Below are 288,358 nucleotides of genomic sequence, written 5' to 3' on the forward strand. Positions count from 1 at the left end.
TGAGGAGTTCTTACTGCCACTACAGTTGTTAGAAAATTTGGAATGATCCCTCTGCCCTCCAGGTGATTGAAAGCTATGCAAAACAAGGTTGTTTCTTACTGAGAGCAAGGAAGCAACGGGTAAGAAAACTTTTAAGGCATAAATAATATAAAAGGGCACACATTTTAAGACACATTCACATGACATTATACTGCAAAAAAAAAAAAAAGAAAGAATGATTTTCTCCGATTTGAATTAAGATCCTTCACACAGCTCACTCCCAGGCCTGTTTTGTGCAGTTGGTTACAGGCTTGAAGTCAGAAGATGACTGGTTGTTTGCACATCCTCCACTTTCCTGGGGACGCTGGAGGACCCCTGAGGGGCTGTCCAGAGGAATACCAGGCGGAGGCCATGTTGTCTTTTCAGCACCGTCCTCTGAGATAGGTGGCAAAATAAGAGGATTCCAATGTAAATTGTTGCTGTCCGTTTCTGAATAGACACAGCTGTCTCCTCTGCTGAACTCTTCTGGATTTTCTGTGCGAACGCAGCTGACATCGTTTCTATTATCCTGACAGCACTTTTTTCCTCCTCTGTAATAACACACTTTGTGGATGAACCAAAATCACCAAAAACTGCCACGGACACTGTTACAGGGCCACTCAAAATAATACCAACGCTATTTTTGGCAAGGGATTGGTAGAAACTCAAAAGAGAGGAGTTAAGAGAAAGAATTGTCAAAGTTCCCTGATGAATCTTTATATGTTCCATGTTTCTATCCTACTATTTTCCATTATGCAACCATGAGCTATGAGTGGTCACAGGTTTGGCAGAACAATGTAGTTCTACAGGTCCACCACGTTTCTGGACGGTAGAGAGTGGCTCAGAAGTAAAATAAGGTGCCAAGTCTGAACTCATGGAAGAGCAGAGAGTCATGACAGTAACATACAGCAATGTCCATATGGGCCCAAGATTCACATGCAGAGCGCCAGATTACAGAAGCAGGCAAGGCAGGCTTCCAGAGCAAAACCCAGGCCTTGATTCACTTTCCAAGGTACTACAATTCAGGGTAATCAGACGCATTCCTTAACCTTGGCTCCTTTCTGTTTACTAAAGACTTTGATCAGTCTTCAGGCTGTCCACAGGGAGTCTCCAAAAGTCAGAGTAACAGTTGGCTTACATCTTCAGTGTTTCAAGTCTGCAAGGTGTATATGATTGTGCTTCGGGGGGGAAAGCAGAGAAGCCACTTTCTGTACTTACAATGGAGTTCACTTCAGTGCTATAAACATCACCGCAGTCCCGCATGTAATAAAGTCCAGACTAGCAATCTGCCTTTGGGTTGAGCTGTTCTCCTACAAGATAAGCTGTTAAGTCATGTCTTGATTTTAGATCTCTCGGCCGGGCGGGCTAAGCATCCAGAGTCACTGTGGGGCCACCGGCTGGGAAAGCCCCCCTCAGATCCTTCCCTCCGACGCCCGCGGCGGCTACTACGATGGCGGCTGCTATGGTGGCGGCTATGGCGGCAGCGGCTGTGATCCGAAGGGGTCCCTCCACACACCACGCAGGGCAGAGGAGGGCGCGGTGTCTTGCAGGCCAGGATGCAGGCGCTGGGTAGGTCAGGCGGGCGCTGGGTCCTGGTTCTTCTGGCACCTTGACACTGGAGCCCGGCATCAGGGCTCAGTTTAGGGGACCTGGGGCGCGCCCCCGCGGCAGCGCTCCTCCAGGCGGAGGGGAGTGGACATGTAACACGGCGGGTTCAGGGCTGCCCGGAGCATGCCATGTGAGAGACAAGCGAGTCCGGTTGTAGAGTCCGCCTCCAATAAGTAGTTTTTTAAGCCCATCCCTCTCCGTTCACTCACAAGTAGACCACAGAGTCTACTTTGCCCATACTGATGTCTCTCTGTATTCTATGCTTAGCTGCCAATTATAAGTGAGAACATACAGCATTTAATTTTCTGATCCCGCATTAATTTGCTTAGGATTACAACCTCCAGTTCCATTCCCATTGCTGTAAGAGAGTTGGTGTGCCCAGAGTAAAATCCTCCATTTAAGCTCCCATTCACAATTACACTGACCCCATTGAGAACCCTATGGTGAAGGTGGGAACAGCCACTGCTGAGACCGCCATGGCTCAGTAAACCCCCATGAACACTTCCATTTATTTCATTTGCTCCTGAGAGAGTGGTGTATTATTACATCATCTGTCCATTAATATCTCATCCTTGATAGAGGTATCCTGGAGCATCATATTTCTGTATGATATTCTGCTGGCGATTCTTCCACAGGCACGATTCAATGAAAACCATAAGAATGAGGCCCAAGACACCCAGCATACAGCCAAGGATCAGATATAACATGTCACTGCTTCTGTCAGGGCTGGTTGCTGGCCTCGCATTTCCTTCACTTCCTGAGGAATTCAGAGGGGTACTCAAGCCTTTCGGATACTCAGAAGCTCCAGGAGCACATTTCACTTTAGTCTCGCAGATCATCACATTGCTAAACTCACTTTCTTCTTCACTGAAGCACTCCATTTTAATGCCATAGGAAGTTTCTGACAGCAGATGGCCAATCACGTGCCACTCCTTTGAACCTTCTGTAACATCCCTCTTATAAACATTGGTGTTGTCATTATCTGTGGGTCAGTAATAGACACAAAAGAATGGAAGTGTTGTTGTTACTTCGTGGAATGCATGTCCACATTAGCACAATCTGAGTAACGCCGACAGCCTCTGTGTATATAATGTGAGGTCCGTTATTGCACAGTTGGAAAAAAGTCTGGGGAACCCAGTCACCGGATAAGGATGAGACGCTGATCTCTGAAAACTCTCTTCATAATGGTTGATAGCAGTGACCCAAAATTTGTATGTTGAACCTGGTTCTATACTACAAACTTACACAGAAATTTTGGAAGGAAGGATATGTTCAGCTGCCACCAGCCAGTCACTGGTCCTCATCCATTTATATTTGACCTTGAAGGCAGCGATTGAAGAATTCCCAATTGCCCAAGGAAATCAAGTGACATAGACCAACGTCTCTGATGCAGTGGAGATAATCAGGTGATCTGGTGCCTCTGGAGCGCCACTGTGCCTAGATGAATCTGTAAGCACCGCTCCAAAATTGTTGTTTGCAGCTTCTGAAACAACAGGATACTTGGGGGTGCCTACGAGTTGAGAGGACGTCTGGGTGTTTTTTGATGATGCTGTCTTTTCTTTGCTGGTTCAGAAGGTAAGCATGGCAGGTGGGTTTTCACTTGCATCACTTCTTGCAACCATCAAGAGTTCATAAAGACCAGATGGCTCCATTTCAGCTAAGTGAAGCTCACTTTCACTTCCTGGGATTCAAACCCTGTGCCAACTTCCCATCACATTAACTTCATAGTCCAGATTCTGATACTTCACAAAATAGGCATTGATGGGCAGTCCACTTTCCTTGCCTGCCCTCCACACCAGGTTGTATGTATCTGGTATGGGGGTCTGTAGGGTTTCCATTTGGTGGGGACCTCAGGAACAGAGATACCACTAGCATTTTTCTCTGATGTTTCTAGAAACTGCACTGGGATGTACTTTCTCTGGAAATGAGCTGAATAATCCAGTTTCTGAACAATCTCTTATTTTTTTTCATTATTCTGGGTAGCAACAAAAAGTGTGACTATTTCTCCTTTTGTTTGTTTCAAAAAGAACAACCATGAGAGGTGCTTTTGCCTGCATGGTACCATGTTCATCTGTAGCTTCACAGATGTTTTTCTCCACATGCTCCCGCATCACAGCCTGAGTATGGAGAGGGCTCAAGCCAGCTTGGGACATGATGAAGTAGACAGGCTCTAGCTCCAAGATTCCAGGTCTTGGTAAGTTTGACTTTTGGGATTTAGATCTAAGGACTTAAGAGAGATGGCTGGTTATCAATCCATGGCGGTCATACCAACAAATGACCGGACCCAACAGCCTCGTGGCACTGAAGGACAGAGTAACAAAGTCTCCATCTACCACTTTTGTGCTTGCTGGTGTCAAAATTATAACTTGCTTGAATCCATTGCCTTTTTCTATTTCAAGTCTTCCAGTAGACTGCATAAATCCAATCTCATTATCTGCTAAACACTGGTGTAGCCTAGTACCTTGCATAATAACCCCACTGAATTTCCATCAATTTCCTGCAGTTCAATGTCTTGAGGAAGGATGATTAGGCCGCGCATTATGAAACCAGTTTTAGTTGGCAGCTGGGTTCCTACAAGCATCAGAGATAAAGTGTTCTGTGGAAAATAGAGACACTGTCTGATCCTGTAGTCCCTTAGAGCAGGAGCGTGTTCAAGTACATTAACCATGGATGCCACATATTTTACATCTCCAGAGTTGTTTCGCACCATGCAGGAATCGTTTCCAGAGTCCACTGGGTCAATGCTATCTATGGCAAGATGAGAACACAACCTTCTCCAGTTGCTTCCCGGGGCAATATCCTGCCTGTTCTTTAGCCAACACACTTGAGGAGCCAGGATGCCACTAAACACACACTCCAAAGGCACAGGGCTATGTGAATGAACAGCTAATACCTGTGAACGAGCAGGGGAAGAATGCCAAAATCATCTGAAGAAAGGTGACTCACAAGGAGCTTTTGGCCAATGGGTTCAACTTTTAATTCATGTGTGGCCGGATTATAAGCTGCACATTTATATGATCCCTTGTCCGCTAAGGATACATTCAAAATCTAAAGATGTTCTTGTGGAGGGCTTAAGTAATTCTTTGTGGAATGTTTCAGCCTCTTCCCCTGGATTTTAGCGCACACCTCAGCTTTGGGGTTACTCTCTGGTACCCTGCAGCCAATGAAACCAGCACCTTTATTATTTTGCTGTAATAAAATGCTTTGCGGATGAATCAAAATCACCAAGACCTGCTGTGGATACTGCTCCAGGGCCACTTACAACAACATGGACCTGTTGTTGAAAATGCATTGGTAGTAACTCGAAAGGAAGGAGTTAAGAGAAAAAAACTGTCAAAGTACCCTGATGAATCTTAATATATTCCATGTTTCTATTCTATTTTTTCCATTATGCCACCTTGAGATGTGAGTGGTCACAGGTTTAGCAGAACAATATAGTTCTACAGGTCCACTACGTCTCTGGATGGCAGAGGGTAGCTCAGAAGTGAAATAAGGTGCCAGGTCTGAACTCCCAAAAGAGCAGAGAATCGTAAGAGTAACAGACGGTGGTGTCCATAAAGGGCCAAGATCTGGGTGCAGATCGCGAGATTACAGAAGCAGACAGGACAGGCTTCCAGAGCAAAACCCAAGGCTTGGTTCATTTTCCAAAATACTGTAGTCCAGGCTAAGCAAACACATTCTTTAACCTTGACTCCTTCCTGCTTACTAAAGACTTCCATCAGGGACAGTCTTCATGCTGTCCACAGGGTGTCTCCCAAAATGAGAGTAACAGCTGGCTTACATCTTCAGTGATTCAAGTCTGCAAGGTGAATACACTTGTGCTTGGGAGGGAAAGCAGAGAAGCCACTTACTCTTCTTAGCCTGGAACTCACTTCAGTGCTAAAAGCACATCATAGCAGTTCTGCTTGCAATAAAGTCCAAACTAACAATCTGCCTTTGGGTTGAGCTTTTCTCTTACAAAATAAGCTGTTAAGTCATGCCTTGATTTTAGGTCTCTCCACGGGGCGGGCTAAGCATCTAGCGCTCCACGGGGCGGGCTAAGCATCTAGCGCTCCCGTGTGGCAGCCAGCTGGGAAAGCCACCCCTGTGTCATGCCCTCCGGTGTGAGGCAGCGGCTGTGGTGGCGGCTGTGATCTGAAGGGGCCCCTTCAGGCCCCGCATGGGGCAGAGGAGGGTGTGGTGCCTCCCACGCCAGGGAAGAAGCGCTGGTGGGGAGAGCGGGCAGCGACGTCCCAGGTCTCCTTGCACTGAGTGACCTCAACAGGGAACCAGAGCTCAGGGGAAGGTAACTGGGTTGGGGGTGGGGTGCGGAGTGACAGGACCCATCTCTGTGGCAATGCGACTCTGAATGGAGGCCTGCCTACAGGTAACCAGGTGGTCACAAGGCCCAACAGGAGCAGGAGAGGAGCAGGAGGAGGAGCGATCCCAGAGAGAGACAGGCAAGGCAGGCTGCAGAGACCGCCCCCAGTCGGTACTTTTTTAACCCGTCCTTCTCCCGCCACCCTCAAGTAGTCCACAGAGTCTATTTTTCCCATATTGATGTCTATGTGTGTTCAATATTTAGCTCCCCCATGTAAGTGAGAACATACAGCATTTGGCTTTCTATCCTGCGTGAATTTGCTTAGAATTAAGGCCTCCAGCTCCATCCACATTGTTGTAAAGGTTGTGATTTCATTCTTTTTATGGCTGTATAGTATTCCATGGTGTATATGTACCATATTTTATTTATACAGTCTACCATTGATGGACTCCTGGCTTGATTAGGTCTGTGCTATTTTGAATACTGCAGCCGTGAACATAGGAGGGTATGTGTCTTTTTGGTACAATGATGTATTTTCTTTTGAGTATATACTCAGTAATGAAATAATTGTATCAAAAGTAGCTCCGTGTTCAGTTCTTTGAGAGATCTCCAGACTGTTTTCCATAGTGGGTGCACTAATTTACATTTCTTGCTCTATGTTTAGTTCACAAAATTTCTACTAGACTCAGCTCAGGGCTGCGGCCCTGACTGCAGCAGGTGCTGGGGCTTCCCTAAGTCGATACTGTGCACAGGTAAAGAGAGTGCTCAGATCCCAGGGTTGTGAGAAGAGAAGCAGAGGAAGAAGTTAAGGAGAGGGCCACATTTGGATGCCCTGAGGAGGGATGACAGGCAGATGTAAGGAAGGTGGTACTGTGCTAGTCACTGGTGACATCCTCCTAGTTCCAAAATCTCCTGGAAGGCAGGAAGCCTCACAATTCCCAAGCATGCTGCAGTTCTGGAGGGCACAGGGCTACTATTCTTCCCAGCGTGACCCTCTTTTCTCCCAATAAACATGGGACTCTGAAGCCAGGAGTCAGAATGAATTATCTTCCACCCACACAACGCTTAAACCTTCGATTTATGATTGAGTTACACACACACACACATGCGCAGGCACACACAGGCATCCGTCTCTGTAATAAAACGTCCTTAGCTAATGCTAGACAGATCTGTGATCTGTGATTATCTCTACCCTTTTGGGCAACAAGAATAGTGAATTGATTGACAAAATTGATTGACTCCTGGAAAGTAGTGTAAAAATGTAATATACATGTAACACACATGGTGTACTCCCCCTGTGACATTAGCAGCAACATTCCCCTAGAATATTACAGATAATATCAGAGGGGAGGTACACCCATAACGCACATAGCTTGTAAAATTAGGAGCAGCATCTCCCTAAGATATTATGAATAATATCACAGAATGTGTACACACATGGCTTATACCCCATGTGATGTCAGAAGTTACATCCTTCTAGTATGTTAGGAATAATACCACAAAGGTGTTCACACATGGATAACAGCGTATGTAATATTAAGATTAACATGCCTCGAAAATATTACTAATAACGTCACAGGGGGTGTGCACACATAACGTACATGCCCTGTGACATTAGGAGTACATTTCCCTGACACATTACGAGTAATATCAGAGAGTGTACACCTTCTGTGACATTTGGAGTAATGTCCCCTGGATAGTACAAATAATATCACAGGGTGTACATCCCCTGTGACCTGAGGAGTAACATCTCTCTTGGATAATGCAAATAATATCACAAAATGTACAGCGCCTGTGGCATTAGGAGTAACATCCACCTAGGATGTTAGGGATAACATCACAGGAAGTATACCCCGTGTGACAGTAGGAGTAACCTCCCCCAAGGATATAACGAACAAATACAGAGGATGTACACGTATTGTGACATTAGCAGTAACATCCATTAAGGATATTATGAAAATTGTCACATTGTGAACACCCCCTGTGATATTAGGAGTAACATCCCCCTACAGTATTGGGAACAATATCACACGGTGTACATTCCCTGTGACATTAGAGGTAACATTTCTTTAGGATATTATGAATAATATTACAAGATGTACAGCCCCTGTGATATTAGGAGTAACATTTCCATAAAATATTATGAATAATATCCCTGTGTGTACACCACGGGTGACATTAGGAGTAACAGCCCCCAAAACTATTAGGAATAACTTCACAGGGTGTACACCCTCTGTGACATTAGGAGTATCATCTTTCTAAAATATTACGAATAATATCGCAAAAGGTACACCCCCTGTGACATTAGAAGTAACATCCACCTAGGATATTATGAATAATATCACAGGGAGCACACCCCCTGTGACATAAGAAGTAACATCACCCGAGGATATAAGAAATAATATCAGATTGTGTACACGCATGGTGACATCAGTAGTAACATCCTTTTAGGATATTACGAATATTATCAGAGTGTGAACACCTTCTGTGACATTAGGAGTAACATCACCCCACAGTATTGGGAATAATACCACACGGTATACACCGCCTGTGACATTAGTGGTAACATTTCTTTAGGACATTACAAATAATATGACAGAGTGTACAGCCCCTGTGATATTAGGAGTGACATACCCAAAAAACCTTACAAATAATATCACTGTTTGTACACCCCGTGTGACATTAGGAGTAACATCCCCCGAAACTATTATGAATAACTTCACAGATTGTACACCCTCTGTGATATTAGGAGTTAACCTCTTCCTAGAATGTGAACGATAACATCACAGGATGTACACCCCCTTGACATGAGGAGTAACATCACTCTAGGATATGACGAATAATATAACAAAGTGCACACAATCTGTATGGTAGGAGTAACATCCCCCTGGGATACTAGGAATCACAGCACAGAAAGCACAACCCCTGTGACAATAGGAGTAACATCCCCTTAGGATATTACAAATAATATCACAAGCTTTACAGGCATTGTGACATTAGTAACACTATCCGGCTAGTATATTGTGAATAATATCACAGGGTGTACACATTTGTGACGTTAGGAGTAACATCCCCCAAGAATATTACAAATAATATCACAGGGTGTACACACCCTGCGACTTTAGGAAAATCATCCCCCTGGATTACCACGAATAATGTCACAGGATGTTAAACCCCTGTGCCAATAGGAGTAATATACTTGTAGGATATGATGAATAATATCACAGTGTGTACACCCACTGCGATATTAAGAGTCATTTTTCCTAAAATATTAGGAATAGTATCACAGGGTGTACACACATAGAGAACACCTGCTGTGATATTAAAAGTTATACCTCCCTGGGATATTGTGAACAATATCACAGGGTGTACATCATGTGGGCACACCCACTGTGATTTTTAAAGCAATATCTCCTTAGGATATTACAAATAGTATCAATAGGGGTACACACCCTATGACATTAAGATAACGTCCCTTTAGGGTATTCCAAAGAATATCCCACGGTGTAGACCCCATGTGACATTAGGAGTAACATCTTCCTTGGATATTACGAATGAGATCACAGGGTTGACACCTCATGTGATTTTAAAAGTAAAATCCCCCAGGAATATTACTAATAATAACACAGGGTGTACACCCTTGATGTCAGGAGTAACGTCCTCCCAGGATATTACGAATAATATTCAGAAGGTGTACACACAGAAGGTGACATTAGTAGTAATATCCCACTAGTATAGTGTGAATAATATCACAGGGTATACACACCTGTGACATTAGGAGTAACATCCCCCTGGAATATTCTGAATAACATCGCTGTGTTTACACCTCCTGTGACTTTAGGGGTATCATCCCGCTAAAATATTACGTAAATAATTGTAAAATTATGAGCATCTCCCTAAGGTATTATGAATAATATCACAGGATGTGTACACACGTGGCATATACCCCACGTGATGTTAGGAGTTACATCCTTCTAGTATGTTAGGAATAATACCGCAAAGGTGTTCACACATAGTTAACAGCATATCTAATATTAGGATTAACATCCCTTGAGAATATTTCAAAGAACAGCACAGGGGCTGTGCACACATGATGTACATGCCCTTTGACATTACGAGTACATTTCCCTGACACATTCCAAGTAATATCACAGTGTTTACACCTTCTGTGACATTTGGAGTAACGTCCCCTATGATAGTACGAATAATATCACAGGGTGTACATCCCCTGTGACCTGAGGAATAATATCTTTCTAGAATACTACGAAGAATATCACAATGTGTACACCCCCTGTGTCATTAAAAGTAAAATTCCCCTAGGATATTATGAAAAATAACGCAAGAAGTACACCCCGTGTGACATTAGATATAATATCCCCTGAGGAGAAAGCGAATAAAGTCAGAGAATGTACATGCGTTGGGACATCAGTAATAACATCCCTTTCAGATAATACGAATAATATCAAAGGGTGTACACGCATTGTGAAATTAGTAGTGAACTCCCGCTAGTATATTACGAATTTTATGACAGGGTGTATATGCCCTGTGACATTCATACTAACGTTTTCCTAGAATATTACAAAGAATATTAAAGGGTGTACAGGACCTGTGATTTACGAGTAACATTTCCATAGAATATTACACTGTGTGTACGCCCCGTGTGACACTAGGAGTAACATCCCACAAAACTATAACGAATAATTTCACACGGTGTACACCCTCTGCGGCATTAAAAGTAACATTTCCCTAGAGTATTATGATAATATCAACAGAGTGTACACCCCCTGTGATATAGGGAGTAACATCTTATAAAGATAATACGAGTAATTTGATAAGGTGGACGAACCCTGTGACATAAGGAGTAAAATCCCTCTAGGACATTACGAATATCAAAGGGAACACACGCCGTGTGACAATAAAAGTAACCTCCCCTTAGGATATTACGAATAATACCACAAGGTGTACACACACTGTGACATTATTATTAATGTCCCGCTAGGATATTGTGAATAATATCACAGTGTGTACAGTCCTGTGACATCAGGATGAACATTCCCCTACAATATTACGAATACTATAGCAGGGTGTACACCCCCTGTGATTTTGGTAGGGCCATCCTCCTAGAATATGGAAAATAATGTCCCAGGGTGTTAACCAAGTGTGGCAGTAGAGGTAAAATCCTAGTAGTGGAGTACTATCACTCCCCTCTCCCCGCCTGTATATTAGGATCCACATCGCAGGGGGGCGGGCGGCTCCCATGATGTAGGGAGTAACGTCACCCCGCCTCTCCCTCCCAGGATATTACGATCCACGGTGGACACACGGCGTGTTTACGTTATTGTGAGTAATACCTTCTGCGCCTCTGGAGACTACCAACTATATCATAGACGGGTGTGCATCCTCTGCACGATTTGCAGTATTAGCATCCTCTTCCCCCTGGATATTAACAACAGTATCACAGGAGTGTTTCTACCCACAGCGGCATTGGGTGTAGTATCATCCGCTCCCACGTTGAATTTAGGAACAATATCACTGGGGGCGTGGACACTCCCTGTGATATTGAAAGTAATATCATCCTCTTTTCTCCTGGATCATGGGACCAATATTAATGGGAGGTGTAGGCTTTCTGCAATATTGGGAGTAATGGCATCCTCTCCGCTTTGAATATTAAGGGCAATGTCACAGGGCGGGTGTACACTCTCTGCGATATTGGCAATAATATTATCTTCTCCCCAACCTGCATATTAGGAAAAATATCACAGAGTGGGTGTACACCTTCTGCGACGTGAGTAGTAATATCATCTTCTCCCCTTCTGGATATTGGGAACAATATCACTCGGGAGGGTACACTTTCTTCGAGACTGAGAGTAATATCATCCTCTCCGCCTTTGAATATTAAGAGAAATATCACAGGGGGGATGTACAGCCCCTGAGATATTGGGAGTAATATCGGGCTCTTTCCCTCCGTGGATATTAGGAACAATATCTCAAGGTGGGTTTACACCTCCTGCTACGTGGGGAGTCATATCCTCTCTTTTCCTGGATATTAGGGACAATATCACAGGGTGGGTATGCGCAGCCTGCGATATTGACTGTAATATCATCCTCTCGCCCTCTGGATATTAGGAACAATATCACAGAAGGGGCGTACACTCCCTGTGATATTGGGAGTAATGTCATTTTCTCCTTCCATGAATATCAGGAGCAATATCCCCGGGTGGATGTACACCCACTGCTATGTTGGGAGTAATGTCATACTCTACCCCCTGGATATTAGGAGCAATATCACAGGGTGGGTGTACATCCATAGCGATATTGGCAGTTATTAATATCATGCTCCCCCTCCCTGGATATTAGGAACAATATCACGGGGGGGGATGTACACCCCGGCACTATTGGGAGTAATATCATTCTCTCTTATTCTGGATAGTAGGAGCAATATCACAGGTGGGGTGTACACCCTCTGTGATGTTGGGAGTAATATCATCCTCTCCCAACGTGGATATTAGGAACAATCTCACAAGGGGGGCTGTACAGGTCTTTGATATTGGTAGTAATATCATCCCCTCCCCCTTGCATATAAGAAACAGTATGACAGGCGGGGTGGACACCCCCCGCGATATGGGGAGTAATTCACCCTCCTCTTCCTCCCTGGATATCATGACCCACGGTGGGCACACAGCGTGTTTACCATATTGTGAGTAATATCATCCCCCCCCAGAAATTATGAACAATATCACAGATGGGTGTACACCATCTGCAATGTAGGGAGTGATAACATCCTCTCCACCCCTGAATATCAGGAACAATATCAAAGAAGTGTTTATACCACCTGCGATATTGGGAGTAATACCATCCTCTCCCACGTTGAAATTCAAAACAGTATCACTGGGGGCGTGTCCACCCCATGTAATACTGAAAGTCATATCATCCTCTTCTCTCCTGGATCGTGGGAACAGTATCACTGGGGTGGTGTACACTTTCTGCGATATTGGGAGTAACATCCACTCCACCTTGGAATATTAAGGACAACATCACAGGGGGGCTGTACACATCCTGCGCTATTAACAATAATGTTATCCTCTCCTGCCCTGCATATTAGGCAAAATATCACAGAGTGGGTGTATACCTCCTGCGACATGGGGAGTAATATCATCTTCTCTTCTTCCGGAAGTAGGAACAATATCACATGGGTTTGTACACTTTCTGTGATATTGGGAGTAATATCAGCTTCTCCACCTTTGAATATTAAAAACAGCGTCACAGAATGGATGTACACCCCCTGCGATATTGGGAGTAATATCAGCCTCTACCCTCCATGGATATTAGGAATAATATCCCAGGGTGGGTGTTCAGCTGCTGCTGTATGGGGAGTCATATCATCCTCTCCCTTCCTGGATATTATTAGTAACAACATCACAGGGCGGGTGTGCACAGCCTGCGATATTGGGAGTAATATCACCCTCTCCCCCTCCGGATATTAGGAACGATATCACAGAAGGGGCGTACACTCCCTGCGATACTGGAAGTAATATCATTCTCTTCTTCCGTGAATATTAGGAGCAATATCACCGGGTGGATGTACACCCACTGCTATATTGGGAGTAACGTCATACTCCACCCCCTGGATATTTGGATCAATATCACCGGGTGGGTGTACACCTACTGCGATATTGAAAGTAATACCATGCTCTCTCCCTCCCTGGACGTTAGGAACAATATCATAGGTGGGTGTACACCCACTGCGGTATTAGGAGTAATATGATTGTTAATTATTACTTATTTATTATTAACATTAATATTAATTACCAATATCAATATTGAGAAGTAATTGCTAATAAAAAGTTTTCATATTATTATTAATATTAATTATTGGTACCCAATATTATTGTTTTCTAATTAATAAGATCACTATCAATGGTTAATATCAGTCATTATTAATAATTAATATTAATAATTCTATTGTTATCATTAATATAACTATTTAATAATTATTATCATTATTATCGGTATTGATTTTAAATCACTCACTTAACGAAAACTCAGGCTACATACAACTACGCAAAGGGCCTAATATTGTAAGCCCTTAGGGACTGCTTCAACCATTCGCTGACACAATAACACTTTTCAGCAAAGAACCCCTATGGCCCTCAACATCTACTATTGCCCTTTATGTTATTGCTCCAACCCTGTCCCTTTCTATCGCTCTCCTATTGTGAACCCCCCTCCCTATAGCAGATCGTCGAATTAATTTTAATATAGGCCTCCTATTTTTACTAACCATATCAAGCCTAGCCGTCTGTTCCATTCTATGATCAGGATGAGCAATTAAATTCAAATTATGCACTAACTGGCGCATTACAAGTTGTAGCCCAAACAATTTCATAAGAAGTAACCCTAGTGGTTATCTTGCTATCAATTCTACTGATAAGTGGCTCGTTTAACTTATATGCACTCATCACAATGCAAGAAATCTTCTGACTGCTCCTATCATCATGGCCCCTAGATATGATATGACTTGTCTTCACACTAGCAGAAACTAATCGAGCCCCTATATTATATATATGTAATTTCTTATATTATATGTAAAATATATTATATAAAATATAAATATATAAATATTATTTATAGTTTATAATATAATATTTATATTTAATAATTATATTTATATTCTATTTATAATATAAAATATATAATATAACATGTAAATAAAAATGTATTTTATATATAATATATATTTTATATAAAATATAAATATATATTTACCTATAATATATAGTACGTAATATATATAATATATAATTATATATAATTTTTATACCCTCTGTAGAGGGAATTATCTTTGTTTCTATATCCGTCCGTAATAAAATACTATGTCTGTGTCCATAATAAAAATACTAGTGAAAAATAGGAACTATAGTCACGTAAGAGATAAAAGAAAGTCCGTTAGTATCAATATATCGATGCATATAAATGGTGTTTGTTTTTACAGGGTTTAGTAAAATGCATTCTAGTTTTCTAAACAATTTCCACATTACAGTATGTGTATTTTTCTCTCTTTCATGATTGGAAAGGGTGCAACAATACGCATCCTTATACAATCATCCTTGATTACATCTAAGGGACTTTCTCCAGTAATAAAATTACAGGGTTAATATATTCATATAGGTATTACAAGGTAACCAAACAACATTCCGAATTCTTTCATCAGCAAAGCCCAATGTAATCCTAATCCAGGTAGCCACTCTAATTGATGCAATTAACTCAGATACATAAATATTTACATATATATGTATATCTCTGCATGTGTGGACGCACTTAAATGGTTTTAAATACCATCGACTTTTCCTCTCAAACAGTATTTGTGTTGAGAATGAGCTATATTCACTAGTTCATCAAAAATATTTTTAAAATTCTTAGATGATTATGTTTGTTACAGTGACCTGCTGGATTAGAATTAGATCGGGTTTAAAACAATGAAAGAATCTGGGAGAGGGGGCAGAGTGTTGGTTGTTAATTAGCATATGGATCCAAGGAGATTACTGATGTGTTTAGAAGCCACAACATTGAGAGAATAAGTCCAGAACTAACAATCCAACTGTAGATCTCTTTACTGTGGTATTTTCTGCCATCTCTGCTCCATAAGACACACCTTAACCACTTTGTGGTGGTATCTGCAGTATTCCATTTTAGTCTAAATAGCATTTTCTCTCAAATACATTCTGTTTCTCTCTCCTTCATCTTCCCTCCCTTCTTCCTTCCAGTTGTATTTTCTCCCTAGAGAACACTAGTAGAATGTTCTCCCAAATTTCAGATTTCAGATACGCATCTGTAAAATAATCTTATGGAGACATATTTTAGTTGCTACTGAATACTTGGTTGTTTGCATAAGTTCACAGCATTACTACTGTCCTCCAAAAAATGGTTTCCCACTTCCACAGCAAATCTCATCATTGACTCTGCCATCCAAGTTTATTCTATGCCAATCTGGAAGAATCTGGAAAAATACTTAAAATACATTTTCAGTATTCATCATGCACATGTATTGTATTTTATTTCATATATGTTCGGGTGAATATCTTTCTCCACTAATGGTTTGCGTTTCAATTCTTGTATCATGTTTTTTGAAACACAGAAGTCATCATTAATATAAACCAACTAATTTTTTTATTTGTTAATTTTTGTCCTGGTTAAGAAAGGCTTATGAGAATACTGTATCATGTTCCCCTTACCTTCAGGACTTGAATCTATTTGGAAATGACTGTGTGTGTTTTGAAGTAGGAGTCAATATTTAGTTACTTTTTAAAAAAAAATTTAATGAATCCAGCATTGTTCTGATCACCTTGTGTATTTCAATGTAGAAGAGCGCACTAATAATGCAGGATTATTTATATATGTGGTGAGAATTCCAAAATGAAGCCCAGCATGGAAGGTCAAATGATATTAACTCAAGGGATAGATTAGTACAATGAAACATGATGGATAAGTGCGATATAGTTAGATAAAGAGAAAGAAAAACATTTCGCAGTTATCATTGAGACTTCACTCCAAGTTTTTGCATGAAGCGAAAGATCCCGACTGCCTTCCACTGATTTTAACTTCATTCGGACATGTCTGTCATCTATTATTTCACTCAGTGGCAGTCAGAAGTGAAGAAAAGAGAAAACAGAGAATATATTTTGTGCCAAGATCATGAATAATGATTTTTCAGAAATTTATTAATAAAGAACCAACACATATACTTTTAGTGTTTTTACCGCATTTAATAGTAACACAATAAATGAGTGTTAATAACATTAGGATGCAATTCAAGACATAGAACAGAACCTATTTTTCCTGTTTGATAAGGCACAAGGAAGAGGGCTTTCTGGGATAAAGGGGTTCCCACAGCAGGTGAACACATTTCTGATTTGTCTCTGGTCAGAGGTGAATACAGCAAAAGACAGGCCTGAGAGGAGGTGAGAAGGAGCAATTAGGGATGGTGTATATAGGGGAGCTTTGATTAACATCAACAAAGCTCACAGTTCTAGCTTCACAATCCAGGAATAATCCTACATGGCTGGTAGGTCTTGGGACATATTGCAGTGTAATTGGGGAGGTGGTAAAGAGACTGCACTGAATGTCGTTCTTAACACACCCAAGACTAAAGAGTCCCTCCTCTCCATATATATTGCCATTCTGATTCTTCCCTTGCCAATACTTATTACAGACACCAAAAGCCCAATTCCAAGAGTCCCCCACATGGACCTCCCAGTAATATTTGCCGGAGGTGAAAGTCTGAGCACCCCATGCAAGAAAACTTGTAGGTGTTGCAGTGATATGGGGTGCATTTTGACGGTCACATCCAATACAAATGCTTCTGAAATCTCCACATCGAAAGATATGACTGTTGGCTTCATTATGATGCAGAGTAATATCCACTGCAAAATAAATAAATAAATAAATAAATAAATAAATACAAAGAAAGAAAGAAAGAAAGAAAGAAAGAAAGAAAGAAAGAAAGAAAGAAAGAAAACATGCATAGACATGTGTAAATAAGCAAAAATTGTTCTATCAAGAAATTAATTTACCAGGAAAACGTAAAGTCACAAGGACACTTTTGCTTGTAACTTCTAATAAAGTATAGAGGTGATTAATATTATCTACAAGACAAACAAAACGCTAACCACAGATATTAAAAGCGTTTTGGAAACTTACACACTGAGGGCCAAATGTAAGATCAACTTCTTTCAATCCAATTTTCAAAGCAAAATTTGCACATTATATGCCCTAAATGCTATGCTGTTATCAAAATCATTATTTAGAAATGTTTCTTATTCTTAAAAACTAGTGCTATCATTTTGGAAAGAATGTGATGATTTTCAGTTACTCAAGAGCTGCTCTAGATAACTGGATAAAAATCCGTAAGTACATGTCATAAGTGATAATTTAAAGCAGATTTCTGCAAAATCTTGTACCAGTCTCTCTGTGGCCTTCCATGCTAGCTTGGGGCTGAAGCTAGATTTTAGACTTAACATGTAGCTTTTGATATTGCAATTAAACTGAACTTCTTTTTGTTTGTAATTTTACTTGTATTCACAAAATGATTTCTTCTTTTTATTTTTACCCATTAACTGATTTTCTTGGAAATACATAAAATATATCCATTTAAAAGATTTAAAAACCCCAAGAATCTCCAGTAAACTATATTCCCCAAAAGAACAGTTCTTAGCTGTTCAAATGGATACACTAAAGAAATGTAAAATTTTGTATTTAACATTAAATAACTCACCTTCATTCTGAGCATTGTTCCATTTGCTCCTTTTTTAAATTTGCTACACTGTTCCTTTTTCCCGTTACATTACTCAGTACATATGAGGCCATAATGTATTTGTTTTTCACTATCTTTCAAACTTAATGCTATAAATCTGACTATACAGACACAGATACAAAAGGGTTGCATGATTATATTGTTCACTTATGTCTATAAAGAAGTAAAATATTTGATAAAGGGTGAAATATTACCTATGTGATCCTAACAATAATAATATTTAGATAGTGGGAGTGCTGCCTGTGGGTGGAGACTTACCTCGGAATTGGTTGAGCCTGTCCCTCAGTCCAGTGATGGGCCCCGCCCTGAGCTCTGGATTCAGAGGCTGGGGCATGTGCAGCAGCACGCACTCACTCCTGCAAGGAAAAACCTGCGGTTACAACATCTACAGCCATAAAATAAATAAAAGTCACTATTTGCATTTAAAAGACATTTCATGAGAATCCTTTGAACCCACAAATTTGATAATTCAAAAATTACTTCCTTTTTGAAATTAATTCCTATTTACAGCTTCCAAATTTTAAAGCAAAGTGGGAGAGTCTGAGTCAGAATTCAGTCTGATCTTTCTTCTTTTTTGCCCCAAATGTGTAAGGTTCCTTAGCCTTATGGCCTTGAGAATATTCAGAGACGAAATTCTGAGTTCCACTTCTTGGTAGACTCCCCTGACATCTTTGTCTGAAATAGCGGGGTTCTGGGGAGACTGCTGCATCTGCTGCTTCCTTTTCAAGATAAAGAATGTGAAACTTGTTCTAGGCAGCTAGACCTGCCTTTTAGAAACAAGCTTTCCTAGAGGCTTATACAGTTCTAACACTCCACAGTTTTTTCAATCTATTTTTCAGAACTGTTAACTGATATGTATATAGGTATGAACAACAAATCATCAACTTTTTCGCTGCTAAAATACTTCCCCCACTTCTCTCCTGCTTCCTCTGGTGACTTTCTCACCATCCACAAAACAAAACTTCATCTTTCACCTATGCAGGCTTTTAAGCAATAAAACAAAATCACGAATAAACATGTTTTTTTTTAAATTTTATTTCACTATTTATGTATGCATTTATTTACTTAGTGGTCTTGTCTTTTCTGGTGTGGGAACGAAAGTAGACGCGAAAAAAGAATAAAGTAGTATCAATCAATATCTTAATCATTTATGCCATGACTTTGGTAGAGCCTGCTTTGATATTCGTGGAAACTGAAAGAACATACTCTAAAATCCAGGTACACACTCACCTGTATAATATGTCTCCAAAAGCCTGTAAAAAAAAAAAAAAAAAAAAAAAAAAAGGAAAGATTGAGTGCAGTTCAAAAGATGCATCTTTCACTAAGTTCAGTGTGAAATTTGGAGTCAGTTCCTCAAGATATTATTTCCCTACCATCTTCTCTTCTGCAAAGCGTTTTCTATTTCTTCTGTAATGGAAAACCCAGTCAGTCGTACTGTCGCTAATTAATGTCCTGGGAAGGTCTGAGCCTTGAAGACATTCTCTAAAGAAGCGAAGGGAGAAGAGGCCCAGAGAGTCTGTGCTCCACGGTAACCTCGAATAACCTACTCAGTCATCTTTCCCAGAACCTATTACCCAAATGAGTGGATCTCAAAATAATATTAATGTGAGCCTAGATTCCCAAAACTTCTGATCTTGCCGTGTCCTCAAATTAACCTAAATGTAAATGAATCACTCACTATTTTATACATGTTTGACAACCCAAAATGTGTTAGTGACTTAGTTGGGGGACAGTTATTGGGGCTGTTACCTTGACCATTCCACAAAGTTTTGTGGCTGGTGGATAGAGTAGGAGGGACCTTTGGCATGGTAGAATCCCTTGGCGGGGCTATACTCTCCCAATAAAGTAGCATTAGTTATGCGAATGTGTTTTTGGAAACACATCATGGAAATAAAGGTAGGGAGATGGATTTCAGCCACAAGGAAAATACTTATACATGTGAATAGTCAAAAACCTGAAACCACAGTGTGAGTTTTTACCTGAAGTAGCTCCACATCTGGTTTATGGCACATTTTCATCAGCTCCTCATACGTTCCTCTTAAAATCTCCCTCCTATGAGCCATTTTGGCTTTGCTTAAATGCAGTTGATGAAAAATATCTCTCCCCTTCTTTTTCAGCATCTCCAAATTCTGTTTTTCTTCCTCATGATGAAGTGCAGGCATCTTCTGATACTCAGCTCTAATAGCTTCTAGCCTTACATTCACATAATCCTGCAGTGATAATGGGTTAGTCAAAAGAGAAATGTATTTATCCATCTCCTATTAAATCTCACTGATTCGCTTTGTCTCTCGAACACCCAATAGTTTAAACCTCAGTCTTGCCCGTTCTTAGAATCCACAAATTTTTTTCCTTTCCTTTCTTTCTGCATAAAGATCAACATAGATGTATCTGACCAATTACATTAAATTTATTCAAGATAATGGGTGTTCTAAGACAGCTGGAAATAAAAAAAACACAATTTGACTTTCTCTATTCCAACCCATATTTATGGAAAAGTAAGAACAGTTCGTGCTTAAGAGTTGGAGTATAGAGCTATAGTTACTAGAAAGGAAATAATTATTTCTATTTCTGAGATACGCAACAAGTTGCTTAAACTCATTATATGTGAAATGACCTTAGACTACCATGTCCAGCTAAATGCATTTTGCCCAGCAAAACCTATCCTAATAAGGCTGCATTTATGATTTGGCCGTCTTTGCCTCCCTGAGTTCATTTCCTTCCATTCTTTTTCTAAGTCATCCCAATCTGAAACATAGACTTCTTTGTGGTTCCCCGGGCCTCCAAATATACACAAACTCAAAATTACTGCATATGCTGTTCTCTCCAACTAGAATTTTACACACACACACACACACACACACACACACACACACACACACATATACGTATATACACACTCATGGTCCGCATATATATCCATACACACTTTCGTGCTCCCCTTCCTCTTCAAAACTTTGTTCAATTTGAATTTTTCAGTGAGTCTTTTTTCTGACCACCCTATTTAAAACTCAGACACTAATCTCCAGTTTCTGGCCTCTGTTGTCCTTTTCTACTTCCCTGCTTGATTATTCTCCAACAAAGAATCTACCACACTGGAACACATCATGTATTGCACATACTGGCATGTTGACCATTTTTGCCTCTGTCATTTGGATTGTACGATTTGTGAGGACAAAGATGCTTTCTTTCTTCTCTACTAGCAGATTTTCTAATTTAATATTCAACATAGACTAGGTTCTTATGAAATACTTTTCAACACACTAATATTAGCTATCATACCCTCCGAGTATACATCCACAAAGAGAAAATCATTTTTAATATTTCTCTGCCTGAAGTCCTCAGAGTTCTCCTTATATTTAGATACTAGTTCCCGTATTTCGGGCATGTTTGCATGTCTCCCTCAAGACACAAATCTGTATTTCTCACCACTTTTCTCATCATATGTTGTGGATTATTCAATATTGACTAGTTTAGATTCTTAATTTCATGGTTGCCCTAGATTTCCCCTGTCACTCTTTCTGCCCCAAATTTTCCATGCAATTCCAAATACTACTTGTCCACCAGCATTCAGATTAATGCTGACCCGGGCTCAGAAGGTTCACTTGAGCTTTCCATGCCTGTCAAATAACTCTTATGCCCAGCATATCCAACCAGCGCATATAGAACGCTGTGAGATGGCCCAGTTTCTTGTATCTGTTGGTGTATAGCTACAGGTTTGTATGAAAACAAACCAGCATGCTTTGTGTAACATCAATGGTTTTGTTAGAAATCCCATCTAACAGTCATACTATTCTACATAAGAAATGAGGCCAGTTTTTCTCAATGTATTCTTTTTTTTTTTTAATGGACTCCCAGAAACATTATGGTTTGATATCAAGTTCCTATTTTAAGAGTCACCCATTTGCCCTCTGTAAGTTCCTGGAGAAGGTAGCGTAGTACAGGACTAACCTTCCAGTGGCTGATTCTGGTGGTTTCCACGTTCAGGTTTCTCTGATTTTCACGAGCTTTTCCCCATAAAGACTGCATTTTCTTTAAAAGCTTCTCCTGCAAAAGAGCCACAGATTGAAGCACCAGTGAAGACAGTAAAGTAACATGCAGACCGTTTCATAGGGAGGGGGCCCAGAATGAGGGACAAGTAAGTCCCTAGGAAATGGCATTTCTTCTATTTCCCTTCATCTTCATCAAATCTCAGAGGTTTGAAGCTAAGAAAGCCCAAAAGAGAGTTGCTTAAAGGGACTCAGGGTTGGCTTTACCCAATCTCCAAGAAAATAGGCCCACAGGAATTTCATGTGTCCTTAATAGAAATAGATCTTCAGAGGCATCACTTACCCGGTGTTCCTCAGCAGCCCACTCAACGGGACAGTGTCTGTGATCCCGGTGCTCCTGAGAGCTGGAGCATAGCGAACAGAGCAGGCTCTTGTCCACTTCACAGAACATCTTCTTTGTCTCCCTGTGAGTGCCACACATTTGCTCCTCAGAGCTCAGGAATAGCCAGAGACTGGCTTTCCTGGCAAGGGAAGCCATCTTCTTCAAACGAATGTTAGTTTTGAGGTTTCTCTGCTGTGTTGACTTTATGCATTCAAAGCACTGAGTCAGAATTGGGATGTCTTGCCAGTTGAGGTAGAAACAGGGCCTGCAAAAGCTGTGCCCACAGCCCATGGTGACCGGGTCTATGAAGTAGTTCATGCAGATGGGGCAGGTGACTTCCCTCTGGAAGACTTGCGAGATTCCAGAATTCATGTTTCTGAGGAAGAAAGAGCAACATGTCATTTTGGGGTCTGGGTTGATGAAAAGCTTCCGAACACGTGGAGATAAGTGATAGCTCTAGTTTCTTCTCTTGCCAGTGTTCATTAAAGCACAGCAAACTATTTCTTCTGTAACAAAAATACAAATCTCACACAGAGAGAGTCTCCCGGCTTTATAGTAGATATTGCTGACTAGATGACTCACAACCGCTTCTACTCCTAGTTCCTGTCTGTAACATAATACTAATCTCTTCAATTTCCCATTTTCTGAATGTGGATCTGGAAATTGGGTTTGATTCTAAGTGGCCTAGAATAAATTGTAGTTTTTCCTATTCTTCTTTCACATAACTGCTGAATGAGTATGAAAGAGTGGGAAAAACTGCCTTGGCCAAAGAAATACGAGAAGATGGCCAGAGGGTCCTGTGATATGTTTTTAGAGAGAGACACAACAGTGGGGCAGCAAACCACCATGGCACATGTTTACCTGTATAACAAGCCTGCACGTCCTGCACATTTATCTCAGGACTTAAAATAATATAAAATTAAAGTAAAATAAAAAACCAAAACCAAAAGAAAATAGAAAAACCAGTCAACCAACCAAATCAACAAATAAAAAACAGCAATTAAACCAATTTAGGTTGAATAGAAGAGAAAAAGTAATTAAAGGTATTGGGCCTTTTTATTTTCTCGTGGATTAAATTAACTTCTCCTAGGGATACCCAAACTCTGAACTAACATATAGTAGGATTTTTGTGAATCTTAAAGAGGTGTAATTATATTTCTATGGTGTGATGGTGAATTTTAGGTATCAGTCTGACTGGATTAACCAACACCTAGGGAACTGGTGCAGCATTGTTTCTGGGTGAGTCTGTGAAGGTGTTTCCAGAGGAGAGAGACATGTGAGTTGGTGAGCTGAGTGGGACCATCATCCCTCAATGTGAGTGGGCACCATTCAATCAGCTGGTAGCTCAGATAAAAGGAAAAGGCCAGAGAAAAGGCAATTTCCTCTTTCTTTCTCCTGAAGCTGGTTCTGAGGCTTTCAGCCTTGAGCTCAGTCAAGATAACGGCATCCTCAGGACATTAGCTTAAAGACAGCCTATATTTGGAACTGCTCAGACTCCATAATCAAGCAAACGAATTATCCTGATGAATTCCCTCTCGTGTAGAATCATGTGTAGCTTGAGGACAGATACATGTTCTGAGAAATGTGTAAGGAGGTTTTATTTATTTACTTTTTGAGATGGAGACTCACTCTGTCACCCAGGCTGGAGTGCAGTGGTGCAATCTCGGCTCACTGCAACCTCCGCCTCCTGGGTCAAGCGAGTCTCCTGCCTTAGCCTCCTGAGTACCTGGTATTACAGGAACATGCCACTACACCCGGCAAATTTTTTCTTTTCTTTTTTTTTTTTTTTTTTCCAGTAGAGATGAGGTTTTGCCCCGTTGGCCAGGCTGGACTTGAACTCCTGGCCTCAAGTGATCTGCATGCCACAGCCTCCAAAAGTGCTGAGACTACAGGCATGAGCCACTGCACCTAGCCAGGCGGTTTTATTGTTTTGACATGATAGAATATACTTATACAAACCTAGGTGGTATAGCCTGCTACACACCTATGATATACAGTACAGCCTACTGCTCCCAGACTACAAAACTGTACAGCATGTTCTGCACTGTATACTGTAGGCAATTGTAACACAGTGGTAATTATTTAGTATGTAAACATATTTAAATACAGAAAAGGTACAGTAAACATACTGGTATTATAATCTTATGTGACCGCCATGTGTGGTTTGTGGTTGGCTGAAATGGCTCATGAATGTATCTCTACATGTATACATATACATCCTATGATTCTGCCTGTCTGGAGAGCCCTGACTAATACATAAACTATGGTCTCTGGCAATTTTAAGTCCTTTCCTTTACTCTCCTTTCTTTGATAACGCTGCTGAATTTTAGTGAAAGAAATGAAAAATCTTAGAATTGTGAATATTCTCCAGAGGTCATCTAAGTCATTTTAAGGAGTTTTTCATCGTTTAATAAGATTAAGACTCAAGCGAGATGGCAACCACCATCACGTATCAAATTATATCTTCTATATTTATTTGGTCAAAAAATTGTGTTTTGATTTCCAAACTAGGATGTTTTGGGGAGCTTTCTCATTTTTTTCAGTTTCACTATTTTGCGACTCTCATCATTACCTTACTAATTTAAAGTTATGTCTAAATGCTGAATGAATGAATTAACATTCATTAACGTCTTCTCAATTCAATTAGATAATATTAATACACTCATTACACATATATTTACACACACCTATGTGTACATACATGTATAAATATCAACTCCATATATTCATTATGCATACATATCGGTTGCAGCAAACACCAGATATTTCAAATTTTTCAAAACTATATTGAAGAATGATAGAAAACGCAAAATAACAACAATTAGTATCCTCATAATTCATAAAACCTATAGTAAGAATATGAATTACAAACGGTGTCATTGTGTAGATTTAAGATAATGAGATATTTTTAACACTCTAATTTATTATTTTGTAAAGGAAAGAAGATATAATTTTATCAATATAGGTTTCACTCACCGCTGGGTTCTTTGAGTGGTTCCCACGATGATTCTTCCGGAAATAATTCTGTTAAGTACTCCTCAAGGTCAGGAGCTCATTCACCGCAGTACTGAATTTCAGAGGTCACCAAAATACAGCTCCCTCTAAGCGCGCTCCTTCTCCTTTGGAGAAAACTGAGCTCATCTCTTCTATGTCCTTTTATAAGAATCTGTGAAGACCACACCCACCTCTTTAAGTGGGTGGAGTATTGAGAAAGGTTGAGAATAAGATGATTAGGTTTATGCAGTATGTAGATCACACCTTTGCACCGCTGATTAAATTATCATCACTCCTTAAAAAACCATGACTGAACTGAATCATATGTAACGTAAATCCTATCAGATTAGACACACACTGGAAATCAACTAAGTTGCATTCTATACTGTTTATTGAGTTTCATCCAAGATACAGGCATTCCTTTAAAGGCGCATGTATTTATTCTAGAGAAACTGTCTCCTTGTGGAGTGCAGTGGTACAATCATATCTCACTGCAGCCTTGAATTCCAATGCTCAAGGGATCCTCCTGCTTCAGCCTCTCAAGTAGCTAGGACTACAGTCGCACACCATCCCACCTCGCTAATGTTTTTTAAAACTTTTCAAAGAGTCAGGGTATGGCTCTGCAGCCCAGGCTGTTCTACAACTCCTGTCTTCAAGTGATCCTCTGGTCTTGGACTTCCGAAGTGCTTGGGAGTGCAGGCATAAACCACCTCGTCCAGCCTTAAATGCTGCTTTAGTACGTTTACAGGATATTCGAAGAGAAGTCCAACAGGAAGATAAAACTTTTTTTTTTCTACCACACCAAGAGAAATCACTGACTAACCAAATAACTACTATTTTGAGGTCTCTCGTAGAATTTACAAAACGTTGCCAATCTCATGGGTGAAATATGAATTCTTATTTTAATGCTTTTCTCCACAAGGTGTATGATGTTCTACTATGATTAAAAGTGCAATATAATAATTAACTTGGGGATTAAAAACGAGTTTTAGGATGTAGGCTGATTCACAAATACAGAATCCAAACGATAGGGATGGACTGTATTTTTCTTTCTATAACAAATATTTTTGTTGTCATGTGACAAATTAGAAAAGAAAAGAGATTTCAGAAGCGGCTACTACTCAAATATTTTCTTTTTTTTTTTTTTTTTTTTTTGAGAAGGAGTCTCCCTCTGTCTCCCAGGCTGGAGTGCAGTGGCGCAATCTCGGCTCACTGCAAGCTCCGCCTCCCGGGTTCATGCCATTCTCCTGCCTCAGCCTCTCCGAGTAGCTGGGACTACAGGCGCCCGCCACCACGCCCGGCTAATTTTTTGTATTTTTAGTAGAGACGGGGTTTAACCGTGGTCTCGATCTCTTGACCTCGTGATCCACCCGCCTCGGCCTCCCAAAGTGCTGGGATTACAAGCCTGAGCCACCGCACCCCGCTACTCAAATATTTTCTGACAGAGGAATTCTTTGCCAATAGCCCGCACAAGAGTTATATTCAAGAGTGTCAGAACAGTGAAGACAAATCCATCAGCCCTATGTCTGTCAAGGTTCAAAAAGTCTGTCAAGGTTCAAAAAGTCTGTCAAGGTTCAAAAATCAAAGCAGAACCCATAATATATATGTATAATTAGGGAGATCCACATATGAATTAAGTGCAAGCAACTGATTTCCACAGTTGATGGGCTGCCTGAGCAAGTATGAGATCCCTGTTAAAGTCAGTTAGGAAGAAAAATCCTCAGCTGGCTGGGTCCCAATAGTCATGATTCAAAGCTTTGGTCCAAAGTCAGTAGGGGGCAATTGGAAGATTAGAGTCCCATTTGCTATTTTAAATGTTGTTCAAAGAATGCCTATGTCTTTCTTTAAGGGAGTTTCACTGAGGAAGTCAGGCTTACCTGGGTACACTTGCTAGTTACAAGAGAAGGGCCTTTGGTTACATCTGCAAAACACCTTCCCAGTAGATCCTACGTGAGTGTTTCATTGAATAATAATAAGAAAGTTTGTCTATGCCACAAAGTCCAGTTTCATTCTCCTACATGAGGCCTGCCAATTATCCCACCACCATTTGTTGAATAGGGTGTCCTCTCTACACTTTATGTTTTTGTTTGCTTTGTCGAAGATCAGTTGGTTATAAATATTTGGGTTTATTTCTGGGTTCTCTATTCTATTCCACTGGTCTATGTGCCTATTTTTTTACGAGTACCACGCTGTTTTGGTGATGAATAAAGGCCTGGAGTATGGGGATGTAATGCTCAGGAGCTAGACAGTCAGGTGCAGCAGCACAGCCTCATCCAGCAATTAGAGAGGGGATAGAAACAGAGAAAGGTGGGGAAGACTAGAGGCAGGTTTAGGAAAGGAACCAGAGCCCTTGGCTGGGTCGAAATGTGGGTGGAGGGCGATTCCAGCTTGTCTTCTGCAGCATGAATACCCTGACCCCCTGCCACAAACAGACATCTATACACAGAAGCTCTCCTGTGACTGAGATTCTTGGTTATTTTCTTCCTTGATGCAATTTTCTTGCTTGAGTCAATTGAATGACTCCCGGAAAGTGGTGTAAAAATTGGTTCCTAATAAAATTTGCAATTTGAAAATATTCTATTTGAAGCAGATGAATGGTTAACAACTTTGGAAAACCAATATTTCCAGTGTGTGTCTAATCTGATAGGATTTACGTTACATATGATTCAGTTCAGTCATGGTTTTTTAAGGAGTGATGATAATTTAATCAGCGGTGCAAAGGTGTGATCTACATACTGCATAAACCTAATCATCTTATTCTCAACCTTTCTCAATACTCCACCCACTTAAAGAGGTGGGTGTGGTCTTCACAGATTCTTATAAAAGGACATAGAAGAGATGAGCTCAGTTTTCTCCAAAGGAGAAGGAGCGCGCTTAGAGGGAGCTGTATTTTGGTGACCTCTGAAATTCAGTACTGCGGTGAATGAGCTCCTGACCTTGAGGAGTACTTAACAGAATTATTTCCGGAAGAATCATCGTGGGAACCACTCAAAGAACCCAGCGGTGAGTGAAACCTATATTGATAAAATTATATCTTCTTTCCTTTACAAAATAATAAATTAGAGTGTTAAAAATATCTCATTATCTTAAATCTACACAATGACACCGTTTGTAATTCATATTCTTACTATAGGTTTTATGAATTATGAGGATACTAATTGTTGTTATTTTGCGTTTTCTATCATTCTTCAATATAGTTTTGAAAAATTTGAAATATCTGGTGTTTGCTGCAACCGATATGTATGCATAATGAATATATGGAGTTGATATTTATACATGTATGTACACATAGGTGTGTGTAAATATATGTGTAATGAGTGTATTAATATTATCTAATTGAATTGAGAAGACGTTAATGAATGTTAATTCATTCATTCAGCATTTAGACATAACTTTAAATTAGTAAGGTAATGATGAGAGTCGCAAAATAGTGAAACTGAAAAAAATGAGAAAGCTCCCCAAAACATCCTAGTTTGGAAATCAAAACACAATTTTTTGACCAAATAAATATAGAAGATATAATTTGATACGTGATGGTGGTTGCCATCTCGCTTGAGTCTTAATCTTATTAAACGATGAAAAACTCCTTAAAATGACTTAGATGACCTCTGGAGAATATTCACAATTCTAAGATTTTTCATTTCTTTCACTAAAATTCAGCAGCGTTATCAAAGAAAGGAGAGTAAAGGAAAGGACTTAAAATTGCCAGAGACCATAGTTTATGTATTAGTCAGGGCTCTCCAGACAGGCAGAATCATAGGATGTATATGTATACATGTAGAGATACATTCATGAGCCATTTCAGCCAACCACAAACCACACATGGCGGTCACATAAGATTATAATACCAGTATGTTTACTGTACCTTTTCTGTATTTAAATATGTTTACATACTAAATAATTACCACTGTGTTACAATTGCCTACAGTATACAGTGCAGAACATGCTGTACAGTTTTGTAGTCTGGGAGCAGTAGGCTGTACTGTATATCATAGGTGTGTAGCAGGCTATACCACCTAGGTTTGTATAAGTATATTCTATCATGTCAAAACAATAAAACCGCCTGGCTAGGTGCAGTGGCTCATGCCTGTAGTCTCAGCACTTTTGGAGGCTGTGGCATGCAGATCACTTGAGGCCAGGAGTTCAAGTCCAGCCTGGCCAACGGGGCAAAACCTCATCTCTACTGGAAAAAAAAAAAAAAAAAAGAAAAGAAAAAATTTGCCGGGTGTAGTGGCATGTTCCTGTAATACCAGGTACTCAGGAGGCTAAGGCAGGAGACTCGCTTGACCCAGGAGGCGGAGGTTGCAGTGAGCCGAGATTGCACCACTGCACTCCAGCCTGGGTGACAGAGTGAGTCTCCATCTCAAAAAGTAAATAAATAAAACCTCCTTACACATTTCTCAGAACATGTATCTGTCCTCAAGCTACACATGATTCTACACGAGAGGGAATTCATCAGGATAATTCGTTTGCTTGATTATGGAGTCTGAGCAGTTCCAAATATAGGCTGTCTTTAAGCTAATGTCCTGAGGATGCCGTTATCTTGACTGAGCTCAAGGCTGAAAGCCTCAGAACCAGCTTCAGGAGAAAGAAAGAGGAAATTGCCTTTTCTCTGGCCTTTTCCTTTTATCTGAGCTACCAGCTGATTGAATGGTGCCCACTCACATTGAGGGATGATGGTCCCACTCAGCTCACCAACTCACATGTCTCTCTCCTCTGGAAACACCTTCACAGACTCACCCAGAAACAATGCTGCACCAGTTCCCTAGGTGTTGGTTAATCCAGTCAGACTGATACCTAAAATTCACCATCACACCATAGAAATATAATTACACCTCTTTAAGATTCACAAAAATCCTACTATATGTTAGTTCAGAGTTTGGGTATCCCTAGGAGAAGTTAATTTAATCCACGAGAAAATAAAAAGGCCCAATACCTTTAATTACTTTTTCTCTTCTATTCAACCTAAATTGGTTTAATTGCTGTTTTTTATTTGTTGATTTGGTTGGTTGACTGGTTTTTCTATTTTCTTTTGGTTTTGGTTTTTTATTTTACTTTAATTTTATATTATTTTAAGTCCTGAGATAAATGTGCAGGACGTGCAGGCTTGTTATACAGGTAAACATGTGCCATGGTGGTTTGCTGCCCCACTGTTGTGTCTCTCTCTAAAAACATATCACAGGACCCTCTGGCCATCTTCTCGTATTTCTTTGGCCAAGGCAGTTTTTCCCACTCTTTCATACTCATTCAGCAGTTATGTGAAAGAAGAATAGGAAAAACTACAATTTATTCTAGGCCACTTAGAATCAAACCCAATTTCCAGATCCACATTCAGAAAATGGGAAATTGAAGAGATTAGTATTATGTTACAGACAGGAACTAGGAGTAGAAGCGGTTGTGAGTCATCTAGTCAGCAATATCTACTATAAAGCCGGGAGACTCTCTCTGTGTGAGATTTGTATTTTTGTTACAGAAGAAATAGTTTGCTGTGCTTTAATGAACACTGGCAAGAGAAGAAACTAGAGCTATCACTTATCTCCACGTGTTCGGAAGCTTTTCATCAACCCAGACCCCAAAATGACATGTTGCTCTTTCTTCCTCAGAAACATGAATTCTGGAATCTCGCAAGTCTTCCAGAGGGAAGTCACCTGCCCCATCTGCATGAACTACTTCATAGACCCGGTCACCATGGGCTGTGGGCACAGCTTTTGCAGGCCCTGTTTCTACCTCAACTGGCAAGACATCCCAATTCTGACTCAGTGCTTTGAATGCATAAAGTCAACACAGCAGAGAAACCTCAAAACTAACATTCGTTTGAAGAAGATGGCTTCCCTTGCCAGGAAAGCCAGTCTCTGGCTATTCCTGAGCTCTGAGGAGCAAATGTGTGGCACTCACAGGGAGACAAAGAAGATGTTCTGTGAAGTGGACAAGAGCCTGCTCTGTTCGCTATGCTCCAGCTCTCAGGAGCACCGGGATCACAGACACTGTCCCGTTGAGTGGGCTGCTGAGGAACACCGGGTAAGTGATGCCTCTGAAGATCTATTTCTATTAAGGACACATGAAATTCCTGTGGGCCTATTTTCTTGGAGATTGGGTAAAGCCAACCCTGAGTCCCTTTAAGCAACTCTCTTTTGGGCTTTCTTAGCTTCAAACCTCTGAGATTTGATGAAGATGAAGGGAAATAGAAGAAATGCCATTTCCTAGGGACTTACTTGTCCCTCATTCTGGGCCCCCTCCCTATGAAACGGTCTGCATGTTACTTTACTGTCTTCACTGGTGCTTCAATCTGTGGCTCTTTTGCAGGAGAAGCTTTTAAAGAAAATGCAGTCTTTATGGGGAAAAGCTCGTGAAAATCAGAGAAACCTGAACGTGGAAACCACCAGAATCAGCCACTGGAAGGTTAGTCCTGTACTACGCTACCTTCTCCAGGAACTTACAGAGGGCAAATGGGTGACTCTTAAAATAGGAACTTGATATCAAACCATAATGTTTCTGGGAGTCCATTAAAAAAAAAAAAGAATACATTGAGAAAAACTGGCCTCATTTCTTATGTAGAATAGTATGACTGTTAGATGGGATTTCTAACAAAACCATTGATGTTACACAAAGCATGCTGGTTTGTTTTCATACAAACCTGTAGCTATACACCAACAGATACAAGAAACTGGGCCATCTCACAGCGTTCTATATGCGCTGGTTGGATATGCTGGGCATAAGAGTTATTTGACAGGCATGGAAAGCTCAAGTGAACCTTCTGAGCCCGGGTCAGCATTAATCTGAATGCTGGTGGACAAGTAGTATTTGGAATTGCATGGAAAATTTGGGGCAGAAAGAGTGACAGGGGAAATCTAGGGCAACCATGAAATTAAGAATCTAAACTAGTCAATATTGAATAATCCACAACATATGATGAGAAAAGTGGTGAGAAATACAGATTTGTGTCTTGAGGGAGACATGCAAACATGCCCGAAATACGGGAACTAGTATCTAAATATAAGGAGAACTCTGAGGACTTCAGGCAGAGAAATATTAAAAATGATTTTCTCTTTGTGGATGTATACTCGGAGGGTATGATAGCTAATATTAGTGTGTTGAAAAGTATTTCATAAGAACCTAGTCTATGTTGAATATTAAATTAGAAAATCTGCTAGTAGAGAAGAAAGAAAGCATCTTTGTCCTCACAAATCGTACAATCCAAATGACAGAGGCAAAAATGGTCAACATGCCAGTATGTGCAATACATGATGTGTTCCAGTGTGGTAGATTCTTTGTTGGAGAATAATCAAGCAGGGAAGTAGAAAAGGACAACAGAGGCCAGAAACTGGAGATTAGTGTCTGAGTTTTAAATAGGGTGGTCAGAAAAAAGACTCACTGAAAAATTCAAATTGAACAAAGTTTTGAAGAGGAAGGGGAGCACGAAAGTGTGTATGGATATATATGCGGACCATGAGTGTGTATATACGTATATGTGTGTGTGTGTGTGTGTGTGTGTGTGTGTGTGTGTGTGTGTGTAAAATTCTAGTTGGAGAGAACAGCATATGCAGTAATTTTGAGTTTGTGTATATTTGGAGGCCCGGGGAACCACAAAGAAGTCTATGTTTCAGATTGGGATGACTTAGAAAAAGAATGGAAGGAAATGAACTCAGGGAGGCAAAGACGGCCAAATCATAAATGCAGCCTTATTAGGATAGGTTTTGCTGGGCAAAATGCATTTAGCTGGACATGGTAGTCTAAGGTCATTTCACATATAATGAGTTTAAGCAACTTGTTGCGTATCTCAGAAATAGAAATAATTATTTCCTTTCTAGTAACTATAGCTCTATACTCCAACTCTTAAGCACGAACTGTTCTTACTTTTCCATAAATATGGGTTGGAATAGAGAAAGTCAAATTGTGTTTTTTTTATTTCCAGCTGTCTTAGAACACCCATTATCTTGAATAAATTTAATGTAATTGGTCAGATACATCTATGTTGATCTTTATGCAGAAAGAAAGGAAAGGAAAAAAATTTGTGGATTCTAAGAACGGGCAAGACTGAGGTTTAAACTATTGGGTGTTCGAGAGACAAAGCGAATCAGTGAGATTTAATAGGAGATGGATAAATACATTTCTCTTTTGACTAACCCATTATCACTGCAGGATTATGTGAATGTAAGGCTAGAAGCTATTAGAGCTGAGTATCAGAAGATGCCTGCACTTCATCATGAGGAAGAAAAACAGAATTTGGAGATGCTGAAAAAGAAGGGGAGAGATATTTTTCATCAACTGCATTTAAGCAAAGCCAAAATGGCTCATAGGAGGGAGATTTTAAGAGGAACGTATGAGGAGCTGATGAAAATGTGCCATAAACCAGATGTGGAGCTACTTCAGGTAAAAACTCACACTGTGGTTTCAGGTTTTTGACTATTCACATGTATAAGTATTTTCCTTGTGGCTGAAATCCATCTCCCTACCTTTATTTCCATGATGTGTTTCCAAAAACACATTCGCATAACTAATGCTACTTTATTGGGAGAGTATAGCCCCGCCAAGGGATTCTACCATGCCAAAGGTCCCTCCTACTCTATCCACCAGCCACAAAACTTTGTGGAATGGTCAAGGTAACAGCCCCAATAACTGTCCCCCAACTAAGTCACTAACACATTTTGGGTTGTCAAACATGTATAAAATAGTGAGTGATTCATTTACATTTAGGTTAATTTGAGGACACGGCAAGATCAGAAGTTTTGGGAATCTAGGCTCACATTAATATTATTTTGAGATCCACTCATTTGGGTAATAGGTTCTGGGAAAGATGACTGAGTAGGTTATTCGAGGTTACCGTGGAGCACAGACTCTCTGGGCCTCTTCTCCCTTCGCTTCTTTAGAGAATGTCTTCAAGGCTCAGACCTTCCCAGGACATTAATTAGCGACAGTACGACTGACTGGGTTTTCCATTACAGAAGAAATAGAAAACGCTTTGCAGAAGAGAAGATGGTAGGGAAATAATATCTTGAGGAACTGACTCCAAATTTCACACTGAACTTAGTGAAAGATGCATCTTTTGAACTGCACTCAATCTTTCCTTTTTTTTTTTTTTTTTTTTTTTTTTTACAGGCTTTTGGAGACATATTATACAGGTGAGTGTGTACCTGGATTTTAGAGTATGTTCTTTCAGTTTCCACGAATATCAAAGCAGGCTCTACCAAAGTCATGGCATAAATGATTAAGATATTGATTGATACTACTTTATTCTTTTTTCGCGTCTACTTTCGTTCCCACACCAGAAAAGACAAGACCACTAAGTAAATAAATGCATACATAAATAGTGAAATAAAATTTAAAAAAAAACATGTTTATTCGTGATTTTGTTTTATTGCTTAAAAGCCTGCATAGGTGAAAGATGAAGTTTTGTTTTGTGGATGGTGAGAAAGTCACCAGAGGAAGCAGGAGAGAAGTGGGGGAAGTATTTTAGCAGCGAAAAAGTTGATGATTTGTTGTTCATACCTATATACATATCAGTTAACAGTTCTGAAAAATAGATTGAAAAAACTGTGGAGTGTTAGAACTGTATAAGCCTCTAGGAAAGCTTGTTTCTAAAAGGCAGGTCTAGCTGCCTAGAACAAGTTTCACATTCTTTATCTTGAAAAGGAAGCAGCAGATGCAGCAGTCTCCCCAGAACCCCGCTATTTCAGACAAAGATGTCAGGGGAGTCTACCAAGAAGTGGAACTCAGAATTTCGTCTCTGAATATTCTCAAGGCCATAAGGCTAAGGAACCTTACACATTTGGGGCAAAAAAGAAGAAAGATCAGACTGAATTCTGACTCAGACTCTCCCACTTTGCTTTAAAATTTGGAAGCTGTAAATAGGAATTAATTTCAAAAAGGAAGTAATTTTTGAATTATCAAATTTGTGGGTTCAAAGGATTCTCATGAAATGTCTTTTAAATGCAAATAGTGACTTTTATTTATTTTATGGCTGTAGATGTTGTAACCGCAGGTTTTTCCTTGCAGGAGTGAGTGCGTGCTGCTGCACATGCCCCAGCCTCTGAATCCAGAGCTCAGGGCGGGGCCCATCACTGGACTGAGGGACAGGCTCAACCAATTCCGAGGTAAGTCTCCACCCACAGGCAGCACTCCCACTATCTAAATATTATTATTGTTAGGATCACATAGGTAATATTTCACCCTTTATCAAATATTTTACTTCTTTATAGACATAAGTGAACAATATAATCATGCAACCCTTTTGTATCTGTGTCTGTATAGTCAGATTTATAGCATTAAGTTTGAAAGATAGTGAAAAACAAATACATTATGGCCTCATATGTACTGAGTAATGTAACGGGAAAAAGGAACAGTGTAGCAAATTTAAAAAAGGAGCAAATGGAACAATGCTCAGAATGAAGGTGAGTTATTTAATGTTAAATACAAAATTTTACATTTCTTTAGTGTATCCATTTGAACAGCTAAGAACTGTTCTTTTGGGGAATATAGTTTACTGGAGATTCTTGGGGTTTTTAAATCTTTTAAATGGATATATTTTATGTATTTCCAAGAAAATCAGTTAATGGGTAAAAATAAAAAGAAGAAATCATTTTGTGAATACAAGTAAAATTACAAACAAAAAGAAGTTCAGTTTAATTGCAATATCAAAAGCTACATGTTAAGTCTAAAATCTAGCTTCAGCCCCAAGCTAGCATGGAAGGCCACAGAGAGACTGGTACAAGATTTTGCAGAAATCTGCTTTAAATTATCACTTATGACATGTACTTACGGATTTTTATCCAGTTATCTAGAGCAGCTCTTGAGTAACTGAAAATCATCACATTCTTTCCAAAATGATAGCACTAGTTTTTAAGAATAAGAAACATTTCTAAATAATGATTTTGATAACAGCATAGCATTTAGGGCATATAATGTGCAAATTTTGCTTTGAAAATTGGATTGAAAGAAGTTGATCTTACATTTGGCCCTCAGTGTGTAAGTTTCCAAAACGCTTTTAATATCTGTGGTTAGCGTTTTGTTTGTCTTGTAGATAATATTAATCACCTCTATACTTTATTAGAAGTTACAAGCAAAAGTGTCCTTGTGACTTTACGTTTTCCTGGTAAATTAATTTCTTGATAGAACAATTTTTGCTTATTTACACATGTCTATGCATGTTTTCTTTCTTTCTTTCTTTCTTTCTTTCTTTCTTTCTTTCTTTCTTTCTTTGTATTTATTTATTTATTTATTTATTTATTTATTTTGCAGTGGATATTACTCTGCATCATAATGAAGCCAACAGTCATATCTTTCGATGTGGAGATTTCAGAAGCATTTGTATTGGATGTGACCGTCAAAATGCACCCCATATCACTGCAACACCTACAAGTTTTCTTGCATGGGGTGCTCAGACTTTCACCTCCGGCAAATATTACTGGGAGGTCCATGTGGGGGACTCTTGGAATTGGGCTTTTGGTGTCTGTAATAAGTATTGGCAAGGGAAGAATCAGAATGGCAATATATATGGAGAGGAGGGACTCTTTAGTCTTGGGTGTGTTAAGAACGACATTCAGTGCAGTCTCTTTACCACCTCCCCAATTACACTGCAATATGTCCCAAGACCTACCAGCCATGTAGGATTATTCCTGGATTGTGAAGCTAGAACTGTGAGCTTTGTTGATGTTAATCAAAGCTCCCCTATATACACCATCCCTAATTGCTCCTTCTCACCTCCTCTCAGGCCTGTCTTTTGCTGTATTCACCTCTGACCAGAGACAAATCAGAAATGTGTTCACCTGCTGTGGGAACCCCTTTATCCCAGAAAGCCCTCTTCCTTGTGCCTTATCAAACAGGAAAAATAGGTTCTGTTCTATGTCTTGAATTGCATCCTAATGTTATTAACACTCATTTATTGTGTTACTATTAAATGCGGTAAAAACACTAAAAGTATATGTGTTGGTTCTTTATTAATAAATTTCTGAAAAATCATTATTCATGATCTTGGCACAAAATATATTCTCTGTTTTCTCTTTTCTTCACTTCTGACTGCCACTGAGTGAAATAATAGATGACAGACATGTCCGAATGAAGTTAAAATCAGTGGAAGGCAGTCGGGATCTTTCGCTTCATGCAAAAACTTGGAGTGAAGTCTCAATGATAACTGCGAAATGTTTTTCTTTCTCTTTATCTAACTATATCGCACTTATCCATCATGTTTCATTGTACTAATCTATCCCTTGAGTTAATATCATTTGACCTTCCATGCTGGGCTTCATTTTGGAATTCTCACCACATATATAAATAATCCTGCATTATTAGTGCGCTCTTCTACATTGAAATACACAAGGTGATCAGAACAATGCTGGATTCATTAAATTTTTTTTTAAAAAGTAACTAAATATTGACTCCTACTTCAAAACACACACAGTCATTTCCAAATAGATTCAAGTCCTGAAGGTAAGGGGAACATGATACAGTATTCTCATAAGCCTTTCTTAACCAGGACAAAAATTAACAAATAAAAAAATTAGTTGGTTTATATTAATGATGACTTCTGTGTTTCAAAAAACATGATACAAGAATTGAAACGCAAACCATTAGTGGAGAAAGATATTCACCCGAACATATATGAAATAAAATACAATACATGTGCATGATGAATACTGAAAATGTATTTTAAGTATTTTTCCAGATTCTTCCAGATTGGCATAGAATAAACTTGGATGGCAGAGTCAATGATGAGATTTGCTGTGGAAGTGGGAAACCATTTTTTGGAGGACAGTAGTAATGCTGTGAACTTATGCAAACAACCAAGTATTCAGTAGCAACTAAAATATGTCTCCATAAGATTATTTTACAGATGCGTATCTGAAATCTGAAATTTGGGAGAACATTCTACTAGTGTTCTCTAGGGAGAAAATACAACTGGAAGGAAGAAGGGAGGGAAGATGAAGGAGAGAGAAACAGAATGTATTTGAGAGAAAATGCTATTTAGACTAAAATGGAATACTGCAGATACCACCACAAAGTGGTTAAGGTGTGTCTTATGGAGCAGAGATGGCAGAAAATACCACAGTAAAGAGATCTACAGTTGGATTGTTAGTTCTGGACTTATTCTCTCAATGTTGTGGCTTCTAAACACATCAGTAATCTCCTTGGATCCATATGCTAATTAACAACCAACACTCTGCCCCCTCTCCCAGATTCTTTCATTGTTTTAAACCCGATCTAATTCTAATCCAGCAGGTCACTGTAACAAACATAATCATCTAAGAATTTTAAAAATATTTTTGATGAACTAGTGAATATAGCTCATTCTCAACACAAATACTGTTTGAGAGGAAAAGTCGATGGTATTTAAAACCATTTAAGTGCGTCCACACATGCAGAGATATACATATATATGTAAATATTTATGTATCTGAGTTAATTGCATCAATTAGAGTGGCTACCTGGATTAGGATTACATTGGGCTTTGCTGATGAAAGAATTCGGAATGTTGTTTGGTTACCTTGTAATACCTATATGAATATATTAACCCTGTAATTTTATTACTGGAGAAAGTCCCTTAGATGTAATCAAGGATGATTGTATAAGGATGCGTATTGTTGCACCCTTTCCAATCATGAAAGAGAGAAAAATACACATACTGTAATGTGGAAATTGTTTAGAAAACTAGAATGCATTTTACTAAACCCTGTAAAAACAAACACCATTTATATGCATCGATATATTGATACTAACGGACTTTCTTTTATCTCTTACGTGACTATAGTTCCTATTTTTCACTAGTATTTTTATTATGGACACAGACATAGTATTTTATTACGGACGGATATAGAAACAAAGATAATTCCCTCTACAGAGGGTATAAAAATTATATATAATTATATATTATATATATTACGTACTATATATTATAGGTAAATATATATTTATATTTTATATAAAATATATATTATATATAAAATACATTTTTATTTACATGTTATATTATATATTTTATATTATAAATAGAATATAAATATAATTATTAAATATAAATATTATATTATAAACTATAAATAATATTTATATATTTATATTTTATATAATATATTTTACATATAATATAAGAAATTACATATATATAATATAGGGGCTCGATTAGTTTCTGCTAGTGTGAAGACAAGTCATATCATATCTAGGGGCCATGATGATAGGAGCAGTCAGAAGATTTCTTGCATTGTGATGAGTGCATATAAGTTAAACGAGCCACTTATCAGTAGAATTGATAGCAAGATAACCACTAGGGTTACTTCTTATGAAATTGTTTGGGCTACAACTTGTAATGCGCCAGTTAGTGCATAATTTGAATTTAATTGCTCATCCTGATCATAGAATGGAACAGACGGCTAGGCTTGATATGGTTAGTAAAAATAGGAGGCCTATATTAAAATTAATTCGACGATCTGCTATAGGGAGGGGGGTTCACAATAGGAGAGCGATAGAAAGGGACAGGGTTGGAGCAATAACATAAAGGGCAATAGTAGATGTTGAGGGCCATAGGGGTTCTTTGCTGAAAAGTGTTATTGTGTCAGCGAATGGTTGAAGCAGTCCCTAAGGGCTTACAATATTAGGCCCTTTGCGTAGTTGTATGTAGCCTGAGTTTTCGTTAAGTGAGTGATTTAAAATCAATACCGATAATAATGATAATAATTATTAAATAGTTATATTAATGATAACAATAGAATTATTAATATTAATTATTAATAATGACTGATATTAACCATTGATAGTGATCTTATTAATTAGAAAACAATAATATTGGGTACCAATAATTAATATTAATAATAATATGAAAACTTTTTATTAGCAATTACTTCTCAATATTGATATTGGTAATTAATATTAATGTTAATAATAAATAAGTAATAATTAACAATCATATTACTCCTAATACCGCAGTGGGTGTACACCCACCTATGATATTGTTCCTAACGTCCAGGGAGGGAGAGAGCATGGTATTACTTTCAATATCGCAGTAGGTGTACACCCACCCGGTGATATTGATCCAAATATCCAGGGGGTGGAGTATGACGTTACTCCCAATATAGCAGTGGGTGTACATCCACCCGGTGATATTGCTCCTAATATTCACGGAAGAAGAGAATGATATTACTTCCAGTATCGCAGGGAGTGTACGCCCCTTCTGTGATATCGTTCCTAATATCCGGAGGGGGAGAGGGTGATATTACTCCCAATATCGCAGGCTGTGCACACCCGCCCTGTGATGTTGTTACTAATAATATCCAGGAAGGGAGAGGATGATATGACTCCCCATACAGCAGCAGCTGAACACCCACCCTGGGATATTATTCCTAATATCCATGGAGGGTAGAGGCTGATATTACTCCCAATATCGCAGGGGGTGTACATCCATTCTGTGACGCTGTTTTTAATATTCAAAGGTGGAGAAGCTGATATTACTCCCAATATCACAGAAAGTGTACAAACCCATGTGATATTGTTCCTACTTCCGGAAGAAGAGAAGATGATATTACTCCCCATGTCGCAGGAGGTATACACCCACTCTGTGATATTTTGCCTAATATGCAGGGCAGGAGAGGATAACATTATTGTTAATAGCGCAGGATGTGTACAGCCCCCCTGTGATGTTGTCCTTAATATTCCAAGGTGGAGTGGATGTTACTCCCAATATCGCAGAAAGTGTACACCACCCCAGTGATACTGTTCCCACGATCCAGGAGAGAAGAGGATGATATGACTTTCAGTATTACATGGGGTGGACACGCCCCCAGTGATACTGTTTTGAATTTCAACGTGGGAGAGGATGGTATTACTCCCAATATCGCAGGTGGTATAAACACTTCTTTGATATTGTTCCTGATATTCAGGGGTGGAGAGGATGTTATCACTCCCTACATTGCAGATGGTGTACACCCATCTGTGATATTGTTCATAATTTCTGGGGGGGGATGATATTACTCACAATATGGTAAACACGCTGTGTGCCCACCGTGGGTCATGATATCCAGGGAGGAAGAGGAGGGTGAATTACTCCCCATATCGCGGGGGGTGTCCACCCCGCCTGTCATACTGTTTCTTATATGCAAGGGGGAGGGGATGATATTACTACCAATATCAAAGACCTGTACAGCCCCCCTTGTGAGATTGTTCCTAATATCCACGTTGGGAGAGGATGATATTACTCCCAACATCACAGAGGGTGTACACCCCACCTGTGATATTGCTCCTACTATCCAGAATAAGAGAGAATGATATTACTCCCAATAGTGCCGGGGTGTACATCCCCCCCCGTGATATTGTTCCTAATATCCAGGGAGGGGGAGCATGATATTAATAACTGCCAATATCGCTATGGATGTACACCCACCCTGTGATATTGCTCCTAATATCCAGGGGGTAGAGTATGACATTACTCCCAACATAGCAGTGGGTGTACATCCACCCGGGGATATTGCTCCTGATATTCATGGAAGGAGAAAATGACATTACTCCCAATATCACAGGGAGTGTACGCCCCTTCTGTGATATTGTTCCTAATATCCAGAGGGCGAGAGGATGATATTACAGTCAATATCGCAGGCTGCGCATACCCACCCTGTGATATTGTCCCTAATATCCAGGAAAAGAGAGGATATGACTCCCCACGTAGCAGGAGGTGTAAACCCACCTTGAGATATTGTTCCTAATATCCACGGAGGGAAAGAGCCCGATATTACTCCCAATATCTCAGGGGCTGTACATCCCCCCTGTGATATTTCTCTTAATATTCAAAGGCGGAGAGGATGATATTACTCTCAGTCTCGAAGAAAGTGTACCCTCCCGAGTGATATTGTTCCCAATATCCAGAAGGGGAGAAGATGATATTACTACTCACGTCGCAGAAGGTGTACACCCACTCTGTGATATTTTTCCTAATATGCAGGTTGGGGAGAAGATAATATTATTGCCAATATCGCAGAGAGTGTACACCCGCCCTGTGACATTGCCCTTAATATTCAAAGCGGAGAGGATGCCATTACTCCCAATATTGCAGAAAGCCTACACCTCCCATTAATATTGGTCCCATGATCCAGGAGAAAAGAGGATGATATTACTTTCAATATCACAGGGAGTGTCCACGCCCCCAGTGATATTGTTCCTAAATTCAACGTGGGAGCGGATGATACTACACCCAATGCCGCTGTGGGTAGAAACACTCCTGTGATACTGTTGTTAATATCCAGGGGGAAGAGGATGCTAATACTGCAAATCGTGCAGAGGATGCACACCCGTCTATGATATAGTTGGTAGTCTCCAGAGGCGCAGAAGGTATTACTCACAATAACGTAAACACGCCGTGTGTCCACCGTGGATCGTAATATCCTGGGAGGGAGAGGCGGGGTGACGTTACTCCCTACATCATGGGAGCCGCCCGCCCCCCTGCGATGTGGATCCTAATATACAGGCGGGGAGAGGGGAGTGATAGTACTCCACTACTAGGATTTTACCTCTACTGCCACACTTGGTTAACACCCTGGGACATTATTTTCCATATTCTAGGAGGATGGCCCTACCAAAATCACAGGGGGTGTACACCCTGCTATAGTATTCGTAATATTGTAGGGGAATGTTCATCCTGATGTCACAGGACTGTACACACTGTGATATTATTCACAATATCCTAGCGGGACATTAATAATAATGTCACAGTGTGTGTACACCTTGTGGTATTATTCGTAATATCCTAAGGGGAGGTTACTTTTATTGTCACACGGCGTGTGTTCCCTTTGATATTCGTAATGTCCTAGAGGGATTTTACTCCTTATGTCACAGGGTTCGTCCACCTTATCAAATTACTCGTATTATCTTTATAAGATGTTACTCCCTATATCACAGGGGGTGTACACTCTGTTGATATTATCATAATACTCTAGGGAAATGTTACTTTTAATGCCGCAGAGGGTGTACACCGTGTGAAATTATTCGTTATAGTTTTGTGGGATGTTACTCCTAGTGTCACACGGGGCGTACACACAGTGTAATATTCTATGGAAATGTTACTCGTAAATCACAGGTCCTGTACACCCTTTAATATTCTTTGTAATATTCTAGGAAAACGTTAGTATGAATGTCACAGGGCATATACACCCTGTCATAAAATTCGTAATATACTAGCGGGAGTTCACTACTAATTTCACAATGCGTGTACACCCTTTGATATTATTCGTATTATCTGAAAGGGATGTTATTACTGATGTCCCAACGCATGTACATTCTCTGACTTTATTCGCTTTCTCCTCAGGGGATATTATATCTAATGTCACACGGGGTGTACTTCTTGCGTTATTTTTCATAATATCCTAGGGGAATTTTACTTTTAATGACACAGGGGGTGTACACATTGTGATATTCTTCGTAGTATTCTAGAAAGATATTATTCCTCAGGTCACAGGGGATGTACACCCTGTGATATTATTCGTACTATCATAGGGGACGTTACTCCAAATGTCACAGAAGGTGTAAACACTGTGATATTACTTGGAATGTGTCAGGGAAATGTACTCGTAATGTCAAAGGGCATGTACATCATGTGTGCACAGCCCCTGTGCTGTTCTTTGAAATATTCTCAAGGGATGTTAATCCTAATATTAGATATGCTGTTAACTATGTGTGAACACCTTTGCGGTATTATTCCTAACATACTAGAAGGATGTAACTCCTAACATCACGTGGGGTATATGCCACGTGTGTACACATCCTGTGATATTATTCATAATACCTTAGGGAGATGCTCATAATTTTACAATTATTTACGTAATATTTTAGCGGGATGATACCCCTAAAGTCACAGGAGGTGTAAACACAGCGATGTTATTCAGAATATTCCAGGGGGATGTTACTCCTAATGTCACAGGTGTGTATACCCTGTGATATTATTCACACTATACTAGTGGGATATTACTACTAATGTCACCTTCTGTGTGTACACCTTCTGAATATTATTCGTAATATCCTGGGAGGACGTTACTCCTGACATCAAGGGTGTACACCCTGTGTTATTATTAGTAATATTCCTGGGGGATTTTACTTTTAAAATCACATGAGGTGTCAACCCTGTGATCTCATTCGTAATATCCAAGGAAGATGTTACTCCTAATGTCACATGGGGTCTACACCGTGGGATATTCTTTGGAATACCCTAAAGGGACGTTATCTTAATGTCATAGGGTGTGTACCCCTATTGATACTATTTGTAATATCCTAAGGAGATATTGCTTTAAAAATCACAGTGGGTGTGCCCACATGATGTACACCCTGTGATATTGTTCACAATATCCCAGGGAGGTATAACTTTTAATATCACAGCAGGTGTTCTCTATGTGTGTACACCCTGTGATACTATTCCTAATATTTTAGGAAAAATGACTCTTAATATCGCAGTGGGTGTACACACTGTGATATTATTCATCATATCCTACAAGTATATTACTCCTATTGGCACAGGGGTTTAACATCCTGTGACATTATTCGTGGTAATCCAGGGGGATGATTTTCCTAAAGTCGCAGGGTGTGTACACCCTGTGATATTATTTGTAATATTCTTGGGGGATGTTACTCCTAACGTCACAAATGTGTACACCCTGTGATATTATTCACAATATACTAGCCGGATAGTGTTACTAATGTCACAATGCCTGTAAAGCTTGTGATATTATTTGTAATATCCTAAGGGGATGTTACTCCTATTGTCACAGGGGTTGTGCTTTCTGTGCTGTGATTCCTAGTATCCCAGGGGGATGTTACTCCTACCATACAGATTGTGTGCACTTTGTTATATTATTCGTCATATCCTAGAGTGATGTTACTCCTCATGTCAAGGGGGTGTACATCCTGTGATGTTATCGTTCACATTCTAGGAAGAGGTTAACTCCTAATATCACAGAGGGTGTACAATCTGTGAAGTTATTCATAATAGTTTCGGGGGATGTTACTCCTAATGTCACACGGGGTGTACAAACAGTGATATTATTTGTAAGGTTTTTTGGGTATGTCACTCCTAATATCACAGGGGCTGTACACTCTGTCATATTATTTGTAATGTCCTAAAGAAATGTTACCACTAATGTCACAGGCGGTGTATACCGTGTGGTATTATTCCCAATACTGTGGGGTGATGTTACTCCTAATGTCACAGAAGGTGTTCACACTCTGATAATATTTGTAATATCCTAAAAGGATGTTACTACTGATGTCACCATGCGTGTACACAATCTGATATTATTTCTTATATCCTCGGGTGATGTTACTTCTTATGTCACAGGGGGTGTGCTCCCTGTGATATTATTCATAATATCCTAGGTGGATGTTACTTCTAATGTCACAGGGGGTGTACCTTTTGCGATATTATTCGTAATATTTTAGAAAGATGATACTCCTAATGTCACAGAGGGTGTACACCCTGTGAAGTTATTCCTAATAGTTTTGGGGGCTGTTACTCCTAATGTCACCCGTGGTGTACACACAGGGATATTATTCATAATATTTTATGGAAATGTTACTCCTAATATCACAGGGGCTGTACATCTTGTAATATTATTCATAATATCCTAAAGAAATGTTACCTCTAATGTCACAGGGAATGTACACCGTGTGATATTGTTCCCAATACTGTAGGGGGATGTTACTCCTAATATCACAGGGGGTGTTCACAATGTGACAATTTTCATAATATCCTTAATGGATGTTACTGCTAATGTCACAATACGTGTACATCCTCTGTATTTGTTCGTTATATCCTTGGGGGAGGTTACTCCTACTGTCACACGGGGTATACTTCCTGTGATGTTATCCCTAACATCCTAGGTGGATGTTACTCCTAATGCCACAGGCGCTGTACATTTTGTGATATTATTTGCATTATCCAAGAGAGATGTTACTCCTCAGGTCACAGGGGATGTACACCCTGTGATATTATTTGTACTATCCAGGGGACATTACTCCAAATGTCACAGAAGGTGTACACTCTCTGATATTACTCGTAATGTGTCAGGGAAATGTACTCCTAATGTCACAGGGCATGTACGTTATGTGTGCACACCCCCTGTGACGTTATTAGTAATATTTTCGAGGCATGTTAATCTTAATATTACATACGCTGTTATCCATGTGTGAACACCTTTGTGGTATTATTCCTAACATACTAGAAGGATGTAACTTCTGACATCACATGGGGTATAAGCCATGTGTGTACACATTCTGTGATATTATTCATAATATCTTAGGGAGATGCTGCTCCTAATTTTACAAGCTATGTGCGTTATGGGTGTACCTCCCCTCTGATATTATCTGTAATATTCTAGGGGAATGTTGCTGCTAATGTCACAGGGGGAGTACACCATGTGTGTTACATGTATATTACATTTTTACACTACTTTCCAGGAGTCAATCAATTTTGTCAATCAATTCACTATTCTTGTTGCCCAAAAGGGTAGAGATAATCACAGATCACAGATCTGTCTAGCATTAGCTAAGGACGTTTTATTACAGAGACGGATGCCTGTGTGTGCCTGCGCATGTGTGTGTGTGTGTAACTCAATCATAAATCGAAGGTTTAAGCGTTGTGTGGGTGGAAGATAATTCATTCTGACTCCTGGCTTCAGAGTCCCATGTTTATTGGGAGAAAAGAGGGTCACGCTGGGAAGAATAGTAGCCCTGTGCCCTCCAGAACTGCAGCATGCTTGGGAATTGTGAGGCTTCCTGCCTTCCAGGAGATTTTGGAACTAGGAGGATGTCACCAGTGACTAGCACAGTACCACCTTCCTTACATCTGCCTGTCATCCCTCCTCAGGGCATCCAAATGTGGCCCTCTCCTTAACTTCTTCCTCTGCTTCTCTTCTCACAACCCTGGGATCTGAGCACTCTCTTTACCTGTGCACAGTATCGACTTAGGGAAGCCCCAGCACCTGCTGCAGTCAGGGCCGCAGCCCTGAGCTGAGTCTAGTAGAAATTTTGTGAACTAAACATAGAGCAAGAAATGTAAATTAGTGCACCCACTATGGAAAACAGTCTGGAGATCTCTCAAAGAACTGAACACGGAGCTACTTTTGATACAATTATTTCATTACTGAGTATATACTCAAAAGAAAATACATCATTGTACCAAAAAGACACATACCCTCCTATGTTCACGGCTGCAGTATTCAAAATAGCACAGACCTAATCAAGCCAGGAGTCCATCAATGGTAGACTGTATAAATAAAATATGGTACATATACACCATGGAATACTATACAGCCATAAAAAGAATGAAATCACAACCTTTACAACAATGTGGATGGAGCTGGAGGCCTTAATTCTAAGCAAATTCACGCAGGATAGAAAGCCAAATGCTGTATGTTCTCACTTACATGGGGGAGCTAAATATTGAACACACATAGACATCAATATGGGAAAAATAGACTCTGTGGACTACTTGAGGGTGGCGGGAGAAGGACGGGTTAAAAAAGTACCGACTGGGGGCGGTCTCTGCAGCCTGCCTTGCCTGTCTCTCTCTGGGATCGCTCCTCCTCCTGCTCCTCTCCTGCTCCTGTTGGGCCTTGTGACCACCTGGTTACCTGTAGGCAGGCCTCCATTCAGAGTCGCATTGCCACAGAGATGGGTCCTGTCACTCCGCACCCCACCCCCAACCCAGTTACCTTCCCCTGAGCTCTGGTTCCCTGTTGAGGTCACTCAGTGCAAGGAGACCTGGGACGTCGCTGCCCGCTCTCCCCACCAGCGCTTCTTCCCTGGCGTGGGAGGCACCACACCCTCCTCTGCCCCATGCGGGGCCTGAAGGGGCCCCTTCAGATCACAGCCGCCACCACAGCCGCTGCCTCACACCGGAGGGCATGACACAGGGGTGGCTTTCCCAGCTGGCTGCCACACGGGAGCGCTAGATGCTTAGCCCGCCCCGTGGAGCGCTAGATGCTTAGCCCGCCCCGTGGAGAGACCTAAAATCAAGGCATGACTTAACAGCTTATTTTGTAAGAGAAAAGCTCAACCCAAAGGCAGATTGTTAGTTTGGACTTTATTGCAAGCAGAACTGCTATGATGTGCTTTTAGCACTGAAGTGAGTTCCAGGCTAAGAAGAGTAAGTGGCTTCTCTGCTTTCCCTCCCAAGCACAAGTGTATTCACCTTGCAGACTTGAATCACTGAAGATGTAAGCCAGCTGTTACTCTCATTTTGGGAGACACCCTGTGGACAGCATGAAGACTGTCCCTGATGGAAGTCTTTAGTAAGCAGGAAGGAGTCAAGGTTAAAGAATGTGTTTGCTTAGCCTGGACTACAGTATTTTGGAAAATGAACCAAGCCTTGGGTTTTGCTCTGGAAGCCTGTCCTGTCTGCTTCTGTAATCTCGCGATCTGCACCCAGATCTTGGCCCTTTATGGACACCACCGTCTGTTACTCTTACGATTCTCTGCTCTTTTGGGAGTTCAGACCTGGCACCTTATTTCACTTCTGAGCTACCCTCTGCCATCCAGAAACGTAGTGGACCTGTAGAACTATATTGTTCTGCTAAACCTGTGACCACTCACATCTCAAGGTGGCATAATGGAAAAAATAGAATAGAAACATGGAATATATTAAGATTCATCAGGGTACTTTGACAGTTTTTTTCTCTTAACTCCTTCCTTTCGAGTTACTACCAATGCATTTTCAACAACAGGTCCATGTTGTTGTAAGTGGCCCTGGAGCAGTATCCACAGCAGGTCTTGGTGATTTTGATTCATCCGCAAAGCATTTTATTACAGCAAAATAATAAAGGTGCTGGTTTCATTGGCTGCAGGGTACCAGAGAGTAACCCCAAAGCTGAGGTGTGCGCTAAAATCCAGGGGAAGAGGCTGAAACATTCCACAAAGAATTACTTAAGCCCTCCACAAGAACATCTTTAGATTTTGAATGTATCCTTAGCGGACAAGGGATCATATAAATGTGCAGCTTATAATCCGGCCACACATGAATTAAAAGTTGAACCCATTGGCCAAAAGCTCCTTGTGAGTCACCTTTCTTCAGATGATTTTGGCATTCTTCCCCTGCTCGTTCACAGGTATTAGCTGTTCATTCACATAGCCCTGTGCCTTTGGAGTGTGTGTTTAGTGGCATCCTGGCTCCTCAAGTGTGTTGGCTAAAGAACAGGCAGGATATTGCCCCGGGAAGCAACTGGAGAAGGTTGTGTTCTCATCTTGCCATAGATAGCATTGACCCAGTGGACTCTGGAAACGATTCCTGCATGGTGCGAAACAACTCTGGAGATGTAAAATATGTGGCATCCATGGTTAATGTACTTGAACACGCTCCTGCTCTAAGGGACTACAGGATCAGACAGTGTCTCTATTTTCCACAGAACACTTTATCTCTGATGCTTGTAGGAACCCAGCTGCCAACTAAAACTGGTTTCATAATGCGCGGCCTAATCATCCTTCCTCAAGACATTGAACTGCAGGAAATTGATGGAAATTCAGTGGGGTTATTATGCAAGGTACTAGGCTACACCAGTGTTTAGCAGATAATGAGATTGGATTTATGCAGTCTACTGGAAGACTTGAAATAGAAAAAGGCAATGGATTCAAGCAAGTTATAATTTTGACACCAGCAAGCACAAAAGTGGTAGATGGAGACTTTGTTACTCTGTCCTTCAGTGCCACGAGGCTGTTGGGTCTGGTCATTTGTTGGTATGACCGCCATGGATTGATAACCAGCCATCTCTCTTAAGTCCTTAGATCTAAATCCCAAAAGTCAAACTTACCAAGACCTGGAATCTTGGAGCTAGAGCCTGTCTACTTCATCATGACCCAAGCTGGCTTGAGCCCTCTCCATACTCAGGCTGTGATGCGGGAGCATGTGGAGAAAAACATCTGTGAAGCTACAGATGAACATGGTACCATGCAGGCAAAAGCACCTCTCATGGTTGTTCTTTTTGAAACAAACAAAAGGAGAAATAGTCACACTTTTTGTTGCTACCCAGAATAATGAAAAAAAATAAGAGATTGTTCAGAAACTGGATTATTCAGCTCATTTCCAGAGAAAGTACATCCCAGTGCAGTTTCTAGAAACATCAGAGAAAAATGCTAGTGGTATCTCTGTTCCTGAGGTCCCCACCAAATGGAAACCCTACAGACCCCCATACCAGATACATACAACCTGGTGTGGAGGGCAGGCAAGGAAAGTGGACTGCCCATCAATGCCTATTTTGTGAAGTATCAGAATCTGGACTATGAAGTTAATGTGATGGGAAGTTGGCACAGGGTTTGAATCCCAGGAAGTGAAAGTGAGCTTCACTTAGCTGAAATGGAGCCATCTGGTCTTTATGAACTCTTGATGGTTGCAAGAAGTGATGCAAGTGAAAACCCACCTGCCATGCTTACCTTCTGAACCAGCAAAGAAAAGACAGCATCATCAAAAAACACCCAGACGTCCTCTCAACTCGTAGGCACCCCCAAGTATCCTGTTGTTTCAGAAGCTGCAAACAACAATTTTGGAGCGGTGCTTACAGATTCATCTAGGCACAGTGGCGCTCCAGAGGCACCAGATCACCTGATTATCTCCACTGCATCAGAGACGTTGGTCTATGTCACTTGATTTCCTTGGGCAATTGGGAATTCTTCAATCGCTGCCTTCAAGGTCAAATATAAATGGATGAGGACCAGTGACTGGCTGGTGGCAGCTGAACATATCCTTCCTTCCAAAATTTCTGTGTAAGTTTGTAGTATAGAACCAGGTTCAACATACAAATTTTGGGTCACTGCTATCAACCATTATGAAGAGAGTTTTCAGAGATCAGCGTCTCATCCTTATCCGGTGACTGGGTTCCCCAGACTTTTTTCCAACTGTGCAATAACGGACCTCACATTATATACACAGAGGCTGTCGGCGTTACTCAGATTGTGCTAATGTGGACATGCATTCCACGAAGTAACAACAACACTTCCATTCTTTTGTGTCTATTACTGACCCACAGATAATGACAACACCAATGTTTATAAGAGGGATGTTACAGAAGGTTCAAAGGAGTGGCACATGATTGGCCATCTGCTGTCAGAAACTTCCTATGGCATTAAAATGGAGTGCTTCAGTGAAGAAGAAAGTGAGTTTAGCAATGTGATGATCTGCGAGACTAAAGTGAAATGTGCTCCTGGAGCTTCTGAGTATCCGAAAGGCTTGAGTACCCCTCTGAATTCCTCAGGAAGTGAAGGAAATGCGAGGCCAGCAACCAGCCCTGACAGAAGCAGTGACATGTTATATCTGATCCTTGGCTGTATGCTGGGTGTCTTGGGCCTCATTCTTATGGTTTTCATTGAATCGTGCCTGTGGAAGAATCGCCAGCAGAATATCATACAGAAATATGATGCTCCAGGATACCTCTATCAAGGATGAGATATTAATGGACAGATGATGTAATAATACACCACTCTCTCAGGAGCAAATGAAATAAATGGAAGTGTTCATGGGGGTTTACTGAGCCATGGCGGTCTCAGCAGTGGCTGTTCCCACCTTCACCATAGGGTTCTCAATGGGGTCAGTGTAATTGTGAATGGGAGCTTAAATGGAGGATTTTACTCTGGGCACACCAACTCTCTTACAGCAATGGGAATGGAACTGGAGGTTGTAATCCTAAGCAAATTAATGCGGGATCAGAAAATTAAATGCTGTATGTTCTCACTTATAATTGGCAGCTAAGCATAGAATACAGAGAGACATCAGTATGGGCAAAGTAGACTCTGTGGTCTACTTGTGAGTGAACGGAGAGGGATGGGCTTAAAAAACTACTTATTGGAGGCGGACTCTACAACCGGACTCGCTTGTCTCTCACATGGCATGCTCCGGGCAGCCCTGAACCCGCCGTGTTACATGTCCACTCCCCTCCGCCTGGAGGAGCGCTGCCGCGGGGGCGCGCCCCAGGTCCCCTAAACTGAGCCCTGATGCCGGGCTCCAGTGTCAAGGTGCCAGAAGAACCAGGACCCAGCGCCCGCCTGACCTACCCAGCGCCTGCATCCTGGCCTGCAAGACACCGCGCCCTCCTCTGCCCTGCGTGGTGTGTGGAGGGACCCCTTCGGATCACAGCCGCTGCCGCCATAGCCGCCACCATAGCAGCCGCCATCGTAGTAGCCGCCGCGGGCGTCGGAGGGAAGGATCTGAGGGGGGCTTTCCCAGCCGGTGGCCCCACAGTGACTCTGGATGCTTAGCCCGCCCGGCCGAGAGATCTAAAATCAAGACATGACTTAACAGCTTATCTTGTAGGAGAACAGCTCAACCCAAAGGCAGATTGCTAGTCTGGACTTTATTACATGCGGGACTGCGGTGATGTTTATAGCACTGAAGTGAACTCCATTGTAAGTACAGAAAGTGGCTTCTCTGCTTTCCCCCCCGAAGCACAATCATATACACCTTGCAGACTTGAAACACTGAAGATGTAAGCCAACTGTTACTCTGACTTTTGGAGACTCCCTGTGGACAGCCTGAAGACTGATCAAAGTCTTTAGTAAACAGAAAGGAGCCAAGGTTAAGGAATGCGTCTGATTACCCTGAATTGTAGTACCTTGGAAAGTGAATCAAGGCCTGGGTTTTGCTCTGGAAGCCTGCCTTGCCTGCTTCTGTAATCTGGCGCTCTGCATGTGAATCTTGGGCCCATATGGACATTGCTGTATGTTACTGTCATGACTCTCTGCTCTTCCATGAGTTCAGACTTGGCACCTTATTTTACTTCTGAGCCACTCTCTACCGTCCAGAAACGTGGTGGACCTGTAGAACTACATTGTTCTGCCAAACCTGTGACCACTCATAGCTCATGGTTGCATAATGGAAAATAGTAGGATAGAAACATGGAACATATAAAGATTCATCAGGGAACTTTGACAATTCTTTCTCTTAACTCCTCTCTTTTGAGTTTCTACCAATCCCTTGCCAAAAATAGCGTTGGTATTATTTTGAGTGGCCCTGTAACAGTGTCCGTGGCAGTTTTTGGTGATTTTGGTTCATCCACAAAGTGTGTTATTACAGAGGAGGAAAAAAGTGCTGTCAGGATAATAGAAACGATGTCAGCTGCGTTCGCACAGAAAATCCAGAAGAGTTCAGCAGAGGAGACAGCTGTGTCTATTCAGAAACGGACAGCAACAATTTACATTGGAATCCTCTTATTTTGCCACCTATCTCAGAGGACGGTGCTGAAAAGACAACATGGCCTCCGCCTGGTATTCCTCTGGACAGCCCCTCAGGGGTCCTCCAGCGTCCCCAGGAAAGTGGAGGATGTGCAAACAACCAGTCATCTTCTGACTTCAAGCCTGTAACCAACTGCACAAAACAGGCCTGGGAGTGAGCTGTGTGAAGGATCTTAATTCAAATCGGAGAAAATCATTCTTTCTTTTTTTTTTTTTTGCAGTATAATGTCATGTGAATGTGTCTTAAAATGTGTGCCCTTTTATATTATTTATGCCTTAAAAGTTTTCTTACCCGTTGCTTCCTTGCTCTCAGTAAGAAACAACCTTGTTTTGCATAGCTTTCAATCACCTGGAGGGCAGAGGGATCATTCCAAATTTTCTAACAACTGTAGTGGCAGTAAGAACTCCTCATGCAACTGATTCCATCTCTTGGCTGCTTCAGCGCAGAGGAAATGCAGCGGCCAATTGAAAGTTGCCAGCAGTCAGGTTTTCAGATGGAAAACCGTCTTTCAATAGTGTATTATCAGACTTTCTGAGAACACTTTGAAGTCAACTACGGTTGTTTATAATAGCAGACCTGACTGATGAATTTTAAAAGAGTGCCTTCCACTAAAGTGGTGATGTGACCAGACAACATTCTCTCTATCTGCACGTGGGCACAAGTGATGTTCAGTCTTCTAGTCACTAGTCATAAGCAGTGTCGTGGACATGGTAGAGTGTAAGATGTAGTTGAATGATTGCAGTATGCGGAAAAGGAACCCAGGCCAGAGAGACAAATAATGCTTTAGTATCCCTCTGCTTTAAAATTACATTGATTCATAAAATGGCCGATATGGGGCTATTTTTGACTGTTTCTAAGAGTAGGAACAAAATAAGACTTGAAGTCGTGGCTTGAAAAGAAAGATCCACATTTTCAGAAGAAAAAAGGGGAGGGCTGCCGGGAGCCTCTCTTGGAGGGAGCTCTTCCGTCTGCTCCATTAGCCTAGGAGCATGCTCATGGTGTCACACTGCCAGAAACTAGTCATTCTCTCACTTCCAACAGGGGCAACAGCCTGAAGGTGTGAGTGTCCGAAAATACTTATTTTGGAAGGAAAGGTGTTTGTCGTTGTTGTTGTTTATTTTCTGAAGTTTCCTGAATTTTTTCCAGAATGTCTTCCTTTTAAACAGGCACCTAAAGGCCTGGTCAGCAGAACTCCTGACCACTGCTGCCTCTGCGTGACAAGGACATTGGAGCTGTCTTTGGATTGATCTTCTCCACATTAATAAATGATTATGATATAATATTTAAAAACTACCTACTTGGTACTATGCTGACTACCGAGGTGACAGGATCCGTATTCCAATGACAAGGTTAATGGAGACATACAATTCTATAGTCATTTATATTTTAATAGCATTATACTCTTTTAACCATCCTCACCTTGTATACAATCTCATTGTATATTAGGATACAGCTATTAGAGCAATAAGGAAGAATGGATAAATACAGTCAGCTTTTTGTTTTTGTTTTCTTTTGTTTTGTTTTCTTTTGTTTTGTTTTTGAGACAGGTTCTCACTCTGTCGTCCAGGTTGGAGTGCAGTGGTAAGATCACGCCTCACTGCAGGGTCGACCTCCCCAGATCAAGCAGTCCTCCGAACTCAGCCTCCCAAATAGCTGGATACAGGCTGAACTGTCATGGCTGAGTAATTTTGTTGTTGCCATTGTTGGAGAGACAGGGTCTCACTTTGTTGCCCAGGCTTCTCTCCAACTCCTGGCTCAAGTGATCCTCCCACCTCAGACTCTAAAAGTGCTGGGACTATATATGTATTATATATATATATATAATATATATAATATATATATATTATATATATATATAATATATATAATATATATATATATAATATATAAATATATACATGTATATAATATATATATAATATATGAAAAATAGTGCTTGGAAAATTAGCTTACTAATTGAAAAGTATACATATGAATGACTGCTTTGAAATATATATATATTGTATACATGCACACACATATAAATGTATATAATATATATATATATATATATATACAACCTTCATCTGAGAGTAGGTATGCTTTTGGCTTCTGAGATGAACATATTCACAATGATAAATATTTACTATGAATTCAGCTAAACGTGAAACTCAGCAATATTCGTATCTATTTACCTCTATTTCTACCTAAATCTGTATTTCAAAAGTTGTGGCTAAGCCTTCCTAGTTAGTTAGATTTTTATCCTTTACCATTCAATGTGTGTGTGGTTTGGAGACTGCTTTCACAGATCAGGAAGTTGACAATTATGTCCCACATTCAGCGGACTAACAGCTCAGAGATCCTCTCTCTGGTTACTGCTACGACAGTGCATGGTCAGTCTTCCAGATCACCGGAGACGATTGTGATTTTATTTTTAGGTCTAGCTTCTAGGAATCACTCCCTGGAACAGAAGAATTTATTGTTCACCCAGTGTTCACTCAGAATTTGTGCTTTAGCTCTTCAGCCAGTAGGGCTAAATGCTCTTTATTGATGAATCAGTGGTTAGCTTGGGGAGTGCTTACAAATTTGTCCACGTTATACCTTGATTGCTCTTGAGTGGGTGCAGGCTGGCACAGATACACAGCCTTCCAGATCTCCAGAAATTAGTGATCCAAAGACACTTTTTCTTGGCTTTCTCTTTGCCTGGTTTTCTCTGGTGAACTTCTGGCTGGCTGTCAGAAGTTTGTTCGTTGGTACAAAGCAGGCTAAAGATTCCAAGCTCCTCTTTAATGTTCCTAACCGAGGTCTCCATTGTTTTTGACGATGCCCTTGGGAATGTACCTTTTCATGACTGATTCAAAATCAATCATTAATGAGAGGCATTGAGCAAAGCTCTCAGTTTTTACGGCCTGTCAGTCCTCCTACATGAATCTCTGCATCACTGCAAAGGAGTTGACAGTGGCTTCTCTAGCACTCACACACGCTCTACAAGTCTGTGCTGGAGTAGGTAGGGGGATGGTGTTTTGTCTTATCCCTTGAGGGATGGAAGATACAGCCAGTGGGAAACTTGGGCATAGCAACGCTAGACCTGCTGTTCGGGGTGGAGATTCTACCCTATCAGTGGAGGTTGTATGTGCATTATCTCATCCAGTCCTCACAACTACAAGAGAAACATATTTCTCTCATAAACTTATAAGAACAGCCAATTCAACTGAAGTTTAAATTATTGGCCATATTTATGCCAGGCATGGTGGCTCACGCCTATAATTCCCAGTACTTTGAGAGGCTGAGGTGGGAGGATCACTTTCTCTTACAATTGTAGGACAGAATAAGAAAATTCACTTAAAATTTGATTACCCACTGCCTGTATCTAGTATTCCTTCTATTAATTCAAGTCATTGTTTATGAAGGAATTTTCATATTTTTGTGAATTATTCTTAAACATTAAGAACTATTCTTATGAAGGGGCAATCATAAAGTAATTCATGTTCAAGAACACATTTTTTTTTTTTTTTTTTTTATTATACTTTAGGGTTTTAGGGTACATGTGCACAATGTGCAGGTTTGTTACATATGTATCCATGTGCCATGTTGATTTCCTGCACCCATTAATTCCTCATTTAGCATTAGGTGTATCTCCTAATGCTGTCCCTCCCCCCTCCCCCCACCCCACAACAGTCCCCGGAGCGTGATGTTCCCCTTCCTGTGTCCATGAGTTCTCATTGTTCAATTCCCACCTATGAGTGAGAACATGCGGTGTTTGGTTTTTTGTCCTTGCGATAGTTTACTGAGAATGATGTTTTCCAGTTTCATCCATGTCCCTACAAAGGACACGAACTCATCATTTTTTATGGCTGCATAGTATTCCATGGTGTATATGTGCCACATTTTCTTAATCCAGTCTATCGTTGTTGGACATTTGGGTTGGTTCCAACTCTTTGCTATTGTGAATAGTGCCGCAATAAACATACGTGTGCATGTGTCTTTATAGCAGCATGATTTATAGTCCTTTGGGTATATACCCAGTAATGGGATGGCTGGGTCAAATGGTATTTCTAGTTCTAGATCCCTGAGGAATCGCCACACTGACTTCCACAATGGTTGAACTAGTTTACAGTCCCACCAACAGTGTAAAAGTGTTCCTATTTCTCCACATCCTCTCCAGCACCTGTTGTTTCCTGATTTTTTAATGATGGCCATTCTAAGTGGTGTGAGATGGTATCTCACTGTGGTTTTGATTTGCATTTCTCTGATGGCCAGTGATGAGGAGCATTTCTTCATGTGTTTTTTGGCTGCATAAATGTCTTCTTTTGAGAAGTGTCTGTTCATGTCCTCTGCCCACTTTTTGATGGGGTTGTTTGTTTTTTTCTTGTAAATTTGTTTGAGTTCATTGTAGATTCTGGATATTAGCCCTTTGTCAGATGAGTAGGTTGCAAAAATTTTCTCCCATTGTGTAGGTTGCCTGTTCACTCTGATGATAGTTTCTTTTGCTGTGCAGACGCTCTTTAGTTTAATGAGATCCCATTTGTCGATTTTGGCTTTTGTTGCCATTGCTTTTGGTGTTTTAGACATGAAGTCCTTGCCCACGCCTATGTCCTGAATGGTATTGCCTAGGTTTTCTTGTAGGATTTTAATGGTTTTAGGTCTAACATATAAGTCTTTAATCCATCTTGAATTAATTTTTGTATAAGGTGTAAGGAAGGGATCCAGTTGCAGCTTTCTACATATGGCTAGCCAGTTTTCCCAGCACCATTTATTAAATAGGGAATCCTTTCCCCATTTCTTGTTTTTGTCAGGTTTGTCAAAGATCAGATAGTTGTAGCTATGCGGCATCATTTCTGAGGGCTCTGAAGAACACATTTTAAGACACAGATTATTCTTATAATGAAAGAGAGAGAAACACAAATAATTTAAATTTCAGTTGAATTGGCTGTATTTAGGCCTCGCCTAGTGGCTTATGCCTATAGTCCCAGCACTGTTAGAGGCTGAGGTGGGAGGATGACTTGAGCCAGGAGCTTGAGAGAAGCCTGGGCAACCAGGTGAGACCCTCTCTCTCTAGCAACAGCAAGAACAAAATTACTCAGGCATGACAGTTCAGCCTATAGTCCAGCTATTTGGGAGGCTGAGGTCGGAGGATTGCTTGATCTGGGGAGGTCGAGGCTGCAGCGAGCCGTGATCTCACCAGTACACTCCAACCTGGGCGACAGAGTGAGAGCCTGTGTCAAAAACAAAACAAAACAAAAGCAAAAAGCTGACCGTATTTAATCATTCTTCTTTATTGCTCTAATAGTAATATTCTAATATACAATGAGATTATATACAAGATGAGGATGGTTAAAACAGTATAATGCTATTAAAACATAAATGACTACAGAATTGTATGTTTGCATTACTCCTATCCTTGAAATAACCCATTACATAACCCATCTGTCATTAAACTTTTGGATCAGAGTTACTCTTTATAAATGGAGTTGGCCTTTTTTAGACTTTGTTCTCAGCAATCCTCATTAAAGTAGGCATTCCTAGATTGCTTTAAATAAATTCAAAAAACACATATCAGAAACTTTTGATATGTTTGTTGTGTGCCATATTGCCAGTAATTAGATTAAATGCTAGAAAATACACCATGAAATATGATATTTGATATACAGTTGGACCTCCCTATGAATGGGTTTGGCACCCATGGATTCAACTCATCATGGATTAAAAAATTTCAGGAAAAAAATGGAATGATTACCTTTTCACTGAACATGTGCAGACTTTTTTTGCTCGTCATTATTCCCTAAATAATACAGTGTAACTACTACTTACATAGCATTTACATTGCATTAAGTATTTTAAGTAATCTAGAGATAATTAAAGTACATTGGAGGATGTGCTTAGGCTACATGAAAATACTTCCTCATCTTTTGTAAGGACATCTGAGGATTATTAGCATCTAAGGATTTTGGTATCTGTGGGGAGTCCTGGATCCAATTTCCAGTCGATACTTTAGGAAAGTCTTCATACAAAATTAACACAATAAAAATATAGGTATTTCTGATAATAAGGATATTTTACTGTACATGTATTTTAAAAACTTCAAACACCTAAATAAATGTGCAGTTTTCTTAAAATGTAATGAGGCTTCTGAGTATTCTGTATTTTCTGAAGCAAAAAGCGAGTCTTACTTTCTATTCTGGTAATGACATGTTCCCAGGTAACTGTCTGTAGGATGCCATCCATGAAATTACTAAAATCTTACAGGTTTTCAGCCTTTTTATCTGTATCATTGTCACTCTCTTAAGATCTGTGTCCATCAATAGTTTGTTCCTGAGCTAAAGAAAATTGACTGAGCCTATCAATTGGATAAGCAGTCCAATTTATAACTTTATTAAATAATATTTCTCAGTATCCCTGTTGATTTTGGTTACATTCAGTAGCCAAAATCAAAAGGAATACAGGGGTAAATTTGGTAGCCTTTTAAACAGTTGTATCATATGTTTTTATCAATTATTTTGTGCATTTATTCTTTTATTCAAACTGACAATTAATGAATGTTAGTTGTATTTTAAGCATTGTGTACTTTCTTGGAATATACCTGTGTGTAGTACAAACACAATCCTTTTCTTGTAACCTGAGAAGCAGAAAAGATGCCTACTATTACACTGTGAGTTTTACAAAGAAAAGTGTAAGGTTTTCTGAGTCTTTAAAACTAATAGCCTAATCTAGTCCAGGAGCTAAAGAAAGAATTCCCTGAAGAAATGTTGGAACTTACACTTGATGAAATGGGACTTGCAGATGTGGAACAGAGAAAAGAAAATTCCAGTTCAGGGGGAAGAAACCTGTGCTCTTGCATTAACCCATCAGTTTGGATAAACACACTCGGGTATTCATTTACCTGGGCTGGCTTGGAAATCAAGGGAAAGAAAAGATACAGCATAAAAGAAAAGACATGCGCAGTATTCTAAGAGAGAGTAGTTTAATGAAAATCAAAACAAATGTATACCTCCACACTTTTAAAAATGGTACAAAGTTTCATAGAAAAAGATAAAGAATGTCAAGTATTCAGTAGGTTAGCATTCTCAGAAGTTGGTGTTTCTGATACCTTTAGTCATGTTACTGACCTATCTCTGATTCTTTGAGTGCAAATCCAAGAAAGCAAAGCAAAGCAAAGCAAAGCACAGTTGTAAGAGGGTAAGGGAAAGAACCAGAGAGGCTACAGATGAGAAAACTGTTGGCCACATTAACAAAGCTTACTATGCCACATTCATCATCTAGAAACACCCCAATCTGGCCTAGATGTCTTTCTGGATACTGAAATAATGGTGGGGAAGAGGTCTTGAGATGACACCGGTAGCCTTCTTGACACAAAAAAGTAGAAAAATTTTCTTGAAGTTAACCAGCATGTCATTTCTCATTGGGCAAGGATCATTGCAAAATCCAACAGCCCAGTGCCAACACTGCCCAACATGCACCTCTCAGTAATATCTTCCAAGGGTGAATGGCAGGGCTCGCCATCAGGAAAACACTTAGATTTTGTTGTAGTTGGGGCAATGTTGAGATGATCAGAACCAAAGAGTAGCCGTCTCAGAAATTCAAACAACGGGAATGTACCAAGTGGTTATTTTATTATCCCAGGAAATATGCACTGCAGGAATAAGAAAACAGTCACATGAAAACATAGTGTTATAAACTTCTAATGGATGTGAGCTTTACATAGTGTCTACGTATGCCAGGTTATCCCTGGAAATATAGGTCAGGACAGCAGGCACATAAAAGAAGAAATACGTCCTTAGATTTAACCATTGTGCTATTCTTCCTTATCGAGGAGTCCTTACAGACTCCCAGAGCCTAGTCCCAAGAGTTGTCCACATCCAGCTCCCAGTAGTGTTTGCCAGAGGAGAAGACCCAGGCTCCCCATGCAGCAAAATAGCCAGATCTGTCAGAATGCAAAGATTCAGGTCTAAACCTCAAACTTCTCACATCCTCAAACAGCCTGATATTGTAATTGGTTACTTCCCAAGTGAAGGAAATTTCCACGGTGGAAAAAAGAGAATGTTCCAGTGAAAAGCAGTTTATCAATTCTTATGTTCAGATAAGAAAGAGATTCTCACTAGAAAACACAGGTCAAGATTAGAAAGAAACTTCTGTCTGGAAAAATGTTGGAATCAAAGAGTGTTAGGATATCTGCACAAGTAAACGCCTAAACTTCAATGATCGCAATTTCTATAAACTCCAAAAGTATAAAGGGGAGGAAGGTCATGTCTATGTCTAGTTAGCGACCATTGATAACAACTGAAAAACTGGAAGCTCTTGCACTGAAGCCAAGTCCATAGCAATAAAATTAACATTCATTGTCTCTTCTCTGTCAGGGCAGAGCAGGAGGCTTGGGACAGGAGATGAGGTGGGAAGCCATCCTTAGACCCAAATAAGAAAGTTATCACTTTGCCGGAAATATTATAATCTGCCACTTAAACTAGTCAATTCACACTTAAAGAGAAAATCTGACTCTGCCCTCTGAAAAGTGCAGCTTCCTTGCAAGAATTATCTGACTTTCATTCCAGATTCAGGCACAGACATCTTTTACCTGCTGGGTTTATCATGATCTATCCTGGGGTTCTATCTAAGGCCTCATCAACCAACAAATCACGTTCCTATCGTTCACAGATTCTCAGTTTTTGCATAGTTATATAAGTTACCCGTGTATGCTTTAGTTGATTAAATTGCACACGATTAAAATTATAAATGCTATGAAACTTCACCTGAAATGTATTTAAAAAAACACTGTCACTCAAATCAGTCATTACCTGCACTGAATTTGAAATTGAAATGTCCTGAATTAATTCAGGTCTGTATACTTCCTGTAATAATTGTATACAGGAAATTGTATCACGGTTGAACCATACATGAATGGTTCTACATCCTAAAGGGCCCTTCTGCATGTTTTACTTTCCTAAGAAATTTGTTATATGGCTGGTTCCACCATCTTTTATTTAGTTTTGTCTGTTTGATGACAATGAAACTATAAATATAAATACCTATTCACAGGCCATTTTCTTCTAGATGAAAGATCATTACACTGAGAAAGCTGCTCATAGAAAACCAGAATTGAAGGCATTGCATGTGGATCCAACCAAGAGGGTGACACTCACCTAGAAAGCGGTTGAACCTATCCGCCAGCCCAGTGATGGGCCCTGTAGTGAGCTCTGGATTCACAGGCTGCGGCATGTGCAGCAGCACGGACTCACTCCTGCAAGGAAGTAGGTTGAGTTGGTTAGGTTTCTGATGTCTGTGTTTAAGAAACAGATTCCAACAGAAAATGCTTCATTCAAACCCACTTCTGATATTGTAATGTACCTCCACAATCCTAGGATGGGTTTCTGGCTCTTAGGGTATCTTTCTAACTCTTCACTCCATTTCTAACCTACTGCCACTGAAAGATAAATGCCTCTCTCCCTATCTGCCACCAAATAGCTGATCTCTAATTATGACTCTGAATCCTAAAAAGAGGCAATCGTATTCTAGCAACTTCTGCATTGAACTCTTCAAAACATAACCCCCTGAGTTACTTGGAAAAGTAAGAAAAGGTTAATGTCTGATAAAAGGCATAGGTAACATTCAACACACAACACAAACACATGAGTACACACACACACCCACACAATCACACTGACACATTGTGGTGTTAGTAAATTATGTTTTCACTTTGTTGGAAACAGCTTGATGTTTTTCATACCATGCCTTGTGCTCCAGCTTGCACTGATGGCCAATAACATACCTTGCCACCATGTCTCCCAAATCCTGTAGAGAGAGACAGAAAAAAAAATGACTTCTTTAGAAAGTTGTTATTCCTGTTGGGTGAGGTGGCTCACACCTGTGATCCTAGCACTTTGGGAGGCCAAGGTGGATGGATCAGCTGAGGTCAGGAGTTCCAGACTAGCTCGGACAACATGGCAAAAACAAATCTCTACTAAAAATACAAAAAAATTAGCTGTGTGCGGTGGTGCGTACCTTTATTCCCAGATACTAGGGAGGCTGAGGTAGGAGAATTGCTTGAACCAGGGAGGCAGAACTTGCAGTGAGCTGAGATTGGGCCACTGGACTTCAGCCTGGATGACAGAAGACTCTGTCTCAAACAAACAAACAAACAAACAAACAAACAAACAAGTTGCTATTCTGAGGATCTGCTCTTGAGGTTTTGAAAACTTTAGAATTACCACATACTATCACTGCAACAGTTTTAAAATGTATTCTCATCTCTAACACTTATTATACCGGTAAGACCTATTGACATAATCTATTTCTGATAGATTCAGGACCCTAAATTAGAGTGAGAGGGAAAGGTGTGAGTAGTGACTGCGCATTGCTGCAGCTGTCTACAATGTGGTCTTTTTCAGGGCTAGTCCCCGAAGGGTAATGTGGCTCAAATCAAGAGCATTTCAAACCTACGACTTCCCAAAAGGAGGAAGAAGGAAATGTTAGTTTTTCCCTAATTTCTTTGTATTATCCTATGGAAACAAAAATAGAATTTTCACATGAATTTTTTTCTTCCAGAGTTTGAATGAAATGTGCTGGAGGAGGAAGCTTGTGGTAGAAAACGTTCTATGGAAATCTAGTTGCACAATTCCATAAAGCTTTCTTTCAGTCCTTACCTGGAGCAGTTCCACATCTGGTTTATGACACATTTCCATTAGTTCCTGATACATTTCTTTCAAGTGTTTACTCTTGATCCATGTTGATCCAGCTTCTCTGCAGTTGCTGAAAAATCTCTTGGTATTCCTCGTTCAGTCTCTCTAAATGTTGCTTTTCTCCTTTATGGAGAACTGGTTGCAGCTTCCTATACTTATTCCTGATCATCTGTGCCCAAAAAACCACATCGCTCTGTAGGGACATGTCTTTGTAGGCTAAATGCTTAGGTCTACTTCCACCTCACAGAACACACACATTCATCCTCCTCATTCCTTCTTTTATTTTCCACCCTTTACAAACAGGATGATGAGTTAAGCAAGACCTTCCTTCAAAATTTATGTAATTCATTAATTCTCGAACACCTGCGAAAAAGCCCTTTAGATTTAAATGTTTAAATATATGTCCTCTTAAATCTGAAATACCATTAGAAAACAACTAAAATTTATGATTGATTGTTAAATTGTCATCAATAATATATATAATCTTTGTTATTCAATTAGTTTGTAGTCTCAAACATTTGTACTTCACAGTGCAAACAATCACTCTAAGTAGAGATGCTGTTAGTATATTATAATCAGGATCAGAAGCCATCACACGGAAAGGATCTTAGTAAAAAATTTAACCCCCATCTCTCAAACCGACTACTTATTTTCTGTCTCCCATCTTTCTTCCTTCAAAAGCCAAAGGCTCTGAATTGCCCTGCCATTCTGAGAACATGAATCTCCATTCCATTGTGTTTCTCCTCTCAATATTGACATATTTATTCTCTCACTCCCCCGGTCATTTGTTGTCCCTTCTCCTCAGCTTTTCATCGTGTTACATTTTCTCCTACTTGAGCTGGCATCATCTGGGTCCTTTGATGTCAGATTTCACCAGCACAGGCACATTTCTTAAATTACTGATCCCACCTGCTTTTTTACCCCTGGACAACATCATATTCACCATTAAATGCCTTTATTCCTCAATTATATACTATTTAATCAATATTACATAATTCATTTATACAGAAATCTCTGCCTGAAATACTTACTAATTTTAAGCATCTACTTGTCCTTCAGAATTTATATCTATTTTTATTTATCTGAAAAGCATTTACAGAAAACCTGCACAATTGTTATATTGAACAGTCTGGTTGTTTTCCAGCCTACGAATAAACACATGACAAAATCTGGTATATGAAAATTTCAACTCAAGTTGCTAATATAAATGCTCTCAGCATGCCTGTGTCAAGCTGGTCGTGAGGACTCCTGGTGTCATACTTACCCTCCAGAGGAAGGCTGTTCTTCTCTCCTCACTTAGATTTCTCTGATTTTCTTGAATCTTTTTCCATAAAATCCTCATTTGCTTTATGAACTTCTCCTGCAAAAGAATTACTAGCTTGAACAACAGAAAATGAAACACCATAAATTCCACACTCTGAGTGGTATACACAAGCAAGGGACATAATACATAAATACATTAGAAAGGGGAAAGAAAAACAAATTTTTCACTGCTCATCCTCAATGGATATTTTTCAGTTTGAGGTTTCGGAAGGCAGAACAGATTAGGGAACTGAAAAGTGAAGATTTCCTGTAACTTGGCATTAGCATCCTGCTTCAGAACCCACTATGCTAGCCCCCAGATTTTGTAGTGTGCTAGTCCCATACTCGTTTGTCCAATAATATTGAATATATTTCCAAAATACGTTTCTTTGCGCTAGTAGTTTTGGTGGCTTTTCAATGCCTTTAGCATTGAACTGTAGAATCAATAATAATGACATTTACTTGTTCACGCTCTGTTTGGGTCCAAGCTTCATGAAGGAAGGTAGAGTTGCATATTTTATTCAAAATTTCATCATTGGTACCTAGAACAGCACCTGGCACTCAGTAAAGAATGGAGTAATCACCATGATGATGCTCATCGTCCTTCTAATCTCTTTAACTCTGCCACCTTCCAGCTTTCAGGTGATCGCAGAACTATCTCTTACCTGGTGTTCCTCAGCTGCCTCTTCAGTGGGATAGTGTTTGTGAGCCCCGTGCTCCTGAGAGGTGGCGCACAGCAAGCAGAGCAGACTCTTGTCCATGTCAGAGAACATCTTCTTTTTTTCCGTGTGGTCCCACATGTTTGTTTCTCCGAGCTCAGGAATTGCCAGAGACTGGCTTTTCTCGCAGTGGTCACTAAGTTCTTCAGAAGAATTTTGGTTTTGAAGTCCTTGTTCAGTGATGGTTCCCTGCATGCAGGGCAGTTGGCAGGACTTCAGGCTTCTTCCCAGGAAAGGCAGAGACAGGGCCTACAGAAGCTGTGCCCACAGCAGACAGTGGCAGGGTCTACCAGGTAGTTCAGGCAGATGACGCAGGTGAGTTCCTTCTGGAAGGCATGTGAGAAGTCTGAGTCCATTTTCCTAAGGAAAGAAAACCACAAGAATTTAATCTTCTACCCTGGAGAGACAAAGGTCCAAGCAAAGTTTGAATCAGGTTGCAATTGAATAATATCCTTTCTTTCTAGAGAAGAATAGGCTTTGATTTGCAACAACAGAGATAGGAAAAATAGAAAACCAAGGCACTAAGAGATATCGACCTCTGTAAGAAAACGTGACTGTTCTCCAATCAACACAGGGCCAGCTTTCCAAACTCTATTTTCTTGCATAGAAGAATGTCGTATTTTTTGAGGGGTTAGTGTCCACAAAATTGCTTGGGCTTCAAAGGTTTCATCAACCTGTAAACTCAAGGGTTGAGTCTTGAATTGTCTGAGAATCAGTAACACTCTTAATTGCCAGTGATTGGTTTTAGAGAAGGCAAGCGAACTAAGCTCTTCTACTGTCACTTTTTCATTTAACTGTAACAACCATCCATCGTGACTTTTCCAGAAGGACCTTGCTTGAAAATGTTAGAGCAGAACTCATACTTAGAGTCAAATCAGAAAAAGCTAGCCTTTACTCTCCAAGATAAAACAGACAAATCGAGGTAAAGGCACTTCTCCAAGGCAAAACAAACAATCATTGCTTTTCTAGGCTGCTCTGTTAATTCAATCAACAGAAACTTTCTGGCGTGTTTACTGTTCCTTTACTGTCTGTTAATTTGGGGATGTACTGGTTAATATTATGACATTTTTAAAAGACAGGTAATTAAAATTACAAAAAGATTGATAAACTGTAGGAGAGTACACAAAGGATAGAAATATTTTCTAAGCCCTTTGGAAGCATTATCATTACTCTTTCACGCAGTCAGAAAACGAGTAAGTATTAGGCAATAATAATAGGCACTAGACAGTAAGTCAGAATTTTAAATGTATGTTATGAAAAAAAAAAAAAGAGGAAAAATAAACGTAGGCCAGGCAAGGTGGCTCAAGCCTGTAAATCACAGTATTTTGGGAGGCCAAGTCAGGCAGGGTGTTTTGAGCTCAGGAGTTCTAGACTGGCGACATGGCAAAATGTCTAGGTCGGCCTATCTCTATAAATATATATGTGTGTATAACAGCCGAACATGACGGCCCATACCTGTAGTCCCAGCTACTTTGGGAGATGAGGCTGAAGGATTGCTTGAAGTGAGAAGTAGAGGCAATAGTGAGTCTTATTTCCACCACTGCACTGCAGCCTGGGTGGCCCTGTCTAAAGCAAACAAAGAAACAAAGAAATGAACAACCTAAATCCTGGTTTCTACACTGTATAAATATATGATCCCTCTATTTCTGACATTTCTGCATGATTGCCAGTGAGACTTTTCTGCAGAAATACTCATTTCTTGCTTTCTTTGACAGACTGAAGTTTGTGAAGAGACTTTTACCATTTTTTAGAAAAAAATGTTTGCCCGAATCATCCAATACACTCTCTACCTATATATAGCCATACATCGTAACACAGGCACATTACCACTAGTACGGTAGAATGTAACACATTTATACACATAAATTACAACACCCATAAGCCATTTATAGAACCCACAGAGATTAAAAAACTACTAGATATTTGGAAACTGTTGCAAAACGCTTACAATCTATACAAATAACTTAGAAATACATTAAGTAAAAAATTAATCATAACCTTAATTTGAGGAACATGTAGCAAGACAGATGACGAAAATGTTAATTTGTAAATAGGTTAAGTAAATGGAGCTTGTAAACCTACAGATTATGTTGAGAATAATTTTAAAAAAGAAATGGAGCCGTTCTTAAAACTCTGAAAATGAGATCATTTCATCTAAAAAAATCTAATTCTGCAGATAAATTAAAGTCCCCAAATTTTGTTTGTTTTGGTTTGTAACCTAATAGTAGCTCCTACTCTGGAAATCGTGTGCTTACCTCAGAAAAATATCTATGTTCTCACCAAAGCCTGCTGTCAAATAAGATGAATTCAGTTCAGGGATCAGAGCCTCACCATGCAGTGCTGGTAGCTTTTGGAAGTCTCCAAGGCCAGTTGCAAAGACACTCTGTGGGTTCTGGAGAAGAATGAGCTTGACTCTTGAAGTGTCCTTATATAAATCTCTGAAGACCAACCCCTTTCTTTCAACTGACTGCATTTCAGGGGGCATAGGGGGGTGTTAAGATAGATGATGATTAAGTCTTTTCAAAACAGAAGTTTTTTTGTTTTTTTTTTTTGGATGGAGTCTTGCTCTATTGCCTTGCCTAGGCTGGAGTGCAGTGAAGTGATCTCGGCTCACTGCAAACTCTGCCTCCCAGGTTCAAGCAATTCTCCTGCCTCAGCCTCCCAAGTAGCTGGGATTACAGGTGCCCACTGCCATGGCTGGCTAATTTTTTTTTTTTTTTTTTGGCATTTTAATAGAGTGGTTAGTAAAGTGCTGGGATTACAGTCATGAGCCACCGTGCCCAGGCGATTCACTTTTATTGTAATGTAAGAATTTAATCTAAGAACACTGTCGGCCTCCACTCCAGAAGGGACATTTCTCCTGCTCCTCATGCTCCAGATGAAGGCTTTCAAAGGCCTCTCAACAACCACAGGATGTAAGATTCCCTCCTATAATGCCTGCCATTGCTCATCCCAGCTCAATGGGTAAAGGAGGGAAAGTCTACAAAGCTCCATCTCAGGGATCTCCCTGGGCCACGGTAGTGTAGGGCATGTTGCTCTGAGATATATTGAAATGCATTTCTACTTGACAAAGTAATGATGGCAGGGCTTCATCTGAATGCATTTATTCTACCGCTCATGGAGAGGAGTGACATGCCATTTCAGACACATGAGAACACTCTCTGCCTAGTTACCGGTGGCTCCAGATCTTCATGCAGTTATGGAAACCCGTGCTGCAGATTCTAGAGAAGCAGCTCAGACCTCGTGCAGACAAGAGTTCTTCAAGAACCACCTTGGCTATGCAAAGACTATCAGGCTCAGCAACAGTCTGAGCTGGATGAGAGATAGAGCAAAGCTCCCAGGAGCAGCAGAAGCTGTAAGGGAGGGAAAAGGGAAGGAAGAAACTCTAGATTTCAGGATATCCCCTTTATCTCTATGAGAATCTCAGCACCCACAAGGCCACCGTTCCTTTTTCTGACTCCTCTTGGATCCAGGACTTTTCCAGGGTTAAGCCATCCAGGGATAGGATAGGAGATGCCATTTGGCTCTAGGAGCAGAGGAGAGAAACTCAGCAGGAAGAGTATCTCTATGGGAGGAAAATTCAGTTGAGCATGTTTGTAGGGTCACAGGGCTGGATATGGGTAGAGTCTAGTGTACATGTTCAGAAGCCACAGTTCCCCCAGATCTTCTGATTCTAACAAGTACACAGAGCCAATCAAATGAAGGAGGGGCGGGTCAAGGGAATTCAGGGACAAGGGGAATGAAGGATATTAGTTGCAGGAGGAGGCTGTTGAGGTCAGTAGGCAGACATTCTCCTTCTCCTCTTATATTGAGAAACAAGTAATGAAGCTTTAAGATGTTGCTTGTGCTCTGGGCCAAAGGCAGCAGAGCACTTGTCTCTGGTCTCCATATACACTTGACCTATTTACTTTCAGTATTCCCAGTAAGATTTTGATTCATTTCACACGGAATAACGCTCACCTACCATGCTGAAATTGCCATACATATTATGAGACTTTACTGATCGTAAGTAAGTTACTCTCAACCTTGAGATCTGGCTTCAGTTTTCTCTATTCTCATTCCTTCTCCTCTATATCAGAAGTTTCATAATAGACAGTGGGGGCAAATATGGTGTGGAGAAATAATCAGTTTACATTTAGATATTTTCAATGTAGTTGTCACTTCCTAAAAAGCTAGGTAAAAGCTGAAATACATGAAATAGACACGCGCCTTCATTTCTAGCCTCCTTTAGGTGTCTGCCAAAATATATTCTATACTAGGTCTTTTCTGATCATAATATTATAAATTCAATTTTGGGCGGGGTGCAGTGGCTCATGCCTGTAGTCTCAGCACTTTGGGAGGCCGAGGTGGGCGGATCACGAGGTCAGGAGATCGAGACCATCCTGGCTAACACGGTGAAGCCCCGTCTCTACTAATAATAATAAAAAAAATAGCCTGGCGTGGTGGCGGGCGCCTGTAGTCCCAGCAACTCCAGAGGCTGAGGCAGGAGAATGGCGTGAACCCGGGAGGCCGAGCTTGCAGTGAGCTGAGATCGCGACACTGCACTCCAGCCTGTGTGACAGAGCGAGACTCTGTCTCAAAAACAAAAACAAAACAAAACAAAAATCAATTTTGTCTATGATACTTTATTTATTTTCCTTTCCTGCTGTGTTTTTCTCTAAAGCACTTATCACAATGCGTTTCTCTATCAATTTTTTTTTTTTTTTCAAAACCGGGTCTTGCTCTGTCATCCAGGCTTAAGCATGGTGCCATATCAGCTCACTGCAGCCTTGACTTCCCAATTTCAAGCAATCCTCTCATCTAAGCCGGTGTCTGAGAATACAGGAACATGCCACAACCCCAGCTAATTTTGTTTCTCTTTTCTTAGAGATGGGCTCTCTGTTGCTGAGGCTGGTCTTGAACTGCTAAGCACAAGTGATCCTCCTGCTTCAGAATCCTGAAGTGCTGATATTACAGGCCAGAGCCACTGAGCCAGCTTCACTTTTTCAATGTTGTATTTTGACTTGCTGACTTGTGTTTCTCACCCTGCGACCTCATTAGCTCTTTAGGTGCAAGAAAATCTGTCTCATTTGTTCATTTCTGCATTGGCTTAGAATGCTTATTAAGACACAGTAGGCACTTGATATTTTGAAGAAAAAAGTATCGTAAGTTACATCCTTTAGGATATCACTTTTAAAGCATCAAGATGACTTATAAATAATTTAGCTGATGATATCTCTCTCTTTCACACAGAGCCAATTTCTTTCTTAGTACTTGGGAGTGTCTTTAATATTATTTGTTTTTATTTTCCATCAGGAAATCTTTACTTCTTTCAGAATGTATATGTAATTTCCTTTAATCTCTTCTCTTCATAGTATTCATTTTATGTTTGAATTAGTAAATGATCCATACAGATTCTTCAGCCATGCATCTAGGCCCCATCTTGAACTACCCTATGCTACCTTTTCTGCTACATCTCTAAGCACTGCCTCTCTCATCATATGTGTGTTAATCACATATGTGAACTAAGTGGAAATCCAATAGTACAATGGTTTATCTAGTATATAGTTTCCAGCACCCCCCGCCCCAATTTACCTGCCTGAAATTCCAAGAAATTTTCTATTAATTTTTTTTATGTAATGTAGTTTAATTTTATTTAGAAAATTAGAGAATATAGTTTTAAAACTTTTGACCTATATATACTGTTGACCCTTGAATAACACTGGTTGGAGCTATGTGAGTCACGTATAATTGGAGTTTCTTCCGCTTCTGCTACCCCTGAGACAGCAAGACCAACCGCTCCTCTTTCTCCTCCTTCTCTGATTACTCAACATGAAGATGATCAGGATGAAAACTCTTATAATGATCCACTTCCACTAATTAGATTTAGTATTCCATTAATGAATATTAAATATATTTTTCTTTTGATTTTCTTAATAACATTTTCTTTCCTTTAGGTAACTTTACTGTAAAAATAGAGTATACATATAACATAGAAAATATGCATTAATCAACTGTGAATATTATCATTAAGGCTTCTAGTCGACAGTAGGCTATTGACAGCTAAGTTTTGAGGAAGTCAAACGTTATACACTGATTTCTGACTACATGGGATCTCGGCACCCCAACCACCATGGTGTTCAAGGGTCAACTCTAAGTTTATTAAATATCATTCAAATAATCTGAGAATCTCTTTGTGAACAAAGACTTTATCTTTCTGTGAAACCCTGTTTGTCTCACGCAGTAATTATTGCATTTCATAGTGATAGTGTATTTTATCATGCTTACTGATATTTTATATCATTTCCCAGGAAACAAAATTGTTTTAGCTGAATATTTTGATATTAGCAAGAAATCCTAATAAAAAGTTTGCTGCCATGTTGAAATGATTAGATAGAACCCTTTTGCTATTGTTCTGCTGCTCACAGTAGCATAACAATTGACACCTTGGTTGTGCCCATTGCTCTGTCTGCTACACTGAAGCATATGCTCTCCATGGATTTCTGATAATATCGTGCATTATATTAATATTTTTGAAAGTAATAGCTATATATTTCTAAAGTGTCCAAGAACTGTCACAAAGTTCCATATTTTGTCACAGTATTTTCATTTCTTGAATTATTTCTTAAGAAAAAGTATCAAATTTGGAAAAGAAAGACTGCTTTGAAAAAGACTTGAGTTCTAAAATGATAATAGCAAGTATTTCAAAGTAACCTCCTGCCTAAGAGAAGAGAAATTACTAAAGAAGTCGATATTCCCCAATGAGAACATTTTATAATCATTAGAATCAATGATTAGAGTCAGGTGTGGTGACTCACACCTGTAATTCCAGCTATTTGGGTGGGTGAGACAAAAATCCTGAGGTCAGGAGTTCGAAACCAGTCTGGCTAACATGGTGAAATCCCATCTCTACTAAAAAACAAACAAAAAAACAGACAAACAAACAAACAAACAAACAAAAAACTAGCCAGGTGTTGTGGCAGGCACCTGTAATCACAGCTACTCAGGAGACTGAGGCAGGAGAACCGCTTGAGCCCAGGAGGTGGCCAGCCTGGACGACAGAGCAAGATTCCGTCCCATAAAAAAGAAAAAAAATTATTAGAGATATAATATAAGAAGACATTTACAACAAAACATGAAGTAAGCAGAAAGAATTTAAAGTTGATTAATTTTATTCAACAAATATAGGAAAAACTTAAAGGGAGTTAATCAGTTAGTATAAGCACTGCATTATCTTCAGAGGAATATTGGGAGAATTATTTCCTTATTGTTCACAATTCTTTCCAATTTTTTTTATGTGGGTAAAAGGTCAACAATGAGAATGAAAATGTAAGCAGATTCCATGAAGCTGATTTTCTATCTTTAAAAGAAAAATGATGTTTTCTCTCCCTGACAAAATGCCTCATCATTTGAATTATGGTTTGTTAAGGACACACAGCTTTTTCTTCCTTGAGTATTTCTATATTTGTTTCATTTTCTCCAAATGATAGTAAAGATCCAGTCTGTGTCTCTATAAGATGTTTACAATTCCTGAAACACCTGAGCAGTGCATTGCACGTAATAATAGTAATTTCTCACTAAGTAAATTAAGTTGAATGTTGAATTTCTCAACAAAAACTTTGAAATCTAAGGAAGAGACATGTCTTCATCCTGCTTTTCTTGTATGACTTCTTTCCTCTGTATCAAAGGATACAGGGTGTTAACATAGGATACAGAGAAAGAGAAGTGTGTGTGTGTGTGTGTGTGTGTGTGTCTTTGTGCATTTACATGTGTGTAGCCACATCAATTTTTGTATTTGTAGCAATGGATTGTGAATTTGATTCAGAAACCCATAGCATTGTATTGAAATTATGTTTTATTTGATCGTCTCATCTGTTTATGAGAGCTGCTAACAGATAGTCTGTGTTTCATTTACTATATACTATTTCAAAATCTGAGTTCGTGATGCTAAATTCATAAATGTTGATTAGAGCTGATATCCAAATTATGGGGGTTGTAGTTATTCCTATTTTTCCTTTGTCAATAGGGTGCAGTTGAAAGAACAATATAGACCTCCCATTTCATTCTAAAACTATCTAGTGTGAGTTTAGGTAAGTTATTTAACTCCTGATCCTTTAGTATCTCATCTATGAAATGGGGCTACTAGCCTGCCCAACTTGCAGAATTGCTCTGAAGATTAAAAATCCTGTATTGTATAAACATTCAAAACAGTAATTGGCTCACAGGAGGTGATCAGCCAGTTCTAAATGCCAACTGTTAGTAAAACTACATTACAAAAAGTAAGAGATAAATGAATGAATATAATAATTAATGCTTTCATAATGTAATGATGGTTTCTCATTAGTTAATTACATTGTGACAGAATGGTATATTGAATTCAGTGACTCATTGTTCATCTACTCAGAGCTTGTTGATACACTTTCAATTAGATCGAATCATTCTTATTGCAATAGCAACCCCATCACTCCTTTTGGACTGTAAGTTCTGTGAAAGCAGGGAGTGTTTGATTCATAGCAGGCATCCAGATACTGTAGAAAGACTGAAATAAGCACCATGTTTTGTGTTCCTACTAGGTTTAGCTTTAAAAATTAGAATATTGATAGTTATCACTTGGTAAATATTTATAATTTGTCAGGCATCTTACTAAACATTACTAGATTATTTTAATTTAATATTAATATTATTTCTGTGAGCAGATTACTAGGAGACCTAAGGTGAAGAAAGTCTTGCCTATATTTGTATACCTGGGTTTATCAGTTAGTTATTATCGATGTAAATAAAAATCACTATCTTTTATCCCATTGGCACATGCAGCTGTTTATGTGCTTTCATAAGCTTTAGCAGAATAGTATTTTATAAGATTTAAAAAAAGTGGTAGCTATGTATTTTATTGTTCTTCATTTGCATATTATAGGAATTTAAAATACACATTTCATACTTGAAGAACACTGATTTGAATTGCACAGGTCTACTTAAGCACAATGTTTTTAAAAAATACGGTCAGCCCTTTCGATCTGTAGATTTCACATCAGCAAGCAAAGATAGGTAGAAAATCCAGTGTTATTCACTGTAATCCCAAGTACTTAGGAAGCTGAGAAAGGAGAATTGCTTACGCCCAGGAGTTTGAGGCTGTGGTGAGGTATGATCAAGCCACTGCACTCCACCTTGGCAAAAGAGCAAAATTCCATGTCTTAAGAAAACATAATAAAATACAGTATTGAAGGAAAGAACCCCACGTATGTAGAGGACCAACTTTTTATTTTTAAAGATGGTAAACTTTATTTTGCCAAATTATTTTTTTAAACTTATCTTTTTAAATATTAGTATTGCATACAGAAAATGATTTTGTTAAAAATATCACAAAGTGCCTGCCTTCTTTCCTTCCTTCCTTCCTCCCTCCCTCCCTCCCTCCCTTCCTTTTCTTTCTTTCTTTCCCTGGCTCGCTGCAGACTTCCTGCGTCCAGCTCCCGTGGTTCTCCTGCCCTGGCCTGCGGACTGCCTGGGATTGCCAGCGCGCGCCACCACCCCTCCCTCGTTTTTCTCCTTTGGCTGGAGGCGCGGTTTCGCCATGTAGGCCAGGCTTGTCTCCAGCTCCTGACCTCCAGTTGTCTGCCCGCCTCGGCCTCCCGAGGTGCTGGAACTGCAGACGGAGTCTCGCTCACTCGGTGTTGCCCGGGCTGGAGTGCGGTGGCGTGGTCTTGGCTTGCTGCAGCCTCCGCCTCCCAGCCGCATGCCTTGGCCTCCCAGGGTGCTGGGATTGCAGCCTCTGCCCGGCCGCCGCCCCGTCTGGGAGGTGGGGAGAGTCTCTGCCTGGCGGCCCATCGTCTGGGTTATGAGGAGCTCCTCTGCCCAGCCGCCACCCCATCTAGGAGGTGAGGAATGTCTCTGCCCGGCTGCCCATCGTCTGGGATGTGAGGAGCTCCTCTGCCAAGCCGCCACCCCATCTGGGAAGTGAGGAGCGCCTCTGCCCAGCCGCCCCGCCTGGGATGTGAGAAGCCCCTCTGCCCGGCCGCCCCGCCTGGGATGTGAGGAGTGCCTCTGCCCAGCCACCATCGTCTGGGAAGTGAGGAGCACCTCTGCCCGGCCGCCCCGTCTGGGAAGAAGTGAGGAGGGTCTCTGCTCAGCCACCCCGTCTGGGAAGAAGTGAGGAGCGCCTCTGCCCGGCTGCTCCATCTGGGAAGTGAGGAGCGCCTTTGCCCAGCCGCCCATCGTCTGGGAAGTGAGGAGCGCCTCTGCCTGGCTACCCTGTCCGGGAAGTGAGGAGCCCCTCTGCCCGGCCGCCACCCCGTCTGGGAAGAAGTAGGAGCGCCTCTGCCCGGCCGCCCCGTCTGGGAAGTGAGGAGCGCCTCTGCTCGGCTGTCCCGTCTGGGAAGTGAGGAGCGCCTCTGCCCGGCTGACTATCGTCTGGGATGTGAGGATCGCCTCTGCCCGGCCACCCACCATCTGGGATGTGAGGAGCGCCTCTGCCCGGCCACCCCGTCTGGGAAGAAGTGAGGAGTGCCTCTGCCCAGCCGCCCCATCTGGGAAGTGAGGAGCGCCTCTGCCCAGCCGCCCCGTCTGAGAAGAAGTGAGGAGGGTCTCTGCTCAGCCACCCCGTCTGGGAAGAAGTGAGGAGCGCCTCTGCCTGGCTGCTCCATCTGGGACGTGAGGAGCGCCTTTGCCCAGCCGCCCATCATCTGGGAAGTGAGGAGCGCCTCTGCCCGGCCGCCCTGTCTGGGAAGTGAGGAGCGCCTCTGCCCGGCCACCCATCATCCGGGATGTGAGGAGTGCCTCTGCCTGGCCACCCTGTCCGGGAAGTGAGGAGCCCCTCTGCCTGGCCGCCACCCTGTCTGGGAAGTGAGGAGCGCCTCTGCCCGGCCGCCCCGTCTGGGAAGAAGTGAGGAGGGCCTCTGCCCGGCCACCCCGTCTGGGAAGTGAGGAGCGCCTCTGCCCGGCCGCCCCGTCTGAGAAGAAGTGAGGAGCGTCTCTGCCCAGCCGCCCCGTCTGGGAAGAAGTGAGGAGCGCCTCTGCCCGGCCACCCATAGTCTGGGAAGTGAGGAGCGCCTCTGCCCAGCCGCCCATCCTCTGGGAAGTGAGGAGCGCCTCTGCCCGGCCGCCCCATCTGGGAAGTGAGGAGCGCCTCTGCCCGGCCGCCCCGTCTGAGAAGAAGTGAGGAGTGTCTCCGCTCAGCCGCCCCGTCTGGGAAGAAGTGAGGAGCGCCTCTGCCTGGCCGCCCCATCTGGGAAGAAGTGAGGAGCGCCTCTGCCTGGCCACCCCGCCTTGGAAGTGAGGAGCGCCTCTGCCCGGCTGCCCCGTCTGGGAAGTGAGGAGCACCTCTGCCCGGCCACCCATAGTCTGGGAAGTGAGGAGCGCCTCTGCCTGGCCACCCCATCTGGGAAGTGAGGAGCGCCTCTGCCCGGCCACCCCGTCTGGGAAGTGAGGAGTGCCTCTGCCCAGCCGCCCCATCTGGGAAGTGAGGAGCACCTCTGCCCGGCCGCCCCGTCTGGGAAGTGAGGAGGGCCTATGCCTGGCCGCCCTGTCTGGGAAGTGAGGAGTGCCTCTGCCTGGCCGCCCCACCTCGGAAGTGAGAAGCGCCTCTGCCCCACCGCCCATCGTCTGGGATGTGAGGAGCGCCTCGGTCCGGCCGCCCCTTCTGGGATGTGAGGAGTGCCTCTGCCCGGCTGCCCCGTCTGGGAAGTGAGGAGCACCTCTGCCCGGCCACCCATAGTCTGGGAAGTGAGGAGCGCCTCTGCCCGACTGCCCCATCTGGGAAGTGAGGAGCACCTCTGCCCAGCCGCCCAGTCTGAGAAGAAGTGAGGAGCGTCTCTGCCCAGCCGCCCCTTCTGGGAAGAAGTGAGGAGCGCCTCTGCCCGGCCGCCCTGTCTGGGAAGTGAGGAGCGCTTCTGCACGGCCGCCCCTTCTGGGAAGTGAGGAGTGCCTCTGCCTGGCTGCCCCGTCTGGGAAGTGAGGAGCGCCTCTGCCCGGCTGCCCTGTCTGGGAAATGAGGAGCGCCTTTGCCCGGCCACCCATCGTCTGGGATGTGAGGAGCGCCTCTGCCTCTCCGCCCCATCCGGGAAGTGAGGAGCCCCTCTGCCCGGCCGCCACCCCGTCTAGGAAGTGAGGAGGGTCTCTGCCCAGCCGCCTCGTCTGGGAAGTGAGGAGCACCTCTGCCTGGCCGCCCCTTCTGGGATGTGGGGAGGGCCTCTGCCCGGCCACCCGTCTGGGAGGTCTACCACAGAGGCCAGAAGCAATGTGGGGGCTGCATATGGTGGCTTACGCCTGTAGTCCCGGTACTCTGGGAGGCTGAGGCAGGTTGATCACTTGAGGCTAGGAGTTGGAGATCAGCCTGGCCAACATGGTGAAACATATGAAAAATACAACAGACAAAGCAACCAACCAACCAAGCGACAACAAAACAGGTCTAACCTGGAGTCATACTCTAATTTTTTATATTTTCCTCCCTTTCTGATCCTTTATCACACTTTCTTTCTCTTCCGCTTCCTTCTCCTTCTTCTTTGTCAAATAGAAGATTGAGTTGTTATCATTGATCCATACAAAGTCCCTCTCTCATTTATTTTCTTTAATTCCCACCCCCTATTTCTATTCTCCGTCTTCCCATGTGCAACCATCCTAATATGTTTGATATACATCATTTTGTTTGTACTTTTAAAAAAATTTTTAAAAAAAAGATTCATAAGAACAAGGATTGGCCAACCATGGTGGCTTATGCCTGTAATCACAGCACTTTGGGAGGCCGAGGTGGGTGGATCACCTGAGGTCAGGAGTTTGAGACCAGCCTGGCCAACATGGAGAAACCCTGTCTCTACTAAAAATATAAAATTAGCCGGGCATGGTGGCACATGCCTGTAATCCCAGCTATTCGGGAGGCTGAGGCAGGAGAATTGCTTGAACCTGGAAGGTGTAGGTTGTGGTGAGCCAAGATCACTCCATTGCACTCCAGCCTGGGCAACAAGAGCGAAACTGTCTCAAAAAAAAAAAAAAAAAAAACAAGGATTATTTACTCAATTTTTGGTGAATCAGGAAGGTTGTGGTCGTGGGTTAAATGAAGAAATAAATGTTTGCAAAACAAAAATTGTAAGGAGCACCTCCTACTACTTCACCTGCCTGAGTTCAAAAACAATCACGAATATGGAAGGCTTGCTGAGCACTTTCGTATGGCATTGTTTATCATTGTGCATCATATGATTATTGGATATTTACAGATTTTTATTTGACAATTAAAAAAAATATCACAAAGTAGGAAGGACATAAATCCAGAAGAAAAAGCTTTTAAGTGAGTCAATTTATTTCTATGGAACAAACCTCAACAATTATTTTTCCTTTAGCTTTGACATGTTAGAACTTTTTTTCATAGAATGATACTCATTACATGAGCTTGAATCTGAGAACCTCAGATGTGGCCAATAAAGAACTAATGAAAAATGTGTAAAGTAAGAAAATTATGAATGTTTTTCTAAAAAACAAAACAAAATGAAGCAAAACTGTTACGTTCCATTGGGACTCTTAGCCATGTTTTTCAGAAATATTTTGTTTTATATTATTGCCTACTTCATTGTCTTAACAATATGAAGACCAGGCTGTCAAAGGGCATTAGGCATGTGGTGAGAGTTATATTATGGCCAGTTAACACAAGGGAGGTCAGATGTGGCTCCACATTCCACATCCGCAGCTACCTTTCCTCACTGAGGCAGAGCAAGGTAATCCAGAAAGTCTTTTCAGACTCTGAGAATGCTGGACTTACATTATTCGGAAAATCACTTGAAAAGATGAAATATTAAATAATTTACACTAAAATTTGGATTATTATTCTGATAGATCAATTTGATTTGTTTAGTGTTTTTTTCACATTCAGCTTGTTAATTCCACAGAAGGGGGGGGCCTACTTTTCATGTATACATGTCTTTTCTGCAGGACTTGAGTATGCACAAATTTTGATCTCTGTCAGTGTCCTGGAACCAATCCCCAGAGCTGACTAAGTTCAGTTTTGTTCTGAAATTTTTATTTTGTCTATAGAAATGCATGTTCATGAAGTTATAACTATATTCATTTTATTTCTCATTCCAATATTATTGAGAATTATGAATAATCAACCAATGTTTCTGTAATGAGCATTTATTGATCCTTAGCGTTACCAGATAGACGTTTTTATAGGTAGAAAAAGAAAAAATGATTCCCTGTTATAGTATCACTTTTACTTTTTTTTTTGTACTGTGGAAAAATATCATAGATGATTTCTTGCAAGCCAATAGAAAATTTCAATATATATGTAGTAATGATAAATATAATATTCTCTCATACAATGTAATATAATTTTTGCATATCTTTATTTTCAGTATCTTTTTGTTTCTTATTTTAAAATAATGTTTATTTTAGAAACTGTAAAGATCAAGAAAGCCACAGCAGAAAGTAAATAGCTGCCTAATTCCATCAGAAAAATATGAAATCATGGTTATATTCTTGTGTGTATAATTCTAGCCCTTTTCCTATTTTAAATATATTTTGTGTATGTATACACAAAACCCAGTAAATCTCTCTATATGTAAGGTATATAATCAACACATCTTTATTTGTTCTTTTTCATATTTTTGACATTTAGAGGTGTCTTTCTTCCTAAATCTTGACTATTGTAATTTTTTTCAGCCAAACATTGACTATCCCCAGGTTGACCTTATATGTATTGATAGGGGTTAGGTCATTGGACAGCCAGAAATGGCTCCATCTTTCTCTCCAGGGATTATCAAAGTGTCTGGCTTGGGAGTAAGAGCATGTTTTCAACAGTTCGATTGGTTGGCCAATGGCAGCATATTTTAAACTTACCCATCGCCCCAGCTTATTTTGTTGTTGTTCTTAAGAGACAGGTTCTCACACTGTCTCCCAAGCTGGAGTTCAGTGTGCAATCTTAGCTCAGTGCAGCCTCCAACTCCTGGGCTTGATCAATCTTTCCACCGCAGCCTCCAAAATCGCTAGGACTACACTCACGTGCCGCAGTGCCCAGCTAATATTTGTACTTTCATTTGTCAAGACAGGGTGTCCCTGTGTTGCCCAGGATGGTCTCAAACTCCTGGCTTCAAGCAATTCTCCCACTTAAGCCTTCCAAATTTATGGAATTACAGTAATGAGCCACCGCTCCTGGCCTTATTTTTCTCTTCAGAGTTTGTCCTTCCTTTCTAGGTCTATGATATGAAAATGTCTTTGCCTGTTCCATAAAACATTCATCTGTCGTGGTCATATGAAACATTACAAAATTATTTTTGATGTTTCTTCATGTTTTATGTTAAGTATGCTAACATGGTAGTGTGGCTTTTTTAAAAAGGACAAAAAAAACACAATAGATGGTTGACTAATCACAAGCAGGACTTTAAGGATCACAGTTGTGCTATCATTTATTATGATATATTAAAAAATCAGCACTTACTTGTAATGTGCCTTGAGACAAACTATTTAGCAACTCGATTTCTCAGACCTCAGTTTCCTCCTCTGGGAAATACTAATATCAACTGTGTGTAGTTTATCTTGAAGAATTAGAAAAATTGTAAGTAAATACTTTATTACCCAGCACGATTGCTGTGGTTATTTTATCGTTGTTACTGTTGTAGCATTGAACCACTTACCACTTTAGGTTATTTGTTCGAAGTCAAATATTATTAATTAACACATATTTCATAAACTAGTCTTTTCCATTTTATTTATTTATTTATTTTTTAAAGGATGGAACCTTGCTTTGTAGCCCAGCCTGGATTGCAGTGGCATGGGATGATCTCAGCTCACTGTGACCTCTGCCTGCCAGGTTCAAGCAATTCTCCTGCCTCAGACTCCTGAGTACCTAGGACAACAGACACGTGCCACCATGCCTGGCTAATTTTTTGTATTTTTAGTGGAGACGGGGTTTCACCATGCTTTCCAGGCTAGTCTCGAACTCCTAACCTCGTGATCCGACAACCTTGGCCTCCCAAAATGCTGGGGGTACAGGCTTGAGACACCGCGCCTGACCATAATAGTCTTTAGAGTTGATTTAATGTGGAAGTTTAGTTGACAAGTGGCTGGTTCAAATTGTTAAATTAGAAATATTCAATGTTAGAATTGTAGAGTGCCCTTGTGTTCCTCTTCCGTATCATTTGGGCAACTAGTAAACAGTATACTGTTTTATCAACAGGTATGTCATCTATGCTCCAGGCAGCCACAGCAAGTATTCAGGGGAGTCATTTCCAGGAATTTCTAATGCTCTGTTTGATATTGAAAGGAAAGTGGACCCATGCAAGGCTAAAGGAGAAGTGAAGAGAAAGCTTCGTTGCAGCCTTCACTGGGCAGGCAGCTTCAGAGGCTTTGAAAGAAGTAGCCTAAGAGGATTCCTTAGAGAACCCATATTGAATTTGTGTGGTATGTCACTCAGAAAGAATCATGATGGGTATATTGATGTATTTTAAAATTAGTATTTTAGAAATAAAGATGGATAGTATATATAGTTATGTGAGTGTTCATGTATTTGTCTTAGTGTATATTTTTTCTTTTATTTTCTCGTGGATTAAAAATAAAAAATCAAAATTTATAATTATACAAGATTATTCTGAAGTAGAAGAATCAAAGTCAGTATTAAATCCAAGGGGAATGGAGAAATATCATAAAACTCTCATCTGGCATTTTCGAGGAATCAAGTCTAATGTGTCCATGTCGCTTCACACATGGGAAAACAGTTTGTCACAGAGCACACTGCGGAATATGCGCAACTGCTCCAAGCCAGAGGCCTCACGCCCTGCCTGGCCTCCCAAGGCTGAGAGGATCACTATCTCAGCGCACTAGTTGGGACACTGATTAAATTACACTTTTAGTATATGTAATCACTCTATAGCATAAGAAATCACTATTTTTTATTAAAATATTTTATTTATGTAAAAGACTATAATATAACACACAAGTATAGAGAAAAATAGTAATGAACATTTGTGAACCTACTAGCCATATTAAGAAAATAACATTTCCAATATCTTTGGGTTCCCCGTGCACTAATAACAGTTGTGCTTTTTCACTGTCTTGAATTTTGTGTTTATCTTTATTTCCTCTCTTATTCTTTATAATTTTATCACACATGGCTATATTATTTACATGTTGTATGGTTTGGCTTTAGGTAGTTTTGAACTTTTTAAAATAAAATCATACCATGTATAGTTTTGTGGTACTTGATTTTTTTCCACTGGTCTTTAAGTGTTCAGATAGATAGATAAGTAAGTAGATGATAGATAGATTGATAGATAGATGATAGATAGATAGATAGATGATAGATAGATAGATAGATGATGATAGATAGATAGATAGATAGATAGATAGATAGATAGATAGATAGATGATAGATAGATAGATGGATAGCATTTATTCAAATGAAAGGAACATTCAGGGTCTGTCAAGACAGAGAAAACATATAATAATGTGAATAGGGAAAGTTAATATAAAGAATGATTAATTATAACAGCATTTGAGCAAGGAAATATTGTCCAGTAGAATGTAAGGAGAAGTCTAAATAATACGTGATGAGCACATATAAGGAATTGCCATTGTTTCCAGGGTGAAGTTGGAGTAGCCAATGAAGAGTCCCCTCACCCCTTGGCCTCACTGAATGTTAAGAAGTCGCTGTGCTGTTGCGCTTGAACAACTTGCTTTAAGTCCACACTTCAGAGCTCCTCAGAAACTTGCCTTCTGGGCCACTTGTAAAGCTGTTTACAAAGAAATGTCATGCCAGACAGGCTCCACTTCAGATTTGGCAAAGCGCAGTATCAGGAGAAGCTCGTGGCTGCTCAGTTCTCCTGGCCACCATGAACTTCCGGAAGTGGATGCTATAGCAACTGCCTGAACTACACAATCTGGGCATTGGTGTATCCCTGTATGCCCTCTGGGCCAGACACTGGAGGTGTCATTTCCAAAGCAGATTGGAAGCGCTTTTTTTGAATTTCTCTCCAATGCTTTCTACTCACACAGACTGACATCTTAACACGTGGCAAAGAAAAAAATATTTAAAGAGTCCAGATCTATTTATGTAAACAATCAAGAGTGAGTTTGTAGTGGAAAACCCAAAGTTGGATACATGGTGCATAATGATATATATTTGTTCATTTTCTGCTGTTGTACACTTGGAATGATTTTTGTGTTTTGATTTTGTGAACATGTCTCCTAATGTAAATAGCCAATAGATTCTCTTTCCAGACAGTATCTTCCGATAACTGGAATGTCTGCGTTATAAAATTTGTGGATGTTAATTCTATTGGGCAATGCCACAGCGCTTCAAAGTAATTTTATTTGTTTATATTTCCACTGACAATCATGTTATACAAAATAATAGAAGTATAGATGATTGTGGCAAGTTAAAGAAATACAAGGCACTCACCCTTACTAGAATCCAAGGCATTTGTGGGAAGAACAATTCATACACTTAGCACCAAATACATCAAGTACGTTTTGGAAGACATCGAGAGGAGTGTAACTACTTTCCTGTAGTTTATCAAAATCCCATAATAAGGTTAAGCAGGTAGGAATATAGGCACATTTCCATTTCAGAAAGCATTCTGGCCTAGATAGAATAGAAGGATATCAACCCAGGAAGAGAACAGAACTAATATTTTGTGTGTGTGTGTGTGTGAGACAGGGTCTCACTCTGTCACCCAGGCTAGAGTCGGTGGCACAATCCCTGCTCAATGCAACCTCAGCCTCCTGGGCTCAGGCAAGCGTCCAGCCTAAGACTTAGCTGAGGTTACAGGCATGCACCCTCATGCCCGTCTAAATTTTGTATTTTTTCTGGAGATGGAGTTTCACCATGTTGCCTAGCCTGGTCTCGAACTTCTCAGCTTGACCGGTCAAGCCACCTCGGCCTCCCAAATTGCTGAGATTACAGGCATGAGCCACCATGCCAGGCCCCACCATCTTTTCTCATGACAACTGCTGTCACTTAGACTTTACTATCAGAAAATATAAGACTACTCTCATCCTTTGGGTTTCAGCTTAGGTGTCATTTCTTTTAGGAAGACTTTTAGGATGACTGTCCCTTCCTTTGTATCAACTACTAGACCATGAGCTCCTTAAGGACTTAATCTTGGGTTTTTTTTTACCCTTTTTTTACAAATTTTAATTTAATTTTTGGGATACATGTGCAGAACGTGCAGGTTTGTTACAATTTTGGCTCCAATCTCTACCAGTAAGGAGAGTCCATAGCAGACACTTATTTTGTGAGTAGTCAGAGTAGTGCACATAAGAGACCTCCTGAGACATTCTGTGCTTTGAAAAGCAGAGCTGCACTGCACACTAGGATTTCCACAATGCCTTTGTTATGGGGTTTGGCCGAGCATGCCCACAGGCCTTTTGTGATGTCATTGATAGAGGGTTGGACAGTATGGTAGATGTAGGACAGTGTGCATATTATTATTCAAAAAAGTGGACCAAAGCCTGCACAATACTTGAAGGCTTTGTCAACTTTCAATCAATTCTGCCAGCATGCAAGAAGCGTCCCCTCAAAATATTGTATGTAACACGGTGGCTTAGGAAGATACTTTGGCAACATATTTAATGTCACTGAAAGGAAAACAGTTTTCGGAGACAGACTGCCTGGTTTCAAACCCTAGTTCTCCTACTTAATTTGAGTATGCCTATGGACAAATTATTAAACTTTCCTGTTCTCACGTTTCTTAATCTTTAAATGAGTATAAAATATTATTTATCTTATGGGGTTGCTGCAACAATTAAGCAAGTTAGAACATGTGAAGCACATAGAACAGTTTTCAGCACAGAATTGGTGATCAATAAATGTCTGATATTTTCACTTGAATGACAGAGTATTTTTTGGTTAGGTAAGGAAATACTGCCTTTTCTCTCTTACCTACCCTGCATGATAACACACTTGTAGTAAAATAGATAACTTTTTCAGCTTCTAGCACTAAAATTTGCAACTATATTTTATTCTTTCATATGCATCTCATAAGTTGCTTATTGTTTATTTCTGTCTAATACAGGGCAGTCTACAAAATGTAGAATCAAATTTTTATTGAGAAGTGAGAATACCAGAAAGTCTTTCTTCTTTACACTTAGGTAGATAACATGCAACATCTTAAGTAGTGTTTGAATCTGTTTTCAGAGAACAAGATTTGTGGAAAAGTCTGCATATATATGTATCTATTATTACCTTTTCTTAACGTTATTGGATATACTTTTTGAAGCATAATGCTGGTGAAATGACACTTCAGAAAACATACTAATTTGCAATGCCATGGACTGATTAAAAGACAGCCACTTCATCTTTTTCTAGGATATGCTGGCTTTTATGAATTTTATAATTTTTTAAATGTCTCTTCAAATGTAAATGGTGACTTTTATATAGATTTCTACTTTTTCAAATTCTAGCAAGGTTTGTTAATTTTAAGTTTATAGAAATGACCTAAATCCCCAAACATTAGATAATTTATGAATACAACTATGTATAAACATAGTTGATTTATGTATAAACATGTATCTATGTATAAACATGGTGATTTATTAAATCATGGTAAAAGACAACAAAATCTGTTAGTATGGCAACCGTGTTACAAATAACTTTCATGCACTATTAAAGATAATTATGGACATAATTATTGTGTAAATAACAGCCAGGTGCCATGGCTCATGCCTGTAATCCCAGCACTTTGTGAGGCCGAGATGGGCAGATCACCTGAGGTCAGGATTTCGAGACCAGCCTGGCCAACTTGGTGAAACCTTATCTCTACTAAAAATACCAAAATTAGCCAGTCACGGTGGCAGACACCTGTAATCCCAGCTACTCGGGAGGCTGAGGCAGGCAGGAGAATCACTTGAACCTGGGAGGCAGAGGTTGCAGTAAGCTGAGATCGCGCCACTGCACTCCAGCCTGGGTGACAGAGTGAGACTGCATCTCAAAAACAACAAAAAAAAAAAAAAAAAAAAAAAAAGGAAGGAAGAAAGAAAGAAAGAAAATAGATCAATAGATCTAACCAACTGGCAAGGGCTCCCAAGAAGCTGCAACTTCCAAGTCACTAAGGAGAATGGTGAATTGGCGGCCACGCTTCCATTAACTGCATTTCTGGATTTTCTAGTGTAGAGTGGCAAACCTAATACATATCTTCATTTTTTTTGTTATTTTAGAAGATAATTAATTGTTGATTCATTCTTGTTAATTATTATAGGTGAAATATTGGCTATTTCAGAATGTGAAAGTGATCTCTCTAATCATCTGAATTGACTATGGGAAAAAACTTTCTTAATTAAAAATAATAGATATTATTTACATTTAATATATTGGAAGGAAGAGTTTTGATATTAAAGTTAAAAGGACAAATTTAATGATTCATAATTTTAGGAGTTGACAGTCCACTCTGATTAATCAATCTTAGATAAAACCTACTTTATTTATAATTGTCTGAGCATACTTCTTAGGTGAGTTTGGAGGCAGGGAGTATAGAATAATACCATAGATACTAAGTGTCTTTCATATATTATCATCAAGGAATCATTGAGAGAGATAGAATGACAGAGACAGGATGACATTCAGAATGTGCTTCTTCGTTGATTAGCTTATATAAGTGACTCAGAAATCATCCCAGCTTTTACCCTCCGCCCAGGCTTTAAGCTTGTCTAAGTAACTGGGAATGATTGAGAGCACGGCTTGTTTAACAAAAATGTCATGACGACTGTTGTCTCATTTTCTCATTTGCATCACGGTTGTTCATATCCATAAGTTTCATACCCGTGAATTCAACTAATCTCAGATAAAAAATATTTACAGGGAGAAAAAAGCAGCTGTACTAAACATGTACTTCTTTTTTGTCTTTTTTTTTTTTTTTTTTTTTTGAGACAGAGTCTCACTCTATTACCCATGCTGGAGTGCAGTGGTGCGATCTCAGCTCACTGTAACCTCCGCCTCCTGGGTTCAAGCTATTCCCCTGCCTCAGCCTCCCGAATAGCTGGGACTACAGGCAGGTGCCACCACGCCCTGCCAATTTTTTGTATTTTTAGTAGAAACGGGGTTTCACCATGTTAGCCAGGATGGTCTCAATCTCCTGACCTCGTGATCTGCCCGACTCGGCCTCCCAAAGTGCTGGGATTACAGGCATGAGTGACCGCGCCCTGCCAAACATGTACATATTTTTAATCTTCTTGCTGTTACTAAACAGTATGGCATTACAAGTATTTATACAGCATTTACATTGTATTAGGCATTCAAAGTAATCTAGACATAAAGTATTCAGGAGGATAGGTTTAGGTTACATACAAATCCCACACCATTTACTAATAAGAGACTTGAACATCTTAGGATCTTGGTATCTCAGGGAGTCCTGGACTGAATCTTCGATGACTATTGAGGGAAAACTTTATAAATCCCGTATGTTTGCATTTACTATGTCTCAGTTTGTACTGGAGCTAACTTATTAGACATATTGGACAGAGCTCAAGTAGACAAGGAAAATTGTCCACCAGCCTTTTTTTCCTTTTCATCGGGACAAATAAAAATAAGAGAAAGAAATTCTCACTTTTTTTTTTAATTTTCAGAAACACGGATTCAGATGCCCTGCGAGTCTTCCAGAATGAGCTCATTTGCTGCATTTGCCTGAAATACCTCATAGACCCGGTCACCATTGACTGTGGGCACAGCTTTTGCAGGCCCTGCCTCTGCCTCTGCTCAGAAGAAGGCAGAGCACCAATTCACTGCCCTTTGTGCAGACAAATCTCAGAGAAGCCCAACTTCAACACCAGTGTGGCACTCAAAAAGCTGGCTTCCCTAGCCAGACAGACCAGACCTCAGAACATCAACAGCTCACACAATATCGGTGTGCTCCATGAGGAGGCTAAGGAGCTCTTCTGTGAGGCTGACAAGAGATTGCTCTGTGGGCCCTGCTCTGAGTCACCAGAGCACATGGCTCACAGCCACAGCCCAATAGGATGGGCTGCTGAGGAATGCAGGGTACGTGATGCCGCTAAGGCAGTTTGAATTATGTAGATTCCCAAATAAGAATGATGAGGGCCTATGATAATGACGGTGATGAGAATGCAGATGGTGGAGGTGGTGATAATTCCATGTCAATCATGATAACATAAATGTGTCCTTTCAATGTTGCTGACTAATTTGGCACTCTAATCATAGCTGTGTTGAGACTCCACTAAAGGAGGTTTCCTTAGAAACATTGTTCAAACATATAGAATGGAGCTGTGGAGCAGGTGGCCAGCACCAAGAACACTGTTCAAAGTCGGGTTATATAAAAGCCAGTTTCTCAGAAAATTGATGATATTATCTGAAGGGTCCCTTAAAACTCTCTATTATGTTTCTATCACTTTTCACATCCCAATGATTAGAACCAAATGTGTTTAATTTGGAAAAATCTGACCACTCCACTCTAACTTAATTTATGTTTCTTTCAATGACAGCCTTTTTTTTATTGATAAGGGGATGAAATCTACTATACTGTCTTCATTATTGCTAAGCTTCTTGCTTCTTTTGCAGGAGAAACTTATAAAGGAAATAGACTATTTATGGAAAATCAATCAAGAGACACGAAACAATCTAAATCAGGAAACTAGCAAATTTCATTCGTTAGAGGTAAAAATGAAAATGTTTTCTTTGTTTTTATGCAAATAAACACACTGTTAGCTTATAATTTTTAGCTAAATTCAAACTACCAGTTGAAAGACAGTGATTTCATCCACAGAAAATGTAGTGATTTCAATTAATATAATAGGAATTGCAAACAGAGAAGCCCACACAAGCTAGCCAAATTAATTCTAGTATATTGGATAAATGGCATGATGTGTATTCTAGTTCAAATTTGAAGGTTGGTATCAATCTTTTCAGACACCGCAGATGAGACAACATTTCACTAAGTTTGGGAATGAGGAAGGTGAAAGCAATAGAATAGTATATAGAGTAAAAATAAGGTAAAAGTAAAAAGAAACTGCATAATACGGTGTATGGCTAAATGTTTTTTAACATGTAGGCGAATCAGACAGGGAAAAATCCTAAAAGAGAGATTAATAGAGGAAATAATTGACTCAATAACAACTGTGAAGAAGCATCACAGTGATAGAAACCAGGAGTCTTTATATAGGTTTGATTTAAAAAGGGAGAGAGAATACAAACATTGACAAAGACGGACAGAAGAAGATAGAAAATGTTCAAGACTGCTTGCAAGAGTGAGGCAGAAAGTTTATAAGTTGCTTGATTACACCCAGCATATAATTATTTGAAGTTTTCTATTGAGAGTGAGAACGTGTAATCCTTTTAACCAAACATCTCTGCAGCACTATGTGTCATTAAGGAAGAGGATAATCAGTATTCAATATCAAAAGATGCATATATTTCTAGAAGAGGAGGAGCAACTGCATCTGCAGGCACTGGAAAGAGAAGCGAAAGAGCTTTTCCAACAACTACAAGACAGTCAAGTGAGAACGACCCAACATTTAGAAGGGATGAAAGACACGTACAGAGAGCTGTGGGAGACATGCCGCATGCCTGACGGGGAGCTGCTCCATGTGAGGAGGGAGGGTCCATCCTCAGAGACAGGAAGCCTTTGCTGGACAGTGCTGCCAGGACATGCAAATATCACCTGCATATGTCACTGCTCTAAGCTAAGTGACAAATGCTGTCTGACTTCCACCATTACGTTTCTCCATTCACTTATTACTGCATACTTTGGTAATCTTTGGGAAATTTTTGCCATCTTAGCTGATAGCATATAACAAAGTTCTCTTCAATATAATTTGGAGTGCTATCCACACAGAGAGATCATCCAAAATCATTAGAACTCTAGGCCAGGGGAAGGTTAGTAATACTCCATTTACATGCCCTAGTTCATCCTCACTCTGATGTCCCAGACAGCAGTGATTTGCTGAAGACATTGAGGGGTTTCCCCTTGCCTGGGCAAGATTTCTCAAAGCTGCTCATCAATGTCCATGTACTGTTTCTCATATGGTTCTCTGTTTTGTTTTAAGAGTTGTCATGTGTGGTCAGAACTTTCCTTGGAAATAAGATTAGGAAATTAATGACACTGGAAGCCTAGATATCCTTGCTTTACTCCACCATCTCTTGCTGAGCTCCTTTCTTCCTAATGCCCACTGATGAAGCTTTCTATTGTTTAGTTGAGGTTCTGTTATTAATGTAGCCTTGAATGATTCCTTAGCAGGAAATAAAAAGATATACATTATTAAAACACTAAAACAGAAAGAAACAAGAGTGTGAGAAAAGATGCAGAAGGAAAAATCTCTCATAATTAACATTATCTTTTTTTTTTTGCAGGATGTGGGAAATGTATCAGCAAGATGAGTTTACACTAAAAACAATGCTATTTCTGAAAATTTGTTCTCCTGTGAATGAAGGGGATGTATGCATTTTGAGGACTAACATCGTTGTCAGAGCTATTTCAAATTTTGTTTCAAAAGAGGGCCTGAGGTCTTCTTCTCTTTGGTCTGGAAAATATTCATCTTAAAATTTGTATGAATTAAAATATACATAAAAACACTTTGCCATTTGGAAGTTTTTTCTCCCGATCCATCCATCCTGACCAGCCATACCCCACAGATCTTAATACAAAATTACTCTGAGGAATCATAGAGGCATCTTCTACTCTAGAGGGGTTGGAGGTTAAAAAAAAAAAAAAAAGACAGAGGGAGGAGAGAGATTCCCTAAGGATGGGCTGAGGAGGGATGTTTTGTTCCTAAAAGCATCAATGACCTGGGCCTGCCCCATCACCGTACACCCAGTTCTAGGAAAGACCTCAGGAAAATGGTTGCCTCAGGACCCTCACCAGCAGGGTTCTCAGGCTGGAATTAGACTCCTTTGATTTGCACAAAAGATTAAAGCCTTTTGTCTCAGTGAACATTCTCTGTTACACACTGACTAGCGTTAGTGACAGTTGCAGACTGAGGTCCCAAAGTTTTTGTCTGGGTTTTCTGCTCTCTGAAATATTCCCAAGATTTCTGCCTACCCTCAGGGGGTGTGATGGGCAGAGGGAGGCAATGACTTTTTATGACTTTAGAAGTTGTGTAATGTCTGAGAATAACATATCTGGAGAAATTGGGTTTTTATGGAAGTAAAATTTAGAAAAAGTAACATCCTTATGGCCCCTAGAGTGTGGAATAAAATGTACAACCAGTTAACCAAAACTGGCAGAATTCTGAGGAAACATCTTATATGAAAATGTGATATCTTCGTATGACTGTATGATTAACTCTGGGCTTGGAACTATAGCTGAGGCCATTTTTTTTGCAGGACTGATTTGGCACAGATGCAACAGCCCCAGCCAGTGAACCCAGAGCTCACTTCATGGCGCATAACTGGAGTCCTAGACATGCTCAACAACTTCAGAGGCAAGAGCCAGCTGCTTCACAGTCCAGCCTCAAATTATTTCCTTATTGGGTCCCTTGGTTGAGGCTTTTTCCATTTAAGTTTTATTAGTTTTGACATGTAGTTAATACATACTTTTCCAAAACATGTGCATCTTCTCTACCTGCATAGTAATATTACAATGATGAAAACTCAATTTCCTGACTTACAGTTTGATGAAAATGTAAAGAAAGATACACACTTTATCTGCAGAATAAGAGGACAAAGAATATTCAGATCATGTAGTTATGAAGACACTAGTTCTCATGGTGGCATCAGTATTTCCTGTTTATTCAATTTAATTCAATTTTGAAGGCTTAGATTTGTCATAATGGTTTTTAATTCTTTCTATTCAATGTGCATTTACATGCATTCTACAAGTAACCTTTATTATTTACAAAATCAGAACATTTTGATCAACAAAGAAAATGACTGAAATATCCATAATCAGGACAATTCTAATGCCATCAGATACATCTCAAAACAAGTGAAAAGTGAGGGATCTGTGAACGTGGCTGAACCATGTTAGGCCCATTCTAGAGAGCAGGTCTAAGTAGCAGAGGGCAGGAACCCAGAGTAGATTGAATCAGGAGCTAAACAGATAATGTAAAGCCAGAGTATTCTTTTCAGAAACTTATAAATTTTACGTGTGTAAATTTCTACCAAATTTTTTATGTTTGAGACTATAACAGGCATTACTTACATTCCAATAAATTCCCACATCACAGCAAATTGATGTCTACCTGTTGATGATCTTAAACACAAATAATACAAGAAGATTTTTCTACTGAAGAAAAAAAAACATTTTAGATATGTCCTGAAACAAACTATGCAGAGATAGACATTAAATCATTACTTCGCCCAGTTATATGGTCACATTTTTTCTCTGATTTTAAGGAATAATACATAATTGTATGTGCTGAAGAGGTGTAATAACATTTCATCTTCATGCATGCATGGGGCTAAACTCTCTTGCTTTCCTTCCTTCTGTATTTTCTTGGAGGAAGAGCAAATGAAGTGAATAATTGGGCACAGAGCCTCTGTCCCTCATAGCACTCACTAATATAATATTTTTTCCTTGTCAGTGGATAATGCTCTGAGCACGGAAATGATTCCTTGCTATATAAGCCTTTCTGAGGATGTGAGATATGTGATATTTGGAGATGACCATCTCAGTGCTCCCGTGGATCCCCAGGGAGTGGAGAGCTTTGCTGTGTGGGGAGCACAAGCATTCACCTCCCACAGGCATTTCTGAGAGGTGGATGTGACCCTCTCCTCCAGCTGGATTCTGGGAGTCTGTAGAGATTTCAGGACTGCAGATGCCAATATCGTTATTGATTCTGATGAAACATTTTTTTTTAATTTCCTCAAAAAGGAGCAATCACTGTAGTCTCTCCATCAACTCTCCACCTTTAATTCAGTATGTACAAAGGCCTTTGGGTCGGGTTGGGGTGTTTCTGGATTATGATAATGGATCTGTGAGTTTTTTTGATATTTCTAAAGGTTCTCTTACCTATGGTTTTCCTCCTTCCTCGTTCTCTTCCCCTCTGAGGCCTTTCTTTTGCTTTGGTTGTACATGAAAAGTTGGTTTCATGATGATTTATTGTGACCTCCCATATATGAGGCAAATAGTGTCCTAAGACCCTACGTGTGAGAGCCTGTGAGCTCATTGTAACTTCATGGAATGTAATTACTTTATGGTAATAAATGGGATAACCACCTTGAATGTGTACATTTGTTAATTAAGTTATTTTAATTAATAAATTATTGTGGAATCTTCACTAGAACATCAATAATTTTTTGTACTAGTTTTGTTGAAATTCATTCACTTACCGTGAAAGTCATGTTCTAATGTATTTAATTCAGAGATTGTTAGTATATCACACTTGTGTAGGCATCAGAGCTCTCTACTGCCTGTGCACTTTTAACACTTCCAGAAGAATCCCGATACACATTAACATTTATTCTCCATTCAACCTCCCCCATTCCTTGACACCACTTAATCTACTTTTTATGTTTTTGCATTCAGGTAAATAAAATCATACAATGTAAGTTCTTTTTTTAATCTGACTCCTTTTTCAGAGAGTATGTTTTCAGTTTGTACACACTGTAAATCATTTCTCTTAGTTGTATATTTGAACCAGGCTGGGGTAGAATAATGAAGTGGTGGATATCTTATCTTACAAAGAATAAAAAGTGTGCTTATTTCCTTTTTAAGTCTGAGCAAGTTAAGTTGACCTCACAGACTTTATCGTTTCTCAACATCCTAGTTATTAATCACATTTCAACTCATGCAACAGATTTTCAGTGCCGGGTTGCTCTGCTATTACATCTCTGAATATATTATATCAGATTATAATATTCAGAAAACTCTTATACTTATTACTACCAGATTGAAAATTCCAAAGGGGCAATGGCAGTATTTGTCTTCTTTGCTAATATATTACAATTATTCAACGCAACTTTTAGAATAGATCATACAGTAAATAAGATGAGTAAATGGATAATTAGAGGAGTTAACATGTATAAATATTATTCTAACATTAAGAAACTATTCCAAAATATAAGTAACAAAATAGGATAGAACATACTAATGAATATCTATCAAAAGATAAGAAATAAATTGATTTTCAGATTCATATCAAAGATAACACTATTATGTTAGGGTTTAAAATAATTGTAGCATAATTTTTACGGGGTTGATTTCAATTGTCTTAGGTTTTTTAATATAAACAATCAAAAGAGGAAGGTTCCTATATAAGATGATGGGGAACAGGAACAGGACTTAGAATAATGGAGGCTGTCCTTATTTAAACTGACATATAAATTTAACTACTTACTAAGCATAAAGTGGTATAAACCTTCTTATGCAGTAGAAAGAACAAACTTTGTTTACATTTTAAATAAGAATCCAGATGATAGAGAATGGAAAATTCTATAAGAGAATGTAATAGCTACGTCTCCTAGCACACCGGCTTATGTGCTGTAACAAAGACCACGAATTTGAAATGATTCAGAAGGTGCATTTCTCTCACATGATTGTACCAATATAGGAGTTGGTCAAGAAGAAGACTGACATCTTCAACAAGTGAATTTTACCTCTTTGTGCAGGAAACTTCCATTTATTACCATGTCCCATGCAGCAGGAGAGCCAGAAGAAACGTAGGAGGGTCAAGAGTATTTGGCTTTAAGGAAATCACCTGGTGTTTCTCACAGTGCTTTTATTCCTGTCCTATAGGTTCAAAATTAGGCAGATGGGACACTAAGTGGTAATGTATCTGGGAATGCTGTTTACACTCTAAACCTTATTTATTCTTATCATTTGATTCAGAAAACAAATTAAATGACTGGAACAACTGAAAATAACCCAAGAGATTTGTTCAATGAAACAAAGCTGAACCTCAACCAAATAGATAAGCTGCTGCCTAAGGTTAGCACCAGTTGTTATTCAAGAGTGAGTAAACCCTGCTTTTTACCACTGTCGAGGTGTCCAGTGTCGTCCTTTTTAGAGCCTGGCTAGCTGAGTGTTATGTGTCAAGAAACATCTTATTTGTATTTTAGTCCCTTAAATGAACGATTTTGATAGAAATGATTCTCCCAATTTTGAAGATACTTATCAGAAAGATTCTCTTATTCCTTCACTCTATATCACGTAGACTATAATAAACTGTCTCTCTTCTGCCTCCACATATTTCATGCAGAACATTAGGAGTTAGCAGAGAGAAAGCTTCTCAACAGCTTCTTTTGGACTCGCTGCCTTTTTCCAAGTGATCTGAGATGATAAAATTATTCACCTTAGGGCTCCAACCCGGCACTCCTTTTTGATTTTCACCTATGTTTTGTGAGTTTTTCTGTTGATGCTACAACTCTATGCAACAGTCAAGGCCTCATAATTTAATTACATTATTTGTTGCTAGATTTCAAGGAAAAATTTGTTCCTGACATTCTTCTAATTTAGCTCACATTCACTTTGTCAGGAAGACAGAATTAGCTACTTTACGATCACTTAGTATTTGACTCTGATTTTGGAAGATGAAAATGTTTTTGTGTCTATTTACCACATTTTCTTAGCCATTTAACGAAGATAATTTTATTCTGTTGATTCTCCTAGAGATACTTAATTTATTTATTCTCTTCACCTGTCAGAATTTATGTTAGAATATCACCAAGACTTACTTACAATTGAAATAAGTCTAAGAGAGACCACTAACAACACTGTCAATCATTAATACAGAAATCTTTAACTTCCTGAGATTTTTATCCCTGAAAGAAGTTATTTATGAATAGCCTGGTTATAGTTTCTTTTAATACAAGAATTTTCACTCTTCTGTAGTACAAAAAGTAAAAACTGATAAAGAGGATAACTTGGAAAAAATTAATCTAACAAAACTGAGACACATTCTTGACTAGCACTTTATTTCTGTACTAAATTTAGGAGATATGTAAATGGCAGGTTTCCTAAGTGAAATGAGACAGACACACAGACAAAAATACTTCATGGTCCCACTCATATTTGAAATCGATTTTTAAAAGTTCAATACATTAAAAAATGGTGGTTACATTCATGGGAAGAAAATAAGTAAATGAAGGGTAACAGTGGTAAAGGTGCAGTAATGTAGAATAAATGAATCTGATGTACAACCTGTAGGTATATTAGATAATCTCGTATTGTTTTTGGGAAATATTCTGAGGGACTAGATTTTTGGCGTTCTTATCATAAAAAAGAAGCACAGCTAAGTGATATGATCGATTTGTTAATTTTCTTCATTATAGTAATCATTTCCTTATGCACATGTATCTCAAAACGACATATTGTGCACCTTGAAAATATAAAATAAAACAAATTAAAACATAAAGATAATTTTGTTCTTGCATGTAAGCCGAAAATAAGTGAAGACTGGGTCAGTAATAACAATGCTTTGCTGAATTAAGAGAATTCTAATAAAATATTTTTAGTTGGAAAGCTATCTGTATTAAATAAAATTGATCTAAAGCTCTTTACAGGGGCCATACTTATAATCCCAGTGCTTTGCGAGACCAAGGCAGAAAAATCACTGGAGGCCAGGAGTTTGAGATCAGCCTGGACAACATAGTAAGACCTTATCTCTACCAAAGCATAAACAGAAAATTAGCCTTGAGTGGTGGTGCACACCTGTTGTCCCAGCTTCTCAGGAGGCTGAGTTGGGAGGATTGCTTGAGTCCAGGAGTGTAAAACTGCTGTGAGTTCTGATTGTGACATTGAACTCCAGCCTGAGTGACAGGGTGACAACTTGTCTCAAAAACAGCAACTAATTCTTTTTGGTAGTCATTTTACCCGAAAGGTATAATTCTTTCTTCTACAATTAAATCCGCATATGTCTAGGCCAGCTATATCAGGTAGAGCTTGTCCTCTAGTGCTTATATCTATAAAACAAGTAAGATAATTATAAGGAGGCTCTAAGCAAAACAATTTTTTTCTCATTCTGGACTTTGAGGTCTTAATTCTTAGACTAATTTTCTGTCTCAATAGTGGATATCACCCTGAAACTTAATTTGTCCAAGCACCTCACATATCCTGAGATTTTACAAAACATATAGTTCATAGGATCAATACGTTCTTATGCCTTAAAAGTCTCCAGGCATTGAAGGATACTACTATGTGGAAACTCGGGCCTTCTACTGCATTACTGAAAGAGCACATTTGAGACTCACAGCACTGGTTGCAGGAGTCTGTTAACAGGTCTGGACAATGAGTAATGTCAGTCTGGATAATTCTGAGGAAGGCTTTCTGCCTTGTTATAAGGAGGATAATCACTGGAGACTCTAGACAAGTTCCCGGTCATCATTCCAGCATTTAGTTGCTGTTTTTGTAATCCCAGCACTTTGGGAGGCCTAGGCAGCTGGATCACTTGCGATCAAGAGTTCAGGACTGGCCTGTTCAACACGGTAAAACTTTGTCTCTACTTAAAATACAAAATTAGCAGGGGGCGGGGGCGGGGAATATGCATTCGAAGGGAAGGAGAACATACTTAACATGCCATTGGAAGGTGAAATTCCTAATATTTGAGAATATTGTTGACAACTATGTTTAATTCTCAGTATAGAAAGATGTACCCTTTGAATGACATTAAAAATTCACTAGAAGAGTGAAGACTAATAGTTAAAATGTCACATAAGTAACAACAGTCTCAAAACAAAGTGTTCTAAAAGGTTAAAGTACGTATATGAGATAGAGGAGAGAATAAATAACAGTTAATTAATTAGACTTTATTATGTGAAAAGACTTTTCTAAAATTCTTCCATAATAATTGAAGATATAAATTACAATAATTAAAGTATACAAAAAATAAAAGCATTAAAATAGTGAAACATTTAAAAAAGGGTAAATTTGAAAATTATTTAATTTTTAATCTCAAAAATCAGAAAGTGATTTTATCAATGTCCTAAAAAATTAAAATAAAAACAAACAATAATGTAAAAGAAGTGAGGTTTCCCCCGGGCTGGGGGGGAGTTAGGGCTTCCTGGGGACACAGAAGCAAGAAGTAGGGACCTTGGCGCCCACCAGGCTTTCCCAGACAGAGCCTTCGCCCCACGCCCACGCCTCCCCCCCGCCCACGCCTCCGGCCGATTGTGTGGTGCTGCTGGCTGGGACCCAGCCACAGGGTGACGGGGCGCGCTGCATGACCCCGCCACCGCTGTCCCCACTCCTAGGCACACAGGTCTAGGAGGATCTCGCTGACTACAAAGAGTTCCAGGACTTCTCCAGTCTGCCCCACACCCGCAGCATCTCCTGGGACGACTCTTTCTACCCTTTCCAGGACCAGGAGGAGCACGGCGTCCAGGGCGTAGAGAGCGTCCTGGAGGAGGGCGTCCTGGAGGAGGGCGTCCTGGAGCAGTGGGGCTGCTGCAGACTCTGGTGCGGCGGGGGCTGAACTTTGAGAAGGCGCAGGAGACTGATCACAATGGCTAGACTGGCCTTAATGTCGCCTGCTACCACGGCTTTGTGGATATACCGTGGTGGCCTTAGCTGAGTGCCCCCAAATTGACGTCAACTGGCAGGACAGGGAAGGGAATGCAACCCTAATCGTAGCTGCACAGGCAGGAGCTGCCCCTGGCCCCATGGGCACAGTTGCCTTAGACACTGGCTCTCAGCCTTGCGCTTCCTGCCTCAGCATCACCTGGACTGGTTCATTTGAGCTTTAACACAGATCTGGTGGAAACACAGGCTACCAGGCCCTGCCCCTGGAGTCTTTCTTTGAATAGGCCTGGGTTGGGGCCCAAGAATGAGCAGAAGAACAGGTTTCCTGGTGAGGCTGATGCCCCTGGCCCAGGGATCCCACGTTGAGGACGGAGGGCTTCGAGGTTTTCCTGGCTGATGATGGCCAGGAACCCTTCACAGTAAGCATTGAAGACCAGCAGAGTCCCAGACCCCAGGAGAGATGTCGTCAGACGGACACAGAGGCATCACGGAATTAAAGTGAAAATGAAGAAAGGAGCTGAGGATGTGTTTCATGACTTTCCTGCGCTGTTTTACTAAAGAGGCTGTTCTGGCCCAGTCAGGGCATGCTATCATCACCAACTACTTGTTGAACTATGTCCTGGGTCTTGACCTTGAAGGATGGACGCGTTAGGTTGCAAAGCCGCCATGCAGGGTCGAACCCATCGCATCCGAGCCCTGAGCTAGCAGGGGCGGGTGTCCACGCGAGGGCCCCGCCGTGGGATGTCGCCAGAGGAGTGGCCACTTACACTTCTGCCTCATGCAGAGGCTCCTGGAGCGCCCCTGCCAGGAGCGGTTGGGGGAAAATTACCAGCTTGAGCTGCCTCCGCTCCAGGGCACGAGCTTGCAGAGGCTGAGGGACTGCGAGCTGTCCGCGCTGACACCGCGCTCCGTGCCTGGCCCGGAGGACCGGGGCGCCCTGGACCACATGGTCAGGATGATCACCAGCCTCTAACAGCCCCGCCGTGGCCCTCGCGTGCCAGACCGTGTGCCCCGAGTGCTCCCTGTGCGTGGGGAAGAGGCGGCTGGCGATGCAGGAAATCCTGGCGGCTCAGGAAATTCTCGCGGCGCGGCGGGGGATGGGGAGGCAGGCGCAGGAGGTGAGTGAAGCCGAGGGCACAGAGCAGCACAAGCGGCCCTGCCAAGTGGCCGCGGGCTCCCGGGAGGGCTCCCCAAGAGCCGGCCTCCCACCTGCCCTGCTACCGGGGTCCTGGGGCTCTGCCGACCCCGCCCGGCGGAAGGCCAGCCTCCTGCCCCTGCAGCGCCTGCGGCGGAGCAGCTTGCTGCCGGGCATGGTGCCCCGGGTCCGCCTCAGCAAGGCGCCCTCGCCCACCTTCCAGCCCCAGAGGCCGGCGCAGAAGGGCAGCACCAAGGTCAGTGGCCACCTGCGGATACCCAAGTGGCCTTACAAGGTGGCCAAGGAGGAGAAACCGGGGGCTGAGGAGGCCCAGAAGAAGCGCCAGGCCAAGGTGCAGGAGAAGCGCCCGCCGCCCTGGAAGAAGAGGACGTGAGAATCCGCGGGCGCTTCACACGAGTTTCGAGGACAGGGTGAGGCGGCGGGGCTGGGCACCATGGCGGCTCCGGGGACCACCAGGCCACGGGCGTTTCCACGCTGTCTTTCTAGGATGCTCCCAGGAAGGGGCTGGGGGATCCACATGGATTCGCCTGACACCAGCCACCCTAGCCATCAGTACACATAGAGGGCATGTTGCCTAAAAGGCTCCCTTTAGAGAACCTCAATTAAGATTTGTTTAAAGATCAATTTATGAGGCCGGGCACGGTGGCTCACGCCCTTAATCCCAGCACTTTGGGAGGCCGAGGCTGGAGGATCACCTGAGGTTGGGAGTCTGAGAGTAGCCTGACCAACATGGAGAAACCCCGTCTCTACTAAAAATACAAAATTAGCCGAGCATGGTGGCACATGCCTGTAATCCCAGCTACTCAAGAGGCTGAGGCAGGAGAATCGCTTGAACCCGGAGGCAGAGGTGGCAGGGAGCCAAGATCGCGCCATTGCACTCTGGCCTGGGCAACAAGGACCAAACTCCGTCTCAATCAAAGAAACCTCAATTTATTAAAGGGTATTTTCTGTTTAATTTTGTATTTTTAATTGTTATCCAATTTGCCAAGTTTTACAAGTGACAGGGCCCCTTGTATCCAAGGCAGTTTTAATACACTTGCCTGAAGACCTTTCATTTAAAATACTGTTTCTAGCAATAAATATTTATGATATCTGTAGGAGTTTACACAGAAATCATGGGATTCTCTCCTTTTTGGCTGTCTGTTTTGGTCTTTTCTTCTCATTGTGGGTGCACGTGCACACTGGATGTTTTTATTAGTTAGATTAAGTGATGCCAGATATTTCTATTTGATGGAGGGATTGACTCATTCAGCCACATGATCAAGTGAGAAAGAGATATCATATTTTATTGTATCTTTTTAAAAAGTATTATCCATACAGTCATATATTGGGGACAAACATTTATCATCAAATTACAAAACAATGCAGAGATAAGCATGTATGTATTGCTAGAATTAAACTCATTTTAATCAAGGAGTTTTAGATAAACTGGATACAAAATCTCTAACATATTAAAAATAGTTATGAGGGCCGGGCGCGGTGGCTCACGCTTGTAATACCAGCACTTTGGGAGGCCGAGGCGGGCGGATCACGAGGTCAGGAGATCGAGACCACGATGAATCCCCGTCTCTACTAAAAATACAACAAATTAGCCGGGCGTGGTGGCTGGCGCCCTTAGTCCCAGCTACTCGGAGAGGCTGAGACAGGAGAATCGTGTGAACCCGGGAGGCGGAGCTTACAGTGAGCCGAGATTGCGCCACTGCACTCCAGCCTGGGAGACAGAGTGAGACTCTGTCTCAATAAATAAATAAATAAATAAATAAAATAAAAAATAAAAATAGATATGAGGAAAACGTGTCATTTGATAAAATGCGGGAAATGTAATAGATGATTACCGGAACTACAAAATTAAGCCATATATGCTCTTAAGTAAATCAAATCCAGACATCCTTAAAATGAAAAAAAAGGATGCAGCAAGAGTAAGGAGCCCAGAATGATGCAAATTAAGGGAATGGGGGGAGGTGATGTTTAGAACAAGCAAAGAGAATACAATGGGAAGCAAATTTACTTTAGGCAAATTCTCCTGGAGTGGACCAGGAAGCCCTCTCTTCCAGACTCAGTTCCAAAGAGTCCCTTATGTGGGTATTTCTTTTATTTTTCCTTTGAGGACTGCACTTGGTGTTTAGTTCAACCTCATGCGGACCTCATGGAATTCCCAAGACTTGGGGCCTTGGCATTGTGGCACCTTCCTGCCACACGTACATAATTCACAGCATTACCAAGTCACCACGAGCTCCACGCTCACTTCTGTCAGCCCAGGGCCCAGCCAGGCAGTGTCGCATGGTCTCCCAGGCATGCCTTTCCAAGCCGGATATCCCTGCTGCGAAAGTTCTCAAGGCACTGGTCCGGGAAGCTGAGCCCTGGGCCTGTCCTAAAGCTCCACAGGTGACTGCACTGCAGCCCACATGGAGAGCTGCAGCTCTAACACAGGCATTTTGAGAGGCCTCAGTCGCCTTTAAGTGGCATTTCCAGGACACCCATCCTGAGCTCTCACAAATGGCTCCACATTCCCAAGGATGTCCTATTGTCATTGGAACAGCCAGTGTCAGGCAGCTTCTGCTCGGGCTGATGTGGCATCTGACCCTTGGTGGGTGGCCAGATATTCCTTCCCATTTCCGCCATGGGAAGTTGGCACTGGGAATGGTATGGAGCCCCCACGTCTACCCTAAGCCTTAGGTGTCTGCTGCTTCCAGGTCAAAAATGGACATTTCTGGTCCTGACCAGCTGCCACCACACTGTAACCGATGCTCATAGTCTCCAGGGATGTTTAGAACAGCAATGGCAGGACAGCAAACAACTGGCGATTTCTCCAGTTCCCACGCTGTTCCAGAGTGGGCATGTTGGATCCCTGTCCCCAATGTGTTCCAGCCTTACCCAGGTGCACACGGTACCCTGGGGCTAGCACAGGGCTTGTCAAGTAACACTCTTGGTGTCCACAAAACAGCTCCAGAGATACCTGCATTTTGAAAAGCCTGCCAAGCCAGCAAGTATAGGGCAGGACCCAGATTTCTTTGGCAAATCTGAAGGTGAGCTGGCCACTTGCCTGGTGAGTAGAAGCTGCCTTTACCTGGCCAGTGTATGCAACTTGAGAGAAAATGACAGCTTCATGGGGTGCTCTGGTGGGACTGGGAAGCCTGACCTCCCGGGGAGCTTTGTTATGGTCCCAGTGGAAAGACTGGATTTTGAAAACGCAACAGACCCAACTGAAAGAAGGGTCATCCCTGATTGGATCCCAGACTCTCCCTGATCTCTCTGGACTCGTTCTAGACGTGGCTTGCCTGTGGGCAGCCCTTCCCTTTGGCCCATGAGGCAGGTCCAGGTAGCTCCTGCAGCTGTGTGCCTGGCTACTGGCCCAGCACTTCTCATTTTCGCCATGTGGAAGCAGATTTGCTACTAGAGGAATTTTCCAAGTCAAAGGAAGTGTCGCCAAGCCTCTTTCCTCGACCTATGGCGAGCCCATGCCCTTGGTTTCTTATTCTCTTTGGAGTGGGCAGCAGAGGGGACAAGCCGGCCTCCAGCCAGGCTCAGGGAGTGTGGGGAGGGCAGGGAGAAAAATCTAGATGATGAGGAACTGGAGCCACCTTGAGGGGGGTGTCCTGGGGTCAGTGTCAGGGTGATAAGATGAGCCAGTTTATATTTAAGCAACATTATTATGTTCAATTATTTTGGGTAAGGGATTCCTCAGGGGAGGTGTGGTCATCTGGTCCCAGAGGGGGAGTGAAATGCCCACACATCTTCCTGAGCCATTTGGAAGCCCTTTCCTCTAGCCCTAGGTACTGATGACCCAGGCTCCTTGGTCTCAGGAGGTGCACAGGGCTGGGGGGTGCAGGCTTTTTGTCACTTACCCACTCAGCACTATTGGGCATCGGGCATTCAGAGGTCTCACAGTGGTCTCTCTAAAAACCTGGTGTCCTAGGAGAACAATTATTATTTTTGACTATTTTTGTTTCTTTGAACTGCTGCATTCACTCACTGAGGGCTCGCCCTCTCTGCACCCCTCATCTTGTTCAGGAAGGAGGGGACTGATGAGCATGGGCCCCCTTCTCCTCTCCTGTCAGTTGCCACTAAACTGTCCCCCCTGGCTTTATCACCAAGTTCTCCCACCCCTGTTGCCTCATCTCTTCTTCTTCATTCACACTTCCTTCCTTTGCCTGTTTTCTTCTCCCAGTTGGTTAAGTTCTTTATGATCCCTAGCACCACCTACCCTGAGGTCTACCAAGGACAGAAAAGCAGGGGCCTCTGTGAGGCAATGTGGTGTTATCATGGTGGGACCTCCAGGCCCCCAGAGTGAGGGAAGAGCAGGCCTGCCAGAATCTGTGCTGATGGCTAAGAATTCCTCCACCGCCGTGCCCCTACCACCCCCTACTCTTTACTCAGAAGGGAGAGGAGGTTTGCTCTCTTGCAATGACAGCCCAGCCCCTGCTGTGCACAGGGATGGGGCTCAGGGTCCCTCCCTGCACCCTGATGTTAATTAACTATAAATAGTGAATTTCAAGTTAATAGCTACCTTCTCAGGGATTTATATATAAATAGAGTTAGAGGAAAATCTAAAGCCTATTTTACTACTTTTTAGTGTTTGTGAAAATTAAGCTTAAAGTGGACAGAATAAATATTTCTCAGACAATGTCGACGCTACTGATTACAAGTGAGATGGCTGGAGCTCGCCCCTTGGTGGAGAATTTTTTGGTGATTGGAAATTGGGGACTCTGGCAACAGAAATGGCTTTACGGTGGGTGTGAAGTCACTTCTGTCCCTCGGAGAGCCTCTTGTGGATGTGAAAGCATGTATGAACACCAGTGAAATCCACCTCCACGTACACTGAGGCAGCTGATGAGAACACAAATGAGCCAGTCCTAGCACTTCCCTCCAGAGCTGGTCACTCCCGGTCTGACGTTAGAGCATGTGAATTAAGAGTGACAATTTTTTCTACTAGCTTCTGTGAATAAAGTGTTCTACAGTCAGCCAGCACTAAACTCACTAGAAAGGAGGAGGGAAGAGCGTGGAGCCAATCATCTAGAATTACCTCAGTGTGCAGAGGCTGTCCCTTGGCTGCCTTTGGGAAAAGCAGTGTGAAATATCATGTGCCTCTTTCTTTTCAAGCTCCTCCTGACAGTCACCTGGCAACACTGGAGACCTCAAAACTATGGAGATCAGAATTTCAATAGCTGTGTCGTCTCAGCATTGACCACTCCTCTGACCCAAGCTTTCTCCTGGCAGCAGGAGACGGAGTTCGTGATGTTCGTAGGAAAATACGATTTCTGAATGCAGGAGGGCCGTGCTGGGCCCCTCTGCCTGCTTCTCTCCCTGCTGTCAGCAGTGACCAGGTCTCCGGTGTGGAGGCGAGTCTGTCGTGGGTGAAACAGAAGTCCCTGGGGTAAGGCCAGACCCCAGGCCTGAAAAGGATGCAAAGCCTGCTGTTTCATGCAGCCCACCGGCAAGAGGACTACATCCGCTGCAGCCCCGCCATCCACATAACATGATATGTGAAGGCCGTCTCTTCACCCTTACCCTGGGGACCAAAGCCTGCCTTGAAGAGTGAGTACAGCACTGAGGTGTGCCTTGCATTGCTCTTTCCCCAGGTGTGCCCGTAGACTCAAGCTTGCTCATTTCTGTCCTGACACATCTCGCTGGTCCTGCGGTGGTCAGAGTCCTCCTGTTCTGTGTCAGCTCCTAGACATCATTAGTCTTTCACGTGATAAAGTATGAGCACTTTTCTCTTTTACAGTATTTGGGGAAATTCTAACACACTCCCCAGGGATTTGCGCAGGTCCCTCTGGCTCCCCTGGTGGGTAATTCTATGGATTCTGCACCTGGCAGCCAGCACTTTCCCTTGGAAGCCCCTGGGGTCCCTGTTTGTGTGGGCCTGGTCCTTGGTTTCTACCCCAGCACCTTTTGGCTGGGACCTGCCTAGAGCTGCCTGGAAGGTCATGGTCTAGGGAAGGACAGGTGGAACCCTGACCACAACAGATCCTTCTAAAACAACAAAGTCACATTGATGACGACGACTGCAGTGGGGTGAATGCCATCACAGTGGGCATGCTGGGAGCCGCCAAGGACTTACGGCAAAAGCAGTTCTTCCCAAGGCGCCCTTTGCATCTTCTCCTCCTCGTCTCTCAGTGCATTTGGAACTTGCTTATGCGTTGGAATGACTTAAATCAACTGCTCCTTTCTGTGCCCCTGCACTCAAAGCTTCCTTCATTATTAGGAAAAAGAAAAGCACACACTACCTGAAATGATTTTACTAATTTTTGAGTGACTCAGTGGAAAGTCAGTGTTGCATACACAATTTCCTCATGCTGAGCCAGCTTGAAATAAGACTCGATAAAAGGCACAGGCCTCAGTAGCAGGCGGTGCCACTGTGGACAGTGTACACTATGGTGTGAGGGTGTGCACAGGCGAGCGTAAGTGTGTTTACTCATACACACAGATAAACCAAAAGGACATCGGGCTTCCTGATGGCAAAGGTTATGGTGCTGCTGTAGCTTGTTATGGGCCCCTGGCAGTGTCAAATGGGAAATGCTTTTTTTTTTTTTTTTTATTATACTTTAGGGTTTTAGGGTACATGTGCACAATATGCAGGTTTGTTACATATGTATCCATGTGCCATGTTGATTTCCTGCACCCATTAACTCATCATTTAGCATTATGTGTATCTCCTAATGCTGTCCCTCCCCCCTCCCCCCACCCCACAACAGTCCCCGGAGTGTGATGTTCCCCTTCCTGTGTCCAAGAGTTCTCATTGTTCAATTCCCACCTATGAGTGAGAACATGTGGTGTTTGGTTTTTTGTCCTTGCGATAGTTTACTGAGAATGAGGTTTTCCAGTTTCATCCATGTCCCTACAAAGGACACGAACTCATCATTTTTTATGGCTGCATAGTATTCCATGGTGTATATGTGCCACATTTTCTTAATCCAGTCTATTGTTGTTGGACATTTGGGTTGGTTCCAAGTCTTTGCTATTGTGAATAGTGCAGCAATAAACAAACGTGTGCATGTGTCTTTATAGCAGCATGATTTATAGTCCTTTGGGTATATACCCAGTAATGGGATGGCTGGGTCAAATGGTATTTCTAATTCGAGATCCCTGAGGAATTGCCACACTGACTTCCACAATGGTTGAACTAGTTTACAGTCCCACCAACAGTGTAAAAGTGTTCCTATTTCTCCACATCCTCTCCAGCACCTGTTGTTTCCTGATTTTTTAATGATGGCCATTCTAAGTGGTGTGAGATGGTATCTCACTGTGGTTTTGATTTGCATTTCTCTGATGGCCAGTGATGATGAGCATTTCTTCATGTGTTTTTTGGTTGCATAAATGTCTTCTTTTGAGAAGTGTCTGTTCATGTCCTTTGCCCACTTTTTGATGGGGTTGTTTGATTTTTTCTTGTAAATTTGTTTGAGTTCATTGTAGATTCTGGATATTAGCCCTTTGTCAGATGAGTAGGTTGCAAAAATTTTCTCCCATTCTGTAGGTTGCCTGTTCACTCTGATGGTAGTTTCTTTTGCTGTGCAGAAGCTCTTTAGTTTAATGAGATCCCATTTGTCAATTTTGGCTTCTGTTGCCATTGCTTTTGGTGTTTTAGACATGAAGTCCTTGCCCACGCCTATGTCCTCAATCATATTGCCTAGGTTTTCTTGTAGGATTTTAATGGTTTTAGGTCTAACATATAATTCTTTAATCCATCTTGAATTAATTTTTGTGTAAGGTGTAAGGAAGGGATCCAGTTTCAGCTTTCTACATATGGCTAGCCAGTTTTCCCAGCACCATTTATTAAATAGGGAATCCTTTCCCCATTTCTTGTTTTTGTCAGGTTTGTCAAAGATCAGATAGTTGTAGATATGTGGCATCATTTCTGAGGGCTCTGTTCTATTCCATTGATCTATGTCTCTGTTGTGGTACCAGTACCATGCTGTTTTGGTTACTGTAGCCTTGTAGTATAGTTTAAAGTCAGGTAGCGTGATGCCTCCAGCTTTGTTCTTTTGGCTTAGGATTGACTTGGCAATGCGGGCTCTTTTTTGGTTCCATATGAACTTTAAAGTAGTTTTTTCCAATTCTGTGAAGAAAGTCATTGGTAACTTGATGGGGATGGCATTGAATCTATAAATTACCTTGGGCAGTATGGCCATTTTCACGATATTGATTCTTCCAACCCATGAGCATGGAATGTTCTTCCATTTGTTTGTATCCTCTTTTATTTCATTGAGCAGTGGTTTGTAGTTCTCCTTGAAGAGGTCCTTCACATCCCTTGTAAGTTGGATTCCTAGGTATTTTATTCTCTTTGAAGCAATTGTGAATGGGAGTTCACTCATGATTTGGCTCTCTGTTTGTCTGTTATTGGTGTACAAGAATGCTTGTGATTTTTGTACATTAATTTTGTATCCTGAGACTTTGCTGAAGTTGCTAATCAGCTTAAGGAGATTTTGGGCTGAGACAATGGGGTTTTCTAGATATACAATCATGTCATCTGCAAACAGGGACAATTTGACTTCCTCTTTTCCTAATTGAATACCCTTTATTTCCTTCTCCTGCCTGATTGCTCTGACCAGAACTTCCAGCACTATGTTGAATAGGAGCAGTGAGAGAGGGAATCCCTGTCTTGTGCCAGTTTTCAGAGGGAATGCTTCCAGTTTTTGCCCATTCAGTATGATATTGGCTGTGGTTTTGTCGTAGATAGCTCTTATTATTTTGAGATAAGTCCCATCAATACCTAATTTACTGAGAGTTTTTAGCATGAAGGGTTGTTGAATTTTGTCAAAGGCCTTTTCTGCATCTATGGAGTTAATCATGTGGTTTTTGTCTTTGGTTCTGTTTATATGCTGGATTACATTTATTGATTTGTGTATGTTGAACCAGCCTTGCATCCCAGGGATGAAGCCCACTTGATTATGGTGGATAAGCTCTTTGATGTGCTGCTGGATTCGGTTTGCTAGTATTTTATTGAGGATTTTTGCATCAATGTTCATCAAGGATATTGGTCTGAAATTCTCTTTTTTGGTTATGTCTCTGCCAGGCTTTGGTATCAGGACGATGCTGTCTTCGTAAAATGTGTTAGGGAGTATTCCCTCTTTTTCTATCGATTGGAATAGTTTCAGAAGGAATGGTACCAGTTCCTCATTGTACCTCTGGTAGAATTCAGCTGTGAATCCATCAGGTCCTGGACTCTTTTTTGTTGGTAAGCTATTGATTATTGCCACAATTTCACAACCTGTTATTGGTCTATTCAGAGATTCAACTTCTTCCTGCTTTAGTCTTGGGAGGGTGTATTTGTCGAGGAATTTATCAATTTCTTCTAGATTTTCTAGTTTATTTGTGTAGAGGTGTTTGTAGTATTCTCTGATGGTAGATTGTATTTCTGTGGGATTGGTGGTGATATCCCCTTTTTCGTTGTGTATTGCATCTATTTGATTCTTCTCTCTTTTCTTCTTTATTAGTCTTGCTAGCGGTCTATCAATTTTGTTGATCTTTTCAAAAAACCAGCTCCTGGATTCACTAATTTTTTGAAGGGTTTTTTGTGTCTCCATTTCCTTCAGTTCTGCTCTGATTTTAGTTATTTCTAGCCTTCTGCTAGCTTTTGAATGTGTTTGCTCTTGCTTTTCTAGTTCTTTTAATTGTGATGTTAGGGTGTCAATTTTGGATCTTTCCTGCTTTCTCTTGTGGGCATTTAGTGCTATAAATTTCCCTCTACACACTGCTTTGAATGTGTCCCAGAGATTCTGGTATATTGTGTCTTTGTTCTCATTGGTTTCAAAGAACATCTTCATTTTTGCCTTCATTTCATTATGTACCAATAGGCATTCAGGAGCAGGTGGTTCAGTTTCCATGTAGTTGAGTGGTTTTGAGTGAGTTTCTTAATCCTGAGATCTAGTTTGATTGCACTGTGTTCTGAGAGACAGTTTGTTATAATTTCTGTTCTTTTACATTTGCTGAGGGGAGCTTTACTTCCAAGTATGTGGTCAATTTTGGAATAGGTGTGGTGTGGTGCTGAAAAAAATGTATATTCTGTTGACTTGGGGTGGAGAGTTCTGTAGATGTCTATTAGGTCCACTTTATGTAGAGTTGAGTTCAATTCCTGGATATCCTTGTTAACTTTCTGTCTTGTTGATCTGTCTAATGATGACAGTGGGGTGTTAAATTCTCCCATTATTATTGTGTGGGAGTTTAAGTCCCTTTGTAGGTCACTCAGGACTTGCTTTATGAATCTGGGTGCTCCTGTGTTGGGTGCATATATATTTAGGATAGTTAGCTCTTCTTGTTGAATTGATCCCTTTACCATTATGCAATGGCCTTCTTTGTCTCTTTGGATCTTTGTTGGTTTAAAGTCTATTTTATCAGAGACTAGGATTGCAACCCCTGCCTTTTTTTGTTTTCCGGTTGCTTGATAGATCTTCCTCCATCCCTTTATTTTGAGTCTATGTGTGTCTCTGCACGTGAGATGGGTTTCCTGAATACAGCACACTGATGGGTCCTGACTCCTTATCCAGTTTGCCAGTCTGTGTCTTTTGATTGGAGCATTTAGCCCATTTACATTTGACGTTAATATTGTTATGTGTGAATCTGATCCTGTCATTATGATGTTAGTTGGTTATTTTGCTCGTTAGTTGCTGCAGTTTCTTCCTAGCCTCGATGGTCTTTACAATTTGGTGTGTTTTTGCAGTGGCTGGTACCGGTTGTTCCTTTCCATGTTTAGTGCTTCCTTCAGGAGCTCTTTTAGGGCAGGCCTGGTGGTGACAAAATCACTCAGCGTTTTCTTGTCTGTAAATTATTTTATTTCTCCTTCACTTATGAAGCTTAGTTTGGCGGGATAGGAAATTCTGGGCTGAAAATTCTTTTCTTTAAGGATGTTGAATATTGGCCCCCACTCTCTTCTGGCTTGTAGAGTTTCCGCTGAGAGATCAGCTGTTAGTCTGATGGGCTTCCCTTTGTGGGTAACCCGACCTTTCTCTCTGGCTGCCCTTAACATTTTTTCCTTCATTTCAACTTTGGTGAATCTGACAATTATGTGTCTTGGAGTTGCTCTTCTCGAGGGGTATCTTTGTGGCATTCTCTGTATTTCCTGAATCTGAATGTTGGCCTGCCTTGCTAGATTGGGGAAGTTCTCCTGGATAATATCTTGCAGAGTGTTTTCCAACTTGGTTCCATTCTCCCTGTCATTTTCAGGTACACCAATCAGACGTAGGTTTGGTCTTTTCACATAGTCCCAAATTTCTTGGAGGCTTTGTTCATTTCTTTTTATTCTTTTTTCTCTAAACTTCTCTTCTCTCTTCATTTCATTCATTTCATCTTCCATCAGCGATACCCTTTCTTCCAATTGATCGCATCTGCTACTGAGGCTTCTGCAATCTTCGCATAGTTCTCAAAACTTGGCTTTCAGCTCCATCAGCTCCTTTAAGCCCTTCTCTCCATTGGTTATTCTAGTTATCCATTCTTCTAATTTTTTTTCAAAGTTTTTAACTTCTTTGCTATTGCTTTGAATTTCCTCTCGTAGCTCAGAGTAGTTTGATCATCTGAAGCCTTCTTCTCTCAACTCGTCACAGTCATCCTCCATCCAGCTTTGTTCCGTTGCTGGTGAGGAACTGCGTTCCTTTGGAGGAGGAGAGGTGCTCTGTTTTTTAGAGTTTCCAGTTTTTTTGCTCTGTTTTTTTCCCCATCTTTGTGGTTTTATCTACTTTTTGTCTTTGATGATGGTGATGTACAGATGGGTTTTTGGTGTGGATGTCCTTTCTGTTTGTTAGTTTTCCTTCTACCAGACAGGACCCTCAGCTGCAGGTCTGTTGGAGTTTACTAGAGGTCCACTCCAGACGCTGTTTGGCTGGGTGTCAGCAGCGGTGGCTCCAGAACAGCGGATTTTCGTGAGACCACAAATTCAGCTGTCTGATAGTTCCTCTGAAAGTTTTGTCTCAGAGGAGTACCTGGCAGAATGAGGTGTCAGTCTGTCCCTACTGGGGGGGTGCCTCCCAGTTAGGCTGCTCAGGGGTGAGGGACCCACTTTAGGAGGCAGTCTGTCTGTTCTCAGATCTCCAGCTGCGTGCTGGGAGAACCACTACTCTCTTCAAAGCTGTCAGTCAGACAGGGACATTTAAGTCTGTGGAGGTTCTTGCTGAGCTTTTGTTTGTCTGTGCCTGCCCCCAGAGGTGGAGCCTACAGAGGCAGGCAGGCCTCCTTGAGCTGTGGTGGGCTCCACCCAGTTCGAGCTTCCTGGCTGCTTTGTTTACCTAAGCAAGCCTGGGCAATGGCGGGCGCCCCTCCCCCAGCCTCACTGCCGCCTTGCAGCTTGATCTCAGACTGCTGTGCTAGCAATCAGCCAGACTCCATGGGCATAGGACCCTCCGAGCCAGGTTTGGGACACAATCTCCTAGTGTGCCATTTTCCAGGCCCGTTGGAAAAGCACAGTATTAGGATGGGACTGACCCGATATTCCAGGTGCCGTCTGTTTCCCCTTTCTTTGACTAGGAAAGGGAACTCCCTGACCCTTTGCACTTCCCGAGTGAGACAATGCCTCGCCCTGCTTCGGCTCATGCACAGTGCGCTTCACCGACTGTCCTGCACCCACTGTTAGGCACTCCCTTGTGAGATGAAACCGGTACCTCAAGCAGAAATGCAGAAATCACCCATCTTCTGTGTCGCTGGGGTTGGGAGCTGGAGACCGGAGCTGTTCCTATTCGGCCATCTTGGCTCCACCCCCAACATTGGGAAATGCTTTAATGGCATGTTGTTCAATGTATATAATGGGGTCTCCCATGGCCCAAGGACCCACTATGAGCACTCCACCTTCTGTGGTGGAGAACACGGCTGGAGTCATCACAGCCCAGGTCTTTATTGAAATGCAGTGTTGACCCAGAAGGCTCATGTAGAACCCATTTGGCCAGGTCTGGACCATCTCTCTCCATCTGAACTGCCTTGGCTGCACAGAGGGACCCAGACCCAAAAGGCCCAGAATCAAGAGGAAACTGAATGACATTTACCATTACACCAGCTTTCATTTATTTTTTCCATATGATCATAAGGACTGTATTACTAAGTATGCTTATATATGCTATTTACAGTCTGTTCCCTTTTATATGATGAAAGATTAATAAAGAACAAAAAATTGCCTGCAGTAAAACCATGCCTGAGGCCAAGAGTGGTGGTTCATGCCTGTAATACCAGCACTTTGGGAGGGCAAGAGGGGCAGATCACCTGAGATAAGCAGTTCAAGACCAGCCGGGACAACATGGAGAAACCCCAACTCTACAAAACACACACACACAAAAAAAAATTAGCTGGGCATGACAGTGAGTGCCTGTTATTCCAGCTACTTGGGTGGCTGAGACAGGAGAATTGCTTGAACCTGGGAGGTGGAGGTTGCAGTGAGCCGAGATTGCACCATTGTCCTCCAGCGTGGATGAAAGGGAGAGAGAGGGAGGGAGAGAGAGGGGGAGGAGAGAGAGAGAGAGACAGAAAGAAAGAAAGAAAGAAAGAAAGAAAGAAAGAAAGAAAGAAAGAAAGAGAAAGAAAGAAAGAAAAAGAAAGAAAGAGAAAAAGGAAGAAAGAAAGAAAGAAAGAAAGAAAGAAAGAAAGAAAGAAAGAAAGAAGGAAAAAAGAAAGAAAGAAAGAAAGAAAGAAAGAAAGAAAGAAAGAAAGAAAGAAAGAAAGAAGAAAGAAAGAGCAAGCCATGCCTGAAGGGCACAGTGTGGTCATCACCTCAGCAGGTTGACACTCACCTGGAGGTCATGAAATCTGTCCATTATGCCAGTGATGGGTTGAGCACTGAGCTCTGAGCTCACACACTGGGGCATGTGCCGCTGCTCTAACTCACTCCTTTAAAGAGGAAAATACAATTGAGCTTTCTAATACCAAATATTTCATCACAGGATTTAAAAACAAATAATCATTCAAGGGAAATTCGTCTTTAAAACCCTTTCCTGATGTAGCACTGCGAAATTATAGGGATTATGAACTTGAGCCACTGAGCCTAGACTGACTGATGTATTCTACCAATAAGCTATATACATAAACCCATGTCTTCCCACTTCTCAGAACCATGAAATCAATCATTCCTCCCTTTCTTTCCTTTATTTTTATTGTTTCTTAACAATACTAGAAGCCAAATTCATTCTTTTCTTAAACCACTTTTATTCATTATATGACTTCCTAAAACACCCGAAGAAAGGTTATTATCCACCATTTCTTCCATATACACCCTTTAATAACAGACAACCTACGTGAGAGTCATTGGAATTTATGGTGATTCACAGATAATTTTTTGCAGTCTTATGTTTTTAAATTAGTCTTTAGTACCAAACCTCCCTACTCCATAGCCTGACCACTCTCTCTGAGCAGTAATCAATGCTGCACTGTACCCTCAGGATTGGAAGCCATGAGAAAAAATCTTCCTCAAATCCTAACCAAGATGTTTTCCACTCAAGTGGTAAGTGGATACATTTGTAGCATGTCTGTCTGAGGCTGAATCTGAGGGAAAAGGCCTAATACTTACAATCCACTGGTTGGTTTTCCTGCTCTCCTCATTTAACTTTCTTTGGTTTTCTTGAATTTTTGCCCAAAAAGATCTCATTTGCTTCATTATCTTCTCCTATAAAAGAACTATGAATTTGAACATCACAGAAACAAATCGCTTTGGGTGTCAGACCCCCATTGATAAAGAAATCAAGGAATGAGATATGAAAGAGATTTGGGAAGATCTCAGAATGTAGAACCACGACATGCAACACAATCAGTTTAATAGGAAAATCATAAGCAGGGCCGGTTTACAGATAATGTGGCATCTTGCATCAGAATTGGAATCCACTGACACCGTGCCTTGCTAATTCTAGCATATTTTATTGTATTATTTCCAGTGTTGGTAAATAGGTTTCTTATATAGAAGGCTTTTGAACTTGTAGTTTAGATAGCCAGAAACCCTTTCTGATATTGAGCTCTTTACAGTGCCTTGAACATTAAAGTAAATAGCCAAATTATTATAATGATTATTAACTTCATCACTCCCTCAGTGAAATGCAAGTTCCAGGAAGGAAGGTATTCTCACAGATTCCGTTTAAATTTTTACCATTGATACCTAGGCACTACATGACATCCAGTACAGAAAAGAATAATCCTCATGCTCTTCATCTTCTCCCTAATCTCTTCACTTGTGCCATCCTCCAGCTTTCAAAGTGCTCTCAGAGCCATCACTTACCCAGTGTTCCTTAGTTGCCCCTCACAGTGTCTGTGAGCCCCGTGCTCCTGAGCGTACGGCAAATGAAGCAGGCTCTTATCCACTGCTCCAAATATCTTTTTTTCTCCCTGTGGAACCCACACATTTGTTCATTAGAACTCAGGAATTGCCAGAGACTGGCTTTCCTGGCAATGCACACCAGATTCTTCAGAAGAATATTGGTTTTGATGTCCTCCTGCTGTGACAATTCCCCACATGTGGGCAGCAGGTAGGAATTTTGGCTTCTTCCCAGGAAAGGCAGAGACAGGGCCTACAGAAGCTAGGGCCGCAGCCTGTAGTGATGGGGTCTATGAGTTAGTTCAGACAGAAGAGGCAGATGGGTTCTTTCTGGAAGGCTTGTGTGATGTCTGAAAACATTTCCCTGAAGGAAGGAAATTAGGAAGGGTATGATTGAAACTTCATCTTATGCCTTGGGGAAACAAAGACCAAAGCAAAATTTGACTCAGGTTGTGACTCAGTGATAAACTTCTGTCTAGAGTAGAACAGGCTTTATTTTGTATAAGACAAAAAGAGAACCTGAGGCCCAAAGAGAGCTCTTGGATCTGTAGGTAAAATTGTTGGGTTCATACACAACTCACAGGGCACTACATCCTACCATTTTCTTTTGCATAGAAAAATGAACCTCAGAGAGGCCAGGTGTGATGGCTCACACCTGTAATCCCAGCACTTTGGGATGCCAAGGCTGGTAGATCAGGTTAGAGACCAGCCTGGCCAATATAGGGAAACCCTATCTCTACTAAAGACACAAAAATCAGCCAGGAGTGGTGGCACATGACTGTAATCCCAGAAACTTAGGAGACGGGGCAGGAGACTCACTTGAACCCTGAATTTGCAGTCAGCTGAGACCGAGCCACTGCGCTTCAGCCTGGATAATAAAGCAAGAAGTAAGAAAGAAAGAAAGAATGAGAGAATAAGAGAGAGAGAAAGAAAGAGAGAGAAAAAAACAGAAAGAAGAAAGAAAAAGAAAGAAAGAAAGAAAAGAAAGAAAGAAAGAAAGAAATAGAAAGAAAGAAAGAAAGAAAGAAAGAAAGAAAGAAAGAAAGAAAGAAAGAAAGAGAAAGAAAGAAACAAGAAAAGAAACCTCAGTTTTGTTGAGTTTTGACTTTACTCCAAAAAGCTTCAGGTTTAAGAGTATGAAGTTAGGACCAATTTATACCATTAGAGGATGGGTCCTGAATACTCTGAAAATCATTCTTAATGCTCATTGTGATTGGTTTAGAAAAGACTGATTTAGTACAAAAGAAAAAAAGTGATTTGTTTAGGAAATGGTATTTAACTGCAATTTTACTCTCATTGTTTCATTTAGATGTCATAATTTTCTCCTTTAAAGTATTTTGTAAAATCTCAATCACAATCCACCACTGCAAAATGATTTCTAAATAACCATTATTTATTTACTGAACATTGTGAGATTTGATCAGATTTCACCCAGAAATGCTGAAGAGACATTTAGTATACTCTAAAACACTTGTATATATGCTTGTCTTGTGGAGGCGCAAGCACTATGGACTCAAAAGTGGGAAGCTTCTCTCCCTAGTAAGGGGAGGGCACCACTGGGATCACTGGTGCCATCTCCTGCAATGGATCTTCTGATGTTGGGTCGAACAGAAATTCAGGAGTTGATTTCCCTCGGCGGGTGGAGCGGGATCCTTCCTTGGCTATCTGTTCTTTTGCTACTAACACTGCTGCTGCCTGCCCTCTTAGCCACTGTGGGGGGTCTAGCACCAGCTGTAACCAAGTGTCTATGTATGAAAACTGGTCTGAGTGTCCTGACTTACCAGTTACCTTGTGCCATATCTTAGAAACAAGGGACCTGTCCAGGCTTCTTTCTGATGGCCAGGCCACTTCTAATGTTGGCCAATCTATTCCACACAAAGTTCTAAGTTTCCCTGGTGTCATAGTAACCCCATAGTCTCCATTAAATCCCATCTTAAAATTTTTCAACATAGTTCCTAGCAGAGTAGGCTTACTTTGTGTCTGACCCATGTTTCCTCAAGACAAAACACCAAGCTCACACCACACGCACACCACAGAACAAAGAATGGGTAAAAAGGTCACATACACACTTTTTCAGTTTTCACCAAACCAGAATCAAAACCAAAATCAGAGTATCCAGAAATCCAAGCCAGGTCAAACAAAAACCAAAGTATCAAGCAATTCAAGTCAATTCAAAAACGAAAGCCAAAGTGCCAGTACAGGCACGCAGTGGGTGATCAGGACACACTTCCACTCAAGTGGAGTAGGCAAGTTCCAAAGACCAGTCTTACCAAGTTTCAAATGTCTGGACTCCAAGTGCCTGTTCCTTCCCGGTGTTCAGCCACTGCGTTGATCCTCCACAGGGGCCTACCACACACCGCTCTGATGAGGCGTTCCACCGGGGCAATTGCCTACCCGGGAGCGCTCTCAGGATCCACATCGCTCAAACTGGCTGGAGTCCCCCGCAGGGATGCGCCACAGGGCAGGCCTAAGCCAACTAAGGGGCAGCCTCAACTGTCCATCAGTTACCTCGTTTCCTGGTCAGGGAACCAAGAAATGTAGCAGGACGAGTCACAGACAAAACTCCTCAGACACCGGATTAAAGAAGGAAGAGGTTTTTTATTCGGCCGGGATCCTCAGCAGACTTGTGTCTTAAGAGATGAGCTCTCTGAAAAAGAAATTCCTAGGGCTTTTAAGGGCTTACAACTCTAAGGGGTCTAGGTGAAAGAGTCGTAATAGATCAAGTAAGCATGAAGAACGTGACTGGGGGCTACATACATCAGCTAACAGAACAAAAAGTTTTTTTTTTTCTTTCGAGACAGAGTCTTGCTCTGTCGCCCAGGCTGGAGTGCAGTGGCGCAATCTCAGCTCACTGCAAGCTCTGCCTCCTGGGTTCATGCCATTCTCCTGCCTCAGCCTCTCCGTGTAGCTGGGACTACAGGCGCCCGCCACCACGCCCGGCTAATTTTTTTGTATTTTTAGTAGAGAGGGGGTTTCACAGTGGTCTTGATCTCCTGACCTCGTGATCCGCCCGCCTCGGCCTCCCAAAGTGCTGGGATTACAAGCATGAGCCGCCGCGCCTGGCCAGAACAAAAAGTTTTACAGTGCTTTCTCATACAATGTCTAGAATTTACAGATAACACCAGTAGTTTTGGTCAGGGGTTAATATTATTATTATTTTAACCACCAGGGCCAGGTGGTGGCACCAAGGTCGTCTAGGTATTTATCTTACTTCTGTTTCTTTCTTTTTGCTTTCTCCCTTTTCTCCTGTCTTATAAACTACAGAAAAGGGGAGGGTGGGGAGCAACTGGGAAGGACAACAGGAGAAGTGGTGGTCTCATACCATAATACAACAGCTAAATCTAGCTCTGATGCTTATTCTGTGTGGACAATAACAGCAGAGCCAATGGCTGATTTGTGGGAGGTAAAAACTACTTTTGCAGAATCGTACATGATTTCAGCAGAAGGGCAAGGACATTTCAGTTGGGAACAGATTGCTCTGTGGTAATGTGATCACTATGTACCCAACAATGGCTCTTTCTTCCTAGCGTCAATGCAGATGTTATTTTCTCCTTAACTATTATCATCTCTGTTTCTAACCATATAAAAGTATATCCACTATATATCTGAAGTAAATTCATACTAGTGGTGCAACATCTCCAGCATTTTAAGTGTAAAAAGAGAAAACGTATGATGTGTTTACTCACTGTTTTATACTCTGTAACACATGAAGAGAAGACCCTTTTATTCATTGCCTGTACTATTATTTTTAAACTTTCTGAAACACTTTATCTTATATCCAGCATAGAATTGAGTTTCCCTTTTTGATTTAATCTGACAATATTTTTTTCCTCTAATAAGAGCATGTTATGCTATGATCTATATGCACATATCTTCTTTTGCTGTCTTGTTTGTTTTTATTGATTTTGTTTTGATGTTGTGATATTTGGAAGAGTTAAATTTTTATTCTGATGGCTACCTTACGTAATTTCATAAAATCATCTCTTTCTTTAGACAGTAGCTAATGTCTCTAAACTAAGAACAATGATATTAACTCTTTCTTGTCTTCCCTATGTGATCTTTCATCCCCCAATTGGATATAATAATATTAACTTTGTTTCCCCTGGTGCCATTAAGTATGCCTACATTTCTATAAACAATATCCTTTGACTCCCAGGCATTACAGATGTGCAGTCAGTAAAATCATCCTGCAGAATACCTTCTTTTTCCTTTTCTTCTATTTTTCTTAGTGTATCATTTCTGTAATGCCAGAGCACCTACGGTTGCATTTCTTTCTGTCAGCTTTATCCAGCATTTGTTTTTGTCTTTTATTTAAGGTTAAATATATTCCTTGCTCACTATGACACTGGGGAAAGGAAGGTTTTTGTTGTCATGGTTGTGCTTGTACAGTTGCTTATTTAAAAACATTGGCGAAAACAAAAAATGTATGTAGATAGAATGGAGATAAGACAGAAAATGAGAGCGATTGATGATGAGTGTGCTTATTCTAGGCTGGGAGGGGTGCTACACCGAGTAGTGTCTCCAAGGCTACAGGAAAGGATGGTTGATTGGGAGCAGGTGGAGTTTCCAGTGGAGGAGAGAAGTCCTGTCTTCAACAACCTGTGCAGAACCAGGAACTGGTAATGGTTCAAATCAACTTACAGACCTGGAGGTAAAAATTTAGGACAACTCGTTTAGCACCTCGTTTCCTAGAAAATATTAGCTACTATTTGCTGAGCATCTGTCAGTCTGTCTGTAGCATGGAAGATCTGAGTACAGGGGAGACTGGATTAGTAACAGTGGGTCGGAAAATTATATAATATCCATCCAAAATTCCTGCTTTACATACACTGCACTTGGTATTTCCAGAACTAGAAGTTAAAGAAATTATTTGTGCTTGAACTTGCAGAAAACTGCCTTTTCCCGTCTTCTCTTGCATCTTAAACTGGAGTTTCTCTTTTTCTTGAGCTTCAGTGTCCTTCCCAACTCACTTTATAATTGACTTCCTGCAGTTTCTCCTTAGGGCAGGGCTTTGTTTCAGAGGTGGTTAATTTGTAGGGTTCATAGGATACAGACCACTCACAGCACCTGCTTTTTGCCATCCTCACTCTCAGCTGGGAGTTGAGGCTCAGGAAGCCTTCTGCAAGCCTCAGCTGCTGTTCTCAGATTAATCTGCTAAGTTCTTTTTGCCTAGTAGGAATCTCTGAATTTAGGAACATAGATGTTAGCGCTTGTATTTCTAGTTTTTCCAGTTCCCAGGGCCATTAAAGATTTTTTTCCTTTCCTTTCCTTCTTCCAAAAAAGTTGGTGATTCCCCTGGGTCCCTGTGGTTTAACCTCACAAAAGGTTCATGATGACACCCTGTTACATTGTTTTGTCATAGTTAATACTTCATTATCCCAGTTGCTCGGTCAGTTTTTGTGAGAGATTCAGGGATATTAATAAAACTGTGCTGCTGCTACTAACATCTTGCATAAAAGCCCTATTAATTAAAATGTTTATTTTACATGTGATTTGAACTTGTAATTTTTATTCAAAGTTTTTCAATAGAGATCCAGAAAAGACCCTCCTTATATTTGTAGTTTTGTGCATTGCAACACTTTCTAGTGAAAAAAAACAAAACAAAACATTAGAACAACACAAGTGATAGTAAAAGAATAAACCCTACAATCCATTAATTATAAAATGAAATACTGTGCAGGTGTTAAGAATGAGGGAATCAATAAGAACTTGTGTGGGGTAACTATAAACTTTTAAAAAATAAAGTATATGCTCATGTGACCATATTATCGTTAAAAAAAAAACCAAGCATACTTGCACACAGCTTCAAGCAAAATGGGTACATTCATTTAAAAATATTTAAATTAAGTAAATGGCCCAATAATTTAACTTTGTAAAATTCTATGTCCTCTGATTATTTTATATGCTAGAAACAGGCATTACTGTTTTGTTTATTTCATTTCAAATAATTGTAGTCACATGAGGTTTAAGTTATAATACACAGAGGTCACATATGCCAATTTTTTAAATGGATACCTTATTTACTACTATTGAGTTTTGAGAATTCTTTACATATGCTAGATATAAGCTCTTTGTCAGATATAGGGTATGCAAATTATTTCTCATGGTCTGTAATTCAGTTTTTCAACCTCTTTACAGGGTCTTTCTAAGTAAAAAAAAAAAAAAAAAGAAGTCCAGTTTTATCACTTTTTCCTTTTGTAGATTTTGTTTTTGATATCAAGCCTAAAAATTCTATGCCTAGCCCAAGGTCTCAAGAGTTTTCTTCTATTTTTAAAAGGTTAATGAATTAATAAATTTATTTATTTATTATTTTTGAGACGAGGTTTCGCCCAAGCTGTAGTGCAGTGGTGCCATCATTGCTCACTGTAGCCACAAACTATGGACTGAAGTGATCCTTCTGCTTCAGCCACTTGAGTAGTAGCTGAGATTACAGTCACGAGCTACCATACACAACTTAAAGTTTTGTAATACTACATTTCACACCTAAGCCTGTGATTTATGTGAGTTAAATTTTATATAAAGTATAAATTTAGGTCAATCTTAGTTTTTGTACCTATGAATGTCCAATTGCTCTAGCACCATTTGTTGAAAAAGGTATCCTTCCTTTAAACGGATTTTGCATCCTTGTTAAAAAAAGTCAGTTGAATATCCTGTGGTCTGTCACCTTTTAATAAGATAAAAACATTAACATTCACCAGATATCAAAGTTTAGAAATTTTTTTAAAGCCAAACTTCTGAAAATAGAATAAAAACACCTTCACATGTCAAATTAGTCAATTTGCATAGGACTAATTCATTTAAGTATATTAAAATACAAACTAATTCAAAACACTAAGGTGATAATACAAAACTATAAATTAAAGGCTAATTATTAAGTCAAATTGCTGTATTCTATGTCTTAGAGTGAATTCAGAAGGATCCATTGTATTATTGAATAGGCAAGTTTTAATTTCAGAGGATGAAACTGATATATTACTGCCACCTTGTGGATATTCTGTTATTATAGGCTATTATAAAAAGCAATGAGGATATGTAATCTGTTCTAACAAGAAGCATTTCCTTTTTTTTTTGCCATTTTTATTATTATTATTATTACATTTTAAGTTCTGAGATACATGTACAGAACGTGGAGGTTTGTTACATAGGTATACACGTGCCATGGTGGTTTACTGCACCCAACAACCCATCATCTACATTAGGTATTACTCCTAATACTATCACTCCCCCAGCCCCCAACCCCCTGACAGGTCCCGGTGTGTGATGTTCGCCTCCCTGTGTCCATGTGTTCTCATTGTTCAACTCAAAAAAAAAAAAAAGAAGCATTTTCTGCTTTCCCAATTTCTTAACTACAATGCAACTTTATGTTTAATTTAACTAATTTAATTTTTTTTGAGACAAGGTCTATCTCTGTTGCCCAGGCTGGAGTGGAGTGGCGTGAATATGGTTCAGTGAAACCTCCACCTCCCTGGCTCAAGTGATCCTCCTTCCTCAGCCTCCCGAATAGCTAGGACCACAGGCATGCACCACAATAGCCAGCTAATTTCTTTTTTATTTTTTGTAGAGATGAGGTCTCACTTTGTTGTCCACGCTGGTCTCAAACTACTGGGCTCAAAGGATCATCCCGCCATGGCTTCCCAAAATGCTTGGATTTATAGGTGTGTGCCATAGCACCAGGACAAAGCAACTTTAGAGAAGTCTTTTTTTCTTTCATAAAAACAGTTGTAGATATTTTCCTTATGGAATTTATTTGTGATAATATATTTTAAGAGATGGTTTAATTTGTTAAATAATTTGTCTCAGATAATAATAATTGATTAATATTAAAACTACAAAACAAATAGGGTCTTCTTTTACTATGAAAAATGAAAGTTGATTCTGACATCTATGTAAACATTTTAAGTATTCAAAGTATATAAATGTGAAGTCCTATCAAGAGTAATTAGACAAGAGAAAGAAATAAAGGGCATTAAAATTGGAAAGGAGAACATCAAATTGTTCCTGTTTGCAGATGACATGATCTTATCTATAGGAAAACCTGAAGACTCTACCAGAAAACTTTTAGAACAAACAAATTCAGTGAAGTTGCAAGACACAAAACTAATACACAAAAATTGGTAGCATTTATATCTATGGAAACAAACTAGCTGAAAAAGAAATCAAGAAGGCAAACCTATTTACCGTAGTTACCAAAAAAAAAACCTAGACATAAATGTAACCAAGGAGGTAAAATGAAAACTACAAAACACTGATGAAAGAAATTGAAGAAGATACAAACAAATGAAAAGTAGAAAGTAGAACAGAGGATACTGCAAGCTGAAAAGGGTAGGGAGAAAGGAGGGATGTAAGAGATTGTTAATGGATACAAAATTACAGCTAGGTAGAAATAATAAGTTCTAGTGTTCTATAGCACTGTAGATGACATTCATGCTCATGGATCAGAAATACTAATGTTGTTAAAGTGACAGAACTACTCAAAAGCAACCTACAGATTCAATGCAATCTCTATCAAAATACCAATGAACATTCTTCACAAAATTAAAAAAAAAATCCAAAGAGATTGTATGGAATCAAAAAATATCCTGAATAGCCAAAGCAATCCTTAGCAGAAAGAACAAAACTGGATGTATCATGCTACCAGACCTCGGAATATACTACAAAGCTGTAGTAACTAAAACATCATGGTAGTGGCATAAATACAGACACAGACCTATGGAACAGAATAAAGAACTCAGAAAATCCACATATCTCAGCCAATTGATTTTTTACAAAGATGCCAAGAACACTCATTGGGGAAAGGATAGTCTCTTCAATAAATTGTGTTTGGAAAACTGGATATCCAAATGCAGAAGAATGAAACTAGACCCCTGCCTCTCACCCTATACAAAAATTAACTCAAAATATCTCAAATGCCCAAATATAACACCCAAAATGGTAAAGCTACTAGAAGAAAACATAGGGGAGATCCTTCAGGACATTGTTCTGGGAAAAGATTTTATGAATAAGGCATGAAAAGCACAGGCAACAAAAGAAAAAATAAACAAATGGGATCACATCAAGCTAAACAGCTTCTGCACAGCAAAGGAAATAATAAAATGAGTGAAAAGACAACCTACAGAATGGGAGAAAATATAAACTACTCATCTGGCAGGAAATTAATCTCAAGAATATACAAGGAATTCAAACATATCAATAGCAAAGAAACTCAACAATCTAATTAAATATAAGCAAATTCTCTGAACAGACATTTCTCAAAATAAGACATACAAATGACCAACAAATATATGAAAAAATGTTCAACACCACTAATCAGCAGGGAAATGCTAATCAAAGCCACAATGAGGCAACATCTCACCCCAGTTCGGATGGCTATTATAGAAGAGACAAAAATAAATGCTGGCAAAGATGTGAAGAAAAGGGACTTTTTTTTTTTTTGACAGTCGCATTCTCTGTCCAGGCTGGAGTGCAGTGGTGGTGTAATCTGGTTCCCTCTGCTTCTAGGGTTCAAATAGTTCTCCTGCCTCAGCCTCCTGAGTAGCTGGGGGAAAAGGAACTCTCATACACTGTTGGTAGGAATGTACATTAGTGCAGCCAGTATGGAGAACAGTATTGAAACCCCTCAAGCAATCCCACTACTGGGAATTTATCCAAAGGAAAGAAAAGCATTATATTGGAGAGCCATCGGCATCCCCATGTTTATTCCAACAGTATTCACAATAGCCAAGATATGGAATCAACCTAGGTTTCCAACAACAGAAGAATGGATTTTAAAAATGTGGTATATATATACCAAGGAAGGCTATTTAGCCATAAAAAAGAATAAATAAAATCTTGTCATTCTCAGCAACATGGATGGAACTGGAGGATATAATGTCAAGCAAAATAAGCCAGGAATAGAAAGTTCAACACCACATGTTCTAACTCACGCAGAAGCTAAAAAAAAGTTGATCTCATAGAAGTAAAAAGAAGAAGAGCGAATACTGCAGGCTGAAAAGGGTAGAGAGAAAGGAAGGATAGTAAGAGATTTGTTAATGGGTACAAAATTACAGTTAGTTAGGAGTAATAAGTTCTAGTGTTCTATAGTACTGTAGATGACTATAGTTAACAATACTATATTATGTAGTTTAAAATACCAAGGAGTAGTTTGAATGTTCCCAATACAAAGAAATAATAAATGATTGAGATGATAGATATGCTAATTACCCTGATCCGATCACCATCTACATGTATTGAAACATCCCCATATAGCCATGAATATGTATAAACTTTGTCAATTTATAAAGTAAAAAAAAAAATCTTGAAGAATGCATTTGAAGAACTTGTACTCAAGAAATCAACTTATTTTAAGAACTTGAGTCTCCTGGGAATTTGTGTTTTCTAGACCAGTACTTCTCCAAATTAAAGCAAATTTAGGCTGGGCATGGTGGCTCATGCCTATAATCTCAGCACTTTGGAAGGCCGAGGCCGGCAGATCACTTGAGGTCAGGAGTTCGAGACCAGCTGACCCAATATTGTGAAACCCTGTCTCTACTAAAAATACAAAAATTAGCTGGGCGTGATAGCATGCGCCTGTAATCCCAGATATTTTGTAGGCTGAGGCAGGATAATTGCTTAAACTGGAGAGGTGGAAGTTGCAGTGAGCCAACATTGCACCACTACACTCCAGCCTGGGCAACAGAGCAAGACTCTGTCTCAAAAAAAAAAAAAAAAAGCTAATTTATTTCACTTTGGTTTTGTGTCAAAATGTAGATTCTTTTAAAGTAAATCCAAAGAATTTAGATGTAGTTGAAGCTTGTAATCTGTTCTTAATTGTTTTAATAAAAATAAAATATTTAGATTTAGAGTAAATCTAAAGTGAGGCCTGAAGCTGCTCCCAGGTGATACTGATGCTGCTCATTTTTGCCCACATTTTGAATCACAAGGTTCTAAATTAGTGGTTTGAAGTCCTACATGCGTAATCACTTGGGGAGCTCAATTAACACCCAGCAACAGACTAATTATTAATAAATCAGAAACTTCAATATTAGGCTTCAATCACTGGCAATTTTTTTTTTTTTTTTGAGGTGGAGTCTCCCACTGCCACCCAGGCTGAAGCACACTGGCACAATCTTGGCTCACTGCAAGCTCCACCTCTGGGGTTCATGCCATTCTCCTGCCTCAGCCTCCCGAGTACCTGGGACTACAGGTGCCCACCACCACGCCCAACTAATTTTTTTGTATGTTTAGTAGAGACGGGGGTTTCACCGTGTTAGCCAGGATGGTCTTGATCTCCTGACCTCGTGATCCGCCGGCCTCGGCCTCCCAAAGGGCTGGGATTACAGGCATGAGCCACTACGCCCGGCCAATCATTGGCATTTTTAAAGGTCCCAGGTGATTCTAATGTGAGGTCTTTACAGACATCTTGTAAGTTGAAAACTATAAAGTGTAAAATTGTCTTTGCCTCCCTTTTGGAAACCGCAAATGAATGTCAAAGTTGGAACAGAAGTAGAAAGCATACAAAAATGAACTTGACAATACCCATCTACCGATCCGTGATAGGTATTTGTGTACAACTTGACCTACTTGACTTTTAAGGTCAGTTTGCTCCTATTATTATTAAGAATAAGTTCTAGTACAATGATGGCAATATTTTTCATTGACAGCAGTTCACCCATTGAGTGTTGATACCATGGGTCTGAGTGAAGCTGAGGATGGAAGAAACACAGGGTGAGGGAGCGGGATAGTTTGCCCCTTCAAGGACTGACAGGAAATAACACAAAAGTGGGGGGGAGGTGGGAAGAATAAAGTCCACCTTCTGAGTAAAGCAAAGCAAAGTGTTCTCAGCCAATCCAAGGTTCACTGAGATTACTAAACAAGAGGGTACAGCAAGGGTTCAGGTCCCTTAGAAATGAAGGTAAATGATTCTGAATAGCTGAGATACTTGCTGAAAGCTAAGGGAATATGGGAGATAAGTGGTGGAAGGAAGTTATAAGTGACTTTATGATGAAATGCTGAAACAAAAATTTTATCTCGTGTGTCTCATTTCTTACTGCAACATGTATATATTCTTATAGCTTATCTTAAATTTCTTTTCTCTCTCCATATTACATGTATATTTTTTTAATTTTATTTTTTTTTAAATGGAGATCGCATCTCCCTCTGTTGCCTAGGCTGGACTCAAACTCCTTGGCTCAAGCCTCGGCCTCCAAGGTATCTGGGACTACAGGTATGAGCCACCATCTTGGCCAAATTTTTAGTTTTAAGAGGCATGGTCTCATTTGTTGCCCAGGCCAGAGTGCAGTCACATGATCATGACTCACTGCAGTCTCCAACTCCTGGGCTCAAGAAATCCTCCTGCCTCAGCCTCTCAAATAGCTGGAACTACAGGCGTGAGTCACTGAACCCAGCCTCCTATGCTTTACAATTTTGCTCATAGAATGAGACAACTGAGATAGAATCATGACAGAACTACAAGAAGAATGAGCATCAACTAGAAAGCTAGATTTGCAGCTGGATGCAGTAACCACAAGAGTTTGGGTCAATTTTTTCCCATCATATAAAAGCAACTCTAAAAGTAATAGTTATCTTCATTTCTGAATAAAAGTTTCTGATTCAATAGCTCTAGAATTGTCCTGAGACTGCACTTCTAACAAGTTGTCAGGTAATATTGACGCTGTTGTCTGGGGATTTCACTTTGCAAACCACTTCTCTAAATAATACTCTAATGCACTTTTTTCCTGTCTGCTTAGAGAAATGATGAGTGTAGTCTTGTTTGCTAAATGTGAAAATTACAAAACTACCACTGGGGATGTTTTTTTTGGAAGTTTATTGGAAGATTAACATGTACAGATATAGGGCAGGCAAAAAAAAAGAGACTATATAATTGTTTGCTGGTGTATTTTTGTCTGTACAGCATTTGAACACCCTTTCTATGTTTGTGGAATGTTCTGCTGTGTGATTCTTCATGGTCTCAGAATCTATAAAGTCTAGACATCTGTCTTCCCTGCCCCTGGTAGAGCACAGGCACATGATCTCACTGTTCTATGGTGGTGGTGATCACGGGGATCGTCTCTAAAACAAGGGGTGCCATCCAGTGTCCCGCTGCCGCAGCCACACCAGCCTCATCAGATTGTTCCTCTGTCATCATTTTTGCCATAGTTCTGATTGACTGGCCATTTTAATCACTGCCCACTTTAAAAAAAAAAGATTCTCTAATCTTGCCAGAGTTTCCATGAACTATATTTCTTTTCTGTTCAAGTTAGAGTAATGTATATTGCTTGCAAAATAGAAGCTAACAGAAACCAAAGCATAGGCCAAGAATGATACAGATTACAAGCAATACAGTTTACAATGGAGTCATTTTAATGATAAGCAAAATACTCTTTCACTTAGGTGAAATGTCACTTCCCAATGCTTACACATCAAGTATCCAAAGCATTTTTTAAAGTGGAAGGTAAACAAGAATCACCTTCCTCTAAATTCTGAAATTCTGTACTCAAAGATGACTCTTAAATTTGGTTTCACCAGAACTGATCAAATGGGATAAAAGTATAAGATGCAGGAAAGCTGATTGTCTAGTAGGCTAGAGTCTCTCTTTCACTGTATTTTGCTGAGTGGGAGATGGGTTCTCCTCAGGCCAATAAATTGTAAAGACAGACTCTTCTCTAAGCAATATATAAAATGCAATGTTTTGATGTTGCAACACCACTTTTGTAGTACACCTGCTCACCATGCCAAAGATGACAACAGGTAGGACAAAAATAATAGTCCTAGGGACTCTGTATCCTTCACTGTTGACTAAAGTGAAATGCTTTTTAAATCATTTTGAAGAAAAATTTTTAACCGTGTTTTCATTTGACTATAGTTATCCTCTGATTATTGCACATTTAATACTCTGCTTTATATATTTAGCTTGAGGGGATTTTATCCCATTTCTCAATATGGCAGTAAAAAAGAATTCTATGAAATAGTCCAATAAAATGTGTATCGTATATATTTAAGGTGTGCAACATGGTGTTTTGATGTATGTATACATAATGAAATGGCCACAACTGTCCAGCAAATTAAACTATCGATGACCTACCACGATTACTGGTGTGAGTAAGCATGTGCGCGTGTGTGTGTGTGTGGTGAGAGCACCTAAAATCTACCCTCAACAAATTTTTATACGCAATGCAATGTTATCGACTACAGTCCTCATGCTGTACATTAGCTCTCTAGAGTAATTTATCCTATAAAAGTGCAGTTTTCTACCCCTTGACCTAATACTTTCCATTTCCTCCTCCTTCCTGCTCCTGAAAACCACCATTCTTCTCTCCATTTCTATGTGTTTGACTTGTTCTAAATTCCACATAAAAGTAAGCTCATGCGTATTTTCCTTTCTGTGTCTGGCTTATGTCACCTAGTATAATGTTTTCCAGATTCCGGGTCTTTTTTAGGAAAAGAGATTTTAAGGAGAAGTAAAACAAAAGTTTGTGTTGGTTAGAGACTTAGTTTTATTGTGGACAGATGACTTGTGTGTGTTTTGGGACTTAGAAAAGTAGCCAGGTACAGTTTCGGTCTTGGAGAAGGCCAGAGACCATTCACTGAACCAGCTATTTTATATCTTCTTGGGCCCCACCATGATTCTCTGACTCTCTGCATCTTCTTTAATCTTTTTTACCTTTGTATTAGCCCATTTTCATGATGCCAATAAAGACATACCCAAGACTGGGAAGAAAAAGAGGTTTAATTGGACTTACACTTCCACGTGGCTAGGGAGGCCTCAGAATCCTGGAGGGAGGCAGAAGGCACTTCTTACATGGTGGCAGCAATAGAAAATGAGGAAGAAGCAAAAGTAGAAAGCTGTGATAAACCCATCGGATCTCATGAGACTTATTCACTATCACAAGAATAGCACAAGAAAGACCAGACCCCATGATTCAGTTACCTCCTCAAGGGTCCCTTCCACAACAGCGGGAATCCTAGGAGATAGAATTCAAGTTGAGATTTGGATGGGGACACAGCCAAATCACATCATTCCACCCCTGGCCTCTCCAGATCTCAATTCTTGACTTCTGTGCAACGGCAGGCTCAACACCACATGGAAGCTGTCAAGGCTTGGGACTTCCACCCTCTGTAGCCACAGCCTGAGCTCTATGTTGTCCTCTTTCAGCCACAGCTGGAGTGGCTGGGATACAGGGCACCAAGTCCCTGGGCTGCACACAACACGGGGACCCTGGGCCCAGCCAATAAAAATCACGTTTTCCTCCTGAGCCTCTGGGCCTGTGATGGGAGAGACTGCTGGGAAGTTCTCTGACACTGCCTGGAGACATTTTCCCAGTGGTCTTGGGAATTAACATTTGGCTCCTTGCTACTTATGCAAATTTCTGTAGCTGACTTGAATTTGTCCTCTTAAAATGGGTTTTTCCTTTCCATCGCATTGTCAGGCTGCAAATTTTCTAACTTTTATGCTCTGCTTGCCTTATAAAACTGAATGTTTTTTACCAACACTTACCTCTTGAATGCTTTGCTGCTTAGAAATTTCTTCCATCAAATACCCTAAATCGTGTCTCTCAAGTTTAAAGTTCCACAGATCTCTAGGGCAGGGGCAAAATGCCATCAGTCTCTTTAATAAAACATGACAAGAGTCTCCTTTGCTCCAGTTCCCAACCAGTTCCTCATCTCCATCTGAGACCACCTCAGCCTGGATTTAATTGTCCATATTGCTATCAGCATTTTGGACAAAGCCATTCAACAAGTCTCTAGGAAGTTCTAAACTTTCCCACATCTTCCTGTATTCTTCTGAGCCCTCCAAACTGTTCCAGTCTCTGCCTGTTACCCAGTTCCAAAGTTAATTCCACGTTTTGGGGTATCTTTTCTGCAGCGCCCCACTCTACTGGAACTAGTTTACTGTATTAGTCCATTTACATGCTGCTGATAAAGACATACCTGAGACTGGAAAGAAAAGGAGGTTTAATTGGACTTACATGTGATTGGGGAGGTCTCAGAATCATGGCAGGAGGTGGAAAGCACTTCTTACATGGCAGCAGCAAGAGAAAATGAGGAGGAAGCAAAAGCGGAAACCCCGATAAACCCATCAGATCTCATGAGACTTACTATCATCAGAATAGCACGAGAAAGACTGGACCCCAGGATTCAATTACCTCCCCCTAGGTCCCTCCCACAACACGTGGGAATTCTGGGAGATACAATTCAAGTTGAGATTTGGGTGGGGACATGGCCAAACCATATCAACCTGTACAAACCAGAGAGTGCCATAACTTCATCACCAGAGGATCTGAAAAACTCCTTCACTCATTGATTAATAGCCTTGCTTGTCTGAGCCTAAGAAAAAGAATTTTGCTTGGAAGGTGGGATGGTAGTGAGCAGGGCTGGCAAATGTCTGGCAGCCTTTCTCAGAGTGGTCTGAGACTTAGCAGGAAATGAATGCTCAGTCTCAAATACTGGCAATATAATTTAGGGAAGCATGAGGTTATGGATGTGGCTTGTAGAATAGGGATTATATTCCTCTTGTTATGAATTAGACTGTCCTTGGTCAGGTTAGCTGGTCAAGAAAAGTAACCACTTAATAAAAATAATTCTCTTTTAAAATAACAAATGAATTTCAACTCACCACAATAAAAATATCAAATAATTTTAGTTTCTCCAATAGTTACCTCCAATTGTAAAATTGTTAAACACCCCCTTCTTGCTATTTTACTTTGGTAGGGATCTTTGAAAAATACTATAGAAGGCTGGGGCTTTCTTAGCCATTTGCCATATAACAAAGCCTCCTTTATCTATAGACATACGAATTTATGACACTTATCACTAGGAGGGCTTAGTGCCACAAGCCCTCCCTTTGGGTTTGTCTGTTTCTTTATGATATTGGTGATCTTTGTTGATTTTGTGGTTGCCTGGTCTCTATGTATTTGGCTTGAATGTATTTCCTTAGTGCCGTTTTTATTTGAAGGGAGGTGAGATTCAAAAGCTAGATCGTGTGAGTTTTTGGTAGCCACTCTACTGAGTCTAAATTTGGGGGAAATTGGGGTTGTTTTCAGTTTATATTTTTCTTTTTCCTCAGAGATCCTTGTTCTAATAAATTTTGTTTTTAAATTTAAAGACAGGGCTTTGGAAAATTTTAAGTTAAAACTTGATCTGATTGTTGCCTTAGGAAGGACATTCTATTGAGTCAAAGATGGTCTGCAAAGGTGGAGAAAGAGAACCCAATAAAAATGCTTTACATGAGAGATTATTGCAGCTAAGATTAGAATAATGCTGGTGAAGACGGTAAGCAGCTAGATTCAAGACACATTTTGATTGCAGAGTCAATAGAACATACTAAACAATTCTATGTGAGGTGTGAAAGAAAATGAGGAGTGAAGTGCCAAAGAATGGGGCACACTCAAATTCTACAATGTAGCCATTAAAACCACTGGAGAAAGTGGGATAATATCTTGGTGGGGACAATGATGAAAAAAGGAAGCAAATTATATAATCAGATGGAAGTGACTTCAGAAGAGAATGCACAGGGAATAATGGTGACAAAGCGAAGATCTGTCCTTCCTCTCTGACCCCATGTGTCAATGGAGAGGCAAGAAAAGGAAATGTCCATTTAACTGCTTTTCAGAAAAAAGTGGTATCAAGTGAAAATAGGTGTCAGACAAGAGGGGGTAGAAAAAGATATGTTATAGAGAGGATTCGAAATATAAAGGCATTTATACACAATAAAATGATACTAAAGGGATACAGGGACCGCAGCTGTAAATGAGGCTATAGGATGAGAGTTTGTAAAGGAATAGCACTGGAGGTACTCTAATTATGGCACTATTAGTTAAAACTATCATGGAAAATAGCTTGAAGGTGCATTTTAATGATGAGGGATGAGCAATGTTAAGTTGGAAAATCTTGTTTAAAGGCTCAGTTACACAACTTACCAGTGTCAAGGTTCCAACTAGAATGTTAGCATGATAGGAGGCATATCCTATGTTGATGAGAAGGTATGCATGGTCTATTTTACACATTAACCTGGTAGGTCTTTTGTAATTTCTACATTTATTGTTGAGTAGAGTAATTATGACATCAGAAGGAAATCATCCAATCATGGTTTCTGCTTTTCTTTTAAAATTTCTTCTCACTTTTATCAGTCTTTTACCTCTTCTCACTATCTAGACTTCTTTTGTCTCACCTCTCCTCTGTTATATAGGTTCTGGTATCTTGTTTGATGTACTAATTTTCTAACATCTTATTTTATGTTTGAAACTAATTTTTGACAATTTTGTAGCCCAGAATCTTAAAAATGCTTAACCACAGTGGTTCGTGTCTGTAATCTCAGCGCTTTGAGAGGCCAAGTTGGGAGGATTGCTTAAGCCCAGGGGTTAGAGACCAGCTGAAGCAACATAGTGAGACCCTCTCCTATAAAAGAGAAAAGAAACAAATACCTAACTGGAATATAATTCTTGTGCTGAATCACAGCTATCATAACATCAACCATTCACATTTTTGAAAGTGAACATTGCTTTCTAGATGACCCCAAAATCATGTGGGCCTATTCATTTCTCTAGTAATGCCACCTTGTGACATCACTAATGACATAATGTCTGTATCTATACAGTGAGCCTCACATATGCAGAAGAAGGCAACATTTTCAAGCAAAACCTGAAATTTTGTGGCACAGCACCTGGTGAGACTGTGGGTTTGACAAATATCTCATCACTTTATCATCAAGTTAAACACTATTCTTTTTTATTAAAGCTTAATAATTAAAGCTTAATTCTGCAAGTGAAATTTATATATACTGCTTTATTAGTACATATATGACACTTTGTTTTCAAACATTGCCATAGCCTGTTTGAAGGAACTTGAGCTTCAGAGTTACAAAATTGCCTCTGCTATGATGGAGAAGAGGAGGAAAAAATGCTTAGATAAGAGCAATTTAACTTAAATGGAGGAAGTGGTGAGTTTTGTTATGTTACAGGCTCACTGAATCCTGAGCAGGTCAAATGTGTCAAATAGCTTCATTGAGAGACTGGATTTCAATACTAAAAGTTTTTATATACCATTAGCTTTGATGGAGAAATTGAAAAGGATTGCCCTACGTCAACAGTGTTGCTTTGCTAAGTGTGCTTTGCAAAGTACAAGTATCTGCCAAGATGGTAACAATTAGGAATTACTTTTTGATAGCAGCCTTCTGTTACAAACTTAATTAACATAGAATTTTGAATGCTTGCAGTGTCTATATTGACAAAAGGACAAAGACTTTTTGAGCCAGCTAACTGGGCTTTTTACAATGGCTTTTGAAGATTGCAGATGCCGCCTACAGAGACGACAGTCATATTTGAGGTAACATTGCTCATTCTTGGAACTCTTTACATTTAATTTTTTTATTCAATGTTTGCCTTCTCATTGAATTATAGGCTTCATAAAAACAAGGATCATATTCTTGGAATTGTGCATAATGTGTGGCATGTTATAGCCTCTCAATAAATGTTGGTTGAATGAATAATCTAATTTTAATTTAGGAAGATTATTCAAACTGGCAAACTGTGTTAAATAATGCATTGATTTATTCTATTACTCAAACTTCAATTAGCAATAAAAAACAGAAAATGAGCAGGAAAAAATAAATTTAATAAATAGCTTAGCAACGTTATTCATTAGTTTCTACCTTATCTTTCTTTAGTAAATCTATTCCTGGAGATAATTTTGATCTGAGGGCTATGTGGTCAACAGTGAATGGTCCAATGGGTAGCAAATAGAAAAAGCCAAGAGTCTAAAAATTGAAAAATTACACAATCAATTCCCAAAATGTTTATATGTACAAAAATAACATTTGATATTGTTTGAGACCTTTATGTGTCACCTGTTAAACACTGGAGAGTTATTAAAATCCCAGTATAATTTCATAATGCAACACATAAAAATAATTCTGAGTGCTCTTGCAAAATATTTCTTAAGCCGTATTTGAGGGGTTCAGTTACTTCACTGGATATTGAACCTTTTGAATAATTCTATTCTAATTCCATATCTATGGTGTTGTGTGTATGCATATAAGGGGGAACAAACTTACTTTGTTATGAAAATGTTTTTTGAAAGATATTTCTCTCTAAAATAGAAAACACAATCAGTCAAGGAATGTCTAACGGGATAGTAGCTGAAAAAGCTGAAGTTAGTTGGGACTTAAATTGCATGCAAACATTTAGAAATCAATAGTTCATTATGGAGGTTTGCTTCAAAGTTAAGTACCAGGTATGCTACAAAAGTTTCAAGAAATAGGTCATTAGGCATACCTATCAACAATTATGTTCAATTCATAGCCAATGAAATACAAGAACAAAAAAATTATGTCCCAGAAAAATAAACTTGACTCTTCCAGTCCCTTGTTAGGAGCAAAGGTGCATTACCTAAAGCCATCAGGGCTGCAGACAATGCTGTGAAGTTTATCCTAGATATATTACCATCTTTGAAATCAACTCAGCAGTTTTGCTTTTTCTGAAAAAACTACTTTTGGTTAGATACGTGAAGCCAATCATAAATTCCTAAAATTTTTCTCTGAGGGGAGATGGTTGGATGCAGGGTATTTACAATGGCCACTATTTTGCAAACCCATCTTTAAAGAGAAATGCTTCATGAATGTAATATGGTGAAGACAGGGGCCATTGTTAATGTAGGGGTTAATGGAAAGCTTCCCCTTCACCCTCTGAAGTTTTGCTGGAAAATAAACTCATAAAAGGCAGACTATTAGAAAAAAAAAAAGGCTTACAAATTTATTGAACTGGATAGCATAGGGGAATCATAGTAGAATGATTACCCAATAACCAATGAGGTGCAGATGATAATATACCCATCTTTTTAGAGGAAAGGAAGATGGGAATGTGTGTATAATTTTAGGAGGGTAGTAAATAAATTTTAGGGGAATTCAATGGGCTTGAAGAATATACAATGGCCTGGGACAAAATCTGTTGGCCTTACAGGGCAGACAATGGTTTGTGACAGAAGTCTGCCAGTTGTTTTGACAGACTGCAGTCCTTCTTCCTGAGGTATTAGTTCGGTTAATGAAAACTCAGGAAAGAAACAGTTTTTTTTTCTTTGTTTGTTTTTTCCTTTAGTAGTTCTGGACTTTAGGCAGATAAGGGAACTTTAGAGAACAGCTTTATTCTGTGCTGTGGGAGAGACAAAGGATTGAGAGAGAGGAGCTGGAAGAGAGGGGTATTGTGAGAGAGAGCCTCTGGTTTCTTCGGTTTAGCATGTCAAAGCACCATATTTTGGGAAATTGGTGTCTGAGCTTCAGCATGAAGAGCCTACTCTCAGTAACTACTGGCAGTGCAAGGTCCTTTCAATGATTACTTTTACTAATGTGAACTTAAAACATTCCAGTGAGGCAGGTAAAAACCTCAGTTAAATGAGTGGGAACAGAATTACAGAAATGTGGAGTTTTGTTTAAGTAAAGGGGAACAAAAGAGCGCAATCCCATCGATTTTGATGCTGACAGTGATTGAGGTATTAGTGGTGTTAACAGCTTTAACAGCGGAGCACCCAGGCAGGACCAGAAATTCTTTCCGAGTTTGACGAGTGGGAAATTACAGCAGAGAATCTGGAAGAAGAATAACCAATAGATCAGGAAAAGCAATACTTAAATTCACTTCTGAGCCGAAATTGGGCTTTTTGGGGGATGGGCGTGGCAAACAGCCGTCGAGTTCCTTAGGAAATAATTAGGGACATTTTCAGCAGCTCCCGCCACCTACTACGTCCGGTTTACTGCGGGATCCACAGAATGGAAGTTGTCCGCCAACAGGAAGAATGCCTCTTCCCTCTGCAGGGCTTCCTTTCCCCCATCGAGGGCCCCTGGGGACCACAGGTCCCCAGCGGGTAGGGCGGAGGCGTGGCCTTGCGAAAGTCAGCGGAGGTCACTCAGCGCTCACAGCCTCCTGCCAGCGCGCTCTGTGTTTCTCTGCAGCCCCGAAGCTCACCAATGTAGCAGGCGCCCCAAGCTCAGTCCTCAAGAAGCCATGGCGAAGTCCAGGGGCCGTCTGTACCTTTGGATGTGCTTGGCTGCTGCGCTGGCATCTTTCCTGGTGGGATTTATGGTGGGTAAGTGAACGAAACACTCTCTCCTGACTCCGGGGCTCGTGATTCTCTGCAGAGATAAAGGGAGAAATCCTGGAGCCGGAAGGGATTGGGCTGTGCGCTAGCCCTGGCCGGCTGGGCTAGATATGATAAACTCTGCAAATTTCAGCAAAACTAGAAACCAGATGGAATGTATTTTGGGCTTCCTAACAGACAAAGTGTGCTTGAAATTCAAATTTATTAAATGTTCCCTGAGTTCACTAGAGACAACCTACAGCTGTCACTATCTGCAGGGATGAAAAAAAATCGTTTTATTTCCAAGCAACATGAGTGAGTCAAAACTTTCAACTAATACGGGCAGCACTAAAAACAAAGCAAAACGAAACAAAACAAAACCCTTTTCTATATGTAAATAAATATTTGTGGAATGTTCCCTATGTGTCAGGGACTAGATATCCAGGGAAGAACAAGAAAAGCCACGCCTTCATGCATAAAGTGAGAAAATGAAAGAGCTTCTCTTAAATAAAACTCCTTTTAAGCATCTCAAAATTATATTACATATCAGAATTTACAGGTTTTCTGCATTTAATATGAACATTATTTTTTAAAGCTCACCATGATCTATTTGTCAGATAAAGGCTTTTTGTGGGGAAGGAGAGAGGGGTGGCTTCTGGTTTTAATAAAGTCGAAGTGATTTTGTGTATATGTGTGCATGTTTGTGTATTTTTTTCCTCAGCCTGGTTTATTAAGCCTCTCAAAGAAATAACCACTTGTATGCGCTATCATCAAAGTATACGGTGGGAACTGGTATCTGAAATGAAAGCTGAAAACATCAAATCATTTCTTCGGTAAGTTTATTTACGTATTTGATCTTAAAAATCATGTTTAAAATATCACAGTGAGAAGCATATTATACCTGGTGATATGCATGAGGACAGTCTTCTCTGTGTGAAATTACATATTAGTCATCAACTTAACTTTTTTTTGTTTTTTTTTTAATGTCTCTATGCCACTCTTAGGGTGAAATCTGTTACAATGTTATAAAAGTAGGTGTTTCTTCCCTAACTTTATCTAACAAAAAGTATCTGGTTGGCTTATTAAGAGATGTTTCAACTTCATGTAACTTTGGATCTCACTGAATGTTATTCTTTGTTCATCAGGGCCTGGGATTTAATCAGCAATTTTTTTAGATACCGTATTCTGTCAGGGAAAGTTAGATGCTGGTTGACTAAGTGATTTAGTGGAAAAGTGATCAAAGTGTCTGATTCTGTCTGCCAAAAGTTAAACCTTTATCCCATCTTGCAGGTATAAATTTGTTGTTTACAAATAAGACAAAATGAAACCAAAAACAATCATTGCCATTCCTCCAGCTTCTAACCATGAAAAACAGTGGAAATTGGGGGAGTCATCATAAACTCCTTAAGAACAATGGCCATGATATTTATTTCTGTATTCAGACTCTTTCAAATGGGTGTTAATTTTTAAAATCAGCTTTAGTGAAGTATAATTTACATAAAATAAACTGCATCCCTATAAAGCCTACAATTTGAGAGTTATGACAGATGTATGCTATAGTGAACATACCACCTCCTCCATCACGCTACAAAAATATTCCATTATGCCCTTTGCAGTTTATTCCCCATCCCCCTCCATCTCTGGCACTAGGCAATCACTAATCAATTTTATATCACTGGAGATTCATTTGCATTTCCTAGAATCTTATTTAAATGGAATCATAGAGTATATGCTCTTTCGTATGTAGCTTCTTTTACTCAGAATAATGATTTTGAGATTCATCTAGATTGTTGCATGTATTAGTAGTTCATTATTTTTATTGCAGACTAGAATTACATTGTATGGATATACTGCAATGTATAGTTGATGGAAATTTGGGTTGGTTATAGTTTTTGGCTATTGTGAATAAAGCTGCTATGAACAGATGTTTACAAGTCTTTCTGTGGATATGTGGTTTATTTCTCTTGAAATGATTGAGTTTGATGATAAGCATAAGTTTAACTTTTTAAGAAAATGCCTAAGATAAGTGAAAAGTGGTGGCATCATTTTGCATTTCTACCTCAAAATAAGGAAATCAGTATTCCAAAGAGATATATGCACTCTGATGTTTACCACAGCAGTATTCACAATAGCCAAGATACCGAATCAACCTGATGATCAACTTCCATCAACAAATATTATGGTGTATATACAGGATGGATTTTTACTCAGCATAAAAAAGAAAGAAATCCTATCATTTGTAGCAACACAAATGGAACTAAATGTCATTATATTAAGTGAAATAAGCCAGTCACAGAAAGACACATATTGCATGATCTAACTCATATGTGGGAGCTAAAAAAAAATGATCTCATGGAGATAGAGAATAGAATGATGGTTACCAGAAACTGGAAGGGTAGCGAGGAGGATGGACGATACTGAGGGGTTGGTTCAATGGGTTCAAAAATACAGTTAGATAGAAGGAATAAGATCTAGTATTACATAGCACAATAGGGCAATTATAGTTAACAATAATTTATTGTATGTTTCAAAATAACTAGAGTGGATTTGAAATGTTCTGAACTCAAAGAAATGATAGGTGTTTGAGGTGATAGATATCCTAACTACTCTGATTTGATCATTACTTATTGTATGCTTCTATGAAGATATCACATATACCCTATAAATGTGTACAAGTAGTAGGTAGCCATAAAATTTAGAAATAAAGAAATAATTTTAGAAGTCTATTCATGGCTTTGGCTTATTTTGTATTTAGATATAAGTTGTTTTCCCCCTGTGGAGTTTTTGGTTTGCTGTTGTTGTTGTTGTTGTTGTTGTTGTTTTGAGACAGAGTCTCACTCCATCACCCAGGCTGGAGTACAGTGTTGCAATCTCAGCTCACTGCACCCTCCATGTCCTAGGCTCCAAGGGATTCTCCCACCTAAGCCTCCTGAGTAGCTGGGACTACAGACATGCATCACCACACCCAGCTAATTTTTTTAATTTTTGTTTATTTGTTTATTTTTTGTTGTTGTTTTTGTTGTTGGTAGCGACAGGGTCTCATTATTTTGCCCAGGCTGGTCTCGAACTCGTGAGCTCAAGTGACATACCCACTTCACCCTCCCACAGTGCTAGGATTACAAGCATAAGCCACCATCCTCAACCCCCCTATGGAGTTTTTAGAGTTCTTTATATAGAGTTGACTCTTGAATAGTGTGGGCATAGCGTGCTGACCCCCCATGCAGTCAAAAATCCACACATAAATTTTAACTCCCCCAAAACTTAACTATTAATAGCCTACTAGTGACCTTAGCAATAACATAGACAATTAACATGTATTTTGTATATGTATTATGTGCTGTATTCTTACAATAAAGTAAGCTAGAGAAAAGAAAATGATTTTTAAAAAATCATAAGAGAAAAGCATTTACTATTCATTAAGTGAATGTAGATTTTCATAAAGGCCTTCATCCAGTATTCACATTGAGTGGGCTGAGGAGAAGGAGGAAGAGGAGCGGTTGGTCTTACTGTCTCAAGGATGGCAGAGGCAGGGAAGGTAGAGAAGGGGAGTCAGGAAAGGCAGTCACTTTCTGTTGAATTCATAGACATCATGCCTGTTTTTTACCTTTCCTTTTCTCTAAAAATATTTTTATACACTACCAGTTCTTCTTCCATCATTTGCTTTACTTTTGTGCCTGTATCATAGAACGGACCGTGTTGTAAAAGAAGTCAAAAGCAGTCTTGAATAATGGAAACCCTTCTGCCAGATTGTCTAATATCATCTTGTTTTCTGGCATTGCTTCTTCTGTCTTCTTCCTCATCATCTGGTACTGGTTTAGAAGTATTCATCTCCATCAAATCATCTTCTGTTAATTTTTCTGGTGTCTACTACCTTTTGAATTTTTCCAAGATTACTGTCATGAAACCCTTCATCCCTCAAGCTTTTTTTTTTTTTTTTTTTTGCCATATTCACAATCTCTTTCATGATTACCTTGTTTGGCTCTGTCATCAATCCTGTGAAGTCATGTCCGCATCTGCACACAGTTTTCTTTAGCAGGAATTTGTTGTGTTGGGCTTGATGGCTTTCACAGCATTTTCTATAACAATGATGGCATCTTCAGTGGTGTAATTTTTTTCAAAATTTCATTAAGTTCTGTCAGGGTTCTCTTCCGTAGTATTGACAATCCTTTCCATAGAGTGCAGTGAGCCTTAAAATTGTTATTATGACCCCTTGATCTAGGGGGCAAATTAGAGAGATGTGTTTGGGGGCAAGTAGACTACTTGATCTCAGGGTTTCTGGGTAGCCAGACGTGTCTTCCCATACCAAAAGGATTTGAAAAGGCAATCCCTTCCTGGCAAGGTATTTCATGACTGCAGGAACAAAGTATGTGTGGAATCAATCTAGAACATTGGTTTCTGTTGTCCAGGCCTTCTTGTTGTACAACCAAAAGACTGAAAGCTGCCGTTTATCTTTTCCCTTCAAGGTTTGGGGGTTAGCAGCTTCATAGATAAGGGCAGCCCTTATCATAAACCCAAGTGCATTTGCACAAAACAGTAGAATTTGCCTATCCCTTCCAGCCTTAAATCTCAGTGCTTACATCTCTTCCTTACTCTTAAATATCCTTTGTAGCATCCCCCTCCGCCCCCAGGATAGGGCATTTTCATTTGCATTGAAAAACCTTTTCAGGCAGATATGCCCTTTCTCCTCAGTAATTTTCTTAATGTCATCTGAAGACTTGTCCACTGCCTCTTGGTGAGCAGAAGCTGCTCCTCCTCTTATCTTGACACGTTGAAAGTTAAACTTCTTTCTAAATTTATCAAACCATCTTTTGCAGGCATACTATTCTCCACCTTTACCTTCCGTTTGCTTTAAATCATCATAGAATGACTTTGCTTTTTCTCAAATCACATTAATTAGAGTCTATAGATATGCCTTTGTTATAGCAATCCTACACCCACATAAAAGCTACATTTTCAATACAAGAAAAAAAGGTAATTTGCAAAAGAACAAGGTTTTCACACTTGTTGGCATAGCTGCCATGACAGCTTCAGAAATTTTTCCGTTTTATTTTTTTTTTAACAATAGTCCTTATGCTGGATTTATCTTGAAAATGGAGGGCAATCACAGCTGCACATCTCAGTCTAGGGTATACCAAGCAATTCATCTTTATATTATGATGTATCATTAGTGGCATTTTGAATGGATCCCATGGTGTTATTCAAGGTTTACAGTATTATACTAAACACGGTGAGAACTACATTAGAACCATGGGAGATCATTCTTTAGACTGCCATAAGCAATTTACTGGAGAAACAAACTGTTCACGTAGTGATGATTAGGGAGATGCTTAGTATCATACAGTGGTTTAAGCAGATAGTCATCACACAAGCTCACTGCAAGAGCAATAAGCTGTTGCTACAAATGTATTCCTGAAGTACACAATTTATTACAGTTAATTTTACATAATTATGACTTTATATTGTATTTTTATGTTTGTTTACAGTTCTCTAGACTGCAAATGGCACCATGTAGTCTGCAGGTGTATGCATATATTTTGATACATTTTAACTTTTTATAATAGATTCATGTTATTTTAAAACAGTAAATGATAAAATACTTTTACATATACTGCATGCATTCATGACAAACCTTTTTTTTATATTTCTAGGCTATGTGGTTCATTTATGAGTTTTTTTTTAAATTGCTGCAAATCTCAAAAAAAATTTCCAATATATTTATTGAAAAAAATTCATATATAAGTGGACCCATGCTGTTCAAACCTATGTTTCAAGGGTCAATTCTATTCTAGATTCTAGATACAAGTCTTCTGTTGGAAATGCAGTGAACAAATATTTTTTTCCAGTCTGTAATTTGTCTATTTGCCCACCCTCATTTGCAGATCAGAAGTTAAAACCTTATTTTGATGAGGTGTAATTTATCAATTTTTCTCTTTTTGGATCATACTTTTGGGTTCATATCTAAGAACTCTCTGATCTGGACTTTGACCAATTTTGTCTTCTTTTTTCCCCCAAAGGTTTATAATTTACCTTTTACGTTAAAGTTTCTGACCTATTTTGAGTTATTTTGTGCATAAAGATATAAGGTTTAGGTTGAGTTTATTCTTTTGCCTGAGAATGTCCAATTGCTCTATCACCATTTGTTAAAATGTTATCCTTCTTTCATTTAATTGCTTTTGCACCTTTGTTAAAAATTGGTTGGGTGTATTTGTGTGAGTCTATTTCTGGATTCTCTCTTTTGTAGAGACAGAGTCTTATTCTGTTTCTGGGTTTTATATTCTGCCCTATTTATCCAGTACCGTACTGTCCTGATTATTAAAGTGATATAGCAGATTTTAACAAAACATAGAATGATTTCTCTTACCTTATTCTTTTAAACTATTATTGTAGCTATACTGTATCCCTTACCTTTTCATTTAAAATATATAATAAACACATATTTGTCTAAAAAACTATTTGTGGAGCTTTGCTAGGAATTACAGTAATCCTATAGAGCTATTTGGGAATTCTTGACATGTTTGCTGTGTCCAGTCTTCTATTACATGAACGTGGTATGTTTCCAATTGTAGATCATCTTTCTTTTATCAGCATTTTGTAATTTGCATGAAGCAGATGCTTTATATGCTTTGTTAGATTTGCATCTTTCATTTTCTTTGGAGCAAATGCAAATTATATTGTGTTTTAATTTCAATTTCCACATATTCTGTTGTTAGCATATAGAAATGCTGTTGTGTTTGTGTATTGATGTGGCATCCTGTGGCCTTGCTGAACTCTAAGAAAGTTTTGTTTGTTTGTTTGTTTTGGTTTTGGGGGACTTTTCTGAGACAGAGTCTTGCCATATTTCCCAGGCTGGTTTCAAACTCCTGGGATTAAGCGATCCTCCCACCTAGGCCTCCCAGAGTTCTGGGATGACAAATGTGAGCCACTAGACTTGGCTGGAAGGTGGGAAAGAGTTTGGTTTGTTTGTTTGGTTTGGTTGGTTTCTACCTCAAAATAAGGAAATCAGAATTCCAAAGAGATATATGGACTCTGATGTTTACCACAGCAGTATTCACAATAGCCAAGATACCGAATCAACCTGATGATCAACTTCCATCAACAAATATTATGGTGTATATACAGGATGGATTATTACTCAGCATAAAAAAGCAAGAAATCCTATCATTTGTAGCAACACAAATGGAACTAAATGTCATTATATAAAGTGAAATAAGCCAGTCACAGAAAGACACATATTGCATGATGTAACTCATATGTGGGAGCTAAATAAATTGATCTCATGGAGATAGAGAATAGAATGATGGTTACCAGAAACTGGAAGGGTAGTGAGGAGGATGGACGATACTGAGGGGTTGGTTCAATGGGTACAAAAATACAGTTAGATAGAAGGAATAAGATCTAGTATTACATAGCACAATAGGGCAACTATAGTTAACAATAATTTATTGTATGTTTCAAAATAACTAGAGTGGATTTGAAATGTTCCGAACTCAAAGAAATGATATATGTTTGAGGTGATAGATATCCTAACGACTCTGATTTGATCATTACTTATTGTATGCTTCTATCAAGATATCACATATACCCTATAAATGTGTACAAGTAGTAGGTAGCCATAAAATTTAAAAATAAAGAAATAATTTTAGAAGTCTATTCACAGCTTTGGCTTATTTTGTATTTAGATATAAGTTGTTTTCCCCTGTGGAGTTTTGTGTTTGTTGTTGTTGTTGTTGTTGTTGTTGTTTTGAGACAGAGTCTCACTCCATCACCCAGGCTGGAGTACAGTGTTGCGATCTCAGCTCACTGCAACCTCCATGTCCTAGGCTCAAGGGATTCTCCCACCTCAGCCTCCTGAGTAGCTGGGACTACAGACATGCATCACCACACCAAGCTAATTTTTTTTTAATTTTTGTTTATTTGTTTATTTTTTGTTGTTGTTTTTGTTGTTGGTAGCGACAGGGTCTCATTATTTTGCCCAGGCTGGTCTCGAACTCGTGAGCTCAAGTGACATACCCACTTCACCCTCCCACAGTGCTAGGATTGCAAGCATAAGCCACCATCCTCAACCCCCCTATAGAGTTTTTAGAGTTCTTTATATAGAGTTGACTCTTGAATAATGTGGGCATAGGGTGTTGAAACCCCATGCAGTCAAAAATCCACACATAAATTTTAACTCCCCCAAAGCTTAACTATTAATAGCCTACTAGTGACCTTAGCAATAACATAGACAATTAACATGTATTTTGTATATGTATTATATGCTGTATTCTTACAATAAAGTAAGCTAGAGAAAAGAAAATGATTTTTAAAAAATCATAAGAGAAAAGCATTTACTATTCATTAAGTGAATGTAGATTTTCATAAAGGCCTTCATCCCATATTCACATTGAGTATGGTGAGGAGGAGGAGGAAGAGGAGGGGTTGGTCTTACTGTCTAAAGGATGGCAGAGGCAGAGAAGGTAGAGAAGGGGAGTCAGGAAAGGCAGTCACATTCTGTTCAATTCTTAGACATCATGCCTGTTTTTTACTTTTTCTTTTCTCTAAAAATATTTTTATACACTACCAGTTCTTCTTCCATCATTTGCTTTAGTTTTAGTGCCTGTATCATAGAAAGGACCGTGTTGTAAAAGAAGTCAAAAGCAGTCTTGAATAATGGAAACCCTTCTGCCAGATTGTCTAATATCATCTTGTTTTCTGGCGTTGCTTCTTCTGTCTTCTTCCTCATCATCTGGTACTGGTTTAGAAGTATTCATCTCCATCAAATCATCTTCTGTTAATTTTTCTGGTGTCTACTACCTTTTGAATTTTTCCAAGATTACTATCATGAAACCCTTCATCCCTCAACCTTTTTTTTTTTTTGCCATATTCACAATCTCATGATTACCTTGTTTGGCTCTGTCATCAATCCTGTGAAGCCATGACCTCATCTCCACACAGTTTTCTTTGGCAGGAATTTGTTGTGTGGGGCTTGATGGCTTTCAAGCATTTTCTATAACAATGATGGCATCTTCAGTGGTGTAATTTTTTTCAAAATTTCATTAAGTTCTTTCAGGGTTCTCTTCCATAGTATTGACAATCTTTTCCATAGAGTGCAGTGAGCCTTAAAATTGTTATTATGACCCCTTGATCTAGGGGGCAAATTAGAGAGATGTGTTTGGGGGCAAGTAGACTACTTGATCTCAGGGTTTCTAGGTAGCCAGAGGTGTCTTCCAATACCAAAAGAATTTGAAAAGACAATCCCTTCCTGGCAAGGTATTTCATGACTGCAGGAACAAAGTATGTGTGGAATCAATCTAGAACATTGGTTTCTGTTGTCCAGGCCTTCTTGTTGTACAACCAAAAGACTGAAAACTGCCGTTTATCTTTTCCCTTCAAGGCTTGGGGGTTAGCAGCTTCATAGATAAGGGCAGCCCTTATCATAAACCCAAGTGCATTTGCACAAAACAGTAGAATTTGCCTATCCCTTCCAGCCTTAAATCTCAGTGCTTACATCTCTTCCTTACTCTTAAATATCCTTTGTAGCATCCCCCTCCGCCCCCAGGATAGGGCATTTTCATTTGCATTGAAAAACCTTTTCAGGCAGATATCCCCTTTCTCCTCAGTAATTTTCTTAATGTCATCTGAAGACTTGTCCACTGCCTCTTGGTGAGCAGAAGCTCCTCCTCCTGTTATCTTGACAGGTTAAAAGTTAAACTTCTTTCTAAATTTATCAAACCATCTTTTGCAGGCATACTATTCTCCACCTTTACCTTCCGTTTGCTTTAAATTATCATAGAATGACTTTGCTTTTTCTCAAATCACATTAATTAGAGTCTATAGATATGCCTTTGTTATAGCAATCCTACACCCACATAAAAGCTACATTTTCAATACAAGAAAAAAAGGTAATTTGCAAAAGAACAAGGTTTTCACACTTGTTGGCATAGCTGCCATGACAGCTTCAGAAATTTTTCCTTTTTTTTTTTTTTTAACAGTAGTCCTTATGCTGGATTTATCTTGAAAATGGAGGGCAATCACAGCTGCACACCTCAGTCTATGGTATACCAAGCAATTCATCTTTTTCTTATGATGTATCATTAGTGGCACTTCGTATGGATCCCATGGTGTTATTCAAGGTTTACAGTATTATACTAAACACGGTGAGAACTACATGAGAACCGTGGGAGATCATTTTTTAAACTGCCGTAAGCAATTTACTGGAGAAACAAACTGTTCACGTAGTGATGATTAGGGATATGGTTAATATCATACAGTGGTTTAAGCAGATAGTCATCGCACAAGCTCACTGCAAGAGCAATAAGCTGTTGCTACAAATGTATTCCTGCAGTACACAATGTATTACAGTTAATTTTACATAATTATGACTTTATATTGTATTTTTATGTTTGTTTACAGTTCTCTAGACTGCAAATGGCACCATGTAGTCTGTAAGTGTATGCATATATTTTGATACATTTTAACTTTTTATAATAGATTCATGTTATTTTAAAACAGTAAATGATAAAATACTTTTACATGTACTTTATGCATTCATGACAAACCTGTTCTTTTTTTATATTTCTAGGCTATGTGGTTCATTTATGAGTTTTTTTTTTAAATTGCTGCAAATCTCAAAAAAATTTTCCAATATATTTATTGAAAAAAGTTCATATATAAGTGGACCCATGCTGTTCAAACCTATGTTTCAAGGGTCAGTTCTATTCTAGATATGTCTTTTGTTGGAAATGCAGTGAACAAATATTTTTTTCCAGTCTGTAATTTGTCTATTTGCCCACCCTCATTTGCAGATCAGAAGTTAAAACCTTATTTTGATGAGGTGTAATTTATCAATTTTTCTCTTTTTGGATCATGCTTTTGGGTTCATATCTAAGAACCCTTTGATCTGGACTTTGACCAATTTTGTCTTCTTTTTTCCCGCAAAGGTTTATAATTTACCTTTTACGTTAAAGTTTCTGACCTATTTTGAGTTATTTTGTGCTTAAAGATGTAAGGTTTAGGTTGAGTTTGTTCTTTTGCTTGAGAATGTCCAATTGCTCTATCACCATTTATTAAAATGTTATCCTTCTTTCATTTAATTGCTTTTGCACCTTTGTTAAAAATTGGTTGGGTGTATTTGTGTGAGTCTATTTCTAGATTCTCTCTTTTGTAGAGACAGGGTCTTATTCTGCTTCTGGGTTTTATATTCTGCCCTATTTATCCAGTACCGTACTGTCCTGATTATTAAAGTGATACAGCAGATTTTAACAAAATATAGAATGTTTTCTCTTACCTTATTCTTTTAAACTATTATTGTAGCTATACTGTATCCCTTACCTTTTCATTTAAAATATATAATAAACACATATTTGTCTAAAAAACTATTTGTGGAGCTTTGCTAGGAATTACAGTAATCCTATAGAGCTATTTGGGAATTCTTGACATGTTTGCTGTGTCCAGTCTTCTATTACATGAACGTGGTGTGTTTCCAGTTGTAGATCATCTTTCTTTTATCAGCATTTTGTAATTTGCATTAAGCAGATGCTTTATATGCTTTCTTAGATTTGCATCTTTCATTTTCTTTGGAGCAAATGCAAATTATATTGTGTTTTAATTTGAATTTCCACATAAACTGTTGTTAGCATATAGAAATACTGTTGTGTTTGTGTATTGATGTGGCATCCTGTGGCCTTGCTGAACTCTAAGAAAATTTTGTTTGTTTGTTTGTTTTGGTTTTGGGGGTGTGTTCTGAGACAGAGTCTTGCCATATTTCCCAGGTTGGTTTCAAACTCCTGGTATTAAGCGATCCTCCCACCTAGGCCTCCCAGAGTTCTGGGATGACAAATGTGAGCCACTAGACTTGGCTGGAAGGTGGGAAAGAGTTTGGTTTCTTTGTTTGGTTTGGTTGATTTCTTGTAGATTCATTGAAATTTTCTATGTAGACAATAACGTCATCTTCAAAAAGGGAACGTTTCATTTCTTTTTTCTTTCTAATCTGTATGTCTTTTACTTTTTTAAGAATAATTGCCTCTTTGTGCTGACTGGAACCTCCATTACTCTGTTGAATAAGAATAGTAAGAATGGACATTCATTTCTTTTTACTAATCTTAAGGAGAAAGATTTAGTTTCACCGTTAAGTATGATGTAGCTGTCGGTATTCTGTTGATGCTCTTTGTCAAGTTAAGAAAGCTCCCCTCTATTCCAAGACTGCTGAGGGTTTTTATCATGAATGGGTGTTGTATTTTGTCAAGTGCTTTTTCTGGATCAATTAATGTGATCATATGATTTTTCTTTTTTAGCTGGTTGGTAGGGTAATTCCTTTATTTCTTTACTAATTTGGGAGGAGGTCAAATTTAATCCAGAGCTATGTTATAGTTTTCTCCACGAATGCAAAATTGTCTATTTGTCCCATTAATTTGGTCAGTTTTTGCTCTATGTATTCTGAGGCTCATTCATTAGGCATATACACATGGATGTTATGTCTTCAAAACAGAATGACCTTTTATTTTTATGAAATGTGCTTAGTTATCTTTAGTAATAATCTTTTAAGTCTATTTTATTTCATATGAATGGAGCCATGTCAGCCTTCTAATACTTAAGTTTATATAGGATGTCTTCTTCCATCTACTTACTTTTAACTATCACTTTCATTAGAAATAAAGTGTACCCTCTATAGAGAGAACACAGTTGTCATTTGCTGTTTTACTCATTTTTGTAATCTTAATGTAAGTATGCCTTCTGTGGGCTGCATATAATAGATATTTGCTTTTTTATCCACTCTGGTAACCTCTGCCTTGTGGGTATTTAGTCCATTAACATATAATATAGTTATTGATTGATATAATTAAACTTAAGTCTGCCACTTTATGGTTTGTTTTCTGTTTTCTTTCTGTACCTTTACTCATTTTCTGACTTTTGGATAGTGGGGAAAATATACGAAATTTTATTTTGTTTCAATTTATCTTTTGGCTATACCTCTTTGGCTATACTTTTTAGTGGATACTCTAAAACTTATATAATACATCTATAATGTTTCACTGTATTCTTAAATTTACTACTGTGTCACTTAATATGTAATGGAGAAACTCACATTTCTGTATATCCATTTACTCTCTCCCCCACCATCCTTTATAAAGTAGCTGTCATATGTATCATACATACATGAAATATAAACCTCAAAAAATAATGCTATATTAATGTTATATTTTTTCTTTGAACGTGTATATGTATTGTAAACCAGTTAAAGTTAAAATTAGTATTTCATGTTTCTTAGATATTTATCATTTTTGATGCTTTTCATTGGTTTCTGAAGATTTAGGTTGCCCTGTGCTATTTCTGTTGAGTCTGAATAACTTCCTTAAGTATTTCCTGTAATGTGGAGTCTGATGGTGACAAATTCTTAGTTTTTCTTCATCCATAAAATTCTTTACTTCAACTTTATTCTCCAAACATATTTTTCCTGGATATAGAATTCTGGGTTGACTCCGCTAATACACATGAAGTTTTTAGAACTTTAAATGTTTCACTGTCTTCTAGCTGCTATGTTATCTGATGAGAAGTTTACAGTCATTAAATCATGTAACATGTATCATTTTTGTCTTTGATTTTTGGCAGTTTTACTATGTGTCTAGGCATAGTTTTCTTTAAATTTAGCCTGTTTAGGCTCTCTGAGCCTCTTGACAATGGAAATTTATGTCTTCCATTTATTTAGAAAGGTCTTGTTTACTATTTCCTAAAATATTTTTCTGCACCATTCTTTCTCTTCTTTTCTTCTGATACTCCAGTTAAACCCTACAGACAGATATACCGAGTGAAGTACATACACACTACAGTTAACAATCCCTGACTTATGATGGTTTGATTTAGAATTTTTCAACTTTATGATGGATTTATCAGGATATTAAATGCATTTTCAATTTAGTAATATTTTTGACTTTCAATGGGTTTATAGGGACACAACCTCACCATAAGTTGAGTAGTATATCTATTTTCTACCCATCTGTGCTGTTGAGATCACAAGGTTCCATGTTATTGTCTATGGATGAACTCGAGTGAGCTATTGTAATGAGGAATAAATCAGCTATAATGTTCTTATTAAATTTCAGCTTATGTATTATCAAGGCACATCAGATATCAAGAGGTTAGTTCAAAATGTCTGTTGCGAGGTGCTTTTTTGATGATACAGGAAAAGAAGGAGTAGGAATGAACATCACTTGAAGAGAGACTCAGTCTATATATAGCTCATGCAATGGAGTAGAATGGCAGAGGTTTTTTTTTTCTTCTTCTTCTTCTTCTTCTTTTTTGACAGTCTTGCCCTGTTGCCTAGACTGGAGTGCAGTGGCACAATCTCAGCTCACTGCAACCTCCACCTCCCAGGTTGAAGCAATTCTCCTGCCTCAGCCTCCTGAGTAGCTGTGATTACAGGCTCCCACCACCACACCTGGCTAGTTTTTGTACTTTTAGTAGAGACGGGGTTTGCAATGTTGACCAGGCTGGTCTCAGGTGATCCGCCCACCTCGGCCTCCCAAATGCTGGGATTACAGGCATGAGCCACCGTGCCCAGCCATGAATGTCTTATCAAGTGAGACAGAGTGCTTACATTTAAATTTGCTTAACTTAAAAGGCCAGGTAAGATGTTAACACTATTGAAGTATTTGCACTGTATCATCAAGTGTCCAGAAGAAAGCTCCTAGAAAATGACGTGAGGTATCAGAACTAAATTATGGTGATGCTCTTGATTAAACATTAACATTTTCTATTTATATTATTAGTATTATGCTTTAGTGTATAATATGCATAAGTTGATAAACAATCTTTGAATGGTTTTCGTGATGATTAAATATCTTGTTGGTGTTGATTTTCCTTTCTTTTGCATCCAACCACATACAAATATTACACACCAAGAATGATGACAAGAACAGGGATAGAGGGAAATACACCATATTAGGGGCCCCCAACTTTAATGAATGAAGAGGCATGACCCAAAGTTTTGTAGATGACAGTACATACCTAGAAGGTGTAGTGGGTGGTGACTTTTGTTGTAAGCTTCAAAAAAGCTGTTAGTTTGGAAAGAAGAAAAAAGAGATATATTTGAAACAGCCAGTGGAGAGTAAGGCCTCCTAGCTGAACTTTAGCCATGAGATATATGGGGTCATGGAAAACAAAACAGCCTGCAGCTGAGCAGGGTCCTCAGAGGAAACCAGTTAAGACAAGGAGGTTGGCTGGGCACGTTGGCTCACGCCTGTAATCCCTGCACTTTGGGAGGCCAAGGACAGTGGATCACCTGAGGTCAGGAATTCAAAACTAGCCTGTCCAACATAATGAAACCCCACCTCTACTAAAAATACAAAAAATTAGCTGGGCATTGTGGCATGCACCTGTAATCCCAGCTACTCGGGAGGCTGAGGCAGGAGAATCGCTTGAACCTGGGAGGCGGAGGTTGCAGTAAGCCAAGATTGTATCACTGCACTCCAGCCTGGGCAACAAGAGCAAAACTCCATCAAAAAAACGAAAAAAAAAAAAACAGAAAAGAAAGACAAGGAGGTCAAGGAAACATTCAGAGAAGGTGCTGAAGAGATAAGCGAATTGTTGATTGCAGAGCTAAAGGGTAAATGAACACAGCAGAAGAGTTTAGAAGGCAAAGGAGGGCTTGAAGATTGAGTTAAAGGGCTTAAATGTGGGAACAATTGTATTTCTCCCAGCCACTTTCTTATTAACAGAGCCTCAACTGTGAGTGTTCTCCCTCTCTCAGGAGGGTATGTGTTCAGTAAAGGTTACCTTCCTCCCAGCCCAGGAATCTCTTGATTAGTCCATAAGCCAATCATTATCCTCCCTCTGGCAATGATTGATTTGAGAAGGGGTAAATGACCCTATTTTGCCTAATGAGATGGGAGAAAAACTTAGCTAAGATCTTCTACAAAAATGTTCCTTTGTTAAACACAAAAGAAGGAATAGTTGTTCCAGTTTGTACTTGTTTCTCCTGAAGTTACTGGGTGAATATGTATGCCTGGAGCTGTAATGCCCATCTTGAGACCATACGGAGAGAAACCCTGATATAAAATAAAGGATGTTATACCTTCCTACTCTTTTTCTGTACTTCTCTATTTCATTTCAGGGAGTTCTTGAAAAGATGGGAGGCAAAAAATTCGTGGCTAATCCTCCCTCCTAATTTAAGGAAATACATATATTTTTTTCTAATTGCAAGAATCATATCTGCTCTATGTAGAAACAAAAATAATGAATTGTATAAAGTAGAAATTAAATATCTCTAGCCGTTTTGCCTTTTTATTCCTATACATATAAAATAACTTCTGTCTGAACGCATTTGTACTTTTAAAAAATAAATATGGTAAGAAATTAAACATCTGATACCTGCAGTTTTCATTTTCTGATATAGAGAAGGACACCTTCTCAGAGAAGATGATGCTTGAAGAGTCCTTATGGATGATTATAGTTTGCAGATGAGAAAAGAGAGTGATTAGAAGTGGTGATAGAGGAAGATTCAGGTAGATGGGACAATATTTTTGGCTGAGATAAGACATTGTGCAAAGGCTAAAAGATAGTAAAGATCATAATCATTTTATGAGAAAAATAAGTATACTCAGTGACAGAGAGTAGAGGAGTTTATAAGAGAGCGATGTGGAATTAATCTGAAAAGACAGAAGAGAGAATCTAACCTAAAAGTGCTTTAGATGCCTTGTTGGGGTGTGAACTTTCTAATGCAGGGTACAGTGAGTTGTAGAAGAATTTTAAGCACATGGGTAATAACAGCAGATGAATTATTTAGAAACATCATTATTTCTCAGGATCAGATAACTACAATTTTGGATTCCAGTTCCAGCATTTGTTAGCTGTAAAATTATGAGTAGATTATTCGGCCACTCTGTCAGTGTCCTCATTTGCCAAATGGGGATGATGGAAGAAAGATTGTGATGATTAAATGAGAAAACACATGTGAAAGTGAATGTAGAGTGCTTGTCATACAACAGGTTTTCAATACATGTTAATTTCCTTTTACTGCTGTATATTTTGTGGCTGTTGTCTGGTTAACAAAAAAATTTTTAAAGGGTTTATTTTTGTTCTACTGATGATGGGTGACTTTAATTTTTTTTTTTTTTTTTTTTTTTTGTGACGTAGTCTCACTCCGTCACCCAGGCTGGAGTGCATTGGCATGATCTCGGCTCACTGCAACCTCCACCTCCCAGATTCAAGCAATTCTCCTGCCTCAGTCTCCCAACTAGCTTGGATTACAAGCGCTTGCCATGATGCCTGGCTAATTTTTTTGTATTTTTGGTAGAGACAGGGTTTCACCATGTTGGCCGGGCTGGTCTCAAACTCCTGACCTCAGTTGATCCACCCTCCTCGGCCTTCCAAAGTGCTGGGATTACAGGTGTGAGCCACCATGCCTGGCCAGGGACTTTAAAAATATTATTCAACCCAAGTAAAATAAATCTCACTAAGAACTATGTTTGTGAGGTCACTTAAATGTTACAACCCATTTACATCCAGAACCAAGAGAACACTGCCCAAATTAAATTCAGCAAGCCTGCACTTTTTGGGTAAAAGACAAGAACTAAGCACTAGGGGATATGAAAAATTAAAATGCATGGACTTTGACATCAGTGAGATAAATAAACAACTGCATACATGCTACAATCAACAGTAGAAATACATAAGTTAAACGTGGAAGTGCCCAAGTTGGTCCCCGCGAGATATTAAGATCTAATTTTCTTTCCAAAATGTCTCTGTTCTCTGACAAGCAGCAAAAAGGAACATTATTGGTATAGAAGTATGACATTCTTCCAGGCTGTCTTCTCATATCTGAGTCTTTGCTGATTGTGTCTACCATGGAATGTGTTCTTTTCTGAGGAAGCATAATATGAAAACTGCAGTTGTACACAAATAACTTAAAAATTGGCCTATCTAGAAACTGGTAGCATTAGCTGTGTTTCTTTTATCTATCATATAGGAATGACAACTTAATGCCCGAAGCATAAGTAGTGCATTTAGAATAGTTTTTAGGCACATCGTCTGAGCATAGTCTTTAACACCCTCTTATATTTTATTTTCATTTTAGTTCTTTTACAAAGCTTCCTCATCTGGCAGGAACAGAACAAAATTTCTTGCTTGCCAACAAAATTCAAACCCAGTGGAAGAAATCTGGACTAGATTCACCCAAGTTGGTTCATTATGATGTCCTCTTATCTTACCCCAATGAGACAAATGCCAACTGTATATCGATTGTGGATGAACATGAAACTGTGGTATGTGAAATTGTTGGTACCTTTTATATTTTGCAATCCAACCGTTTTATGTGGATTGTAATGTAGGGTCAAGTAAAAGTAGAAATTTGTTAATAGTGAATTATTCAGTATCCACTATGTGTTCAACATGGTGTTAAGTCCTGAGGCCAGAATGAGACTAGGACATGGTTCCTTTGCCTAAGTAAGTTGAGGCAGACAATGGAATACTTCAGACTTCAAATTAGTATGGTAAGTGCTATGAAGATTATGATTAGAGTTCATTATTTACAGAGAAAAGGGTCACTCAGCCCAGCCTGGGAGTTAGACAATGTTTCCTGAAGTCTTGACATGTGAGTCATGAAAGGACGTAAGGAGATAACCATGTGACAAAATAGGATAAGAGAATTCTCAACAAAAGACAAAATATTGGCAAAGGATTGGAGGCATATATTAGCTTAGTATTATTGGGAGAATGTAATGATTTTCTGTATTTCAAAAGTGTAAAATACAAAATAGGCCATGATATGAGATAAACCGGTAAATATGTCCTGGGAACAGATCATAGAAGGGCGTATATGCTGTCCTAAGAAGCTTCAACTTCAGTTCATGGGCGCCAATGACAAGTCCTGAGCAGGGGAAGGATGTGGCTAGAGGGGCATTTTAGATAGACAAGGTCCTCTGTAGATTACACCTAGGCTAAGCAATGGGTTAAAGTTGTTGTCTTAAGACAATAGTCCAGGTAAAAGATAATAAAGTTTTAGGATGTTAGTAGGAATGAGGAAGAGGGATGGATTTCAGAAATAGTAAGGAAATGTATTAGCAGGACATGATTAGTGATTGACTTGGGGAAGGAGGGGAAGATAGAGTTGAGGATGACTCCGCGACTGTCTGGTGTGAGTGGCTAATGACTGAAGCTATTAATAGAGGTAGGAAATGCAGATCAAAAGCAGGCCCAGGGTGAGAGATGATAAATTTGAATTTTAACATGTTGAGTTTGGACATCCAGGATGAAATAACCACCAAACATTTAAATATATGAATCTGAAAAGGTAAGTATCATAAGCATATTAGCTACTAGTAAAATTCTGATACTTAATGAAGTCTCGCAGTGAGGGAGTACAGAGGCAAGCAATGGGCTGGGGATGAAACATGGGGAAATATTATTTAAATAAAGATGAAAGAAAAGGAGCCCACCAAGGAAGCTGAATAGGCATAGTCAAAAAAAGAGGATCACCAAAGTGCCACCTTTGAAGCTCTGCTGTTACACTTTATAAGGAAACTTTTGGTTACCTGAGATTGCATGCATTTATAAAAGTTTCTATTATTAGGAAGACATTAATAATGACAAGGCTCTTTCTCATTGTTGTCAGTGTAATTTATCTATTTAATTATATAACCTAGTTCCAGGATGCTTAATCTGAAGTATATACTTGACGGCAAAATGAATTATATCTTAATAATAATCTGGAATTTTTCTCTCTAACTTGACATATTTTAATTCTTGCTAGATTTTCAAAACATCATACCTCGAACCACCACCAGATGGCTATGAGAATGTTACAGATATTGTGCCACCATATAATGCTTTCTCAGCCCAAGGCATGCCAGAGGTAAAATAAAATACATTTGTAATCCAAGTCTTTAAATGGTTCTTTTGCAATGTAAAACCTGTATAGAGGACTAAAACCAAGGAAATTAGGTGAATCATTCATGCGGGTTCATTGTTTGATATTCAGTACTATGAAAACCTCATCCCTCAAATTAAAAAAAATTATAATAAAATAAAATAGAAGAGAACACCAGACAGAGAAAAAAGAAACAAAACAAATACATTAAAAACTGACCCTGCTGAAGGAGTTGCCACTGTCTGAAATAACAAACTGCTGAACATGCCTTTCAGTGAGGCAGTAGGTGTTTTTTTGTTAGTTTGTTTTTATATTTGTTTTGTTTTGTTTTTTTGAGACAGTTTTGCTGTTGTCACCCAGGCTGGAGTGCAGTGGTACGGTCTCGGCTCACTGCAACCTCCACCTCCCAGGTTCAAGCAATTCTCTTGCCTCAGCCTCCCGCTTAGCTAGGACCACAGGTGCATGCCGCCACGTCCTTCTAATTTTGTATTTTTTTTAAGTGGAGACAGGGGTTTCTCTATGTTGGTCAGGCTAGTCTCGAACTCCCGACCTCAGATGATCTGCTTGCCTCGGCCTCCCAAAGTGCTGGGATTACAGACATGAGCCACTGCTTCTGCCCAGCAGTAGGTGTTTTTACAAGCTTCTTTCCATTTTTCATAATTTGAATATTTTATGGATTCATAGATAGGATTTTACAGATCATACCATAGAGGTTCTTAAATTAATGCAATGGTTGGAAATTAAATAAATATAGTTAGGATCTTTAAAATGACATTTATTTACTCTATTCCCTGTGGCTTTTTATACACTGATAATTTCTTCAACACAGGACATACTGTTTAGATATGTCTGGCTGGGTGCGGTGGCTCACACCTGTAATCCCAGCACTTCGGGAGGTTGAGGCGGGCAGATCTTTGGAGGTCAGGAGTTCAAGACCAGAATGGCCAACATGGTGAAATCCCATCTCTACTGTTAAAAAATACAACAATTATGTGGGCGTGGTGGCACATGTCTGTAATCACAGCTACTCTGGTGGCTGAGGCAGAATCACTTGAACTCAGAAGGTGGAGGAGGTTGCAGTCAGCCGAGGGAGTGCTACTGTACTCCAGCCTGGAGGACAGTGAAATTCCGTCTCCAAAATAATAAACAAATAAATAACTTTTATGCATTATCCTTTTTTAAACCTTTTCAGGATTTTAAAAGATTCTCTAATGACTTCTGCATAATTACCGTGGGTCTGTTTATTATTCCCCAAATAAAGAAACACTTTTGATGATGCAGTATTGTGAAGCAAACTTATCTTTTGTTTTTTTTTCTTTAATTTTAGCAGTATTATATATATTTTCTTTTCCCTATAGGGAAATCTTGTATATGTGAACTATGCTCTCACTGAAGACTTTTTCAAACTAGAAAGAGAGATGGGCATCCACTGTACTGGGAAGATTGTTATTGCAAGATATGGAAAAATCTTCAGAGGAAATAAAGTACAGTATTATTTATTTTTCTACAGAGAATGAGAGGATATATATATTCTGTAAATGTAAATGACCAGCTTGCTTCTCTGTTTCCAAATTGCTTTCAAACATTTCTTTTCTTTTTTTTTTTTTCCTATTTGCCATGGGTACACAGAAACTCATGTTTCTATGTTTTCTCACATACCTGGACAAGAAAATTATTTCTAATCATTTTTATTACAAAAGTAATATTTGCTTTTAGAAATTTAATTGAAGGAAATTTATATAAAGTAAAAAATGAAAAGCTCCTCTGCATTACCCACTTCATTATTCAGATATAATCAATCTTAATAGCTTTTTTCAAACCTAATTCTGTGAAATATAAATACATCCGTCCCTATATGCCCATTTTACATATATTTATTTATTTACTTTTACATTCTATATTATAAGACTTTATTTTTTTTCATTCAGCCATGACTCATATTCTTCATGTCCACATGTTGAGAGTTATGTAATACATTGTTTAAGAGTATAGAAACCTAGATCCATTATCACTTGGGTTCTGGTCTAGTCTGGCTCCTATTCTTTCTAGATATTTTGCTGTGAGCATGTTACTTAACTTCTCTGTTGCAAAGTTTCCTCATATATAAAATGCGAATGCCGAGGGCACCAATCTCACAGAGTCCTTATTAAATGACTTTCTTTGAAAGCACTTAGGATAGTGGCTGGTACTTAGTAATTTCTATATAACTGCTTATTAATTACCTCACTGTTTTAAATGATGGCATCGTATTTCACAGAATTGACAAGCCATTTATTTAACCATTCTACTACTGACGATGTTTGTCTTATCTTGAATTTGTTACTATTACAAATAATTTCATTGTGAACATCTTTGTCCATATATGCTTCAGAAATTTGTGTGAAGATTATTGTAGTATAGATTCATAGAAATTAAATGGCTAAATAATAGTGTATATTCTTTCAAAATTTTGATAGACATCATCAATTTTCCTTCAAAAAGTTGTGACAGATTGTACTCTTAGTGATATAACAGGGTGTTCTCTAAATATTGGAATGCTTTTTTATGAATCAAGACTGTTATCCATCTTCTGCTGCAATACTTTTGGTGAAGAAGAATTTAGTATCTCACAGGGTGTATTTTCCTATTCTTGGCCAGTTTGGATGTTTAGAAAGATGTTTACAAAAACCCTGTGCTGTTTTTCACAAATATGACTGCTCTGCGTACAATTTTAAATCAGTTTAGTTCCTTAAATGTTTGTAGGATGCTTACTCTATGATGTGCAAGATTTCACAGGGCAGTAGTTTAAAATTAAGAAGACATGGTTCATGTTTTCAAAAACACCCTCAGCCTTATAGGAGAGATAGACATTTAAAAGATATGTTAATACATTAAGAGCTATCCTATAATATAGAAAATATAGAACTACAAAGAAGGGACATTAATTCTACAGTTGCAGGTTGTAATAGGAATGTTTCACAGAAGAAATGATAACTCATTTAGAATTCCGTGGAATAATGGAAGTCTGTTAGGTCTAACAGGAGAGAAATTGTGTTCAAAGCCAAGAGAACTGAATGTGTAATTGTATGGTAAAAGGCAGTGTCTAAATATCCTTCCATTATTAAATTAATGTCTTTCTTATATGAATAAGCCAACCATTTGCCATATCTGCATTATGAATTGCACACTGCCCCTGCAGGTTAAAAATGCCATGTTAGCAGTGGCCATAGGAATCATCTTGTACTCAGATCCAGCTGACTACTTTGCTCCTGAGGTACAGCCATATCCCAAAGGATGGAATCTTCCTGGAACTGCAGCCCAGAGAGGAAATGTGTTAAATTTGAATGGTGCTGGTGACCCACTCACTCCAGGCTATCCAGCAAAAGGTAAGGGATGAGTCTATCAGTCCACCAATTTTGCAAAGATATTCCTTGCCCTTTTAGAAGGAATACAGGCAACCATGTTCACAATAATATTAAACTAAAATTCAGTGCACTTATATCATTTTGGATTACTGCTGCTAGGAATTTTAAAACATTTGCTCTTGTATTATTTTAGTTTTACATTTTCATGAGATGTCGGCATGGGGAGTAAACACTCAGTTCATACTCTTCTTCTTCCTTTATTAGAGTTCAGAAATGCTGATCCTCATACCCAAAGCAATGCTGCTTTTAACAAATGACAACTTAGGTTTGCTGAGTTACCGATGGATTGTATCCTTCTTTATATCATACATTTCTTCTTTAAAAAAATGAGTTTTTGTGTTATTTAAAACATAAAATTGGAAGTTTTACATATGTGAAATGATCTCTACAATCAAAATAGTGAACACACCCATTATCTCAAAAAAGCTTCCTCTCATCTCTTTATATTCTCACCCTCCCAACTCTTCCTTCCCACTTCATCCAATCCCTAGACAACCATTCATCTTGCTTTTTGCTGTCAGCATGATTATTTTGAGACCTGTCCATGTTGGCATCTTTGTCAATAGTTTTTCTTTCTTTTGCTAAGTAGTATTGGCAGGCTTTTCAAAATGCAGGTATCTCTGCAGCTGTTTTGTGGACACCAGGAGCATTACTTGACAAGCCCTGTGTTGGTCCCAGGGTACCCTGTGCACCTGGGTAAGGCTGGAACACATTGGGAACAGGGACCCAACATGCCCACTCTGGAACACCGTGGGACCTGGGGAAATCGCCAACTGTTTGCTGTCCTGCCATTGCTGTTCTACACATCCCTGGAGTGTGTAGAGCATCGGTTACAATGTGGTAGTGTCTGGTCAGGACCAGAAATGTCCATTTTTGACCTGGAAGCAGCAGACACCCAAGGCTTAGGGTAGACGTGGGGGCTCCATACCATTCCCAGTGCTAACTTCCCATGGCGGAAACAGGAAGGAATGTCTGGCAACCCACCAAGGGTCAGATGCTACGTCAGCCCGAGCAGAAGCTGCCTGACACTGGCTGTTCCAATGACAATAGGACATCCTTGGGAAGGTGGAGCCATTTGTGAGAGCTTAGGATGGGTGTCCTGGAAGTGCCACTTAAAGGCGACTGAGGACTCTCAAAACGCCTGTGTTAGAGCTGCAGCTTTCCACGTGGGCTGCAATGCAGTCACCTGTGGAGCTTTAGGACAGGCCCAAGCTCAGCTCCCTGGGCCAGTGCCTTCAGAACTTCCGCAGCAGGGATAGCCAGCTTGGAAAGCCATGCCTGGGAGACCACGTGACACTGCCTGGCTGGGTCCTGGGCTGACAGAGATGAGCGTGGAGCTCGTGGTGACTTGGTAATGCTGTGAATTATGTACATGTGGCAGGAAGGTTCCACAATGCCAAGGCCCCAAGTCTTGGAAATTCCATGAGGTCTGCATGAGGTTGAACTAAACACCAAGTGCAGTCCTCAAAGGAAAAATAAAAGAAATACCCACATAAGGGACTCTTTGGAACTGAGTCTGGAAGAGAGGGCTGCCTGGTCCACTCCAGGAGAATTTGCCTAAAATAAGTTTGCTTCCCATTGCATTCTCTTTGCTTGTTCTAAACATCACCTCCTCCCATTCCCTTAATTTGCATCATTCTGGGCTCCTTACTCTTGTTGCAACCTGTTTTTACATTTTAAGGATGTCTGGATTCGATTTACTTAAGAGCATATATGGCTTAATTTTGTGTTTCTGGTAATCATTAATTACATTTCCCCATTTTATCAAATGACACGTTTTCCTCATATCTATTTTGAATATGTTAAAGATTTTTGTATCCAGTTTATCTAAAACTCCTTGATTAAAATGAGTTTAATTCTAGCAATACATACATGCTTGTCTCTGCATTGTTTTATAATTTGATGATAAATGTTTGTCCCCAATATATGACTGTATGGATAATACTTTTTAAATAGATACAATAAAATATGATATCTCTTTCTCACTTGATCATGTGGCTGAATGAGTCAATCCCTCCATCAAATAGAAATATCTGGCATCACTTAATCTAACTAATAAAAACATCCAGTGTGCACGTGCACCCACAATGAGAAGAAAAGACCAAAGCAAACAGCCAAAAAGGAGAGAATCCCATGATTTCTGTGTAAACTCCTACAGATATCATAAATATTTATTGCTAGAAACAGTATTTTAAGTAAAACATCTTCAGGCAAGTGTATTAAAACTGCCTTGGATACAAGGGGCCCTATCACTTGTAAAACTTGGCAAATTGGATAATAATTAAAAATACAAAATTACACAGAAAATGCCCTTTAATAAATTGAGTTTTTTAAAATTGAGACAGAGTTTGGCTCTTGTTGCCAGGCCAGAGTGCAATGGCGTGATCTTGGCTCCCTGCCACCTCTGCCTCTGGGTTCAAGCGATTCTCCTGTCTCAGCCTCCCGAGTAGCAGGGATTACAGGCATGTGCCACCATGCTCGGCTAATTTTGTATTTTTAGTAGAGACGGGGTTTCTCCATGTTGGTCAGGCTACTCTCAGACTCCCAACCTCAGGTGATCCGCCAGCCTCGGCCTCCCAAAGTGCTGGGATTAGGGCGTGAGCCACCGTGCCCGGCCTCATAAATTGATTTTTAAACAAATCTTAATTGAGGTTCTCTAAAGGGAGCCTTTCAGGCAACATGCCCGCTACGTGTACTGATGGCTAGGGTGGCTGGTGTCAGGCGAATCCATGTGGCTCCCCCAGCCCCTTCCTGGGAGCATCCTAGAAAGACAGCGTGGAAACGCACGTGGCCTGGTGGTCCTGGGAGCGGCCATGGTGCCCAGCCCCGCCGCCTCACCCTGTCCTCAAACCTGGCGTCAAGCACCCGCGGACTCTCACATCCTCTTCTTCCAGGTTGGCGGGCGCTTCTCCTGCACCTTGGCCTGGCGCTTCTTCTCGGCCTCCTCAGCCTCTGGTTTCTCCTCCTTGGCCACCTTGTAAGGCCACTTGGGTATCCGCAGGTGGCCACTGTCCTTGGTGCTGCCCTTCCGCGCCGGCCTCTGGGGCTGGAAGTTGGGCACAGGCGCCTTGCTGAGGCGGACCTGGGACACCACCAAGCTCGGCCGCAAGCTGCTTTGCCGCAGGCGCTGCAGGGGCAGGAGGCTGGCCTTCCGCCAGGCGGGGTAGGCAGAGCCCCAGGACCCCGGCAGCGGGGCAGGTGGGAGGCCGGCTCTTGGGGAGCCCTCCCGGGAGCCCGCTGCCGCTGGGCAGGGCCACTTGTGCTGCTCTGCACCCTCCGCTTCACCCGCCTCCTGTGCCTACCTCTCCACCCCCCGCCGCTCAGCCAGAATTTCCTGAGCCGCCAGGATTTCCTGCACCACCAGCTGCCTCTTCCCCGCGCACAGGGAGCTCTCTGGGCACACGATCTGGCACGCGAGGGCCACGGCGGGGCTGTTAGAGGCTGGTGGTCACCCTGACCATGTGGTCCAGGGCGCCCCGGTCCTCCGGACCACGCACGGAGCGCGGCGTCAGCACAGACAGCTCGCAGTCCCTGAGTCTCTGCAGGCAGTTCTTTGATCCCTTGGGCTTCCGCGCCCTCTCGTGGATCGGAGACAGCTCAAGCTGGTACTTTTCCCCCAACTAATGAAACTGGCAGAGCTTTGACTGTTTTAGCTTGGCAGGAAACCCAAATGAGGAATGCTATCTATCAGAATAGACTGGCCTTGGACTACTTGCTAGCAGCTGAAGGAGGAGTTTGTGGAAAATTTAACTTAACCATTTGCTGCCTACAAATAGATGATCAAGGACAGGTGATTGAAAACATAGTCAGGGACATGACAAAGGTGGCACATGCGCCTGTATAGGTTTGGCACGAGTTTAATCCTGAGTCTTTATTTGGAAAATGGTTTCCAGCTATAGGAGGATTTAAAACCCTCATTGTAGGCGTATTGCTAGTGATAGGAACTTGCTTGCTGCTCCCCTGTGTGTTACCCTTGCTTTTTCAAATGATAAAAAGTTTTGTTGCTACTGTGGTTCATCAGAAAACTTCAGCACACTTGTATTATATGAATCACTATCGCTCTATCTCACAAAGAGACTCAGAAAGTGAGGATGAGAGTGAGAACTCCCACTAAAAAGTGAAAATTCTCAAAGGGGGGAAATATGGTATGAGATCACCACTTCTCCTATTGTCCTTCCCAGTTTCTCCCCAACCTCCCCTTTTCCCTAGTTTATAAGACAGGAGAAAATGGAGAAAGCAAAATGTTGGAAAGAAACAGAAGATAAATAGCTAGACGACCTTGGCACCACCACCTGGCCCTGGTGGTTGAAATAATAATATTAACCCCTGACCAAAACTACTGGTGTTATCTGTGAATTCCAGACATTGTATGAGAAAGCACTGTAAAACCTTTTGTACTGTTAGCTGATGTATGTAGCCCCCAGTCACATTCCTCACACTTACTTGATCTATTGTGACTTTTTCACATAGACCCCTTAGAGTTGTAAGCCCTTAAAAGGGCTAGGAATTTCTTTTTCGGGGAGCTCGGCTCTTAAGACACGAGTCTGCTGATGCTCCCGGCCAAATAAAAAAACCTCTTACTTCTTTAATCCGGTGTCTGAGGAATTTTGTCTGCGACTCGTCCTGCTACAATAGGACTGAGGAGAGAAGCCATTTCTCTTACTGTCTCCTGTCTCTGAAGAGGAGGAGATAGTAAAAGTTGAAAACAGGAATGAAGTCAGTGGCAAGACCAGCTGGTGCCACTGATGACCAGGCCTGAGGTTAAAAGATTAACCCCCCCCACCAACTCTAACCACATGTGCTCTCAGTCCATCACAACCCTTTCACGTGGAACCCCTTAGAGTTGTAAGCCCTTAAAAGGGCCAGGAACTCTGTCTCCGGGGAAGCTCAGCTCTGAAGATGCGAGTCTGTCGATGCTTCTGACTCATCCTGTTACAGGACAAGGGAACTATTAGGAAAATAATTATAAGAACGTGGTCATGGAAAGTAAGTAGCTCTTCTATAATAGGGGAAGTAGCATCTTGAAGGCCTAATAGAATTGGATGAGCCATTAAGGCATACAAGATCTAACCTATAATTTAACTTTGACAAAGTTATGTAATGATTTTACTAATATCTTATGGAGAAAGTCATAGAGGTTATGGGACTGGCTTGAAACCAGTTTTTGGAGGCGTGATTCCTTCCTTTTTTGTCTGGAGTTTAACGTAGATTGGTTCTTCGAATGTGTGATCCATGTGGTGTACAGCCGTAAATTCTTTCTAAATTAGATGATTATTCAATTGTTAGAACTTTTACTTTTGGAGCAAAGATTTCTCGGATTATAAAGATTGTTAATATAACTGCTGTTATTGAAATAAATGAGCCTACAGATGAGAGAATATTTCACGTGGTGTACGCATCAGGATAATCGGAGTAATGTCGAGGTATACCAGATAGGCCAAGGAAGTGCTGTGGGAAAAAGGTTAGATTTGTACCTATAAATACAATGGTGAAGTTGATTTTAGCATAGGCTTGATTAAGTCTGTAACCTGAAAACAAGGAGAATCAGTGGACAAAGGCTCCTATGATGCCGAATATTGCTCCTTTTGATAGGACCTAGTGGAAATGGGCTACAAAGTAATATGTATCATGTAAGATAATATCTAGTGATGAATTAGCTAGCACAATGCTGGTTAGACCTCCTACTGTGAAAAAGAAAATGAATCCTAGGGCTCAGAGTATTGTGGGTGATCATATGATGTTACCGCCGTGCAGTGTAGCTAATCAGCTAAACACTTTAATGCCAATACAGATAGCAATAATTACAGTGGCAGAGGTGAAACATGCTCGTGTGTTTATGTCTATTCCTACTGTAAATATGTGATGGGCCCATACAATACACTCTAGGAAGCTAATTGATATTATGGCTCATACTATGCCCATATACCCAAAGGGCTCCTTTTTTGTCCAGAGTAATAAGTTATGATATGGGAGATTATCCTGAAGCCTGGTAGGATAAGGATATAGACTTCAGGGTGACCAAAGAATCAGAATAAATGTTGATATAAGAGAGGGCCACCCCTGCCAGCGGGGTCAAAAAAAGTAGTGTTAAGGTTACGGTCAGTTAATAGTATGGTCATGCTGGTGGCTAGGACTGGGAGAGAAAGGAGAGGAAGGACTGCCGTAATGAGAACTCATTAGATGAAGAGGGGTGTTTGATACTGGGATATGGCTGGGGGTTTTATGTTAATAATTGTGGTAATAAAGTGAATGGCCCCTCGAGTAGAAGAAACACCTACCTGCCAAGTGGAGAGAAAAGATAGTAAGATCCACAGAGGCCCCTGCATGTGTCAGGCTTCCTGCTAAAGGGGCATAAACTGTTCAGCCGGTTCCAGCGCCAGCATCTGCTGTTTCAGATGCAAGTAGGAGTAGGAAGGAGGGTGGGAGAAGTCGGTAGCTTATATTATTTATCCGGGGAAATGCCATATCGGGTGCACTATCAGAGGGACTAGTCAGTTGCCGAAGCCTCCAGTTATAATTGGTATAACTATAGAGAATATTATAATGAATGCTTGGGCAGTAGCAATAACATTATGGATCTGATCGTCTCCTAGCAGAGTTCCTGGTTGGCCTAATTCTGCTCGAATTAGAAGGCTTAAGGCAGTGCCCACTATCGCTACTCATGCACCAAATAGTAGATACCATGTTCTGGTATCTTTGTGGTTAGTTGGAAACAATCAACGATTGATTAACATAAGTTGGGCCAGGCGGGGAGGTTGGGGGGGGGGCGGGGGTGGCGGTTGTAAAATGGCTGAATAAGTATTAGACTGTAAATCTAAAGACACATGTTTTACCAGCCCTGAGGTGATTTCTCATGTTGAATTGCAAAATCAAAGGAGCAGCTTCAATCCTGTCTGGGCTTCTCCCGCCTTTTTTCCCCCAATGGGAGAAGTAGATTGAAGCCAGTTGATTAAGGCGTTTGGCTGTTAAATAAATTTTGGTGGGTTTGAATTCTACCAGTCTAGTAAGGTCTTAGCTTTGTGTTCAATTGATGCAGAATAGAGTCTTGCAGTCCTTAGGTTTGTTAGAGAAATTAAGTGTAATTTACTTACTAAGGGCTTTGAAGGCTCTTGGTCTTATTTAACGTAAATTTCTAAATCATATTTAGTATTAATGGAGAGATGGGTAAGAGGAGGATGAAAAAATGGTAAGTGGGGGGAGGAGTAGTATGGGTATTGTTTTCTTGAACTGTCATTTTCATGTTATTCAATGTGGGGAATATTGCCGCTGAGATGGAATAAATTAGGCATATATAAAAGCATAGGTTGAGTAGACTTATAATAGCAATAATTGTTGGAGCAGTAAGACTATTGTTTTTTTGTAAATTCTTGAATAATTAGTCATTTAGGCCGAAAACTTATTAATGGAGGTTAACCTGCTAGGGATAGTAGAATTGTGGGATTTTGGGTGTTAATCATGTTAATTTCTTTCAGGCATGAGATAGTGACAGGGTCGTGCTGCTGATATTCAGGTGGAGTGCTAGAAATGCGTTAACTGTTAAAGTAAATAATCAGGTTTAGAATACTAATGTTTGGATTATAAATTAACACTGCTATTATTCAAGCTATGTGAGTAATTGAGGAGTAGGCTAGAATTTCTCACAGTTGTGTTTAAGTCCTCCACAACTGCCCACGATAATGGATAGGATTGTGACAGATAGGAGGATGTTCATGTTTATTGTTGGAGAAATTTGAAACATAATTGAGATAGGGTCTAGTATTTGTTACGTGAGAAGTATACCAGACATTAGGGAGGTTCCTTGAGTTACCTCTGGGACTAAAAGGTGAAAGGAGCCTTTCCTAGTTTTATTACTAGGGCCATTATCATTATTAAGGATGAAAATTGATTAATAGTGTTTATTATTGTTCATTGCCCAGAGAACAAGTTATTGAAGAGGATACCTATTATGAGAACTGTAGATGCGATTGCTTGTGTAAGGAAATATTTGGTGGCTGCTTCTGTAGAGCTAGGATTTATTTTTTTTAAATTAAAATCAGGGTAAGGGCTAACATATTTATTTCTAAGCATGTTCAGATGAGAAATCAGTGAGCCTAGCATTGTGATAAGAGTTCCTGTGAAAATAGTGGTTCTAGGGTAGGTAGAACCACAAGAGGTTGTAGTCCTACTTTCTGCTCTATTCCTTAAAGTTTTTACACCCAACCCTCATTAGTTCATAACCTGGAATCCAACAGAGGGAAAAGGCTAAGATCATGAACCCCTTTAGAATATCTATGGTTGGATTGGCAGGGGCTAGGAAATAAGATGGGAACTCTACTTTGCATTGCTCATTTCACTATTCTGTGCTATGAAATATAAATATTAAATTGAAAACAAACATTTGGCAATAGGTTGTGTAAGAAAGGGATACTAAGCCAGATATGGGAAGAGTAAATGACATTAATCTTCTACCTACCGAATTTAGAGATTAACATAGAAGAAAACGTTCTGTTAACTCTGCTATGAAAATGTTTTGAGGCTGGAAATGGTGGCTTACAGCTGTAATCCCATTGCCTTGGGAGATATAGGCAGGAAGATATTTTGAGTCTAGGAGTTGGAGACCAGCCTGGGTGGCATAGGAAGGCCATGTCTCTACAAAAAATTTTTAAAAAATAACCCAGAATGGTAGTGCCTGACAGTAGTTCTTTCTACTCAGGAGGCAGAGATGGAGGATGGCTTGACCCCAGGAGGTTGAGGCTGTTGTGAGCTAGGAACCACCCACTGCACTACAGCCTGGGTGACACAGCCAGACCCTGCCTCTAAGAAAATAAATAAGAAGAGAAAAAAAAGTTTAAAATCTTGCATCTATGGTACTGTTTGCAATTGCTGCCTTCATTATTTTCTTAAGGAATGTAATCTATTTGATTCTGATTTTTTTATAATAATAAATTTAGTACATTCTTACATTTAACGGCATAACACTTGTAACATAAAAGCTACGGTGGCATAAAGGAAGATATTCTGAATTGTTGTATTATTTGATTCTGATTTTTTACAGGCTTCTATCATGTTATAGTGTTCAACAACTGAATGCTTTATTTGTGAGATAAATAAACCTGAAAATGTAGGCTGAAAATCAGCTGGACAAACACAAAAGGAATCCTACATGTTTCTGTGGTTCTAGATAAGGCAATACATTGAAATATTTGAGGATTTATGGAGTTAGTGACATGGGACTGATTCCTGACCCCCTCCCATACAGGAAATAGGATGGAAAAGAGATTGCTTACTATTTGTGTGCTCATATACGAAGTTGGGACAATGGGACACATTCTATGTTTTCTGTTGTGATTATGGAAGGTGTGGGCAGGGAGATAGCAAAGTATGTGGTACATCATAGCCCATGTAGTACATTGTTCCCTTCCTTTTTCTAACATATTTATCTTAACAGAAATAAATAAGGGGTTTGAAGAGAAAATGACTGGGGTTTCCAGAAGAATATCTAATAAATGGGATTTTCAAAGAAAGGAAATTTAAAAGATTTAAAAATAGTCTTGGACATTCAGAGGCCACAAAGCAAAATATAATTTATTATTAAATTAATGAATTTTTTTTATTATAATTTAGATTTTAGGGTACATGTGCACAATGTGCAGGTTTGTTACATATGTATCCATGTGCCATGTTGATTTCCTGTACCCATTAACTTGTCATTTAGCATTAGGTATATCTCCTAATGCTGTCCCTCCCCCCTCCACCCATCCCACAACAGTCCCCGGAGTGTGATGTTCCCCTTCCTGTGTCAATGAGTTCTCATTGTTCAATTCCCACCTATGAGTGAGAACATGCGGTGTTTGGTTTTTTGTCCTTGCGATAGTTTACTGAGAATGTTTTCCAGTTTCATCCATGTCCCTACAAAGGACACGAACTCATCATTTTTTATGGCTGCATAGTATTCCATGGTGTATATGTGCCACATTTTCTTAATCCAGTCTATCGTTGTTGGAAAATTAATGAATTTTTATTAGCATGGATAGAATTGGGCACATCTCTCCATCTGAACAAATAAAACAAAGTGGCAGTTACAATTTAAATGGAATTGTAACTGTTTAATTTTAAATAATATGCTATAATTGAATTTTCAGTAAAGAAATTTCTAAAATAAAATAAATTTAGTTTTCTATGCATATTAAGAAAGCAGAAATAGATCCCAAACTCCTGTATGAAAATTTTATAATGAGTTATGAAACCTACATGAGGGAGAGAGTCTCTTAACGGTTCTCAAAAACAGAATTGTAATTCAATAGAAATCTTTGTTGTAGAGTAAGGTTTCAGATGCTAGAGTGGAAACAGACTCCCAGGTCCAAAACAGAACGTTTTGTATTGAAAGGGGATTCAGTTGGAAATGAGGAAATGAACAAGATTGTTTAGAGTGCTCTTTGTCCACATCATGTATTGTTCTTGCCCATACACACATCTCTAATGCCCAGACCCATCTCTATTCCTGCTTCTGGCTTGGTTAGGACTTTTAGAACCTACAAAATGCCAACTCTAAAGGGACTTACATTCTTATATTTGTTTCATGGTTTGAGATTCATGTAGGAAAATAAGTTGTTTCATTAGTAATGCCACGGTAGAAAGAAGTAGATCTAGAATTGAGAGCTCCTAATTTCCAGGGCTCTAGACTTCATCTGCCTAAAGTTGACAGTTGGGATGAGTCAATTATGTGGTGCAAAAAAGTTGAAATTAAATTAGAAGCTACCCTTTTTCCTTTCTCTCCTTGCCCCAATTCTTTCCTGATACACATAGTCATCTGACCTTGGGATGGAATACCAGAGCCCCACTGGGGAGCCCCTGAATCTCAGCAGAGGATGCCTGCAGGGTCCAGTCCATGAACTAAGGTCTCAAAGGCTTCCCACTCTTGAGTGCAGGGCTGAGTCCCCAGTAACCCCATGCACCCAGGGCAGATCTCACCTCTGTGTGGACACTTGGATTACCTCAATTTATTGAGTTACAGAATGTATATCCAAGGGCTTCAGTCTGTTGGTGGTCTTGCACAGTAAACTTAGAAAGGAGCAAGGAATCCTATTTTTCTCTTTCTTAAATTTATGACATATAACCTCTTAATGATTTTTCAGTGTGGCAAATTGGCTAGGTTTAACTACAAGGAGGGAAATGAAAACAGCATCAATTTGTAGCATACACACACCTCCTTCTTAGTCAATGAAATGCTAACGTAGTCCCTGCTGGGAAGGCAGTTTTCAGATGTAAGTAAAGGTTCTAATTCTGGGACTTGGAAGTTTACCCAAGTAAGTCTGACTTTAACAGTGAAAGTTCTCTGAAGGAAGACTTAGACTTTCTTTGGACAAGGCTAAACTGTGAAGGGATCTCTATTGTTCCAGTTCATCCGTACTGACTGTGAACTAAAGCTTTATTCCACGACCATTGGGATCCAACCAGCAGAATTTGTTTTTTTTCCTGATGGACTATACCAGAGATCTTATACTTCCTTCATCAGCCACCACAATTGAGTAAGCTAATTCCATGTACTAAATCCATATATGAATCTTCCTAAGTGTACATATATCTTATGAGTTCTGCTTTTGTCTTTGAACCTTGACTGATATAAGGCTGATAGATATGTTTGCACTGTTCTGACCGTCTTGACCATAAATCTTGTGAGCCATTGGCAAATAATTCCTCTGTCAGAAGATATTTAGGTATCCCCTTCTGAAATCTTTTCCTTCTTTTGGAGTTTCATATCACAAAAAAAAACTTTGAAATAGAAAAAAAACATGCATGGTCTCTCCCCATCATTTGGATTCTGTATTCGTGAATTTGCCTACATCCTAATAGATATTTATAATCCCAAAATCAATACCCATCGTACTTTTCTAGCCATTCTAGGATATTATGCACTATGTGGAGGAAAGCATTTAAAAGAGTAACTCATGTTTTACCCATGAGAATGGAAAAGCCTTTGAAAATTTGATAAGATGCTAAATTATCATTTGGATTATTTGATTAATTAGTGAATTCTCTTAGAGTGCTAAAAAAGAATAAAAGAAAATTTTAGTTCCTGTGGGCCTCCTCTGAGAATGTCATAGATAAAGGAGCATTTCTGACTGGGTCATGTGGCTCACCCTGTATTCCCATTGTTTTGGGAGGCCGAAGTCAGAGGATAACTTGAAGCCAGGAATTAGAGACTGGACTGGGAAACGTAGAGATATCCTGTCTTTAACAAAAAAATAAATGAAAAATTAGGAAGGTGCAATGGCATAAACCTCTAGTCTTTTTTACTTTGAAAGCTGAAGTGGGAGGATTACTTGAGCCCTGGAATTCAAGGCTGTAGTGAGCTAAAATTGTGCCACTGCACTCCAGAGGGTGAAACTTTCTTTGGCATAAATAAATAAATGTGCACTTGGAATAGTTTCAGAAGGAACGGTACCAGTTCCTCCTTGTACCTCTGGTAGAATTTGGCTGTGAATCCATCAGGTCCTGGACTCTTTTTGGTTGGTAAGCTATTGATTATTGCCACAATTTCAGAGCCTGTTATTGGTCTATTCAGAGATTCAGCTTCTTCCTGGTTTAGTCTTGGGAGAGTGTATTTGTCGAGGAATTTATCCATTTCTTCTAGATTTTCTAGTTTATTTGCGTAGAGGTGTTTGTAGTATTCTCTGATGGTAGATTGTATTTCTGTGGGATCGGTGGTGATATCTACTTTTTCATTATTTATTGCATCTATTTGATTCTTCTCTCTTTTCTTCTTTATTAGTCTTGCTAGCGGTCTATCAATTTTGTTGATCTTTTCAAAAAACCAGCTCCTGGATTCCTTAATTTTTTGAAGGGTTTTTTTTTCTCTCTATTTCCTTCAGTTCTGCTCTGATTTTAGTTATTTCTAGCCTTCTGCTAGCTTTTGAATCTGTTTGCTCTTGCTTTTCTAGTTCTTTTCATTGTGATGTTAGGGTGTCAATTTTGGATCTTTCCTGCTTTCTCTTGTGGGCATTTAGTGCTGTAAATTTCCCTCTATACACTGCTTCGAGTGTGTCCCAGAGATTCTGGTATGTTGTGTCTTTGTTCTAGTTGGTTTCAAAGAACATCTTTATTTCTGCCTTTATTTCATTATGTACCCAATAGTCATTCAGGAGCAGGTTGTTCAGTTTCCATGTAGTTGAGCAGTTTTGAGTGGGTTTCTTAATCCTGAGTTCTAGTTTGATTGCACTGTGGTCTGAGAGACAGCTTGTTATAGTTTCTGTTCTTTTACATTTGCTGAGGAGAGCTTTACTTCCAACTATGTGGTCAATTTTGGAATAGGTGTGGTGTGGTGCTGAAAAAAATGTATATTCTGTTGACTTGGGGTGGAGAGTTCTGTAGATGTCTATTAGGTCCACTTTATGTAGAGCTGAGTTCAATTCCTGGGTATCCTTGTTAACTTTCTGCTCATTGATCTGTCTAATGTTGGCAGTGGGGTGTTAAAATCTCCCATTATTATTGTGTGGGAGTTTAAGTCCCTTTGTAGGTCACTCAGGACTTGCTTTATGAATCTGGGTGCTCTTGTGTTGGGTGCATATATATTTAGGAGAGTTAGCTCTTCTTGTTGGATTGATGACTTTACCATTATGTAATGGCCTTCTTTGTCTCTTTTGATCTTTGTTGGTTTAAAGTCTATTTTATCAGAGACTAGGATTGCAAACTCTGCCTTTTTTTGTTTTCCATTTGCTTGATAGATCTTCCTCCATCTCTTTATTTTGAGTCTATGTGTGTCTCTGAACGTGAGATGGGTTTCCTGAATACAGGGTCTTGACTCCTTATCCAATTTGCCAGTCTGTGTCTTTTAATTGGAGCATTTAGCCCATTTACATTTAAAGTTAATATTGTTATGTGTGAATTTGTTCCTGTCATTATGATGTTAGTTGGTTATTTTACTCGTTAGTTGAAGCAGTTTCTTCCTAGCCTCGATGGTCTTTACAATTTGGCGTGGTTTTGCAGTGGCTGGTACCGGTTTTCCTTTTCCATGTTTATTGCTTCCTTCAGGAGCTCTTTTAGGGCAGGCCTGGTGGTGACAAAATCACTCAGCATTTGCTCGTCTGTAAAGTATTTTATTTCTCCTTCACTTATGAAGCTTAGTTTGGCTGGATATGAAATTCTGGGTTGAAAATTCTTTTCTTTAAGAATGTTGAATATCAGCCCCCACTCTCTTCTGGCTTGTAGAGTTTCTGCCGAGAGATCAGCTGTTAGTCTGATGGGCTTCCCTTTGTGGGTAACCTGACCTTTCTCTCTGGCCGCCCTTAATATTTTTTCCTTCATTTTAACTTTGGTGAATCTGACAATTATTTGTCTTGGAGTTGCTCTTCTCGAGGAGTATCTTTGTGGCGTTCTCAGTATTTCCTGAATCTGAATGTTGGCCTGCCTTCTAGATTGGGGAAGTTCTCCTGGATAATATCTTGCGGAGTGTTTTCCAACTTGGTTCCATTCTCCCCATCACTTTCAGGTACACCAATGAGATGTAGGTTTGGTCTTTTCACATAGTCCCATATTTCTTGGAGGCTTTGTTCATTTCTTTTTATTCTTTTTTCTCTAAACTTTCCTTCTCGCTTCATTTCATTCATTTCATCTTCCATCAGCGATACCCTTTCTTCCAGTTGATCTCATCAGGTACTGAGGCTAATGCAATCTTCGCATAATTCTCAAAACTTGGCTTTCAGCTCCCTCAGCTCCGTTAAGCCCTTCTCTGCATTGGTTATTCTAGTTATCCATTCATCTAATTTTTTTTCAAAGTTTTTAACTTCTTTGCCATTCTTTTGAATTTCCTCCCGTAGCTAGAAGTAGTTTGATCGTCTGAAGCCTTCTTCTCTCAACTCATCAAAGTCATTCTCCATCCAGCTTTGTTCCATTGCTGATGAGGAACTGCATTCCTTTGGAGGAGGAGAGGTGCTCTGCTTTTTAGAGTTTCCAGTATTTCTGCTCTGTTTTTTCCCCATCTTTGTGGTTTTATCTACTTTTGGTCTTTGATGATTGTGATGTACAGATGGGACTTTGGTGTGGATGTCCTTTCTGTTTGTTAGTTTTCCTTCTACCAGACAGGACCCTCAGCTGCAGGTCTGTTGGAGTTTACTAGAGGTCCACTCCAGACCTTGTTTGGCTAGGTGTTAGCAGCGGTGGCTGCAGAACAGTGGATTTTCATAAGACCGTGAATTCAGCTGTCTGATAGTTCCTCTGGAAGTTTTGTCTGAGAGGCATACCTGGCCGTGTGAGGTGTCAGTCTGTCCCTACTGGGGGGTGCCTCCCAGTTAGGCTGCTCAGGGATCAGGGACCCACTTTAGGAGGCAGTCTGTCTGTTGTCAGATCTCCAGCTGCGTGCTGGGAGAACCACTACTCTCTTCAAAGATGTCGGACAGGGACATTTAAGTCTGCAGAGGTTTCTGCTTTTTGTTTGTCTGTGCCCTGCCCCCAGAGGTGGAGCCTACAAAGGCAGGCAGGCCTCCTTGAGCTGGGGTGGGCTCCACCCTGTTCCAGCTTCCTGGCTGCTTTGTTTACCTAAGCAAGCCTGGGCAATGGCAGGCGCCCCTCCCCCAGCCTCCCTGCCACCTTGCAGTTTGATTTCAGACTGCTGTGCTAGCAATCAGGGAGACTCTGTGGGCATAGGACCCTCCAAGCCAGGTGTGGGACACAATCTCCTGGTGTGCCGTTTTCCAAGCCCATTGGAAAAGCGCAGTATTAGGGTGGGACTGACCTGATTTTCCAGGCGCCATCTGTCACCCCTTTCTTTGACTAGGAAAGGGAACTCCCAGACCCCTTGTACTTCCCGAGTGAGGCAATGCCTCGCCCTGCTTCGGCTCGTGCACAGTGCGCTGCACCAACTGTCCTGCAGCCACCGTTTGGCACTCCCTAGTGAGATGAACTCGGTACCTCAAACGGAAATGCAGAAATCACCCATCTTCTGTATCGCTCACCCTGGGAACTGTAGACCGGAGCTGTTCCTATTCGGCCATCTTGGCTCCACCTCCTGAATCGGATCAAAGACTTAAATGTTAGACCTAAAACCGTAAAAACCCTAGAAGAAAACCTCGGCAATACCATTCAGGACATAGGCATGGAAAAGGACTTCATGTCTAAAACAGCAAAAGCAGTGGCAATAAAAGCCAAAATTGACCAATGGGATCTAATTAAAGAGCTCCTGCACAGCAAAAGAAACGATCATCAGAGTGAACAGGCAACCTACAGAATGGGAGAAAATTTTTGCAATCTACTCATCTGACAAAGGGCTAATATCCAGAATCTACAAAGAACTCAAACAAATTTACAAGAAAAAAACTAGCCCATCAAAAAGTGGGCAAAGGAGATGAACAGGCACTTCTCAAAAGATGACATTTATGTATCCTACAGACAAATGAAAAAATGCTCATCAACACTGGCCATCAGAGAAATGCAAATCAAAACCACAATGAGATACCATCTCACACCAGTTAGAATGGCCATCATTAAAAAGTCAGGAAACAACAGGTGCTGAAGAGGATGTGGAGAAATAGGAACACTTTTACACTGTTGTTGGGACTGTAAACTAGTTCAACCATTGTGGAAGACAGTGTGGCAATTCCTCAAGGATCTAGAACTAGAAATACCATTTGACTCAGCCATCCCATTACTGGGTATATACCCAAAGGATTATACATCATGCTGCTATAAAGACACATGCACACATATGTTTATTGTGGCACTATTCACAATAGCAAAGACTTGGAACCAACCAAAATGTCCAACAGTGACAGGCAGGATTAAGAAAATGTGGCACATGTGCAATGTGAAATACTATGCAGCCATAAAAAATGATGAGTTCATGTCCTTTGTAGGGACATGGATGAAGCTGGAAACCATCATTCTCAGCAAACTATCACAAGGACAAAAAAATGAACACTGCAAGTTCTCACTTATAGGTGAGAATTGAACAACAGGATCATTTGGACACAGGAAGGGGAACATCACACATCGGGGCCTGTTGTGGGGTGTGGGGAGGGGGAGGGGTAGCATTAGGAGATATAACTAATGTAAATGACGAGTTAATGGGTGCAGCACACCAACATGGCACATGTATACATATGGAACAAACCTGCACGTTGTGCACATGTACCCTAGAACTTGAAATATAATAAAAAAATCAAACTTTCCAAAGACATCTCCAGAGAAGACACACTGAATATGAACCTGCTAGGCTTCAGGCACCCAAGAATTACTGCTTACCTAGATATCCACAAATCCTCTAGACATGTGACTATTCATAGCAGATTCTGGTGTGTATCACATTTGTAATGAAGCACTTCATCCTCACTTACTCTAATAAAAATACTTTAAACTTACTTCCCAGGGCACTTTTGTCTGGTCTAAGCAAACATGTAGCTATCTCAGCTTTCTCAGTTATTTTAAATAACATCAATATTTAAAATACCTATAATTAGAGCATTTATAATATATTGGTTTGTGTTATGTCAAGTAATGATAGTTTGTTTTACTGTTGAGACAGACTGTCATTCTGTCACAGGCTGGACTGCAAGGCACCACCATGGCTCACTGCAGCCAGGATCTTCTGGGCATGAGCCATCCTGCTGCACCAGCCTCCTGAGTAGCTGGGACTATAGCATGTGCCATGATGCCAGGCTGATTTCTAAAGGAATGTTTGGTAGACATGAGGTCTCACTATGTTGCCTTCACTGGTCTGGAACTCCTGGCCACAAGCCATTCTCACACCTTGGTCTCCCCAAGTGCTGGGAGTGCCAACGTGCCTGGGCTCTTTTTAATTCTACTACCTTATGCATTATTTGCCATTTTGGGTCTTAAAAGTTATAATTCCACAGTGTTCATGTAATTATGGAACCCATAAAGAGCATACAATTACCAATATATCATATACATGGAAGAGTCTTTTCTTAACTTCAATTTTATTGTTTAAATTGGTGTATGTTTATTATCTTGTTTCTGAGATTCATCAACTTTGTTGCATTCAGTGAGTTATTTATTCTCTGTTTTATAGGATTATTTTGCATATATACACCAAATTTATTTAGCTATTCTACAGTTTAAGAATATTTTGGGTCTGATTTGGAGCTACTATAAAAGTTGATGCAGTGAACAATATTGTGTATGTTGAAGTATATATAGGCGATCAGTTGACTACATTTTAGAATTAGAATATCTAGCCCATAATAAATGCCAATAGTCAGTTTCCCAAAAAGGATTTCCATTTACATCTCTCCAGCCATGAATAAATTTCATTTATTCTGTATCTTTGACAACACACACTATTGTGTGTCTTTAAATTTTGGTATTTTTGTATGGGGGCCTGTGGTACAACTGGTGGATTAATTCTTACTTTTGTAAGACTAATGAAAGTGAACACTTTTTTATATTTGGCTAGTTATTTATGTATCCAATTCTGTAAAGTGTCTGTTCAGATATTTTAGCCAATCTTCTATTGAGTTCACTGTCTTTTATTTATTACAATTTAAGTATTCATCATATACATGCATTACATTTTACTTTATGTATGTTGGGGTAAATATCTTTCTCCACTACTAGTTTGCATAATGTTTTTTGAAACACAGAAGTCATCATTATCAATATAAATGAACTAATTGTTTTAATTAATAATTTGTTCCCTGGTTAAGATATACTTATGAGAATATTGTATAAGGTTCCTCTTCCTTTCAGGATTTGAATCTATCTGGAAATGACTGTGTATGGTTTGAGGTAGGAGTCAATATTTAGTTACGTTTTTTGCAATATTTAATTAATCCAGCATTGGTCTGATCGCCTCGTGTATTTCAATGTAGACGAGCACACTAATAATGAAGGATTAATCATATCTGTGTTGAGAATTGCAAAATAAAGCCCAGCATAGAAGGTCATATAATATTACCTCAAAGGACAGATTAATACAATGAAACATGATGGATAAGTGTGATATAGTTAGATAAAGAGGGAGAAAAACATTTCCCATTTATCATTGATACTTCACTCCATGTTTTTTGCATGAAGCAAGAGATCTGGACTGTCTTCAATTGATTTTAACTTCATTCAGACATGTCTGTCATCTATTATTTCACTCAGTGACAGTCAGAAATAAAGAAAAAAAAAGAGAATATACTGTATGCCATGATCATGAATAATGATTTTTCAAAAATTATTTAATAAAGGACCAATGCATATACTTTTAGTGTTTTCAGCATATTTAATAGTAACACAATAAATGAGTTTTGATAACATTAGAAGGCAATTCAAGACATAAAAGAGAGCCTATTTGTCCTGTATGTTAAGGCACAAGGAAGAGGACTTCCTCGGATAAGGGGGTTCCCACAGCATGTAAACACATTTCTGATTTGTCTCTGGTCAGAAGTGAATACAGCAAAAGATAGGCCTGAGAGGAGGTGAGAAAGAGCAATTAGGGATGGTGTATATTAGGGAGCTTTGATTAACATCAACAAAGCTCACAGTCTTAGCCTCACAATCCAGGAATAATCCTACTTGGCTGGTAGGTCTTCGGATATATTGCAGCATAAGTGGGGAGGTGGTAAAGAGACTGCATTGAATTTCATTCTTAACACACCCAAAAGGAAAGAGTCCCTCCTCTCCATCTGTCTTCTCATTCTGATGCTTCTCTTTCCAATACATGTTACAGACACCAAAAGCCCAATTCCAGGAGTCCCCCACATGGACCTCCCAGTAATATTTGCCGGAGGTGAAAGTCTGAGCACCCCATGCAAGAAAACTTCTAGGTGTTGCAGTGACATAGGGTACATCTTGATGGTCACATCCAATACACATGCTTCTCAAAATTTCATGTAGAAAGATATGACTGTTGGCCTCTTCATGATGCAGAGTAATATGCACTGCAAAAAAAAAAAAAAGAAAAAGAAAACATGCATAGACATGTGTAAATAAAAAAAAATAATTGTTCTATCAGGAAGTTACTTTACCAGGAAAAGTAAAGTCATAAAGACAGTTTTGCTTGTAACTTCCAGTAAAGTATAGAGATGATTAATATTGTATACAAGACAAACAAAACCCTAACCACAGATATTATATTTTTTTTGAAAACTTACATGTTGAGAGCCAAATGTGAGATCAACTTCTTGCGATCCAATTTTCAAAGTAAAATTTACACATTTTATGCCCTAAATGCTATGCTGTTATCAAGATCATTATTTAGAAATGTTTCTTATTCTTAAAAACTAGTGCTATCATTATGGAAAGAAGGTGAAGATTTTCACTTACTCAAGAACTGCTCTAGGTATCTGGATAAAAATCCATATGTGCACGTTATAAATGATAATTTAAAACAGATCTCTGCAAAATCTTTGACCAGACTCTCTGTGGTCCTCCATGCTAGCTCTGGGCTGAAGCTGGATTTTAGAATTAACATGTAGCTCTTCATATTGCAATTAAACTGAAGTTAATTTCATTTGTAATTGTACTTGTATTCACAAAATGATTTCTTCCTTTTAGCTTTACCCATTAATTCAAATGTTTGCAATATATGAATAATATATACACATTAAAAAAATACAAAACCCCCAAGAATCTCCAGAAAACTATATTCCCGCAAAGAACAGTTCTTAGCAGTTCAAATGAATATACTAAAGAAATGTACAGTTTTGTATTTACCATTAAATAATTCACCATCCTGAGCATTATTTCCTTTGCTCCTTTTGTAAATTTTCTACCTACTCCTTTTTCCCGTTATATAATTGAGTACATATTATGCCAGAAAGTATTTCTTTTTCACTATCTTTCAAACTTCATGCTATAAAACTGACTATAAATACAGACACAGATACCAAACAGTTGCATGGTTATATTGTTCACTTATGTCTTAAAAGAAGTAAAATATTTGATAAAATATGAAATATTACCTATATGATCTTAACAATAATAATATTTACATAAAGTGGGAGTGCTGCCTATGGGTGGAGACTTACCTCGGAATTGGTTGAGCCTGTCCATCAGTCCAGTGATGGGCCCTGTACTGAGCTCCGGATTCAGAGGCTGGGGCATGTGCAGCAGCACGGACTCAGTCCTGCAAGGAAAAACCTGCAGTTACAACATCTACAGCCATAAAATGAATAAAAATCACTATTTGTATGTAAAAGACATTTCATGAGAATCTTTTGAAAGCATACATTTGATAATTCAAAAATTATTACTTCCTTTTGCAAATTAATTCTTTACAGTTTCTAAATTTTAAAGCATGGTGGAAAAGTCTAAGTCAGAATTCAATCTGATCCTTCTTTTTTTTTTGCCCCAAATGTGTAAGGTTCCTCAGCCTTATGGCTTTGAGAATACTTAGAAATGAAATTCTGAATTCCACTTCTTGGCAGACTCCTCTGACATTTTTGTCTGAAATAGCCGGGTTCTGGGGAGACTGATGCATCCACTGCTTCCTTCTCAAGATAAAGACTGGAAACTTGTTCTAGGCAGGGAGATCTGCCTTTTAGCAAAGAACTTCCCTAGAGACTTATATTTCTAACACTCCACAGTTTTTTTCAATCCATTTTTCAGAACTGTTAACTGATATGTATATATGTATAAAAAACCAAACATCAACACTTTTTCACTGGTAAAATACTTCCTCCTCTTCTTTCCTGCTTCCTCTGGTGACTTTCTCACCATCCACAAAACAAAACTCTTATCCTTCTCCTGTGCAGGCTTTTAAGTAATAAAAGAAAATCGGAGCTGGCCACGGTGGTTCACGCCTGTAATCCCAGCACTTTGGGAGGCCGAGGCGGGTGGATCATGGGGTCAGGAGATAGAGACCATCCTGGCTAACACGGTGAAACCCCGTCTCTACTAAAAATACAAAAAAATTAGCTGGGTGTGGTGGCAGGCGCCTGTAGTCCCGGGTACTCGGGAGGCTGAGGCAGGGGAATGGTGTGAACCTGGGAGGCGGAGCTTGCAGTGAGCTGAGATCGCGCCACTGCACTCCAGCCTGGGCAACAGAGCGAGACACCATCCACCCACCCAAAAAAATCAGGAATAAAATTGTTTGTTTTAGTTCTCTCTTCTTTTATTCATTTATTTTCATTTATTTACTTTGTGGCTTTGTCTTTTAAGGTGTGGGAACGAAAGTAGATGCAAAAAAAGTGGTATCAATATCTTAATTATTTATGCCATGAGTTTAATAGAGCCTGCTTTGATATTCGTGGCATCTTAAATAACATATGCTGAAATCTAGGTACACACTCACCTGTGTAATATGTCTCCAAAAGCCTGAAAAAAAAAAAAGAAGAAGAAGAAAGATTTAGTGCATTTCACAAGATGCATCTTTCACTAAGTTCAGTGTGAGATTTGTACTCAGTTTCTGAAGATATTATTCACCTACCATCTTCTCTTCTGGAAAGCATTTTCTATTTCTTCTGTAATGAAAAACCCAGTCAGTTGTATTGTCATTAATTAACGTCCTGGGAAAGTCTGAGTCTTGAAGACATTCTCTAAACAAGTGAAGGGAGAAGAGGTCCAGAGGGTCTATGCTCTGTGTTAACCACGAAAAACCTACGCAGTCATCTTTAGCTGAACCTGTTACCCAAATGAGTGTACCCCAAAATAATGTTAACACGAACCTAGATTCCTAAAACTTCTGATTTTGCCATGTTTCCAAATTAACCTAAATGTAAATGAATCACTCTTTTATACATGTTTAACAACCCAAAGTTTATTATTGAATTAGATTGGGAATATTTCTTGGGGCTGTTACCTTGACCATTCCATAAAGTTTTGTGGCTGGTGGATAAAGTAGGAGGACTTTTGGCCTGGTGGAATCCCTTGGTGGGGCTATACTCTCCCAAAAAGTAGCATTAGTTATGTGAATGTGTTTTTGGAAACACATCATGGAAATAAATATAGGGAGATGGATTTCAGCTATGAGGAAAATACTTATACATGTGAATATTCAAAAACCTGAAACCACATTGTGAGTTTGTACCTGAAGTAGCTCCACATCTGGTTTATGGCACATTTCCTTCAGCTCCTCATACATTTCCCTTAAAATCTCCCTCCTATGAGCCATTTTGGCTTTACTTAAATGAAGTTGATGAAAAATATCTTTCCCCTTCTTTTTCAGCATCTCCAAATTATGTTTTTCTTCTTCATGGTGAAATGCAGGCATCTTCTGATACTCGGCTCTAATTGCTTCTAGCCTTAAATTCACATAATCCTGCAGTGATAATGGGTTAGTCAATAGAGAAATGTACTTATTCCTCTCCTATTAAATCTCACGGATTCTTTTGGCTCTCGAACATCCAATACTTTAAACCTCAGTCTTACCAGTTCTTAGAATCTACAAATTTTGTTCCTTTCCTTTCTTTCTGCATAAGGATCAACATAGCTGTATCTGACCAATTACATTAAATTTATTCAAGATAATGTGTTTTCTAAGAGAGTTGGAAATAAAAAAACACAATTCGAATTTCTCTATTCCAGCCCATGTTTATGGAAAAATAAGAAAAGTTCATGCTTAAGAGTTGGAGTATAGAGCTATAGTTACTAGAAAGGAAACAAATATTTCTATTTCCGAGATATGCAACAAGTTGCTTAAACTCATTGTATATAAAATGACCTTAGACTAACATGTCCAGCTAAATGCGTTTCACCCTGCAAAACCTATCCTAATAAGGCTGCATTTATGATTTGGCCATCTTTGTCTCTCTGAATTCATTTCCTTCCATTCTTTTTCTAAGTCATCCCAATCTGAAACATAGACTTCTTTGTGGTTCCTCAGGCCTCCAAATGTACACAAACTCAAAATTACTGCATATACTGTTCTCTCCAACTAGAATTACAAATATATATATATATATATATATATATATATATATGTATATATAAATAAATAAAATATATGTATACAAACACACACACATACATATACATATATATATACACACATACTTATATATACACACTCGTTGTCCACATATATATCCACACACACATTTGTGTTCCCCCTCCTCTTGAAAACTTTGTTTCAATTTGAATTTTTCAGTGAGTCTTTTTTCTGACCACCCTATTTAAAACTCAGACACTAATCTCCAGTTTCTGGCCTCTATTGTCCTTTTCTACTTCCCTGCTTGATTATTCTCCAACAAAAAACCTACCACACTCAAATACATCATGTATTGCATATATTTGCTTATTGACCACTTGACTCTCTCATTTGGATTGTATCATTTGTGAGGACAAAGGTGCTTCCTTTCTTCTTTACTAGTATATTTTCTAATTTAATATTCAACATAGACTAGGTTCTCATGAAATACTTTTCAACAAACTAATATTAGCTATCATACACTCAAAGTACACACCCACAAAGAGAAAATTATTTTTAATATTTTTCTGAAGTCCTCGGAGTTCTCCTTATATTTAGATACTAGTACCCACATTTCTGGCATGTTTATATGTCTCCCTCAAGACACAAATCCGTATTTCTCACCACTTTTCTCATCATATGTTATGTATTATTCCACATTAATTAGTTGAGATTCTTAATTTCATGGTTGCCCTAGATTTGTCCTGTCAATTTTTCTGCCTCAAATTATCCATACAATTCCAAATACTACTTGCACACCAGCATTCAGATTAATGCTGACCGACACTCAGAAGTTTCAGTTGAGCATTCCATGACCGCCAAATAACTCTTATGCCCAGCATTTATCCAACCAGCACATATAGATTGCTGTGAGATGGCCCAGTTTCTTGGATCTATTGGTGTATAACTACAGGTTTGTATGAAACAAACCAGCATGCTTTGGGTGACATCAGTGGTTTTCTTAGAAATCTTACCTAACAGGCATACTATTCTATATAAAAATGAGGCCACATTTTCTCAATGTTTTCTCTCACTTTTTTTTTTTTTTTTTTTTACTGAATCCCAGAAACATTACAGTTTGATATCAAGTTCCTATTTTAAGAGTCACCCATTTGCCCACCATAAGTTCCTGGAGAAGGTAGAGTAGTACAGGACTAACCTTCCAGTGTCTGGTTCTGGTGGTTTCCACATTCAGGTTACTGTGATTTTCACAAGCTTTTTCCCATAAAGACTGCATTATCTGTAAAAGCTTCTCCTGCAAAAGAGCCATAAATTGAAGCACCAGTGCAGACCATGACATAGGGAGGGGCCCAGAATGAGAGACAAATAAGCCCCTAGTAAATGGCATTTCCTTTGTTTCCCTTCATGTTTGTCAAAGCCCGGAGGTTGGAAACTAAGAAAGCCCAAACAGAGCTGCTTAAAGGGACTCAGAGTTGGCTTTATCCAATCTCCAAGAAAAGAGACCCACAGGAATTTTATGCATCCTTTAGAGAAATCAATCTTCAGACGCATCACTTACCCGGTGTTCCTCAGCAGCCGACTCAATGGGACAGTGTCTGTGATCCCGGTGCTCCTGAGAGCTGGAGCACAGCAAACAGAGCAGGCTCTTGTCCACTTCACAGAACATCTTCTTTGTCTCCTTGTGAGTGCCACACATTTGCTCCTCAGAGCTCAGGAATAGCCAGAGACTGGCTTTTCTGGCAAGAGAAGCCATCTTCTTCAAATCAATGTTAGTTTTGAGGTTTCTCTGCTGTGTTGTCTTTATGCATTCAAAGCACTGAGTCAGAATTGGGATGTCTCGCCAGTTGAGGTAGAAACAGGGCCTGCAAAAGCTGTGCCCACAGCCCATGGTGACCGGGTCTATGAAGTAGTTCATGCAGATGGGGCAGGTGACTTCCCTCTGGAAGACTTGCGAGATTCCAGAATTCATGTTTCTGAGGAAGAAAGAGCAACATGTCATTTTGGTGTCTGGGTTGATGAAAAGCTTCTGAACATGTGGAGATAAGTGATAGCTCTAGTTTCTTCTCTTGACAGTGTTCATTAAAGCACAGCAAACTATTTCTTCTGTAACAAAAGTAAAAATCTCACACAGAGAGTCTCCCGGCTTTATAGTAGATATTACTGACTAGATGACTCACAACCCCTTCTATTCCTGGTTCCTGTCTGTAACATAATACTAATCTATTCAATTTCCCATTTCTCAATGTGCATCTGGAAATTGGGTTTGATTCTAAGTGGCCTAGAATAAGTTGTAGTTGTTCCTATTCTTCTTTCATGTAACTGCTGAATGAGTATGAAAGAGTGGGAAAAACTGCCTTGGCCAAAGAAATATGAGAAGATGGCTAGAGGGTCTTAAGACATATTTTTAGAGAGAGACACAACAGTGGGGCAGCAAACCACCATGGCACATGTTTACCTGTGTAACAAGCCTGCACGTCCTGCACATTTATCTCAGGACTTAAAATAATATAAAATTAAAGTAAAATAAAAAACCAAAACCAAAAGAAAATAGAAAAACCAATCAACCAACCAAATAAACAAATAAAAAACAGCAATTAAACCAATTTAGGTTGAATAGAAGAGAAAAAATAATTAAAGATATTGGGCCTTTTTATTTTCTCGTGGATTAAATTAACTTCTCCTAGGGATACCCAAACTCTGAACTAACATACGGTAGGATTTTTGTTAAACTTAAAGAGGTTTAATTATATTTCTATGGTGTGATGGTGAATTTTAGGTATCAGTCTGACTGGATTAACCAACATATAGGGAACTGGCGCAGCATTGTTTCTGGGTGAGTCTGTGAAGCTGTTTCCAGAGGAGAGAGACACGTGAGTTGGTGAGCCGAGTGGGACCATCATCCTTCAATGTGCGTGGGCACCATTCAATCAGCTGGTAGCTCAGACAAAAGGAAAAGGCCAGAGAAAAGGCAATTTCCTCTTTCTTTCCCCTGAAGCTGGTTCTGAGGCTTTCAGCCTTGAGCTCAGTCAAGATACCGGTATCCTCAGGACATCAGCTTAAAGACAGCCTATATTTGGAACTGCTCAGACTCCATAATCAAGCAAACGAATTATCCTGATGAATTCCCTCTCGTGTAGAATCATGTGTAGCTTGAGGACAGATACATGTTCTGAGAAATGTGTAAGGAGGTTTTATTTATTTACTTTTTGAGATGGAGACTCACTCTGTCACCAAGGCTGGAGTGCAGTGGTGCAATCTCGGCTCACTGCAATCTCCGCCTCCTGGGTCAAGCGAGTCTCCTGCCTTAGCCTCCTGAGTACCTGGGATTACAGGAACATGCCAATACACCCGGCAAATTTTTTCTTTTTTTTTTTTTTTCCAGTAGAGATGAGGTTTCTCCCTGTTGGTCAGGCTGGACTTGAACTCCTGGCCTCAAGTGATCTGCCCACCATAGCCTCCAAAAGTGCTGGGATTACAGGCATGAGCCACTGCGCCTAGCCAGGCGGTTTTATTGTTTTGATATGATAGAATATACTTATACAAACCTAGGTGGTATAGCCTGCTCCACACCTATGATATACAGTACAGTCTATTGCTCCTAGACTACAAAACTGTACAGCATGTTCTGTACTGTATACTGTAGGCAATTGTAACACAGTGGTAATTATTTAGTATGTAAACATATTTAAATACAGAAAAGGTACAGTAAACATACTGGTATTACAATCTTATGTGACCACCATGTGTGGTTTGTGGTTGACTGAGACAGCTCATGAATGTATCTCTACATGTATACATATACATCCTATGATTCTGTCTGTCTGGAGAGCCCTGACTAATACATAAACTATGGTCTTTGGCAATTTTAAGTCCTTTTCTTCACTCTCCTTTCTTTGATAACACTGCTGAATTTTAGTGAAAGAAATGAAAAATCTTAGAATTGTAAATATTCTCCAGAGGTCATCTAAGTCATTTTAAGGAATTTTTCATAGTTTAATAAGACTAAGACTCAAGAGAGATGGCAACCACCATCACGTATCAAATTATATGTTATATATTTATTTGGTCAAATAATGTGTTTTGATTTCCAAACTAGGATATTTTGTGGAGCTTTCTCATTTTTTTCAGTTTCACTATTTTGCGTCTCTCATCATTACCTTACTAATTTAAACTTATGTCTAAATGCTGAATGAATTAATTAACATTCATTAACGTTTTCTCAATTAAATTGTATAATATTAATACACTCATTACACATATATTTACACACACCTATGTGTACATACACGTATAAGTATCAACTCCATTTATTCATTATGCATACATATCTGTTGCAGCAAACACTAGATATTTCTATTTTTTCAAAACTATATTGAAGAATGATAGAAAATGCAAAATAACCACAATTAGTATCCTCATAATTCATAAAATCTATAGCAAGAATATGAATTACAAATGGCATCATTGTGTAGATTTAAGATAATGAGATATTTTTAACTCTCCAATTTATTATTTTGTAAAGGAAAGAAGATATAATTTTATCAATATAAGTTTCACTCACCTCTGGATTATTTGAATGTTTCCCATGATGATTCTTCGAGAAATAATTCTGTTAAGTGTTCCTCAAGGTCAGGAGCTCATTCACCGCAGTACTGAATTTCAGAGGTCACCAAAATACAGCTCCCTCTAAGCGCGCTCCTTCTCCTTTGGAGAAAACTGAGCTTGTCTCTTCTATGTCCTTTTATAAGAATCTGTGAAGACCACACCCAGCTCTTTAAGTGGGTGGAGTATTGAGAAAGGTTGAGAATAAGATGATTAGGTTTATGCAGTATGTAGATCACAATTTTGCACCTCTGATTAAATTATCATCACTTCTTAAAAAACCATGACTGAAATGAATCATATGTAACATTAATCCTATCAGATTAGACACACAGTGGAAATCAACTAAGATGCATTTTATACTGTTTATTGAGTTTCATCCAAGATACAGGCATTCCTCTAAGTTTGTCTATGCCACAAAGTCCAGTTTCATTCTCCTACATGTGGCTTGCCAATTATCCCAGCACCATTTGTTGAATAGGGTGTCCTCTCCGCACTTTATGTTTTTGTTTGCTTTGTCGAAGATCAGTTGGTTATAAGTATTTGGGTTCATTTCTGGGTTCTCTATTCTGTTCCACTGGTCTATGTTCCTATTTTTATACCAGTACCATGCTGTTTTGGTGATGAATAAAGGCCTGGAGTATGGGGATGTAATGCTCAGCGTCCAGAGAGTCGGGTGCAGCAGCACAGCCTCATCCAGCAATTAGAGAGGGGATAGGAACAGAGAAAGGTGGGAAAGACTAGTGGCAGGTTTAGGAAAGGAACCAGAGCCCTTTGTTGGGTCGAAATGGGTGTGGAGGGCGATTCCAGCTTGTCTTCTGCAGCATGAATACCCTGACCCCCTGCCACAAACAGATATCTACACACAGCAGCATTCCTGTGACTGAGATTCTTGGTTATTTTCTTGCTTGATGCAATTTTCTTGCTTGAGTCAATTGATTTACTCCCGGAAAGTGGTGTAAAAATTGGTTCCTAATAAAATTTGCAATTTGAAAACATTCTATTTGAAGCAGACGAATGGTTAACAACTTTGGAAAACCTATATTTGCAATGTGTGTCTAATCTGATAGGATATACATTACATATGATTCATTTCAGTCATGGTTTTTTAAGGAGTGATCATAATTTAATCAGTGGTGCAAAGGTGTGATCTACATACTGCATAAACCTACCCATCTTATTCTCAACCTTTCTCAATACTCCACCCACTTAAAGAGGTGGGTGTGGTCTTCACAGATTCTTATAAAAGGACATAGAAGAGACAAGCTCAGTTTTCTCCAAAGGAGAAGGAGCACGCTTAGAGGGAGCTGTACTTTGGTGACCTCTGAAATTCAGTACTGCGGTGAATGAGCTCCTGACCTTGAGGAGTACTTAACGGAATTATTTCTTTGAAGAATCATCGTGGGAACCATTCAAAGAACCCAGGGGTGAGTGAATCTTATATTGATAAAATTATATCTTCTTTCCTTTACAAAATAATAAATTAGAGTGTTAAAAATATCTCATTATCTTAAATCTACACAATGATACCACTTGTAATTCATGTTCTTATTATAGATTTTATGAATTATGAGGATACTAATTGTTGTTATATTTCGTTTTCTATCATTCTTCAATATAGTTTTGAAGAAATTGAAATATCTAGTGTTTGCTGCAACAGATATGTATGAATAATGAATATATGGAATTGATATTTATACATGTATGTACACATAGTTGTGTGTAAATATATGTGTAATGAGTGTATTAGTATTATACAATTGAATTGAGAAGACGTTAATGAATGTTAATTCATTCATTCAGCATTTAGACATAACTTTAAATTAGTAAGGTAATGATGAGACTTGCAAAATACTGAAACTGTAAAAAATGAGAAAGCTCCCCAAAATATCCTAGTTTGGAAATCAAAACACAATTTTTTGACCAAATAAATATATAAGATATAATTTGATACGTGGTGGTGGTTGCCATCTCGCTTGAGTCGTAGTCTTATTAAACTATGAAAAATTCCTTAAAATGACTTAGATGACCTCTGGAGAATATTTACAATTCTAAGATTTTTCATTTCTTTCACTAAAATTCAGCAGCGTTATCAAAGAAAGGAGAGTAAAGTAAAGGACTTAAAATTGCCAAAGACCATAGTTTATGTATTAGTCAGGGCTCTCCAGACAGGCAGAATCATAGGATGTATATGTTTACATGTAGAGATACATTCATGAGCCATTTCAGCCAACCACAAACCACACATGGTGGTCACATAAGATTATAATACCAGTATGTTTACTGTACCTTTTCTGCATTTAAATATGTTTACATACTAATTAATTACCACTGTGTTACAATTGCCTACAGTATACAGTACAGAACATGCTGTACAGTTTTGTAGTCTAGGAGCAGTAGGCTGTACTGTATATCCCAAGTGTGTAGCAGGCTATACCACCTAGGTTTGTATAAGTATATTCTATCATGTCAAAACAATAAAACCACCTTGCTAGGCGCAGTGGCTCATGCCTGTAATCCCAGCACTTTTGGAGGCCGTGGCAGGCAGATCACTTGGAGCCAGGATTTCAAGTCCAGCCTGGCCAACGGGGAGAAATCTCATCTCTACTGGAAAAAAAAAAAAAAAAAGAAAAAATTTGCCGGGTGTATTGGCATGTTCCTGTAATCCCAGGTACTCAGGAGGCTAAGGCAGGAGACTCGCTTGACCCAGGAGGTGGAGGTTGCAGTGAGCCGAGATTGCACCACTGCACTCCAGCCTTGGTGACAGAGTGAGTCTCCATCTCAAAAAGTAAATAAATAAAACCTCCTTACACATTTCTCAGAACATGTATCTGTCCTCAAGCTACACATGATTCTACACGAGAGGGAATTCATCAGGATAATTCGTTTGCTTGATTATGGAGTCTGAGCAGTTCCAAATATAGGCTGTCTTTAAGCTGATGTCCTGAGGATACCGGTATCTTGACTGAGCTCAAGGCTGAAAGCCTCAGAACCAGCTTCAGGAGAAAGAAAGAGGAAATTGCCTTTTCTCTGGCCTTTTCCTTTTGTCTGAGCTACCAGCTGATTGAATGGTGCCCACTCACATTGAGGGATGATGGTCCCACTCGGCTCACCAACTCACGTGTCTCTCTCCTCTGGAAACAGCTTCACAGACTCACCCAGAAACAATGCTGCGCCAGTTCCCTAGATGTTGGTTAATCCAGTCAGACTGATACCTAAAATTCACCATCACACCATAGAAATATAATTAAACCTCTTTAAGTTTAACAAAAATCCTACTGTATGTTAGTTCAGAGTTTGGGTATCCCTAGGAGAAGTTAATTTAATCCACGAGAAAATAAAAAGGCCCAATATCTTTAATTATTTTTTCTCTTCTATTCAACCTAAATTGGTTTAATTGCTGTTTTTTATTTGTTTATTTGGTTGGTTGATTGGTTTTTCTATTTTCTTTTGGTTTTGGTTTTTTATTTTACTTTAATTTTATATTATTTTAAGTCCTGAGATAAATGTGCAGGACGTGCAGGCTTGTTACACAGGTAAACATGTGCCATGGTGGTTTGCTGCCCCACTGTTGTGTCTCTCTCTAAAAATATGTCATAGGATCCTCTAGCCATCTTCTCATATTTCCTTGGCCAAGGCAGTTTTTCCCACTCTTTCATACTCATTCAACAGTTATATGAAAGAAGAGTAGGAACAACTACAATTTATTCTAGGCCACTTAGAATCAAACCCAATTTCCAGATCCACATTCAGAACATGGGAAATTGCATAGATTAGTATTATGTTACAGACAGGAACCAGGAATAGAAGGGGTTGTGAGTCATCTAGTCAGCAATATCTACTATAAAGCCAGGAGACTCTCTCTGTGTGAGATTTTTATTTTTGTTACAGAAGAAGTAGTTTGCTGTGCTTTAATGAACACTGTCAAGAGAAGAAATTAGAACTATCACTTATCTCCACATGTTCAGAAGCTTTTCATCAACCCAGACCCCAAAATGACATGTTGCTCTTTCTTCCTCAGAAGCATGAATTCAGGAATCTGGCAACTCTTCCAGAGGGAAGTCACCTGCCCCATCTGCATGAACTACTTCATAGACCCGGTCACCATGGACTGTGGGCACAGCTTTTGCAGGCCCTGTTTCTACGTCAACTGGCAAGACATCCCAATTCTTACTCATTGCTTTGAATGAATAAAGTCAACACAGCAGAGTAACCTCAAAACTAACATTCGTTTGAAGAAGATGGCTTCCTTTGCCAGAAAAGCCAGTCTCTGGCTATTCCTGAGCTCTGAGGAGCAAATGTGTGGCACTCACAGGGAGACAAAGAAGATGTTCTGTGAAGTGGACAAGAGCCTGCTCTGTTCACTGTGCTCCAGCTCTCACGAGCACCGGGATCACAGACACTGTCCCGTTGAGTGGGCTGCTGAGGAACACCGGGTAAGTGATGCCTCTGAATATCTATGTCTATTAAGGACACATGAAATTCCTGTGGGCCTATTTTCTTGGAGATTGGGTAAAGCCAACCCTGAGTCCCTTTAAGCAACTCTCTTTTGGGCTTTCTTAGCTTCAAACCTCTGAGATTTGACGAAGAAGAAGGGAAATAGAAGAAATGCCATTTCCTAGGGACTTTCTTGTCTCTCATTCTGGGCCCCCTCCCTATGAAACGGTCTGCATGTTACTTTACTGTCTTCACAGGTGCTTCAATCTGTGGCTCTTTTGCAGGTGAAGCTTTTAAAGAAAATGCAGTCTTTATGGGGTAAAGCTCGTGAAAATCAGAGAAACCTGAACGTGGAAACCACCAGAATCAGCCACTGGAAGGTTAGTCCTGTACTACGCTACCTTCTCCAGGAACTTACGGTGGGCAAATGGGTGACTCTTAAAATAGCAACTTGATATCAAACCATAATGATTCTGAGAGTCCATTAAAAAAAAAAAGAAAACATTGAGGAAAACTGGACTCATTTCTTATGTAGAATAGTATGACTTTTAGATGGGATTTCTAACAAAACCATTGATGTTACCCAAAGCATGCTGGTTTCTTTTCATACAAACCTGTAGCTATACACCAACAGATACAAGAAACTGGGCCATCTCACAGCATTCTATATGGGCTGGTTGGATATGCTGGGCATAAGAGTTATTTGACAGTCATGGAAAGCTCAAGTGAACCTTCTGAGCCTGGGTCAGCATTAATCTGAATGCTAGTGGACAAGTAGTATTTGGAATTGCATGGAAAATTTGAGGCAGAAAGAGTGACAGGGGAAATCTAGGGCAACCATGAAATTAAGAATCTAAACTAGTTAATATTGAATAATAACATATGATGAGAAAAGTGGTGAGAAATACGGATTTCTGTCTTGAGGGAGACATGCAAACATGCCCAAAATGTAGGAACTAGTATCTAAATATAAGGAGAACTCTGAGGACTTCAGAGAAATATTAAAAATGATTTTCTCTTTGTGGATGTATACTCGGAGGGTATGATAGCTAATATTAGTGTGTTGAAAAGTATTTCATAAGAATCTAGTCTATGTTGAATATTAAATTAGAAAACCTGCTAGTATGGAAGAAAGAAAGCATCTTTGTCCTCACAAATCGTACAATCCAAATGAGAGAGGCAAAAATGGTCAACAAGCAAGTATGTGCAATACATGATGTGGTCGAATGTGGTAGACTCTTTGTTGGAGGGTAATCAAGCAGGGAAGTAGAAAAGGACAATAGAGGCCAGAAACTGGAGATTAGTGTCTGAGTTTTAAATAGGGTGGTCAGAAAAAAGACTCACTGAAAAATTGAAATTGAACAAAGTTTTGAAGCAGAAGGGGAGCATGAACATGTGTATGGATATATATATGGACCATGAGTGTGTATATATGTATACGTATATGTATATGTGTGTGTGTGTGTGTGTGTGTAAAATTCTAGTTGGAGAGAACAGCATATGCAGTAATTTTGAGTTTGTGTATATTTGGAAGCCCTGGGAACCACAAAGAAGTCTATGTTTCAGATTGGGATGACTTAGAAAAAGAATGGAAGGAAATGAACTCAGGGAGACAAATATGGCCAAATCATAAATGCAGCCTTATTAGGATAGGTTTTGCTGGGCAAAATGCATTTAGCTGGACATGTTAGTCCAAGGTCATTTCACATATAATGAGGTTAAGCAACTTGTTGTGTATCTCAGAAATAGAAATAATTATTTCCTTTCTAGTAACTATAGCTCTATACTCCAACTCTTAAGCATGAACTGTTCTTACTTTTCCATAAATATGGGTTGGAATAGAGAAATTCAAATTGTGTTTTGTTTTTATTTCCAACTATCTTAGAACACACATTATCTTGAATAAATATAATGTAATTGGTCAGATACATCTGTGTTGATCTTTATGCAGAAAGAAAGGAAAGGAAAAAAATTTGTGGATTCTAAGAACTGGCAAGACTGATGTTTAAACTGTTGGGATTTCGAAAGACAAAGGGAATCAGTGAGATTTAATAGCAGATGGATAAATACAATTATCTTTTGACTAACCCATTATCACTGCAGGAGTATGTGAAATTAAGGCTAGAAGCTATTAGAGCTGAGTATCAGAAGATGCCTGCATTTCATCATGAAGAAGAAAAACAGAATTTGGAGATGCTGAAAAAGAAGGGGAGAGATATTTTTCATCAACTTCATTTAAGTAAAGCCAAAATGGCTCATAGGAGGGAGATTTTAAGGGAAATGTATGAGGAGCTGAAGGAAATGTGCCATAAACCAGATGTGGAGCTACTTCAGGTACAAACTCACAATGTGGTTTCAGGTTTTTGACTATTCACATGTATAAGTATTTTCCTCGTGGCTGAAATCCATCTCCCTACCTTTATTTCCATGATGTGTTTCCAAAAACACATTCACATAACTAACGCTACTTTATTGGGAGAGTATAGCCCCGCCAAGGGATTCTACCAGGCCAAAGGTCAATCCTACTTTATCCACCAGCCACAAAACTTTGTGGAATGGTCAAGGTAACAGCCCCAATAACTATTCCACAACTAGGTCAATAATACATTTTGGGTTGTCAAACATGTATAAAATTGTGAGTGATTCATTTCCATTTAGGTTAATTTGAGGACATGGCAAGATCAGAAGTTTTGGGAATCTAGGCTAATATTATTTTGGGATCCAATCATTTGGGTAATAGGTTCTGGGAAAGATGACTGAGTAGGTTATTCGAGGTTACCATGGAGCACAGACTCTCTGGGCCTCTTCTCCCTTCGCTTCTTTAGAGAGTGTCTTCAAGACTCAGATCTTCCCAGGACATTAATTAGTGGCAATATGACTGACTGGGTTTTTCATTACAGAAGAAATAGAAAATGCTTTGCAGAAGAGAAGATGGTAGGGAAATAATATCTTGAGGAACTGACTCCATATTTTACACTGAACTTAATGAAAGACGCATCTTGTGAACTGCACTAAATCTTTCTATTTTTTTTTTTTTTTTACAGGCTTTTGGAGACATATTATACAGGTGAGTGTGTACCTGGATTTTAGAGTATGTTCTTTCAGTTTCCACAAATATCAAAGCAGGCTCTACCAAAGTCATGGCATAAATGATTAAGATATTGATTGATACTACTTTATTCTTTTTTCGCGTCTACTTTCATTCCCGCACCAGAAAAGACAAGACCACCAAGTAAATAAATACATACATAAATAAATAGTGATAGAAAATTTAAAAAGAACATGTTTATTCCTGATTTTGTTTTATTGCTTAAAAGCCTGCATAGGTGAAAGATGAAGTTTTGTTTTGTGGATGGTGAGAAAGTCACCAGAGGAAGCAGGAGAGAAGTGGGGGAAGTATTTTAGCAGTGACAAAGTTGATGATTTGTTGTTCATACCTATATACATATCAGTTAACAGTTCTGAAAAATAGATTGAAAAAACTGTGGAGTGTTAGAACTGTATGAGTCTCTAGGAAAGCTTGTTTCTAAAAGGCAGGTCTAGCTGCCTAGAACAAGTTTCACATTCTTTATCTTAAAAAGGAAGCAGCAGATGCAGCAGTCTCCCCAGAACCCCGCTATTTCAGACAAAGATGTCAGGGGAGTCTTCCAAGAAGTGGAACTCAGAATTTTGTTTCTGAATATTCTCAAGGCCATAAGGCTAAGGAACCTTACACATTTGGGGCAAAAAATGAGAAAGATCAGACTGAATTCTGACTCAGACTCTCCCACTATGCTTTAAAATATGGAAACTGTAAATAGGAATTAATTTCCAAAAGGAAGTGATTTTTGAATTATCAAATTTGTGGGTTCAAGGGATTCTCATGAAATGTCTTTTAAATGCAAATAGTGACTTTTATTTATTTTATGGCTGTAGATGTTGTAACTGCAGGTTTTTCTTTGCAGGAGTGAGTGCGTGCTGCTGCACATGCCCCAGCCTCTGAATCTAGAGCTCAGGGCGGGGCCCATCACTGGACTGAGGAACAGGCTCAACCAAATCCGAGGTAAGTCTCCACCCACAGGCAGCACTCCCACTATCTAAATATTATTATTGTTAGGATCACACTGGTAATATTTCACCCTTTATCAAATATTTTACTTCTTTATAGACGTAAGTGAACAATATAATCATGCAACTCTTTTGTATCTATGTCTGTATAGTCAGATTTTTATAGCATTAAGTTTGAAAGATAGTCAAAAACAAATATGTTATGGCCTCATATGTACTGAGTAATGTAATGGGAGAAAGGAGCAGTGTAGCAAATTTAAAAAAGGAGTAGATGGAACAATGCTCAGAATGAAGGTGAGTTATTTAATGCTAAATACAAAATTTTACATTTCTTTAGTGTATTCATTTGAACAGCTAAGAACTGTTCTTTTGGGGAATATAGTTTACTGGAGATTCTTGGGGTTTTAAATTTTTTAAATGGATATATATTATGTATTTCCAAGAAAATTAGTTAATGGGTAAAAATAAAAAGAAGAAATCATTTTGTGAATACAAGTAAAATTACATACAAAAAGAAGTTCAGTTTAATTGCAATATGAAAAGCTACATGTTAAGTCTAAAATCCAGCTTCAGCCCCAAGCTAGCATGGAGGGCCACAGAGAGACTGGTAAAAGATTTTGCAGAAATCTCCTTTAAATTATCACTTTTGACATGTACTTATGGATTTTTATCCAGTTATCTAGAGCAGTTCTTGAGTAACTGAAAATCTTCACTTTCATTCCAAAATGATAGCACTAGTTTTTAAGAATAAGAAACATTTCTAAATAATGATCTTGATAACAGCATAGCATTTAGGGCATATAATGTGCAAATTTTGCTTTGAAAATTGGATTGAAAGAAGTTGGTCTTACATTTGGCTCTCAGTGTGTAAGTTTTCAAAACTCTTTTAATATCTGTGGTTAGCGTTTTGTTTGTCTTGTAGATAATATTAATCATCTCTATACTTTATTAGAAGTTACAAGCAAAAGTGTCCTTGTGACTTTACATTTCCTGGTAAATTAACTTCTTGATAGAATGCTTTTTGCTTATTTACACCTGTCTATGCATGTTTTCTTTCTTTCTTTCTTTGTATTTATTTATTTATTTATTTATTTATTTTGCAGTGGATATTGCTCTGCATCATAATGAAGCCAACAGTCATATCTTTCGATGTGTACACTTGAGAAGCATTTGTATTGGATGTGACCATCAAAATGCCCCACATATCACTGCAACACCTACAAGTTTTCTTGCATGGGGTGCTCAGAGTTTCACCTCCGGCAAATATTACTGGGAGGCCCATGTGGGGGACTCTTGGAATTGGGCTTTTGGTGTCTGTAATAAGTATTGGCAAGGGAAGAATCGGAATGGCAATATATATGGAGAGGAGGGACTCTTTAGTCTTGGGTGTGTTAAGAACGACATTCAGTGCAGTCCCTTTACCACCTCCACAATTACACTGCAATATGTCCCAAGACCTACCAGCCACATAGGATTATTCCTGGATTGTGAAGCTAGAACTGTGAGCTTTGTTGATGTTAATCAAAGCTCCCCCATATACACCATCCCTAATTGCTCCTTCTCACCTCCTCTCAGGCCTGTCTTTTGCTGTATTCACCTCTGGCCAGAGACAAATCAGAAATGTGTTCATCTGCTGTGGGAAACCCTTTATCCCAGAAAGCTTTCTTCCTTGTGCCTTATCAAACAGGACAAATAGGTTCTGTTCCATGTCTTGAATTGCATTCTAATGTTATTAAAACTCATTTATTGTGTTACTATTAAATGCGGTAAAAACACTAAAAGTATATGTATTGGTTGTTTATTAATTAATTTCTGAAAAATCATTATTCATGATCATGGCATAAAATATATTCTCTGTTTTCTCTTTTCTTCACTTCTGACTGCCACTGAGTGAAATAATAGATGACAGACATGTTTTAATGAAGTTACAATCTGCGGAAGACAGTGGGGATCTTTCGCTTCATGCAAAAACTTGGAGTGAAGTCTCAATGATAACTGTGAAGTGTTTCTCTTTCTCTTTATCTAACTATATCGCACTTATCCATCGTGTTTCATTGTACTAATCTATCCCTTGAGTTAATATCACCTGACCTTCCATGCTGGGCTTCATTTTGGAATTCTCACCACATATATAAATAATCCCGCATTATTAGTGTGCTCTTCTACATTGAAATACACAAGGTGATCAGAACAATGCTGGATTAATTGAATTTTTTTTAAAAAGTTACTAAATATTGACTCCTACCTCAAAACACACACAATCATTTCCAAATAGATTCAAGTCCTGAAGGTAAGGGGAACATGATACAATATTCTCATAAGCCTTTCTTAACCAGGACAAAAATTAACAATTAAAAAAATTATTTGGTTTATATTAATGATGACTTCTGTGTTTCAAAAAACATGATACCAGAATTGAAATGCAAACCATTAGTGGAGAAAGATATTCACTCGAACATATATAAAATAAAATACAATACATGTGCATGATGAATACTTAAAATGTATTTTAAGTATTTTTCCAGATTCTTCCAGATTAGCATAGAATAAACTTGGATGGCAGAGTCAATGATGAGATTTGCTGTGGAAGTGGGAAACCATTTTTTGCAGGACAGTAGTAATGCTGTGAACTTATGAAAACATCCAATTATTCAGTAGCAACTAAGATGTGTCTCCATAAGATTATTTTACAGATGCGTATCTGAAATCTGAAATTTGGGAGAACATTCTGCTAGTGTTCTCTAGTGAGAAAATACAGCTGGAAGGAAGAAGGGAGGGAAGATGAAGGAGAGAAACAGAATGTGTTTGAGAGAAAATGCTATTTAGACTAAAATAGAATACTTCAGATACCACGACAAAGTGGTTAAGGTGTGTCTTATGGAGCAGAAATGGCAGAAAATACCACAGTAAAGAGATCTACAATTGGATTTTTAGTTCTGGCTTTTATTCTGTCAATGTTGTGGCTTCTAAACACATCAGTAATCTCCTTTGATCCATGTGCTAATTAACAAGCCACACTCTGCCCCCTCTCCCAGATTCTTTCATTGTTTTAAACCCGATCTAATTCTAATCCAGCTAGTCACTGTAACAAACATAATCGTCTAAGAATTTTAAAAATATTTTTGATGAACTAGTGAATATACCTCATTCTCAATAAAAATACTGTTTGAGAGGAAAAGTCGATGGTATTTAAAACCATTTAAGTGCATCCACGCATGCAGAGATATACATATATATGTATTTATTTATGTATCTGAGTTAATTGCATCAATTAGAGTGGCTACCTGGATTAGGATTACATTGGGCTTTGCTGATGAAAGAATTCGGAATGTTGTTTGGTTACCCTGTAATGCCTATATGAATATATTAACCCTGTAATTTTATTACTGGAGAAATTCCCTTAGATGTAATCAAGGATGATTGTATAGGGATGTATATTGTTGCACTCTTTCCAATCATGAAAGAGAGAAAAACAAACACACTGTAATGTGGAAATTGTTTAGAAAACTAGAATGCATTTTACTAAACCCTGTAAAAACAAACACCATCTATATGTATCAATATGTTGATACTAACAGTCTTTCTTTTGTCTCTTACGTGACTATCGTTCCTATTTTACCCTAGTATTTTTATTAGGGACAGACATAGTATTTTATTATGGATGGATATAGAAACAAAAATAATTCCCTCTACAGAGGGTATAAAAATTATATATAATTATATATTATATATACAATGTAGTATGTAATATAGGTAAATATTTATGTATTTATATTTTAAATAAAATATATATTAAATATTATATTTTTATTTATATATTATATTATTATTTATATGATAAATATATATAAATATAATAATTATTAACTATAAACAATATTTATGTTATATTTATCATATAAATAATATTTATATTATATTTATCACATAAATAATATTTTATATTTATATTTTATATAATATATTTTATATATAAGAAATTACATATATATAATATAGGGACTCGATTAGTTTCTGCTAGTGTGAAGACAAGTCATATCATATCTAGGGGCCATGATGATAGGAGCAGTCAGAGGATTTCTTGCATTGTGATGAGTGCATATATGTTAAACGAGCCACTTATCAGTAGAATTGATAGCAAGATAACGACTAGGGTTACTTCTTATGAAATTGTTTGGGCTACAACTTGTAATGCGCCAATTAGTGCATAATTTGAATTTAATTGCTCATCCTGATCATAGAATGGAGTAGACGGCTAGGCTTGATATAGTTAGTAAAAATAGGAGGCCTATATTAAAATCAATTAGACCATCTGGTATAGGGAGGGGGGTTCACAATAGGAGAGCGATAGAAAGGGCCAGGGTTGGAGCAATAACATAAAGGGTAATAGTAGATGTTGAAGGCCATAGAGGTTCTTTGCTGAAAAATGTTATTGTGTCAGCGAATGGTTGAAGCAGTCCCTATGGGCTTACAATGTTAGGCCCTTTGCGTAGTTGTATGTAGCCTGAGTTTTCGTTAAGTGAGTGATTTAAAATCAATACCGATAATAATGATAATTATTAAATAGTTATATTAATGATAACAATAAAATTATTAACATTAATTATTAATAATGACTGATATTAACATTTAATAGTGATCTTATTAATTAGAAAACAATAATATTGGGTACCAATAATTAATATTAATAATAATATGAAAACTTTTTATTAGCAATTATTTCTCAATATTGATATTGGTAATTAATATTAATGTTAATAATAAAAAAGTAATAATTAATAATAATATTACCCCTAATACCGCAGTGGGTGTACACCCACATATGATATTGTTCCTAATGTCCAGGGAGGGAGAGAGCATGGTATTACTTTCAATATGGCAGTAGGTGTACACCCATCCGGTGATATTGATCCGAATATCCAGGGGGTGGAGTATGACGTTACTCCCAATACAGCAGTGGGTGTACATCCACCCGGTGATATTGCTCCTAATATTCACGGAAGAAGAGAATGATATTACTCCCAGTATCGCAGGGAGTGTACACTCCTTCTGTGATATCTTTCCTAATATCCGGAGGGGGAGAGGGTGATATTACTCCCAATGTCGCAGGCTGTGCACACCCACACTGCGATATTGTTGCTAATAATATCCAGGAAGGGAGAGGATGATATGACTCCCCATACAGCAGCAGCTGAACACCCACCCTGGGATACTATTTCAAATACCAATGGAGGGTAGAGGGTGATATTACTCCCAATATCGCAGGGGGTGTACATCCATTCTGTGATGCTGTTTTTAATATTCAAAGGCAGAGAAGCTGATATTACTCCCAATATCACAGAAAGTGTACAAACCCGTGTGATATTGTTCCCACTTCTGGAAGAAGAGAAGATGGTATTACTCCCCATGTCGCAAGAGGTGTACACGCACTCTGTGATATTTTTCCTAATATGCAGGGCGGGAGAGGATAACATTATTGTTAATAGCGCAGGATGTGTACAGCCCCCTAGTGATATTGTCCTTAATATTCCAAGGCAGATAGGATATTACTCCCAATATCGCAGAAAGTGTACAACACCCCAGTGATATTGTTCCCATGATCCAGGAGAGAAGAGGATGATATGACTTTCAGTATCACATGGGGTGGACACGCCCCCAGTGATACTGTTTTGAATTTCAACGTGGGAGAGGATGGTATTACTCCCAATATTGCAGGTGGTATAAATACTTCTTTGATATTGTTCCTAATATTCAGGAGTGGAGAAGATGTTATCACTCCCTACATTGCTGACGGTGTACACCCATCTGTGATATTGTTCATCATTTCTAGAGGGGAGGGGATGAGTGTACACCCACTCTGTGATATTTTTCCTAATGTGCAGGTTGGGGGGAGGATAACATTATTGCCAATATCGCAGAGAGTGTACACCCGCCCTGTGACATTGCCCTTAATATTCAAAGCAGAGAGGATGCCATTACTCCCAATATTGCAGAAAGCCTACACTTCCCATTAATATTGGTCCCATGATGCAGGAGAAAAGAGGATGATATTACTTTCGATATCACAGGGAGTGTACACGCCCCCAGTGATATTGTTCCTAATTTCAACGTGGGAGAGGATGATACTACACCCAGTGCCGCTGTGGGTAGAAACACTCCTGTGATACTGTTGTTAATATCCAGGGGGAAGAGGATGCTAATACTGCAAATCGTGCAGAGGATGCAGACCCGTCTATGATACAGTTGGTAGTCTCCAGAGGCGGAGAAGCTATTACTCACAAAAACGTAAACACGCTGTGTGTCAACCATGGATCGTAATATCCTGGTGGGGGAGAGGCGGGGTGACATTACTCCCTACACCACGGGAGCCGCCCGCCCCCCTACGATGTGGATCCTAATATCCAGGCGGGGAGAGGGGAGTGACATTACTCCACTACTAGGAATTTACCTCTACTGCCACACTTGGTTAACACCCTGGGACGTTACTTTCCGTATTCTAGGGGGATGGCGCTGCCAAAATGACAGGGGGTGGACACCCTGCTATAGTATTCGTAATATTGTAAGGGAATGTTCATCCTGATGTCACAGGACTGTACACACTGTGATATTATTCACAATATCCTAGCGGGACATTAATAATAATGTCACAGTGTGTGTACACCTTGTGGTATTATTCGTAATATCCTAAGGGGAGGTTACTTTTATTGTCACACGGCGTGTGTTCCCTTTGATATTCGTAATGTCCTAGAGGGATTTTACTCCTTATGTCACAGGGTTCGTCCACCTTATCAAATTACTCGTATTATCTTTATAAGATGTTACTCCCTATATCACAGGGGGTGTACACTCTGTTGATATTATCATAATATTCTAGGGAAATGTTACTTTTAATGTTTCAGAGGGTGTACACTGTGTGAAATTATTCGTTATAGTTTTGTGGGATGTTACTCCTAATGTCACACGGGGTGTACACACAGTGTAATATTCTATGGAAATGTTACTCGTAAATCACAGGTCCTGTACCCCCTTTAATATTCTTTGTAATATTCTAGGAAAACGTTAGTATGAATGTCACAGGGCATATACACCCTGTCATAAAATTCGTAATATACTAGCGGGAGTTCACTACTAATTTCACAATGCGTGTACACCCTTTGATATTATTCATGTTATCTGAAAGAGATGTTATTACTGATGTCCCGATGCATGTACATTCTCTGACTTTATTCGCTTTATCCTCGGGGGATGTTATTTCTAATATCACAAGGGGTGTACTCCCTGTGTTATTTTTCATAATATCCTAGGGGAATTTTACTTTTAATGACACAGTGGGTGTACACATTGTAATATTCTTCATAGTATTCTAGAAAGATATTACTCCTCAGGTCACAGGGGATGTACACCCTGTGATATTATTCGTACTCTCATAGGGGACGTTACTCCAAATGTCACAGAAGGTGTAAACACTGTGATATTACCTGAAATGTGTCAGGGAAATGTACTCGGAATGTCAAAGGGCATGTACATCATGTGTGCACAGCCCCTGTGATGTTCTTTGAAATATTCTCGAGGGATGTTAATCCTAATATTAGATATGCTGTTAACTATGTGTGAACACCTTTGCGGTATTATTCCTAACATACTAGAAGGATGTAACTCCTAACATCACGTGGGGTATATGCCACGTGTGTACACATCCTGTGATATTATTCATAATACCTTAGGGAGATGCTCATAATTTTACAATTATTTACGTAATATTTTAGCGGGATGATACCCCTAAAGTCTCAGGAGGTGTAAACACAGCGATATTATTCAGAATATTCCAGGGGGATGTTACTCCTAATGTCACAGGTGTGTATACCCTGTGATGTTATTCACACTATACTAGTGGGATATTACTACTAATGTCACCTTCTGTGTGTACACCTTCTGAATATTATTCGTAATATCCTGGGAGGACGTTACTCCTAACATCAAGGGTGTACACCCTGTGTTATTATTAGTAATATTCCTGGGGGATTTTACTTTTAAAATCACATGAGGTGTCAACCCTGTGATCTCATTCGTAATATCCAAGGAAGATGTTACTCCTAATGTCACATGGGGTCTACACCGTGGGATACTCTTTGGAATACCCTAAAGGGACGTTATCTTAATGTCATAGGGTGTGTACACCTATTGATACTATTTGTAATATCCTAAGGAGATATTGCTTTAAAAATCACAGTGGGTGTACACACATGATGTACACCTTGTGATATTGTTCACAATATCCCAGGGAGGTATAACTTTTAATATCACAGCAGGTGTTCTCTATGTGTGTACACCCTGTGATGCTATTCATAATATTTTAGGAAAAATGACTCTTCATATCGCAGTGGGTGTACACACTGTGATACTATTCGTCATATCCTACAAGTATATTACTCCTATTGGCACAGTGGTTTAACGTCCTGTGACATTATTCGTGGTAATCCAGGGGGATGATTTTCCTAAAGTCACAGGGTGTGTACACTCTGTGATATTATTCGTAATATTCTTGGGGGATGTTACTCCTAACGTCACAAATGTGTACACCCTGTGATATTATTCAAAATATACTAGCTGGATATTGTTACTAATGTCACAATGCGTGTAAAGCTTGTGATATTGTTTGTAATATCCTAAGGGGATGTTACTCCTATTTTCACAGGGGGTGTGCTTTCTGTGCTATGATTCCTAGTATCCCAGGGGGATGTTACTCCTACCATACAAATTGTGTGCACTTTGTTATATTATTCATCATATCCTAGAGTGATGTTACTCCTCATGTCAAGGGAGTGTACATCCTGTGATGTTATCCGTCACATTCTAGGAAGAGGTTAAGTCCTAATATCACAGAGGGTGTGCAATATGTGAAGTTATGCATTATAGTTTCAGGGGATGTTACTCCTAATGTCACACGGGGTGTACAAACAGTGATATTATTTGTAAGGTTTTTTGGGTATGTCACTCCTAATATCACAGGGGCTGTACACTCTGTCATATTATTTGTAATATCCTAAAGAAATGTTACCACTGATGTCACAGGCGGTGTATATCTTGTGGTATTATTCCCAACATTGTGGGATGATGTTACTCCTAATGTCACAGAAGGTGTTCACACTATGATAATATTCACAATATCCTAAAAGGATGTCACTACTGATGTCACCATGCATGTACAAAATCTGATATTATTTCTTATATCCTCGGGTGATGTTACTTCTTATGTCACTGGGGGTGTACTCCCTGTGATATTATTCATAATATCCTAGGTGGATGTTACTTCTAATGTCACAGTGGGTGTACCTTTTGCGATATTATTCATAATATTTTAGAAAGATGGTACTCCCAATGTCACAGAGGATGTACACCCTGTGAAGTTATTCCTAATAGTTTTGGGAGCTGTTACTCCTAATGTCATCCATGGTGTATACACAGTGATATTATTCATAATATTTTATGGAAATGTTACTCCTAATATCACAGGGGCTGTACATCTTGTAATATTATTCATAATATCCTAAAGAAATGTTACCTCTAATGTCACAGGGAATGTACACCGTGGGATATTGTTCCCAATACTGTAGGGGGATGTTACTCCTAATATCACAGGGGGTGTTCACAATGTGATACTTTTCATAATATCCTAAATGGATGTTACTGCTAATGTCACAATACATGTACACCCTCTGTATTTGTTCATTATATCCTTGGGGGAGGTTACTCCTACTGTCACACGGGGTATACTTCCTGTGATGTTATTCCTAATATCCTAGGTGGATGTTACTCCCAATGCCACAGGCGCTGTACATTTTGTGATATTATTTGCATTATCCAAGAAAGATGTTACTCCTCAGGTCACAGGGGATGTACACCCTGTGATATTATTTGTACTATCCAGGGGACATTAATCCAAATGTCACAGAAGGTGTACACTCTCCGATATTACTCGTAATGTGTCAGGGAACTGTAATCCTAATGTCACAGGGCATGTATGTTATGTGTGCACACCCCCTGTGATGTTATTTGTAATATTTTTGAGGCATGTTAATCCTAATATTACATACACTGTTATCCATGTGTGAACACCTTTGTGGTATTACTCCTAACATACTAGAAGGATGTAACTCCTGACATCACATGGGGTATTAGCCATGTGTGTACACATTCTGTGATATTATTCATAATATCTTAGGGAGATGCTGCTCCTAATTTTACAAGCTATGTACATTATGGGTGTACACCCCCTCTGATATTATTTGTAATATTCTAGAAGAATGTTGCTGCTAATGTCCCTGGGGGAGTACACCATGTGTATTACATGTATATTACATTTTTACACTACTTTCCAGGAGTCAATCAATTTTGTCAATCAATTCACTATTCTTGTTGCCAGAAGGGTAGAGATAATTACAGATCACAGATCTGTCTAGCATTAGCTAAGGACGTTTTATTACAGAGACGGATGCATGTGTGTGCCTGCGCATGTGTGTGTGTGTAATTCAATCATAATTCAAAGGTTTAAGCGTTGTGTGGGTGGAAGATAATTCATTCTGACTCCTGGCTTCAGAGGCCCATGTTTATTGGGAGAAAAGAGGGTCACGTTGGGAAGAATAGTAGCCCTGTGCCCTCCAGAACTGCAGCATGCTTGGGAATTGTGAGGCTTCCTGCCTTCCAGGAGATTTTGGAACTGGGAAGATGTCACCAGTGACTAGCACAGTACCACCTTCCTTACATCTGCCTGTCATCCCTCCTCAGGGCATCCAAATGTGGCCCTCTCCTTAACTTCTTCCTCTGCTTCTCTTCTCACAACCCTGGGATCTGAGCACTCTCTTTACCTCTGCACAGTATCTACTTAGGGAAGCCCCAGCACCTGCTGCAGTCAGGGCCGCAGCCCTGAGCTGAGTCTAGTAGAAATTTTGTGAACTAAACATAGAGCAAGAAATGTAAATTAGTGCAGCCACTATGGAAAACAGTCTGGAGATCTCTCAAAGAACTTATCACGGAGCTACCTTTTGATACAATTATCTCATTACTGAGTATATACTCAAAAGAAAATACATCATTCTACCAAAAAGACACATACCCTCCTACGTTGATGGCTGCACTATTCAAAATAGCACAGACCTAATCAACCCAGGAGTTCATCAATCGTAGACTGCATAAATAAAATATGGTACATATACACCATGGAATACTATACAGCCGTAAAAAGAATGAAATCACATCCTTTACAACAATGTGGATGGAGCTGGAGGCCTTAATTCTAAGCAAATTCACGCAGGATAGAAAGCCAAATGCTGTATATTCTCACTTACATGGGGGAGCTAAATATTGAACACACATAGACATCAATATGGGAAAAATAGACTCTGTGGACTACTTGAGGGTGGCGGGAGAAGGATGGGTTAAAAAAATACCGACTGGGGGCGGTCTCTGCAGCCTGCCTTGCCTGTCTCTCTCTGGGATGGCTCCTCCTCCTGCTCCTCTCCAGCTCCTGTTGGGCCTTGTGACCACCTGGTTACCTATAGGGAGGCCTCCATACAGAGTAGCATTGCCTCAGAGATGGGTCTTGTCAGTCCGCACCCCACCCCCAACCCAGTTACACTCCCCTGAGACCTGGTTCCCTGTTGAGGTCACTCAGTGCAAGGAGACCTGGGACGTCGCGGCCCGCTCTCCCCACCAGCGCTTCTGCCCTGGCGTGGGAGGCACCACACTCTCCTCTGCCCTGTGCCAGGCCTGAAGGGGCCCCTTCAGATCACATCCGCCACCACAGCCGCTGCCTCACACCGGAGAGCATGACACAGTGGTGGCTTTCCCAGTTGGCTGCCACACGGGAGCGCTAGATGCTTAGCCCGCCCCGTGGAGCGCTAGATGCTTAGCCCGCCCCGTGGAGAGACCTAAAATCAAGGCATGACTTAACAGCTTATTTTGTAAGAGAAAAGCTCAACCCAAAGGCAGATTGTTAGTTTGGACTTTATTGCAAGCAGAACTGCTGTGATGTGCTTTTAGCACTGAAGTGAGTTCCAGGCTAAGAAGAGTAAGTGGCTTCTCTGCTTTCCCTCCCAAGCACAAGTGTATTCACCTTGCAGACTTGAATCACTGAAGATGTAAGCCAGCTGTTACTCTCATTTTGGGAGACACCCTGTGGACAGCATGAAGACTGTCCCTGATTGAAGTCTTTAGTAAGCAGGAAGGAGTCAAGGTTAAAGAATGTGTTTGCTTACCCTGGACTACAGTATTTTGGAAAATGAACCAAGGCTTGGGTTTTGCTCTGGAAGCCTGTCCTGCCTGCTTCTGTAATCTGGCGCTCTGCATCCAGATCTTGGCCCTTTATGGACACCACCGTCTGTTACTCTTACAATTCTCTGCTCTTTTGGGAGTTCAGACCTGGCACTTTATTTCACTTCTGAGCTACCCTCTGCCATCCAGAAACTTAGTGGACCTGTAGAACTATATTGTTCTGCTAAACCTGTGACCACTCACATCTCAAGGTCGCATAATGGAAAAAATAGAATAGAAACATGGAATACATTAAGATTCATCAGCAGACTTTGACAATTTTTTTCTCTTAACTCCTCCCTTTTGGGTTACTGCCAATGCATTTTCAACAATAGGTCAATGTTGTTGTAAGTGGCCCTGTAGCAGTATCCACAGCAGTTCTTGGTGATTTTGATTCATCCACAAAGCATTTTATTACAGCAAAATAATAAAGGTGCTGGTTTCATTGGCTGCAGGGTACCAGAGAGTAACCACAAAGCTGAGGTGTGCGCTAAAATCCGGGGAAGAGGCTGAAGCATTCCACAAAGAATTACTTAAATCCTCCACAAGAACATCTGTAGATTTTGAATGTATCCTTGGAGGACAAGGGATCATACAAATGTGCAGCTTATAATCCTGCCACACATGAATTAAAAGTTGAACCCATTGGCCAAAAGCTCCTTGTGAGTGACCTTTCTTCAGATGATTTTGGCTTTCTTCCCCTGCTCGTTCACAGGTATTAGCTGTTCATTCACATGTACCTTTGGAGTGTGTGTTTAGTGGGGTCCTGGCTCCTCAAGTGTGTTGGCTAAAGAACAGGCAGCATATTGCCCCGGGAAGCAATTGGAGAAGGTTGTGTTCTCATCTTGCCATAGATAGCATTGACCCAGTGGACTCTGGGAACGATTTCTGCATGGTGGGAAACAACTCTGGAGATGTAAAATATGTGGCATCCATGGTTAATGTACTTGAACACGCTCCTACACTAAGGGACTACAGGATCAGATAGTGTCTCTACTTTCCACAGAACACTTTATCTCTGATGTTTGTAGGAACCCAGCTGCCAACCATAACTGGTTTCATAATGCACAGCCTAATCATCCTTCCTCAAGACATTGAACTGCAGGAAATTGACTGAAATTCATTGGGGTTATTATGCAAGATACTAGGCTACACCAGTGTTTAGCAGATAATGAGATTGGATTTATGCAGTCCACTGGAAGACTTGAAATGGAAAAAGGCAATGGATTCAAGCAAGTTATAATTTTGGCACCAGCAAGAACAAAAGTGGTAGACGGAGACGTTGTTACTCTGTCCTTCAATGCCAACAGGCTGTTGGGTCTGGTCATTTGTTGGTATGACAGCCACGGATTGATAACCAGCCATCTCTCTTAAGTCCTTAGATCTAAATCTCAAAAGTCAAACTTTCCAAGACCTGGAATCTTGGACCTAGAGCCTGTCTACTTCATCATGTCCCAAGCTGGCTTGAGCTCTCTCCATACTCAGGCTGTGATGCAGGAGCATGTGGAGAAAAACATCTGTGAAGCCACAGATGAACATGGTACCATGCAGGTAAAACCACCTCTCATGGTTGTCCTTTTTGAAACAAACAGAAGGAGAAATAGTCTCACTTTTTGTTGCTACTCAGAATAATGAAGAAGAAAATAAGAGATGGTTCAGAAACTGGATTATTCAGCTCATTTCCAGAGAAAGTACATCACGGTGCAGTTTCTAGAAACATCAGAGAAAAATGCCAGTGGTATCTCTGTTCCTGAGGCCCCCACCAAATTGAAACCCTACAGACTCTCATACCAGATACATATAACCTGGTGTGGAGGGCAGACAAGGAAAGTGGACTGCCCATCAATGCCTATTTTGTGAAGTATCAAAATCTGGACTATGACGTTGATGTGATGGGAAGTTGGCACAGGATTTGAATCCCAGGAAGTGAAAGTGAGCTTCATTTAGCTGAAATGGAGCCATCTGGTCTTTATGAACTCTTGCTGGTAGCAAGAAGTGATGCAAGTGAAAACCTGCCTGCCATGCTTACCTTCTGAACCAGCAAAGAAAAAACAGCATCATCAAAAAGCACCCAGACATCCTCTCAACCCGTAGGCACCCACAAGTATCCTGTTGTTTCAGAAGCTGCAAACAACAATTTTGGAGTGGTGCTCACAGATTCATCTAGGCACAGTGGTGCCTCAGAGGCATCAGATAACGTGATTATCTCCACTGCATCAGAGACGTTGGTCTATGTCACTTGATTTCCTTGGGCAATTGGGAATTCTTCAATCGCTGCCTTCAAGGTCAAATATAAATGGATGAGGACCAGTGACTGGCTGGTGGCAGCTGAACATATCTTTCCTTCCAAAATTCCTGTGCAAGTTTGTAGTATAGAACAAGGTTCAACATAATAATTTTGGATCATTGCAATCAACCATTATGAAGAGAGTTTTCAGAGGTCAGCGTCTCATCCTTATCAGGTGACTGGGTTCCCCAGTGTTTTTTCCAACTGTGCAATAACGCACCTCACATTATATACACAGAGGCTGTCAGCGTCACTCAGATTGTGCTAATGTGGACATACCTTCCACGAAGTAACAATAACACTTCCATTCTTTTGTGTCTATTACTGACCCACAGATAATGACAACGACAATGTTTATAAGAGGGATGTTACAGAAGGTTCAAAGGAGTGGCACATGATTGGCCATCTGCTGTCAGAAACTTCCTATGGCATTAAAAAATGCAGTGCTTCAGTGAAGAAGTAAGTGAGTTTAGCAATGTGATGATCTACGAGATTAAAGTGAAATGTGCTCCTGGAGCTTCTGAGTATCTGAAAGGCTTGAGTTCCCCTCTGAATTCCTCAGGAAGTGAAGGAAATGCGAGGCCAGTAACCAGCCCTCACAGAAGCAGTGACATGTTATATCTGATCCTTGGCTGTATGCTAGGTGTCTTGGGCCTCATTCTTATGGTTTTCATTGAATCGTGCCTGTGGAAGTATCGCCAGCAGAATATCATACAGAAATATGACGCTCCAGGATACCTCTATCAAGGATCAGATATTAATGCGCAGATGATGTAATAATATACCACTCTCTCAGGAGCAAATGAGATAAATGGAAGTGTTCATGGAGGCTTACTGAGCCATGGCGGTCACAGCAGTGGCTGTTCCCACCTTCACCATAGGGTTCTCAATGGGGTCAGTGTAATCGTGAATGGGAGCTTAAATGGAGGATTTTACTCTGGGCACACCAACTCTCTTACAGCAATGGGAATGGAACTGGAGGTTGTAATCCTAAGCAAATTAATGCAGGATCAGGATATAAAATGCTGTATGTTCTCACTTATAATTGGCAGCTAAGCATAGAATACAGAGAGACATCAGTATGGGCAAAATAGACTCTGTGATCTACTTGTGAGTGGAGGGAGAGGGATGGGCTTAAAAAACTACTTATTGGAGGCAGACTCTACAACCAGCCTCGCTTTTCTCTCACAGGATCCCTCCTCTTGCTCCTGGCATGCTCTGGGCAGCCCTGAACCCGCTGGGTTACATGTCCACTCCCCTCCGCCTGGAGGAGCGCTGCCGCGCGGGCGCGCCCCAGGTCCCCTACCCTGAACCCTGATGCTGGGCTCCAGAATCAAGGTGCCAGAAGAACCAGGACCCAGCGCCCGCCTGACCTACCAATCGCCTGCAACTTGGCCTGCAAGACACCGCGCCCTCCTCTGCGCGGCGTGGTGCATGGAGAGACCCCTTCAGATCACAGCCGCTGCCGCCATAGCCGCCACCATAGCAGCCGCCACCATAGTAGCCGCCGCGGGCGGCCGAGGGAAGGACCTGAGGGTGGCTTTCCCAGCCGGCGGCCCCACAGGGACTCTGGACGCTTAGCCCGCCCGGCCGAGAGATCTAAAATCAAGAAATGACTTAACAGCTTATCTTGTAGGGGAACAGCTCAACTCAAAGGCAGATTGCTAGTCTGGACTTTATTACAAGCAGGACTGCGGTGATGTTTATAGTACTGAAGTGAACTCCATTGTAAGTACAGAAAGTGGCTTATCTGCTTTCCCCCCCCGAAGCACAATCATATACACCTTGCAGACTTGAATCACTGAAGATGTAAGCCAACTGTTACTCTGAGTTTTGGAGACTCCCTGTGGACAGCATGAAGACTGATCAAAGTCTTCAGTAAGCAGAAAGGAGTCAAGGTAAAGGAATGCGTCTGATTACCCTGAATTGTAGTACCTTGGAAAGTGAATCAAGGCCTGGGTTTTGCTCTGGAAGCCTGCCTTGCCTGCTTCTGTAATCTGGCGCTCTGCATGTGAATCTTGGACCCGTATGGACACTGCTGTATGTTACTGTCATGATTCTCTGTTCTTCCATGAGTTCAGACTTGGCACCTTATTTTACTTCTGAGCCACTCTCTACCGTCCAGAAACATGGTGGACCTGTAGAACTACATTGTTCTGCCAAACCTGTGACCACTCATAGCTCATGGTTGCATAATGGAAAATAGTAGGATAGAAACATGGAACATATAAAGATTCATCAGGGAACTTTGACAGTTCTTTCTCTTAACTCCTCTCTTTGAGTTTCTACCAATCCCTTGCCAAAAATAGCGTTGGTATTATTTTGAGTGGCCCTGTAACAGTATCCGTGGCAGTTTTTGGTGATTTTGGTTCATCCACAAAGTGTGTTGTTACAGAGGAGGAAAAAAGTGCTGTCAGGATAATAGAAACGATGTCATCTGCGTTCGCACAGAAAATCCAGAAGAGTTCAGCAGAGGAGACAGCTGTGAGTATTCAGAAACCGACAGCAACAATTTACGTTGGAATCCTCTTGTTTTGCCACCTATCTCAGAGGACGGTGCTGAAAAGACAACATGGCCTCCACCTGGTGTTCCTTTGGACAGCCTCTCACGGGTCCTCCAGCGGCCCCAGGAAACCGGAGGATGTGCAAACAACCAGTCATCTTCTGACTTCAAGCCGGTAACCAACTGCACAAAACAGGCCTGGGAGTGAACTGTGTGAAGGATCTTAATTCAAATCGGAGAAAATCATTATTTTTTTTGCAGTATAATGTCATGTGAATGTGTCTTAAAATGTGTGCCCTTTTATATTATTTATGCCTTAAAAGTTTTCTTACCCGTTGCTTCCTTGCTCTCAGTAAGAAACAACCTTGTTTTGCATAGCTTTCAATCACCTGGAGGGCAGAGGGATCATTCCAAATTTTCTAACAACTGTAGTGGCAGTAAGAACTCCTCATGCAACTGATTCCATCTCTTGGCTGCTTCAGCGCAGAGGAAATGCAGGGGCCAATCGAAGGTTGCCACCAGCCAGGTTTTCAGATGGAAAACCGTCTTTCAATAGTGTATTATCAGACTTTCTGACAACTCTTTGAAGTCAACCACGGTTTTGACCCGGTGTTTATAATAGCAGACCTGGCTGATGAATTTTAAAAGAGTGCCTTCCACTAAAGTGGTAATATGACCAGACAACATTCTCTCTATCTGCACGTGGGCACAAGTGATGTTCAGTCTTCTAGTCACTAGTCATAAGCAGTGTCGTGGACATGGTAGAGTGCAAGATGTAGTTGAATGATTGCAGTATGCGGAAAAGGAACCGAGGCCAGAGAGACAAATAATGCTTTAGTATCCCTCTGCTTTAAAATTACATTGATTCATAAAATGGCCGGTGTGGGGCTCTTTTTGACTGTTTCTAAGAGTAGGAACAAAATAAGACTTGAAGTCGTGGCTTGAAAAGAAAGATAGACATTTTCAGAAGAAAAAAGTGGAGGGCTGCCGGCAGCCTCTCTTGGAGGGAGCTCTTCCGTCTGCTCCATTAGCCTAGGAACATGCTCATGGTGTCACACTGCCAGAAACTAGTCATCCTCTCACTTCCAACAGGGGCAACAGCCTGAAGGTGTGAGTGTCCGAAAATACTTATTTTGGAAGAAAAGGTGTTTGTCGTTGTTGTTGTTTATTTTCTGAAGTTTCCTGACTTTTTTTTCCAGAATGTCTTCCTTTTAAACAGGCACCTAAAGCACTGGTCAGCAGAACTCCTGACCACTGCTGCCTCTGCGTGACAAGGACATTGGAGCTATCTTTGGAATGATCATTTCCACATTAATAAATGATTATGATATATTTTTTAAAAACTACCTACTGGGTACTATGCTGACTACCAAGGTGACAGGATCCATATTCCAATGACAAGGGTAATGCAGACATACAATTCTATAGTCATTTAAATTTTAATAGCATTATACTCTTTTAACCATCTTAACCTCGTATACAATCTCATTGTATATTAGGATACAGCTATTAGAGCAATAAGGAAGAATGGATAAATACAGTCAGCTTTTTATTTTTGTTTTGTTTTGTTTTGTTTTTGAGACAGGTTCTCACTCTGTCGTCCAGGTTGGAGTGCAGTGGTAAGATCATGCCTCACTGCAGGGTCGACCTCTCCAGATCAAGCAGTCCTCCGACCTCAGCCTCCCAAATAGCTGGATACAGGCTGAAGTGTCATGGCTGAGTAATTTTGTTGTTGTCATTGTTGGAGAGACAGGGTCTCACCCTGTTGCCCAGGTTTGTCTCCAACCCCTGGCTCAAGTGATCCTCTCACCTCATACTCTAAAACAGATGGGACTGTATATATACACGTGTATATATATTTATATATACACGTGTATATATATTTATATATATACACGTGTATATATATGTATATATATACATATAAATTTATAATATAATATATAATATATATTTTATATATATTATATATGTATATATAATATATATGTATTATATATATTATATATACGTATATATAATATATATTTTCTATATATTATATATACGTATATATAATATATAATATATATTATGTATGCGTATATATAGTATATATATGTATATATATAGTATATATATGCGTATATATAGTATATATACGCATATATATGAAAAATAGTGCTTGGAAAATTAGCTTACTAATTGAAAAATATACATATGAATGACTGCTTTGAAATATATATATATAAAATATACATGCACACACATATAAATGTATATATATATATATATATATATAAACCTTTATCTGAGAGTAGGTATGCTCTTGGCTTCTGAGATGAACATATTCACAATGATAAATATTTACTATGAATTCAGCTAAACATGAAACTCAGCAATATTCATATCTATTTACCTCTATTTCTACCTAAATCGGTATTTCAATAGTTGTGGCTAAGCCTTCCTAGTTAGTTAGATTTTTATCCTTTACCATTCAATGTGTGTGTGGCTTGGAGACTGTTTTCACAAATCAGGAAGTTGACAATTATGTCCCACATTCAGTGGACTAACAGCTCAGAGATCCTCTCTCTGGTTACTGCTACGACAGTGCATGGTGAGTCTTCCAGATCACCGGAGACGATTGTGATTTTATTTTTAAGTCTAGCTTCTAGGAATCACTCCCTGGAACAGAATAATTTATTGTTCACCCAGTGTTCACTCAGAATTTGTGCTTTAGCTCTTCAGCCAGTAGGGCTAAAGGCTCTTTATTGATGAATCATTGGTTATCTTGGGGAGTGCTTACAAATTTGTCCGCGTTCCACCTTGATTGCTCTTGAGCGGGTGCAGGCTTTCACAGATACACAGCCTTCCAGATCTCCAGAAATTAGTGATCCAAAGACACTTTTTCTTGGCTTTCTCTTTGCCTGGTTTTCTCTGGTGAACTTCTGGCTGGCTGCCAGAAGTTTATTTGTTGCTACAAAGCATGTTAAAGATTCCAAGTTCCTCTTTAATGTTCCTAACCGAGGTCTCCATTGTTTTTGACGCTTGGGAATGTACCTTTTCATGACCGATTCAAAATCAATCATTAATGTGAGATATTGAGCAAAGCTCTCAGTTTTTACGGCCTGTCAGTCCTCCTAGATGAATCTCTACATCACTGCAAAGGAGTTGACAGTGGCTTCTCTAGCACTCACACACGCTCTACAAGTCTGTGCTGGAGTAGGTAGGGGGTTGGTGTCTCCCAGTGTTTCGTCTTATCCCTTGAGGGACGGAAGATACAGCCAGTGGGAAACTTGGGCATAGCAATGCTAGACCTGCTGTTCGGGGTGGAGATTCTACCCTATCAGTGGAGGTTGTATGTGCATTATCTCATCCAGTCCTCACAAGTATAAGAGAAACATATTTCTCTCATAAACGTATAAGAACAGCCAATTCAACTGAAGTTTAAATTATTGGCCATATTTATGCCAGGCCTGGTGGCTCACGCCTATAATTCCTAGTACTTTGAGAGGCTGAGGTGGGGGGATCACTTTCTCTTACAATTGTAGGACAGAATAAGATAATTCACTTAAAATTTGATTATCCACTGCCTGTATCTAGTATTCCTTCTATTAATTCAAGTCATTGTTTATGAAGGAATTTTCATATTTTTGTGAATTATTCTTAAACATTAAGAACTATTCTTATGAAGGGGCAATCATAAAGTAATTCATGTTCAAGAACACATTTTAAGACACACATTATTCTTATAATGAAAGAGAGTGAAACACAAATAATTTAAACTTCAGGTGAATTGGCTGTATTTAGGCCTGGCATAGTGGCTTATGCCTATAGTCCCAGAACTGTTAGAGGCTGAGGTGGGAGGATGACTTGAACTAGGAGCTTGAGAGAAGCCTGGGCAACAGGGTGAGACCCTCTCTTTCCAGCAACAGCCAGAACAGAATTACTCAGGCATGACAGTTCAGCCTGTAGTCCAGTTATTTGGGAGGCTGAGGTTGGAGGATTGCTTGATCTAGGGAGGTCGAGGCGGCAGTGAGACGTGATCTCATCAGTACACTCCAACCTGGGCAACAGAGTGAGAGCCTGTCTCAAAAACAAAACAAAACAAAGGCAAAATGTTGACCGTGTTTATCTATTCTTCTTTATTGCTCTAATAGTAGTATTCTAATATACAATGAGATTATATACAAGATGAGGATGGTTAAAACAGTATAATGCTATTAAAATATAAATGACTCCAGAATTGTATGTTTGCATTCCTCCTATCATTGAAATAACCCATTATGCAACCTATCTGTCATTAAACTTTTGGATCAGAGTTACTCTTTATAAATGGAGTCGGCCTTTTTAGACTTTGTTCTCAGCAATCCTCATTAAAGGAGGCATTCCTAGATTGCTTTAAATAAATTCAAAAAACACATATCAGAAACTGTTGATATGTTTGTTGTGTGCCATATTGTCAGTAATTAGATTAAATACTAGAAAATACACCATTAAATATGATATTTGATATACAGTTGGACCTCCATGTGCATGGGTTCTGCACTCATGGATTCAACTAATCATGGATTAAATAATTCAGGAAAAAAATGGAATGATTACATTTCACTGAACATGTGCAGACATTTTTTGCTCATCATTATTCCCTAAATAATACAGTGTAACAACTACTTACATAGCATTTACATTGCATTAAGTATTTTAAGTAATCTAGAGATAATTAAAGTACATTGGAGGATGTGCCTAGGCTACATGCAAAGACTTCCCCATCTTATGGAAGGACATCTGAGGATTATTAGCATCTAAGGAGTTTGGCATCTGTGGGGAGTCCTGGAACCAATTTCCAGTCGATACTTAAGGAAAGTCTTCATACAAAATTAACACAATCAAAATATAGGTATTTCCGATAATAAGGATATTTTACTGCACGTGTATTTTAAAAACTTCAAAGACCTAAATAAATTTGCAGTTTTCTTAAAATGTAATGAGGCTTCTGAGTATTCTGTATTTTCTGAAGCAAAAAGCGAGTCTTACTTTCTATTCTGGTAATGACATGTTCCCAGGTAATTTTCTGTAGGATGCCATCGGTGAAATTACTAAAATCTTACAGGTTTTCAGTCTTTTTATCTGTATCATTGTCACTCTCTTAAGATCTGTGTCCATCAATAGTTTGTTCCTGAGCTAAAGAAAATTGACTGAGCCTATCAATTGGATAAGCAGTCCAATTTATAACTTTATTAAATAATATTTCTCAGTATCCCTGTTGATTTTGGTTACATTCGGTAGCCAAAATCAAAAGGAATACAGGGGTAAATTTGGCAGCCCTTTAAACAGTCGTATAATATGTTTTTATCAATTATTTTGTGCATTTATTCTTTTATTCAAACAGACAATTAATGAATATCAGTTGTATTTTAAGCATTGTGTACTTTCTTGGAATATACCTGTGTGTAGTACAAACACAATCCTCTTCTTGTAATCTGAGAAGCAGAAAAGATGCCTACTATTACACTGTGAGTTTTACAAAGAAAAGTGTAAGGTTTTCTGACTCTTTAAAACAAATAGCCTAATCTAGTCCAGGAGCTAAAGAAAGAATTCCCTGAAGAAATGTTGGAACTTACACTTGATGAAATGGGACTTAGCAGATGTGGAACAGAGAAAAGAAAATTCCAGTTCAGGAGGAAGTAACCTGTGCTCTTGCATTAACCCATCAGTTTGGATAAACACACTCGGGTATTCATTTACCTGGGCTGGCTTGGAAATCAAGGGAAAGAAAAGATACAGCATAAAAGAAAAGACATGTCCAGTATTCTAAGAGAGAGTAGTTTAATGAAAATCAAAACAAATGCATACCTCCACGCTTTTAAAAATGGTACAAAGTTTCATAGAAAAAGATAAAGAATGTCAAGTATTCAGTAGGTTAGCATTCTCAGAAGTTGGTGTTTCTGATACCTTCAGTCATGTTACTGACCTATCTCTGATTCTTTGAGTGCAAATCCAAGAAAGCATAGCAAAGCAATCTTGTAAGAGGGTAAGGGAAAGAACCAGAGAGGCTACAGATGAGAAAACTGTTGGCCACATTAACAGAGCTTACGATGCCACATTCATCATCTAGAAACACCCAAATCTGGCCTAGAGGCCTTTCTGGATACTGAGATAATAGTGGGGAAGTGGTCTTGATATGACACCGGTAGCCTTCTTGACACAAAAAAGTAGAAAAATTTTCTTGGAGTTAACCAGCATGTCATTTCTCATTGTCCAAGAATCATTGCAAAATCCAACAGCCCAGTTCCAACACTGCCCAACATCCACCTCTCAGTAATATCTTCGAAGGGTGAATGGCAGGTCTCGCCATCAAGAAAACACTTAGATTTTGTTGGAGTTGGGGCAATGTTGAGATCATCAGAACCAAAGAGTAGCTGTCTCACAACTTCAAACAAGGGGAATGTACCAAGTGGTTATTTTATTATCCCAGGAAATATGCACTGCAGGAATAAGAAAACAGTCACATGAAAACATAGTGTTATAAAATTCTAATGGATGTGGGCTTTACATAGTGTCTACATATGCCAGGTTATCCCTGGAAATATGGTTCAGGACAGCAGGCACATAAAGGAAGAAATATGTGCTTAGATTTAACGATTGTGCTATCCTTCCTTATCGAGGAGTCCGTACGGACTCCCAGAGCCCAGTCCCAAGAGTTGTCCACATCCAGTTCCCAGTAGTGTTTGCCAGAGGAGAAGACCCAGGCTCCTCATGCAGCAAAATTGTCAGATCTGTCAGAATGCAAAGATTCATGTCTAAACATCAAACTTCTGACATCCTCAAACAGTCTGATATTGTAATTGGTTACTTCCCAAGTGAAGGAAATTTCCACGGTGGAAAAAAGAGAATGTTCCAGTGAAAAGCAGTTTATAAATTCTTAGGTTCAGATAAGAAAGAGATTCTCACAAGAAAACACAGGTCAAGATTAGAAAGAAACTTCTGTCTGCAAAAATATTGGAATCAAAGGGTGTTAGGATATCTGCACAAGGAAACGCCTAAACTTCAATGATCGCAATTTCTATAAACTCAAAAAGCATAAACGGGACGAAGGTCATGTCTATGTCTAGTTAGCGACCTTTCATAACAACTGAAAACTGGAAGCTCTTGCACTGCAGCCAAGTCCATAGCAATAAAATTAACCTTCATTGTCTCTTCTCTGTCAGGGCAGAGCAGGAGGCTTGGGACAGGAGATGAGGTGGGGAGCCATTCTTAGACCCAAATACAAAAGTTATCACTTTGCCAAAAATATTATAATCTGCCACTTAATCTAGTCAATTCATATTTAAAGAGAAAATCTCAATCTGCCTTCTGAAAAGTGCAGCTTCCTTGCAAGAATTATCTGACTTTCATGCCAGATTCAGGCACAGACATCTTTTATCTGCTGGATTTATCATGATCTATCCTGGAGTTCTATCTAAGGCCTCATCAACCAACAAATCACGTTCCTATCGGTCACAGATTCTCAAGATTTGCATTGTTATATAAGTTACTCGTGTATGCTTTAGATGATTAAAATGCACATGATTAAAATTATAAATGCTATGAAACTTCACCTGAAATGTATTTGAAAAAGCACTGTCACTCAAATCAGCCATTAACTGCACTGAATTTGAAATTGAAATGTCCTGAATTAATTCAGTTCTGTATACTTCCTGTAATAATTGTATACAGGAAATTGTATCACGGTTGAAACATACATGAATGGTTCCACATCCTAAAGAGCTCTTCTGCACATTTTACTTTTCTAAGAAATTTGTTATATGGCTGATTCCACCATCTTTTATTTAGTTTTGTCTGTTTGATGACAATGAAACTATAAATATAAATACCTATTCACAGGCTATTTTCTTCTAGATGAAAGATCATTACACTGGGAAAGCTGCCCATAGAAAACCAGAATTGAAGGCATTGCATGTGGATCCCACCAAGAGGGTGACACTCACCTAGAAAGCGGTTGAACCTATCCACCAGCCCAGTGATGGGCCCTGTAGTGAGCTCTGGATTCACAGGCTGGGGCACGTGCAGCAGCACGGACTCACTCCTGCAAGGAAGTAGGTTGAGTTGGTTAAGTTTCTGATGTCTGTGTTTAAGAAATAGATTCCAACAGAAAATGCTTCATTCAAACCCACTTCTGACATTGTAATGTACCTCCACAATCCTAGGATGGGTTTCTGGCTTTTAGGGAGTCTTTCTAACTCTTCACTCCATTTCTAACCTACTTCCACTGAAAAATAAATGCCTCTCTCCCTATCTGCCACCAAATAGTTGATCTCTAATTATGATTCTGAATCCTAAAAAGAGGCAATCTTATTCTAGCAACTTCTGCATTGAACTCTTCAAAACATAACCCCCTGAGTTACTTGGAAAAGTAAGAAAAGTTTAATGTCCGATAAAAGGCATAGGTAACATTCAACATACAACACAAACACATGAGTACAGACACACACCCACACAATCACACTGACACATTGTGGTGTTAGTAAATTATGTTTTCACTTTGTTGGAAACAGCTTGATGTTTTTCATAGCATGCCTTGTGCTCCAGCTTACACTGATGGCAAATAACATACCTTGCCACCATGTCTTCCAAATCCTGTAGAGAGAGAGAGAAAAAAAAAATGACTTCTTTAGAAAGTTGTTATTCCTGTTGGGTGAGGTGGCTCACACCTGTAATCCCAGCACTTTGGGAGGCCAAGGTGGATGGATCACCTGAGGTCAGGAGTTCCAGACTAGCCCGGACAACATGGCAAAAACCCATCTCTACCAAAAGTACAAAAAAAATTAGTTGTGTGCGGTGGTGCATACCTTTATTCCCAGATACTAGAGAGGCTGAGGTAGGAGAATCGCTTGAACCAGGGAGGCAGAAGTTGCAGTGAGCTGAGATTGGGCCACTGGACTTCAGCCTGGATGACAGAACACTCCCTCTCAAAACAAACAAACAAACAAACAAACAAACAAGTTGCTATTCTGCGGATCTGATATTTAGGTTTCGAAAACTTTAGAATTACCACATACTATCACTGCAACAGTTTTAAAATGTACTCTCATCTCTAACACTTATTATACCTGTAACACCTATTGACATAATCTATTTCTGATAAATTCAGGACCCTAAATTTGAGTGAGAGGGAAAGGTGTGAGTAGTGACTGCGCATTGCTGCAGCTGTCTACAATGTGGTCTTTTTCAGGGCTAGTCCCCGAAGGGTAATGTGGCTCAAATCAAGAGCATTTCAAACCTAGGACTTCGCAAAAGGAGGAAGAAGGAAATGTTAGTTTTTCCCTAATTTCTTTATACTATCCTATGGAAACAAAAATATAATTTTCACATGAACTTTTTTCTTCCAGAGTTTGAATGAAATGTGCTGGAGGAGGAAGCTTGTGGTAGAAAACGTTCTATGGAAGTCTAGTTGCACAATTCCATAAAGCTTTCTTTCGGTTCTTACCTGGAGCAGCTCCACATCTGGTTTATGACACATTTCCATTAGTTCCTGATACATTTCTTTCAAGTGTTTACTCTTGATCCATGTTGATCCAACTCCTCTGGAGTTGCTGAAAAATCTCTTGGTATTCTTTGTTCAGTCTCTCTAAATGTTGTTTTTCTCCTCTATGGAGAACTGGATGCAGCTTCTTATACTAATTCCTGATCATCTGTGCCCATAAAACCACATCACTCTGTAGGGACATGGATTTTGTAGGCTAAATGCTTAGGTCTACTTCCACCTCACAGAACCCACAAATTCATCCTCCTCATCCCTTCTTTTATTTTCCACCCTTTACAAACAGGATGATGAGTTAATCAAGACCTTCCTTCAAAATTTGTGTAATTCATCAATTCTCGAACACCTGCAAAAAAGCCCTTTAGATTTAAATGTTTAAATATATGTCCTCTTAAATCTGAAATACCATTAGAAAACAACTAAAATTAATGATTGATTGTTAAATTGTCATCAATAATATATATAATCTTTGTTATTCAATTAGTTTGTAGTCTCAAACCTTTGTACTTCACAGCCCAAATAATCACTCTAAGTAGAGATGTTGTTAATATATTATAATCAGGATCAGAAGCCATCACACGGAAAGGACCTTAGTAAAAAATTTAACCCCCATCTCTCAAACCGACTACTTCTTTTCTGTCTCCCATCTTTCTTCCCTCAAAAACCACAGGCTCTGAATTGCCCTGCCATTCTAAGAACATGAATCTCCATTCCATTGTGTTTCTCCTCTCAATATTGACATATTTATTCTCTCACTCCCCCGGTCATTTCTTGTCCCTTCTCCTCAGCTTTTCATCCTGTTATATTTTCTCCTACTTGAGCTGGAATCATCTTGGGTCCTTTGCTGTCAGATTTCACCAGCACAGGCACATTTCTTAAATTACTGATCCCACCTGCTTTTTTGTCCCTGGACAACATCATATTCACCATTAAATGCCTTTATTCCTCAATTATATACTATTTAATCAATATTACATAATTCGTTTATACAGAAATCTCTGCCTGAAATACTTACTAATTTTAAGCACCTACTTGTCCTTCAGAATTTATATCTATTTTTGTTTATCTGAAAAGCATTCACAGAAAACCTGAACAATTGTTATATTGAACAGTCTAGTTGTTTTCCAGCCTATGAATGAACACATGACAAAATCTGGTATATGAAAATTTCAACTCAAGTTGCTAATATAAATGCTCTCAGCATGCCTGTCTCAAGCTGGTCGTGAGGACTCACGGTCTCATACTTACCCTCCAGAGGAAGGCTATTCTTCTCTCCTCATTTAGATTTCTCTGATTTTCTTGAATCTTTTTCCATAAAATCCTCATTTGCTTTAAGAGCTTCTCCTGCAAAAGAATTACGAGTTTGAACAACAGAAAATGAAACACCATATATTCCACACTCTGAGTGGTATATGCAAGCAAGGGATATAATACATAAATACATTAGAAAGGGGAAAGAAAAACAAATTTTTCACTGCTCATCCTCAATGGATATTTTTCAGTTTGAGGTTTCAGAAGGCGGAACAGTTTAGGGAACTGAAAAGTGAAGATTTCCTGTAACCTGACTAATGTTCAGGGAAACATCCTGCTTCAGAACCCACTATGATAGCCCCAGATTTTGTAGTGTGCTATTCCCATATTCGTTTGTCCAATAATATTAAATATATTTCCAAAATACGTTTCTTTGCGCTAGTAGTTTTGGTGGCTTTTCAATGCCTTTAGCATTGAACTGTAGACTCAATAATAATGACATTTACTTGTTCACGCTCTGTTTGGGTCCGAGCTCCATGAAGGAAGGTAGAGTTGCATATTTTATTCAAAATTCCATCATTGGTACCTAGAACAGCACCTGGCACTCAGTGAAGAATGGAGTAATCACCATGATGATTCTCATCGTCCTTCTAATCTCTTTAACTCTGCCAACTTCCAGCTTTCAGGTGATCGCAGAGCTATCTCTTACCTGGTGTTCCTCAGCTGCCCCTTCAGTGGGATAGTGTTTGTGAGCCCCGTGCTCCTGAGAGTTGGAGCACAGCAAACAGAGCAGACTCTTGTCCATGTCAGAGAACATCTTCTTTGTTTCCTTGTGGTCCCACATATTTGTTTCTCCGAGCTCAGGAATTGCCAGAGACTGGCTTTTCTCACAGTGGTCACTAAGTTCTTCAGAAGAATATTGGTTTTGAAGTCCTTGTTCTGTGATGGTTCCCTGCATGCAGGGCAGTTGGTAGGACTTCGGGCTTCTTCCCAGGAAAGGCAGAGACAGGGCCTACAGAAGCTGTGCCCACAGCAGACAGTGGCAGGGTCTACCAGGTAGTTCAGGCAGATGACACAGGTGAGTTCCTTCTGGAAGGCATGTGAGAAGTCTGAGTCCACTTTCCTAAGGAAAGAAAACCACAAGAATTTAATCTTCTACCCTGGAGAGACAAAGGTCCAAGCAAAGTTTGAATCAGGTTGTGATTGAATAATATCCTTTCTTTCTAGAGAAGAATAGGCTCTAATTTGCAACGACAGAGATAGAAAAACAGAAAACCAAGGCACTAAGAGATATCGACCTCTGTAGGAAAACGTGACTGTTCTCCAATCAACACAAGGCCAGCTTTCCAAACTCTATTTTCTTTCATAGAAGAATGTCGGATTTTTTGAAGGGTTAGTGTCCACCAAATTGCTTGGGCTTCACAGGTTTCATCAACCTGTAAACTCAAGGGTTGAGTCTTGAATGGTCTGAGAATCAGTAACACTCTTAATTGCCAGTGATTGGTTTAGAGAAGGCGAGCTAACTAAGCTCTTCCACTCTCACTTTTTTATTTAACTGTAACAACCATCCATCGTGACTTTTCCAGAAAGACCCTGCTAGAAAATATTAGAGCAAAACTCATACTTAGACCCCAATCAGAAAAAGCTAGCCTTTACTCTCCAAGATAAAACAGACAAATCGAGGTAAAGGCAATTCTCCAAGGTAAAACAAACAATCATCGCTTTTCAAGGCTGCTATGTTAATTCAATCAACAAAAACTTTCTGGCGTGTTTACTGTTCCTGGACTGTCTGTTAATTTGGGGATATACTGGTTAACATTATGACATTTTTAAAAGACAGGTAATTAAAATTACAAAAAGATTGATAAACTGTAGGAGAGTACACAAAGGATAGAAATATTTTCTAAGCTCTTTGGAAGCATTATCATTACTCTTTCACGCAGTCAGAAAACGAGTTACTATTATGCAATAATAATAGGCACTAGAGAGTAAGTCAGAGTTTTAAATGTATGTTTTGAAGAAAAGAAAAGAGGAAAAAAAAACCTAGGCCAAGCAAGGTGGCTCAAGCCTGTAAATCACGGTATTTTGGGAGGCCAAGTCAGGCAGGGTGTTTTGAGCTCAGGAGTTCTAGACTGGCGACATGGCAAAATGTCTAGGTCGGCCTATCTCTATAAATATATATGTATGTATAATGGCCGAACATGAGGGCCCATGCCTGTAGTCCCAGCTACTTTGGGAGATGAGGCTGAAGGATTGCTTGAAGTGAGAAGTAGAGGCAATAGTGAGTCTTATTTCCACCACTGCACTCCAGCCTGGGTGGCCCTGTCTAAAGCAAACAAAGAAACAAAGAAATGAAAAACCTAAATCCTGGTTTCTACACTGTATAAATATATGATCCCTCTATTTCTGATATTTCTGCATGATTGCCAGTGAGACTTTTCTGCAGAAATACTCATTTCTTGCTTTCTTTGACAGACTGAAGTTTGTGAAGAGACTCTTACCATTTTTTAGAAAAAAATGTTTGCCCGAATCATCCAATGCACTCTCTACGTATATATAGCCATACATTGTAACACAGGCACATTACCACTAGTACAGCAGAATGTAACACATTTATACACATAAATTACAACACCCATAAGCCATTTATAGAACCCACAGAGATTAAAAAACTACTAGATATTTGGAAACTATTGCAAAACGCTAACAATCTACACAAATAACTTAGAAATACATTAAGTAAAAAATTAATGATAACCTTAATTTGAGGAACATGTAGCAAGACAGATGACGAAAATGTTAATTTGTAAATAGGTTAAGTAAATGGAGCTTGTAAACCTACGGATTATGTTTAGAATAATTTTAAAAAAGAAATGCAGCCGTTTTTAAAACTCAGAAAATGAGATCATTTCATCTAAAAATAATCTAAGTTTGCAGATAAATTAAAGTCCCCAAATTTGGCTTGTTTTGGTTTGTAACCTAATAGTAGCTCCTACTCTGGAAATTGTGTACTTACCTCAGAAAAATATCTATGTTCTCACCAAAGCCTGCTGTCAAATAAGATGAATTCAGTTCAGGGATCAGAGCCTCACCGTGCAGTGCCGGTAGCTTTTGGAAGTCTCCAAGGCCAGTTGCAAAGCCACTCGGTGGGTTCTGGAGAAGAATGAGATTGGCTCTTGAAGTATCCTTATATAAATCTCTGAAGACCAACCCCTTTCTTTCAACTGACTGCATTTCAGGGGGCATAGGGGGGTGTTAAGATAGATGATGATTCAGTCTTTTCAAAACAGAAGTTTTTTGTTTTTTTTTTTGGATGGAGTCTTGCTCTATTGCCTTGCCTAGGCTGGAGTGCAGTGAAGTGATCTCGACTCACTGCAACCTCTGCCTCCCAGGTTCAAGCAATTCTCCTGCCTCAGCCTCCCAAGTAGCTGGGATTACAGGTGCCCACTGCCATGGCTGGCTAATTTTTTTTTTTTTTTTTGGCATTTTTAGTAGAGTGGTTAGTAAAGTGCTGGGATTACAGGCATGAGCCACCGTGCCCAGGCGATTCACTTTTATTGTAATGTAAGAATTTAATCTAAGAACACTGTCGGCCTCCACTCCAGAAGGGACATTTCTCCTGCTCCTCATGCTCCAGATGAAGGCTTTCAAGGACCTCTCAGCAACCACAGGATGTAGGATTCCCTCCTATAATACCTGGCATTGCTCATCCCAGCTCAATGGGTAAAGGAGGGAAAGTCTACAAAGCTCCATCTCAGGGATCTCCCTGGGCCACGGTAGTGTAGGACATGTTGCTCTGAGGTAAATTGAAATGCATTTCTACTTGACAAAGTAATGATGGCAGGGCTTCATCTGAATGCATTTATTCTACCGCTCATGGAGAGGAGTGACATGCCATGTCAGACACATGAGAACACTCTCTGCCTAGTTACCGGCAGCTCCAGATCTTCATGCAGTTATGGAAACCTGTGCTGCAGATTCTGGAGAAGCAGCTCAGACCTCGTGCAGACAAGAGTTCTTCAAGAACCACCTTGGCTATGCAAAGACTATCAGGCTCAGCAACAGTCTGAGCTGGATGAGAGATAGAGCAAAGCTCCCAGGAGCAGCAGAAGCTGTAAGGGAGGGAAAAGGGAAGGAAGAAACCCTAGATTTCAGGATATCCCCTTTATCTCTATGAGAATCTCAGCACCCACAAGGCCACCATTCCTTTATCTGACTCCTCTTGGATCCAGGAAATTTCCTGGGTTAAGCCATCCAGGGATAGGACAGGAGATGCCATTTGGCTCTAGGAGCAGAGGAGAGAAACTCAGCAGGAAGAGTATCTCTATGGAAGGAATTCAGTTGAGCATGTTTGTAGGGTCACAGGGCTGGATATGGGTAGAGTCTAGCGTACATGTTCAGAAGCCACAGTTCCCCCCGACCTTCTGATTCTAACAAGTACACAGAGCCAATCAAATGAAGGAGGGGCGGGTCAAGGGAATTCAGGGACAAGGGGAATGAAGGATGATTAGTTGCAGGAGGAGGCTGTTGAGGTCAATAGGCAGACATTCTCTTCTCCTCTTATATTGAGAAACAAGTAATGAAGCTTTAAGATGTTGCTTGTGCTCTGGGCCAAAGGCAGCAGAGCACTTGTCTCTGGTCTCCATATACACTTGACCTATTTACTTTCAGTATTCCCAGTAAGATTTTGATTCATTTCCCACGGAATAACACTCACCTACCATGCTTAAATTGCCATACGTATTATGAGACTCTACTGATCATAAGTAAGTTTCTCTCAACCTTGAGATCTGGCTTCAGTTTTCTCTATTCTCATTCCTTCTCCTTTATATCAGAAGCTTCATAACAGAAAATGGGGGCAAATATGCTGTGGAGAAATAATCAGTTTACATTTAGATATTTTAATGTAGTTATCACTTCCTAAAAAGCTAGGAAAAAGCTGAAATACATGAAATAGCCACGCGCCTTCGTTTCTAGCCTCCCTTAGGTATCTGCCCAAATATATTCTATACTAGGTCTTTTCTGACCATGATATTATAAATTCAATTTTGGGCCGGGCGCAGTGGCTCATGCCTGTAATCCCAGCACTTTGGGAGGCCGAGACAGGCAGATCACGAGTTCAGTAGATCGAGACCATCCTGGCTAACATGGTGAAGCCCCGTCTCTACTAATAATACAAAAAAAATAACCTGGCCTGGTGGTGGTCCCCTGTAGTCCCAGCTACTCGGGAGGCTGAGGCAGGAGAATGGCGTGAACCCGGGAGGCGGAGCTTGCAGTGAGCTGAGATCACGCCACTGCACTCCAGCCTGGGCGACAGAGCGAGACTCTGTCTCAAAAACAAAAACAAAACACAACAAAAATCAATTTTGTCTATGATACTTAATTTATTTTCCTTTCCTGATGTATTTTTCTCTAAAGCACTTATCACAATGCGTTTCTCTACCAATTTTTTTTTTTTTCAAAACAGGATCTTGCTCTGTCATCCATTCTTAAGCATGGTGCCATACCAGCTCACTGCAGCCTTGACTTCCCAATTTCAAGCAATCCTCTCATCTAAGCCAGTGTCTGAGAATACAGGAACATGCCACATCCCCAGCTATTCTTGTTTATCTTTTCTTAGAGATGGGCTCTCACTTTGTTGCTGAGGCTGGTCTGGAACTACAAAGCACAAGTGATCCTCCTGCTTCAGAATCCTGAAGTGCTGGTATTACAGGCCAGAGCCACTGTGCCAGCTTCACTTTTCAATGTTGTATTTTGACTTGTCGACTTGTGTTTCTCACCCTGCGACCTCATTAGCTGTTTAGGTGCAAGAAAATCTGTCTCATTTGTTCATTTCTGCATTGGCTTAGAATACTTATTAAGACACAGTAGGCACTTGATATTTTGAAGAAAAAAGTATTGTAAGTTATATCCTTAAGGATATCACCTTTAAAACATCAAGATGACCTATAATATAAATAATTAAGCTGATGATATCTCTCTCTTTCTCACAGAGCCAATTTCTTTCTTAGTGCTTGGGAGTGTCTTTAATATTATTTGTTTTTACTTTTCCATCGGGAAATCTTTACTTCTTTCAGAATGTACATGTAATTTCATTTCACCTCTTCTCTTCATAGTATTCATTTTATGTTTGAATTAGTAAATGATCCATACAGATTCTTCAGCCATGCATCTAAGCCCCATCTTGAACTACCCTAGGCTACCTTTTCTGCTACATCTCTAAGCACTGCCTCTCTCATCATATGTGTGCTAATCACATATGTGAACTAAGTGGAAATGCAATAGTACAATGGTTTATCTAGTATATAGTTTCCAGCAACCCCCACCCCAATTTACCTGCCTGAAATTCCAAGAAATTTTCTATTTTTTTAAGTAATGTAGTTTAATTTTATTCAGAAAATTACAGAATATAGTTTTAAAACTTTTGACCTATATATACTGTTGACCCTTGAATAACACTGGTTGGAGCTATGTGAGTCACTTATAATTGGAGTTTCTTCCGCTTCTGCTACCCCTGAGACAGCAAGACCAACCCCTCCTTTTTCTCCTCCCTGTCTGATTACTCAACATGAAGATGATGAGGATGAAAACCCTTATAATGATCCATTTCCACTAATTAGATTTAGTATTCCATTAATGAATATTAAATATATTTTTCTTTTGATTTTCTTAATAACATTTTCTTTCCTTTAGATAACTTTAGTGTAAAAATACAGTATACATATAACATATAAAATATGCATTAATTAACTGTGAATATTATCATTAAGGCTTCTAGTCGACAGTAGACTATTGATAGCTAAGTTTTGAGGAAGTCAAACGTTATACGCTGATTTCTGACTACATGGGATCTCGGCACCCCAACCACCATGGTGTTCAGGGGTCAACTCTAAGTTTATTAAATATCATTCAAATAATCTGAGAATCTCTTTGTGAAGAAAGACTTCATCTTTCTGTGAAACCCTGTTTATCTCATCCAGTAATTATTGCATTTCATAGTGATAGTGTATTTTATCATGCTTACTGATATTTTATATCATTTCCCAGGAAACAAAATTGTTTTAGCTGAATATTTTGATATTAGCAAGAAATCCTAATAAAAAGTTTGCTCCCATGTTGAAATGATTAGATAGAACCCTTTTGCTATTGTTCTGCTGCTCACAGTAGCATAACAATTGACACCTTGGTTGTGCCCATTGCTCTGTCTGCTACACTGAAGCATATGCTCTCCATGGATTTCTGATAATATTGTGAATTATATTGATATTTTTGAAAGTAATAGCTATATATTTCTAAAGTGTCCAAGAACTGTCACAAAGTTCTATATTTTGTCACAGTATTTTCATTTCTTGAATTATTTCTAAAGAAAAAGTCTCAAATTTGGAAATGAAAGACTGCTTTGAAAAAGACTTGAGTTCTAAAATGATAATAGCAAGTATTTCAAAATAACCTCTTGCCTAAGAGAAGAGAAATTACTAAAGAAGTCGATATTCCCCAGTGAGAACATTTTATAATCATTAGAATCAATGATTAGAGTCAGGTGTGGTGACTCATACCTGTAATTCCAGCAATTTGGGTGGGTGAGACAAAACTCCTGAGGTCAGGAGTTTGAAACCAGTCTGGCTAACATGGTGAAATCCCATCTCTACTAAAAAACAAACAAAAAAATCCAGACACACAAACAAACAAAGAAACCAAACTAGCCAGGCGTTGTGGCAGGCACCTGTAATCCCAGCTACTCAGGAGACTGAGGCAGGAGAAGCTCTTGAGCCCAGGAGGTGGCCAGCCTGGACGACAAAGCAAGAATCCATCTCAAAAAAAAAAAAAAAAGATTATTACATATACAATATAAGAAGATATTTACAACAAAATAGGAAGTAAGCAGAAAGAATGTAAAGTTGTATATATAATTTGATTAATTTTATTCAACAAATATAGGTAAAATGTAAAGGAAGTTAATCAGTTAGTATAAGCACTGCATTATCTTCAGAGGAATATTGGGAGAATTGTTTCCTTATTGTTCACAATTCTTTCCAACTTTTTTTATGTGGGTAATAGGTCAACAATGAGAATGAAAATGCAAGCAGATTCCATGAAGCTGATTTTCTATCTTTAAAAGAAAAATGATGTTTTCTCTCCCTGACAAAATGCCTCATCATTTGAATTATGGTTTGTTAAGGACACACAGCTTTTTCTTCCTTGAGTATTTCTATATTTGTTTCATTTTCTCCAAATGATAGTAAAGATCCAGTCTGTGTCTCTATAAGATGTTTACAATTCCTGAAACAACAGAGCAGTGCATTGCACATAATAATAGTAATTTCTCACTAAGTAAATTAAGTTGAATGTTGAATTTCTCAACAAAAACTTTGAAATCTAAGGAAGAGACATGTCTTCATCCTGCTTTTCTTGTACGACTTCTTTCCCCTGTATCAAAGGATACAGGGTGTTAACACAGGATACAGAGAAAGAGAAGTGTGTGTGTGTGTGTGTGTCTTTGTGCATTTACATGTGTGTAGCCACATCAATTTTTGTATTTGTAGCAATGGATTGTGAATTTGATCCAGAAACCCATAGCATTTTATTGAAATTATGTTTTATTTGATTGTCTCATCTGTTTATGAGAGCTGTTAACAGATAGTCTGTGTTTCATTTACTATATACTATTTCAAAATCTGATTTCATGATGCTAAATTCATAAATGTTGATTAGAGCTGATATCCAAATTATGGGGCTTGTAGTTATTCCTATTTTTCCTTTGTCAATAGGGTGCAGTTGAAAGAACAATATAGACCTCCCATTTCATTCTAAAACTATCTAGTGTGAGTTTAGGTAAGTTATTTAACTCCTGATCCTTTAGTATCTCATCTATGAAATGGGGCTACTAGCCTGCCCAACTTGCAGAATTGCTCTGAAGATTAAAAATCCTGTATTGTATAAACATTCAAAACAGTAATTGGCTCATAGGAGGTGATCAGCCAGTTCCAAATGCCAACTGTTAGTAAAACTACATTATAAAAAGTAAGAGATAAATGAATGAATATAATAATTAATGCTTTCTTAATGTAATGATGGTTTCTCAATAGTTAATTACATTGTGACAGAATGGTATATTGAATTCAGTGACTCATTGTTCATCTACTCAGAGCTTGTTGATACACTTTCAATTAGATCGAATCATTCTTATTGCAATAGCAACCCCATCACTCCTTTTGGACTGTAAGTTCTGTGAAAGCAGGGAGCGTTTGATTCATAGCAGGCGTCTAGATATTGTAGAACGACTGAAATAAGCACCATGTTATGTGTTCCTAATAGGTTTAGCTTTAAAAATTAACATATTGTTAGTTATCACTTGGTAAATATTTATAATTTGTCAGGCATCTTACTAAACATTACTAGATTATTTTAATTTAATATTAATATTATTTCTGTGAGCAGATTACTAGGAGACCTAAGGTGAAGAAGTCTTGCCTATATTAGTATACCTGGATTTATCAGTTAGTTATTATCAATGTAAATAAAAATCACTATCTTTTTTCCCATTAGCACATGCAGCTGTTTATGTGCTTTCATAAGCTTTAGCAGAATAGTATTTTATAAGATTTAAAAATGAGGTAGCTATGTGTTTTATTGTTCTTCATTTGCATATTATAGGAATTTAAAATACACATTTCATACTTGAAGAACACTGATTTGAATTGCACAGGTCTACTTAAGCACAATGTTTTTAAAAAATACGGTCAGCCCTTTCGATCTGTAGATTTCACATCAGCAAGCAAAGATAGGTAGAAAATCCAGTGTTATTCACTGTAATCCCAAGTACTTAGGAAGCTGAGGAAGGAGAATTGCTTAAGCCCAGGAGTTTGAGGCTGTGGTGAGGTATGATCAAGCCAGTGCACTCCACCCTCGCAAAAGAGCAAAATTCCATGTCTTAAGAAAACATAATAAAATACAGTATTGAAGGAAAGAACCCCACGTATGCAGAGGGCCAACTTTTTATTTTTAAAGATTGTAAACTTTATTTTGCCAAATTATTTTTTTCAAGCTTATCTTTTCAAATATTAGTATTGCATACAAAAAATGATTTTGTTAAAAATATCACAAAGTGCCTTCCTTCCTTCCTTCCTTCCTTCCTTCCTTCCTTCCTTCCTTCCTTCCTTCCTTCCTTTTCTTTCTTTCTTTCTTTCCCTGGCTCGCTGCAGACTCCCTGCGTCCAGCTCCCATGGTTCTCCTGCCCTGGCCTGCGGACTGCCTGGGATTGCCGTTGTGCGCCACCACCCCTTCCTCGTTTTTCTCCTTTGGCTGGAGGCGCGGTTTCGCCTTCTCGGCCAGGCTGGTCTCCAGCTCCTGACCTCCAGTGGTCTGCCCGCCTCGGCCTCCCGAGGTGCTGGAACTGCAGACGGAGTCTTGCTCACTCGTTGTTGCCCGGGCTGGAGTGCGGTGGCGTGGTCTTCGCTCGCTGCAGCCTCCGCCTCCCAGCCGCCTGCCTTGGCCTCCCAGGGTGCTGGGATTGCAGCCTCTGCTGGGCCGCCGCCCCGTCTGGGAGGTGGGGAGCGTCTCTGCCTGGCCACCCATCGTCTGGGTTATGAGGAGCTCCTCTGCCCAGCCGCCACCCCGTCTAGGAGAAACGTCTCTGCCTGTCCGCCCATCGTCTGGGATGTGAGGAGCGCCTCTGCCCGGCCGCCCTGTCTGGTAAGTGAGGAGCGCCTCTGCCAGGCCACCCATCCTCTGGGATGTGAGGAGCGCCTCTGCCCAGCCGCCCCGCCTGGTATATAAGGAGCGCCTCTGCCCGGCCACCTATCCTCTGGGAAGTGAGGAGCACCGCTGCCCAGCCGCCCATCGTCTGGGAAGTGAGGAGCGCCTCTGCCCGCCGCCCACCGTCTGGGATGTGAGGAGTGCTTCTGCTCGGCCGCCCCGTCTGGGAAGTGAGGAGCGCCACTGCGCGGCTGCCCCATCTGGGAAGTGAGGAGCGCCTCTGCGTGGCTGCCCCATCTGGGAAGTGAGGAGCGCCTCCGCCCAGCCGCCTCTTCTGGGAAGTGAGGAGCGCCACTGCCCGGCCGCCCATCGTCTGGGATGTGAGGAGCACCTCTACCTGGCCACCCTGTCCAGGAAGTGAGGAGCGCCTCTGCCCGACGGCCACCTCATCTGGGAAGTGAGGAGCGTCTCTGCCTGGCTGCCCATTGTCTGGGATGTGAGGAGCGCCTCTGCCCAGCCACCCATAGTCTGGGAAGTGACGAGCGCCTCTGCCCGGCTGCCCATCGTCTGGAAAGTGAGGAGCGCCTCTGCTGGGCCTCCCCGTCTGGGAAGTGAGGAGCGCCTCTGCCCAGTGGCCCATCGTCTGGGAAGTGAGGAGCGCCTCTGCCCGGCCACCCTCTCTGGGAAGCAGTGAGGAGCGCCTCTGCCTGGGCGCCCCATCTGGGAAGAAGTGAGGAGCGTCTCTGCCCGGACACCCCATCTGGGAAGTGAGGAGTGCCTCTGCCCGGCCGCCCCTTCTGGGATGTGAGGAGTGCCTCTGCACGGCCGCCCCATCTCGGAAGTGAGGAGCGTCTCTGACCGGCTGCCCATTGTCTGGGATGTGAGGAGCGCCTCTGCCTGGCCGCCCATCGTCTGGGAAGTGAGGAGTGCCTCTGCTCGGCTGCCCTGTCTGGGAAGTGAGGAACACCTCTGCCTGGCTGCCCCGTCTGAGATGTGGGGAGAGCCTCTGCCCGGCCACCCATCTGGGAGGTCTACCACAGAGACCAGAAGCAATGTTGGCACTGGACGTGGTGGCTTACACCTGTAGTCCCAGTACTCTGGGAGGCCGAGGCGGGTTGATCACTTGAGGCTAGGAGTTCGAGACCAGCCTGGCTAACATGGTGAAACATACGAAAAATACAACAGAGAAAGCAACCAACCAACCAAGTGACAACAAAACAGGTCTAACCAGGAGTCATACTCTAATTTTTTCTATTTTCCTCCCTTTCTGATCCTTTATCCCACTTTCTTTTTCTTCCTTTTCCTTCTCCTTCTTCTTTGTCAAATAGAGGATTGAGTTATTATCATTGATCCATAAAATGAATGTCCCTCTCTCATTTATTTTCCTTAATTCCCACCCCCTATTTCTATTCCCCATCTTCCCATGTGCAAACATCCTAATATGTTTGATATACATCTTTTTGTTTGTACTTTTAAAAAAATTAAAAAAAAATAAATATAATAAATAAATAAAAATGATTCATAAGAACAAGGATTGGCCAACCATGGTGGCTTATGCCTGTAATCCCAGCACTTTGGGAGGCCGAGGCGAGCGGATCACCTGAGGTCAGGAGTTCGAGACCAGCCTGGCCAACATGGAGAAACCCCGTCTCTACTAAAAATACAAAATTAACCGGGCATGGTGGCACATGCCTGTAATCCCAGCTATTCGGGAGGCTGAGGCAGGAGAATTGCTTGAACCTGGGCGGTGTAGGTTGTGGTGAGCCAAGATCACTCCATTGCACTCCAGCCTGGGCAACAAGAGCGAAACTGTCTCAAAAAAAAAACAAAAAAAACAAAACAAAGATTATTTACTCAATTTTTGGTGAATCAGGGAGGTTGTGGTCGTGGGTTAAATGAAGAAATAAATGTTTGCAAAACAAAAATTGTAAGGAGCACCTCCTACTACTTCACCTGCCTGAGTTCAAAAACAATCACGAATATGGAAGGCTTGCTGAGCACTTTCGTATGACATTGTTTATCATTGTGCATCATATGATTATTGGATATTTACAGATTTTTATTTGACAATTAAAAAAATCACAATGTAGGAAGGACATGAATCCAGAAGAAAAGGCTTTTAAGTGAGTCAATTTATTTCTACGGAACAAACCTCAACAATTATTTTTCCTTTAGCTTTGATATGTCAGAACTTTTTTCACAGAATGATACTCATTACATGAGCTTGAATCTGAGAACCTCAGATGTGGTCAATAAAGAACTAATGAAAAATGTGTAAAGTAAGAAAATTATGAATGTTTTTCTAAAAAACAAAACAAAATAAAGCAAAACTGTTACGTTCCATTGGGACTCTTAGCCATGTTTTTCAGAAATATTTTCTTTTTTATTATTGCCTACTTCATTGTCTTAACAATAAGAAGACCAGGATGTCAAAAGGCATTAGGCATGTGGTGAGAGATATATTATGGCCAGTTAACACAAGGGAGGTCAGATGTGGCTCCACATTCCACATCCGCAACTACCTTTCCTCACTGAGGCAGAGCAAGGTAAGCCAGAAAGTCTTTTCAGACTCTGAGAATGCTGGACTTACATTATTCGGAAAATCACTTGAAAAGATGAAATATTAAATAATTTACACTAAAATTTGGATTATTTTTCTGACAAATCAATTTGATTTGTTTAGTGTTTTTTCACATTCAGCTTGTTAATTCCACAGAAGAGGGGGGCCTACTTTTCATGTATACGTGTCTTTTCTGCTGGACTTGAGTATGCACAAATTTTGATCTCTGTCAGTGTCCTGGAACCAATCCCCAGAGCTGACTGATTAAGTTCAGTTTTGTTCTGAAATTTTTATTTTGTCTATAGAAATGCATTTTCATGAAGTTATAACTATATTCATTTTATTTCTCATTCCAATATTATTGAGAATTATGAATAATCAACCAATGTTTCTGTAATGAGCATTTATTGATCCTTAGGGTTACCAGATAGACGTTTTTATAGGTAGGAAAAGAAAAAATGATTCCCTGTTATAATATCACTTTTTCTTTTTTTTTTGTACTGTGGAAAAATATCATAGATGATTTCTTGCAAGCCAATAGAAAATTTCAATATATATGTAGTAATGATAAATATAATATTCTCTCATACAATGTAATATAATTTTTGCATATCTTTATTTTCAGTATCTTTTTGTTTCTTATTTTAAAATAATGTTTATTTTAGAAACTGTAAAGATCAAGAAAGCCACAGCAGAAAGTAAATATCTGCCTAATTCCATCAGAAAAATATGAAATCATGGTTATATTCTTGTGTATATAATTCTAGCCCTTTTCCTATTTTAAATATATTTTTGTGTACGTATATGCAAAACCCAGTAAATCTCTCTATATGTAAGGTATATAGTCAACACATCTTTATTTGTTCTTTTTCGTATTTTTGACATTTAGAGGTGTTTTTCTTCCCAAATCTTGACTATTATAATTTTTTTCAGCCAAACATTGACTATCCCCAGGTTGATCTTATCTGTATTGAAAGGAGTTAGGTCATTGGACAGCCAGAAATGGCTCCATCTTTCTGTCCAGGGATTATCAAAGTGTCTGGCTTGGGAGTAAGAGCATGTTTTCAACAGTTTGATTGGTTGGCCAATGGCAGCATATTTTTAACTTACCCATCGCCCCAGCTTATTTTGTTGTTGTTCTTAAGAGACAGGTTCTCACACTGTCTCCCAAGCTGAAGTTCAGTGTGCAATCTTAGCTCAGTGCAGCCTCAAACTTCTGGGCTTGATCAATCTTTCCACCGCAGCCTCCAAAATCGCTAAGACTACAGTCACGTGCCGCTAATATTTGTACTTTTATTTGTCGAGACAGGGTGTCCCTATGTTGCCCAGGATGGTCTCAAACTCCTGGCCTCAAGCAATTCTCCCACTTAAGCCTCCCAAATTTATGGAATTACAGTAATGAGCCACCGCTCCTGGCCTTATTTTTCTCTTCAGAGTTTGTCCTTCCTTTCTAGGTCTATGATATGAAAATGTCTTTGCCCGTTCCATAAAACATTCGTCTGTCGTGGTCATATGAAACATTACAAAATTATTTTTGATGTTTCTTCATGTTTTATGTTAAGTATGCTAACATGGTAGTGTGGCTTTTTTTAAAAGGACAAAAAAAAACCACAATAGATGGTTGACTAATCACAAACAGGACTTTAAGGATCACAGTTGTGCTATCATTTATTATGATATATTAAAAAATCAGCACTTATTTGTAATGTGCCTTGAGACAAACCATTTAGCAACTTGATTTCTCAGACCTCAGTTTCCTCCTCTGGGAAATACTAATATCAACTGTGTGTAGTTTATCTTGAAGAATTAGAAAAATTGTAAGTAAATACTTTATTACCAAGCACGATTGCTGTGGTTATTTTATCGTTGTTGCTGTTGTAGCATTGAAGCACTTACCACTTTAGGTTATTTGTTCGAAGTCAAATATTATTAATTAACACATATTTCATAAACCAGTCTTTTCCATTTTATTTATTTATTTATTTTTTAAAGGATGGAGCCTTGCTTTGTAGCCCAGCCTGGATTGCAGTGGCATGGCATGATCTCAGCTCACTGTGACTTCTGCCTGCCGGGTTCAAGCAATTCTCCTGCCTCAGACTCCTGAGTACCTGGGACAACAGACACGTGCCACCATGCCTGGCTAATTTTTTGTATTTTTAGTAGAGACGGGGTTTCACCATGCTTTCCAGGCTAGTCTCGAACTCCTAACCTCGTGATCCGCCAACCTTGGCCTCCCAAAATGCTGAGGCTACAGGCTTGAGACACCGCACCTGACCATAATAGTCTTTGGAGTTGATTTAATGTGGAAGTTTGATTGACATGTGGCTGGTTCAAATTGTTAAATTAGAAATATTCAATGTTAGAATTGTAGAGTGCCCTTGTGTTTCTCTTCCATATCATTTGGGCAACTAGTAAACAGTATACTGTTTTATCAACTGGTATGTCATCTATGCTCCAAGCAGCCACAACAAGTATTCAGGGGAGTCATTTCCAGGAATTTCTAATACTCTGTTTGATATTGAAAGGAAAGTGGACCCATGCAAGGCTAAGGGAGAAGTGAAGAGAAAGCTTTGTTGCAGACTTCACTGGGCAGGCAACTTCAGAGGCTTTGAAAGAAGTAGCCTAAGAGGATTCCTTAGAGAACCCATAGTGAATTTGTGTGGTATGTCACTCAGAAAGAATCATGATGGGTATATTGATGTATCTTAAAATTAGTATTTTAGAAACAAAGATGGGTAGTATATACAGTTATGTGAGTTTTCATATATTTGTCTGTGTATATATTTTTTCTTTTATTTTCTCGTTGTGGATTAAAAATAACAAATCAAAATTTATAATTATACAAGATTATTCTGAAGTAGAAGAATCAAAGTCAGTATTAAATCCAAGGGGAATGGACAAATATCGTAAAACTCTCATCTGGCATTTTCAGGGAATCAAGTCTAATGTGTCCATGTGGCTTCATACGTGGGAATACATCAGTTTGTCATAGAGCACACTGCGGAATATGCGCAACTGCTCCAAGCCAGAGGCCTCACGCCCTGCCTGGCCTCCCAAGGCTGAGAGGATCACTATCTCAGCGCACTAGTTGGGACACTGATTAAATTACACTTTTAGTATATGTAATCACTCTATAGCATAAGAAATCACTATTTTTTATTAAAATATTTTATTTATGTAAAAGACTATAATATAACACACAAGTATAGAGAAAAATAGTAATGAACATTTGTGAACCTACTAGCCATGTTAAGAAAATAACATTTCCAGTATCTTTGGGTTCCCTGTGCACTAATGACAGTTGTGCTTTTTCACTGTCTTGAATTTTGTGTTTATCTTTATTTCCTCTGTTATTCTTTATAATTTTATCACACATGGCTATATTATTTACATGTTTTATGGTTTGGCTTTAGGTAGTTTTGAACTTTTTAAAATAAAATCATACCATGTGTAGTTTCGTGGTACTTGATTTTTTTACACTGGTCTTTAAGTGTTCAGATAGAAAGATAAGTAAGTAGATAGATAGATAGATGATAGATAGATAGATGGATAGCATTTATTCAAATGAAAGGAAGATTCAGGGTCTGTCAAGACAGAGAAAACATATAATAATGTGAATAGGGAAAGTTAATATAAAGAATGATTAATTATAACAGCATTTGAACAAGGAAATATTGTGTAGTAGAACGTAAGAAGTCTAAATAATACGTGATGAGCACATATATGGAATTGCCATTATTTCCAGGGTGAAGTTGGAGTAGCCAGTGAAGACTCCCCTCACCCCTTGGCCTCACTGAATGTTAAGAAGTCGCTGTGTTGTTGCGCTTGAAAAACTTGCTTTCAATCCACACTTCAGAGCTCCCCAGAAACTTGCCTTCTGGGCCACTTGTAAAGCTGTTTACAAAGAAATGTCATGCCAGACAGGCTCCACTTCAGATTTGGCAAAGGGCAGTATCAGGAGAAGCTCATGGCTGCTCAGTTCTCCTGGCCACCATGAACTTCAGGAAGTGGCTGCTATAGCAGCTGCCTGAACTACACAATCTGGGCATTGGTGTATCCCTGTATGCCCTCCGGGCCACACACTGGAGGTGTCATTTCTAAAGCAGATTGGAAGCGCATTTTCGGAATTTCTCTCCAATGCTTTCTACTCACAAAGATTGACATCTTAAAACGTGGCAAGGGAAAAAAATATTTAAAGGGTCCAGATCTATTTATGTAAACAATCAAGAGTGAGTTCTTAGTGGAAAACCCAAACTTGGATAAATGGTGCATAATAATATATATTTGTTCATTTTCTGCTGTTGTACATTTGGAATGATTTTTGTATTTTGATTTTGTGAACATGTCTCCTAATGTAATAGCCAATATATTCTCTTTCCGGACAGTATCTTCCGATAACTGGAATGTCTGGGTTATAAAATTGGTGGATCGTCAATTCTATTGGGCAATGCCACAGCGCTTCAAAGTAATTTTATTTATTTATATTTCCACTGACAAGGTAATCATGTTATACAAAATAATGGAAGTATAGATGATTGTGGCAAGTTAAAGAAATACAAGGAACTCACCCTTACTAGAATCCAAGGCATTTGTGGGAAGAACAATTCATACACTGAGCACCAAATACATCAAGTATGTTTTGTTTGACATCGAGAGGAGTGTAACTACTTTCTTCTAGTTTATCAAAATCCCATAATAAGGTTAAGCAGGTAGGAATATAGGCACATTTCCATTTCAGAAAGCATTCTGGCCTAGATAGAATAGAAGGATATCAACCCAGGAAGAGAACAGAACTAATATTTTGTGTGTGTGTGTGTGAGACAGGGTCTCACTCTGTCACCCAGGCTAGAGTCAGTGGCACAACCCTGCTCAATGCAACCTCAGCCTCCTGGGCTCAGGCAATCGTCCAGCCTAAGACTTAGCTGAGGTTACAGGCATGCACCCTCATGCCTGTCTAGTTTTTGTATTTTTTGTGGAGATGGAGTTTCACCATGTTGCCTAGCCTGGTCTCGAACTTCTCAGCTTGACTGGTCAAGCCACCTCGGCCTCCCAAAGTGCTGAGATTACAGGCATGAGCCACCATGCCAGGCCCCACAATCTTTTCTCATGACAACTGCTGTCACTTAGACTTTACTATCAGAAAAGATAAGACTATCCTCATCCTTTGGGTTTCAGCTTAGGTGTCATTTCTTTTAGGAAGACTTTTAGGATGACTGTCCCTTCCTTTGTATCAACTACTAGACCATGAGCTCCTTAAGGACTTAGTCTTGGTTTTTTTTACACTTTATTTTACAAATTTTACTTTAATTTTTGGGATACATGTGCAGAACCTGCAGGTTTGTTACAATTTTGGCTCCAATCTCTACCAGTAAGGAGAGTCCTTAGCAGACATTTATTTTGTGAGTAATGAGAGTAGCGCACATAAGAGACCCTCTGACACATTCTGTGCTTTGAAAAGAAGAGCTGCACTGCACACTAGGATTTCCACAATGCCTTTGCTATGGGGTTTGGCCGAGCATGCCCACAGGCTTTTTGTGATGTCATTGATAGAGGGTTGGACAGTATGGTAGATGTAGGACAGTGTGCATATTATTATTCAAAAAAGTGGACCAAAGCCTGCACAATACTTGAAAGCTTTGTCAACTTTCAATGAATTCTGTCAGCATGCAAGAAGCATCCCCTCAAAATATTGTATGAAATTTGGTGGCTTAGGAAGACACTTTGGCAACATATTTAATGTCACTGAAAGGAAAACAGTTTTCAGAGACAGACTGCCTGGTTTCTAACCCTAGTTCTCCTACTTAATTAGAGTATGCCTATGGACAAATTATTAAAGTTTCCTGTTCTTACGTTTCTTAATCTTTAAATGAGTATAAAATATTATTTATCTTATGGGGTTGCTGTAACAATTAAGTAAGTTAGAAAATGTGAAGCACTTAGAACAGTTTTTAGCACAGAATTGGTGATCAATAAATGTCTGATATTTTCACTTGAATAACAGAGTATTTTTTAGTTAGGTAAGGAAATACTGCTTTTTCTCTCTTACTTACCCTGCATGATAACACTTGTAGTAAAATAGATAACTTTTTCAGCTTCTAGCACTAAAATTTGCAACTATATTTTATTCTTTCATATGCATCTCATAAGTTGCTTATTGTTTATTTCTGTCTAATACAGGGCATTCTACAAAATGTAGAATCAAATTTTTACTGAGAAATGAGAATACCAGAAAGTCTTTCTTCTCTACACTTAGGTAGGTAATATGCAACATTTTAAGAAGTGTTTGAATCTGTTTCCAAAGAACAACATTTGTTGAAAAGTAGGCATACATATATCTATGATTACCTTTTCTTAACTTTATTGGATATATTTTTTGAAGCATAATGCTGATGAAATGACACTTCAGAAAACATACTAATTTGCAATGCCATGGACTGATTAAAAAGACAGCCACTTCATCTTTTTCTAGGATATGCTGACTTTTATGAATTTTATAATTTCGTAAATGTCTCTTAATATGTAAATTGTGACTTTTACATAGATTTCTACTTTTTCAACTTCTAGCAAGGTTTGTTAATTTTAAGTTTGTAGAAATGACCTAAATCCCCAAACATTAGTTAATTTATGAATACAACTACGTATAAACATTGGTGATTTATTAAATCATGGTAAAGGACAACAAAATCTGTTAGTATGGCCACCGTGTTACAAATAACTTTCATGCACTATTAAAGATAATTATGGACATAATTATTGTGTAAATAACAGCCAGGTGCCATGGCTCATGCCTGCAATCCCAGCACTTTGGGAGACCAAGATGGGCGGATCACCTGAGGTCAGGAGTACCAGACCAGCCTGGCCAACTTGGTGACACCTTATCTCTACTAAAAATACCAAAATTAGCCGGTCACGGTGGCAGACACCTGTAATCCCAGCTACTTGGGAGGCTGAGGCAGGAGAATCACTTGTACCTGGGAGGCAGAGGTTGCAGTAAGCCGAGATCATGCCATTGCACTCCAGCCTGGTTGACAGAGGGAGACAGCATGTCAAAAACAAAGTAATAATAATTATTATTATTGTGTAAATTAATTATTATATAATTTAAAAAATATGAATACATAACATTGTTATAGATAGTTATGTACATATATATGTAAAGTTTCAGTTTTAAAATTATTCCAAAAGGTGGATAAATAAAAAAGAGATTTTATTTTACAAATCCATCATTGGGAAATAGTCATAAAATAGTAAAAATAAGAAAAACAGCTAATTATATCAACCATTATATATACGATTTTGTGAAAAACAATTAAGTTCCTTGTCATACATTTTTAAACAAGAGAGTTACACAGCACAGATGTGTTGGTAATCCCAGTTAATGTTTTATCTTTGAACATATTCAGATAAATAACGGCAAGGCACTTAAGCAATTATAATTTTAAAACAGAGTGAGAAACAAAATTTTAAAATTAGCATGTGGCCCGGTGCAGTGGCTCACACTTGTAAACCCAGCACTTTGGGAGGCCAAGGTGGGCAGATTATCTGAGATCAGGAGTTTGAGACCAGCATGAGCAACATGGTGAAACTCCGTCTCTACTGAAACTACAAAAATTAGTTGAGCGTAGTGGTGGGTGACTGTAATCCCAGCTACTTGGGAGGCTGAGGCAGGACAATCACTTGAACTCGAGAGGCAGAGGTTGCAGTAAGCTGAGACCCAGCCATTGCACTCTGGCCTTGGAGAGAGAGCGAGATACTATCTCAAACAAACAAAAACAAAAACAAAATAAAAGAAAAATTAGCATGTGATAATATTTAGTGAAATAATTGTTATACTTAAAATATTTCTTTGACTACCCTGTATTAAGTCAACTTTCTTGCATCTCATTCCAAACTTGTCTGTTGACCTTTGAGCCCCCAAGTGTGGTTTTCAATACTTTATAAACCTAATCAGTCAAGGTTGGTATCAACCTTTTCAGACACTGTAGATGAGACAACATTTCCCTAAGATTGGGTATGAGGAAGGTGAAAGCAATAGAATAGTATATAGAGTATATAGAGTAAAAATATGGTAGAAGTAAAAAAAAACTGCATAATGCGGTGTATGGCTAAATGTTTTTTAACATGTAGGTGAATCAGAGATGGAAAAATCCTAAAAGAGAGATTAATAGAGGAAATAATTGACTCAGTAACAAATGTGAAGAAGCGTCACAGTGACAGAAACCAGGAGTCTTTATAAAGGTTTGATTTAAAAAGGGAGAGAGAATAGGAACATTGAAAAAGATGGACAGAAAAAGATAGCAAATATTCAAGACTCCTTGAAAGAGTGAGGCAGGAAGTTTATAAATTGCTTGATTACTCCCAGCATATAATTATTTGAAGATTTCTATTGAGAGTGAGAACATGTAATTCTTTTAACCAAACATCTCTGCAGCACTATGTGTCATTAAGGAAGAGGATAATCAGTATTCAATATCAAAAGATGCATATATTTCTAGAAGAGGAGGAGCAACTGCATCTGCAGGCACTGGAAAGACAAGCAAAAGAGCTTTTCCAACAAATACAAGTGAAGTGAGAATGACCCAACATTTAGAAGGGACGAAAGACACATACAGAGAGCTGTGGGAGACATGCCGCATGCCTGACGGGGAGCTGCTCCAGGTGAGGAGGGAGGGTCCATCCTCAGAGACAGGAAGCCTTTGCTGGACAGTGCTGCCAGGACATGCAAATATCACCTGCATATGTCACTGCTCTAAGCTAAGTGACACATGCTCTCTGACTTCCACCATTTCCTTTCTCCATTCACTTATTACTGCATACTTTGGTAATCTTTGGGAAATTTTTGCCATTTTAGCTGATAGCATATAACAAAGTTCTCTTCAATATAATTTGGAGTACTATCCACACAGAGAGATCATCCAAAATCATTAGAACTCCAGGCCAGGGGAAGGTTAGTAATAATCCATTTACATGCCCTAGTTCCTCCTCACTCTGATATCCCAGACAGCAGTGATTTGCTGAAGACATTGAGGGGTTTCCCCTTGCCTGGGCAAGATTTCTCAAAGCTGCTCATCAATGTCCATGTACTGTTACTCATATGTTTCTCTGTTTTGTTTTAATAGTTGTCACGTGTGGTCAGAGCTTTCCTTGGAAATAAGATTAGGAAATTAATGACACTGGAAACCTAGATATCCTTGCTTTACTCCACCATCTCTTGCTGAGCTCCTTTCTTCTTAATGCCCACTGATGAAGCTTTTTGTTGTTTAGTTGAGGTTCTGTTATTAATGTAGCCTTGAATGATTCCTTAGCAGGAAATAAAAAGATATACATTATTAAAACACTAAAACAGAAAGAAACAAGAGTATGAGAAAAGATGCAGAAGGAAAAATCTCTCATAATTCACATTATCTTTTATATTTTTGCAGGATGTGGGAAATGTAGGTTTCTAAAGGTTCTCTTATCTATGGTTTTCCTCCTTCCTCCTTCTCTTCCCCTCTGAGGCCTTTCTTTTGCTTTGGTTGTACATGAAAAGTTGGTTTCATGATGATTTATTGTGACCTCCCATATATGAGGCAAATAGTGTCCTAAGACCCTACGTGTGAGCGCCTGTGAGCTCATTGTAACTTCATGGAATGTAATTACTTTATGGTTATAAATGGGATAACCACCTTGAATGTGTACATTTGTTAATTAAGTTATTTTATTTAATAAATTATTGTGGAATCTTTACTAGAACATCAAGAATTTTTTTTGTACTAGTTTTGTTGAGATTCATTCACTTGCCGTGAAAGTCATGTTCTAATGTATTTAATTCAGAGATTGTTAGTATATCACACTTGTGTAGGCATCAGAGCTCTCTACTGCCTGTGCACTTTTATCACTTCCAGAACTATCTCAATACACATTAACACTTATTCTCCGTTCACCCTCCCCCATTCCTTGACAGCACTTAATCTACTTTTTATGTTTTTGCATTCAGGTAAATAAAATCATACAATGTAAGTTCTTTTTTTAATCTGATTCCTTTTTCAGAGAGTATGTTTTCAGTTTGTACACACTGTAAATCATTTGTCTTAGTGGTATATTTGAACCAGGCTGGGGTAGAATAATGAAGTGGTGGATATCTTACCTTACAAAGAATAAAAAGAGTGCTTATTTTCTTTTTAAGTCTGAGCAAGTTAAGTTGACCTCACAGACTTTATTGTTTCTCAACATCCTCGTTATTAATCACATTTCAGCTCATACAACAGCTTTTCAGTGCCGAGTTGCTCTGCTATTACATCTTCTCTGAATATATTATATCAGATTATAATATTCAGAAAACTCATACTTATTACTTGCACATTGAAAATTCCAAGGGGGCAATGGCAGTATTTGCCTTCTTTGCTAATATATTACAATTATTCAATGCAACTTTTAGAATAGATCATACAATAAATAAGATGAGTAAATGGATAAGTAGAGGAGTTAATATGTATAAATACTATTCTAACATTAAGAAAGTTTTCCAAAATATAAGTAACAAAATAGGATAGAACATACTAATGAATATCTATCAAAAGATAAGAAATAAATTGATTTTCAGATTCATATCAAAGATAACACTATTATGTTAGGGTTTAAAATAATTGTGGCATAACTTTTACAGGGTTGATTTCAATTGTCTTAGGTTTTTTAATATAAACAATCAAAAGAGGAAGCTTCCTATATAAGATGATGGGGAACAGGAACAAGACTTAGAATAATGGAGGCTGTCCTTATTTAAACTGACATATAAATTTAATTACTTACTAAGCATAAAGTGGTATAAACCTTCTTATGCAGTAGAAAGAACAAACTTTGTTTACATTTTAAATAAGAATCCAGATGATAGAGAATGGAAAATTCTACAAAAGAATGTAATAGCTACGTCTCCTAGCACACCGGCTTATGTGATCTAACAAAGACCACGAATTTGAAATGATTCAGAAGGTGCATTTCTCTCACATGTTTGTACCAATATAGGAGTTGGTCAAGAAGAAGACTGACATCTTCAACAAGTGAATTTTACCTCTTTGGGCAGGAAACTTCCATTTATTACCATGTCCCATGCAGCAGGAAAGCCAGAAGCAAAGTAGGAGGGACAAGAGTATTTGGCTGTAAGGAAATCACCTGGTGTTTCTCACAATGCTTTTATTCCTGTCCTATAGGTTCAAAATTAGGCAGAGGGGACACTAAGTGGTAATGTATCTGGGAATGCTGTTTACACTCTAAACCATATTTATTCTTATCATTTGATTCAGAAAACAAATTAAATGACTGGCACAACTGAAAATAACCCAAGAGATTTGTTCAATGAAACAAAGTTGAACCTCAAACAAATAGATAAGCTGCTGCCTAAGGTTAGCACCAGTTATTATTCAAGAGTGAGTAAACCCTGCTTTTTTACCACTGTCGAGGTGTCCAGTGTCGTCCTTTTTAGAGCCTGGCGAGCTGAGGGTTATGTGGCAAGAAACATCTTATTTATATTTTAGTCCCTTAAATGAATGATTTTGATAGGAATGATTCTCCAAATTTTGAAGATACTTTTCAGAAATATTCTCTTATTCCTTCACTCTATATCACATAGACTATAATAAACTGTCTCTCTTCTGCCTCCACATATTTCATGCAGAACATTAGGAGTTAGCAGAGAGAAAGCCTATCACCAGCTTCTTTTGGACTCGCTGCCTTTTTCCAAGTGATCTGAGATGATAAAATTATTCACCTCAGGGCTCCAACCCAGCACTCCTTTTTGATTTTTACCTATGTTTTCTGAGCTTTTCTGTTGATGCTAAAACTCTATGCAACAGTCAAAACCTCATAATTTAATTACATTATTTGTTGCTAGATTTCAAGGGAAATATTTTCCTGACATTCTGCTAATTTAGCTCACATTCACTTTGGCAGGAAGACAGAATTAGCTACTTTACGATCACTTAGTATTTGACTCTGATTTTGGAAGATGAAAAAGTTTTTGAGTCTATTTACCATATTTTCTTAGCCATTTAACCAAGATAATCTTATTCTGTTGATTCTCCTAGAGATACTTATTTATTCTCTTCACCTGTCAGAATTTATGTTAGAATATCACGAAGACTTACTAACAATTGAAATAAGTCTAAGAGAGACCACTAAGAACATTGTCAATCATTAATACAGAAATCTTGAACTTCCTGAGATTTTTATCCCTGAAAGAAGTTATTTATCAATAGCCTGGTTATAGTTTCTTTTAATACAAGAATTTTCACTCTTCTATAGTACAAAAAGTAAAAACTGATAAAGAGGATCACTTGGAAAAAATTAATCTAACAAAACTGAGACACATTCTTGACGCACTTTCTTTCTGTACTAAATTTAGGAGACATGTAAATGGCAGGTTTCCTAAGTGAAATAAGACAGATACACAGACAAAAATACTTCATGGTCCCACTCATATTTGAAATCGTTTTTTCAAAGTTCAATACATTAAAAACGGTGGTTACATTCGTGGGAAGAAAATAGGTAAATGAAGGGTAAAAGTGGTAAAGGTGCAGTAATGTAGAATAAATGAATCTGATGTACAACCTGTAGGTATATTAGATAATCTTGTATTGTTTATGGGAAATATTCTGAGAGACTAGATTTTTGGCATTCTCACATAAAAAAGAAACACAGCTAAGTGATATGATCGATTTGTTAATTTTCTTCATTATAGTAATCATTTCCTTAGGCACATGTATCTCAAAACGACATATTGTGCACCTTGAAAATATAAAATAAAACAAATTAAAACATAAAGATAATTTTGTTCTTGCATCTAAGCTGAAAATAAGTGAAGACTGGGTCAGTAATAACAATGCTTGGCTGAATTAAGAGAATTCTAATAAAATGTTTTTAGTTGGGAAGCTGTCTGTATTAAATAAAACTGATCTAAAGCTGGTTACAGGGGCCATACATATAATCCCAGTACTTTGGGAGGCCAAGGCAGAAAAATCACTGGAGGCCAGGAGATTGAGATCAGCCAACTCCTGGGCTCAAGTGCTCCACCTGCCTTGGACTCCCAAAGTGGTGGGATTACAGTCACGAGCTACCGTGACTGGCCTTTGCTTTATTTCACTCACTGTAACATCCTGTGGAATCATTCATGTTACAAATGATATGATTTCTTTCCTTTTTGAAGCTTCATAGTATTCTATAGGGTTTATATAACAGTTTTAGTGTTGTTTTATTGCTTTGTTTTGAGACAGCGTTTCGCTCTTGTCGCCCAGGTTGGGGTGCAGTGACTTGACATCGGCTCACTAGATCCCCTGTCTCCCAGGTTCAAGTGAGTCTCCTGCCTCAGCTGAGATCAGAAAGGCAGAACCTGCCTCACAGGTTCAAGTGATTCTCCTACCTCAGCTGAGATGAAGAGGCAGAATTACCATGCCCAGCTAACTTTGTGTCTCTAGTACAGATGGGGTTCCACCACGTTTGCCAGGCTGGTCTTCAACTCCTGACCTCAAATGATCAGCCATGCTTGGCCTCCCAGTGTACTGGCTTTACAGGTGTGAGCCACTGCGTGCTGGGCCTCACTGAGGTTTTAATTTGCAACACTGGTCTGTAGTGAGAGACTGGACGAATTAGTTGGGTTGTAGGCCTTAAAAGGCAATTAGGTAAACATCAGGAAAACAGCAATGTATTCAGAAGAGAATACTTTTACAGCACCCAAGAGAAGTCAAACCTCTGTAGTAGGCGTAGAAATGTAATTAAAATGTAAATGAGGCAGTATTTTAATCACTAGTTTTTTCAGAAACATTCTACCCAATTCTGACAAAATGTGGTATTTTGAGGCAGCGTTGAATTGATAAACTACGTATTTGAAGTAGGTATTGATATATGTCAATTGTCACAGAAACCTTCGTGTCCTTTGATTGAGGCATCTCAAGGTTGTATAATGTGGCTAAGTAAACTGCCCAAAAGAACCTCAATCAAATATACAGAGAAGTTATTTCCCTACTAGTATTTTTTATTATACCTTAAGCTGTAGGGTGCATGTGCCCTAAGATCACACATGTTCCATAGGTATCCATGTGCCAGGCTGACCTGCTGCACCCATCGTCTCATTATTTACCTTAGGTATTTCTCCCAATGCTATCCCTGCCCCCGCCCTCCACCCCGTGACAGGCCCCAGTGTGTGACGTTCCACACCCTGTGTCCGTGTGTTCTCATTGTTCAATTCCCACCTATGAGTGAGAACACGGGGTGTTTGGTTTTCTGTCCTTGTGACAGTTTGCTCGGCATGATGGTTTCCAGCTCCACCCATGTCCCTGCAAGGGACACGAACTTATCCTTTTTGATGGCTGCATAGTAATCCAGGGTGTTTATGTGCCACATTTTCTTAACCCAGTCTATCATCGTCGATGGACAATTGGGTTGGGTTCCAAGTCTTTGCATTCTGAATAGTGCTGCCATAAATATACGTGTGCATGTGTCTTTACACTAGCATGATTTATAAACCTTCAGGTGTATACCCGGTAATGGGGTCGCTGGGTCAAATGATATGTCTAGTTCTAGATCCTTGAGGAATGGCCACACTGTCTTCCACCATGGTTGAACTACAAATACATTTGCAAATTTACAAAACTTTAAAGCAAGCGTGTCAGCTTTGTGATAACTTCTTTTCAGTCGATGAGATAGATTCTTCTATTGGCCCATTTAACTAGTGAGAAAAGTGAGACACAGGGGTTAACTTACCCATCTTTACCCAGCTAGTCAGGCAATGGCTACAAGAGAAGGTGGAGGGTCACAGTGAGACTCTGACTTCACTGGAATTGTCCAGATATCCATTAATATTAGAAATCCCTTTTTTGGAGTCTTGAAAATTTGTTCTCAGCTTTCTTCTTTCATTTTCCCTCTCATTTTTCTTAACTATTTTCTTTCTTTTAAAAATTAATTTATTGACAAGCCTGACCAACAGGGAGAAACCCCTTCCTATTAAAAACACAAAATTAGCCTGGTGTGGTGGCACATGCCTGTAATCCCAGCTACTCCGGAGGCTGAGGCAGGAGAATCGCTTGAACCCAGGGGGTGGAGGCTGCGGTGAGCCGAGATCACATCATTGCCCTCCAGCCTGGGCAACAAAAGCAAAACTAAGTCTCAAAAAAAATATATATATATATATATATTTAGTTCTCTGTTTATTTTCCTTCCTTTATAGCTAAGATCTTCTGGTATTTAATTTAAAACTTGATTTTATAATGTGTTTACCAAAATAGGCAGTCCCCATTCTTCTACTTGAGGAAATAACTTTCAACTCTCTTTTTTATTTATTTTGTTGTTTATCTCCATATGACTAAATAATTTCCTTATATTGCTACTTACTCTTTTCAGTTTTGGGATTTTCTATTGGCCTCCCACTAGGAAGATAAGGATATACTTTTCTTTTATGCCTTCACCCTGTTCCACCGCTTTTGTGATAAAATGTTTGTCTTAATTTAATTAGATCAATATTAGTATTTAAATTATTACAAGTATTTTGTTACAAACACGCAAATGCTACTCACAATTGAGCCATCTACCATCTAGAATAATTTTTCTTTCCTCCACAAGTTTTAATTTTCACTGGAATTGTGTAGTTTATTCATTGCTTGGCATTTTGTGTAATTATCACAAATTTAACCACAACTGTGCGAGGGTCTATATCACCTCTCAAAATGACGGGAGGTGTCTGTTATAGTATCAGAAATATGACAGTTCCTACTCTTCTACATTACTGTCAACACTTGATATCGCCATTTAAAATTTGTAATCGTTCTGGAAGGCATTTCTATGGATATATCCTACAGTTGTTTTAATCTGCATTTTTGGATGACTAATGAAATTGTGCACTTTTCTATTTCTTTATTAGACATGTAGCTATCTTCTTTTATAATATAATTGTTTCATCCTTTTCCCTATTTTTAATTGGATTGTACTTTTTCTTAATGATTTGTAAAAACTCTATTCTGGATACTAGTCTTGAGGTTAGATGTATTATAAATTTATTCTCCCACTTTCTGTGTCTTTTTACTCTCTTAATAAGGTTGTTTGATGAACGTAAGTTCCTAATTTTAATGTAGGACAATTATCTATTCTTTACAGGACCAGCTACGTAATTTACCGGGCTTAGAACAAAATCAAAATGAAGGATCCTATATTCAAAAATTAGTAACTATTTCAAGATGAGGACACAGAATATTAAACCAAGCATGAAGCCCTTTTACTCTCAGGGCCCTGTGCAGCCATATGAGTCACAGAGCAATGAAACTGGCCCTGATTTCATTTTATGTGTAGTGTTTTTTGAGGCCTCATTTAGAGAATTTTTGGCTACTCCAAGGTCATTGAGACATTCTCTTATATTATTTCACAGAAGCTTTTATGCCTTGCCTTTTACTTTTTTTTTTCTTTTTTGAGATCAAGTGTATTTCTATACATTTTAGAGCCCACATGTCAATTACTACTAAAAAGGACATGCTGAGATTTGTTAATAAGATTGCATTGAGTTTACAGATTTATTTGAGAGGAATCAAACCTTCATAATATTGAGTCTTCTAATCCATGAATGTGGTATGTTTCTTTATTTATTCTGACTTCTTTAACTTCTTAATCATGTTTTATATTTTTTTGTAGAAGCTTCACACATCTTTAATGCACAGGTATTTATGGGATTTTATTTTTGCATTTGTAATTTTTAAATTTTTAATGTCTAATTGCTGTTATGTAAAAATACAGTTGCTTTTATAGAAAGAGCTTATATCCAGCAAACTTGCTGTATTCACTTCATCACTTTGTCTGCAGAAGAACAGAAGATCGACCAGGCAGAAATTGTGCACGTCAGACTCCTGACGTGACATTATGTAGATTTGGAGGCAGGAAAGTGTCTGCCTCATGCAATTACTAAGAATTCCCCTTAAACGTGTAGAAAAGACAATGTAAAGCTTTTCATGACTTGTTATCTGGGTGAGCAAACAACTTCATCCCACTGAGTTTGTTGTTTTCCATCGTTTAAGAAGAAGTTAATACATAATTTCCCTATCTTCCTAATCTTGTTGTAAAGCCGAAACTTTGTGTGTGTATAATATAGCACACATAAATATAATATAGCACGTATATAATATATATTATATATAAATGTGTTTTGGAAAAGGAGGAAGTATTATAAAAGTTTTGTTAATTTTAGATACCAAAGCAGAGTTTTAAAGTTTATACTATTATATGAAGAGGGAGGCAAGAGTTGTAAATTGTTCCTCAAACTTTCAGTATGTGTTTATTTAGAAAAATTATTTTGTTTTTCTTTACATGAAAAAATAATAATGACAGCTCCCATTTAATAGAGCCCCGGCAGTGCAAAGTATTCCACATGCATTACCTCATTTAATTCCCTCAATAACTGTTACTGATAAGCAACTCCAAGCTGGGACTAGGGTGAGGCAAAGGAGGCATTTATTTCAGGTACAAAATTTAACAGGGCACCAAAAACTCAGTTATTAAATAAATGACATTTGAATATTGTATTTAAAAAATCAAAAGTAATCCAAATAAATCTACAATAAAAAAATCCACATTTTAATTAAAGGCAGGGCAGTTATCTTGGGTAACCTTGAGTAAATAACTTCTTTGTGCCTCTGCTTTATTTAAAATGGGATAATAATAATAATAATAATAATAATGTCTGCTCCTTAGGGTTGTAATGAGGACTTAATGATTTAATGTAAGTGATTAGAACAATGCCTGGCATATTTTAAATGCTGAAACATGCTGGTTAAAATCATCTAGTATTATCTTTACTGGTTTTACAAAACTTTAAATATAAGAAAACTGAGACTCAAAGGGTTTAAAAGGCTTGACCAATGTTACAAAGTGAGTCGCAGTATTCACAGTCAGAAAGTTTTCCTCCAGAGCCCTTTTGTTAATCACTCCATCATACTGTTTCTCATGGGGATGTTATGAACCTTGTATGTTCACAGAGCACGTGGGTGTGCATGTGTGTGCACCTTATTGGTAGAAAGTGATCATACAGTGAAAGCTTTTAAAAATCTCTTGAGATGCTATCAAGTGTTAGCGTATTGACTAAGATGAGTTTTATTAAATTGGCATTGCTGAGCAAAGGAGCACAAAAGAAACGGAAGAAATACGCTACAGGCGGAGTGTGAGATTAAGAGAGCAGGGCCTTCACTTCACTCAAGAGGTTAAGACAGATTATATAACCAGTCTTTTACATAAGAGGGCAATCCATCTTCTTTAGGAGATATATCAATGGTTAGGACTCAGTTAGGATATATTAATGGTTAAAATTTAGTTTTAACTTGTTCAACTTGTTCATTTGAATTTAGCTATAGATTTGTTTTCTTAATGAGAATAAATTGAACTATCTGTTAACAGGATAAGTGGGAAACAACACATGAGGTTTCATACAACTGTATCCACAGTAGGCAGTGCATGGCACAGAACAAAAAAGCACTCTTATTTACAGAGCTTCTGACTTCAATTAAACCTCTTAGTAAAGCGAGCAAAGGATTATTTATACAGGTTTCTAGGTTGGTCACAATCACGCTTTCTAGGAATGATGCTGAGTTGTTTAAACTTGTGACTCAGTGCTCTCTAACCTTCCTGGATCTGTGTTATTGCTTCTTAACTGTTGTCTGTCATCCAGGTTTTGGAAGACAATTTAGTTTCCTTTGTGAATGAACAGGGGCAAATTAAAGGATGCATTTCTATGTGTTCCTTTTGAATATTTTTCCTCACTGAATACTGGGATGATATAAACTGCAAAGCCTGTAGTCTGAAGTGTAATCCTGTCTAGTGAAATTCTATAAGAGCGAGCATTTCCTCAGAGTCAAGCAATTCAGCAAGAGCCACACACACACACAGATGCACAACAATGATGAAACATGCATGAATAGATTTATATAATCGCCAACAAGAGGACATCTTTTTACAAAATGCTGAAATTTGCATGATGTCTTTTTCACAACTTGTGTGTATTTCGCAACTTCACAACATATTTATAAGCAATTGGTTCAACTAATAGAAATCATGCCATTTACTTCCCTTATCTTTGGGGTCTGACACTAACTCTGCACCTTACTGTTTCTGTACCCCATTTTCTTACCTAAAAGGAGGTTAATAATACGACTCATTTCACAAACTTGTTGTGAAGACTGAATAAGATAAAGCGTGCAAAGTCTTAAGAAGAAGACATGGCATTTAGTAACTAATCAAAAATATCACCTCTCTGATTACCATTATTACCTTAGATAAAGTCTGGAAAATTGCCAAAGTAATCACATCACCTTTAATAATGAGTGTGGAAATGTACCTTCTTGGTTCCAGAGACCCTTATTTCATCCAGGTTTCTAAGGCATCCATTACATCATAGTAAAATAGCTAACGTTCCCTTTTCTTTCCTCTTTGTCAATAGCTGCTATGACCTTCATTATCTGTAGAAGGCCTCTAGAATGAGATTTTTGACAATATGCATTATAAGTAAAATTATTCTATAATTATATTCTGTTGCAGTGATTATTGACCAGCATGTTTCTTGCCTTGTTGTAAAAAGATAAAATACGGATATCATTATCTATGTCCACTGAGATAGTGAAGGCTCTATTTCCCGTTTCCTGTTCCATTAGTGCCCAAATGACTTCCCTCTTTAGAGCTGCTCTGTAAGCTCCCTGACATACAACAGCACAACTGGGCCTTGCCTTCCTACAACATATAGGATAACATTAAACAGGTCAGCATGTGTAGAGGATGCATGGTGTATATTGAATTTGAAGAGCAAACAAATCTGGTGTACAATCATGACAGTCACAGTAACTTTTATCTCAAAAAATAAATTTTAGCCCAAGGATTTTTCTAATCAAATATGAAACTCTTGTCACATGGCACAATGACATGATGATTTTCATGAACAATTACCTGAGGAAAGGTTAACACTTTTGCCTATCCTGTTCTAATTAAATAGAACAAAATGGATGACTTTCAATGTGGGGAAAAATCAGATCTAAGTAAACTTTAAAAAAATGCCATCAATATTTCTCTTTTTTTGACAGTATTATATATCACTTAAACGGAAACCTATAGAGTTCTGTTGCATGATTGATTTTTGAAGGCTTTAAAATTGAGTAACTTGTCATATGTTGGTACTCTCTATGCAAACACGTGTATACTTTTCTTTTTTTTGTGAGACAGAGTCTTGCTCTGTCACCCAGGCTGGAGTACAGTGGCACCATCTCTGCTCACTGCAAGCTCTGACTCCCAGGTTCACACCATTCTCCTGCCTCAGCCTCCTGAGTAGCTGGGACTACAGGTGCCTGCCACCACGCCCGGCTAATTTTTTATATTTTTTTAGTAGAGACGGGGTTTCACCGTGTTAGCCAGGATGGTCTCTATCTCCTGACCTTGTGATCTGCCCTCCTCGGCCTCCCAAAGTGCTGGGATTACAGGCGTGAGCCACCGCGCCTGGCCTTACATATTTTTTCTGAAGAATTTTTTTTGAGATAGGGGCTTACTCTGATGCCCAGGCTTGGGCATAGTGGTGCAATCATAGCTCACTGCAGCCTCGAACTCCTGGGCTCAAGCAATCCTCTAACCTCAGCCTCCTGAGTAGCTGGGACTATAGGCATGCACCACCACGCCTGGCCAATTTTTAACAATTTTGTGTTAAGAGTCAAGGTCTCACTATGTTCCCCAATCCGGTTTTTTTGAATTTTTACAGCAGATAGAAACATCAGAAAATCTATTTCACCAGGAGAGAGAGAGCGATCTAACAGACATCCAAGAATGAGGAAAATGGTGAATGCTGTTAATTTTTTTTAGTTGAGAACATTCACTATTAAAAAAAAAAAAAAAGTACGCCAGGTGCGGTGGTTCAGGCCTGTAATCCCAGCAATTTGGGAGGTCGAGACGGGCGGATCACGAGGTCAGGAGATGGAGACCATCCTGGTCAACATGGTGAAAATATCTCTACTAAAATACAAAAAAATAGCGGGGCGTGCTGGCGCATGCCTGCAGTCCCAGCTCCTCGGGAGGCTGAGGCAGGAGAATCACTTGACCCGGGAGGCCGAGGTTGCAGTGAGCTGAGATCGTGCCACTGCACTCCAGCCTGGCAACAGAGCAAGACTCCGTCCCCCCAAAAAAAAGTAAAAGAAGTGTTTACCTTCCAACTATTTAAGATAGAAAACTAAGTAACAAACACAGCACAGAATTATATCTGCAATTAAATGTAAAATTCTCAACATTTTATTTTTCATTTCTCTATGTTAACTTTGTTTCAAAATACAAATATATTTTAATATTGCTGGCTCCGAACAACACTAAATTGATTTTAGAACGTGAAAGATAAGAGCCTTAATCAACCATCTCCGCTTAGGAGATCTGAAAGTTCAGAGAGATATAAAGCACCATGGTTCCGGTGAAGGGGTTGTTCTCCATTGGCACCTGAAAGGCAGGATTGGGGTGTGGCTTCCTCATGCCTGAGCCAGTGTGCTTTGCTCTGTTCCTGGGACGCAGACAACGCACTTAAGCCTGTCACTCAGATCCTTTCTTCTAGATCTAGATGGAAACACAACAAATGTTTTTTTGATCAGCACAAATTCCCTCTAACTGCAAGAAAAAATATCTGATTCCACATGCCCTAGCAAGGCCTGGCCAATGGCTTTTTTTTTATTCTGTGAGAAGCACGGTGTTTGTCTTCAGTAGAGATTAAATAAAATCCTGCCGATTTTGCATTCTGTAAGTTTCTCAGACTCATCCACTTCCTCCTTCTCCATTACTATTTCTCCATTCCAAAGCACTATATTCTCCCACCTACCTGGGAATAGCTTCCTAGAATGGATGCTCCTTTCTCCATACTGTATTCCTCCCCCACAATTGTTTTTTCTGTAGCTAGCATTGACCTTGTAGAATGCACACCTGCTCTCATCCATGTCCATCAATGCTGCTGCCCTCCTGTCCACCACTACCACCTCAATGGCCTCCCATCTCTCTGATGAAAGAAAAACTTCAGCCGAATTAAACTTAAAGGAGCTTAACTGAGCAACGAACAGTTCACAAATTGGGCAGCCCGCAGAATCACAGCAGATTCAGAGACTCCAGTGCAGCCACATGGTGGAAGAATATTTATAGACAAAAAAGGTAAATAACGTATAGAAATTGGGAAGTGAGGTACAGAGCAGCTGAATTGGTTACAGGCTGGCGTTTGCCTTATTGGAACATGGTTTGAACACTCAGAAGTGTATGACTGGTTGAAGTACAGCGCTGGGATTGGCCAAGACCCAGCTATTGTCACAGGCTCATACTCCTCAGTTAGATTTTCAATCTTGTCTACCTATTAAGCTAGGTTGCAGTTTGTCCACAAGGACTCAAATATAGAAGTACAGAGTCCTTCTCAGGTCGTATTTAGTTCACTTTTAACACCTCCCAGGGTAAAATAGAATACTGTTAGCATGTTTACATGTAGATCTGAGCCGTCCTACTTTTCTGGCCTTATCTTGAAGCAACTTCCTTCTCGTTTTCTTTGTTCTATGCTCAAAAGCCTCTTTCAGTCCCTTTCATTTGCAATGCTCCCTCCCCTGACAGGGCGTGTTCCCCTGCTGCTTTCTGCATTCAGAAGGCATCTTACCGTCCTTTCCTCCTTCTCCCTAGGGCTTCATACCTCACACTTCCACAGCCTCAGGGTAGGCTTCTCTTACTTTGGAGGGTAAGCCACTCATCACAGCACTACACTTTTTGTGTGATAATTTAATAAACGAAGCACTCTGAGGGTGACTACAATCTCTCACAGATGGGCTGTCTCAAACTTAATAAAGCGGGCTTAGCTTAACAGAAATAAAGACCTGATTCTGGGCTAAAATTAAACAAGAACCACAGCCCTTGTCAAAAAAACAGCAAGTGTCAAATATCAGCTAAATTTTTAAGTTGTTTAAATCCTTTTAAATTCTATTTGGAAAGACAATTGTTGAATTTAAATAGTCAGAGAAGCGATTTTATTAACTTTGATTTCTTACTTTTCTATATTGAACACAGTTGACTTACCTTAAAAATTATCGTGAGATTTTAAAGCTCTAATCAATCAGTCTTTTTTCTGCATTTCGGTATGGATCAACTTTATTTTCTTATTTTTATATGTTTTAATTGTATGTTCTTCATTTTCTGACCATAGTTATTTTGCCAATGTGATATGCAAAGATGTGTTGTAAGATGCGAGTTTTACAGGAATGAAGAGTTGATGGACAAAGGCAGCTGATAAAAGGGCTGGAGTTCAGCCAGTGGTGTGCTGGTAAATGTTTAATAACTTGCTTTCAGAAAAAAATGTACATGTCTATCTATATGTACATTATAAATGTTACTGATATAAAGGATGTATCAAACAAAATTTACAAATAATAATAAACTACAAAGTACTTTTACTGTAAATTACATGTAGCCGGTTGGCCCTCACCGGATGCTTTCACTGATATTTGCCAAAATACATCCATACATAGTAAATCCACATTTGAAGTTTACAAATAAGTGTAGTTTTTGCTACTTCTTTGCTAAACCAGGTAACAGTCTTTAAATACTGGAAGATTATTTCTGTGTGTGTGTGTGTGTGCACAGTATTCACAATGTAATGAGTAAAGGAAAAATATACTTTTAAGTTTAATCTGTATTGCTAACATTTTTCTCCATCATCACTTTTTAAAGTCTAGGCCACTGTCCAATAGAAATATAATGTGAGCCATATATGTATAAGTTTCTAGTAAGTACTTAAAAATAAACAGATTAAAATTGATCTTGATAATATATCTTATTCGAGCAAATATATTCAAAATAATATAATTTCAAGCTGTAGTAGATATACAAATTATTAGAGATATTTTACTGTCTTTCTCCATAGTGTCTTCAAAATCTGATGTGTATTTTATACTTCTAACACATCTTAATTTGTATTAGTCATATTTCAGGTGCTTGATAGCCACATGTGCCTAGGTGCTACCATCTAGGAAGGTACAAGTTTAGACAATCAACAAAACAATAAATCAAGCTGTGATCTGTGAAGTTTGCATTTTTTTTTTTTTGTGGCATAAATACTCCCACCATGGTCAATTTCAAGTTATCAATGTTATGGAAAGAGATGTGCTGAGCACATTTTTTTATAGCATTTCTACAAATTACATGACATTTCTACCAAACAGCCACAATGGACGTAAAAAACCCTCAAGCACGTAGGGAAGAGTAAAATAATTAGGAATTGGTGAGTTTGAAGCACTTATTGTTTGTTTTTAGTATAACATTTAATTGTAGGTTTATATAGCTTAATTTTGAGTTAAGGCTGTGTTTATCAACTGGCTCAGAAAATTCCCGGAAATTTTATAACTGGTTCTCAGGAGCCAGGATGAGATTGCTCCAAAACACCACTGAATTGAGTCATAAATATGGATAAATGTCACAAAAGTGTGCGGGTGAAAGGAAAATCTGGCAAAGGAGATCACAAAGCATTGCAAATCTTATCTTCTTTCAAATCCAAATAGTGCATGCCAAATTGATCAGTTTGTGGGAATTCAGAAAGCTAAATGGCAGAAAAATATAACTGGCTGAAAATAAGTTTTCTGTAAGATTAGAAATGTTGAAGTAAAAATAACAGAGGAATTAAGAACATGGGCCTTGGGGTCAGACAGCTCAACATTTGATTCCTAACTGTGTTATTTCACCACTTGAACAACTGAACAAGGATCTTAATCATTTTGAAATTATCCGTATATCTATAAATGAGGATGCTGAGATCTACCTTCCTGGTTTCCTATAATAAAAAATGGACACAAGGTTGCCATTGCCAAAGTGTATTCCACAAAAAAACTGGTTTTGTGAAATGTCAATACATATTAATTTGGGGGAAATTCTGGTTAAGTAGTTTAGGAAATTGGAATTTTTCAGCATACTTAAGTGGCTAAGAAATGAATGTAATAAGAAAAACCCTTGAAACGTATTTGTACATTGATCTCAATTTGTAACAGATATCTTCATGGCCTATTTATTGTATTCCAAGGAAAACACAGATAAATATTTACAAAGTACTCGGCATAGGTCTGGCATGTGATTATATGCTCAGGAAAGGGGAACAACAATATTATAATTATTAATAATATGATAAAATATGACTTGTATGTAACCGAGGTATGGTGTGTAGTCCAATGGGGAAAATAAAGGCTTTATGCACAAGCAGATAGTCAATTCATGCACAAAGACATGTATTTTCTTTACACGGGTTCTCACTCTGTTGCCCTGGCTGGAGTGTAGTGGTGCAATCATGGCTCATTGTATCTTTGATCTCCTAGACTCAAAGGATCACCCTGCCTTGGCTTCCCAAAGTACTGGGATTATAGGTGGTGCGAGCCACTTCACCCTGTCCACAAGGAAATTAAAGTAAAATTACATGACTCCTTCAACCAATTTTTATAGTTTCAGACAGAATGAAATCAAAATGAGTTGAAAGGCTAGGACAATTAGCCAGAAAAACACTGGAAGCAGAAGCCAAAGCTAAAAGAAACCCAGGATGGATCAAGGGAAGATTCCTTTTAAAATACATTAAAAAGGAAAAGAGCCTTGATTTAAAATGAGGAACAAATGAAAGATTCCTGTCTTCTTAGGATGTCCCAGCCAAATTATTAAGAAAGACGCATGAAAAAAATGAATAGTTACCTGAGACTAAAAAGCATGCATCAAGCTAGGAAAAGCCCCAGAGTCCTAGGAAGTTTCAGTAGCATGATAAATAGCATTAGGGGGCTGGGATAAACCTCAAAAGACAGAGACAGAAAGCAGAGCAAAAGCAGCATGGAAAGAAGAAAACTTGCTTGAAGGAAACCAGTTTGGCATAAACTGATTTGCTCCCAGTGAGTTAACAAACAAACACATGAATGAATGGGATTATAATTAGAAGGGGAGATACCTTGTGCGAAAACTGATCAAAAGAAGGTGACAATTTGAAGAGAGGCTTCTTTATGACCTTTGTGTGGGAGAAGCACTTCAATGTTCCAGTACACAGAGATCACAACTGGAGTCTGCAGCTTGGGCTCTCAAATGGAGGCCTATCAAAAAAGACTTGGCTTTTCCAGAACCAGGGGCAAGAAATAAACAATTGCCTGGTGTTTATGCAGTTTGGACGTGCACAATTTAAACTTCAGACTTATGTGTTAAGACCTGCCAGGTGATCTGAGGCCTATCTTTGGAGGTACATGCAATATAACCTGTTCCAGGACAATACTTACTGTAAAAGAGCATTGAAAATAATAATTTTTTTAAAAAGCTGATTAGGCATATATATGATATGGTGATGACCAATTCTGGAGAAGTCAGTGTACAAACTAGGAGTATGGGCAATAATTGAGTCTAACTTCCACCATCTGGAATTGCCCTTGGAACTTTATCAGCAGACCCTGGCCAATACTAAATCTAGGAAGGCTCTGTTTGAGGATATCAGATTACATCTTTCACCCTTCACCTAAATTCAAGAAACTATATAATAATCATCCCAATTCCTTAGCAATACCTTAAGGAACAAACAAACAAGAAAACAAAAAGCAATGCTTTTTTAGAAGAATGTGTGACCATTAATTCACAGTTCTGGAAATGTGAATTAATGAATTCTGGAAATGATTCTAACCCAAGAATCAAAATTATTCTCTCTTATCCTTCTGAGGCATTCCTTTAATCTGTAGTTCAGGATTTCCTTCTGACCTTGTCACTTAAATTGAAATTTAAGACATTTTGATGCTTAGATAATCTTTCCAAATAAAGATCTAGTGAACACTGACCTTTGTGGAGTATGCACCATCAACACTATGGTGCCCAGGCTAAAATGCTTTGAAAGAAGGGCCGAGGCGGCCGATTGTTCTTATTTCAGTTGATCAAGGGCATTTGCGGTATCTCCTCAATTCAAAGACTTTTGACATTTAAGAATTCACAACACAATTGCTTCCAAAGTAAGAATTACTTCATTACACATCCTCTTAGTCCTTTAGGCATGGATTCTTTTTTAAACCTCTCTACCACATCGCCTTCCTCCTGCCAAGGACGCCATCTTGCCCCTGGCATTCAGCGCTGACCCAGTCTGACAGAAGCAGGGCAAGCCGAAAATAGCAGCAACAAAGGCAGCCAGGCTTGCCTGCTGCTCTAGAGATGCTTTTGCATGTTTTTTTCTTTTTTTTTAATGGTGCAATGAAGCTTTATTACAAGTCTAAAGAGTGAACTTCTGATACAGCTAAGCAGTTATACTATATATGAAATACACGCACACACAATTGTATATATGATTGATACTTAACAATATAAATGCATTTATTTTTCTAGTTCCATATCCTGAATTCTCAGCACATATTTTGCACTTAGGCAGGGAATAACTAGTTGCCCTTTTGCTCTGCTGCAATTGTTCTTTCCTTGGACCACTTTGCACCTCAAGTGTCTGGCGTATGGCAATAATTCAATACATGTTTACTAAATACCATAATTAGTGTACATTTTCAGGATAGCCAACTATACTGCTATAACAAGAGACTCCAGTGTTTATTTCTTGCTTGTGCTTTATGCCCTTCAGGGTCAGCTTCAGCTGTGGTTCTTTTCATGTCACTTCTTTCATTGGCCAGAGCAAGTCACATGTATGAGCCTGACTTCAATAAGTTGGGAAAGTAAAATCTGCCTCCAGGGAAGGATAGCACATATTACAAATACTTCTCTTCAGTGCCCACATACGGAACACACTTACCTACCCCCCATAGGAGATAACCCTATTATTCATGGCACCAAGCTCAGTGGAGAGTGGGGTTTTGTGATAGTCTTTACATTGGTCTAGAGACCTGCGAATAAGTTTTAGTGCTACACTGTTCTCGCATTGCCATTAAAAAATACCTGAGACTGGGTAATTTGTAAGAAAAGGTGTTTAGTTTGTTCCAGGTTCTGCAGGCTGTACAGGAAGCATAGTGTCATCTGCTTCAGGGAGGCCTCAGGAAGCTTCCAGTCATGGTGGAAGGCAAAGGGGGAGCAGTCACATCACATGGCAAAAGTGGGAGCAAGAAAGACAGGGAAGGTGCCACACATTTTTAAAGAGCCAGATCTCACAAGAACTCGCTCCCTGTGGTGAGAACAGCACCAAGGAGATGGTGTTAAGCCGTTCATGATAAGTCCACCCCCATGATCCAATCACCTCCCACCAGGCCCCACCTCTAACACTGAGGATTACAATTCAACATGAGATTTCAGTGGGGGCACATATCCAACCTGTATCAGTTATTGACCCCATGCACGTCCAATATACCGTGACTGAGCAGGCTCAGGATAAACGCAATAAGTATTTGCATTTGGAAGAGGGAAGACCAGGACATACAATAGTCATGGCCTGTAAAAGTTTGAAATCCCACTGGGAAGTTGTAAGGGGCCCCTATTTCCCTGAGGGTGGGGAAATTTTCCTTGATAATTCTCTGAACCTACCCCCAGGAATGCCTCTACAATTCATTGTTCTCCATAGGGCTTAGCTTTGCCCTCTAAGAAGGCTTCCTTTTCCATTATCCTCTTTGGCTACATCCGAAAAGAATGTTGGAGATCATGGTCTCATTGGGAGCCAAGGTGCAGTCCCAGCCTGCTTTTCACTCAGGAAAGTTTAGGGGCCCAAGCCTCAAGAAGCCACAGTCTCTTTTAGTCCCTGTTGTGTTTTATCAATATAATCACTCACTCAGAAACATACTTGGCTTCTTATCTATTTGATTCCATCAATTCTTTTTGCCAATAGATATGTCGTTCTCTTTGCAACTAATGATGGTCCATTAATCCTTACAACTAATGTATTAACTCAGAAAGTGTTTGAATATAACTGCTCCTTAACAAACAGAAAAATTGAAATAAAGAAAACAAAAGAAGTGCACAAAATATTTCAGGAAATCAATTGTAGGACCTTGTCTTCACTTGCACCCTTTAGAGCTCAATTTTACATTTAACCCACTCTTTTTCCATCATGCTTTTGCATGGGTACATTTACTACATAATAAACCTAGGGAGAGATGTTTCTGTTGCAATTGGAGTTATATTACAGAAGCAGAGTATACAATATATAGCAAGACCCTTAGTTCACTATGCACATCTAGAACCTGAATTTAATGGGCCACAGTTGGTGAACAATTAGAATTAGAACTGAAGATAATAGTATCCATAAAACAGTCCTCAGTGTTTATTTGAAACATCAGTTTGTTTTTGTGATCAACCGGTATTTTAATTCATTGATTTGATTTTTATTTTTTTTCTACTGGCAATCAAAATTTAAGAAATTACATACATACTGTATCGGTCAGGGTTCTCTAGAAGGACAGAACTAACAGGATAACTATATATATATAAAGGGGAGTTTATTAAGAAGCATTAACTCATGTGATCATAAGGTCCCACAATAGGCCGTCTGCAAGCAGAGGAGCAAGGAACCCAGTCAGAGTCCCAAAGCTGAAGAATTTGGAGTTTGATGTTCAAGGGCAGGAAGAAGCCAGCATGGGGGAAAGATGTAGGCTGGGAGACTAAGCCAGTCTAGTCTTTTCATGTTCTTCTGCCTGCTTTTTATTCTGGCTTCACTGGCAGCTGATTAGATTGTACCCACCCAGGTTAAGGGTGGGTCTGCCTTTCCCAGCCCGCTGACTGGAATGTTAATCTCTTCATAGACACACCCAGGGTCAATACTTTTCATCCTTCAGTCCAATCAAATTGACACTCAGTATTAACCATCACAAATATATATACTGAACATGGAGTTTAGAGAGATCCTATGAGTTTTGAGCACAAAGTTTACAAGGAAGCCACAATATAGATGAAATTGGTTCAAAAAATAACAACAGATGTGGCTCACCCACTTTCAATTTTGTGCTATCAGTTGTTAGAAGCTACTGGGATCAAATAGGAAAGAAGCCGTTTCTCCAGATAATTTGTCTTATGTAGGTTGACCCTGCCAATAATAAAAACATACAGTATAACAATAATTGGAGAGGGAGTTTTTTTATGTATGATATTTCAAAAATCTCATATTTCGGTTATTTTCAGATTCTATTTGGAGTGAAGAGTACAAAATATCTAAAGAGTAGTGAGTGTATTAATAAATGGCCAGGCACAGTGGCTCACACCTGTAATCCTTGCACTTTGGGAGACTGAGGCAGGAAGATCACCCGAGGTCAGGAGTTCGAGACCAGACTGGCCAACATGGTGAAGCCTCATCTCTACTAAAAATACAAAAAAAAAAATTAGCTGGTAGTGGTGTTGGGTGCCAATAATCCCAGCTGCTTGGGAGGCTGAGGCAGGAGAATCACTTGAACCAGGGAGGCAGAGGTTGCAGTGAGCCTAGATTGCACCACTGCACTCCCGCCTAGGCAACAAGAGCAAAACTCTTATCTCAAAAAAAATAAAAATAAAATATATAAATAAATGACCACTGAAATTTAAAGTGTGTTTGAATAATTTTTCACAACATGTTTTTTCTCTAGAATGAAACTAAACTTTGACCTTTGCATACTAATCTTTTTCTGTTATTATTCTAATTTAACTAATTTTAATATTCAAATTATCCCTGATTTATTCAGTCATCAAAATTCAGGAGTCACCCACTATGTGAAAGTCTCAATTAGACATTCTGTAAATATTTTAACAATAAGAAGATAATAATTTCTTTTTTTTTTTTTTTTTTTTTTTTTTTTTTTTTTTTTTTTTTTGAGACGGAGTCTCGCTCTGTCGCCCAGGCTGGAGTGCAGTGGCGCAATCTCGGCTCACTGCAAGCTCCGCCTCCCGGGTTCACGCCATTCTCCTGCCTCAGCCTCTCCGAGTAGCTGGGACTACAGACGCCCGCCACCACGCCCGGCTAATTTTTTGTATTTTTAGTAGAGACGGGGTTTCACCGTGGTCTCGATCTCCTGACCTCATGATCCGCCCGCCTCGGCCTCCCAAAGTGCTGGGATTACAAGCGTGAGCCACCGCGCCCGGCCGAAGATAATAATTTCTAAATAAAGATTCTCCCAAAATAGTCTTTCACTAGTGAAGACTTAAGACTTAATTTTTTTTTTCTGAAAACATGTCACATTCATAAGAAGATTGATTTTTAAGTGTAAAATTAGTTGTTTATTTAACGAACCAGGGAAATATTGATAACTTCAATACATATAAATATTTTTAGACAGACTCTTGTTCTGTTGTCCAGGCTGGAGTGCAGTGGAGCGATCTCAGCTCACTGCAACCTCTGCCTCCCAGGTTCAAGTGATTCTTCTGCCTCAGCCTCCTGAGTAGCTGAGATTACAGGCGCCCACCACTATGCCTAGATAATTTTTTGTATTATGAGTAGAGACTAGGTTTCACCATGTTTCCCAGGTTGGTCTCGAACTCCTGACCTTCGGTGATCCACCTGTCTGAGCCTCCCAAAGTGCTGGGATTACAGGTGTGAGCCACTGCACGAGGCAAATTTGGTTAATCTTAAACTGACAAGGTAATGTTTAAACCTAACTTCAGGTAAAGTAGGCTTAAAATCTTATTAGAAGTATTTTATAATGTGTTTCCATGTAAGCCACCATGAATGTCTCAAAAATGCCAAATACTGCAAAAATTATAATTCAGGTGGCTGCTCTGTTCATGTTTTTATAGTCAAATTTTCTTGTGTAATTTGGTATTGAGTGCTGGCATGATTCTTGCCTGCCACCCCTCATTACCAAGAATAACTCCACGTTCTCTCATATTTGGCCTTCTACATCAAGACGTTCTTTTCTCAAATTTGATACAAAATATTGAAAATATTTTATCTTTACAAAAGCAAGATTTTTTAATGGATCTTCTTTTTCTTTCTGGAGTAAAGAACAGATATGTTTTGGCTGGGTGCAGTGGCTCATGCCTGTAATCCCAGCACTTTGGGAGGCCGAGGCCCATGGATCACGAGGTCAGGGGTTTGAGACCAGCCTGACGAACATGGTGAAACCCCCGCTCTACTAAAAATACAAAAATTAGCTGGACGTGGTGGCGGGTGCCTATAATCCCAGCTACTCAGGAGGCTGAGATAGGAGAATTGCTTGAACCCGGGAGGCGGAAGTTGCAGTGAGCCAAGATGGTGCCACTGTACTCCAGCCTGGGCGACAGAGCGAGACTCTGCCTCAAAAAAAAAAAAAAAAAAAAGAACAGGTATGTTTTAAACAAGCTTAGTTTTCTGCATTTATTTTCACGGAACTGATGTGTTGCATAATAATTCCAGATTTCTGTAGATACTTTTATCATGACTTATTCCTACTGGGTTCTATTTCTCAGTCTCCTTCAACAGGGCCTGTCTAAAATGGGGCTAATAAACCACACTAAATTTAGGATCTGAAAAACAGGAAATCATCTTCGGTCTTAAACACATTTGTTAAATATGCATCCATACTCTTAATTTATATAGCACTTGGTTTTAAGTTGTTATAGAAAATGTATTTCCTCTAGCCAACATAGTAAAACCTCGTCTCTACTAAAAATACAAAAATTAGCCATGCATGGTGGCACGTAGCTGTAATCCCAGCCACTCTGAGGCTGAGGCAGGAGAATTGCTTGAATCTGGGAGGCGGAGGTTGCAGTGAGCCAAAATCGTGCCACTGCATTCCAGCTCGGGTGACACAGCGAGACTCCATCTCACAAGAAAAAGAAAGAAAAAAGGAAAAGGCATTTGTGTAATTTTATTGTGTTTTATTGCTAAAATTGTACCTTGCAATAAAAAACAAGACCAAATCTATATATTGTATAAAAAAGTGAACATTGACTCTGTTCAATTTGTAATTTGAAATTACCTGTGTGTCTCACATTTGTATTTCTACTAGGTTTGCATTGTATTTCTACTAGACAGCACAGCTTTGGAATGTGGTGTAAGTTTCTTACTCAATATGTCTCATGTTACCTCTTATTTATTTTGCTTTTACTCGTATTTTTTTTTTTTTTTTTTTTTTTGAGACAGTCTTGCTCTGTCGTCCAGGCTGGAGTACAGATGTGATCTCAGCTCACTGCCATCTCCACCTCCTGGGTTCAAGTGATTGTCTCACTCAGCCTCCTGAGTAGCTGGGACTACAAAGTCCATTGACTTTGTATTAAATTTCACTCCTTTGTTTGAAAGATATTTTCAAATTCTGCTCAATTCCATGAGAATTCTTGATTGTTTTCTTTATACAAAAATCCTTCCATAGTCCATGTCACGAGAAACCAGGATTACGAAGCCATGCTCCCTGCTCTGACATTAATTTTCACAAGACTTACATATTGCCTAACACTTCTAGATTTGTGTGAACCTCTCTTCCAAATATTGTCTAATAGATATATTCATCATTAGCAAGTAAGACAATGTAGTAGTGGAGAAAGCCTCATATTATCTTGAAATACAAAGAAAGAACACATAAACAGAATCTACTAGAAAAGCAAATGTGAAACAAAGTCCTGGTTGTTTATCTTTAAAATCATATTTCAGAAGTTTGGTCGATTTTAAAGATCCCCTTCTACATTTGAATGCAAATCATAAAATTTCTGCCTTCAAAGGAAATCACCTGGCTAGGCACGATGGCCCGTGCCTGTATTCCCAGCACTTTCACAGGCCAAGGCAGCCGATCATGAGGTCAGGAGATCGACACCATCCTAGTTAACACGGTGAAACCCTGTCTCTACTAAAAATACAAAAAATTAGCCCGCCATGGTGGCACCTGCCTGTAGTCCCAGCTACTTGAAAGATTGTGGCAAGAGAATTGTTTGAACCCAGGAGGTGGAGGTTGCAGTGAGCCAAGATTGTGCCACCGCACTCCAGCCTGGGCAACAGGGTGAGACTCTGTCAGAAAGAGAGGAAGAAAGGAAGGAAGGAAGGAAGGAAGGAAGGAAGGAAGGAAGGAAGGGAAGAAGGAAAGAAATCACCTGTGCTTCATATATCAGAACATGATTAAATATAGCTACAGTTATTGAGAGCCAACTATATAGCTAATGCTTTGTGAATGTTATTTTTAACCTGCATGAAATTCTACAAAGGAAATATTATTATTATTTTATGGATATGAAAACTGAGACTCGGAGGATAAGTAATTTGACAACGTGAAGCAACACAGTGAAGCCAGTTATCTGTTCTCACATCTGCTTAACAGAAACCCAATGCCTTGTCCATTATTCCAGGCCCTGTATTTTCACCATGACGTGACAGCACTGCAGTGTCCAGCGGGGTAGTGACTAGCCACACGTGCCTATTGACTAGAAATGTGGCTAGGTCAAATCGAGACTAATACACACAGTGGATTTGGAAGACTTAATACCAAAAATAAGAAATATAAAATATCACAGAAATAATTTTTATGTTGACTATATGTTGAAATAGTTGAAAATATCTTGAATAAATATTTCAAATAATATTTTGAATATATTGGATTAAGTATGTTATTAAATGAATTTTCCTTATTTCTTTTTCCCTTTTTAAAGTGTGGCTACTAGAAAATTTGAAATTATCTATGTGTCTCACATTTGTGGGTTACACTGTATTTCTACTGGGCAGCACAGCTTTGGAAAGTGATGTAAATTTCTTACTCAGTATATCTCATGTTACCTTTTATTTATTTTGCTTTTACTCTTTTTTCTTTTTTTTAAGACAGACTTTTGCTCTGTCACCCTGGCTGGAGTACAGGTGTGATCTCAGCTCACTGTAACCTCCATTTCCTGGATTCGAGTGATTCTCCTAACTCAGCCTCCCAAGTAGCTAGGACTAGAGGACACACCACCACACTCAGCTGATTTTTGTATTTTTAGTAGCGATGGGGTTTTGCCTTTTTGTCCAGGCTGGTCTGGAACTCCTGGCCTCAAGTGATCTGCCTGCCTCAGCCTTCCAAAGTGCTGGGATTACAGGCGTGACCCACTGTGCCCGGCCTCATTTTTTTTTTTTCTTAAAGACAGTAAAGCTACAGGAATGTGGTCATTACCTAGCTGCAGAAAACTTTTATTGGATTCATTAGCAATGTCTTTCTCCCTGAAGACTCGGATCAGAGGATCTGCAACTTGCTGAGTGCTTGAAAGGCTTTTGGCTACTGCAGAATTTCATTGCTGCCTGAATAGAATTTAAGTGCTTTCAAACAAGGGCCAATTCTTGCTTTCTGTTTTAGATTATTTCCACAGTTGTCAAATGTATTGGAAGATAGTTAATGAGCATATTATTGCCTTTTAAAATCAGTTGGTACAGATGGGTTGAGTAGGACGGGAGCTGAAGTCTCAAAGCAAAACACTATCCCCTCTCCTTTTCAATGCCAAAAGAGACAATGCAAATAATTGTCATTAAATCTCAGATTCACCAAAATTGTTTTTATTCCAGAAAAATGTTTACTGATACTTCCCTCCTGCTTATTTCCAACACTCTCTCTATGTCTCTTGACTTCTGAGGGTGTCATTATCTCCACCCTGAAGAGACACAGGTATCTGGCCAAACTCATTCAAATCTCCCTGCCTTCCCCCTTAGTCCCAACCACTTAGGGAAACAATCTTATCAGAGTAACATTTTAAAAAGGGAAAAGAAAGGAGAAGCAAAACATATTCAGTCTAATTTAGCTTCTCTGATTTCTAGATTAGAATATACAGATGCCCCTAGACTATGATGGGGTTATATCCCAAAAAACCCATCATAAATTGAAAATATTTTAAGTCAAAAATGTATTTAATACACCTAACCTACTGAACACCATAGCTTAGCCCAACCTACCTTAATTATGCTCAGAACATTTACATTAACCTGCAGGTGGACAAAATCATCTAACACAAACCTATTTAATAGTAAAGTGCTGGCCAGGCACTGTGACTCACACCTGTAATCCCAGCACTTTAAAAGACTGAGGGAGGAGGATCACTTGAAATCAGGAATTCGAGGCCAGCCTAGGCAACAGAGTGAGCTCCCATCTCTACAAAAAACTAAAAAATTAGCCATGTGTGCTGGTGTACACCTATACAGGAATCTGAGGACAATTTCTTAATCCCAAGTGTTCTAGGCTGCAGAGAGCTATGATGGCACCACTGCATTCTAGCCTGGGTGACAGAGTGACACCCTGTCTCAAAAAAAATTAAAAAAAACCAGTACTCAATATCTTATGGAATTTATTGAATAGTGTACTGAAAGTGAAAAACAGAATGGTTATGTGGATACTTGAAGTATGATTTCTACTAAATGCATGTTGCTTTTGTACCATCATAAATTTGAAAAAATCATGTGGAACCATTGTAAGTCCAGATTGTCTGTAATCAACACATATTTCTATCAATGAAGACGCTTTCAGTTGAAAATGATAGAATATAAATTGAGTACATAACAACATCACAATAAATCTTTTTACCTTTTAGGATAATACATTGACTCTTTCCTGAGAAAATCCATTCCAGGCTATTTAATTAGGGCCAATCCTGCATCCAATCCCAAGTTACAGGGTCTGGATTTAACCAGACATGACCAGTCAAATTATCTCTTATTTCTGGTCACAGAAATTGGTTCTGCAATGACATCTGAAACAAGCTGAGCCAATTAGATCCTCCCTAGGATGTTTTATAAAAACTACTGGGAAAGACCATTTCTTTCTGTGAATAGGATATGCATCTAGGGATTCTGGTGGCTGTCTTTCCCACCACAGGAAGAGGGCTTATCTGGAAATACAGAGTTAGCAACCTGAAAATATCATTTGATTCCATGGATTTAACCATGCCCAAAACCACATATGCCCTATTACATATGTCTGTGTTCTCTTTTCTTTTTAAATAGGTATGAAGTGGATTTTGTTACTTTATCCCAAAAGAGTCCTGGTTAACACAAAATTGATATTCAGAGTGGAATGTCATAGGTGACAAACACCAAAACATGAAATAAACTCAACTGTGTTGCAATTGCAATGAAGCACAAAGAAGATCTTTTACCATCATTTTGGAAGATGGCAAGTCTTATTAGGGTGTGTTTATGTCAGTTGACTGTGAGCCAAAGTAGCAAATGTAAGAAACCATGTTTGCTTGTTTCTGCTTGCCAACGTAGTTTCATAAAGCCCCTGACTCTGACAACCTGCAGCTCTTCAGAGTGATGCTTTGAAGACAAAACAGGATAGAGCATATGGCCCCCACATCTCTTGCCTGAGTCACTATACACTTTAAAAGATAAATGACCCTAGTTCTTGCCTTTTCCTATACATAAGATAACATCTGACAGGCATAGTGACTATGCCTCCGTAACCAGATGTACTCTTATACCCAAACTTTGCTATGATTTTGAACATACTGAACCCCTACTACCTGTGTATAAGCTGTGAGCTAAAGCACCATTTTGGAGGAGTCTGACAAAACCTCTCTGAAGAATTCCTCCTGGGCTCTAGTCTTCAGTCAACAGTCCTCAGCAAGACTTCTGAATGAAACTAATTTTTTGAGAGCTTGATTTTTTAAAAATTTAGTCAACAAACTAATTTAACAGTCACTTGTATCTTGTAACATAGGTCATATTATCACTGAGGTTAGAGCATTAGGAGACAGGAAAAATATCAGGATGTTGGAGGGTGTTAATCATTTTTTGCAGCCATTAGTAAAGTTCTAAAAAAGGTAAATATCTAAAAACAGACACATCTGGAAATAGAACCAGCATGCAGCCATGCTAAGGAAGTCCTCGTTGCTTACAGGCCAGACTTCAAAATCTCTGAGAGCCAGATAATCATGGACGCCGGGGGATTTAAGAAGCTGAATTTTCTGGCCCACGTTGTTTAAAGTTAATATTAGCAAAGACAGGGAAGCAGGAAGAACAGAGGAAAATAAGTTTTGGACACAGGAAGGACCAAAGAACTAGCTGAATTCTATTTACTGAGGGCCGCCAAACACACTGCTGAATATTCTCGGCTCCCACAAAATAATAATTATCTCCAATATAAGGCACCATCCCACGGAATGAATCCTGGATACAGGATGTAGCAGAGCCCAGCCTCATTAGCGTAACCCATGGGTTTGTATTTGCCGGCCAAGGTGAATGTTAGGTTAAAGGTATGTATAGCGGCCAATTGAGAATTGACAGACACAAGGTAGAGTCCAGATTCAAGTGTCACATCCTGGCCTTGGTTTCTAACCCACACAGTCTCAAGAATTCAATTTAGTCATCAGTAAGATGAGACATTAAGGAAGTTGGGAGATCCAAGGAAACTCAAGGCTGGTAACCAGGCTGTTCAAACTTGAGGCCATCTCCAAGTTCCTGAACCTACAATGATAGGAATTGTTAAAGCAGAATGTTCCCCAGAAGAGGAAGCTCTCAAATGCACCTCACATAAGAAGCTGTGACAGGTCATAGGAAAAGGAAATCCTCTCAGGGAGTGAAACTGGAAGCAACCAGATTAGCTGGCCAAGAAACTCATTCCTTTGCCACGGCAGGAAGTCTCTGCTTTCCCCATCCAATGGGATACGGTACATACCACAGACGGAGACCTCTACATGTTGTTTAGCCTTCTCCTCTTTTCTAAATGGGAACTTTTGTTAGAATTTTCCTGGATGGGCTTATCAGTAAGCTAAAGTTGTTAAATGTTCATTTGGACTAACCAAAATAAAATGTATGTCTTTCAGATATCTTGGAATTGGATGCAGTAACCAGATGAACTTTGGGTTGCTTCAACTTGCAGAATGAATGAATGCCCTTTCAATTTCATACTGATCAAATGCAGAAATTTCTGAAATTGTGTGCATTGAGAAAAAGATATATATATATATATATAATGCCATACAGCTAAGAGTTAGAATGTGTCAACATCTGTTATTTCTACCTGCTCAGTACCCATTCTCACTTCTGCTGATAATATAATCTCTTCCTTGAGGAACTGTAATTGAATTAGTGGGCTTTTACCACAGAATATTTGTCTAGATCATGACCTCTATAAAAAGAGTTGTTTAACACTACAGATAAATAAATTTAACTTGTAAATATGAACTATTTCTGACACAACTGAAAAAGGCATAAGCTCAGATGTGGCAGGAGTTTCTTAGTCTTCTTCAGGTAGTCTGATTTTACTATACCTCTATAGTGATGACTACAAAGGTTGGTAAATGACTTATATTAACAATTTATGAAGCAGATCTTCTGCTTGAAACTAACACCTGAACAATTACACATCCTTTACAGGTACCTATTTCAGATGTTTCAGGTGGAGATGGCCCACAGTTTCCCAGCCTCAGAAATGAGTATGTGACTTGACCTAGCCACTTAAAGTGTCCCATAATCCAGAGACATTCAGAGATTGGGTTTAACCAAAACTATGCTAAGTTGACCCTTCCTAGCCACTTTTCTGCCAAAACAATAAGAAAAGACATTCATTGTCTTTCCAGAACGTTAAGCTGTGAGAAATGCATCTGGGGCTGCTGGCAGCAATCTTTTCTGCTGTATGGAGAAAGCTTTGTTTATTGAGCACCTATTAGGTGTTAAATATTGTGCTACATCTATTCTATGGAAATAGAGTTGTAAAAAAATGAATCTAGTCTGTGCAATCAAAGAGCCAATAGTATGGAATATTGGTAATAAGCTCTGTATCAGCCAGATATAAATATTGAATGAATGTGTCTATCAGTGTTCAGTTGCAGAGAACTGAATTCACACTAGCTGGTTAAAGCAGAACAGAATATTGACAATGGATTTTATAATTACCAAAAGAAGAAACTGACCACAAGAAAGAGTCTTGTCTGGGCTGATAACCTGGCTCCAATGCCAAGGCCCTGGATGTCAGAGAAAAGGACTGGAAGGGCAGTGTAGCTGTGCTGGACTCAGCTTGCCTTGAATTAAATGACCCTGTTTGGAATTCAGGAGCTGAGCACTAAAAGCAATCCCACTTGGGAATATCAACCCACTTTGGCATAGACTATCACACTTCAAGTATTCCACTGGGGATAGAAGATCTCTGTGTACTCTGAAAAAGTATTGCAACATAAGAAGCAGACCTTGGCTAATGGACTGATCATATTTCCTTGTTTCTTGTCCTTTGAAACTTTTGGGTCCTTTGACCTAAGTAAGCACTTTGGAAAGAGAAATGTATTCCTCAAAAGAGATGCCTGAGTCATACTCTAGACCACTTAAGTCCAATCTTCAAAAGGCGTAGATGAAAACTCATTATCTTTTCAAAATGCTTCCAAGGTTAAAAACAACTGGGTTAAATAATCACAAATTAAATCCATATCATATGCTTTCTTTCCTTATCTTTCTCTACAAGCCTCAAATCCTTCTCAGGTACTAAAATGTGGATTTTGTCAATGAATTTGTACTAAGAATTTAGCTTCTTTCAATTATGCTTATATTCATTTATTCTTTTGTTCAACATTCTATAAACAATATGAATCCTAATCCTACTTCCTAACTAGATGCTACAAATAGAGTGGCAACCAAAATATAGTCTGTAGCTCTCCAGGAACCCAAGAGGTTTCTTCCACCTACCTCCATGCTAGATGGAACTGCATGCCCATTCGTGTCTCTCAAACAGACCTCATCAGCTCTATAAAAAATAAAATCCATTAACATAAAGTTTTTTCCTAAGTGCTTATTTCTTCAAGAAATACAACTAATTTCTCATGAGATTTCCATCATTTCCTGTGTCAGCTGAGTTTGGAATAACTTCAACTCGGATGACCCTTGTATCCCAATATATTCTTTTTGTCTGTCTAGTTCAGAATAATCAGAAAGACAAAAAATCATGCCTATTCACACTCGTTCCAAATCTTTAATATTTCTAAGGAAATATTAAGACTAAATTTCTCTATTCAAAAGCAGCTCACTTTTCTTTGTCAGGGAACCGAAATATGTTTAGGATTCTAAAAATGAGAAAAACTAAAAACTATTTCTAGAGCCTTTGATTTGGAGGCTATTGTTTGCAGGTGATTTTAAAATGTATTTTTCAAAGCCCCATTATGTTTCACGAAGGACAGTTTCCCTGGTTTCCATAGTGATATTCAAAATGAGTGTAGGTGCAATCAAAGAGAATGATTGTATTAATTGGTGGTTTAGCATTTCTGTTGAACATGAAGTTTGCTCAATATTTTAAAATAATTGAGCTATTTTATAAGTCCTCATTCCATAATGGATACATTTGCCAGAAGTGCTAAACCACCTAATAATGCAATCAGATGTCTACTTTATGAAATGAGTAACAAAGCCCACTTTGCTTGAAACTTAAAAGAGTTGCAATGATACTGAAAGTTATTCTGGTTATATCTTGCATTTTTTAAAGATTCTATGAATAATTACTTCAGGCAATTGCTCAGAAAGCACTTTTTAAGTAACTGTGTCCAATGGCGTAATAAGAGGGGTAGGGATGAGATGTGTGAACAGATACAAACTGGGTACAGGGTTTACATCATTTTCAATCTATCAATGAAACCCAGCCAGTGGTTCTATTTGGAAGCTAATTTCCACTATGGTAACAACCGAAGTCCACATACGTAATATAGCGAGTAAAGAAATCATTGAAGTAGCTCACAAAACCCTCAGGATGCTCTTTTCCTCCATCTACGTACTATGTGGGATTGACTCAATTAGGGGCCAGACGCCTGTTGGGTCTAATCAATTATTAATGAGTCATTTTAGGAACAAATAGAATCCACAAGATGTCTTATGACACTTACTCAGTAAACAATGGTTTTCCCCAGCTGCTGTCCAAAAATTCTCATGAATTAAATTAACAATAGTCCTTAGGAGAAAATTTAAAAAAACAAAACAAACCGAGGTTTAAAAACCCCAACTGCACTAGCCAATTGAGAGAAAAATAAACAGTAGCAGATTAGCAGAGGAATCTAATTCAACTTTAGAGGTAAGCACCTTCAAACACCAGAGGGATAATGAAAATAGCCCTTTACTGTAGTCGAATGTATTTCTTTGAATTAATTATTATTTTGTGCAGTTACCCCTTTCTTTCAATGATCATCTTTATCAGAACAACTGAAAAATTTTTTTTAACATTTAATTTTTATTTTCAAAACATTGCCATAAACATACATACAACACTGAATTTGATCCCCTCCATTGGCTGGCTGTGTGCCATGAAGCACTTGTGACAGAAAACATATGTAAGCTTAGGGTAAAAGTTTATCAGGAATCAAAATATCTTCCAAAAAGAGGGGGTAGAGGCAAGAAGAATCAATAAGTTTAAAAATCATAACTTTCATTTTATAAAAAATAGTTTGAATAATTTTCTTATAAATCTTTAATGCTTACAAAAGCAGGACATACATTTAAAATAGTCTTTTTAACACAGATTCATTTGTACAATGTGGTCATAACAAAAATAACTGAAATGACATTTCAGTAGTCTATATTCTCTTTTCAGCAAATTTCACATAAAATTTAACTAATTTACTATTCAAAATAAGATTTTAACTGCCAACAATGTCAGACTAGTTGTGGTCAGTACCTGAATACCAAGCTCTTCTCCATTTTATATATTGTACCAAAATTTTAAATACAGCTCAGCAGTGATAGGTACTAATAACAATACTTGACTACATGGTTACCACCCATGACTACTGCATTGCAGCTTAAAACATGCTTTGGTCAGTAAATTTAAAAGATATAAATCAAATAACAAGGCCAGAAAAGTTGTTTTAGAATTTCTTGACCTTAAGTAAACTTTAAATACATCGACAAGGCAAAAAAATATATGATCAAATATACAGAAAGGTTTCTATTTTTTCAACCATTTGGCGTTTTATATTATTAATTTCACTGTTTAAAATAATATTTTATACTTCTGTGCACAGATTATCATTGCTCTCAGAATTAAAACTAAACTACAATTACTTTTCTAGAATGTCCAGTACTGTATATATTAATTGCTCCTTCTGTATTTCCATGAAGATGATCTTTTATCCTGTAACTTTTTAAATTTTGGACCAAGAAAGAACCACCAGCCAAATCCAATGAAAACACAGATAATGGACCCCACATAATAACCATTCAGGGCTGTAACACATGAGCCACCCAGTTTTTTGCAAAGCTGTAAAAATAAAACTATAATAAATAATCCACAATTTCAAAATGAAAGTATTTAGCAATTAACATGCTTCTACTTTATAATGAATTAATCAAAATATATTTTTCTTAAAACATTTCAGTATTCCACTGAATTCCAATGACAAAATATGTTAATGTATCTTAATCTCTCTAATGCTACTAACAGGATTAAAAACAATTTTCAGTTCTTGCTGTAAACAATACTCATTTTCTTTTTTGAGGCCGGGTCTCACTTGTGGCCCCAGCTGGAATGCAGTGGTGTGATAATGGCTCACTGCAATCTCTGGCTCCCGGGCTCAAGCAATCCTCCCACCTCAGCCTTCTAAGTAGCTAAGATCACAGGCATGCACCACCATGCCCCATTAATTTCTATATTTTTTGTAGAGATGGTGTTTCACCATGTGGTCCAGGGTGGTCTTGAACTCCTGGGCTCAAGCAATCTGCCTGCTTCAGCCTCTCAAAATGCTGGAATTACAGGTGTGAGCCACCACACCCAGCCAAATATCTTTCTTGTTTTTTATTTAATTATACTTAAAGTTTTAGGGTACATGTGCACAACATGCAGGTTCGTTACATGTGTATACATGTGCCATGTTGGTGTGCTGCACCCATTAAATCGTCATTTACATTAGATATATCTCCTAGTGCTATCCCTCCCCCCTCCACCCACCCCACAACAGGCCCTGGGGTGTGATGTTCCCCTTGCTGTGTCCAAGTGTTCTCATTCAGAACACCTGATATTTTAAAATAAGGTAGTCCAGTCTTCTATCTGTTATTTATCACATTTTTGTATTTATCTGTGGTGATGGGTTTGAGATAAGTACATTTAACACTCTGACACTTTTACATCAGCATAGGTCTTGCACACTGGTTGTCAAATAAATACATGCTATGGGCTGAGTTTGGAGAGAAGAACATTCAAAGTGTGTTGATTGTATGTTGATAACTTTTTCTAGTTGTTTAGATATTGATGACACTCTTTCAGTATTCTGGGTTGAGCATTTAGTTATAAAGGGTGCCCAAGGTGGATTAAGACTGGAGCATAACCATTGTTCTCAAATGGTTAAGAGGTCTCTGCGTCCTTTTAAAGACCCAGGATCAATCAATCAATGTATCATCTATGTATCTACCCATCTGTCCATCCAGTGGGATATTTATTGAGTATATGCTGTGTGCTTTCACTGTGCTTGGCATTATGAAGGGGAAAATAGACCTGGTCTCTACTTTCATTTATATAGCAATAGACCTAAATCAAACAGCCCTGATCATTGAAAAAGTGTTTTACAAAGGAGAAATAGGTACTAATAGTGGTAATGGGTCTGTGTAAGGGAGGAATTTAACTCAACAAGATGTCAGAGAAGACTCTCAGAAGAAGGGAAGCATGAGGTGAGAGCTGAAGGAGGAGGAGTTAATAGAAAGATGGCCAGATAAAGGTGAAGACAGAAGTAGAGGTAAAACCATGTAAGTTCTCGTAGTCCATATTAAGACATTCTATCAGTATCTCAATAGCCATCAGTATTAATGGCCGTTGAAAAATCTGCCAAGATGTGGGTTGACATTGCCAGATTTTTGTGTTATTGTTAGTAAATGTTTCCTTTCATCTCTGGCAATACTCCTAATCTTGAAGTCCAGTTTGTTAGATATTACAGCCACTCAGCCTTCTTTTAATTGGTGTTTACATAATATATACATTTGCTATTATTTTGCTTTTAAGCTGTCAATATATATCTTTTGTAAAGAGCATGGGTTGAGTCTTGGTTTTTAATGTAGTGTGACAATTTCTACCTTTTGATTAGAGAGTTTAGTATTATCGGCACAATTAGGGTTAAGGCTATGGTCTTGCCATTTGTTTTCTATTTGTTCCATCTGTTTTCATTTACTGTTTCTTTCCTTTTTGGGATTATTTTTTACACTTCTATTTTTGTATTATGGTCTATTATATATTGGTACTATATGATTTAATATTAAATGTAAGAACTTTACAACCATATATTTCCACTTACTGTTTCTCATGTTTTGTGATATTTGCTTCTGTTCTGTAATAAATCTCACAATACATTGTTATTATCTTCACTATAAACAATCAATTATATTTTAAAGAAATTAAGACATAGGAAAAAATCTATATTGCCTGCATATTTACCATTTCTTGCATTATTCATTCTGTTGTGTAGATCTGGGTGTGTAAATGGTTTCATTTTCTTTCAGACTGAAGATTTTTCTTAAACATATTTCAAAATGTATGAAGCAAAAGCTTACAAAATGGAAGAGAGAGATAGACAAATTCACAATTACAGTGGAAAAATTTACTTTTCAACCTTACTTTTTCAATAATTAATAGAAAATAGTGACCAAAAATGGGTAAGGGTATGAAAGATTTGAGCAACATTCATCGTCACTGGCCATCAGAGAAATGCAAATCAAAACGACAATGAGATACCATCTCACACCAGTTAGAATGGGGATCATTAAAAAGTCAGGAAACAACAGGTGCTGGAGAGGATGTGGAGAAACAGCAACACTGTTACACTGTTGGTGGGACTGTAAACTAGTTCAAACAGATTATAAAGTGATTCTCACAGAGTTTTTGCAAGGATTAAGAGAGATAATTATTTTCACTGCTGAGCAACCTTTTCTGAAGGGACAATAAGATGTCTTCATTAGGATCTTGTGTGGCCTGAAGTCAGACTACCTGAGCTCAAAGGCTAAGTATCAAGTCTGCTAATGACGTGACATTGGGCAAGTTATTTACGCTTTGCAAGGCCTGGTCTCTTCACCAGTTAAATGGTACAGTAATTCATTAGTGGTGCAATCTTTTGAGGATTAAGTGAAATAACATTTGTAAAGCTCTTCCTACAGAGCTTGATATAAGGGAGTACTTTATAAGTATTAAATATTGTTTTTTTATTGTTCTCAGGATCAGTTACAAAAAATGTTTACTAGGCTATTTTCATAATGGATATAACTATATAACCCTTTATAATTATATATAAAACCTCCTACTATATATAACTATATATAAAACCTCCTTACAATTTAGACTAAATACATCATATAGAACAGCAGTTACAAAGTGGAGTCTGGAATTCCTTGGGTTTTCTGAGACTCTTTCCAAAGCTCTGGTAGGTCTAAGCATTTTTGTAATGATACTAAGAAGTTGCATTCTTTTTTCACTCTCATTCTTTCATGAATTTACAGTGGAGTTTTCCAAAGGCTACATATGTGATGTTGCAACAGATCTATTCAGCTGGACATTAAAGAATTTGTCAAAATTTCCTTAACATTTTCTTACTAGATTGTATTTTATTTATAACATATATTTATTTTTCATAAAGATACATTATATATGTGATGGTTTGTTATTGTTTTTAAGCAAACAGGTAAATGTGTATTTTAAGTTTTTCTCAGAGTAATTTCTAGTAAGATAAATCTTGACAACTATAACCCACATAAATAAAAATTTATGGGATTCTTAGTAATTTTTTTAGTAAACAAGTTTCTAAAACCAAAAAATTTGAGAATTGATATAGAAGATTGTCTAGGAAGAAAATGGCAATATTTTTAGCCACTAAAATTAGCCACACAGTCTATTCTTTCAGCCTGAAGGTAGAGCCCAGCTGGGAGGCTGTGGTTAAGCTGGATGCATGAGCCTTCTCCAGGAGACGACTCTGTGATGCTGATGTGAAACACTGAGCATCCTACCTGGCAAAAAGTGGGGACTGTTGGCTGGGACTGGTTGTTTACCTATAATCCCAGCACTTTGGGAGGTGGAGGCAGGCAGATCACTTGAGCTCAGGAGTTTGAGACTAGCCTGGGCAATATAGTGTGACCCTGTCTCTACTTAAAATACAAAAAAATAGCCAGGCATGGTAGTTTGCACCTGTGGTCCCAGCTACTCCAGAGGCTCAAGTGGGAGGATCACTTGAGCCTGGTGGGTGGAGGTTGCAGTGGGCCAAGATGGTTCCACTGCAACCTGGGGTGACAGAGGACCCCGTCTCAAAAAAAAAAAAAAGCGGGGTTTGTAGCACAGGGTCATGGTGGTTGAAAAGGGACCCAGAAGTGTTGAATGTCTTTCCTAAGGTCACAGTCGGTTAGTGACAAAGCGGGAATACCTAATGGAGTATTTATTCCTTCTCCAAATTTTTATCTGAAGGTGAACTTTTAAATATAAAGATTCCAGAGATTCTCACAATTATCTTTCTGCCTTGCAATCCCTTGGAAATATAGTAGAATAAAATAACAAAACATTGTGATCATTATGAAACATTCATTCATTAAATTGTAATTCCATCTGAATCTTCTTGTGACTCTCATCTTACCATTGTCCCTTTTAGCTAGACCTTATAAGATCTACAAATAGATACATGTTACTATTTTCTAGTTGTAAATAAAGTATACAACTTAAGGATATTTGTCGTCTCTTTAGAGAATTGTTCAACCTAGAATCTGCATTTTCTTCACAAAATGTCCTATACAAATGTCCCATTGCTCTATTCCTTCATTATCTAGTGCTATTTAGGTATTTCCTGTTTTTTTCTCCCTCCCTGCCCTTCCTCCCTCCCTCCCTCTTTCCCTCCCTCCCTCCTTCCCTCCGTTCCTTCCTTCCTTCCTGCCTCCTGTCTGCCTTCCTTCCTTCCTTTCTTCTTTCTTTCCTTCCTTCCACTTTAAAATACGTCCTATAGGGATAATGGCATATTTCTTCTCTTCTTCATCTTTCATTCTCACATAATAAAGGCCAACTGTAACCCATCAACTAGCAAAAAATTGTCCTTCTGGACAGAAAAGAAATCTCCATTCTGGTTGTACTCTCTAGATGCTTAAAAATGAAAGCGGAGAGCTAGTCAGTCAATTCTGTTTGAAATCAGCTTTTCAAGGTGACATGTGGCCTTTTTGTGCTTCAACATGGTAATAGGATAGAGTAATTTGCTTCTTTTGGTAGAATTTTCTTTAATGGTAATAGAAACCAAGTTTGAGCTTTCACTGTTCCCCTATCAAACTCTTGTATAAAGATATTTAAATGGTAACAGCTGCGAGACTGCCATGGGAAATTTTGAGGCAGCTTAATCTTTTGCCACAAACCGGCAGTTCCAAAGCAGTAATAATTTAATAATGTTGTTTTGTTTTGCAGCAATGATCTGTGGGCTTAATTTTCTTGCAGCCGCAAAGTTTACTGAATGCGTTTGCTTGCCCACTGTAGTTTTCTTCCAAGTTATAATTACAGTAAGGATTTATATAAAATATTTTTTAAGATGTAGGTTCTGTCTGCCATGCTTTATGCAGAAAGTCTCAGAGACAAAAGTAACTGTGAAGTCCGCAGTTTAGCATCATGGTTAGGAGTTGCTGTCAGGCACATCTGAGTTATCATTGTTTCGCCAGCCCCTGTTCAATCTTGGGCGGGTCACTTGACTGCCCTCAAACTGTGAACTATAAATTAGGCTTGTAAATAGTTCCTAAATGCTGTTGCTATGCAGACTAAATAAGGCTAGGTTAGTTAATGCCAAGTACAATTTCAACAGCTAATTAGCAATAGAGACATATTCGCCGTTTTTATTATGTCATAGGATATGGGAGCTAAAGGCAGAGGGAGAGAATGGAAAAGACTGAATAAACAGAAAAACAGAAAGTTTAGGACCAGGTGTGGTGGCTCATGCCTGTAATCTCAGCACTTTGGGAGGCTGAGGCGGGTGGATCACCTGAGGTCGAGTGTCGGAGACCAGCCTGATTAACATGGAGAAACCCCATCTCTACTAAAAATACAAAATTAGCCGGGCGTCGTGGCACATGCCTGTAATCCCAGCTACTCAGAAGGCTGAGGCACGGGAATCGCTTGGACCAGGGAGGCAGAGGTTGCGATGAGCCGAGATCGCCCCATTGCACTCCAGTCAGGGCAACGAAAGTGAAACTATGTCCAAAAAAACAAAACAAAACAAAACAAAAAAAACTCCCGTGGGCACCTCCATGTTAAT

The 288,358-nt window shown here is 39.4% G+C and overlaps 4 protein-coding genes, 1 non-coding gene and 7 pseudogenes across 7 annotated transcripts; 7 read left to right on the forward strand and 5 right to left on the reverse strand.

The window, feature by feature from the left end:
- Window positions 1-253: 253 nt before the first annotated feature.
- Window positions 254-5,205, reverse strand: LOC129485319 (cell adhesion molecule-related/down-regulated by oncogenes-like; annotated as a pseudogene).
- Window positions 5,206-16,668: 11,463 nt separating this feature from the next.
- LOC129483950 (tripartite motif-containing protein 49D) lies at window positions 16,669-23,092 on the reverse strand. Of its 2 annotated transcripts, XM_055281361.2 has the most exons (6): window positions 22,566-23,092; window positions 22,185-22,280; window positions 20,216-20,446; window positions 19,467-19,489; window positions 18,495-18,592; window positions 16,669-17,346 (listed from the first exon to the last, which is right to left on the reverse strand). In XM_055281361.2, exons 1-6 carry the CDS (start codon window positions 23,004-23,006, stop codon window positions 16,847-16,849), a joined length of 1,389 nt encoding a protein of 462 aa, XP_055137336.2. In that variant the 5' UTR covers window positions 23,007-23,092; the 3' UTR covers window positions 16,669-16,846. The 2 variants fall into 2 exon arrangements, with proteins under 2 accessions (XP_055137336.2, XP_055137337.2); XM_055281362.2 differs by lacking the exon at window positions 20,216-20,446.
- Window positions 23,093-31,142: 8,050 nt separating this feature from the next.
- LOC129483951 (tripartite motif-containing protein 49D) lies at window positions 31,143-37,511 on the forward strand. Of its 2 annotated transcripts, XM_055281363.2 has the most exons (6): window positions 31,143-31,616; window positions 31,902-31,997; window positions 33,738-33,968; window positions 34,695-34,717; window positions 35,592-35,689; window positions 36,834-37,511. In XM_055281363.2, the coding sequence occupies exons 1-6, from the start codon at window positions 31,176-31,178 to the stop codon at window positions 37,331-37,333; spliced, it is 1,389 nt and encodes a 462-aa protein (XP_055137338.2). In that variant the 5' UTR covers window positions 31,143-31,175; the 3' UTR covers window positions 37,334-37,511. The 2 variants fall into 2 exon arrangements, with proteins under 2 accessions (XP_055137338.2, XP_055137340.2); XM_055281365.2 differs by lacking the exon at window positions 33,738-33,968.
- Window positions 37,512-48,980: 11,469 nt separating this feature from the next.
- On the forward strand, window positions 48,981-53,926 carry LOC129485320 (cell adhesion molecule-related/down-regulated by oncogenes-like; annotated as a pseudogene).
- A 5,701-nt stretch (window positions 53,927-59,627) lies between these two features.
- On the reverse strand, window positions 59,628-66,795 carry LOC129485321 (tripartite motif-containing protein 43-like; annotated as a pseudogene).
- Window positions 66,796-67,281: 486 nt separating this feature from the next.
- On the forward strand, window positions 67,282-94,410 carry LOC129485322 (putative tripartite motif-containing protein 64B; annotated as a pseudogene).
- A 1,707-nt stretch (window positions 94,411-96,117) lies between these two features.
- On the forward strand, window positions 96,118-101,843 carry LOC129485323 (ankyrin repeat domain-containing protein 33B-like; annotated as a pseudogene).
- LOC129483953 (N-acetylated-alpha-linked acidic dipeptidase 2-like) lies at window positions 100,793-161,990 on the forward strand. Its single transcript, XM_055281366.2, has 9 exons — window positions 100,793-100,850; window positions 135,289-135,398; window positions 137,875-138,146; window positions 138,859-138,970; window positions 156,187-156,373; window positions 157,861-157,962; window positions 159,336-159,461; window positions 161,156-161,342; window positions 161,586-161,990. The coding sequence occupies exons 2-9, from the start codon at window positions 135,346-135,348 to the stop codon at window positions 161,636-161,638; spliced, it is 1,092 nt and encodes a 363-aa protein (XP_055137341.2). The 5' UTR covers window positions 100,793-100,850; window positions 135,289-135,345; the 3' UTR covers window positions 161,639-161,990.
- Window positions 127,708-127,778, forward strand: LOC129485562 (small nucleolar RNA SNORD56). The gene has a single exon (XR_008658702.1). It is a non-coding gene; the product is annotated as a small nucleolar RNA SNORD56 (small nucleolar RNA).
- Window positions 161,991-180,731: 18,741 nt separating the features above from the next.
- LOC129483954 (putative tripartite motif-containing protein 49B) lies at window positions 180,732-187,135 on the reverse strand. Its single transcript, XM_055281367.2, has 6 exons — window positions 186,725-187,135; window positions 186,365-186,460; window positions 184,327-184,557; window positions 183,592-183,614; window positions 182,327-182,424; window positions 180,732-181,237 (listed from the first exon to the last, which is right to left on the reverse strand). Exons 1-6 carry the CDS (start codon window positions 187,133-187,135, stop codon window positions 180,738-180,740), a joined length of 1,359 nt encoding a protein of 452 aa, XP_055137342.1. The 3' UTR covers window positions 180,732-180,737.
- A 6,658-nt stretch (window positions 187,136-193,793) lies between these two features.
- On the forward strand, window positions 193,794-199,954 carry LOC129485324 (tripartite motif-containing protein 49D-like; annotated as a pseudogene).
- A 21,350-nt stretch (window positions 199,955-221,304) lies between these two features.
- LOC129485325 (tripartite motif-containing protein 43-like) lies at window positions 221,305-229,371 on the reverse strand (annotated as a pseudogene).
- Between the last annotated feature and the right edge of the window lie 58,987 nt (window positions 229,372-288,358).

Source organism: Symphalangus syndactylus, chromosome 6, assembly GCF_028878055.3.
Source record: "Symphalangus syndactylus isolate Jambi chromosome 6, NHGRI_mSymSyn1-v2.1_pri, whole genome shotgun sequence".
NCBI classification, from domain to species: domain Eukaryota; kingdom Metazoa; phylum Chordata; class Mammalia; order Primates; family Hylobatidae; genus Symphalangus; species Symphalangus syndactylus.

What these genes read in the sequence shown, in the direction of transcription:
- LOC129483954 (XM_055281367.2), bottom strand. Translation starts at nt 187,135, where the DNA reads ATGAATTCTGGAATCTCGCAAGTCTTCCAGAGGGAAGTCACCTGCCCC. An exon ending in TTTGGAGACATATTACACAG is followed by an intron (nt 182,425 to 183,591) that starts GTGAGTGTGTAC and finishes TTTTCCTTGCAG; the next exon opens with GACTGAGTCCGTGCTGCTGC. An exon ending in CAGGCTCAACCAATTCCGAG is followed by an intron (nt 181,238 to 182,326) that starts GTAAGTCTCCAC and finishes TTTTTTTTGCAG; the next exon opens with TGCATATTACTCTGCATCAT.
- LOC129483953 (XM_055281366.2), top strand. Translation starts at nt 135,346, where the DNA reads ATGGCTTTTGAAGATTGCAGATGCCGCCTACAGAGACGACAGTCATAT. An exon ending in AACATCAAATCATTTCTTCG is followed by an intron (nt 138,971 to 156,186) that starts GTAAGTTTATTT and finishes TTTTCATTTTAG; the next exon opens with TTCTTTTACAAAGCTTCCTC. An exon ending in TCCAGGCTATCCAGCAAAAG is followed by an intron (nt 161,343 to 161,585) that starts GTAAGGGATGAG and finishes TTCCTTTATTAG; the next exon opens with AGTTCAGAAATGCTGATCCT.
- LOC129483950 (XM_055281361.2), bottom strand. Translation starts at nt 23,006, where the DNA reads ATGACATGTTGCTCTTTCTTCCTCAGAAACATGAATTCTGGAATCTCG. An exon ending in TTTGGAGACATATTATACAG is followed by an intron (nt 18,593 to 19,466) that starts GTGAGTGTGTAC and finishes TTTTCCTTGCAG; the next exon opens with GAGTGAGTGCGTGCTGCTGC. An exon ending in CAGGCTCAACCAATTCCGAG is followed by an intron (nt 17,347 to 18,494) that starts GTAAGTCTCCAC and finishes TTTATTTTGCAG; the next exon opens with TGGATATTACTCTGCATCAT.
- LOC129483951 (XM_055281363.2), top strand. Translation starts at nt 31,176, where the DNA reads ATGACATGTTGCTCTTTCTTCCTCAGAAACATGAATTCTGGAATCTCG. An exon ending in CCAGAATCAGCCACTGGAAG is followed by an intron (nt 31,998 to 33,737) that starts GTTAGTCCTGTA and finishes TTATCACTGCAG; the next exon opens with GATTATGTGAATGTAAGGCT. An exon ending in TTTGGAGACATATTATACAG is followed by an intron (nt 34,718 to 35,591) that starts GTGAGTGTGTAC and finishes TTTTCCTTGCAG; the next exon opens with GAGTGAGTGCGTGCTGCTGC.